This window comes from Lytechinus variegatus, chromosome 5 (genome assembly GCF_018143015.1).
Source record: "Lytechinus variegatus isolate NC3 chromosome 5, Lvar_3.0, whole genome shotgun sequence".
NCBI classification, from domain to species: domain Eukaryota; kingdom Metazoa; phylum Echinodermata; class Echinoidea; order Temnopleuroida; family Toxopneustidae; genus Lytechinus; species Lytechinus variegatus.
The window spans coordinates 28,084,076-28,372,433 of record NC_054744.1 but is presented as its reverse complement, the minus strand read 5'-3'; the positions used below and the strand labels follow the sequence as shown (position 1 = coordinate 28,372,433).

The 288,358-nt window shown below is 36.1% G+C and overlaps 7 protein-coding genes and 1 pseudogene across 7 annotated transcripts; 3 read left to right on the top strand and 5 right to left on the bottom strand.

The window, feature by feature from the left end:
- Positions 1-60,724: 60,724 nt before the first annotated feature.
- Positions 60,725-78,295, bottom strand: LOC121415875 (annotated as a pseudogene).
- Positions 78,296-82,027: 3,732 nt separating this feature from the next.
- On the top strand, positions 82,028-137,107 carry LOC121415874 (dual specificity mitogen-activated protein kinase kinase 5-like). Its single transcript, XM_041609249.1, has 20 exons — positions 82,028-82,213; positions 91,264-91,312; positions 92,062-92,129; positions 101,753-101,822; positions 102,955-102,992; positions 103,873-103,937; positions 104,658-104,700; positions 105,582-105,646; positions 106,769-106,808; positions 109,153-109,221; positions 119,401-119,482; positions 121,014-121,075; positions 121,378-121,426; positions 122,017-122,141; positions 122,700-122,771; positions 124,912-124,938; positions 130,082-130,108; positions 130,569-130,601; positions 135,043-135,104; positions 136,622-137,107. Exons 1-20 carry the CDS (start codon positions 82,115-82,117, stop codon positions 136,776-136,778), a joined length of 1,302 nt encoding a protein of 433 aa, XP_041465183.1. The 5' UTR covers positions 82,028-82,114; the 3' UTR covers positions 136,779-137,107.
- Positions 137,108-141,396: 4,289 nt separating this feature from the next.
- Positions 141,397-163,538, bottom strand: LOC121415872 (serum response factor-binding protein 1-like). The gene is made up of 7 exons (XM_041609248.1): positions 163,396-163,538; positions 157,312-157,400; positions 150,606-150,750; positions 150,024-150,105; positions 148,106-148,745; positions 144,764-144,942; positions 141,397-142,066 (listed from the first exon to the last, which is right to left on the bottom strand). The coding sequence occupies exons 1-7, from the start codon at positions 163,420-163,422 to the stop codon at positions 141,831-141,833; spliced, it is 1,398 nt and encodes a 465-aa protein (XP_041465182.1). The 5' UTR covers positions 163,423-163,538; the 3' UTR covers positions 141,397-141,830.
- Positions 163,539-169,879: 6,341 nt separating this feature from the next.
- LOC121415871 (myosin-10-like) lies at positions 169,880-201,435 on the top strand. The gene is made up of 32 exons (XM_041609247.1): positions 169,880-170,029; positions 171,533-171,728; positions 172,166-172,293; positions 172,716-172,938; positions 173,399-173,647; positions 174,399-174,604; positions 175,218-175,349; positions 175,860-175,952; positions 176,669-176,767; positions 177,725-177,985; positions 178,894-179,114; positions 179,442-179,601; positions 180,252-180,449; positions 181,856-181,980; positions 182,683-182,816; positions 183,279-183,535; positions 184,390-184,614; positions 185,397-185,501; positions 186,135-186,272; positions 187,028-187,210; positions 187,954-188,094; positions 189,074-189,205; positions 190,843-191,016; positions 191,526-191,624; positions 192,319-192,453; positions 192,970-193,133; positions 194,332-194,419; positions 195,039-195,177; positions 197,065-197,225; positions 197,658-197,860; positions 198,292-198,370; positions 200,893-201,435. The coding sequence occupies exons 2-32, from the start codon at positions 171,611-171,613 to the stop codon at positions 200,944-200,946; spliced, it is 4,824 nt and encodes a 1,607-aa protein (XP_041465181.1). The 5' UTR covers positions 169,880-170,029; positions 171,533-171,610; the 3' UTR covers positions 200,947-201,435.
- A 2,682-nt stretch (positions 201,436-204,117) lies between these two features.
- LOC121415869 lies at positions 204,118-241,390 on the bottom strand. The gene is made up of 7 exons (XM_041609245.1): positions 240,997-241,390; positions 217,217-217,325; positions 215,758-215,816; positions 214,360-214,449; positions 213,849-213,976; positions 208,800-208,959; positions 204,118-205,850 (listed from the first exon to the last, which is right to left on the bottom strand). The coding sequence occupies exons 2-7, from the start codon at positions 217,281-217,283 to the stop codon at positions 204,228-204,230; spliced, it is 2,127 nt and encodes a 708-aa protein (XP_041465179.1). The 5' UTR covers positions 217,284-217,325; positions 240,997-241,390; the 3' UTR covers positions 204,118-204,227.
- On the bottom strand, positions 226,316-229,106 carry LOC121415868 (slit homolog 1 protein-like). Its single transcript, XM_041609244.1, has one exon. The coding sequence runs from the start codon at positions 228,997-228,999 to the stop codon at positions 226,345-226,347; it is 2,655 nt and encodes an 884-aa protein (XP_041465178.1). The 5' UTR covers positions 229,000-229,106; the 3' UTR covers positions 226,316-226,344.
- Positions 236,462-243,133, top strand: LOC121415870. The gene is made up of 4 exons (XM_041609246.1): positions 236,462-237,909; positions 240,002-240,140; positions 242,088-242,220; positions 242,755-243,133. Exons 1-4 carry the CDS (start codon positions 236,807-236,809, stop codon positions 242,853-242,855), a joined length of 1,476 nt encoding a protein of 491 aa, XP_041465180.1. The 5' UTR covers positions 236,462-236,806; the 3' UTR covers positions 242,856-243,133.
- A 5,253-nt stretch (positions 243,134-248,386) lies between these two features.
- LOC121415867 (aquaporin-9-like) lies at positions 248,387-288,096 on the bottom strand. Its single transcript, XM_041609243.1, has 7 exons — positions 287,734-288,096; positions 258,190-258,316; positions 257,282-257,419; positions 251,605-251,723; positions 250,914-251,131; positions 250,200-250,348; positions 248,387-249,217 (listed from the first exon to the last, which is right to left on the bottom strand). The coding sequence occupies exons 1-7, from the start codon at positions 287,830-287,832 to the stop codon at positions 249,153-249,155; spliced, it is 915 nt and encodes a 304-aa protein (XP_041465177.1). The 5' UTR covers positions 287,833-288,096; the 3' UTR covers positions 248,387-249,152.
- Between the last annotated feature and the right edge of the window lie 262 nt (positions 288,097-288,358).

The following is a 288,358-nucleotide window of genomic DNA, read 5'->3' as shown; positions in this document are numbered from 1 at the left end:
AGGCCGAATTACAGATTTTCAGACATAAAAGCAAATATACGAATATATATAAAGATTGCAACATAATGAAAGACGCGTATTAGAAATACAATCAAAAATACGTGAAAAAAACCACATGCCTGAGGTAAATAATACATAATACTTTATTTTGAAATCAATCATTTTAATACGATAATTCAATAACCATTTATTATTTGATTCATTATCATAATTGATATAAGATTTTGTAATTATTATTTCTATTGTTATATATAAAAAGAATTTTAAGAGCAATTATATACATTTATTTAGTTATTTCCTCTTTAAGGATATCCATAGCCTAGAATGATAAAGAACATTACGGAACGTGTTTGTAAGAAGCTTTTGTTATGCTAAAAGGCCAAGGGGTATTGTTATTTCTGAATAGAGATTGCTTTACAATAGAGAATGTTAACAATAGAGACTGTCAACAGTGAAAAAGGATAATACGATTGGCTATGTTATTGACATTGTTTATTTCAAAGAGGTAATTCAAGAGTGTTTCAAATGTAGACTGTTCTAGAAATGGACAGAATGTTCTTAATGACAAAATGTAAACAGTACTAGAACCTTTCATAATAGTGAATACAGAAGCCTCTACAATAGTGAATACTAGAAGGTTCTAGAATAGTTGAAATGTATATATATAAGGTGGCAGTTTCTTCAAGGATCATCATATCATACCAGATCACTTCATCATATCAGATCAGAACTAAGAGTTTCACGCCAGACTTTATGTCAGAGCAGACTTTATTTCCACCTTGAATAGTTATCTTCTGTGGAATTATTTGCACACCATCAATGAACTATTTGCAGTTATTTTAAGAGAGGAATTCTCAGTTCTCATCGACCTGTTTAATGAACACTTTTCAACCCATGGATTGCTGAAATTGACTGTTAATCATCATCAACACCGTCTTCACGGACATATCAACTCGTTACAGTGACTCTTGTTATTCATCGTGCTTCAACATCAATATCATCGCCATCACAGTGAACTTAAGGAATTTTTGCCAGCCAACTTGAACTTTTATCTGGATACTAGCATTTGGATTAATTGCCAGAACTGATTCCAAGAGACGTAAGATCATTATCATTTTTTTATTTGTTTGTGTATACTTGATTATTTCCTGTTATAAAAAAAGGGAATTAAATTTTAAATTATATTATATATATTTATATATATTATATTATTTGTTGCAGTATCGTAACATTATTATTACTATTAATATCACATTACTATTATTTTTATTATTCACATTATCATCATAAGAAATTGAGTATTGCACATAGAGAAACATTGACGTTTTGTATTACACTCATAAAAAAATAAAAGGAGATGTTCGTTCATAATTTACCACTGGTTTACATACAATGTGAGTAGTTATAGGTTATAGTAACTGGAAAAGTAAGGCTGTAATTGTGTAGGACAGCTAATAAATGTATTCAAATTCCGGAAGGCTTGGCAATGAAAACAAATTGTGAGACTCATACATTAACTGATATATACACGATTGATTCCAAAGTGACGTATATACTTTTTCAACATTTCCTTAATGTACTCGATCATAAATTTCTTTTTTCGTCATGTCATTCTTATTTTTTGATATTGATATAATAGGCCTTGGTAATGAGACTTTTTGATCAGTGATGATGTATCTGACTATATAAATTTTAATTGCAAACGCCTTTTTGCAACTTATCAACGGTTGTTGTTGTTGTTGTTTTTATCGTTTGTGAGGGGGCAACTTGTCTTTCTCTCCCATCTTTCAAAGGTGGTTCCCTGTTTCTCTCCATCTCTCTCTCCCTCAATCCCCTATTCCACTCACTCAATGGAAATTGAACCAAGGGAAAGCGGCAAGCTACCCCCGAATAGTACCCAATTTCGCTAAGTGAACGCCATTGACCTTTATGTATCTGATCAGGCCCTGGAATACCTCATGCCAGTCATATAGAACCTTGTCAAAGAGTCCGACCACGATTCTATGTGATAGAGGGCATGCCGTTAGGGGACATGAATCGAATCGCAAATCATTTTGAAATAATACCATCCAAAGTTTTACACAAAAAAAAACAGAAAGTAACATATATCGCGTCCCCACAGATCGCACTCACCTTTAAGTCTGGAAGGTTTAGCAAAATTACAGGTGTGTTTTCCCCTATCCAGGAAAAGAAGAAGAAGATGAAAAAAGAAGAAGAAGAGGAAGGAGACGGAGAAGAAGAAGAAGAAGAAGGACAAGATGAAAGAGAAGAAGGAGAAGGAGAAGAAGAAGGACAAGAGGAAGGAGGAGAAGAAGAAGGAGAAGGAGGACAAGAGGAAGGAAGAGAAGAAGAAGAAACTGATAACTGATGATGATGGTGATGATGATGATGATGATGGTGGTGGTGATGTTGATGATAATGATGATGATGATTTCGATGCTGAGAAGAAGAAGACAAAGAAGACGAAGAAATCAAATAAGAACAAGAAAAAGGAGAAGAAGATGATAATAAGATGAAATCAACAAATAGTGAATAGTGAAAAAATTATAAAATAATAACTGAAAATACAAAAAAAATTACAGATGGAAAATTAACAAATAAAGAAGTATAAGACAATGAAAACATGGGGCAAAGAGGAGGATCAAACGAAGAGCAGAAAAAAAGGAGAAAGAAAATCAAGACATTCTAAGTATAAAGGAGATAAAAAGGAGAAACAATGATTCATATCGAATAAACATGCACTCACAAAAAAATATGCAGTACCCAGGCCAGCTTTCCATCTACCCCAACAAAGCCTCGAAGCCTCCATCACTTAATACCTGCATTGCCTCCGTGCCTCTTAACTCGTTAAACTTCGTTAGTCTCCTTTAATTCACTTTGTGTATGTGCTACAAAAACAGGTGTCTGGCCTTGCAATGATTTCTAAGGACCTGGGAAAAGGAGGTCACAATCCTGATTTTCAAAACTTTAAAATTCGCCTATTTTAGGCCTTTTTTTTAGTTGTATAGCCCATGGAACATAAGCCTCCTCTACCTTCATCCGCTATCCCCTCTGATGTCGATCGTTGAACACGCGATCGCGAGGGTAATGAAAATAATCAGTTATGGTAAATAATGCATACGATAACAAAATGGCTTGTAATCTATAAATTAATATATAGATTAATGCGTCAAAACTACAAAATTTTGGTCTGGGTTCGTTTTTAGGTTCTCATCAAATGTACATCTTTTGTATTTATATGTTTTTTCGACTATGTCTTTTTTCAGGGGCACTTTGCAATCATAGGTAACATTAGATCAATTGCATCTCGTCAGAAAAGGTAAAAAATAGTGAGAAATTAATAAACTATAGAGAATATACATTGGATTTGTACATGAAATCGCGTGTTTGAGCAATTTTTTGATTGACGTTTACACTACAGAACCCGAACGTCGCGATTTAGGTCTTAAAAAATGCGTTAGATTTAAAAATAAAATCGTAAAACTATCTTTTCAGATTTATGGCGAAAATATCGAAGGGGGACTAACATGCCTTATTCAAGAAATTGTAAAAACTTCATCAATGTCTCTCCCTGAATATAAGGTACCGTCTGTGAAATTAAGTTGCGTTACGTTGGCCGTGGGATTCTTTCTCTATAAGCATGCTGTTCCTCCATTTTTTAGGGAGTATCATCTCAAAATCTGAAATATGATACATTGTTGCTATTCCAGCTTATCAGTTATCACTTTGGCATTCGATGGTACACGCGTATTATCAGGGGGAAAAAGGCGGCGCCATGAATGCATTAATTGTGTTTTAAGCCACAGGAAAAAGTGAAAGTTATTAAGTAATCTGGTAATCCGCCTTCATAATTAAGTTGGGGCAACGCAGACAAAGATAGAGAAAGAGTAACAGAAACGGAAAAAAGAACGGAGGAAAAATATTGAATGGCAGAATAAAGACAGCTAAATTGTGAAAGTATCTGATGCGCACGTATTATTTCTTTCTTTTTTTTTAAGTGTCACACTTTAGTTCGTTGAGACCCCTCTGCCATCTACATACCCTAATGCCGAATAGAATGAGATAAAAAAATAATAAAAAGTACGCTGCTTCACTCGTCCCTCTGCTCTTTATCTTTGGGGTATTATTTTTCGCTTGACGTCATTAAAGTATTTTTCTGTTCCAGAATGTTTCACCAAGTAGCAATTAAGATAGCCCACTTCATCGGTTGACTGTATCTCTCAACAACTAACAATGTCCATAGGAAAAAAAATCATTCGACTCAAGTTACTCGTGTCACCAAAGAAAATGGAAGAGTTTCTAGACACAATTATGACAGCCGTGCTCGAGCAATAAACTGTAACCAGAATAATCTCCTTAATGTAGAGATATTGTTTTACAAACAAACTTTTAAAATGAATTATATACTTTGCGTCGACAAGACACATTTTTAAAACTTTGTTTTTCAAATAATCCCATTTCTTAGTATCCTTAAAGTTAAAAAAAAGTTCCAAGCCCTTTGCAGGGGCCGCGGAATGGTTTTCAAAGTGGGGGGAGGGGGGAGGGGCTAAGCCAAAATTGGGGGGCTCACCATCATTATTATGGTCATTTGTAAGTTTTTGTTAAAGGTTTTGGAAAAAATGGGGGGGCTGGGGGCTGAAGTCCCCAGCCCCCCCCCCCCCCCCCCGCTTCAGCGGCCCCTCCTTTGTTATATTAGTGCACACTTTTTGCGTTCTGGGCTCCGTAACCATGGTAACACAAAAATTAACGATCAATCGCTAAATAAACTGACAAATCAATATCAATGTTACACGCGCATTGGGTTTAAAATACTGCCAGGAACAAATTGGTGAGGTTCTTTCATATTTGCAATTCATGGCAAACCTTTGTGTTACGGAGCCCTGGGGGTGTTTTATGAAAGTTGTCAGCACTATCTAAATTGTCAGTGCTGACTATTTCAGTGAAATCCTTGCTTTTGGTTGGCTGAGAAGCTCTGGCCTCTGACTGTTACTATGGTTACTGTCGGAGAAAGACATCTTGTCAGTGCTGACAACTTTCATGAAACGGTCCCCTGGTGTTGTGATTACTTCATGTGCTATGTCCCTCTACTCGTTTCTATTACAATAATTAGGTAATATAGTGAAGTACTGCGATAACAAATGAACAAATGCAAATTTTCTTGTGAAATGAATTAAAAGATACGCCTCATTTAAAATCCATGAAACTAATGTTATTCATTATTGAAGAATCTTCTAGGGTGAAGTAATCATTACAAAATAGTAAACAATTTTTGTCAATTCAATGTATTAATTATTAAAGATAACTATTTTAGAAATGAAAATAAAAAAAGGAATAGAGGGGCTGAAGAGGGGTGATCGTTGTTCACTGCAAAAGCGATAAAGCGCTATTTTTACTGAAAGTATTATGAGAAAATGTTATTTACAAAATGTAAGTTTTTTTCGAATAATGGACAGGATGGAGGGAATTATTTCATAATATATTCTCAATTTATTCATTAGGATGTCAGCATCCTTTCGTTTGACTATCATGTTACAATTTATTTTAGGGAAAATGTTCTCTTTTTTATTCGTTTTATTGGTCTGCAGCTTTTCTTACAGAATGTATAAATTAGATTGTATCATTTAATTTGATAAGAAAAATAAATCCGCAACAGTGAAATAGTAGCGTTCGAATGTGGGATAGCTGACGGTACATTTATGTTCATGTTGAAGCTGGACATTTGATGCAATTACGCAGTCCATAATTAAATAACATATGCAACATTCGGTTCGTGTGATTTTTAACGAAACCCCCGTTTTGAAAATATCATGCATGAAGAATTTCTAAACAGGCGGAAATACCATACAGAAAACATAAAAAAGAAACGATTGTATCTTTGAAAAAGAAAAAGAAAAACATGACACGTTTGTGTTAATATGTGAAATTTGAGGGAAAGTTAGGCCTACACTCCCTCACAGTATATTCCATTATTTTTTGCAAACATTTTATTTTAGCATTTGTTGGGACAAGGCATTATACATGTAGTATGAAAAGTGTGTGACAAGATGATAATAACCTAATAATAGAAAATCTGTTTTTAGATGCATGCGCAAACTTGACAAAATTGTAATTATCAGCTATTAATTTCTCTTGTTGAATGTGAATACCATATTTCTTGTGAATTCCAAAATACCATTACACTTCAAGAATACTAGCGGTAAAGCCCTCATTCTATCCCACCTCAAGCCACCCCTCCCCCATTTTAAGACATAATTACGATGACAGATAGATCACCGTGAAGGAACTCACTCAAGAAAAAATATATGCATTCATTTTTTAAAACATGTTTAAAGTTATTTCCCAAAAGGTTTGGGATATGAGGAGTGCACATTTTCAGTAAACTTGTACAAAAATGTTTAAAATGACCGTAATTAGGTATAATTATGTTAGGCCCCTCCCCTTTTATTTCTCCCCTTCACTTTTTAAATCGTTCGGCGGTGCAAAGTAAAGTATTATAAATTTTCAGTTCATTATTTTCATTGGTATGTGAACTTGATTCACGTACCATGCGCATGTTTTCCTATAAGGTTCGGCGGAGAATGGCGCCTTTTAAATAATGTGTCTTTAACGCCGAAACCACTCCCCCTGTCGCATCGGTGATCTCTTGAAGTGATATTCCTTTTAACTGACGATTGGTTGGGAAATTAATTCCGACGCACGCAATCTTGTTTTACTACCCCTTGTTTTACGAAGTGATGGTAAAATCGAAGAATTTAGCCGGTTCGAGCATCCCCGTGAGCCAGCGAATGAGAAGAAGAGGGAGGCGGAGGATATGTCATGGCCCCTGTGTTTTTGTTAAGTTTTAAGTCTGTGATTATTAGCGTCCCTTAGATTTTAATTATCGATAGCTCACGAGTGCGTCCGTGCTTGCATCCGGGCTGCGTTTAACGGTCGATTAACTTGCGGTGGTGTGGGCATAAGGGCCGACGTTTCACTCGTTACGCTTTACGCAAAAGAAATAGATAATTTTGCTTGATTAAATTAAAGAAATGGTTGGTTGGGCTCGGTCAAAAATGAAAGAGAAGCACGCCCGAGTTGCCAGGGAGTTTGTTCTCTAACGCGGAAGTCCATGGGTTCGAATCAATGCACCCATTCTCGGCTGTGAAGCAACACCCTTGGTGGTCAGGAACACTCTAAAAAACAAGAAATGTTAACTTAACATTTGAAAGGTTGGAGGAGTGACAACATTTTCTAAATGTTGCATTTACCACTTTAAATGGTTCTAACCAACACTTCAAATGTTGGATTCAGCTTTATACAAGGTTGGATGTAATATTTGGAAAAGGTTGTCACTCCTCCAACCTTTCTAATGTTGATTTAACATTCCAATTTTTAGAGTGAATGACAATCATCAAATTCCCTATGATAGTAAAAATTCGGGTACGAATGCAATTTCGCGCGATGCTTAAGTGATAAATCAAAGTAAAAAAAGAAGAATATAAAAACTCAATAGCATTCAAGGTTCCACTCTTCATTATTCCCTTACTTTTTAAACACATCCACGTAATTGATAATAATGATGCTGATGATGATGATAATGATACAAATTAAAAAGAATAATAGTCTTGATATCCATGAATATCATCATCAACAATAATGAGCAACATTTAATTTTTTTCGCTTCTTCTTTATTAAACCTTCTCAAACATTTATATAGTGCTTATCACCTTCTAAGCGCCGCATACTTTTGCCTCGAAAATAACAATTATTGTTATTAGTTCAATGGTCTCTCAAATTAATCAATTTAATCAATTGTCAATGAAATATATCATTTTCCAATTGCTTGTTCATTTGAAATTTTTAGATAGAATAATTAGAATGCAACGAAAACAATTTGATGATGTTTAAATAATTCCACTGTGGTTTGGACGAAAACAGAATAAAGAGAATTTGTACATAAAACAGCAAAGAAAAATATCTGTTTCAATTCGTCCTATATAGCAGCAAGAAGCACGAGTATAATAGTTTGGGGATTTTCGAGATCTCTCTTGTCAATTATGTCCCATTTTCCTACTTTCAACCTTTTATTTCTCTCAACTTCAGCAATATTTGTTTTTTCCTAGCTCTTTAAAGCTGTGCAAATATCCCTGAGTTGAGCTCGAAGCTCGCTCATACACGGTCACTAACTCTTATAGCACGTAGTATAAACCAATGCCTACAAGTAAGCGATACGTGTTGTGACCAATCTGTTAATGTTTGACTGGTCGAATAAGGGGCAAACTAGTGTTGTGGGCCGGGGGCGAAGAAAAAGCATTCGCGTCAGTGAATTTCAGAATGCGCTATGAAAAGAGATTAATATAATACATGCATATAAAAATTACAGATACAGTGTATTTTGAAAATCAAAATGATTCGCCCCAGACCACACCTGAATTTATAATATTTTTTTTTCGATTTTTAAACATACTAGAATATGTGTAAGAAACCTTTTTAAAGATGTTAATTTTGTATAATTCCCGTGTATTGTCTTCGTAAGACATTAATTCTTAACAACCACTTGATATTAATCTTGTTACTGATCTCAAATTGAAAAAAAATTCGTTAATTTGATTAAATCAGACTTAAGCCAGCTAATCCATAGCACAGCCGATTATAATGAAATAATCTGAAATGATTAGTGCTAGGAAGTTGTTAGTTTTAGCCGGCGAGCAACGAGGCGGGGTGCACGAGTAAATTGCATTAAACACAAGGGATAAATCTCTATCCCGGTCGATTAAATGATGCCCCGCAAATTGGCAACCCGGTAATAAGGTTAGTACTAATTTCACTTCTAGAAATGATCATCAAAGTTCTGTATAAACTTTACCGTGGGAAGGCGGGGCTCAAGATTAAATTGGATTTTGTTTTTGCTGTGATGACTATCATGAATAATTCATATCTTTTTAAGGACTAAAGAGGATATTGCTTGGTCAAACAGCACGTAAGGCTGTATTTAAACGCACGTTAATTAATCGATTCTCATGTATGTGTCATGATTTCTGCCCATGACATCTTGTACTACCATCTTTAAAGGCAGAAACAACTTTTAACAAATGTAGGAGTCTTTTTCACTCCGATATACATATTACATTTTTTTGGCTAATCTTCTGATAAAATGATGCATTAGTTATTCATGCTAGATTTTATTATTAATTTTAAATTTGTTGATAGGGGCGTGTCATTATTTTGTGAAATTGTTTACAATGTACACCGCGTAGTTAACGCCATATTGTAAAGAGACTGTTTTCAATTATTTTGAATTTTTAATTTTGCATGTAATGTATCAATAATTGAACTGAACGTGCTAGAGTGTGTTGATACTTCTATAGAGAAATAACTGACTCGGAGACTAGGGGAAATAGACGGATAGAGGTTAAGGCAAATTTATTTTAAAACTTTAACCTAAACTGAATCACATAATGCCGGTCTTCTTTATTACAATTGATTGGTGGGGGTGAATTAGTTAGCTGTCCCTGATTTGAAATATTGCTCGATCAATGAAAGCTATTTGGATGGAGACGTGAGCCGAGTTGAGATGGTGTAACGATTGAGGTTTGTAATCGGATTACGGCGTAGTACGAAAACTCGTCATCATCGAGATCTGTTTCTTATTAAACGGGTGTACTTGTGCGTATGAATGTGTGTTAGGAAGAGGATATATATCTTCCTAACACACACTCACGCGATGGTGTGCGTGTGTGTGGGTGTGTCTTGAGAAAGAATGGATGATAGATTAAGAAAGATGAAGCAAAGAGAGAGAGAGATAAGGATACAAGGGAGGGTGCAGACATAGAGAGAGAGAGGGGGGGGGGGGGGTTGGGAGAGATAGTGCACAGCAAAAACTGTGATGTTAACCGGTGTACATAGAGGACCACACCAGTTAATTTACATCGGTGTTAAATGCGTGGTGTCAGTTTTACACCTATCGGTGTTATTACAACACCTTTTGTTGTTACATTTACACTCTTTGGTGTTATGTTTAATCTCTAGGGTATAATTTTAACACCGCAGGGTGTGGTCCTCTATTAACACCAATTGGTGTCATTTTTTAACACCGCAGTTTTTAAAGTGTGGTGTGTCCTTGTACGTATGAGATTTTGGGCTACCGTTTTAGCCAAAGTGTGCCTTCCTCACCTCTTGAAAGTAAGAACCTTTTTCTTTTGCTAATAAATTTTCATCGGAAAAATGTGCCCCCCCCCCTTGGAAAATCCGCTGATGTGACATTATTAGCTGATACCAAATTTTTCGTCGAAATTTGTGTCTGTCATGAACAAAGAGCTTCACGAGCCAGGTCCTTTCATGGAGGTGAAAAAAATGAGGACGGCCAATTTTTCACGACTACATTCTAAAACAATATATCTAAAAAGAGTTTTCTTTATCAGTCAGCAGCTTACAAACAGGATGCAGAACGAGAAAAAGAGCTATTTAAATTAAAAGCACCCCAAGGCTTTTAATGAAGTGTTCACTGGTTCACATTTAAGTGTTGATATAAACAAGTACCCAGTTTATCCACACACAAGACCGTGTCTATGCATACAGAGATAACTTCTAAAAAGCGTTACTATCCTGTCAATTTCTGATGCACTCGCCATTTAGTGTAGGTAAGTATACATCTGCAGCGCTTGAAAACATTATCATCCCTTTATTAGAGCTATCTCCCTCTATGATTTTCCCAGCGATTTAAAATCTGTAGAATAAAAGAAATGATGAGAAAAGATAGAAAGAACAAAGAAAAAATGGTTTTCAAAAGAGAGTTGTGTCGTAGAACAATGGTTATTACATCCTCACCCTCCTAAAAAAAAACACTTAAAAAAAAAAAGATGATGTCATCTTAGGCCCTACCCCTATCAAACTATCCTGATGCCTTCGCTATATACCTTCAGGAATGTATGATATGAAGAAAGAACGTATTTTTACCTTAATCCAGTATAAAGGCAACATTTTTATTTATAAGTGTATTCCTTAATGTATGAAAAGGTTAGAAAATGTGACGCACGGGATAAAAAAACCTCCATATTGATTGGTCTATTGACTTATTGTTTTATTCATTTATTTACTTCATTTGTTTGTTTACTTATCTATTTATACATATCTTTTGATTGATTGATTTATTGATTGATTGATTGATTGATTGATGATGGTTGATTTGTTGATTGATTAATCGATCGATTGATTGCTTGATTGATTGATTGATTGATTCATTCATTCATTCATTCATTCATTCATTCATTCATTCATTCATTGGATGGTTGGTTGGTTAAATGATTGATTGATTGGTTTCATGACGAAGATGTGTTTTTATACATTTGCATATTACTTGTAAGAATATAAATACAAAATAAGGAAAAAGTGATATCATAGATACAGTCGAACCTGGTCATCTTATGAGAATAGACAAAACATAAAATAAATGCAAAAGGTATGACATTGTCATTATTGTTAGTTATTGAAATAAAAAAGAAAAGGAATGAATCGGTGCTTTAGCAACTCCATACTACTGATAGTATTTTCTTCTGCTCCTATATATGTTACGGGTTTTTCCTTCATATTCTAAGCCTATTTGGTGTTAACCTTTAAGTCAAATATTGATTGATAAATACATACATACACAAATAGTGTCAACAAGAAAATGAATTCTCACTTTTGATTTTGTTTTAATGAGACTAATTTTATGCAAATCAGACGGTTTGAAAAAAATAATATGAATATGTTATGCTTATAAGAAGGGTTTCATATCTAATGTAGATCTCTTGTTTTGGACAATGTTATACTGTACGTCCCAGAAAACAAGATGTAATAAAAAATTATCAATGTTTTAGCAGAGTTTGTTTACAGAGAAAACAGAAAAGGGACTCATCATTTAAAATAGAATAGATCTAATATGCCCTGGGTCACATATCCTGTGCATAAAAATGCATGAATTGGACGACACAGAAAGATATCGCCCGAATACTTGATATCATTTTAATTATTGTTTCATGTTTGTTTCAAATTTTAAGGGGTATAGATGGGGCTAGGTATAATGTTGATTCGCGGTGACTAGTTACAAACTTTGATGCCTACATTTATCTTCATTGTGCTTCACTGGACTAAAGGTGAGGTAAATGAGTACCCAGTAAGATTAGTTCTGACAAAAAGATGACGAGAATACTTATCATTAGTAGTAGAAGTTGTTGTAATAGCAGCAGAAGCAGTAGTAGTAGTAGGAGGAGGAGTAGTAGTAGGAGTAGTAGTAGTAGTAGTAGTAGTAGTAGTAGTAGTAGTAGTAGTAGGAGTAGTAGTAGTAGTAGTAGGAGTAGTAGGAGTAGTAGGAGTAGTAGGAGTAGTAGGAGTAGTAGTAGTAGTAGTAGTAGTAGTAGTAGTAGTAGTAGTAGTAGTAGTAGGAGGAGGAGGAGGAGGAGGAGGAGTAGGAGTAGTAGTAGTAGTAGTAGTAGTAGTAGTAGTAGTAGTAGTAGAAGACGTATCGTCATTGTCATCATCATCTTTACCATCGTCAACATTTTCATGATCATCATCATTATTATGATGATGATTATTAAAAGTAGTAGTATAATTTCATCTCACCCTTCTGGAATAACTGGACAAGAAACAATGACTCCCTTTAAGAACACACAATGAACACACACACACACAATCAGCTACCTGTAGACACTCGTTACTATATCTGTCACTACCTCTGATACACCCCCAATAAATCATGTGCCGATGGAGAGCATATAAACATTTTCCTTCGTTGTTTTCATTAGCGGGCGGCGTAACCCCCAACCAAAGAAAGATAAACTATCGTCGGCGATGAGCGAGCCGAAATGCGAAGATCTATCATTCGGTTGTAGCCAGGCGTGGGAGGGGGAGGGGGCGTTCGGAATTGGATCATGATGAAAAGCAAAAACGAAGGGGGCAAGATGGTGTGCTTTCTTGCGATAGATTCGGTAGAATTGATGGTATCACTACATCACCAGCAGGGGCCGCGGAATGGATTTTAAAGGGGGCTGAGCCATATGGGGGGGGGGCTGATCATGCAAAAAAATCTCAACCACAGGGTAAATCTTATGTTTTTGTGCACGGTTTAAAACAAGAATGGAGGTACACACACACACACATATATATACAGTATATATATATATATATATTATATATATATATATATATATATATATAGTGTAAAGAAATGGATGAAGAGAACAATGGTAGGCGTAGCTTAAATCAAGGTTTCCCAGAGCTATCTACCCTTTGGAAAAATTGGTGATGCCGAAAAAATGCCTCTGCCGGGAATCGTACCCGGCCCCCAGCTTTGAACGGCGGTGCCTTAACCACTAGACCATATATATATATATATATATATATATATCACTATAATTGGTATAGCGTCGAAAATCTGTCTATCTGATCGGGGTTGCCCTAGCCACTAACCCGTCTCTGTGGTCTAGTTGTTAATGCACCGGCGTTCAAAGTAGGGGCCCGGGTTCGAGACATTCTTTCGGCATTACCAATTTCTCCCAAAGGGCAGATACATGTAGCTCAGGGGAACCTTGATTTTAAGCTACGCCCACCATTGTTCTCTTCAGTCATTTCTTTCACAAAATATTTAAATAGAAGAGTTGCCAAAGCTGTTGTACATACATACATACATACATACATACACACACATATACATATATATATATATATATATATATATATATATATATATATATATATATATACATATATATATATATATATCTTTTGTATGAAAAATTTAACCAAGAGGGCATTTCTTTATACAGTGCGTCCCATAAAAAAGGAAACCGTGAATCCTACATCCTTTACTTCAAAGGCAAACATATATGATATTTCAATTACATCATCATACATTTCAATTTTTCCTCTTTCTTTCGAGGTGACAAACCCTTTACGCATTATAATGAGCGAGACAAGTTTGAAATTTTTATGTCAAAATCAGGTTGCGCAGAGAAATTGGACAAGATTGGTTGGTGATACGACAACCATACTTATTCGACGATCGGCTTATTAGCATTTCTTTTGTATTCTCTAACTGAGCTCTAAAATGAGAGTGGCTTCAGATTTACGTGTGAGTTTCTGCGCAAATCGTTTCGGATAGGCCTCTATATTTCTCGTTTTTTATCTGCCATGCGCAAATGATTGCTAAGCTGGTGGTCTAAAATTAGAGATGATATTTTACTCTTACCATAAGTGTCAAATTCATAGTAAAAACATGGTTAATTATTGCGAAATCCATCTCTGATAACGGGTTTCCTTTTTGTGGGAAGCACTGTATAAATACATATACTATACAGTCACACATAAAAGGGAATAGTAGAAATAACTAATGTGATGGCGTATATTTTGTTGTTATTAACCTTGATTAATGATTCTCTGTGAACAATTTATATTTGAATGATTTTAAATGTTAGCAAAAAAGTTTTTGTAAGACTCAGTCTCGATCGAACCCACGACTTCGCGTTCATGAGGCGGGAGCTCTACTACTGAGTCACCATGCCTTGTACTATAATAATGTACACTTTCCATTCAACTGCTTGTGAAAACGGGGATTGTATTCATCAAGGCTTTTATATTTAAACTTCGTATGGTGGTTGAATGCTCTTTAATATTGAAGTGCTGCATTATCACTTTCTAAGAGTTCGTATGGTAAACGTACATCAGGTGCTTACTTTCAGCATTTGGGTGCTCAATGAAGCACCTTGGATGATGCACAATGGGTCCTCAGATGTAGTTCGTTATGAGATTGTTTTAAAGATAAATTCCAGTATTGGTAACGATCTCAAAAAGACTTTTTACAGAATCTAATATAATGACCACCCAAGTGTCTGTTTGTATGAATAAAAAATATGTGCCAAATGATGGAAGAAGTTGTGTAATTGTTGAGAAATAAGCAAAATAAGCAAGGATTCAGTCACTTCCGTCGGGTCTTTATTCCAGCAATATTAATACACTGTCCCACGTGTGCCTATCTGTGTTGGTGATCTTCAGTGTGAATATTTTGCAGCGTAGATTTCAAGATTTCACAAAGTTCAGTTTATGTGACTGTACTAGATCTAGATCCTCGATGAAATACTGACAATTAAGCCTGGTTCTACAGACTTTCTCATGAAATCAGTGTTTACTGCAACTAATGGCATTTCTCTTTAACACATAAGTACTGCGAATCAGTACTTTATTCACGAATTCCCAAGGTTCTTACATCGCAATTCAATTTGGAGTTTGTTTTATTTCTGTCATAATAATACATAACAATATATATACATGTAAAGAGATACTAAGAGTAACATATATATACATAATAAAATAAATTCTAAACATTGATAAAAAAGGAAAAAAAATAATGCTTGAAACGTGTTAAGGAAGTTTAAAGATAAAAGACAACGGATCAAACTTCAGATAAAAGATGGTTGGATAACTCATATTCAGTTGCACCAATTATGTGCAGCTGGTCTTACATGGGGACCAAATAACAGAGAGAGAGAAAGAGTCATAGGGAGAGAAACATGAGAAAAGGAAAACAAAAACAAAATAGGAAAAGACAGGAAGGAAGAGAGAAAAGACAAGTCAGAAAAAAAGAATGAAGGAAAGGAGAAAAGAAGAAGAAAAGTCACTCCCACCCAATTACCCCCTCCCCAGACAAAAATCAAGGTCTCGAATGTGACAACGCTGATCTAAAAGAATTTAAGGTCATACTATGTTATGTGGGATACAGTTAAACAACTAAGTCCTCTTAAACTTTAGTTTGGAATAATATCCCTCATTGTGTTGAATGTTCCATTATCGGTGTAATAGGTTATGCACCAGCCTATTTAGGCCTATATACCACCGCCACCTTATACTCGTGTAGATTTAGGTCTGCTTGAATTCGTTCGATGTATTACTCTCCTATGAATTGCGTCCTGGTTAAAAGGAGGTCAAGAAGCCTAGCTACAGTTTTGAGTGGGATTAATCATTTATTCTCTAATAGATCTATTACATCTCTTGACCGAGATCTGATTTAAAGATCACATCAAATGCGTATACATGGTTTAGGTTTATACATATACATGTATAGGATTGCCTATTCGTTCAACCCATTATTTTACAATTAAGTAGTTTAAGTATAGTACTATAAGTGGTGGTATTAGAAGAAGTACATAGTAGTAGTAGTAGTAGTAGTAGTAGTAGTAGTAGTAGTAGTAGTAGTAGTAGTAGTAATAGTAGTAGTAATAGTAGTAGTAGTTTTGTTCATTTTTGTCCTCGGATCCAGCTTCCAAAAAAAGGTAACGGTTATGATTGCTTTGGGCTATAAAAATGTTGATTTGTGTGGTAAGGTTGTTAGAAAATGTTTAAATGTGTCTGTTTTATTTCAATTGGCTAAAATACAATGTATAACATTTCTTGTCGTGAAAAAGCCTTTTCGGGGGTAGAATTTCTCTGTACAAGAAAAACTTTCTTTTTGTAGTGAAACCCATTTTATTATTCTTGTAGCTTGCTAGTCAAATTTACATCAGCACCCTCAGTAAAAGAAAATTACATCAGCACCCTCAGTAAAAAAAAATCGTTCACAGGGACCTGTTCTTGTACTAACAATAACGTATATTAAATGCACTCTCCTTACAAAGTATTTTGTTTTATCTTATCATGCTTATACTCTAAACTTACAAAACGAGCCTGTTCGAGTCATCTGAATTGGTGTTCACTACCTGCCAATGTATCTGGACAGTCATTATAATTACCGTCCAATGACAGCATTCTTTTGATGAAAACATAAAAAATTGAATAAAGCACATTTAAGGTTACATTCAAATAGGAACATGCCTTCCCCTGCCAGGTCCCCCATATTCTAAGTAGACTGGCCCTGAAATTTCACGACGAATCAATTCCTACTGAAACCAGATCTCCAAGGATCGTTATAAACTGTTTGCAAATGATGCTGCCCTGTCACCCTGGCAGACTATGCGTCGATGTAACGCGACAGTCACACCAATAAAACCGACTCCAAACCGACCATTTGAAACAATGTAATTATTTGGTCAGTCTGGGCTGTGTTTAGTTAACGTGACTGGGCATGATATACATGTACCACTAGACATATAGGCCTATGCGATTAATGGAGGGATAAAAAAAACTTGATGGTGAAAACTCAATGACAAAACTTTTTCATGCAATCTTAAAATGATTGGTGAAAATGACAATTTTCTCGGTTGATATTGTGTCCGACCGATAAAAATCAACCAACTTAGATCACTCGTGGCCGAGTAGTCCAAGGCGCCTGACTCGTCTAGTCCGGGGTTCGATCCCCGGCTGTGGTACTTATAATGCCCATTAACAAGGCATTTAATCGACAGTACTCTTCTATCCTTCATTCAAATAAATTTAAATGCTACGTGCATTCTTTGAAACTTGGTATGGACTTTAGGGGGCCTTCATGCACACCTCTACGTTTTAGTCAGCGCATGCCAACGTCCCGAATAGCAAGGAGGTTTCTCATTGTCTTTTGTTAAAAAGATACCATGATATTATAGTTTGATACCTTAAAATTCTGTTTTGTGACAAGTCAATTCTAAATAGTAAGTATCTATTTTTTTATTGACAAAATGGGATTAAATGAGAAAAACAGCTTGCCATATTCGGACGTCGGCATCGAAATTTCATATATATCTTCTTTAACCCATGTTTACGGGTATACAAGTCACGAACTGTTATTCCGCACCCCAGCACCATATCCTCACTCAGTCTTCGATATTTTAATGTACTGGATCTCAAAAGGGAACCGCTCGCTTGAGCATTTCCCATTTCTCACCTCACCAATTGCACTGAAATCAGTGATACGGGGAAGGACTTCAAAGTGAGCGATGATAACCATGGAAGACGCCATCAAATAAGCTTGGTCGGTTCACAAGTGATGGAATTACAGATATTAGAATTGTGATGGTCCACGTAATAATGTCAATACCAGTTATACGCCAGGTTATGTAATGTACGACCGAGGATATTGCGTAAAGCTGATCGTAAAGTTATGCATGACTATACGAGTGGCGGAAATTACGAGGCGCCAAATTAGTCTAATCAATTCCATTGGCACGTGAGCAATGCGTGGATCTCTTTAGAACAAGATTTTTAGAAGAAGCGTTTTTTTTTCTTGCATTGAAATAATTGCTAACTTTGCCAACAATGGTAATCTTGAAATGCAGGGGTCATAATCACGGTCGTAAATCCGAGTGGCGAACTTCTTTTTCAGGGGGGGGCAGGGGCGTCGATCCATTTTTCAGATTGGTTGGGGGGAGGAGTCATCAATCACTTTGTATATTCAAATTTGAAAAGCGGACATTTTAAACACGATTTTAAATAAAGAACGAGTTGTGTATCTTAATCTCGCTTGCCGATTTCTGTGTAACACTACAACCTTATTTTATTTTTTCCAAAACGATATGTTTGCCCCCCCCCCAATATTCTTATTGGTGGGGCGATCGCCCCCCCCCCCGGATCTACGCCTCGGGGGGGGGGTGATCTTTAGTTTCATCCGCCTACTTGTATAGCATGAAGTCACGGATTTACGCCAATGGTCATAATCTTAACTTTAGATAATGCGATTATGATGATTGAATCATTTTGAATGAACATATCTGAGTCCAATAATCATATTTGAATTTACGCGTCAGGCCATTCGTAATATATATATATTCATGTATAATGTGAGAAATTATACATGTACAGAAGCTTTGGCAACTCTTGTATTTAATGTTGTGAAAGAAATTCGGTCCCTTAGTTGCTTCTGAAAGTTTTATACCTTTGTCTTCTGATTCATGCATGATATTTTTCGAATTAATATATGAATTTCAGCTTCATAGTTATCTTGGAAAGTCCAGAAATGTCTACTATATTTCATTTTCAATTCAGATGAATTTTGGAATAACGTCACATTTCTTTGATCCATCTCATCCCTTATTAGACTTCCCCCCATTATACGCCTCTTCAGGAATTATGACAGAAATGATGTGGTCGAAAGAACTATCATTCACGTTCTGAATTAATCCATTTAATCCAGGAAAGTGGTTTAAATGGACCGTGTCCAGGACAAGCTAGGTCATGACATGAATATACATCAGCACATCGTTTAAAGAGAAGGTATAGTAGGAACCTCACCTAACTTGAAAATCTGAAATCAAATGACCCTTTGACATTTCATCATAAAACTTTTTGGTTAATAGGCCTACTTTTTTGAATAGTAGTACAATGCGTTTGTCTAAAGGCGACTGAGCATCTCTAAGGAGTTCAAATTAGAGAGAGAGAGAGGGGGGGGGGGGTGAGGGGATTACTTGACACTTTACTTTCTTATTTCCCATTTTTGTGAAATACGAAATACGATAGGACAGTGAATAGAGTACACAATTATGAGAATTTACCCCGTTCTACATTTCGGCTCTGAACGGTATTACCAATTCTGGTCACATTATTTATTCCCAAGGTATTAATATAGCGTTTCCATTTAGCTCAACCTCCGGCATTCTTTATAATAAGATGAGAATGATAAGTACAGGTGGGTAAGAATAAAAGAAGGGATAGTTGGAGGAGGATGAGGAGGAGAAGAAAGGGAAGAAGAAGAAGAAGAAGAAGACGACGAAGAAGAAGAAGAAGAAAGAAATGGAAGAAGGAGGAGGAGGAAAGAAAACGCAAAATAGTAAGAAAAAATGAAGATAAAAAGAGTAAGAAAAGGAACAACTAAGTGAGGATGAACAGAAAGAAGAGGAAACCGAGAAAATTAATAAAGCAGAATGAATTATGCGCATTGCATACTAACAAGATTTTGATGTTCTAAACTTAGAAACAGAAAATAAAAAAAGAAGTTTTCGTGTGCTTTGATTATCACTTGTAGTTGATTTGATTTTTTTTCAAGAAAAGATATCTTCATTTCAATGTTTCATCCATTCTGTGCTTTTAGGACCTTGAAATATCATTTAGATAATTGTGTCATTATATTTAGACGATTTCCTTTACGAACCGATATATCACCCTGGGCTTAACCGAACTCATACCATCTGAAATTCAAAGAACCGAATCGGCAGGTGTTAGTTCCAATCTACTAGAGATAAACGATTTAACCGCAATGTACCGCACTGCCGCGTTTGGAGCGGTGCTTGAATGACAACATCCGAGGGTCATTGTTTCCACGGCAGGCGCCAACTTGCGCGGATTTACACCGTACGTGTCTGTGTATAGAGCACTCCCACAGAACTACCGTTGGCTTTCAACTGGCCCGCGGCCGCACAAACCAGTCCATCCTGCAACACTTTCGTTTTTTTTTAAAGCAGTTGTTGCTCAAAGTATTTCTTGTGAACGCGGTAAGGAGAGAGGAAGCTTAGCGATGAAAAGTTCGTGACAATTTCAGAAGAAAGTGGGGATAGGGATAGCGTTCTTTCGTTCCGTAATGGCGTAGCCTCCGGTGCTGGGAAATCCCTGGCTATTGACGTATGTTAGAACGTGTCTCTTTGGTAAAATTCACTTCTAAGAGCAACCCTGGATAAGCATTAGTGTAATAAAGAAAACACTGATTTCGATCGTACCCCCAGGGCAAACGAGGAGAATCATGATCGATAAGTATGTTTAATCCAGAAGAATGCGTTCTGATGCCTGTATCATATGATTATATTAACAGATTTTACAAGTATTAATATATTCTTGATTTATCTTGCAAAGTTGCCAGCGTTTTTTATTTTATAAATTGAATTACACAACCTAGCCTCATTTTTCTGATAATTTTCAATTTTTCGTATTTTTTCATTCTTCCTATATTTCTTTTTGTCCCTGCCTATTTCTTTTTTTTTCTTCATCAATTTGCAAAATAAAAGGGGCAATCAATTCCACTCCCCCTCCCCGCCTCATGTAGCTCTGGCACTGGAGTCCCTCTTGGAACACCAAAGCTTCCAAAAATTGTTCATCCAATTATTTCATGTCTTCGTTGTTTCCTCCGTCTCTCTCTTTCTATCTTTGCCTGTATGTCTGCCTCTTTCTCTCTCTCTCTTCCTAACTTCCTCTTTATGTTCACACGTTTTAATCAGTTTACTTCCCTTCACGAACTCCATAACTGCCTTAGATTGTTGGTACCATTTTTTTTCTTTTTTTTGGGGGGGGGGTAATGCTTTTTTTCAACTATGGTTTTGTTGTTCCCCTTCCCTTTTTTCTAGTTTCCTCTGATTTCTCCTCTTGAAAATATTTTCGCCTCTCTCTTTTCCTCGGATCCAATATCTCTTTCCTTATATCATTTTTTTTTCATTTTTGACTTAATTTCCTTTAAAATTTTTCCAGTTTTGTTAATCTACTTCCCTTTTTTCACTCCCAGGAACTCCGTCCTTTCTCTGCTTCTCTCCCCACGCTCGGTAAAAAAAAATCCCATTGTCTTTATGACATTCTGTGTATTCTTGATATTAAAGCCATCTTAAATCTTCCATCCCTTGACCCCCTATCCTCTTATCTCCCCCCCCCCCCTCTCTCTGTTACATTTATTTTGTTCTTTTTTCACCATCCTGATCATACACACAGATATGTATGCCTGCGACACACTCACATACCCTCCCACACGCACCCCAATCGTGCCTCACAATCTACGCACACAATCATGTCCTCACATCTTCTTCAATCTACGCACACCCCACCAAACACACAAACACATCCCATATCTTTTCCGCCCTCTTACACACAAACATCCGCGCCAACACACATCATCAAGCGGACCACGCCCCATCTTTCTTCTTCTCTCTCATCCTTTCTCGCACACACACACGCGCGCGTCCACACACCCCACTCACTCACCCATTATTGTCCTCTTCTTTGCCATTTCTTGCTCTCTACTATCGATCGATGCTCGACTACCCTCGCGAGGCAACAGGTGTCAAGGGGACGTTCACATTCAAACGATAACCAGCACCCTAATGATATCTTTTCAATTCGCATCGTTACGATACGATGTTTTCTCCATGCATCATCTGATCATCCGTGGAGGTTTTTCAATTTACCGCCAAAAAATATTTTCATTAATCAAAGCAACTTCAAATTATTATCTTTTGCCGGGGCAAATTCAATTTTTTTTCTTCTGATATTTTCTTTACCGGTCAAAGTGAACATCTACATTTTGAATATAGGCCTACCCTGTATAATGGGTGTTGGGTATACATAGAATATAAAGAGCACAAAGAGGGAGAGAGAAAATGATTGAGAAACGAGAGGGGAGAGAAAGGGAGGGTAGCGAGAGAGAGAGAGAGAGAGAGAGCACAGAGACTGTTTCATTCGAAAAAAAAAATGAAATGTATTTTTACTTCGAAGTAAATTTCATGTTTTTCCACATTGTACGATATCTGCACATTCCGTTGCAATAAAAGTCTTATCTAAAGCTTTAATATTTCCCAAAAAAACTTTTAATTAAGAATACACTTATATTATAATTCTTATTTTTCCAAACATTGATATGTTTATTGGATAAACTCTGTTCAAGCAAGTATTTCTCTCTCCATTCATCTTGCCTATCAATTTCCACTTTGTCTTCATCGTTTTTGGTCTACTTTCCACTTGGTCTGGTCCCACATGGTCTAATCATATTTGCGTTTATAACCAATTCCCCTAATAATAAATTTTGGTCTAAGTGCCATTAAGTCCTTTAAACATTTTTGTATATTTCCAGTAAGGATAGTATTTATTCATCTTATACTACTAAGACCATTATAGTTGAGAGAAACTATAATTTGTAAATGAATTTTTTTTTCATTCAAGAGGTATTTGCCAATCGGAGAAGGAAGTAAACCAATCGCGTATAGGTCTTTTTCTCCCTATCCTTTCCGCTATCAACACTTACCGATATTTGATGTATCATATAAAATGCACCAAAACTTTTGTTTAATTTAACGATCGTTATCTCTTCGAAACGTACATATATAATTCATTCCCAAACATTTATCACTCCCGTTCTATCGTTTGGAGTGAAGAGGGTTGAGGCAAATAAGGCGAACTTTTAATTCGGTTGCCATTACTCTATCATTTTTACAATGACAACTTGAGCTGACATCAATTACGAACTGGGAGGTTTACAATGCTGAGGTTTAAATTATACTTTCCTCTTTCATCCAGTATTCATAGCGTTTGCTTGCGTAATCTCTCTCTCCAAACTTCCTGAATTTAATCTAGAGCGTGGTTGGACTAAAAATCTATACGCCTATCATTCATATTTCATTTGACTTGATTTTATGATGTTCTGTTTAAAAAGACTGTTGACTTTGACTGTTACATCAATCAATATGATAGAGTAAATCATAAACCCGATTATTCGAGCGGTGTAGCCGATTACAATATAAGTTCTTTCATTATTCATAAAGCGCCATCGTTGTCAATACCATTCAGTGCTATAAAATCCAAAGATCGAACTGTAGCTGACCATTATACATATCTTATGCAGGACATGGGTGTATCTCAGTCATCAAAAAGGGCAAATTCAAGCGGAAATTGGGATTTCATTGAGTTTAATAGTGATTTTTATTTATTTTTTTTCATTTGCCTTTTTGTGACTTTGTCTAACTCGACCTATTGTAGCTGGCGAGTGTTCAAGTGCATTTTACAGGATTTGAGGAAAAGGGGTATACGGAAAAGAAGAAAAAAAACAGTTTTACATGCAAATAATTCTATTTTTCACACCTTCCCTTCGGAAGTCTCGATTTCGGGGAATCAAAAGTACAATCTTATTTCATTGGAATTTGAAAAAGGTCAACGTTTATTCCTTTGCGTAAATGAGTAGTGAATGGGTGGATAGAGTGTGGGCGGAACCCCTGAGGCTAATCGCTTTCACACAGTGCGATATCTTCATAGCTATTAACGTCACGTATGTCCAGTTATGTCATCTATATGATCCTTTAAAAAAGAAATTTGCTGAATGCTCGGATTTTCTCAAAATGTTCATTCATAGAATAAAGGCGTAAAATAGGGCGGCGTCGTAGGGGGACAGGGAGTGGCCGCCCCCAGTCCATGATTTTTCAAATAATGGAGGAAAGATAAAGGAGTAAAACGAAAAATTCGAGAATGAAGAATATAAAAATGAGAGGTTTGGACAATGCAACACTATAATACCCCATATTTCAATTAGAAAATATATAACCTGAAATTTATAGGTCATCTACTCCCCCCTTTCAAACTACCTGGCGCCACCTCTGCATAAAACGTAGGAATGAACATGCAGCTATGTAAAAGGCCGCTTGAATGTTATATCATTAGAAGTAATGTATCTTCATTATATAAAGAGGCAAGTTATGTTTGAGAGTACGTGAGGGAAAGTCCGTCGTCACTGCGGCCAGCATGCAGCCTTTGGGAGTCATTCAGCATGTTCAGAGAGACAGTACCAATTATTCTTCATCGTGTGTGTTACGTACGAATGTAGTCTTTTTCACGCGCATTAACTCTGCCTGATTCTGATTTGATGTATTACAACCTGAATCTGTTACCGGTCTTCTCTGATTTCTTGATAACATGGTGTCAAAAGAAGGGTCTCCGATGATTTCACCAGGTTGAGGGAAAGGTTTTTATTGTCCATTGCGCTTACGTGAATGATCACTCCAGGCCCCGGTTCCACATTGCTTATGAAATGAACAAATACACGATGACTGTTAAAAGCTTTAAAAAAACCTTGGCAATTATAGAATTCAATTTGCATTTGTCATTGATACCGAGCTTTGTGCAAAAGGGGCATTGGATTGCGCGAAATGGAGGTTGGGTGCAAACATGGTTATACAAGCACCAAGCACTTTCACTGCATTTGCATACTAAGCGGTTTAAGGGAATTCCCTTAAAACATTAAGGTTGAGTTCACATCATGCGGTTATCACCGAAATAAAGGTAATAAGTATACCGAATGCGACCATCTAATTCTAAGATTAATTAAGATTAACTTTTATTCAAGTAATACTCGGTAAAGACATGAACAAAAAAATCATATCGTTGTGATTAAACTTTGTAAGATATTCGCTCTACATCTCCCTTTTTTTCAATTCCTCCCCCCCCCCCTCCGTGTCTGCCTGTCTCACCCTCTCTCTCTCTCTTTTCCTTCACTCTCTCCCCCTCTCCCTCCATCTCCACCCCTCCCTATCTCTTCCCCCCTCTATCCCTCGGTCACACACACTCAAACCCACAAAAAAAATCACACACCTTCAATGTCCCAAACATACACACCCACCCTCCTCGCTCACGCACTCTCACACACACACACCCACATGTATACTTACATCAGTCAAATAAACTCATGTACACTTCTTTCTCCTTAAAAATATGTTTCATTAATCAATACTTCCCGCCGAATCATTATATTTGATAAGTGGCAAAACATAACAAAGATAGATACTGTATTTACGGTGTGAAATGATTGTTTCTTGTACATGATGCACAAATACCATGACATAGTGTTCATTGTATCACTAACGATACCACAACTTGGTACATGCGTTTGTGTATGAATGGACTAACTCCGACTGCTTCTTTTTACAAGTAAACAATAATTATTAGCCAATATGAAAAAAATGATCACACTTGATAAATATTCGAAGGAGGAATATGATATTCCAACAAAATGTAAGTAATAAGCCTATTCAGAAAGTTTTTCCTCTCTTATATTAAGCCTATTATGTTTTTTCTTTTTATGTTCGGAAGAGTCAGTATCATATATATAAACGTAACCTGATGACTTCCGAATTCTGTAATTCCGAAAGCCTTTGTGTAGGGGACACCCTGTTCCAGTAGGCAGTTGGTTGATAGCGTACACTGTAAAAACAAATTATTTGAAATTTCTCAATAAAATTGAGGCAAAATGTTGCCTTATTATTCAAGTACTTTGCCAGTGTTTGGCAGTTTAAAGTAAAATTTTTCTTTTGCATTAATTTTATTCAAGTAAATTAAGCTGCAAGAACTTAATTCAATTAAGCAAAACAATCACTGATATATATATATATATATATTATATATAAACATATGGAGGAGTGGAATTTCGTGATTCGAAAATCCGCTCCCCTATCGTCTCACTTTCATTGGCATAATTTTCATCTTAGAAATCTTTTATCCAAATATATATGTGTTGTCACTTACCTGTAACATTTATACGCGACCGTTTATTCTAACAAATGAAACATTGAGAATGATATTAATATTTTCCAAAAAATCTAAAAGGAAAGCTTAAATTTTCTGATGAATGACTATAATGTCGATCCTTCTTTGATTCAACAAAAGAATGAAATATTTCGCACACCCTATATAATCCAAAACAATTTCAAACACAAAAAAGATATGATAGTTATTTTAAGATTTACTAGCTCTCGATGAATATTCAGGTTATTATTCAAATAAGGCGTTCATTAAAAAATATATACTGTAAAAAATGGTGTGCTAATTTAGCACATAAATGTATAGTGACTGCAGTACGATTGCTGATTTTTTAGTTTGAATTTGAACTAGAAAATCAACAATCGTAGGGTAGTCACTATACAAGCACTTTAAGTGCTAAATTAGCACTTCATTATTTAAAGTGTAAGCTCATTAAACCTGATTTTCTAAGTAATAATTTTGTTGGCCTAATAAGAGTTACTTAGATTTACTTAATAGAAGCAAGCTAGCAATACGTGAATTTCTTTGTAAATGTTTATTGAACACAGATAAATCAAGTACATTAAAAGACAAGTTAAATTTACCGGGAAAAATCGTGAAATAATTACAAATAATCGATTCTAGGTACACTTTAAAAAATGATGTGCTAATTTAGCACTTAAAGTGCTTGTATAGTGACTGCAGTACGAGTGCTGATTTTCTAGTTTGAATTTGAACTAGAAAATCAGCAATCGTAGTGCAGTCACTATACAAGCACTTTAAGTGCTAAATTAGCACTTCATTTTTTACAGTAAATATTATATTAAGTGTTAAGTACTAATTCAGAGATGTTTTTTCCAGTGATAGAGGAACAACGGAATCACACTGTAATAGTATCTTTTATATATAAAAAAAACCCGAGTTTAATTCTTAAAGTGAATATAGGATAACGTGCATTACCACTTGATATGTCATATCGCGTTAACTTTATCGCAATGCTATAAGAAAGGTATGTTGACAAATGAACGGGTGAAATGAAATAAACTGATTAATTTCAACGAAATTCTACGCCAACACCTAGAGTCACCCGATACGTATTCGAGTGGTACTCTCTATGTCCACATTCACAAAATGACAATGGAAAAGAAATACCGCAACTATGTAATAATAATTTTGGCCATTAAGACTGCAGGGGCCGCAGGGGGGGGGCTGTGAGGGCTTCAGCCCCCCCCCCTTTCCGAAACCGTGTACAAAAACGTAAAATGACCATAAATTATGATTGTGATTTTTTGCATGGTCAGCCCCCCCCCCCCCCACTTTGAAAACCCTTCCGCGACCCCTGAAGAGCAGGATCAATCAGGTATTCGTTCATCACATTATAATTCAAAATAATTGGTACACTCTTGATAATTATTGGTAGTATATATTTTTTTCATTTCGTCTTCAAAGATGTCGCCAACATGGTCAAAATTGAGTAAAAACAATTTTTGCGATGCCTGTATATGTTTATCGGGGGGGGGTCAGGCAACTTTTAGTAAATTTAATCATGACTTTACGAATAGCTTGGTGTATGTGACTTCAAAGTTTTGTATTGACACGATGGAACTGTAAATATTTTTTCTTCAATTATTAATTAATTACTCAAATAACGAATTGATCAATTAAATTAAATAATTAATGTTTATTTATCCATATCTGCGGATTTCATTTTCAACTGCCATTGAGACTCCCGGTTGACGTGTCAAATTAAACGCGTTTTTAAAATTATGCATACCCCAACAAACAGATGAAAACAGCCCTTTGGTAAACTTATCTAAACTATATATTCTTTTAATTTTGAATGCAATGGTGTCAAGAGTGACAAAAATTAGGATGTTAACACTGTGTTAAGATCTGTCTTAATTTGTTTTATCACGAATACCATGGTCACATTTGGTCTACGGCGGCCGTACGGCTAGTCGAAAACAGCCATTTGAACATTTTTTGTATCAACTACACATAGGGGTTTGGATCAAAATGAATAAAACGGCTGTTTTCGACTCGCCGTACGGTCGCCGTAGAGCAAATGTGACCATGGTATAACACTTCAGTCACATTCGCTCTACGGCGGCCGTACCGCGAGTCGGAAACGGCTGTTTTAACATTTTTTTGTGGTAATAGCTACATATAGGTGGTTTGAATAAAATTGAATAAAACGGCTTGGGGAAATGTGACTGCAGTATTAATTTCCATTTGTCGTTCTTTTTCACATCAAGCGCGTAATTTGTGTGAATTAGATGTATGATTTCATTTTATTATAATAATAATGACAATAATATTATTCTATATATTCTATTCTATTTTCTATAGCTCATATCACATTATGATTATGTCTCTATTCGCCTCTATAGTGCTTGGATACTATTACCTCAGGATTTAGCTTGGCGGCCGTAATTACTGACAGCGCATACGCATTTCAAGGCACAAATTCCTGCCAGGTACCCATTTACCTCACCTGGGTTTAGTACAGCACAATGTATATAAAAAAATTGAAAAAAGGAAACAACGCCATGTCGGAGATTTGAACTCAATACCTTCTGTTTCAGAGTCTGGAGATTAATCCACTGGACTATGTCGTCTCTCAAGTGATTCAGTTACTATAGATTTTATCGCGTAATTTAGCCGTGCCTGACTGAAATGTCGAGTTCATTTTATTTTACCTTTGTCTTTTTGCGATCCCATTGCTGTGTGTGTACGTGCGTAAGTTGACATGGATATTGGTCCAGATAATATTCCCGAATCGTAAATAGATAATGGGTCGTTCAGCGAACGATATATATACACAGAATTTGGGATAACCAAAAATAATTATTGATCGGCGCTTCCATTTTCTCTTGAATAAAAATGGATTCTTCAAACAGAGTTGTAGCCAGCCAGGGTTAGAAGAGGACAGTTTCGAGGAAATTTGACACAATTTATGAGGTTTGCCCTCTTCTGGTAAAGACACTTCCCTTCTTCAAAATCGATAACTCTGCTCGGGATATATATCGGTTACCATGGCGACTGAGTATCGATGACGTAGTCATAGACATCATAAAAAATGTAGACTGTCTGCGAAACTCACGGCTAATTGAAACTGTGATTCATATCTTCTATTTAAGGTGCTTAGTAAACAGACATGCATTTCTATTCATGTATTCCAGAAAGTTGGAAATAGCGCGTTACTGTTTCTCTAAACGTTTTGTACAGTGTTAGTGATGATGTCGAAAGCAAAAGCCAAAAATTGAGGCCACAGAGCCGGAACTGGCCCAATGTACGACGGAAGGTGGGGGTGACCACGTCCTTTGATTTTTAAGACATTAAAATAGAATGGAAGGAATAAAAAAAAAGAAAGAAAGAAGAGATGGTTATAGGTCGAAGATTTTTTTCTTTTTATCGCTATTCATTTGTCATTTGGAGATAAAACTGTGCTGAGCAAAATGCCAAAGCACAGGGGTGGCGGAACAGGGGGGAGGGAGGTGGCAGGGGGCAAGCGCCCCCCACAAAAAAAAATGTCTCTTTTTAAGATGAAATACCCCTTTTGAAGTAAAACATTATACATTTTAGGTTGGAAAATCACACAATTTTGCATCAATATTTAGTATAAGGTATTCGTCCTGTTCATGTTCCAAAATGCATAGAATGTCCAGTTTTTAGGTTGGAACTTGGAATATCACACATTTTCCGCTCGTGTTTCGCGCTCGCGTCAATTATTGTTTAGTAAGATACGCATCCTGTTTATTCAAATACATTTTTGTCTCGTGCTTTGCGCTCGCACCAATTATTGTTTATTAAGGTAGTCATTCTGTTCCTGGTTAGATAAATACCTAGAATGTCCAGTTTTCTAGTTAGAATATTACAAATTTTCAGCTCGCACTTTGCCGCTCGCATTATTCGATTTGTGATACATGTAGCCCGTATCCTATTCATGAGTCACTGAATGCAGTCTTTCAAAGGTTCCCTTTCTGTTCAGTGTATTAAAAAATTTCAGCTCGCGCTTTGCGCTCGCTGATTTTTTTTAGATTCACATCATTTTTCATGAATACAATTACTGCTCGGAATCTTTACTTTTCATGTCTTATTGCATGAATTGTCCAAAAGTTGGAGCTCGTGATTTGCGCTCGCAACATCTCCCAAGCCGATGCCCTTTTCACAGTAATTAGATCCATAATTGACCAAAACAGCGAGTTTTACAACTTCGCGAAAAATAAAACCTAAATATATATCTTATCAATCAGAAATCACTTCAAAAAGAAATTGCTCAACTTGATTACTAAAAAACACCCAACTTTCTTCACAGAGATGATTATCTTATTTTGGTGAAATCATCCGTTTGCAACAACATGCCCTTTTCGGCACTATATAAGAGGCCTTTTTTCTTTGCCCCCTCCCCCAAACGAAATTATGTTCCGCCGCCCCTGCCAGAGCACATCCGGTGTTCGGAAAACATACACCCAGGCCTGCATACACCTATTACAACCCGCATGTTGCACCTAACACTTCACTTTGACATGTTTCTCGTTTGGCTGGTGTTTCCATGCACTGCCATTATAAACAGTGTGTTACACCTTAGATATAAGATTATATCGTAAAGGACCACACCCAGATTTGTTGGAATTACACCGTGGAGATTGAACGAAACACCAAAGAGCGTAAAGCAGTTCTTTTTTTAAAGCAGTAAAGCAATTTTTTTATAACTGAACCGGACTACCCTCTATCTTATTTTATCATTTGTAATCACAAAAACATAAATAAATATTGAATAAATAAATGTAAACGTAAGAACTAAATGTAGTGTAATAATGCACATATATAGGTGTTGAACTAACACCAAAATATTAACACGAGAGTAAATTTGAATGGTGTGGTCCTCTGTGGACACCAATTAATACCATAGCTTTTGAAGAGGTTAAAGGGAGAGGGTGTCAACATGGTCAACCGGGGGATTGATGGGCCTTAGCCCCCCCCCCCCCACTTTTTACTAAAACCGTATTTACAAAAACGTAAAAATTACCATCTGATTGTGATTTTTGCAAGGTCAGCTCCCCCACTTTTGGCTCAGCCCCCCCCCCCCCCACCCCCTGCCTCACTTTCAAAACCGATCTGCGGTCCCTGTGAATTCAAAAACGTTATAGACCAACCGTCCATGGTCATTCGTATCCTAAAAAGTTGGAACAGAGTTCATGGTAAAAGTGTTTATGTGATTTCGGAGAAGAAAGGAAATACACGATTACTGACTGTTCAGTCTTTTCTATCCTCGGAATTCCATTCTGATTTGATTTTTTTTAACTTAATTACTGGGAATTAAAAAACCCACTATCAATTTTTTTTCCAACATCGCAAACGACTTTCGGAAAGCAGTCCGCCGATTCGATCGATAGGTATATGTTTTAGTGTCCGCCTAATCCCATGCTCCGTGATAATATTTTTTCCTTAAAGAGTACAACTACCATCGTGACCATATCAATACATTTACATTACCGGTTCTCAGAAGCGATTGATTAATCTTAATGAATTACCATGCGGTTTAGAGTCACGGGGAGTTCCTCTCTTTATTGACAGGGTGTATTAATGGTCCAATAATTCATCATTGTTTTGACGATGATGGTGATGATTAAAAACAAGCTAACTGTTGTGCTTGCATGAGTGTACCTTTCCGCAATCATCCGCCGTCTATATCGATTGATTTATGTCGATACGACATGTATAGGATCTCGTTGCGGTCCACGCGATGGAATTGTGTGAAGAATGGGGGCAGGGACAAAATTTGGTATACGTTGATGAGCGTTATAGAGAATATGAAGCAGAATGCGTGTGTGAGTAAAACCCTTTTAAAAGGAGGGTGTCTTCTTGCTCATTTATGGGGTAAATATTGATCACACATAATAGACAATCCATCATCTGTGATTTAAACGGACACAAATTTCAAGATTTCGAGTACAGAATTGATATCAGGGTTATGTAACCAAAAAGGTTGAGCGGGGGGGTGTCGTTAAGTTAACTTTGTTACGGATACTTTTATTTAGCCATAGGTATATAGCCCGCCATGTCTATCAATTAGTTTTGTATCCTTGCTCGTAAAATAATGGCATGCAAACAATGAACTAAAAAAATGGTCCGGCCCTAAAACCTCCTACCCCCCTTCCGAGTTCACAACAGCAAGAACGAAATCCCTTATTCCTATACAACCCCCCCCTAAAAAAACCACACACACACACATGCAAAAAACATACACGAGTTACTTTAAAATAACAAAACTTTATCATAATACCAAAGTTGGTTGATTTTATTTATTTTCTGCATTCACATCAGAGATGAGTAAACGGCATAACATATTTAGGGAATACTGGATGGCTATGAGTGGGATGCGAAGAAATATTGTACAAGCTGATGAACAATGTTGTTCTTCAGCGAGTAACAATATTTCTACGCATCCCACGAAAATTGGCCGTCCAATATTATCTAGATACACCAACAAAGCTGAACATAAAGTAATGAAGCAAAAAAAAATGTTTTTAGTAACCATCATTTATGATATTTCATTGTGACGTAGCAAAGCTTCATGCGCACAATCATTTATTACCAATGATAATCTTGTGGGCGGGGCAACATATTCATTTCGTCCAATATTTTCAATATTGGATGGTTTTTCATAGGCATAAAAATCAGTTTAAATATTTTGTCTCTTTGAAACAACCTCGTCAGACGTCGTGAGCGGTTAGACTTGATAATGATGGCGATTATTTTATTTTTTATTGCAGTATCGAATTGAAAAACATTAGGAATATCCGAGACATGCATTTCATTTTGTCACTACGCATACTATTTCGGAAAACCATTTTTTTATTATGTTCATGAATGACTCTATCAATTACCCACATCGCTGACCCTTTCTTTGGTAGTGACCCCCCCCCTCCCGCATAGTGGTAACGTGTAAACCCCACACCTCAGCTATTTGCAAGTTATTTTGAAAAGAAATAAAAGAGGGAAGCGAGGGGAAGAAGAAAGATACTCGTAAAGAAGGTTTGGTTTTGTAATTCTAAATTATTACTACTTTTGTTTAATTAGGAGAACAAAACACTCCTTTAACGAAACATTCGTCTGGTCATCTCCTCAACCCCATTTATTTTATACGCTGGAGCCGCCCAACGTGGATGTATCCTACCTAACTACTATTCACCTGTTCAAACTAACGCTGAATATATAGCACGTGTCTGAGTGAGTAACCTAGTGAATAGTATCGCCATTTATTTTACATCGGAAATCTTGACCCATATATAGGGAATATTTAGCTAGGGACAGAGCCCCATCCACTTAAATCTCAAGTGTGCTCTTGCAACGTTTGCTACAAGCAAAGTACTTCAGACCCCGGGGGAGCATTCGTGACGAATCTATATGCAAAGTGATTTTCGGCTCGAGTCTAAAAATGACCGTTTTTCGATTGGGCTATTTTCAACAAAAAATTTAGTTCGGTCATACTTATTTCATTTCCTCGGGCAAACATGCATGAAGAGATCATGAAATAAAAATGTGTTTTTTGAGGAGGACGGGGAGAAGGATAGCTCGATTGAGCGGTGTGTATACGGGTCGGTAGCTTCTTTCGTTCGCTCTCTTGTCTCGCGTCTTAGTGTTTTATTGAAGAGGGGGGAATGGAGCGGAGATAACTCGTGCGTCATACTCATAGTCGGCTGCGTGGATGTGAGTTAGTCTACCGTATCTCGACTCGCTGCATCACTCCTCACTCTTCATTTACCCCGAGTCGATCGGTAGAGAGTGAGGGACGGGGAAGGGAAGAAGAGGGGGAGAAGACGAAGGAATGTCAGGGAAACCCGCGGCTATGCACTGATTTATTTCTCCTCCCCTTCTTTTGGTTTAGAATCTGTCTCATCATATTCTTTTTAACTATCTGTCTTCACACCCACTCCTAGGAATATTTCTATCGACTCGCGTTTAGAACCAAATCGATCAGTGGGCCCTTTACGATGCGCCGAAGTGGCATGAACACGTCTGCGAGTTCCTGCATTTTGGAGGAGTGCATCGCTGGATTGTTTCTGCTTTAACCTTAGGTCGAGTAATCGTTAATGCCTATAATTTCTAGTCTGTACTTGGGAAAGCCAAGATGCATGGTATTATTACTAAACTTAAGTTGATCCAAGTAGTATGTCAAAACACCTATGTATTCTGAGAGGTTCTTAAAAATACAATGCCTTTGCAGTTACGCAAATAATGCTAAAGTCACCAAAGCGCAAAATATCCATGGTTCGAAAATAAAAACATCTTTTAAAAATATACATTGATGTATACATGTCATATCTGGGCCCTGTTGCAGAAAGAGTTGCAATCAAACGCAACTCTAAAAATCATACGCAACTCTAAAAATCATTCGCAACTTGATTTTAAACCAATCAACAGAGCGTATTGGGACTTGCGATTGATTTTTTGATCGCGTTTAAACGCAACTCTTTCTGCAACGGAACCCTGATTTGTTTTCTTTATGTTTGATCACTACTAACTCCTTGCTACCATTGTATAAGGCGCGTGCTAAGTTGTAGCCTATATCTCATTTGGTGCGGGGGGGAGGATTCGGCGCCCCCTATACACACTAAAATGATGTGTACATCTCGCCTTTCCCTCGTTTTAAATCGCCCCCGGCTGGGTCGGTGTCTTTGCACTTCTGCGTCTACTTGTTAAGGTGTGGATGCGGAAAGTTGACTGTTATATATAACCCCTCTCTCGAGGGCAGCATTTCACACACACTTTTGAACACGTTCATGTAAATAGTCAGTTTTATCGACCCGAAGTCTCCCTTAACAGATTTCCTATCTATTCCCACCAGCCATCTTCCAGCTCTGCAGTCATATTCCTTGTGACGTAACAACGGCGAAGAGTTGTGGCATTATCAAGACTAAGGTGACTTGAAAGAGATAGACAGACAGAGAGGGAGAAAGAAAGAGAGGGAAATAGGGGCTGATAGTGAGGATGACGGAGACGGATTCTTAAACATAGAAAATCTATTGGAAATACCAGTCAAATCACAATGAAAAGCCCGAAACGAAAATTGGCAAACCGGAAGAGCTGATCGTGGTAAGATTCTGAGCTGACGTGAAATGGCAAATAATATATGTCGTTTGCCCATAGTCCAAGATGAAACTGGTGTTTCAATTCACTGATTTTCGACAAAGACTGCTTTGTCATGAAGGCCTTTTGACAATGCATTTTCAATGTTGTAAAATTGCGAAAAACAATCCCTGTCGGTGAAAGACACCGTTCATTAAGAAATATTGAAATAATTTTTTGTTTTATATGAAGTTTCCTTCTTTGATCGTCCTATAAACGTGTGATGTGACAGACCACTCTCGCCATCATCAGCTGCGATATCTATAATAACGATAACATTATGACTCTTCAATCAAAATGCACACCCCTTCTACATTCACACCCACTGGAATACATAGATCCTCCCTTTCCTTTTTCCTTCAATGTTTATCCCCTTCCCCCCCGTACATGTCCTCATGTAACACCGTCATAGCGACACCACTACACCATCACCACCACCATCGACGCAGCCATCATAATCATCAGGGGCGGATCCAACCTTCGCCAATAGGGGGGGGGGGGGGGGGGTCGGATTGTTTTCCAGCCATATATTCCCCGATTGGCCGCTCGAAGTTGATTTTTGTTTGTTTCTTTGAAGGGGTAGTCCTAATAGTCACTTATTTGATTTATTCGTATAAATCAACATAAATATATAATAATCTTATAATCCTAATCAAAATAGTGCGAGCGCAAAGCGCGAGATAATTTTATTTAGTTAATTCATTTTGTGCCAAAATTTAAATATTCTGGGCAATTTTGTCATTCTGAACAAGATGTGTATGCAAATGAATAATTACTGCGAGCAGAAACTTTTAATAAACGTGTTGAACTGATCGTAGAGGTACCTGTTAACATGATTAAGGACTGCTTGCAGTTAGCATTGAAGACATGTTTCAACATTTAAACAATGCGAGCGCGAAGAGCGAGCTGAAAATTTTTGACATTTCTACCTAAAGAAGGAAATTCTAAACATTTTTAGCAGGATAGGTATATAACTAAAAATTGATGCGAGCGGGAAAACAATCGAGGTTTAGATCTAAACACGGGACACTCTCAGACCGGGGGCTTGGAGAGTTTATTCAGCTGATCAGGTACATAAGGGTTGATGGTCCCATCATGTTGGCATGATATCAATGGTCAAGAAAATGTGTCTCAGCCGGGTCAAATCCCGAACGGAAGGCCCAGACGACCCCATTTTTGTCGGCCATCTTGGATTTTTCATGAAAATGAAATATTTTCCTATTTTTGCATAGACAATGGGAAAATATCAAATAAATACGCATTTCACAATGATTTAGATTGCAGAAATCGATTGCAATCGTTTTCTAGACAGTCCGGTTAATATTTTTGGAAAAATATGAGTATTTATGCCAAAATTGTCATGTTTTTGGTCAAAATTTTGCATGTGCATTGTTATCTTTCTGTTTTTTATTACTATCAACAACTAATGCACAATATCAGCATTCAACACGAAAAAGGATGTATGAAAGATAACAACTTTTATGCTAATGAAACCTATTGCAATTGTTAGAAGAAGCATTGCTCTGCATGTCGCAAGCAATTACATTCGGGCACCTTAAAACATAGTCCCGCAAAAGCCTGTCGAATCTACCCCACCCTTATCCTATCCTTTTCGTCTCCCAGGAGTTACAAAACAATAAAAGTGACTTTTCTGCAAAGCAGAAACACCGTTTGTCTCAATGGGGCTCCAAAATGGCGAATTTTCCTTGCAATGGGCGAAATAAAATATGAAATAGGGGTTGGGTGACTTCAGCCGTCCCATGAGGGGGTAGGCTTCGATGTGCCAGCGCTTCGTTATATGTAGCAGATAGAGACAATACTCCTTTTCGTATCTAAGCGGTTTTAAGACAATGAAAGTGGTGTGCTATATAAGACAAACATCTTTTTGCCTCAATGTGCGCTCCAAAATCGCAGATTTTCTAATAAAAAGGTAAAATACGGAAAAAGGGTGGTGATTTCTGGAGCCCCTGCCGGGGTTACCCTTTGCTCTACCAGCACTTCTTCATATGTAAGTTATAGAATAAATACTAATCTTTTGTCTCCAAGCAGATTAAGGCAATGAAAGTGGATTGCTATTTAGCAGAAACACCCTATTGCCTCAGTGGGGGCTCCAAATTTGCAGATTTTTCCATAAATTTGCAAAATTCGGAAAAAAGGGGAGGGTGTCTTTGGCAACCCACTGACGGGGGTGGCTTCGATTTGCCAGCGATTCTTTATATGTTGCAGATAGAAGAAAGTCTACTTTTTCATCTCCAAGTGGTCTAAAACAATAAAAGTGGCTTCACTTCATAGTAAAAACACTTTTTCCTCAATGTGGCTCTAAAATGGCGAATTTTCCAAGAAATTTGTAAAATACAAAAAAGGGGGCTGGGTGACTTGGGGCAGCCCCTGAAAGGGTAGGCTTGGCTGTGCCTTCATTTGTTTATATGTAGTTGATAGTAAAAAGCCTACTGTCTCGTCTCCAAGTAATTTTAAGAAAATAAAAGTTGTTTTTCTACCTTACTTAGTACCTGATACCATGTCAACATGATGGGACCATCAAACCTGATGTACCTGATCAGCTGAATAAACTCTCCTAGCCCACGGTCTATTTATTCATGTTTTGTAAATCTTGAAAAGGATGAGTAAATGGAATCTTCCTACATTGGTAATGCGAGCGCAAAGCGCGAACAGATTTTTTTTTAAAATTCTGATCTGAAACTGGACAATGATTTATATAAAAAAACAAGTTTCGTATATGAATAAACATTTCCGTGCGTGTTTCATATTCAAACTTAGTATCTGGGCATTCTAAATACATTTTTTATCATGAATAAAAAATGATATTCCAATGTTAAAAAGGGTCTCTTTTAGCTCTATATCTCAAGAACTTTGTAGGAAGACTGTGGGGTGGATATGGATCACAGTTAATAAAGAGACCCCTGGTTCTGCCTATGCACCATTATCCTCATCCTTACCATCACCACCACCACCGCCATCATCATCATCGCCGTCAACACCATCCCTATCACAATATTATGACCATAGTGTTTATACTTCTAACCAAGTCATCTTGCTTATCAACGTACTCAACGTCACCAACTCCACCACCACCATCACCACCATCATCACCTTCATTATCATCACCTTCATTAACATCGTCATCCTCATTATCATCATCGTCGTCGTCATCATTATTGTCACTATCATCATTATCTTCATCATCATCATCATCATCCCCGTCATCATAATTATCACCAGCATCATCCTCATTATTCCCATCAGTATCGTCATCATCTTCATCACCTTTTTCGTTATCATCATTATCGTCATCATTATTTTATTTTCATCAACCTCTTCATCATCATCACTAGTAGGAACGTTATTATCATTGTTATCTTATTTATCTTCAACTTCAACTTTATTATCATTATTATCTTCATCATTAACGCCATTATCACAAATAAAATAATCCTCATCACCATTATCATCATGTTTAACGTCATCATCATTATGATTATCATCATCTTCGTCGTCATCATTATTGTCACTATCATCATTATCGTCATCATCATCACCATCATCCCCGTCATCATAATTATCACCAGCATCATCATTATCCCCATCAGTATCGTCATTATCTTCATCACCTTTTTCGTTATCATCATTAAAGTCATCATTATTTCATTGTCATCAACCACTTCATCATCATCATCATCACTAGCAGCAACGTTATTATCATTGTTATCTTATTTACCTTCAACTTCAACTTTACCATCTTTATTATCGTCATCATTAACGCCATTATCACAAATATAATAATAATCATCGTCATCATTATCATCTTTAACGTCATCATCCTTATATGATTATCATCATCGTCGTCTTCATCATCATGATTATCATCATCCTCCTCATCATCATCACCAACATCAATATCATCATCATTATCCCTTATCATCGTCGTCATCATCATTATCATTATCGGTATCGTCATCACGCATCATCATCATTATCATCGCCAGCATCTTCATTATCACCAGCATCATCATCATCACCGTCGTCTCATTCATTTTCAAATTCACCATCAATAAGTTACCACCTTTATCGTCTCATGGCAACACGATCGAAAACGCATTATAACACGAAATCTTGACAGGAATATATACAGTCGTAATGCTTGTTCGTGGCAGTTTTAATATATTTTCAATATGTAACAGTTTACATCTTGCAATGCTATACATCAATTAAATTACCCCAACTCTAAAATTATCGAATAAAAGTTATAATCTACTTTATATTCATTTAATGATGTAAATGATTAAATACAAATATATAAAATCTATATTAGAAACGCAAAAGAATATGTACATTTAAAATATATTCTTTCCGCGATAATTTGTTACTTCCATGATAAAATACATGCATATTCTATAAAACAGTCATCTGTCTTCCTTTGACATTGAAAGATTCTCCCATTATACATAAAGAAAATATATAAAATATCACTTAAATCAAAAGACACATATATACAGGAATAAACAACTTAATATAATGAACCAAATATGTTGTTTTGGTAAAAATAATTAAATACACCAAAATTAATTCAATTCAAGACAGATTAAAAACAAAGAATAACAGTTCTTAAATAAAAAAAAGAATTTGTTACAAAATATCATAGATACATAGATTTTTTCACAATATACAACAATTCAAATATATTTATATACACTAGACAAAATCTAACATAATATCACACTACCTTCTGCCCGAAAGACCTTATGGTAAGTGTTTGAATGTACAAAATATATACAAGATAAGCCTAATCAAATCATGGGTTATTCCCTATATTCCATATGAATATATGTGTATGTATATATCAAACCTTTCTATATCAAGACACAAAATTTGAAAAAAAAGGTTACCTGAAATTGAACGGCTCTACTTAAAATCTTTGTTGGAAAACAGCAAATCTTGATATAAAATAGAAATCAAATGTTCTGAGGAAAAGGAAGGGTAGATATAGATGTAGAACAAAGAATCGTAACGATTGCTTCTTTTATCAATAGTTATCTGAGATTAAAGTGCATGACATTATAAATAGTAGTAGAAGTAGTAGTAGTAGTAGTTGTTGTTGTTGTTGTAGTAGTAGTAGTAATAGTAGTAGTAGTAGTAGTAGTAGTAGTAGTAGTAGTAGTAGTAGTAGTAGTATAGTACTTGTAGAGGAAGAAGTATCACTAAAAGTAGTAGTGCTTGTGATGATGATGGTGGTAGTAGTGCAATAAAAGAAATGAAATCGGAGCAATAGTAGTGTTAGTGGAAGGAGCAATAATATGTTTTCGGTGGACTGAAATGATTAAAGATGGTCACAACGTAGCAATAGAAAGTAAAGTATTTAGAAAAGGTCAAAACATGTAGTAGTGATAGTAAGTAATAACATATAGTGGTAGACGTAGTGTAAATGACTGGTAGCCGCTTTAATGAAAGGAACTGTATCATCATAAGAAGCAGCCATTGTATTTATTGTAAGCAGTAATAAATGAGGTATATACTGGTAGTAATTGTAGGAGCAGGAATAGGAGTAGTAGTAGTAGCAGTAGTAGTAGTAGTTGTATTAGTAGTAGTAGTACTAATAGTAGTAGTAATAGTAGTAGTAGTAGTAGTAGTAGTAGTAGTAGTAGTAGTAGTAGTAGTAGTAGTAGTAGTAGTAGTAGTAGTAGTAGTAGTAGTAGTAGTAGTTGTTGTAGTTGTTGTAGGGGTATATAGTCGTAGTAGTGGTAATACTGATTGATTAGAAGTATTATGAGTATTATCATTATTAGAATTAGTAGTATTAGTGGTGGTGGTAGTAGTAGTAGTAGTAGTAGTAGTAGTAGTAGTAGTAGTAGTAGTAGTAGTAGTAGTAGTAGTAGTAGTAGTAGTAGTAGTAGTAGTAGTAGTAGAAGAAGAAGAAGTAGAAGTAGTTGTAGTAGAAGTAGAAGTGGTAGTAGTAGAAGTGATAATAGTAGTAGTATAGACGTAGTAATTTCAATAGTTACCTAGTTGTTGCTTTTGAGTAGTAATGGTAGTAGTATTGAAGTAGTGATGGTAGTCCTAGAAGTAGTTGTTCTTGCCGTAGTGGAATAACTACATAAATAAAATCGTACAAGATTATCCGGTACCCGTGTGCGAGAATTCGACGTAGCAATAAAAGTAGTAGAACAAATAGTAGTAAAAATGTTAATTAAAATACCAATATTAGAGGTACAAATAGATGTGGTAGTAGAAGTTGTGTAGCCGTATTACTCGTAAAATCCCTAGACGTAGTAGTAGTAGTAGTAGTAGTAGCAGAAGCAGTAGTAGCAGCAACAGCAGTAATAGTAGTAGTAGTAGTAGTAGTAGTAGTAGTAGTAGTAATATTAGAAATAGTAAAAATCGTAGTAGTAGTAGTTGTTGTTGTTGTTTTTGTAGTAGTCGTAGTAATATTTGTTGTTGTAGTGGTAGTAGAAGAAGGAGTAGCATTATCAGTAACAGTAAAAGTAGTGGTAGTAGTAGTAGTAGAAGTAGTAGTAGTAGTAGTAGTAGTAGTAGAAGTAGTGGTGGTGGTGGTGGTAGTAGTAGTAGTAGTAGTAGTAGTAGTAGTAGTAGTAGTAGTAGTAGTAGTAGTGGTAGTAGTAGTAGTAGTAGTAGTAGTAGTAGTAGTAGTAGTAGTAGTAGCATGTTGCAGAAGGATGTTGGTGGTGGTGTTAGTGCTGTTATTGTTGTCGCAGTGAGTTAAGTATATACTAAGAGCAGAAACGTGCCACTGCCCACCACTGGTCTTCGTTTTAATTAATCGACATAGCCTTAACATTAGAACATTCGATATCTAATCACTAGCGCCGTCTTCTGTTTTTATTCTTGTCGGCATTGGTTGTAATTTTCATCGAATGTGCCAACGGTCACGTCGTATTTGATAATGGTTGGTGGGTATGACGTAAGGCCCAAAATCTTCCCCCAGCACCCCCGTTTTGTCTGCTTATCTCGGGAGCAATCTCCCCTCCAGAAATGAAATAATTTATCGCGAGACGTCACAGCGCTGACGTGTTTTTTGAGAAAAGCAAATGTCAGCTTGTCTTGCGATCCCTCGTTAATGTGGCAGAGCCCTGCTCATTGAGCATTGAGAGATATCACAAGAGAGATGGAGAAAGGGAAGAGATAGAAAGAAATGGAGAGAGATAAAGAATGAGAAGAGGTTTATGAAGATATGTGGAGAGAAATAACACGAAGAAGAGACTGGTCAATTGACAGGTTAAGTTAACGAAGAAGATAGACAAGCCCATACTCACACACGGGAGATGTGGACTTAGGCCGTGTGTGTGATAGAAAAGGAGAATGGTAGATTGAAAGAGAGGAAAAATATTAGTGTGTATTTGAAAGCAAAAAAAAAACAACACACACACGCACACACACAGTAGCGCCGATTTGTGGGCATTGCCCAAGTAGAGTTTTTCTTAGTCAACTCTGGCCTTTCAGCAACATGCTTGAGGGTTGAATCGGATGTTTCGTTTTGACTAATCCTCCTTTGGATGAAATAAAAACGATCAAGTTTTATGTAGTATTATTATCAATAATAGGATACTATCGAATTACCAGTCAAAATATGACTCTTTCTAAGCGATAGTTTTGGTCAATCATGATTTATTTAACAATGTAAACTCGGCATAATATGGAAAGAGAATCCATTCATAATTTATCATGAAATAAAATAAAGGAGTTCCCCAAGGTTACATAAATGGTCCAGTGCTAATCATAATGCGGATAAAGTCCAACCAAACGTAGAGAGAGAGAGGTATCGAGGAAGAAGAAAAACTTCTTACGTTTTGACGTAACGACAAAAAGTGTATATAAGTCTTAAGTTCTAAAAGAATGCGACAGCAGAAGTCAAAATGTTGAAGAGCAACTGAAAAATTATAAGAAATAGAAAGGGGAAACGTGCCTCATAAAGTGATAATGATGAAGCAGAACCATTGAGAATCTTTAGAGCACTTGCGGGCATGTCTCGGAGTTTTACATTTCACTTTAAAAACATACATGCTTTCAAACTCTCAAGATTACTAGGAGAATTCGTGCCTCGGTTTCAGATTAAGTTCCTCTACTTAACATCTCTACCTTTACGTCTTTCGCTATCTTTGCCCCCAAAACATGCGCGTTTTCCTTCGAGTGGAACCGAATATAGACATTAACATTGATAAGAATCGACCCCACTCTTACACTGAATTGAATTCACAATGTACCAAATCGAGATATAATTATACAAACATGACAAAGCATGAAAAGAAGCCATTACACAAATTAAATATATCTTATCACAGGGCCCTGTGGACGATTTATTATTTTTCTTACTTTCTTTTTTTCCCTGCTGGAGAGGAGGGGGTGGGGAGGTGTAGCAGTATTTTTTTCGTAAAGTACATAAATGAAAAGCCGCTTTTGAAACTTTTGTTGTAAACCCGAAAAGAGAATCACCATAGTCTCGCATTTTGAATGTGTTAAGTGCATTCAATTTGGAATGTATTAGATCCCTTATTTTCAATAAACGTTACATTTTGAAACATGGCTGCTTTCTGGAAATTTCTTGTTTCTTTCTATCTGTCGCATCCCCCCTTCTCCCACTCCCAGCTTTCTTATGGTATTTTTTCAACTACTTTAACTTCTCTTTATCATGTTTATGACCTAATTCCTCCCTATACTCAGTTCAACACCCCATACGCGACGCGACCCTCTTTTTTACTCTTAAATCTTTTCTCCGGCGTTTTTCTCCCTTTTCTTCGTTTTTGTTACTGTCTGTCTGCCTTTATTTTTTTCTATTTCCTAAGCAAAGATGGTAATAGCAGACTCCATGCCGTTGGCGACACGTCTGCAGAGAGACAATGTTTTAGGCATCTGCTGCACGCTTTGACGAAATACTGGAGATGCAAATTACAAAACTAGCACTTCACTTATCATATAGATGGAAGTCTGGATTGGGGGTAACTGACAACCAAATTGTATAGGTGGTACTGTATCAATCGTCGCGCTTGGGGCAACATGTCTTAACTAGTTCACGTAGTAATTTTTTTTAGAATAAAAAGTATAATATCAAAAAATAGGAAATACGTACACATTTTGCTTTGTCTGAAAATGTCCCAATTAAATGTGCTTTCATGATTTCCTTCTTCTGGGAATTTTAGACGGTTCAAAATTAAGATGAGAACCCGCACACAAAACTGTGAGATATGAGACCAAGTAGGGCCAACATTGAGCTGTATAATGTTTAAGAAAGTACATTTGAGGTTATGTTTTTATTTGAGTGACTAATCTAGTAAAAATCATTAACGAATGAAACGACCTGCATGTATAATTATACACCCCCTTTTGGAACAAACACAATAGAAAATGTGTTCTTGGTGAGTTCACAGTGTGTCTCTAGCGTGTGCACAGTGTTAATATTGTACTCACATTGTTCTGCAGTGAGTTCACAGTGTAAATTGAGTGTTCAGTGTTCAGTGTCCCACAGTGTGTTCACAGTGTCCTAAAGTGAGTTCAGTGTGGTCTAAGTGTCCTCACAGTGTATTCACAGTATACTCACAGTGTGGAACACAATTTATAAATCATATGCAAACTGTCAAAATGCCCACTTTTTATATGTGGACACGGTGTGGGCACTCACACTGTAGAGGAGTGTCTAATCGTCTTCACAGTGTTGAATGTGACCATGCTTATATAGTGAATTAAATCTTTACATGGCCTACTAAGTGAGCACACTGTGGAAACATTGTGTTACTTAGTAACTAAGTATGCCTTGTTAATATCAAACAACCAAAGACAAAATCAATTCCTCTTGTTTGTGTTTCTGCGTAGTGTTGCTATGTTGGGTATTCATGAGACACAAATATGCATTCACGTTCAAAAATGCCAAAAAAAACATTATGTACTGGCCCACGCGTTTCCCTTTAATGGCACGCCAGTAGTACTACGCCATGGGTGCTGGGAAAGCTATCTTGTCGATTAGCTTCCCTGATAAAACTTCTGCGTATACGATCATTCGAATTGACGAGGAGACAGGTCTGTCTGCTTGTGGTTCAAGGCAATGCCAATACAAAAGATAATCCTTTTTTCATTATCAATTTATTATGATTATTACCATGAATTCAGATCGCCCACCTCATAATGTAAATTCACCGTATCATTATCCTTGCTATATAGACCTACAGTGCATTGTACAGTATTGGATTTTTACCTTTCATTCTAGAAAGATGATATATGACAAAAAGCTATTGTTGATTGTAATATTAAAAATTAACAATTAACCTAAAGAAAATGTAAAGATATTGCGAACGAATGACATTCTAAATGGTACCAAATTATAAAGACACACTTAAAAAAACCAATATAATTTGCATCAGTGGTATGTAGAGTGTATATATCGTAGGGTTGATGAATAAAAAAAATACATTCTTTAAAACAATAAACTGGATTATAGATATTGAATTTTCTACTAGCACCACAGAGTAGCGCGATGAGTTGATTCGTCAAACTCGCTCGTTGAATCCACCCTTTTCTGGCCTATGTGATAGTATTGCATGATTCCGGGTTGGGAGTATCATGTATGTGGCCAACAACATCGTGAAACGTCTGCGGTAACATGCAAAGTTGGCTCCGTAATCAATTGATCATTCCACTGTATGTTGTTAGCCTAATGGAAATGCCCCCCCCCCCCCCCATTCTCTCTCTCTTCAACTGCGCTCTTCCCAGAACTATACTTATGACTCATGTGACGCAGTACAACGAGTTAATCATCTTAATCGAACGCACCAAAACATCTCGTGTTCAGAATTTGCGAGATGCATTCATGTCAGCCTATGTGCAATGGGTTAACGATTAATAGAACGCCCACCTTCTAATGAATGGTTATCCAATCCCCTCATTAAAGTTCAAACGAGTTGTTTTCGAATTATATTTTCGTGATTGCGCAAAAATATCATTTAAAAGCAGCTTTTTCATTGTAGACCTAGGGGAGAACATATTAGACCCTTGCAATAGAATGACGATTAATGTTAATGCCTAAATCGTGTATATCTTCCTCTGTGATTGACTTTAAAAGACTTTAAAAACCATTTTTGTGAAATGGCCTAACTCGATTAAGCGGGGGGGGGGGGGGTACAAGAAAGACTTTATTTCTAGAACTCTTCGATTTCTCGAATCAACATGCAGTGGTCGCAAAAAGGTCACGCGGATTACATTTCGTTACAACGTGCGAAATTTGGTGAGTAAATCTGAAAATTGAATTTCGTTTGGGCAAGGAAGAGGGAGACGAGATCAATACATCTAATGCGGCGACCATGCTTTTTTTTCTTTGGAGCAAAGTTTGCAGAAAAAATTACAGAGGGCGAGAAAAGCATCTATCCATGTATACCTGTAGCGAAGGAACAAAATGAAGCTATATATACGAGGGCCTGGGGTGCAAGCTAGTAGTGTTGCTGAAAACACAATTCTGGTCTGTGTGACCATGATGGTAATTTTCCCGTAAGCAACAGAACCACTTGAATACCGATGAAAGGACAGCATCTTGCTTTATAAAACGCGACCACAAATCACTTCTCTCAATGATGATATGATGATAACATGACATATAGGTATCTAGGGGGGCAATGGTCACGATGTGGATATACTTCCAAAGAAATCGAAAAGTGGGTGAGAGTATGGCATAGAAGAACTAAATGAAGACATGACGCAAAAGAAATCTAAGTATACAGGGCCTATCGGAAAAAACAGGTTGCATGATCAAACAAAGCTCCAAATCAATGGAATATTGATTTCCCACCAATCACTATGACACAGTGTGTCATTTTGTTTCATTTGCTTTTTTCAACACAACATTATTTGCAAATTTCTGCAAAGAACGCTTATGATTAATGACCCCCCCAAAAAAAAAAATCATAATTATAACAAAACATAAGCATTTGTAATTTAATAGGACCAGGGGGTCATTAATAAGGTATAGTGGTTATTTTATTTTCCCAATGCTTTTTTGAACAATATTTGTTTACCTTTGATTTTAAACTATACTTCTTGTTTACTTGATACCTCTTCAAGCATGGAAGTATAATTGTGTGCAAATCTCGTTGTAGAACTGTGTTTATTGAAAATCTACTCTTTTTTCTTTGATTTATGTTTGGAGGGAAGTAGGACGGATGGTTATTGATATACATGATTCAGGGAAGTAGTTCAAGAAACACCAAAATACATTTTACCTGCTGTGTCTTTTTACTTCACTCGTCTTGTTCATCTTTCCACTGTCTTTAATGTGATTGTGATCCCTCTAATTATACCCCTATCATCTAGTTCAGCATCCCCATTTCTCATCCTTGCCATAACGCTGCTCGTGTAATGTTATTCATTGTCTGTCATATTATTTGATAGTGCCATCAATCACGCTTTGCCGTTATGATTAAAAACATTCATTAAACCACACAGGTTTACCCCGCGGCCAACCGCACATCCATAACCCCAACCTGCAAAAAGGGGGTCGTTAAGTACCACGATCGAATTCCCTTCGCATGTGTGCCGCTAATTAATCGACTTAAATAAGGCGCACGCATATTTTTAATTAGCTATCCCAGAGCTTGGACAGCGTTCAAGTGTAGTGTTACTCCTCAAGCCCGCCATCTTTGATTACCGGTTAGTCGAGATGAAGTATCAATTTAGAATGCTAAGCATAACGGATGTATAAGGTAAATTAAGATGAGTATTTGGGTTGTTAATTATAAAGTGCTATTGCACCCATGGTATAATATATAGTTTATAGTGCTTCACATGGTGATCGCTTACTGCCCATGAGTAACCGATGACGAACTTTACCGCCAATCGATCGAATCAAACTTCATACCTTAACACACTCAAACCACTCCCTGGGGAAGACACTGATGACAGGGAATATGTCCACAAGTTCCAGACCAAAACGTGTGAAGCGATATCGACAATGAGGGTACTGCCTGTCATTAGATTGGAATTACAGAGCAAATACCACTCGATTACTGACAAACTTCCAGACCATACTCGAGCTCATCAAGTCATTCCCCGGGTCGGCTCCCCCAGAAGGTCTGATAACATGGATAATGTATCGTTCTGATTAACTACGGCAAATGAGAATTAAATTACCAACCGCCATCTTTGATCCTGGCCTCTACCAAATGAAGGGAACCAAGATGTCGGAGTTTTAGTTAGTATGAAAGGGGGTGCTTTTAGGATAATTAAATGATAAAGAGCAATATAGTTGTAGGCGTCAATCGGGGGATGTTTTTCCGACATGAACGTGTATTGAAATCGTATATCCCCTTTTTCAGTCAATGCACGTTATTATGTTTGATATGTGATTAGTTTTAGTTAAATTGATATTTTCTTGAATAGGGTATATTTCTATTTTGCTGCCATGGTCGATGCATTAGAAATGAGCACCGTGTCTGACTTACACTTACATACACCTACCTACCTACCTACTTGACACACAGTTCTTGTTAAAGGTCAAGTCCACCTCAGAAAAATGTTGCCTTCAACTAACAGAGAAAATCAGACAAGCACAATGCTGAAAATTTCATCAAAATCGGATGTAAAATAAGAAAGTTATGACATTTCAAAGTTTCGCTTATTTTTAACAAAATAGTCATATGAACGAGCCAGATACATCCGAATGAGAGAGTTGATGATGTCACTCACTCACTATTTCTTTTGTTTTTTTATTGTTTGAATTATACAATATTTCAATTTTTACGAATTCGACGATTAGGACTTCCTTGCCTGAAGCACAAAATGTTGAAATAATGGAATTCCACGTGTTCAGGGAGTAATGAAACTTCATTTCACATGACAATGACAAGAAAATCAAAGTATATAATATTTCAAACAATAAAAAACAAAAGAAAAAGTGAGTGAATGACATCATCGAATCTCTCATTTGGATGTAGCTGGCTCGTTCATATAACTGTTTTGTGAAATGAAGCAAAATTTTGAATTGTCATAACTTTTCTTATTTTACATCCGATTTTGATGAAATTTTCAGTGTTATGCTTGTTGAATTTTTCTCTTTTTATTCAAATCAAGATTTTGTTGGGGGTGAACTTGTCCTTTAATGCTGTTAAAAATTGAATATCAAAGCAAGGAATATGAGCACGAAATGCTTTGATTGTACACTATTTATGGAGCAAAAAAAGACACGGTGTTTAATTCTTAGTTACTATTATTATACGCCAGAGATATGGAGACAGAGAATTACAAGAAAATGCGTTTGTGAAATATACCTATACCTACATTGCATATATTTTGTTAAAAAAATGAACTCCCCGTTTCTTTTGGTTCTGCAGTTAAGGTGTTAAACTTGCCCCTCCCCCCCCCCCCCCTCAGAATTTCAAATTTTCATGATTGTCTGAAACATTCAAATCGATTCATGAGCAAGTAGGTAGATTTTTCTTCTATTCAACTCCAAATATAAGTACAGAATGTTGACTTCATCGCTTTATAATGCTTTTTTTTCAAGTGATTGATTGTGAAGTATCATTCTTGACTTAGATTTATAAATCTGACACAAATTGTTGCCATTCTTATACACGGCATGCACGGGTGAACCGATACAGCACGTGGACGCTGCTAATTCCACATATTCCTGGATTTACAAGTCGACAAAATAACAGTGTCTCGGGGTGCGTTATTCGCCTCAGCCACTTAAAACTCTAAGGGACCTCAACACGCAGGTGGCAGCTTACACACGAATCGATCGTATGAAGCCTTGGGCTCATTTAGAATCGCTTAGTAGGACTTGGGCTCTAATCATCCGGGGTATATATACCTTGCAGGTTCTCCTTAAGTTCCTTGCTATTTTTATCCTATTCCCTCTGAAGGGTGCATTGGAGTTCAAGTACACGTATTTCTTCTCCCCTTCCTATTATCGGCAATAAATTATTCTCTAATTCTCGCCGGAAAGTCCTTTTTGCCCCCTGATCAATAGCGGTAGATCTCCTATTACCTGAGTGATCGTCTTCATGGGTTTCCCTGAGGGATCTGTACAAAGTTCATTGCTTTGGTGCCAATAACAATCAGGATATGGTGTGATAAACACGGTAAATGATATTCTCCGCACGACGCATTCTCTCCTGAAAGCCAAAATCTGCAATTATTAGTTTCGCCACATCAGGCGTATCAATACCATTAGAAGTAGTTGAATAATGATAGATAATCTGATTAACATTGGTCAGTTCATGAGGAAAGTTCATAATTGGTTAGATTTTTGTTTGTATGAAATTATGTTCAAGAGAAGAAAGGCATCTTTTAGGTCTGCAGGAAGGTAGTTGTAAGACACAGTTTCAGATGCGCAAACTAATGGTAACAAGTCCGGTAATAAAAGTTATAGATGAATATTTTGTTTACCATCAAAATACAGATTGCATTGTGCGCAAGACAAAATAGAAAAGTTGCTGAAGGATTGTAGAAGTAAAAGCATAAATAGATTGAAGTAGCCATAATACAATTATAATAACTTTAGGAGCAGTAGCGGTCATGCTGTATAGTTTAATAACATCGCTGTCAGTATTCACGGTGAAAAGGGTGGCGATCCGAAGTAGGTAGTAGGGTATAAAGCAACAATATAGTAGAAAGAGAAATAGAAACAGTCGTTCATGTTGTTTGAGGCCTAGAAGTAGTAGTAGGAATAGTAGGAGGAGTAGTAGTAGTAGTAGTAGTAGTAGTAGTAGTAGTAATGATAGCACTAGTAGTAGTGGTAATAGTAGTAGTAGTAGTAGTAATAGTTGTTGTTGTTGTTGTAGGACTAGGAGTAGTCGTAGTGGTGGTTTTGTTGTAGTAATAGTAGCAGTATGGGCCGTAGTAAAAGTAGTAGAAGTGTATTTTACAGATTCATAAAATGGGTTCCTTTTTTATATATTTATCAACAATTATGTTGAAAGGGGCAAAATGGACCCTTCTGTTTTATACAAAGTTCATTTTCACAAAATGCCAACAAGAACCGATATATCTGAAGTGTGGTACATGTTGAACATTTTGTCACCGAAACACTAATACAAATAAAAGCAAAGAAAGCCAGAGATAGAGCATTTCATAAAAAATATGAATTACTTCTAATGATATTCGTTGCATAACTTTATTAGGAAACTTGTTTGTTAAGAAATGGAACTACAAGTGGTGATGGCATATAAAGATTCATAGCTTATGTTATCATTATTAAAAGTCTTTTTGGTAACGAAATACCATTAATTTTAGCTTTATCGGTAAATAACTATGTATTTGCAAACATGAAACCATTATAGTCGTGAAATATAAATTGACAAGTTTTCCTTATATTTTGTACCAATTCAGCATGGCAATACATTAAAACATTAATACAAAAACTCTTAAACCTGTATCTAAGTAAGAAGTTATAAAAAGACATATAAACTGATAAATGCGAATTTGATAGAATATACAATGGCAGTGAGCGTAAGGTCTCCAATATTTCTTCGAATAAAAACGACCTTTTTTACGGTTCGACTTTTATGAATGAAATAGCTACGATTTCTTGAAATGAAGATCGTTTTTGTTTTCATGTATACATTAATAAATATATATAGTCAGTCATTAAAAACGTTTCAATGTTGCATCTTTGATAGGTTTTTCACTCCTGGGGATCATGGGAATTTTCCAAGAGACCATAGTGTAATTTGAAGGGGGGGGGGCTCGAGATCACCCAAATGTTTTTTTATATAATTCATAGGTTAATAAATGTGTGAATATTGTATAGTAGCATGAAATAGATATATATATGATTTATTCATGCTCTTTCTTTCCTTCAACCTCTTTTCTGTTTCCTTGTTTTCGTGACTTGAGACATCATCGGGTTGGTCGCCCCTTGCCCCACAATACCGTTCCTGATAAGCAGCAGAAGCCCTCCAGAAAGCCTATCTATGCATGATGATGAAATGAAATTAGCTTGGATATTATATGATTGAAAAATTAAAGTCACATTTCCTCCACTTGAAAACATCGTTTTTTATGTATGTGTTTTACAGTTATTTTACTACCCATTCAAATACCAAATTCGGATGGTGTTGTCTGATTTTCATGGTTATGTGAAACAATCGCATGGTTGATTGGATTTCGTTATTCATTTTTTTACATGTGATTACTAATTTGAAGTCTTAACGTAAACATGCAAGTATTGATGTAATACGAAGAATATGCTATACTATGCTATACTACCTCATGCCCTATACATAAATTATCAGACGAATGGTGTCTAATGGATTGAAAAATTGCCATTAAACCTAATGTGATGCATGCATCCCACACAATAGACTAAAAGTCGCCTCTTTCGGCCATGTGTTCGGATTAAAAAGGGAGGACAATGTACTTTATGAGCATTTTTCATTGACGATAGGGCTATATAGAAATAACCTCGAATCTGGTCTTTATTTTGCCTCAAGGTCGAACCAGTACACATATTTTCATTGTATGTGGGAACAAATTACACGTGTTTGGTATATATATATATATATTAATTAAAAGAGGAGAGGCACATGACTAGACAGAACGGAGGTTGTGAACCTCACTGTGCTCAGATAATAGATACAACACGTGAACCCAAATGAAATGATGTACTCTCAATATTATGTGAATTTAAGGGGGTTTTTTTTCTTAAAACACTATCAAATGTCAAAGCTTCTATCAAAATATCTCAAATTAAACCTAATCATTTTTCTTTGATTTTTTTTCTGAAACACCGATTGACATAGAATGATTGTGAGGTGTAAACCCATCAAAAAGCTATATTTCGTTCCCAGAGTATCTGAGTTTTGAGGTAAGAGTAAATCATTTTATTTTCTGTGACAAAAATGAACTTATATATCCTTATAGTGACAATTCTTGAATACAAAATGATTTCTTATTTCGAGTAGATAACAATAAGAAACTTACAGCTTTCATCGTGTGTGGTAAAAAAGCACAGTTAGCAAACAACCGATTACCAGGTACAACCATCTCGCAGGAGAGTATAATCTCGGGCTAGGTGTCCCGTTCCCGCCCTGGTCATCACCAACGAGAGGACCAGCTTCGTTGGAATCTTTTGGCGATGACAGTGGTCCGTAGGTTACGTGGCGTTCTTCAGTCGCCACACACTTTTCCAAGTAACTGTCACTGAATACATAACACCACGGTAACGACGAAGGGGAATCCCCCCTTCCCCTGGCATTCTCCTCCGTGCAATCGCATCCCCATAGCTGGACAGCATCCGTTTGCTGTTGCTCGAGTTTATTCATGGCTTTCACGCATCCCATGCTGCACGCATCGTCGCTTCCAATGGCCGATTCGGAAACATCACACACGGACAAAACATTGTGGAGAGCGGCTCGACATGAGGCTACCTCATCGCAAACAATCTTGGCTGCCGAGCACGTGGATGTTGTTGGGCGGGTCGTGTAAGGTGTAACGGAGCCTGGCGTCCTGGCCACCACCACACTGTTTGCCGTTGAGCTGGCGGGTGTCGGGTAGTTAGAACAGGCAACGAGGTTGGTCTGAATGTCTACACAATCACTCGGTGTCACTTGGAAGAACTGCATACCGGTGCAATCGCAGGTAAACCACCCTGACACGGGCAAATCTACAAGTTTCTGCAGTGCTTCGTTGCATTCCTCGCTGCATACTTGCGTAGCACCGCTCAAGAGTGGCGAACAATGTCCTTTAATCGCTATGAAACAGTGAGGAAGTCGCTGTTGACAGTCTAGTCCATAATCCATGCAAGCGGCCGACAGTGAAAGACATGTCGGTATGCTTGCTTCCACCACAGACCAAGTCAAACTCAGGAGAGTTGTGAAGCAGAAGATACCAAATAAACGTTTTCCCATCGATGCAGTTGGGATCCTCTTACAGGCAGACGACTTGTACACCCCACGTGTCGCGTGGACATCTCCTTCGAAGTTCCTGATGTTGTCAAGAAAATATGACATCTTTACATCCATCAATAATGTTTGAAAGAAATGATATGATAGAATCCAAGACTCCCTTGCACTTAGGATACCAGATGACACATCCACATGTGAAATGAATTTATGCAGAATTTTTCTTTCAACTTCTTGTTGAGATCCCGAGGATAAACAATGTTGATGAATAATTATTCAGCAGTTGCCAGTTGAAATGCCGTTGACGATCAAGCTTTTAGAACAACAAAGGATATCTACTCCAAGTTAGAGGTGTACCTTCGAGATACTTTTGAAGAATGAACCAATCTTCCTCAGCTGAGGATACAACCCCTTTTCAGGACAATACCCTTTTGCCGAATACTCCTCCTCCTCCCCTGCTCATCCACTAACCCTGCTAACTATAGTAGCGAGCGCACAACGCCGCGGCAAGGGGATAACGGGGAACAGGTTGAATTGAAAGTGAACTATGCAGAAGATGCATTTACGTATCCATGGAGGCGCGGTTTGTAATCTTTCCGCGGGATGGCGTTGATGGTAGTTGATTGGCCCTCCGCGCTCTTGTGTCTCGCATCACCTTGGTCTCTTCTCGTATCATCCCGGGAACGCTTCATTCACCCCTCCCTCCTCTCGACTCTCACTTCATATTGCATCATCTCACGTGGGAGGCTGGCTCTTCGCAACACGTCACAATCGAGGATGCCCATTGCATTATCACAGTCCGCCCGACAGACGGTTATCCACTCCAATGGATAGCTAAATCACTGTGGGTTATTGGCCCGCCAGTAAGTGGCGGTTGCCATGGCTACGATGGGGCGTGGTTAAACCAATCCGTTTATCCACCGTATCTCCCATTTCTACTAACCACCTGTAGGAGAACATCTATATGAAATCCAATAACCGAATAGGTGAATGCAATGATTCCATCTATAACAAGAAAAAGCAGGAGAGGGAGTGTACAGGAAAATAGTTGAATTCATTTGAGGTTAGTAATTCCATAACCTAGCTTAATCATTCAAAGAAAAACGTAGATTTAATAGTAATCGATACCAAATAATTAGTTACTTTCATTTGATCTGCAACCAAGCAATTCCTGCAACATTTATTACATAATATGATACACAAAAGTTCAAGGTTGCATTCAATCGTTTGTTTAAATTCTGTATGCAACCGTACTTAATCAGAACAAATGTCTTCCAAAAAATATCAGTTTTGGTCTGCATTAATGACTCAAATAAAACATGAATAACTATTTCGTGAAACAAGAAACATGGAAAGTGACTTATTTCATTACTTTGATAAATATAATGATTAATCACTACATACTGGGCAACAGGGACTATGTATATTTCAAACATGGCCTGTCGATAAAGCGAATCCTGAGATTAGATACATTTCGAACAGACTTCGCTGACTTGTAAGGACTTGTGATGGGACAAAATATCTCATCAGCTACCCTTTCATTTCTTGAAAATTATATTCATTTTAATATCTACATTTTCTGATCAACATCCTTCCGCCCACCTGAAGGAATGAGATAGGTGACCACACAGAACTCTGCCCCGGTAACCCCGCAGAACATTGTAAAAGAAAACAAGGCAAGACGCTCGGAGCAGATCAAACACTAGAAAAAGACTGACGAGTCAACATTTGCCGACGGAAATATATCGGCGCTGAACGAACTACTGCAGCGGTGCTTAGAGCACACACCGAAGAAAAAGCGTAGGAAACTGATTCAACGCGAGGGATCCCAAAGCATATTTGCGCACCAGCAAAACCTGTTGACGTTACTCAAGTTTATTGAAATATACGTGGGTGAACATAGCAGAGCCCGTACGGTTGTTTGGTCGTCTGCAGCCAGCGCGGGTGAATGTCACGGTGGATTCACGGTGTGTTGTGATGTCAACAGCGTGAAGTGAATTTCCAAATTGACACGGGTGAAAGTTTTATCTACATTCCTTTTCATGTCTTGTTTAAACTCATGTTTCCACAGTTACGCCAGCGTCACACCAGTCAGTTATGATGGTCTTTTCCATCCCCTTCACGAAAAAAAAATGAAATTCAATGTAGATGAATAAGAATTTTTAAATATGTTTTTTTAGGGATCTTTCATCACTTTCATTTGCATCTTAAACTTTGTTTTTGTTCTTTATGTAGACATTTTTAATCGTTGCTCAATCTTTTCAGTTCAATAATTGAATTTCTGAATAGAAAGTTGTTGATGTGAATGCAGTTTAGGTTCCAAACCACTTAGTAATTTTTGGTTATTGCTCTGCCCCCCCCCCCCCCCATGCCATGGATTCCCCTTTTCACAAAGATTGTTACCAAGCCGTTAATCAATTAAAAAATGGAGTGAAATCCGTGATTCTGATTGGTAAAAAAGCACCGTCACCATGGTAACCGTCAGTGACTTGTAGAGTTCCCCCTTGCAATCTTCAGTAGATATGAAGAAAGTCATCATGAAACCCCAAAAGGGGGGAACCTCTGATTTGTTGCAGTTTTCAGTGCATGTGCGGATTTATGGTTGATGGTGAGGAAGTATTATTATGTGAGGGTTGTGTATAATTGTGTGGGGGTGGGGATGTGGGTGTGTGTGAGTATGTGTGTATACATGCTATTTTGTTACAGGTTGTTAGGCTGTAATCACTAACAAATTCATGCAGTGCTGTTATAAATATTATTATCATTATCTAAAAATCCGCTTGTATACGTGATGACAAGTTTCATACAACATCCCCTTACCCCCACCCCTCCTTTCTCTGCCACCCACTCCCCTACTAATGATAATACTTATAAAAATCTCTCGTTGAACTGTAACTCACACTGCAATTATTTCAAAGATCTGTAGCGTATATAAATAAATAACAGTAAAACATGTTGACAAAGAATCAATGCATTGATGAAAACAAATTAAATGTCGATCTTTTTTCCCCTTTTTCCTCTCAGGTGCGATGTATTAGGCATAATGAATATAACATTTATTTTATACGAATACTAATTTTCCCAAAACATTTCATGCAGCAACCGCCCTCTTCACTTGTTTGAACGGTAAAGGGGGAGGGGAGTGAAAAGAGGGAGAAATATTTAGAAAGGTGTATGAAGCGTACACAAAGGTAACGCATCCGCCTCCACCATCAAAGTATTCTGGTCCCGTAACACATACGTTAGCTAGTAATTGTACGATTGGTTTTCCCGATTAATTATACACTGTAGTCAATTCGATCAATCGAATTTTTTTTTACGATTGCATTGACTACTTATCAATGGTCTACGATCATTGCTAAGTTTTTTGTTACCAGCCCCTGGTCATAACAGACCTGATCCTTCTTTATATTCTCTTACTTCAAAGCAAAGTAAGATCATTATATTTTCTTCCAAGTGGAAAAGAGATATTTCCCTGAAGTTTTACCTTGTTGTGAGATTGGTAAGCTTATACCAGTGGGCCTCCCCTAAGAGGTCCGGTCGCCTTCACCTGTTAGCCTTGAACTGTTGAGATCTCTCGATTAGCACCCTTCATTCACCTCGGAATTATTGATGCTGTGCACCATCTCAGGTCCATAGCCTTCTTCGGGAGAGGTACTCTACTTCTGTCGGTATGACTATTTCTTCCTTGTATTTCAAAGACACACCGACACGCACATCTGCTATCACACACACCCACTCCCACACACACCCACTCCCTCACACACTTCCTCACTCCAACCCACTACTATAGATCCCCCCACATCCTTTGTACAGGCACGTGGACACACCCACACTCACATGTCCCTTACACACGCAAACCCACTTTACTTACTCTTCTTATGCACTCTTTGCCGTCGCTTTTATATGTCTTGCAACTTTTTGTTTTTTCGTTAATGCTTTGTTTATATTGCCATGCCTTTTGCTTTGATTGTGTAACTATGATAATATTCTCTTCTTGTATAGCGCATTAACATGTACTATTTATCTCTATAACAATAGGTTCTTCCACAAGCACTTGGATATCATTACCCATACGTTAGCCCGGCAAGCCCTAGACAGCACATACGCATAAATTCGTGCCAGGTATCTATGATATACCCCACCTGAGTGAGTGGTGCACAATTTTCTCACTGGAGGAAATTGTGCAATGGTTGCGATTCGAACCCACGACTCAAAGTTTGGAGACTAATCCAATTGGTCAAACGCTCCATTACGTTTAAAAAAATCGCTTGTACAAGACTTGTTTGCTTCATTTATGCAGTTCCTCATCTAATGTTCATCTCTTATTCTCAAAATCTCTTATAGTTTTGGACTAGATACTTTTTTAATCGATACTGAAATAAATGCAGATTTGGATTAAATAACACTGAGTTTCTCTTCCAAAATGCCACCAAGAACAATACAGGTAATACGAAAAATAATGTTTCACAATCCATTTAATTGGAAATTTAGAGATAAAAACGTCAAGTGATTTCATCATTTCTCAATTATTGTGTTAAAAAGTAAACAGTTTACATTCATAAAAAAATACTCTTTAATATGTGATAGTTCTCTTCTGTTACTGAGTAGCGTTGTAAATTAATCAAATAACCGATTTTTAAACGCTGCATATATCATTCTCTTCTCTCTACTGATTCGGTTGTACTTCATGCGTTATATAAAAAAATAGTTTAATAATGGGTGAGGAAGTATTATAAAAAAAATTACTCCGTAATGGTGGTTATCTGTTTCAATAACAGCTTAATTTTTTTCATTCAACTTCTGCTTTCTTATTACCTTCATCATATCTTTTCACTTTCATCATCTTTACTTCCATTTTACCTTCACTTTCTCTCTCTTCTTCTTCATTGATCAGTGGTACTGGTAGAGTTACATATGAATTATGAATTACACTTAAAGAATTAAGTGTGATATCCAGAAAAACGTTACTTTAGTGACCCCCCCCCCTTATCGATAATGAAGGGAAGTAGGAAAGTTCGAAACATATTTTAAAGCGATGTTTTAACCAAATGATAAGCAAAACAGTCCACGCATTCTTACGAATTGAGAAGATTGGTGTCTTAACGCCTATGAATTAATAAGGCTGAGTGAAGAAAGAAGTCCGAACTGTGAATGAAATGAATTGAAAAGAGAAGAGGACCCATCGCGGCATGTTAATTAACATCAGGTGGTATACATTCAAACTCATTGAAAGCTAGTGAACATTTTTTTTCAAGTCTTAATTGCATTTATTCAACTTACTCAACTTCTTATTCTGGACAATGTGAGATATTGTCCAGACCGAAAAGGGCTTTAATCAAAGAAACTGTGAGGATGGAGGTCCTTGTGTACCGAAGAGTTTGAAGATTCTTGAAGATTGCAAATCGAAGCAAAATCAGAGGGTTCCATGACATTTGCTTCGGCGAAAATTGCTCCGCTGTGAATTCCATTCGCTAATGGAATGACCAACTTCAAACCTGGATTTAACATTATACCCTATCCTAAACCTAACCCTATATCTTAGACGAAATAAAGTCCGGAGACATTGTCTCCGGGGCAAATGTCGTTTCACCGAATTTGAGACAAGGAAGAGGGGGACACCAGGATATTGCGATAAAGGGAAATGTGACGTAATATCTTATCTCCATTGACTTGTTTGTGTATATTGTAGATTTACACTATCGATGCCTCCTTTTTTGCACTATTCTTTTTTGTTTAGTGTTTTCTTCCCTTTTATTAATCTATTTTCTCTTCTCAAATTGCAAATAGCAGATTATCATCGAAAAATTAAAGCATATTGTTAAGATTATTACCCCTGTGTGAGCACATTCAATAATAACATGATAAATGCATCAATTAATTCAGTAAAGTACATTCCAATGAGATGAATTCGCGACCAACATGGTCGTCATTTTATATTTTCTCCAAAGAGCATTTTGTCTAACTTATTAATGATGATAAATACGTACCACGATTTCCAATATGCAAGATGTTTATTGTGGCGTGTCTCATGGCATTTTACTTGAGACCACATAATAAAAACCGTTCTCTCACGTTTTATGGCACATTAATTCCTTTGTACTGAATAATCTTGTATAGGTATAGTTTAAAAAAAGTCCAGGGGAATGACTTATTAGACATCTTATACATCATGATAACTACATTACTTTGACATCTACAACGTTATTTTAGGTGAATTTACAGGTATGGAAGTCTAATATTAAAAAATAAAGTATATTCATAATAAAATTTTTAGAAATACCCGCATTTATATGTATGCTTTAAGAATGAAAGTCTAAGCCTCTCTCTGATGCCTCTACTCACCATTATTGTAAGTTTGTTTGGGCACATAACTGATTTCCCACTATTCAAGTGTTCGAACACTTGAGGAATTCCTTCCTACCGCTACCGGATATTTATTTGCTACACCTGGGTGGAGAATGGCAAATACAGATTAACGCCTTGCCACAGGAGGCGAGTACTGCGGTGGGTTGAACTTTGGTTTAGTTTTATTCACGATTAAAAATACATAAACATATACAAAATATAGATTGTATGATCAAACGACTGCAACATAACAACTTGTGTAATACAAAATATAGAACGTAGGGATAACCAGTTTTAAATATGCTATGAATAGCCAAAATGTACCTTCGTTTCTTTATATACGATAATTGGAACCCCAGACGCTATTTTTTCCCCTTTTTTTTATTTCGTCCGTATTTGCATACCCGACGCGAGAGAGCAGTAAGAATGACAGGTAAGACTACGTCTCATGAATATTCATGGAACACGAAACGGTAGGATATATTGTGATTTTTGACCCATAGATCAGCTCGATTAGTGTGGCTCAATCAGTAACCAATCTTTTGAGATTTGGTGGAGAATATTTTTACCTGATTGCTAGGAAAGCATGAATGCTTGTAAGCAAGCAAGCAAAGGACAGACGGCTTAAAGTCCTCTCCGAGAGACCTGGAGTCGAAGGATCTTGCAGTCGAGTTCATGGGCGCAGGATCTAGTCTCGCCTAGAACGATGTTTCAAAGGTTATTTCAATTAAAAAATGAGACAAGACTCTGAAAAAAATACAAGTCCTAGAGTTTTTGAAAAAAAAGTCAACCCGGTCCTTGGAATTCAAAGTCCGCAGACCGATGTATTGGTTTATTAAACCTCAATGCGATATGCAACTAAATTTCAAGTTATTTTAGCTCGTCTCGAAACGTTTTCGATACTGCCGAAGTTTCTCCATCAGCTCCTCGTCGTCTTCCGGTCGTCGACCGAGCTCGTATGCCCTCGCCATCGCCTTTACTATTTCCTTTTTGATCTCGACTTTGATTTCTTCTTCCGTTTTCTCCTCCTCCACCTCCACCTCCGCAGGACCTTCCTTGACTGGCTTCAGTAGCTCTTTGGCTGGGAGAGTGCGCAAGGTTTCCATCAGGTCTCCGACTTGTTCGAGTGAGTTTTCGATCACCCGGGAAGGAATCGTAGATGCCGTCGATGTCGAACGAGCTGGAAACATGTCTCCTTTCGACGTGGGTGATGAGTTCGATTTTCTCCTTTAATGCTGCTATCAATTGCGTTGACTGTTGTAGCATCGTTTGGAGATCGCGTTCCGCTACAGATACCTGTTGCCTACAGAAATGATCAAAATAACTATCCTTATTGAAAATACAGAATTATGCTCATTCTTTGGGAATATAAATTCGTTATATTCAGGTGAATATCCATTTAGTCAAGAGGCTTGACATATACTGATGATATAGGAAAATGCGAAATATCATTGACATTAATTACAGGGGAAAAGGCTTGAAAATACTGACCTGAATCATACAAATACATGTATCATGGCACAAGTCAATAAAAGATCACGTATTGAGAGATTGAAAATCATTTAGACATTTCAAGTTAATTCTTTCAGCGGTATTCTGATGGTCTATTGAGCATCAGTGCAGGGAAGATATATACCACCGGATGGAAGAATGATAAGGGAAAGTTTAATTCTAGGGCAACTTACCTTAGGTCAACCCACTCGTTCCGGAAGGTTAGAAGATCGGTTCGTCCAAGAACAAGAAGGGCTCGTTTTCCTCCGACTTCCGAATTCTGCTGGAGACTATTCTCCCGACTCTTCACAAAACGATCTCTCAGTGCTTTCATCATTTTCTGAAAAACAAAATTAATTATCAAAGGTTATGCTAGAGTCACATTAGCGAAACCGACTGCAAACCAATTTGTAATAACGTAATAGCTTCGCTCGGACTGGAGTTGATTTTGCCAATGTGACTATGGCTTAAACGTAGCAATAGCAGTGGTAAGAGCTAGTGAAAGTGGTGACAACATCATAATAATGATGTGATCATGGATGGGGGTATTACCGACAACGACAAATACATAAGACAACACTAACAACAAAGATAATGAAAAGAATCATAAATAATAATCATGATGATGATGATGATGATGATTGTGAAGATAATTATAATAATCTAATGACGATGATAACGACGAATACAATTTTCCAAGAAAAATGATAGCAGCAAATGACAACAATAAGGAGAACGGCCTAGTATCAGGGTATGGTCTGTCGAATTTTATACTTTGGAATAATGTGTATAGTCTTTTTAGGAAAAACCATGAAATTCAATATTTGAATTGATTTTTCTCATTACAAAATTGATTATATTCTCAGTATTTTAATTATTCAATATATGTTATTTACACTAATTACATTATCTTCAATCTGGAGTAACTCTTTCAAATGATCTTCTATCCTCCGTGATGTTCTCTAAAAAAATATAAGTTGATATATTAATAGATGAGGACTCTTTGCGCTTTACAAATATCAATCACCCTTATTCCCAGCATACATCAGACATATTTCCTACATATTAGACTGAATTAAAACAATACATGAAATTACAAAATTAATGAAAACAGATTACATTTGACTGCTACATAACTTATTCACGAAATATCAAAACATTATTTAGAAACTACAAGGGTCTAAAGAAGGTATTTAAATGTGGAAAATGACGGTATGATATGAGTTCACATCCCCATGAGAGTTATTTTTGTGTTATCATTATTGAAAATGGGCTGAATAAACATTGTTCAAAGTGCACGTGTGTATGAACAAAATAATATCGAATATTGAATTGTATTCCGTAACAATTATATACAGGCCATATCATAAGAACCGGGCATGGTGGCTCAGCGGTAGAGCGTCCGCCTCATGAACGGGAGGTCGTGGGTTCGATCCTCGGCCGAGTCATACCAAAGACTTATAAAAATGGGACCTTCTGCCTTCTTGCTAGGCGGTCAGCATTTAGATTGGAGAAGGGTAATAATAATATGTTATGTTATGCAGGGCCCGCTGGTAGAGCAGTTTCCTAACTGAAGTGGCTACCCTGGGTAAATAAAACGTTATTATTATTATTATATCATATTGCTCTCCCTATCGTAAGACAAACATGTTTTAGCCTACCTGAGAGTAGATATACTCCTGCACAGCTGACTTTAAGGCCTGGAAAATGTGAAAATGTAAAAATAAATATAAAATAATACAAAAATACGAGTTCATTGACTGCTTGGTTTTCGTATCTATACATAAGGAGATTGGATCGAAGCACATCAATCAAGTTGTCTGCAAACAGTAGCAAAAATATATAGATTCACTGGTTGAAACCTTTTCCTTTCTAAATGAATGTTTGCTATTAATCATAGCCTCGACCATAGAGAGATGGATTGAAGTACGTCAGTGAGGTCACTTGATAGTCGATAGGTCAGAAAAACGTCATTTAGAAGGATGTAGTGTACCATTTATAGAAATGGATTAATAACAAAATAATTGAGACAAGGGAAATTGACGAATTAAATCTCTATTTTGTAGGTTAGTTTCAGATCATGCAGATGAAGTGAGATGTGGTCATTAATAATAAGGCTTATCCGAGATTGTTTTTGTTGTGCCAGGGAATAAGTAAGCTGTTTTACCAGGTTCCACGGAGAGGACCATAAGCCTTCGGTCCTATGGTTGCTTGATTACAAGTACTCGTACCTTCTAAGCAATCATTGTCCTGTCAAGCACATAATTAAACTGGGTCAAGGAATCAATAACCCCTTGAAAATAGGATTCATGTTTTCTAAAGGTACCATAACATATTTTTCACATAATAAAATACGATTTTAATAATTACAAGTTATCCCAATTAACATGATTAATAATGCAAATCTTCTTGCTTGGGTTGACAAAAGTCTTCTTTTCTTACTTATGAAGGAAAATTCAAAGGTTAAAGAAGTTTTAATGAAAAAAACAACAAAATAATTCAAGTAAATAAATACATTTGTAAATAAAATTTGACAGCATAATTCTAAATCATGGCAAAGATAATGAAAAGGTTAAGAGGAAGCCTGCTGATTAGCATGAAGTCTGATCATCAAATTTCTCAGTTGTGCCATTTTGGCGCAAGCCTCTTTTTGAACCCCCGACAGAAAAGTCCCGTGTTCGCTCAAGCATGAACAAAATTTATTTTTTAAATGGCATTTCAAAGACAAGATTTCAAGATTTTGTTATAGACTTTTCAAAACTGTCCCATTTTTTATACGCACTGTAGTATAATGTTATTTCTTATCATTATGATTGCTCTATACAAAACCACGCCTCTGTCATAATCTACCGATTAAAAGAAAACAAAATACACCCACACACACACCCCATATCATGTGTGTACCTCGTTGATTATTACCCCCCCCCCCCCATTAAAACAAATCACGTACGTGTTTTTAAAACGAATGCACATACCTGTTTCTTTTGAGACTTCGTCTTTTCTTTATTTTTTTTACCGCGAGCTGGACAGCAACAGGCTTGGATTGTTCTCCAGACTTTGTCGACAGAGGGCAGTATGTTAAATGGAGGTGGCAACGTGATGTCATCGGAGATAAAACTCATCCAAAGTTGAGTGCGAAAGAACATCCACTCACGATCAGCATTTTTCTAAGAAATACATTATTAAAAAAAAAGAAATGTTGTTTTCTAAAATGATCAAATATGACTATTTTTGGAAATAAGCTTGGTAAGGAAAAGAATTACACATACCATCATTGAATGTTATAAAATTATTTGAAATCGAAATATGGTATGGTGGATATTATATTGCTTAAATAAATTTCATTTTAGTGCATGATATAGACCAGTTATCTACAACACATTGCCCATGTATTGCAGATTAATCGAAATAATTGATCTTCATTGCGACAGAAGGTATTCAAAAAATATAGAAATATCAAAATGCCTAAGAAAAAAGCGTGTGAATGTTACTGATTAAGTTTGGCTCTCTCTTAATAGGTCACCGGCGTACAGAGGAGGGGGGGGGGGGGACCATGCCCACCCCCAAATAAAATTGAATTAATATCAAGGAATAAAGGAGAAAAGGAAATTGAAATAATGAAACATTATATCATTTTTTTCTGAATATTACTTCAAAATCTGTCTAAAAATTATATTCTTGCATTTATAATGTCAAGACTTTTGCTCGCTCGAATCTTTGAAGAACTTTTACTCCGTCCGCCATATCTGGCTTCTCTAAATTTGTAGCTCAATTCGCCACTGTATAAGATCGACTATATCACTTTTCTTTTATTTATAGTGATGCAGCATGCTTGAATATTGATAATTAGTGCATAGTTTTCATGGTGAGTTACGAGGCGATCGAGAATCTGGAGTCCTTTAATCTCTCTTTCTCTTCTTCTCAGTCTTGTATAAATAAATACCTTGTCTTTAAATTTGATTCTTGTGAAATATTTTTCACCTATGTAAAACTTTCTACCCCCACACCGAAAGTCATTGTGACCTTTGAAAAAATGATGTAAAATGGCTCAACTTGCCCCATCTATGGGGTAAGTTGTGTCACCTTCTTTGGTAAGTTGAGCCACAAAACTATGTACAAAATGTATGCATGTCAATTTTTTTTATTTAAAGTCTTTTCAGTTGCTAATTCTCTATAAATACTATAGCTATATATAAATACTAATGTTATAACATCCTCTAAAAGTAAAAGAACTGTCATGTGAATTTGCTCCTTTGCCTTCCCCTATAAGAACGTTTATAGAGGGTTGTGTTTTTAGAAGCATCATTCATCATGTTCATTGCAAACCTGTTACCTAAATATCTTGTCTACGTCAGGCAAACTTCACAAGAAGTACGACACAAACCGCCTTAATGGAAATATATGAAATTGAAATAACTATTTGGGGGATTAATCCGTCTTGCACTATTCATTGACAAATATTGACAGCACGATTTCCTGGCATGACGTCCACATACCTCCACTTTGGAATACCGTGACGTCATTACTGCGATGAGGAGATTGAGGAGGACAATGACCGCGATGAAGGTGTACGCCATCAGAATGAAGGCGGGAAGGAAGAGGGTGTAGGAATCGCCAGGTCGCAAGCTGGTGCCCGCATCAGGGTTCTTGAATATGTTGTAGAGAACCCAGTAGAGGTTCAATAAGGACTGTGGTATACTGTTAACAATGTAATATATTAAGTTATCACCAGACAAACAGAATATACAGGTATAAAGTGTAGTTCTTATCCTTACAAGGTTGTGTGCACCTGTGAAAGAGGATTTGATCAATTTAAGTCGCTGTCTGGTATGGGAAATCCAATGCTGCGTACTTTGATAAATTCATATTCTTTGTACGATACCCAACCGTCATGGGGATTGAACTCTTCGTGCGTTGACCCGTAAATTTTGACATTCATTATCAATTCAATTCATTTATTCAGCCATTAAAATTATGAACAAAACAAGATAATGGATTCACAAAGTAGCAATAAAAACGACAGAGCAAACAGTACATAGATGATAAGTTTCAACTTACTCAATTGTTGGCATTGCATTAATAAACCGAAACAAAATAATAAACTTACATTTGAAAAGCCAAAGCACAAAACGAGTACATGTTTTATGTAGTGTATAGCATGAATAAATGATGTGGACGATACGAAAAGGAACTGTCAAAGCAGGACCTCGTCTGACAAAGAGTTGCGATTGATCAGATCAGATCAACCACAACTATGGAAAGCAAGCAATGTCAACATCTAAACTGCATATTTGTTAAAATTATTTAATAGATATGATTTATGTTCATACATTCATTGTTTTCTTGAAGAGTCAATGTATTTCTGTTTAGATAGGATGACATGCAAATTTCCTGTAGAAAAAAATACATTGATGGATTTCCATATACATGTAGTTTGGATTGATTTGACTAATCGTAACTCTTTGTAAGACAGGGCACTAGAAGGTATTTCAGAAAGTTTGAAGACTTTATACCAGGCGACTAGAACATGTCAATAGTGGGTAGGTCCACGAAGTCTGCTGCATAGGGATATATCTTTTGGTTAAGAAAGGGTTACAAGTCGTGCATAAAGCCATTCCTAATTTACAAACAGCTTTATGAAACACCCATTTGTTTTAGACATGTCCAACATGGAAGGGTTCGAACCTATACTTACCTATGAAATGGTGTTTTGGGGCAATCGCTCGGCAGGCTTCCTTCTACAGCGCATTCAGCGCGTGCAGTATGCAGACGATACCTGGAAGCCTGTGTCATCCCAACTCCAAAGGCTACATTGACACAGACGAAGAAGACTCCGACGCGCAGGACATCGGCGCCCATGCCGATCACCGACTTGGCGACGACGAAGATACCGACATGGTTGACGCTGAGAACGTAAAATGTTCGCACCACGCAGACGAGAGCGACAACGCTGTAGAGAGTATGCGAAACTACCCGCGGTTCGTTCCACGATGCGAAGAGCCAAGTAGGTGTGACGTCGCTTAAATCAATGTTGGACTCTGCGTCGACGTTTCTCATGTTCGAATTGTTCACTGTTGATGGTGCCATGACGGGTTGAGCCTCTTGGAATGGGTTCACGTACCTTTGCATAATTCGCTGGTCATACATGTCCTGGCGGAAGATAACCGATAAGCAAAAATAAGATAAATGTATCAATAATGTCAATGGCACCTTTTTGCTTGCCAGAGTCTTTGTTAGATTTGCCAGTTTTTTTATGGCAAAAGTTTTATACAACTGGCCTGGACAACAGGCCCCTGGTGAAAGCTTTGATAGCTGTGGAGCCTAATTCGTTGGTGTAACTGTTGAATTTATAATTAGAGCATATATTTCCCAGAGAGGTACGAGCGATGGGCACGTGTCCCTCCAGGCATCTTGCACACAAAAACTCTCTCAAACCCACCTGACCAATCACCACGCTTGAAGTAATCCCCATATATGAGTGATTCTTTATCTGTTTTATATTATACGTTATGATAGAAAGCAATTTGTGTTATTTGGCTCCCCGAAAGCAGCTGACATCCTAGACGGCCAAGTAGAGTGTCCAGGCAATCGAGGAGTTAAAAAAGCCCCGTATGTATAGTAGGTACAAGCCTGGAACTATCGCCCTGAGAGAAATCCGTAAATATACCCAAAAGATCGCAGAGCGTCTGATCCGAAGCTCCCGAATTTGAACATTTCGATTGGGGGTACTTATCTATTTGATACAAATTTGATAATGTAATATTTATTTTCTCTTTCAAATCACTTACGATGAGTCTTCCAATCCAGGCCACATAGAGTGTTGTGTAGCTGATCTTTACCATTAAACTGTCCAGAATCGAGAGAGGGTAGGAGCAGAATTTTTCCGGACCTTGTTTGTAGATGAATTTCACGTGTTTGCCAGATATTCCTGAATATGAATGAAAAGAAAGCGACGCGGTATATACATGTAGTCCAGCATCATCTTTGAATGTTTTGAATAAAAAGGATTGGAGAACAGGCAACAATCATAGGCGGCGGAAGGGGGGGGACGTACCCCCTAAATGTTAGGTGGGGGCATAGGCGGCGGAAGCGGGGGGGACGTGTCCCCCCCCCCTAAATTTTAGGTGGGGGGACGGTCCCCCCCCCTAAATTTATATTTGATAACCTTTTTTTTTTTTTTTGCCATTTTTTTTCCTGCGTCCCCTCCTAAATTCACGTGGATCCCCCTGAAACGTGTGTTGTCCTCCCCTAAAATTCTGGTTGATGACCTTTTTTTTTTTTTTTTTTTTTTTGCTTGTCAAAAATTTTTGGTTAGCAACTCCTAAAATTTAGTTTGGGGGGCGCTCGTCAATTTTGTAACCTATGTCCATCCCAAAATTTTAGGTAGACACCCCCTAAATTTTAGGCTTTCGCCGCCAATGGGTGGGGCGACCGTCCCCCCCCCCCCGACTAAATTTTTTGTTGATAACCTTTTTTTTTTGCTTGTCAAAAATTTTTGGCGATCCGCCCCTAAAATTTAGGTTGATAACACATTTTTTGGTCAATTTTTTTCCCTGTGTCCATCCGAAAACTTCAGGTGGCCCCCCCTAATTTTTTTGGCTTCCGCCGCCAATGGTAACAATCCCTGGCCCGCAGATATGTGGTGGGAAATGGACCCTTAAGAGGAGAAAAGAAAAAGAATGGAATGTATAACATTATTTGCTAAATATTATGTCAAAATCTATCACGAAATTCTTCTTTGTTTATCAAAAAGGTCAAAGCTGACTTGCAGCTTTTAGATTTTTTTTCTCTATTCACCACTTCTGGCCCACTAAAAGTTTACAAGTATATAAGGCACCAAAAGAAAATTCCTGTCGTGTCTTCCAGCAGGAAGAAACCAGTCCTGCTCAGCGTGTTTTCATTACATTAATATTAAAACCACGAAGAAGGCGGAATGCATTAGTGTTCACGCATGCGCAGAATATAAATTCGATTTGATTTGCAATGTTCTCCGAGCTACTATCTCCTAGGTACCATGGTAAATCGTAAGCTCTCAATTATCTCGAGAAATAAAACGATGTTATGATGGAATGTGTTAGTCATGAAGCACCAGAGCTATCACACATGAAATCAGTGTTAAATCCAAGCCCATGTTCATGTAGAGCTTGAGCGAAGTTGAGTATATAGTAACTGCGCTATATAAATGGACATACATGTATTATTATTATTCGAGATATACAAACCTATACAGAAGATGAAGATCGTGATCTCGAGAAACAATGTTATGATTGGATGTGTTGAATAGTCATAGAGCACCAGAGCTATCACACATGACATCAGTGTTAAATCCGAGCCCATGTTCATGTAGAGCTTGATGTTCCTAGTGGTTGGTAAAGAAACAGAAGAACTCTGCTGAACATGATTGGACGACCACAAATAAAGGATTTCGTACCAGAAAAAAAAAATTGACAAGCAAAAAAAAAAAAAAATCTCTTCAACTTCTCGTCAGGGAGGAAGGGGGGGACAGTCTGCCCCTCTCCCCTGCCCCCCCCCCCCCGTAGGTACGCTAGTGGACAACGGGACACTGGAATATAACATATATTATTAGATGAAATACGTGCTGGAAAAAAAGAGGTCTTGGAGAACACACTCCTTGAGGTTACGAGGTCAATTTGGTCAACATGTTTTTTCTCTGCATACATTTTCTGTTTAGTGATTAAAGTTCACCAATGATCCGCATCGGAAAAACAAACTGGTTCAAAGTTTTTCACAACTAGAACTCCACAATTCATAACAAATAGGGCCTATCATGTTCGCCCGAACAAACTTTTTAAAATGTCCAATAATCTTTGCTCCGAAGAACCCCAAGATATAAAAAATAAAGACATCACATAGATTCAAGGCATAACTGCTAACTTTATCAGACGTACTCTCATTATTTAAGAAAAATCTGACTCACGGTATTTTCAAAAACCTTTGTAACATTTCAGTAGGGTAAAGTAGAAAGGCGAAAGATAGAAATGGGTAGCAGACGATCGTGAGTAAGGCGATGATAGAAGAAATGGTGAAGTTCTTTCCTTTCATTTCGTCATAGTAGCTGTCGCGAAGGACGCTCTGCGTGAAAGGGTGTATGACGAACTGCGAAATAAAGAAAAGAGTTAAAAAAAAACATGTTATCACTTTTTTTCGAGTAACCTAGAGATGACTTATACGCAGTGGCGGATCCAGGGGGCACATTCGACCCGTGCCACCCCCGCCCCCCCCGCCCCCCTTTGAGAGCCATGTTGTATTTGTAGTGGAAAATGTGGGACAAACGCATGCAAGTGAAGACTTTTTTTACCCCTTGAGATTTGCATGCACCTCTTTGGAAAATCCTGGACCGCCCCTACTTATGGATGATACTAACCATGCCAACAATGCTAACCCTATCTAAATAGTACTTTAAAAGCCAAAATGATAAATTATCGTTATCATCGTTTGTCAAAACTTGCAGCAATTAATACCGAGTAATATAAAAAAAAATTATAGAGGTGAATGCACACGGGCATCTTTTTTTAATTTGAATACAGTATATTTATTTGACTTAAATCATGAATGCCACAGATTTAAAAGGTATTATTTAACTTTGTGAGCAGCCGATTTAAAAAAATATCAAACCAAGATGAAAAATGTGTACAAGTACATGTATTGGAACTAAAAAAAAACCCTGAAAACAACCATTATTGAGAATGAAAAGCTAAAAATACAAGGCAAAACCCAATTTTGTAATTAGGCGTCTTAAAGACGCGTAAATGGAACACAAAAGTGTATGGGATGAAATTAAGATGGTGTTTCCGGTCATTTTATATTTCACTTTTTGAAGCACTAAATAATATTTTCCGGGTGAGATTTTTTCTGGGATACATTTTTGTAACATATCACACACACCGGTGACAAGTGTGACCTTCTAGCTCAGATTTTTTTTAAAGTCAAATCAATGTTAGCCAATCACTTTAACACTTGGAGAGTGTTTAATTACTCACCGGTTTCTGGTAGGCCTTCATGGCTGCTCTGACCTTGGCAACGGGATGCTTGCTCTCACTTCGTGTAAACTTTAAGATAGATCTTACCTGAACAAAAAAATTGTGTCAATACATTATCTATTTATCTATCTATCTATACCTATATATCTATCTATCTCTATCTATCTATCTATCTATTTATGTACCTATCTTTTTATCTATCTCTCTTTCTATCTATCTAAATGATATCATGAGTAAGTGGGTGATATTCTCCAATGTACTGTTTGTTTTATAGGGATATTTGTGCTGATTTTCGTTATAAGGAGTAAGTGGAAAAACACTACAAATTAAATGAAAACCCTGTTATGAACGCATGACTATCATCATTATCATAGGCCGCGAAACGAGTTTAGAAGTCGGAGATGAGCATGCATAAAATTTAATAACAATTTGATGGTGATTTTTATGTGTTTTTCTTTTCTATGTACTTAATCATTCAGTATAATAATAACGGGCATCTTCTTCAACGTCGTCATCATCATCGTCATCATCATTTTTATCACCTCGTTTATCATTTTATGATAATTAATAACATCTTCATCCACATAATTATACCTCGCTCGAATAATTCGCCTGGCCCACAAAATCAGCAGCGAATTGCTCCACGCGGTCCACTATCTTCAGCACTTGCTCGCTCGCATCCTCCCATCGATCGGCGAGCTCGCGTAGTCGTCGACCTAGCCCGAAGGCGACGTCGAGTGGGTCGCTGAACGCCTGCACCAGGTAAGCTTCGGTTGCTATAGCTCGGTAGGTCATGAGAACAATGGCAGTGCCTGTGAGGTCTGGTTGTATATGCTTTATCCTAGGCTCCTTTAAAACAGCCCCGGCGTCGAGTAAAATCTAATTGAAAATCAAAACAATATATATATATTACCTTACTTTAAGAAATACCTAATATAGGATTACTGTAGTTTTGTTTGATATTAAAAGTGCATTTATCCTAGTCGCAAAATTCATCAATTTATTATGACTGTCCAGAACCTATCTTTTTATGGTTTTCTTTTTAATAATAATGATGATAGTGATGATGGTGTTAATAATAATAGTAATGATAATAATGAAAATAATAATGGTAATAATAACAACAATAATATATAACAATAATAACGTACAAATAAAGAAAATAAGTTAGAAGTAGATGAAGAGTTAGGCATTGAGTTCATGATATGTAAAACAAATAATAACTTTCGAGAAAGTTCCAACTCGTTATCGTTATCAATATGTCACCGACATGGAATGTATCCTTTCCGAAGGTGCATTTTTCCACTGTTTGGATTTAAAGATCCAAAGTTGCACATATAAACATTATTATGTGCTTGTATGTCATAAAGGTGCAAATTGTGCCGGGTGTGGCATTGATTTGCACCTTCAAAAAGTTCAGAGTTAAACCTAATTTTCTTAAAACATGTAAAATGCAGAAATTTATTAAAGGATTTCTTTCTTTTTTTTTTGGGGGGGGGTAAACTTTCTTAAAATGAAATTAAACTAGGTAAAAACAGCATTTCATCTTCAATGATTATATATGACTAAGTTCCGAAATGACTGAAAATCTATCATTTTGCACTATGGGAATTCTCTGAAGTCCCATTTATATATGATATAATTTTCTTTATGACTATTCCCACCTTTACAACTGAGAAATTATTCTTGTGTGCTGCAGCCATAAGAGGGGTGGTAAACTTGTGGTAATCATCATTTTCACAATGACATTCGATGATGGCATTCCGCTGGTTCTAGAAAATGGTTAAAACAATGGAAGGGGTGATTTATTTCTTTACGTGCTTTTTGACAAAATTACTTATTCTTTTTCTTCTTCATCTTCTTCTAATTCTCCCTCACCTCCTCCTTCTGCTCCTTCTCCACCTTCTCCTTCCTTTCTTTCTTTTTTCTTTCTTTCTTTTTTGTTTGTTTCTTTCTTTATTTATTTCTCCTTCTTCTTCTTCTTTTCTTCTTCTTCTTCTTTTCTTCTTCTTCTTCTTTTCTTCCTCTTCTTCATCATCTTCTTCTCCTTCTTCCTCTTCTTCTGGTACGATGATAATACTCACCATGCCCAACGTTTCGGCGTATGCACAGATGTAACGTACTATGTCAACCATACAGAAATCGGCTGCCCTGAGTAAAGCATCACCAAGCGGGATTTCGTGGTCGATAAACGTCGCTACCATTTCTTGATTGGATTAAAGAAATAAAACAGAATATTTATCGATTTAATGTATAAAAGCGTTTAAAGTATGACATACACATGGAACAGGTGCTATTGCTACCATGGTTAAGAGCTGAAGTTCCCCATTTATGATAATATTAAAAGCTGATATACGATAAGATCATTCATTACTCAGAAAAAAACAATGTGCCACCACCCCTCCCCTTCCCCAATCAGAATACTCAGCGCGAGTTCCTTATCTTAATGCATTTTAAATGTATTTTTTTATACTCCATCTCTGGCTCAATCGATATGCTTAGACCTATCCCTATGAGGTTAACTACATGGAGCTGGGGCTATGTACTTTTTGCCAATCGAGCCGTTGCACATACGCTAACCAGTGGCGTACCATGGGTCACGGCACTGGGGGGCACCAGCAAAACTTTGAGTCACTTAGTGAGCGCGAAGCGCGCTGTTGCCAGGTATACTGACCTAATAGAAACTTTTTAAGGATAGTGCCATTAAACGAATATGTATGTAACTAATCAAATAATTCGTGCGCGAAGCGCGAGCTGAAAATTTTAATATTCAGTCCTAAAAAGGGAAATTATCATCACTACCTGTCTCGCTAAACAAACAATGCGAGCGCGAAGCGCGAGCTGAAATTTTTGTATATATTGTCCCCCAAACAGGGATATTTTAAGGATAATTTTTCCAAGAAATTCATGAAGAGTATGCATATCTCACCATAGCCATATTATTCGAGTGCCAAATGCTTGCTGATTTTGTTAGAATTACATCTAAACACATGAAGCACTCTTTGTAGTCATTGTAATCATGATCATCATACGCATCTCACTAATCAAATATTGCGAGCGCGAAGTGCGAGCTGCAAATTTTGGAAATTCAGACCTGAAGAGGGGCATTTTAAGGTTTGTTTGTCAAGATTTCGTGAAGACCATACGATGATGCGAGCACGTAGCGCGAGCTGAATTTTTTTTAAGTTTCAGATCAGAAAAAGGGACATTTTAAGGACTGGTTTTAGGAATTCATAAATAGCAGACTTATCTCACCACTCCACTATAATGCGAACGTAGGCACGGACAGGAAATGTTTTAGATTAAGACCTTAAAAGGGGTAATCACTAAAGAAGTCATGAAAAAGAATCATATGTCACTACATTTAACAATAACAACTCGAAGGAAATAAATTATATTTGGTGCATATTGACTTGAAAACGGGAGGTTTTAGTATAATGGGATTATATATCTCGCTAAACAGACAATGCGAGCACCAAGAACAATGAAGACATAGGCCCTGAGCAAATTATGCTTCACAACGTTATGAATAAAAAATTGTCTTATATAATATAACATAATTACAATATAATAGAACATTATAATGAACAATAATTTCTCCTTTCCCACTATGTTTATCTTCCTTTCTCTCTCCTTTTCTCCTTTCTTCGGTTTTTTTTTGGCAGCCGATGGGGGGGGGCACGTGCACCCCCCTCCCGTAGTTACGCCACTGACGCTAACTTTTCGCTCTTCTGACATCAGAGTGGCAGGCAAAGTTGTTTCTTTGTTATTATGGTAATTTGTGCTCATACATTATAATATTTTCTGATTCTTTATTCAAATTAGGTGATAAAAATTATCTTATATTTTGCGTGAATACAGCTCCCATGCATCCATGACATTTAACTTTATTTGAAGAGAAAAAACGACGAATTCGGGCCTACTATATCCTAAATTTGGATAGAACCACTTATTGCATTAAGGACTATATATCTCCACTGGCACAATTTTTTTAACTTTTAATTTCAAATAATATTTTACTTCAAGCGAATTTTCTTGTTCCAATAAGAAACCATATCATAATAACTGACAATACCTATAGTATCACGTACACCACTTATATTTCGATTTCTATACAAATACACCCTTGGCTTTAGACCTAATGACCCAAAAGGTGACGGAATAATGATTGCAGAACGAACAAAAAAGAGAATTCTTTGCAAATATTCAAGGGTGCATTGAAAAAGCCATATTCATGTCGGAAATTTTCTTGGGAAAACAACCGTTATGAATAGATCTTCACAAAAGCGGATTATTGAATCACTAGATACACAGAAGTTCCTTTCAAAATTAGAGAAGGAATTGGCATTACGGAAATATTTCAAAGATCCATGCTTTCATACAAATGTCAAAATATGGTGTTTGGTGTGTAAAATTAGATAAATGTCAGAACTTATTCATATTAATCCTATGACCAAAATTACGCTTGCTCAATGGCTTTGGTCACCCTGGCGAAATCTAATCCAGGGAGGGGCGGGGTGTCAAGAATTGCATGAAGATATGTGAGTGAAATCAAGCTGGATTGAGGAGAGAAACAGACCTTCTAACACACGATGTAAAAGGGGCATAAACTTCAGAAACTACAAATGCATGACTTGTGATTTTCCAAATTTCAATCGGTCTAGATAAAATGCGAAATGGATTTTCCGTGTTCATGTGTTCGGGGGATGGATTGTCACAGGCGAATATTACCTATAGTAATATTCGACTAAAACCACATCTAGTGATCAGAACCCTTTAACATTTTTTGTTTTTACATTTCATTGCAGAAATCGATTCATTTTTATTTCTGTATTTAGCACACCCCCCCCCCCCATTACTGGTAAACACTTACGGCATTCTTGATTTATTTTGACTCATGTGTGCTGTTAAATCATCGATAACAAGTCACCAGTATGCCTTCTTTTTCAACCCCTTGATCTTTCAAGGCAAACAATCTTCGTATGGATTAGAGTTCCAGTCTCCTTAATTTCTTGTTATTTTTGCTTGTCAGGTTAATTTATTTCAAATATTGCTCTTTTCAGAAGTGATATATTTCATTCATTCATTCCTTCATTTATCTATTTTTATCAGTTTTATATATATTTATTTCGAATCTTTATATACAAATATACAATTTTCAGTGTTTAGTAATTTGTGAAGGGCTGAATTTATCGCCATTGAAAAAAAAATGCCAAACAAATTGGAGCGGTTCTTTTCCTTACCCCCCCCCCCCCCTCCCCATATCCTCATCATGTCTACTAGCACATGCTCGTTTCAGATTCTTTAATATGGGAGTGTAAAAAGCGTTTTCGGAATTCAAATATTCTTTATTTTACCTTCGCCAATTTCCTCCAAAAATCCACCAACATGATTCTCAAGCTTTTTAGTTTCTGATAAAGCTTATTTTCATATTGTGTAATGAATTATATTTTCAAGGCAGTGTGTACTTACGAGTTATACCAATCTTGATAGCGTGTGCATAGACGGACCGACCGTTCTTGTCTCTGTAGTTCCAGTCCGATCCATAATCATCTGGTCTAGAGAGGAGCCTCCTTACGAGCAAGAGATCCATCGACTCGATGGCCTCAAATAGCTTCTGCCGATAAAATTTCTTGAAGGTCATATTTTGCCAGTTGTTTGCTTTTCCCCGCTTTACCGCTTTTTACTCCAAGACTTATTTAGAGGCCTCTTCCTCGGGAAAAATGAAGAAATATGACAGCCCTCTACCAATTAATTTGTGATCATGTTCATAATTGTTTCCAGTTCTTTATCAAGCTGTATCAAGCTCCCTTTGAGATTTATTCATTCACTTGACAAATTGAAGCGGCGTAAAACAGTGCAATATTTTCTGTTGTTATTAAACCCCTTCATGAGCAAAGAATGGCGCACATAACTGGAAATGATAGACATTGCATTAAGTTATCATCGATGAAGATTTGCACAATTCTCTAATGAACAATAACAAAATGGTTGAATAACAAGAAAACATATCCGTCGATAAAAGAGGGTTCATTTATGACCCATGATCCAACGTCGAATTTAATTCTACCTCAGAGCTGGAATAAAACGTTCCGCCCAACATTGATTGCAGGTATCCTTCATAGTCGTACACATCTAAACACGTCAGCCGCACAAACCACATGTCATTTCTCAGTCCATCCATATAAATATAAGAATTATCTCTTTATATGGCATCCACGAATCTGACAAAGTTTTGTTAAGTTTTTCACACGAAGCTTTACAACTGACCGTTATATTAAATGGGTCTGCTATACAAAGGCATAAACCCAGCTCCGCCTAATAATCACTATCGAGCAATGTTTATCATGCCGCTGGAAGTACCAGCAGCAACCAGCAGCAACCACAAAGCGAGAAAAGAGTTCAACAAAATTCATTTGAAATGGGGAAATAGAAGCAGAAAATGCAATTATTTGTTCTGTATTGCATGGCTGGATCTGAAAAGCTTCAGGCCTTGGCTATTCAATATTGTATTAGTCATGTGTGCCGATATAATAATTATCGTATATATTGCCTAATATAATTCTGTGTGCAGTGAATGATTAATTCACGTATGTTCACGGACTACCATGGGAAGGTTCTCAAGAATGAACATCTTAATAGAAATGGAGAAAAAAATCATTGTGAATCAATAGGATTTTCTCATATACCTGTGGCCCATTGCAGAAAGAATTGCAATCAATTGCAACTCTGAAAATCATGCGCAACTTGATTTTTAACCAATCAACAGCACGTGGACTTGCGATTGATTTTTTGGCTTGCGTTTAAATGCAACTCTATCTGCAACGAATTATGCAAACAAAGGTGCACAATTATAGAGAAACTCTGAATCAATCTACTCAAATTTTAATGAAATAGGTAGGCCTATAAGTCAGAGCGGCACCAGATCGAATTTATGTATAATTTTGTGTTCTTGATTATTGACGAAATGAATTGCATTAAAAACTTTATTTTCATTTTACAACAATTTACTGTATTTATATACAGTGCGTATCAAAAAAGTTTACACTTTGAAAAAGCCCTGGGAATTAAACAATATACAACATGTGGGTAATTTTTTCACATATAATCTTGGGTTTTGGTCTCATCAATCCAATGAAAGTAAAAGTTTTGTCAAAATGTTACACTTGAGTGAGCACTGTCCATTTCTGTAAAGCTCGCAGAAATCTGTTTGCGCAGAAATGCTCGTTTTCATGCTGTGTCAAAGGGAAAGGGCGAAATCAAACTTGCAATACGAAAGATTTATCATACATTTCCTTTACACTTTTAGTCAGTTGGAATAAAACAGAAAAATTCAAGCATTTTGTGACAATTTTGCCACCCAAATTGGAATTTCAACACTTAACAAGCACAACCTTTACCCTATTTGTGCCAGCTGGATCTGAGGACATAACTGAATCTGAACAAAATTTTATATAAGACATCTCCAGCATTTTTTCACTAAGTTTTTATCATTGAAAGTTGGTTTACATTTCATCCTTCATTTAATACTTGTTTCTCCACACTTTTCCCAAGCTTAGCAATGATAAACAAAATGAAAATCAAGCTTAAGCCATTCCATGCAAATCACAGCTCAGTGTAAAGCAAATATCGTCACGATTGCCTCGGTGTGTGGGGGAGTGGTGTGGGGCGAAATGCACTCTTCGAAGTGTTTTGGGCAAGTAAACAAGTCAAACAATCTAGAAGATATCTTCAGATCAATTTATTAGATAAATTCCATGTGTTCTTCATGATTAAGGTCTACTTTTATTCGCATGACTATTTCAAATTTCTGCGCAAATCATTTTTCACTAACTTTTCAAAAGTAAGTGGTGCTCACTCAAGCGGAAATATTTTTCGACAGTTATATCGTCATTTGCTTAAATGGACCTGTACCATTGTTAAAATGTGGAACAATCTTCAGGATATTACAAATGTATAATTGTACAGGATTTTTTCAAAGTGTAAACTTTTTTTTTTTTGATAAGCACTGTATATATTAATTTGTCCCTCTTATACTTATGGCTGGGTAACTTTTTCTCTGATGCTGTTCATACATAATGATATAATAGTTAACCTTATCTAATGAAATATTAACACCTTTGTTTCATTATTGTTCTCACGTACCAAGTGGTATAATGTTTACTAAAGATTAAAAACATAACATAATATTGGCTAAGTGTTAGAATATCTATGAAAAACCCTCTCGCCACAAATTTTTATTCGAACGAATAGAATGTTTATTTATTTATTTATTTATTTATTTATATTGAGAAGTAATCGTCTGATCTTGTTAATATATATCAATATGCTATGTACCCCTCTAAATGTATCTTTTAAAATTGAAATAGATTGTTTGGAGTAAACATAGAAACAAAAATGAGTTAAAATGACGAAATATATAGTACTGGACTGAGTGCATTTCGTCGGTCTAACTCATAGCTTACTATATTCCAGTCAGAATAGTCAAATGTGACGCCAAACATTTAAAACATGATAAAACAATGATCACACTCAGCATAATACTTTCATCAGTTAATTTGATGGCCACATGAAGTAGGGGGGGTACTTAGATTTGGTTTAAACGGGGGTGTGCGGCTGAAGGTTCAAAATCCATACCCATATTTACGGGTCATTTTGTGGCTAAAAATGTATACTCATTATAACTAGGGATTTATTAAAATTTGACAAGCAAAAAAAAAAGGAGAAGGTTATCACCCAAGGAGAACATGAACCCCCCCCCCCCCAGAAAATTTGGGCCATGGACCCATGAAGGCCAGTATCTTAAAATTGGGGGCATGTTTAGGGATTTTCCAACATAAAACCATACTCTATATATGTTTAGAGATTTCTTCCAAAAAGCGACCAATTCCAGTCGCACATCCCCGTATGCCTTACTTTCGTGAGTACCCCCCCCCCCCGGAGGGGGACTTGAGCCAGAAGATGATCTATTATGCAGCGGCTGATCTCGCTTTCTTCAATAAGGAAGTGGGGGTGGGGTAACCATAACTATTAAAGGGACCAAAGCCTGATCGAAGTTTTAAGTACATCTAAATTACACCTAAATAAATAAAAAAAAATGCAAGAGCAAAGCGCGTGCTCATAATGTTGGATATTCCATGTATTCAGACCAGTCCTGAAAGCACTAGCGTACCTATGGGGGGGGGGGGCGAGTCACAACCCAAGGGACGTATCCCTGCCTCCTGACGAGCCAGAAACCCATCCTTTGAAGTTGAAGACCATTTTTTCTGGTGCGAAATGTCCTCTATATCCTCTTGAGGACCTTTTTTTTTTGCTTGTTAAATTTTTGGGCGGACGATTTTGCCCCCCCCCCCACCCCCCAGTGGAAAATCCTAGGTACGTTACTGGCTGAAAGTTTAAGTTTCTGATAATGATAGTGATACGAGCGTGAAGAGTGAGCTTATATATTTATATATTTTTTTTTGGGGGGGGTATACAGGCCTACTTGAAAATTTGGCGTTCTAATGATCCTTTTTTAGTGATGAACATGATACGTGTCTCACTAAATAATTAACTGAATGCAAATAAAGGAGAAAATAGCTAAAATACAAGGTCTGCTGACGGGAAAGGGTGACGATTCATATTGTTTCTGGGAATGATAAACATTATACATATAGCCAGTCAATCAAATAATAACAGTGCGAAGCAATCGCTAACTGGAAATTTGTGATATCGTTGATTCAGCACTCATTTTCTTAACATGATGCCTGTCGATCTCGCTGAAAAAAATAAAAATGGAAACTTGAAAAAAAAATTCAAGCCCCATGTTGTCGTCTTGAGCAGTGTATATTGACCTAAAACTTTATTTTTACATTTCCTCTCCTAGTTTTATTCAACTATTCTCATCCTCTTATCTTTTTCATTAAAGGATGAAAGGAAAGAAAGAATAGAAAGCAGAGCCCAAGCAGAGTAATAAAATGGGAGATCTGAGTCAGATAATTAATGAATGTTAATTCACCCCTATATAGCCCCGTACATTTATCTGCCTTACAAACTCTGCGCTGCAAAGATACCATAGTTGAAATGATAAGTAAAATAATTCGTCTCCTTTCTTCATGTTTTTTTTAATTCGCTTCCGGATTTCGAGGTTAGTTTACATTTTTGGACTTGCAGTGTTATTCACCGGATATAAGTGGAAAAAACATGGCAGCACAACCTCTCGTCATAAGAATAAAAACACAACATGGAGAGGACGTTGATTGGACAGTGCAGCTTGGTCAATTGTCATTTCATGAAGTCTTGGTAAGGCCTAGAAGTAGAAGTAATAATAGAACAATGGTGTTTTGATCGGAGAAACTCTTCACTCGCTCTCACTTAGTCCGACACATTCATTTTATTGTCTTGTTTTGTACCTTGCATTGGTTTTGATCATGTTGAGAAGTGAGCCAGTGGCGGTATTAAAATGTCACAAAATTTACAAAAGATAGGATAAAACAAGCAAAAAATAGGACTTCCCTCAATTAGCAGTGAAAGTAGACATTCCACACAGACTCTATGACTACGTACCCAATCATGACAATGAGCATCCAGTCACACAACATGCGAGGTTAGTAATACTAACCTCGCACAACGCATGTGGTTTCATAGTGGACTTTGACGTTTTCATTCATCACACGAATGTGAGGGAATAAAAAACGCCAAACGTTTCAGTATTTCTCCACTAATGATTTCTTTTTTAATGGTTTAAGTTTTTTTTAAAAATGAATTGGAAATTATTTATAAAACTGTTTTTATCGCTTACCTCCAAGTCTCAACCAGGATACTCCGTTCGATCCGTCCTTAATACTGCGGTGGAAAGTACGCAAACAACAATCGAAAAGCAATTTTTCGTATCGAACATTCTCAATTCAAGTCGTCAGCGCGTAATAGGAAATTGTACCAAAAATCAACAGGTTGCATCTCATGTATATACTTATTGGTAAAGTACGCCATCTTTTGACAAGATGATGATGAAAGTGGATTGAACGAGCAAGAAAATAATGCTGATCGCCTAGAATGCAGCTAGCTTGCAACACCGTAAACAAAAGTACGGTAGGCACTTAAGAACCAAGTTTGAAAGGACACTCGTAAAATTATGTCACTCTCGCGATGAATATTCATTAGATCGTGGTCGTGCGTGTTCAATACAAACTCTCTGCATGCATGCACTCGGTGTGTATTGAACACGCACGACCACGATCTAATGAATATTCATCGGCGAGAGTGACATAATTTTACGAGTATCCTTTCAAACTTGGTTCTTAAGTGCCTACCGGCTTGGTGAATAATATCGCGCGCCCTCTTTAGGCAAAAGTTGATATCAACGCTGATCAAGAGGCATCTACGTGAAGATCACGAAAAATGCTCTTATTTTATTAAAAAAACAGCAAAGAGAATTCAACAAACGATCCATATGGTTCGGTAAGTGTTATAGAAAAAGTATAATTCATAGCTATGATGTAAAGTCATAGTTATTTTAGTAAAAATGGTGTGAAAGATTCGCGTGCACCAGGTGCATATGAATCCTTCACACACGAGACGATTTGAAACCATGAGTGGACAATGAGTAGACAGGAATAATCATCGTTTCTGGGGATTTATTCAACAATTTCTGACATTTTACTTTATTTTTTTAATCCCCATTCATTGACGGTAGTGTGTTAGTGCAAGCCTGCATGTGTAATCTGGTTGGCAATTCGGAGGATGGGTTTTGTCCAGATTATAATTTCATTTAGATTCTAAATGACATATCTTGAACGAAGTCCCGCTATTTTCGTTAGACTCTAATCTTTCTTGTGCCTACCCAAAATACTACACTACAGGGAAAAAGAAACTTGGCATGATTTTGCGGGATGCGCATTTTCCCGTTAGGCACTTTTTGATCAAAACACGATGCAATCTCGAAGCAATCACGATGCAATCCCGTTATTTTTAGGCCACTTCAAAATGGATAACGGGATTTTCAACCCGCAAGATCGATATTTCAACACGCTATCAACCCGATAGAAAATCCTTAATTCCCGATAGACAGCGGGCCACTGCTAGCGCGCGCATCAAACGCGTCCCCCGATAGAAATCCATGTGCGCAGCTCTTGACCGAGTGACCCAGTTATAGTTACGTCTTTGGCTTAAAGGACGAGTAGATTCTCTTTCCAATGTTTATTTACGGTGCTAGCTCCATGATTTATTTTCCAGTGTTTGTTACCAATGACTTCTTCCGTTTAAAGGACGATTAGATAATCCTTTTTTATCTTTCATTTTTATCTTTTCTGTAATTTTATAAAACTTTAATCAGGTACGTATTTCATTCAAACAACGAGTATTTTCATCATTTTCTGTTCATTACGTGTTTTTTTTTAATTTCATCATGTCTTTTATAAAAGATTCGCTTTCCATCATTTACTGTTCATTGTTGTTGTTTTTAATCAGTAATAATTCGTTCATTTAAAGGACGAGTAGATTTGCTAACCATCATTTTGTGTTCATCAATTCTGTTTTTTTTTTATTTCATCATCACGCTTTCCGCCATTTCCTGTTCATAAATTCTGTATTTCTTATTTTATCAGTTAGTCGTTCATTTAAAGAACGAGTAGATTTGCTTACCATCATTTTTCTGTTCATTCTTTTTTCCCATTTAATCGGTTACGACTTTCATTCAAGGACGAGTATAATTCAGTTTTGAGTTTTATTATGGAGTTATGAAATAGAGATTGTAACAGAATTAATCGTAGTTATAGAAATTTGAATAAAAACACAACCTTGAGATACGAAATCCATATTAAGAATGGAACGGAGATGACTATATTTGCTAACCATCATTTTTTTGTTCATCAATTCTTTGTTGTTATTTTCATCACTTATGACTTTTAATCAAAGAAGATTTACTTTCCATAATTCCATTATTTTCTGTTCATTAATTTTTTTTAATTATTTTATCAGTTACGTCTGCATACGTCGTTCATCTAAAGGACAAGTGAGATTCGTCTCCCATAATTTTCTGTTCGTCAGTTATGTGTATTTTTTTTAATTTCATCACTTACGTCTTTTATTCGAGGAAGATTTGCTTTCCATCATTTTCTGTTCAATGTTTTTTTTAATCCGTAATACGTCGTTCATTTAAAGGACGAGAAGATTTGCTAACCATCATTTTCTGTTCATCAATTCTGTTTTTTTTTATTTCATCACTTACGTCTTTTGTTAAAAGATCCGCTTTCCGCCATTTTCTGTTCATAAATTCTGTATTTCTTATTTTATCAGTTACGTCGTTCATTTAAAGAGCGAGCAGATTTGCTTGCCATCATTTTTCTGTTCATGCTTTTTTTTCATTTAATCGGTTACGACGTTCATTCAAAGGACGAGTATTATTCAGTTTTGAGTTTTTATCTATGGAGTTATGAATTAGAGATTTAGAATCAAGTTATTGTAACGGAATTAATCATATAGTTATAGAATAACTTAAATAAAAAACACAACCTTTGAGATACGAAATCTATTAAGAATTGAACAGAGATGACTATATTGGCTAACCATCATTTTTTGTTTATCAATTCTGCATGTGTTTATTTTCATCACTAACGACTTTTAATCAAAGAAGATTCACTCTCAATCATTTTTCTGTTCAATTCTGTATTTTTATTTTATCAGTTACATCGTTCATTGCAAGAACAAATTTATTCCCTTTCCATCATTTTTTTAGTCCCCAAAATTATGTTTTTTAATTGTTTCATCAATTACGTCTTTTATTCATAGAAACGCTTTCCATCATTTTTCTGTTCAACAATTCTGTATTTTTATTTTATCAGTTACATCGTTCATTCCAAGAACCAATAGATCCCCTTTCCATCATTTTTCTCTTCATCAATTGTTTTTTCATCAGTTACGTCAAAGAACGAATAGATTCGCTTTCCATCATTTTTCTGTTCATCAGCAACTTTTTTTATATTTAATCAGTTACTTTGTTTATCCGAAGGAGGGATGGATTCGCATTTTCTGTTCATCAATTCTATGTTTGTTTTTTTCAGCTACGCCTTTCATTCAAAGAACACGTAGATTTGCCTGACATCATTTCTGTTCATCAATTCTGTTTTTTTAATCACTTGTATCCATGGTTCATTCAAAGAACGAGTAGTTTTATTTTCCATCATTTTTCTATTCATCAAGACAGACATTGTACCTTAATTCTTAAGAGGATTTGAATAGTAAATGGAAATGTTCAAAACAAATTGTCAAAGCCTTCATTTTCTGAAAATAATAAATTGTTTAAAATAACGTGATAAGTAATTTTCCTATATTTCCAAATTTTCACAACATAATGAAGCACACTATCAGTAGATTTTATTTTCAAGAGACCAAACATTTTTATGGAAAGAGGGGTGCGATATTCCAAAGCTGGTGTCATATATCCCCTGTCATATCGTAAAAAAATTGTAATAGGCCTATCTGTATTTTGGTGTATTTTTTCGGGGGTGGAAGTCTGATTGATTTTAAAAATATTTATGTATTTGATATGATGAGTGTTAAGTCATATCCATTGGCATTGCGGCATAGACCCCAACCGCCCTTCAAAGCATTATCATATTTTGTGCGAATAAATCTTTCATCCACCCAACTAATGTATAGTGAGTGGAATATAATGTGTACAACTTGTTATAAAGTTTTGTATATTTTTCTAACAACTGCGGATCGAATGCTGAGAGAGAAGAATATTGGGGATAATGGGAAATAAAATGCAGAATCGTGTGCAGGACACGGAGAAGATGACAAAAAGGACAACTCCATATTCCGTATCCGTCCGACCGGGACATTCATGAAATTTTCTGTCCCTGATTTCTTTTACTTTTGACAGTCTGTGCACTGCAAAAACTGCGGTGTTAATTCAACACCAGTCTGGAATATGTATGACCACACTAGAGAGGTGTTAAAAAAACATCGGTTTGGTTTTGGACTAATTCCAAATATGCGTTTATACAACACCAATTATTATAAATAAATCATCGATTTAAATTAAAGCCGGTGTTGTTTCAACACTTCTTTCGTGTGGTCATATATTCCAGACTGTTGTTCAATAAACACCACAGTTTTTGCAGTGTGGTCAGTTTATATGAAAATGAAGTAAAACTTGAGAAAAAAGGGAATCGGACGTACAAAAAGGTTGATAATTTTTTGGAATTGTCCAAAAGGAAGGGAAATAAGAAAGGACCAGGTTCAGGACATGGCTAAGAAGTCGAAGAAAATAATTATAAGGAAAATAAAAAAAGGAATAAACTACAAAAGAGGAGGAAGAGAAGAGGAAGAAAATATTTCGCTCTGTGCAATCAAAATGAACGTCTCTTTTATTGCCGTAAACATGGTAAATGCGTTTGTTTCCGAACAATTTTGTTTTGGTGCCTTCTTCAAGATCTCAAGTCGTAACGAAACTCATTTGAAAAAAAATATTTTAGAAAAGGCAAGTACAACTCGTATCTTTCAAATGTTAGGGATGATTTCACGTCGTATAACATATTTTTGTGATATTTTTACCTCACAACTCATTACGAATACGAACCTTCAACAATTCTTAGATTTTTATTTCTTATACCTCTTTACCATGCCGTGTGCTCCAAGATCCAATCGAATCTCGTATTATTTCGAAAGCGAAGTATCCGATTTTACGTTATAAATCATATCGATATGATATGATTTATACTTCAATACATTTTACGAATCCATATGTTGAAAACCAACAATATTTCTAGATTATTCATATTTTTATCAAGCCAGGGCGCTCCAATATCCAAGCGAAACTCGTATCTTTCAAAAGCTAATAATGATTTTTTAACTCGAAATTCTTTACGAATATGTTAAGAACCTTCAACAATTTTACATTATCATTTTCATATAATTTGATCTGGCTAAGGTGCTCCAATATCCAAGCGAAACTCGTAGCTTTCGAAAGCTAAGAAAAATTATTTTACGTCATAGATTACATGGATATGATTACTTTCTTCCTTAAAACTTTTTACGAATAATTATGTCAAGAACCTTCAACAAAATTAATAGATTATCAATCATTTTCATACGCTTTAATCAGACCAAGGAGTTCCAATATCCAACCGCAACTCGTATCTTTCAAATGCTGAGTATGATAATTTCATGTCATAAATCATAGCTGACATGATTACGTCATAACTCTTACGAATAAAGAACCATCAACAATTTCTAGATTATATTTTGTACCTTTTTATCAGGGTCTGTGCTCCAAGATCGAAGCGAAACTCATATATTTCGGAAGTAAATTTGAGTGATTTTACGTCATGAATCATATCGATATGATTATATTTTAACCTCAAAACTCTTTACGAATTTGTTAAGAACTTACAATTATTTTTAGATCATCATTAATTTCAAGTCGTAAATGGGTGATTTCAAGTTCGGTGTTGACCTTTTTGGTGTTGGTGTATGGTCAATTTGTACACGATTATGACGCCAAACATAAAATGAAGATGGTCCCGAAAAGTCAATCACTAGTTGTTGAGATGACAATAATGTGATCTGAATCAGTTATGCAAACTTGAATAAGTTTTAGAGTTAGGGGAAGCAATCAAAATTTCAACACCATCAGGGCCGACACCGGACTTGAAATATCTCAATCAGATGATTTCCATTTCATAACTCTTTACAAATATGTTAAGGAACTTCAACCATTTTATAGATTATCATTTTATACCCGTTTGTGTCACGCCGGGATGTCTCTATTATTCCGAAAATGCGTCTTTAATATTTCTTATCGGAGAACATAAATTCTGTTCAAAATGTAAATGGACATTATCTGAAATTGTGAAAGCCTCAAGACAATCTTAAAACATGTCCCGCCTTATAATCATGAATAAGAAGGGTTTCCTCTTTACAAAAAAAAAACACATTCGGATATTCAATGAATGATCTGTGAACGAAACACGCAATATTCATGTCAGAGTAAAAATGAATTAGCAATGAAAGTCGTCAGTACAGTTACATTTCCACTTCAATCCTTTTTGTTCAGTTTCGCGCAAGGGTGATCATTCCCTTTAAAATCATTTCCTGTTGTTGTCTCGCCTTTTAAAAGGTGCGCGCGCATGTCCTGAAACTAGCTTGCGCATACATCTATCGCGCAAAAACGCGCGTCAAACCAACGGGATCTCGGTGGAAGCATGGAAATCACGTTAGAAGCGGGGATGAAAATCACGACCGCGCACGATAAAATCACAACCGAGCACGCTAGAATTTGCGTCTCACTTTTGAGTTTCCCGCTACAAATCCGTTCAAATCCCGTTAGACCATCCCGCACATTTGCTAGCGTGTTTCACGATCCCGAATGCCAAGTTTCTTTTTCCCTGTAGTGTATGAAAGTTCTATGAAAATCTCGAAAATATACGTTACCGATGAGCACTCACACATTGTACGAGGTTAGTATGTACTAACCTCGTACAATAGACCGTGTTTGACCCTGGATTTCGAAGTAGTCGGCAAACATCGCTTCATTGCTGAAGTAATATTTGACGAAACTCCTCGCTACGCACCGGGGCTCTTGCCGGTAAGTAGCAATGGGGGCAACAAATAGGAAATTATTTTAAAATCATAATCATTAAAAAAAAAGCAAATTTTGCTTACCTCGGCCTCGAAAGTGACTTCGCTTGTCTCTTCCACGGAAATACAAGGAAGCCCGTTGGTGGCGCTAATAATTTCACAACCTTGATTCAGCTCCTTGGTAATTTTATAACTGTATCTAAATTCTTTGAATGCGCAATCCTTATAATTAATTTACTAATTATGGGCATCAATGAATGAAATACCTTCAAAAACATAATTAAAGATTATTATTGGTGATGATAACACTTATTTGCAATGAATTTAAAAAGATGACTAATAAAAAAAATGAAAATAATATACGTGCCTGGAAAGAAACCAGCAGTACAAGCTTTAACGAACGACAATAATACGTATACAGTATCCCAACGTCTATACAATGAAAAGATTGGACACTTCATGGACTTCGCGTAATGCCTTGTGTCGATTTGCGTTTAGAAGTAGTGTAGGTGCCTAGTCTTTCCCTTGTCGTGTCTTTGATATGAATATAAATCGCGTGCCCTCTTTAGGCGAAAATTGATATCCGCGCTGAGCAGATTTCATCTCCGTAAAATCTTCACTAAAGATCAAGAAAATATACATGTTTTTTAAAAGAAACTTCAAGGAGAATTCACGGAAGGATCTAAATGATTCGGTAAGTGTCATAGCAGAATGTGATATAAAAAATTTTAAGTAATATTTTATGTGGGCAAAAGCCCAGCAAACTTTAACTGTGTCGTGTGTGTCGCGTGCATATGACTGATTTTCCTTCGCATGCGAGATGCTTTGAACCCATGGGTGACCGATGAGTTATTTATTATCTATTATTTCTAATATTTCATGAGGAATCTGCTTATCACATTTTTATCTGCCGCCAAGGTAATCCTTTTTAAGCAAATGTAAACAAAGAAAATTGGTCTCCCAAACTGGAGACTGTCTCTGAAATTGGATACCCAAATTCTTTATAAAAGTCTCTGATATTGGAGATAATCTCTCTAATGGGAGACAGTCTCCAATATTGGCCATGCGCCTCTACTGACGAGTTGTGCTTTCCGATTAAATTTTTGATATCCTGGCCAATCAATGCGAGCTACAAGTTCCGAAGGCACGCACATCTACAAGCGCAAAGCAGCGGCACAAATCGCGATATATAGCGACTGGTAAATACGTCTGTAAGGACGATGATGTCATCCAAGATGGCAACTTATGTTGACCAACGAAAGGATCGAAGATGACCATGTTTCGATCATCATTTGAAAGGAATTAGTGGTAGCTGCGGTCTTAGGTAGCCAGGAGGCTTCTAGAGAGTAAAAATCATTTACTAACGTAAGGTTACTCTCATACGAAGCCAGGTCTTCGTTTATATACATTAGTGTGTACCACTAAAAAACCTGAAACTTTCGCCCCCGAGATTTCTACTTTCTCTCTAAAAGATCTAGCCCTAAATCTTGTACATGGGATACAACTTCATTTCCGACATTTTTACGCCATGGATTTTATTTTTAGACAAGCATTCATAAAAAAATTTAGAAAAATATTATGAAAAGAAGGAAGAGACTTGCCCGATGTTTAGCCGCCATCTTGTTTTCTATTGTTCTTCACCCATGTTACTTTACGCAAGCGTCCAAATCGTATCGTGGTAAAAATTGTTTTACAATTACAATACATTATGTAATCTATTGAATTCATGTTAAGACTTTAATAATGTTGAATCTTCCTTTAATTATCAGGAGGTTATAGCTCAAGTTCTACAAGACAACACCCCTGCAGCCTTTGAGTGTAAGTTATCATTGTGTACAATGTAAATGATGTTTTCTGTAATTTATCAGTACAATGATTTCTATTGATTCCTCATACTAATGATTTCCCAATATCCACAAGCTGCCATTTCTTGCCTTTGGGGACCAAATACATTTGCTCATGACAGTAATAAAAATCTGTAAAAAAAAAGAAAAAGAAAAATGCTATAGTTGCTGAAGGAGAGAAACAAAAAATATTCCTATTATTTCAGTATAGCCAATGTATAGTGTTAATGGCTTCACTTTTCAGATACATAGCTGGGAATCCAGATTTGCCTTTAATATCTCACTATTATTAAAACAAAGAGTAATTTTCTTGAGTTATTTAGTTACATGTGGTCTTGTTTAAACCCCCCACCTAAAATGGGAAAGTGGATTTTTTCCTTTTCAAAACTTTCTTTGGGGAAATAAGATTTTGATCTGGTGAGAACGATATTATCTTGTAAATGATGCTTCAATCATGACCTCTTTGGTATTAAATGTCCAGGGGCCACAGAATGGGGGGGGGGGGGGGCTTTAGCTTTTTTCCAAAACTGTACAAAATAAAAATAACCATATGAGTGTGAATTTTTGCATGATCACCCCCCCCCCCCACTCTGAAAAACATCCTGCAGCCCCTGATGTCTGTTGCAAAGTCTCTTTAATTCATCTTTGTTTTAATATGTATGTGGATGTGTAAGATACATTTATAGGGCTTCTGTCATGAGTCTACTCTTTTTCCCTGTACAGATGAAGATGAGGATGGAGACCGTATCACTGTACGAAGTGATGATGAAATGGAAGCCATGATCAACTATGTGAGTATATGTTGACCTCATAATCGATTCACCGCTAGGCCCAGTGGATTAGTCTCTGTGTTCGAATCACAGCCATGGCGCAATGTCCGTTCACAAGAATTCGATCCACAATGTGATGCACCCAGGTGAAATAAATGGATACTTGCGGGAATCAATTGCTCAAAGAGCTGTGAGCACCAGAATCGGTAAACTAGTTTAATAGCCATGGTAATATACATGTAGGTGCACATTGAGAACCTACAAGGTTGATATTAGCACTATAATAATAATAATAATAGCTGGATATATAAAGTGCTTTTTGCCTATAAAGGACACAAAGTGCTGCTGTTATTACCCCAGCTTTACCTCAAGCTATTATCACCGGTGCTCAGTGCATGCAAGGAATTAATCCTGCCGGGTTCCTATTCACCTCACCTGGGTCGAGTGCAGCACAGTATGGATAAATTTCTTGCTGAAGGAAAACACGCCATGGATAAGATTTAAATCCACAAATACCCTATAGTATCACTTATATTTTGTAAAAATTTAACAGAAATATTTAAATGGTCATGAAAACAAATATTTTATCCAAATTGGATGTACAGTATTATGTTATTATTATTATTTATATACTGCGCTTTTCCCAGAATGGCCCAAAGCGCTTACAAGAAGAAAAACAAATTGTTACAACTATACAAATGAAACCTTACAATCCTAAAAATCTGGATTGGAAAAAAGAAAGGTTTTAAGTCCCTTTTTAAATGAAGCAACAGATAGTGACTACTATTATATACAATAAGGTCAAGATATTTTTACCTGAAAAGACTGGAGGCTGATTCAGCTCTCTCTTTGTATAATTTGTGTGATGAATTTTATGTGAGAGGCTCTCCCCACAGCATTCTTGATTCGAGTCACATCGCTGAGACGAAAGTTATGATGCTCTGGTATAAAGCCACGCATGAATTTCTGGATGAAAGATGATATTACTTTGCTCATAATCATGATTTAATGTAAAAATCCAGTACAATTATAAATTGAATATGAAGCTAAAATTTCACAATTTATTCTTGGCTTTTCAAATTCCACCAAAATATTTTTATCACATAGTGCTACATGAAGATAGTTGCATATTCAATTTTTATCTTACCACAAATGGAAGGAAAAGACCCCAGAATGATAATATGCATAAATGTGACCTGCTACCCCAAAACCACCATTAAGTTGTCAGCTCAATAGTGAATTTCAAGATTTATATTGAACATGAATTTTAAGCACAAGATAAGTTTTAAAATTATAACTTGTCAAAATTTACCAACAAGTATATGAATAATCCACACCATTACTGATTGTGTGTGAAAGGAATTAATTAAGAGATTAAAAAAATATGGAGAGAACATGATTTGAATTTTAGGGTTCACTATTAAAAGCATGTGCACACTGTAAAATCTCGGCGATACCTCAAAGTAGTCTGGAAAAAGTGGCGTCAGAGAAACATTTGTGTTTCCTCTTTAATTTTTATCTCACTCAGCCCTAAGGGCCAGATGAGCTTGATATGCCATCGCCTGGCGTCTGTCGTCCGTCCACAATTTCAAAATGCTTCTTTGTCATTTCAAGTCCAATTTCAATTTTGTTTGCTTTGTATGATAGAACTAGGTGGGGATTCAAAACTTTTACACATAATTAGCATAATAAATATGCTAATTTATGCACATTTTGCAAAATTCACAAATAAATGCTTCCCCTTCTTTATTTGTTGACTAATTTTGATTTTTTTTTACTTGCATCTGGTACAACTTCATGAGGTTGACCAAACCTCTACACAGAGTTTTGACATTGTGACTAGAACATTTGTTGATACTTTATACAAAATTAATTGCATACTGTATTTTTCAAAATTCACATAAAATGTTTTTCTTCTTTCGTTGTTGACTGATTTTGATTTTTTCAGTAGAGCTACATGAGGTTCACCAAACTTCTACACTGAATTTTGAAATTTTGAGAAGAAAATTATTTACACAAATCTATGCAAAATTTATTCAGTATTATCACAGAAAATGCCCCTTTATTTGTTGACAGATTTTGATTTTTTTTCTATCTGGTAGAGCTGCATGGGTTCCACCAAATTTGTACACAGAATGTTGATATTTTGAGTAGAAAAATACATGCTAAATTATGCAAAACTTATTCATTATCACAAAAAATGCTTCTTCTTAATTTGTTGACCAATTTTAATTTTTTTTTCATCCATCTGGTAGAGCTACATGTACAGTGTACATGAGGGTCACCAAACTTCCACACAGAATTTTGACTAGAGAATTATTTATGCTGATTCATGCAAAATTCATTCACAAATCACACCCCCAAAAATGCTTTTTCTCCATTTGTAGATCAATTTCAATATTGCTTTATATGATATCTCTAGGTGGGGATATAGAGCTTCTACACAGAATTTTGAAACTACATGCTATTGCATATTTTTCAAAACTCACAACAAATGCTTCCTACATGTATGTACATGTATTTGTTGACCGATTTGATTTTAAATATTTTGTTCCATCTGAGAGCGTCATGAGGTTCACCAAGGTGCTACACAGAATTTACAAAAATTGACTAGAAAATTATTTATGCAAATTTATACAAAATTTATTCATAAATTATTACAAAAATTGCTTCTCTGTCATTTCTTCATTAATTTTCATTATGTTTCCTCAATTTATGTCAGCAATATGATTCACTACATTGTCACCTGAGCTGAAATTGAGAATTGTGTTAATTTTTTTGTAAGATGCCTGATTCATGAGCACCACATCAATGATATGCTAGTTTATTTTCATTTTTAACTTCTGGCAGAATGAAACTTTCAGATTAGCTCATTTTCAAGTTTTTACCTTTTAAAGACCACATTACTAATTTTGCAATTTACAGGGAACCTTCTCTTGTGAATTATTTTGGGGTTTGGTGTGGCGGCTCACAAACGAATAATTTGTCAAATTATACTGGTAGAAAATGTGCAATTGCTGAGAAATTGATGATTCAAACATGGCATTCTAGCCAGAGGATTGGTCTTTTTCAAAGCAATAATAATAATAATACACTCTCCCACATGTGCTTGTCTACATTGGTGATAATTAAATGTGTTCACTTTAATATCAGCTTCGATTTCACAATTTCAACAAACCAGATCTAGATCTAACATGATATGGTGACATTTCACTTTGATTTTAAAGGGCAAGTTTACCCCCAACAAAAAGAGGATTTCAATAAAAAGGGAGAAAAAAATTAAGCAAGCATAATGCTGAAAATTTCATAGAATTAGAAACCAAAACTTAATTACATTATAAAGTTTCTTGTATTTTTCACATCTGTTAGTAGCACAACACAGTGATTAGTAAATGAGAGAGTGGTTGATGGCATTCACTATTTTTTTTCATTTATACAAAATATAGAATATTTAAATTTTAAGAATGCATCTTCATGAATCACAATAGGTTGTAATAACGACAACCACACATTTTCATGGAAAATCATATCATTATTATGAGATAGAACTTATGAAAGATATTTCAAATTTCTAAAGTATTTAAAAGAAAAGTTCCCTCCTTTTTAATATACATGTATAGTGACCAGAGCATGATTGGTTAAGGGTTCGCATTGAGGTGAAATTTTTTTTTTAAGGTACTTCTATCAAATTTGCTTTTAAAATGATCTTTGATATCTCAGTTTTCAAAAAACTTAGTTTCATGAAGATTGATGATTCCGAAAGTACCGGAATAGTCCATTTTATTCATGGGGGTGCTGCTACCTCTCATCACGGACGGACATTTGTACTCAAATTAAATTCACTCTAGTTTTATTGTTTTTAAAGTTACTGTAATTTGGTTTGAATGTTCTTGCACTCTGAACATCACTCTATTATCAGACATAATATAGTAGAAAAAAAATATTGGGAAGTAATTTTTTTTGGTAGGTGTTAACATTTCCATTTAGAAATTTCCGTCCGTGATGGAAAAAAAGATGAAAAGTTTTTTTATTCTTTATCAGAATAGAAATAAAAAATAAAAAGGTGTAGAGGTATCTCTCTAAACACAGTACATCATTTTATTTGAACATAGCTGAAATCCATACATTTTATCCATATCATATAGTCAATCAAAAATGACCACGGACGGACATTAATTTCATGACGGACGGATAAAGTTAATTCACTCAAATTCAATTCACTCTAGTTTTATTGTTTTCAATGGTACTCCAATTTTTTTTAATAGTCATGCACTCTGAACATTACTCTATCATCAAACATAAATTAGTAGAAAAAAAATATGGGAAGTAAACTTTTCTTGTGGATGTTAACATTTCCGTCCGTCCGTGATGAAATTAATGTCCGTCCGTGATCATTTTTATTAGGATAATTTCTATGGATTCAGCTTTTTATTCTTTATCAGAATAGAAAAAAAAAAGTGTGTAGAAGTATTTCACTGGACACTGTACATCATTTTATTTGAACATAGCTATAAAAATCCATACATTTTATGCATATAATAAATCAATCAAAAATGATCACGGACTGACATTAATTTCATCAGACGGACGAGTGAAATATTGCACTGTAGCAACTTGATTTCTATGCAAGACGCACAGTATAATCTAGACATATGATTGCTCTAAACACAGTTCTTGTCAAAATCGAATGTAAAGAATATTGTCTTTTTAAATTGTAGAATACTAGTAGGTTCCAAATCAACAGCTAGTTGATCAATAGGTGGTTTCAAACCGCCTCGATCACAAGAATCCCCGTTAAATTACGAAAACTTTTTAAGGCTAAAAAATACCCCTTAATTATTCCTGCATTCACACCGCCCCGAAACACATCCTTCGGGATAAGTTCCCGAAGTTACGAGCATGCGCAGTGTGGTCTGATAAGCAGGCAAGGCGAGAGATTCAAAATCACTTGCCCAGCAGCCACCCACGCCGCCGCGCCCAACGACACGCTGGGATAAAAGTTCCCGTAATTCGCTTTCACATTGCCAAAATACCTGCGACCTTGGAAAAATCCCCACGAAAGTTCTCGTAATTTCGCCAAGTACCTACTATTTAGCGGGTATTTTCTTTCGGGGAAATTACGCGTAGTTTGCTTTCACATTACCAAAATACCTGGTATTTTCTGATCGGGGTAAATTTCCCGATCAGAGAATACCTGGAACTGGCGAACTTCGAGGCGGTCTGAAACCACCTATTGATCATGTTGATACAAGTATTTTTATGATCATGATGATTTTTAGGCATTAATTTTCCAGTAGCAAAGATGTTTTTTTTTAATCCAAAAACTAAATCGAAAAGATGAACAGGTCGTTGATCCTTATGCTTGTTTGTTGGATCAACACTTGTCAGGGGCTCTCTTTGAATCTTTTGCACATATCAAAGTAGAGACACCCCATAATATCAACAGCCCTCATGTATTTCGGCCCGGACCGAATCCAAAATTGAAATTGATACACCAACCCTAAGTTTATTAAAACTTCTAAACACTGCAGTGCAAGCTTTATTCATTTTCACAGTTTACCAGATAAGCGATTTGCTTAAAATTAGCTCCAAAATGGACTTCGAAAAAAGGTATTCATGTAATTTTCACGAGCCTCAAGACTGTGATGTCCTGTTCTGTTATCATTGTGAATCCATAGGTTTGTGAATAGAAAAATTGATGATTTTTCTACTTATGTACTTTCTTCTTCTCCATCACTTTCTGCAAGCTTGAATTGATGAAATCTACAGCTTTGGACTTGTACTTCCCATGTTTTATTTCCTGCTTTTTGGCATATACATGTACATGCAGCTTTCCAACTCTATCTGCATTCCAATAATGTTTAACAATTTTTCCTGACAACAATATAGCCCAAATAACGGCCAAACAAAGATATCACAAAAAATTGTGAAGAGTTGTAGGTTTATTCCATTTGAGTTCTGAATAATTCTCAGAGATACTTTTCACAGCAATTAGAAGCTAAAATTGAATTCATAATCTGCTCAGCAAAGTTTCTCATTTGCATATGTATCTTAAATCAAGTTGCTACATCTTAAATCAAGTTGCAGCAACTTGATTGAAGTTGTAACAACTTGATTGTGCAACTAATACTGTTTAATAATATTAAAATATGTACAAATCATCAATACAATAGCATTTGTTCCCCCCAAAAAGTATTAAGAACTTCTTACAGGGTACTTCCAATGTATTTTGATTGTGTCCGTCCGTGATGTCCGTCCGAGATGTCCGTCCGTGATGGAAAATATTTGCAATTCTCTCAGAAGTTTGATATTGATTAAGAATTCAATGTGGTGAACATAGAAGCTAACATACCTGAGTGTTAGTTGCATTAACAATTATTGGTCAATGTTAAGCTGTTTAGATAGAAACAATAAAAATGTACAAAAATTCTAAAAACCACATTTCTATCATGTCCGTCCGTGATATGGCACATTTAGTGGATACCTATGTTTGTAGGTAACCATGGCAACAAACTTTTTTCATCATTCAACATACTTTGTCCTACCCTTCACTATAAAACACAAAGGAACCTTGTTCATCTTATTCCTAATTTGTTACAAGCCTTCAAAACTTTCAAAATCTATCAAATGTCCGTCCGTGATGAACCGATCACGCTCTCCAGGACATGCATATAAACCATTGTGTGAATTATTAAAGTAAACGTTACAATTTCTTTAGATCCAATTTCAATGTACAGTACTTGGATTTTTTTTCTATTCATTCAAATCATCTCTATGCTGGGCTGGACTTGCTCTTTAAAGACTTTTCTAAGAAATGATTGTTACATGTAGCTGTAACTTCTTTCCTTTGGCTCTAACTCTAAGTATGGCCCTGTTAAAGCAAATTATTATTTTTTTTTGGTATTGTTATGCAGCATTTTGTGACGGTGCTTTTATTGAAAAAGTTTTTTTTTCTGGGAGCATTGTGGTTCAATTTCAATTGTCCTTTTGCCCATTATTCCCCTTTAACTTCCTATTTTGACAGAATGCATATCATGTGTTGAGATTTATTTGACAAATGGGTGTGGCTCGTACATGCATACATAAGGCCATCATAAATTAGTTTTAAAATAGCAGATTCACAATTTAATTCAAGAAACTACTGTAGGAAGTCTGCAGATTATCTGAATTGGGAAAATGGGATGGAAGGAAATACAAAAAGGAAATGAAAAATGCAGAAAGGTCAACAAAGCCTGATTTCCCACTATTTGATACCAAAAGTAAAACAGATTCTGACTGCTCAACTCTAATGAATATCCTTTAAAAAGGAAAGCCCTTTTTTTGAGATTCCAATTATTGAATACAATAGTGTAATGAGCCAAAATATTGTAGGGAGCCAGAAATTGGGTATGGGGCAAAATGACTGCAAGTGAGCGAAGCAAGGAGGCAAAAATTTTGCCATTTGTAATGCAGTCCTCTAATTCTGAACAATAGATTTTGACATGATATTGGAAAAGTATGATAAATACGGTAGATGTAGTATGATATTTCCCCTTTCTTTTTTTTCTCTTTTTTCTTCTTGGGACTTTAAGTCTTGAAAAAATATTGTGGGTCTATATCATATCCTCCCCAGGTATGCAGTGATAAACTATGATTTAATTGACACTTAGTGAGAGTAAAATGTCTCTATATCACACCAAATGCGTTTTTAATTGTTCAAGCATGGCAGATAACAAAATAAAGAGAAATGTCAGAAACAAACATGTGAATCTGATACTGATCTCACTTATAGAGATTTGATAGTAAAAGGAACTTAAGGAAGTTAAACAATGAAACCTGCACTCCCTCCTGTAGTACATATAGCAATCTCTGTCTATCAGAAAAAAAGAAGTGAATGCAAATCTACTCTGGTTTGATGAATTCATATAAGAAACTTTACTTGTAAATAATGCCATCCCTTTCTCTCCGAGACAATCATGATAATCTGAAGGCGAATCCACTCTCATTTGAGGACAAATAAAATATACTTATCAAAGAATTCTTGTAATAAGCGATCAATTTCTTATGCTAGGTTGTCACCAAAGTGAGACCCATTTTTCTGTGCAATTCGGTTTTGACATCGAAATTGCAAACCTACAGTATTTCTGTTGGATGCACTGTAAGGGTTCGGTTAATGTATTAGATGGAGATACCTAACAAAGACATTTGCATCAATGATTGCTTCCTCTTTAAATGCTATATTTTTTGTGTGTACATGTATGTAACTCGATGGCTTCTTCTTTTTTGTAAGAAAAAAAATGGATGATGTACATTTTAAAATATATTTTTCTCTTCAAAACAGTACTTGGTTATTGAAGCATGCACATGTCATATACTGATTTGTTTCATGTTTGTGAATTATAATACACACACTAAGAAGACTTATTTTTTTAATTTCTATTTTCTATATAACTTTAAGTCATTTTTCCTGTAGATTTTGACACTTTGTTGTTATTAGTGGTGAATTTTAGTTCCCATGGTCCCTGTCACGTCCCTCCATGTTGAAATTTATGAACAAGCTTTTAGTGTCTACCTACTTCTTAACCTTTGACTTTGTAACCGTCACGGCATGGGGTGCTCACTGCTGAGAGTTGGCCCAGTACAGGTACTTTTACAGTACCTTTTGAAGGAGAGTTCGCAGCCGATGCATCAAAAAAAATTCTAAGAAAAATTTGCACATGTCCTTTGTATGCAAAGAGAAGCGCAATGAATTTTCAAGAAAACAATGAATGCACGAATATGACATACATCATAGTAGCTAAAAAAAGATAAACAAACATGCATAATAGATGTTGATGTTGCTGGCCATCCATAGATGCAATTGATCCGATCAATTGTAACTCTTTGTAAGACAGGGCCCAGGGGTCGTGTTTCATGAGATAAATGTGATTTCACGGACATACGCTTTGAGCCAGTCAGATGCAGGGATTTGCATGTACATGCAGCTCATGTATAATTAGTTAAAATCACTGACGATTTGTTTCATGAACAGTACACTACTTTATAGTCCTCAGTAGGAGTTCAGCAGTCTGAAGAGCTTTGACTAAGTTTATTAGGATATAACTTTTACTATGATTTTTCATGTATATATGTAGAGATCTAAATGTAATTTATGATAACAATATCATTTACGTGTACTGTACATGTACATGTATGTGGAGATTTTAACAATGTCTATGATTGTAGTGAACACCTTAATCTTATTATCAGTTCAAAGGTAGCTGAATTAAAACAAAGCCCAGGCCCCATTTGGGTACTTTTTATTTTATTGGAATATTTACTTAAAAGTTGGAACATCCATTGTTTTTTGTTTTGTTTAAACACTGATTAGGCCTACATTCATGAATAAGATTGTAGAGTACATGTATTAAAAAAATGCTCTTCTGAAAATATCGTTGAGTATTAAAATATAAGATCACATTATTTTTACTTCCATAGGTGATGTAAGAGAGATAGAGTTGGAGCACATCAATTTTGCCATGCTTTTGAATGAAGTGCAAGTCCACAAATTCTGAGCCTTTCTCTTCTGACTCCGCTGCAGTGTCATTTTGAATTGGTGTATGTCGAATATGAAAGGATATCAAAATCCATGAATCTTGATTGTAATGTTCCTGTTTTTATTTCAGTACCTATCACTCCTAGCTGAATGTGAAGCAAGAAGGGTAATGGCGCCCCCTCTCAACATATACCCACAAGGTCAGTCAATGCTTTTCTCAATAATATTTTTATATTTACTTTTCTATGAATCTTTCCCCATTTTGAAATAATATCAACCATTTGAATTTACCCATTAATCAGATTTATGGCTATGTCGAATATTTTTTTCTTAATAAAGGCCTCCCAAGCATTTATCTTACAAATATTTAAACCTTACATAAATCTTGAATTTTAGTCCTGTTCTGTGTTAATTTCTGTTTTAAATGTATTTCGCTGGTCTGTCAAAGCAGATGATAGCTCTTTCAACTTTTGGATTTATATTATATTTCATTTCATTTATTTTCCACAAATCAATCAAAATACAAAGAAAAACATACAACTCATTCCGAAATAGTATGCATACCGGTAATTACAATATAAAAGCAGATTCTAAGTGGATGGACCTAAAGTAAAGCAAAAGCTTGTTGTGGATAGGCCCTTAACAAATAATTTATGTGTAATCATTGATAGCTACAAATAATTATAGAAAAAATAGAGCTGAGCTCGGAGAAAGTTACAGAAACTGGACAAGGACGAAAACAGAGAACGTTACAAAGAACAGGGGCACACAGGTTACTAGACAAGACAAGGAGGACAAAACAAGACATGAAAGAAAGAAGGAAAGAAGACCCGTCTATTATATTGCTGTTCATGATTGCGTCGTTAAAGCATGACGTAAAATATTTTGACAGAATTGATCGTATGCCAGTGGAATAGTAGACGGGTCCTTTGTATATGAAGAGGTACATGTATGGAGTTTAATTAATAGACAGGTGTAATAAATAATTTTAATTACTTTTTAATCACCTTTGTATCTCAAATTCTTTAACTAAAGGGCAATCCCACCTGGGTGAAAAGCTGATTTTATGAGTCAGAAGTATATTCTTTTTGTTGTCATAGATTTCACTCAAACTATATGTATGAAAAATAGATAATCAAGATTCATGAAGAATATCTTTAGAAGTTTAATAGATAATTTCCAGTTTATGTGTGAAATAACAACTACATGTATTTTGATGGTTTCAATGTTGCCTATTTTTGTAAAGAATTTTATAAAGTATTAATTTTCATGCGAGCATTTGTTAAGCATTGACTAAATCAGTTGACATTTTTTTCTTCTTTTGATCAACAGTTAAAGCTGGCACAAGGAAAAATATACACAATCTCACAGTAAGTATCAGAAAATCAAACGATATCACATTATTTTGAATCCCCCCCCCCCTCAGGAAAAAGAGAGTTTGGGTTGAAGTAAAACTGAATTTAAATTGAAAATAAACTTTAAATCCATAATCAAACAAATAGAATTTGATCTCTTTTTGCGGCTTAACATTAAAACAATAGTTCTCCAAATACTAAGACTTTTGGTGAAACATTGAAATTTGTATTACAGATCATGAAATAGTTGATTCCTTTATAACATTATCTTTTGAAAGTTTTTTTTTAATTGAGAAAAACTTGAATACCTTATTTGTCATTCCAATCAGGCTCAGTGATGATGGTGCCCACACAAATTCTGTGTCTCCTTTGAAAATCATTTGCTCCTTTCCTCACTCTCTATGAATGGGAAGGTAGTGGTGTGGATATTTTCATGTACATTGTTTGAAGGAAAATGGCTATGTAGATTGTAAATAACAAATACAGATAACATCTGTTTCTACAAAATTGGTTCAGAAATAGCTAAAATGTGTACATGTATGTGGGTCTTTTACTTATCCACCCATGGAGAACCAATAAGATCTCCTTTCTGCAAATGTGAGTTTGATCTGTGTACACATTCGAATGATTGGAGCTTTGTATAGATTGTGACAATGAGAATGAAATCATTTTACTAAAAATTCACCAGATTGCTTTAGTTGAATATGAAATGATGTTTTGCATGGATACATTTATGATACCACTTTTAATCAGTTTTATACCCCCACTCATAAAAATATCTTTATTTTAAATCCTCTCTCCCTCCTTGCCTCTCTTTCCATATCTTCTTTTTTCCATGCTCTTTTCTCCTTCTGCCTTCTGTTATTCTTCCATCATTTATTCATCCCTCAACCAGGTCAACACAAGGCCAGCTGGAGCGGTTCCAAAAGGAGCAGATAGTGGAATAAGTTTAGGATATGGGTAAACATTCTACTGTTTTAGTACTTTAATATATTAATTAACCTACATGTAAAAACAAAACTGGTACAGTTGATTTTCCCTGCTGTTTTCATCAACAACAACACCTCCATCACCATCATCGCCATTATCATCATCTTTAATTATCATCATCACTATCATCTTCATAATCATCACCATCATAATGAATATAATCATCACCATCATCACCACCATTATCACCATCATCATCTCACCACCATAATCACCGTCATCAGTATCATCACCATTATTGCCATCACCATCCTCATCACAAGTAGCAGCTAGGTCATCGTCATTGTTATCACCATCATCACCACCACCATCATCTTCATCACCATCACCACCATCATCAGCAGCATGATCTTTGCCATGATGATGATTGTTATATTGAATTTTTAACCAGCTGAGCAGTTAAAATCAGTGTTAAAATATTGATAAATGTATATATTAACCAAATTTGACTCTTTACTTCCTGTTAATTAAAATAGATGATATTGGATAAAGTTTCGATAAACTGATGCTGTAGTTTGTGTGTGTGTCATTTCGCAGCTCATGTACATTTTAATGGTGCATGACCAGCAAGTGCATCACTTATTTCACCCATGAAGGCGAGTCACTGATTTGCCTCACTGTATTGTGTGAATGATGTGATGTTCCAATTGTAATATTTATTTCATTTTTATGGTAATTTTTTTTCCATAGGAGGCATGATGCTGAATTAAGAGAAATTCTTGCCAGTGGCAGGGTGAGTATTAAGAAAATTCCTTTTTAATTGATTCCTGTCGAGTTTTGTATTATTGTTCCTGAATTAACCTGTTGACTACTGAATTCTTTGATTCCCATAGGCTTTGTACAGGGATTGATTCTGGTAGGCAATTGGTTACCTTGTAAAAACAGGATTGGCTTTTACTGCTTTATTAAAAAAAAAACAGGCATATAATTTGGAAAATGTGTAAAACATTCGTACAAATAAAATAAATTTGAGAAAGAAAAAGTTATGTAGTTTATGTAGTGAGAATATCTAATAAAGGTATACTGTTTGTTTTTGGTGCATATTCCTGGGCTCCGTCTTACAAAGACTGACAATTGATCCAATCAATGGAAACTATGGAAATCCAACAGTGTCATAATGTTTTCTCAAGGAAATTTGCATAATGTCCTTTGTAAACAAAGAGAAGCACATTGACATTTCAAGAAAACAATGAATGCATGAATATCAATCAAAGCTTGAAAATATTTTGAACAGACATGCATAATAGGTGTTGACATTACTGGCTGTCCATAGTTCCAATTGATTGGATCAATCGCAACTCTTTGCAAGACGGCCCTGTTCTTCCCTTACCATATTTTGCCCATCTATCATGTAGTATTATTGATAAACACTTTCAAGTAATGTGTATCTTATGTCTCTTACATCTTTCTCCTTCTCTCTCCCAATCAGAATGTAGATATCCCCCTTCTCTTTAGCTCGCCCGGTATTTCTCCCTTTCTCTGTGATTTCTCTAATTTTTTTTCTTGTCTTGCGTGTCAATTTTCTTGTACCTATCCATCTGTACATCTCAATATTGCCAATTTAAAGAGTCTCTTTTCCGTCCCCTTTATATCACATTCTATATTGACATACAGATAGTAGAAACAGATATATTACACCTTGAAGTCTTGGGAAGGGGTCACAGTGGGCAGGTTTACAAGTAAGTCATAAAAAATCTGAGTGCGGTAACATATAGTTTTCCAAACAGAATGTAACTGTAGGTGTTATTCTAATTGGAAAACTAGGTCATTAATTAGCAATTGAATTTTAACAATGTCTTGTATGTTCTTATCGAATTTTATTCACTTCAGGGCAAGTTCACCACCCGATATGGATGAAAAGGCTTAATTAAAAAAAATAATGAACAAGCAAACTTTGAAAATCATGATAACTCAAGTTCAAGTTTACTTGAAAATTTAGATTACAGGGATAACACTTGTCAGGCAAAAGCCTGAATTCAGGCTCTGGCCATTTATTTCCAGGCCATAGTTTTAGCACTTTTGTGTACAAAATATGGTATTCTAGGTGATTTTCAGGCCCTCTGATCAATTCCAACTGGCATCCTTAAGATTAAATTAATGGATATTACAAATCTCTTTATTTTAAGATGAAATCAATTCAGAATTGTAGATAACCTGTAGCAGTTTTACAATCAGTTATGATTTGAAGTCAATTTGGCTTTATCTCAAGCCAATTTATTATGTGTATATAAACTTGGGCATTGGGAGAGTCAACACTAATTAGATTATGAAAATGGCATAATATTAGGACTTTGGGGATTAGAATTGATTAAAAGTTAATTTAAACTGACATTTTACTGGTTCTTGTTAAACTACTGTGTTGGGATGTAAATTTACAGCATAGTATTCCACGCATTAATTATGTAACTGTAGTAGAATCGGCCACAGTAAACACGTTATATCCAACAACCCATATTCTCATAAAAATGTGGTTCAAGTCTATGCTAATACTATTGATATTAATATGCTAATATTATGGGAAGCTAAACTCTGTTATAGTTGTACTTTTGTACAATTGTGTCTTTTTTTCTTGCTTTCATGTTCAGTGAAACTGTTTTACTTTATTCACAGCAGTCATAAATGATTTAAGTGACAAATTTCTGATAAACTTAACTTATACTTTTTTGGACACATTAGGTGACTGATAGTCAAAGCAAAATTTATGACTTTAACCTGAGTTCAGGATATGGGCCTACATTTGATGGAATTTTTCAGTAGTTTTTGCATTTTTGAAAATATTTACATTCAATCTTCTATTGCAGAGCTAAACATGTACCAACAAATAATGTGATGGCAGTGAAGGTAAGATTTCTATATCCAATTCAGATCTTTTTCATTTTTTCTATTCTATTTTGATAAGCTCTTTACAAGCAATTCTATGTGTTTGTGTGTATTCTGTACCATTTCACTGAGACATATAGCTTTATGTCTCGAACTATCTGTAATATCCACAGATGTAAAGATATGGAGAAGTTGTAAGGTGAATTTAGAGCAGTCGGTCAAAATGTAACAGGAGAGCGTTTCATCAATATGTTTTTTCCGACAAGTTGTCAGACCTGACAACATTACTTTTGAGAAGCAACGTTGATATGGTTAATGTTGGATAAAACATGACTTGTCAGATACTTGAAAAATGTCAGAAAACTCCTTGCATGAAATGTCCTTTAGATGTCTTGTAAGAATAGCTTTCAGATACCTCATGAAAGATGAATGCATCTATCTGGATAATAAGTGATCGATTGAAAGCGTCAGTCTCCATTCCGTCAGTTCTGCCGGAGAACGTTTTGCTCCACTACACCTCCATAGGCTGAAGTCATTCTTCCACTCTGTATAATGGGAAACCATTCCCCAAATGAATTCTTGATTCTATCAAAGATACTACAAGGGGAAAATCAGACACTTCAGCGATTTTTTGAAACGCTCCCAAACGCTCGATAAATGCTCATGGGGAATGACGCCTACTAGCGTTGAGTAAACATCGGCACGCAGCTGCGTATAAAACACATGGGGGAAACGAGAGAGGGGACTTTGGAGAGGGCTCAATGGTGGTGCATGGGAATAATTCCACCTTTTATTACCCAGAAACCTCTGAAATATATTTATCTTTAATTTAAGAAAAAAATAGAATGAAAACAATTTTAAAGTGTAAAAATTGTTTATTCCTTCAACCTTTCGCACTTTCTCTCATATGTTTTGTACATATAAACCATCTCGCAATACGCAAAGGTAAAAAAAGGTTGTTACTTCCTCAAAGCTGTGGGCACTTTTATTATGCGGTCTATTTACTGTCCGATCTTCCCCTTGTAGTACATTATCTTTGATTCTATTCATTAATACAGCATTTTTCATCAAAATAAATGACTATGAATGATTGAAGTTTTGAAAATGATCACAACCTAGTAACCATACTTGGTGTAACTTTTTGAAAAGTTAAAATTGAATATCCTTGGGGTACCCATCTCAAAGTCCACATGTAATTTTTTGGTCATGAAATGAATAATTCATAATTTAATTTTCTCAGCAATCAAATGCTCCAGTCTTCATGGTCAAAGTATGTATGATGCATAATTTACCTGTTCTATTATTTTGAAAAGATGTATTTCCCAATTCATCACAATATTTACAATTTTGTCGTAATTTTTCTTTTTGAAAATTATGCTATTATTTTACTAAAGCTACATCTCGTCTGCTCTTTTTACCGATAGTATCGATATCAAGGTATTCTAGTTAGGAAGCCTTTCATGAAACAGGTTTAGTAAGATTGAAACTAACTCCATGGTTGGTGGATATATGACTTGTCCAGGTGTTGAGAAACGGGCCCCACAGTCAAGATGTTAGTCCACTCTTGAATTGTCCAATTAAAATGTGGCAAAAGTGACAAACTTTCAATCATTTTCAACACTCGTTTATTGATCACACGTATGCCAGAAGCTGATGTGAAAGTACAAAATGTATCAAAGTTTGTCAGACATTCATACAATATACAAATGAAATTTCTACACAATTGCAGAACAAGACTATATATGACATGAAAAAATTAACGATGTAACATAATCAAGCTATATACATAGCATGTGATAGTGTACATTCGTCTACAGTGTTGAACATGTGGTCACCACATGTAATACATATCACCCTATTGTCCACTAGTACATGTAGTATATGAAAGAAGATATTGTGATAGTTACATGTATGTACATGTAGGAGAATTCAAGTAGACCTGTAGAGTTTTGAAAATGATACAATGTATGTACATGTACATGACATCGCACATCTCTCACATGTACATGTCAAAAATGGGCATGTGAATTCAGCATAATGGTTTGAACAAAGCTTTGAAAAGTAATCTCACCAGGTAATAAATCATGTCTTGAATTCAATCACGTAATTTATTATGATAACATTATTCAATAAATCCTAAATTTTCTGATGATTATTACACCAGAAAAGTGAGACACACTCCCTTTTTAAAGGTATCTCTACAAAGTGTATAGAAATTATATGAATGATATGCTCTATACAAGTATAAACAGTCATTATTCCTGACATTCATATTTTGCCCAAATTTAGTATCCTTCTGACACTGCATATATCTGTACAATAAGTAAATTAATCCTTTTGCCTTTACGCTTTATCTTTTCACCAGGTTATACCACTGGATATCACTCCTGAAGCTCAGAAGGAAATCTTATCAGAGTTACAAATCCTATACAAGGTAAGTAAACTTTTGCGACAGTTTTTTTTTTATGCTGTACATGTAGATGCCCTCAGATTGGGAAAGTAATGTGCTTATTATGTCTTACCTTGACAAATGTAAGCAAGTTGTATAGTAACCAAAATATGTGCTGGTCATATTTTCAATTGTTGGGGATTTCATATCTTTATTACCAATCTAAACAAAGTCACAGTATCATATTATTTAAACATTAAAAACATTATGTAGAAGTTGGTGAAAACACCTAAGCAAAATAGCATAATGAATAATAAATAAGGTGTGGGAGATTGCTTTATATAATCAGTATATACATGTATGCTTGGGTACATGAAAATTTAGAAAATATGGCATGACATGCCATTACAACCTTCATCCAAATTTCTGTCATAACTATACAACCTACATGTACAGTATAACTAAACATGTTACAATGTTTGAATGCATTTTGGCCCAAACCCAACAAAATTTGATCACACAACATTATCGGATTTGTACGTACATGATGTAGTTTCTATAGTAAGAGGCTAAATCTGTGAAGGTTGTGTCCTATTATCAGAATGTAACAGAAACTTATAACATAAAAAAAATAATGCAGTCCACGATCAGCATTGTCATCATTATGCATCTTTTTGAGTTATCATCCTGAATACTTGTATACCATGAATTGGGCAACGGCATCACTTGCCCTGATTTCAATCTATTTTACCATTGTACATGTACTTGGGAATGTAAATACCTTTAGAGAAATTAGGGCATTGTCATTTCAAATTGTTTTCTGAAACCCTCTAAAAGTATTCTAGAAAGTTAATGGGAACACAAACAGTAATTTGTCATGTTAAGGCGACCGCACACCTTACGATTGGTCTGCGACCCGATCTCAGAATAAAATGTTGTTGTAGAATTTGATGCTAATATTGAGACCTGGAATATCTTACTGTAATGTTCGAAATCATTGTAGGAATACCTTTGTTCAAATATGTGACTATGCTATCATCCTTAGAATAAAAGGGAATTTAATATCTAGTTGTAATGACGTCATAGCAGTCGTACGATTTGTAACTAATTTGGCCTTTACTCCAAAATAAAGGTTTGCAATCTTTCAAAATGGTTATACATGTATTAGTATTCTTTCATTTAATTTTAACTTGAAATAAAATGATATGTTCCATTTACATTTTTAGAATGTTCCAAATGCAAAGTGCGATTTGTTCCAAAATCGGATTGCGAACAGTCGTAAGGTGGGCGGTGGCCTTTAAGACCCCTCATTTTCCATTAAAACCTTTAATAGCAACAACCTACATTGGGGAAGTTCATTTTAAGTGCCAATTTAAGTGCAAATTACTCTGTGTAATCTTTCATTTAAGCTGCTTGGTGAGGGTAATGGACTCGTGTCATTGAGCAAGGAATATTTGTGTTAAAGTACGTCTTTAGTTTAGTTATCAAACGCTTAAACCAAAAGTAGCGTTTGGGTTTTCTCTCAGAGAGAGTACACCATACATGATAGTAATAACATGTCAAGTATCCACTCAGATTCAGATGTTGTTAAAGTAATAGATTAGCCAGTGGGCTTCAAAGTTGCAGATTTTTATGGTTCTCAAATCATCATTAAAAGAGAAGAGTATATGTCATCTGAAAGCAAAATATATTCAGGTGGAATTAAGAGTGATCTGTGAATATTGGAGCTACATGTAATTATACTGATATCTTCACTGTATTAACCACTATTGAATGATTTGAATAAATACACACACACACACCCACTCATACCTGTATAGAAGTTTAAACATTCATTGTACAGTACAGTCTCATGTGTGCTACAAAAACTTTGGGTTATAACTTTCAATCACTGGTTGGCAAAGCTGGATAGAGAAGAAACCCAGTGAAGCTGGTGAAACGGTCGGTAGTTCCACTTACTGCATGCCTTGGTTCTATCTGGAGCCAAACTTCATCTTCCACAACCAAGTCAATGATAGCACTGTTTGAATAAGACTGCCTCAGATGGTTGCTGGAGTCCCCATGTATGCCGACTGTCTTCTGGCCGTTTTTCACGAGGATGACAAGGGTGTCACGATTGTGTCCGATACTGAAGGAGAAGAAGTACGTTCCATTAAAGGCGCATTTGTAGCGGCCGGTCTTATTATTGAAGTGATCGCCGACATTAGCCAGGATAAGATTAAAGTTCAAATCTTTGGGAGCATCACCATGCCCATGAAGGTCAAATGTCCTAACTGCTGTGAAAGCTGATCGGAACATCTGGTTTTGTGGAGTGATGGTTCTCCACCATGTTGTGCTTGGATCGGATGCACTGGGACCTCCTGCATGGTTGGATCCACAACATCCCCAGCAAGGGTCTCCCTTGTCGCCTCTTTGGCCATTAAGTCCTGGTACTCCAGAAGGACCTGGTACACCGTTTAGACCATCTCTACCAGGAAGACCTGGTGGACCGGCGACACCTGGAATACCCTGTGGTCCTGGAGGACAGATCGGACAGAGGATAGGTCCCTTGCAGACAGGATCACCCTTCACAGGCTGTCTAGGACTGGGAGTGGATGTTGGGATAGTGGCTTTGAGCATGGTGATCTTGAGAAGGAAAAGTAAGGCCACCTCAATCATATGCTGAACCTGTAACTTCATCTTTTTTATTCTGCAATATCCAAGATGCTGAATAAAAAAAAAGAGTTGAATTCAAGTCTTGTATCTCTGCTGTCACTACACTATGTATTCCAAAATATACTAATTCACGCTTCTAAATTAGATCCAGAAAAGGAAATATAGGGTAGCCTTCTGATGGGTCCTGGATTCTCTCAAATAGTATCTGTAGAATATGGTATGATACATACATATCCATATGTTAAAATTATGAATACATCATATACATTTACATGTATTAAAAGCAACTTCCTTCCAATTTCAGCACAATATTACCCCCCTCCTTTAGTCCAAATGACGTGTAAGTGCAAAGAAGCTTTGAAAAAAAATGATTTGGCAATATGGTTGACAATTAATGTCTCTATTCATGCGTGCAGGCATGAGCATCAGTCAATTTTTAACTGTTGCAACAGTCATTTGTTCTTTTACAGGCCTCAATTTTTCAATAAAAAAGGCAATACCATTTGTCCATGGGACAGAGGCTGCAATGACCAATTATTGGACTGAATACCATCATGATGGTTGATATTTAGGAGAAGAATAATCATGTAAAAATTAGTAACTTTTGACCTTGACCTTTTATGGAAGGCAGGAAAAAGACAATTTTTAAAACATTTTTCAAGTTGAGGATTCTTTGAAAGTATTTCATTTGACAACTTGTAACTCGTTGAGATAAATGACACAACACTCAAGTATACTGAAGGCAAGTTTCGTGTAATAAGGCAAAACCCTCTTAATTACAGACTCTAATTAAATTATTGACGCGTATGGTACATTTTGTCCCCATAGAGAACGTACGCAATTTTCAACGTGATTTTAAAAAGTCAAATAATGTCCCATACGTAACATGTAGTCCAATACATACATTTTTTTTATACCTTTTATTAAAAAGTAAAATATAAATTTAAAATTTTTGTGGTATATCACTTTTATACTCAAACTAGAACTTCCTAGAGCTGCAACAATACTAGTATGGGAATAACTTTTTTAAAATGTCCTCGAAATGTTTATGGACATTCCATCTTTGGACAAGAACTTATTTGCATGTTAAATAAGATGACACACCTATTTTTTTCTCAAAAAAGTAATAAGAATTAAGATGTTGGGGGTCCATGTCCCACCTATGATTGAATCTCTCAAGTTTTGTTTTTATTTTTTTTATAGTTTTTATACATGTACAATGTACATGTAAGTAATGCCCATTTTACCAATAATGCAAATTAGATGCCCCAAAATTGCATAAATTTGCATATCAACTTTTCTTTATGAAATTTTAAAATTCAACATTTAAGCTTTCTTATCCAACCAAAGATAACTTGTTAACATAGAGATGAAATTTTAAGGGTGACCTTTTCTTGGACTTACCCATACATGCAAAATGCAGGGTAGGCCTACATTTCTATAATATACATGTACAGTATGTAACAGCACAAATGGGGGGGGGGGCATCGCATCCGCAAGTCACTAAGGACAATGAGCAGTGCTTAAAATGGATAAACTGCACAGGTGGGCTGGCTATTAGTGATCATACAACTCCCAAAAATGTTCTGTAATCTGATAAGTCCAAATCGGATCACATGACATTCAGCGAATTGCACTATGGCATCCAAAATGCACTATCCTGCACTCTGACGTCGTACCAAATGACGTCAGAGTGCACGATAGTGCGAAATCTGGAATTATCTAGTTATCTGGATATCTGGAATTTAGATCAAATTTAGTATTCAGGGCAACTCAGTAATGTGGAGGAGGGGGTGTATAAAACAATGCAAAATAATGCATGGATTGTTGTGCATTCATGTTCTAAATGATGAACTCTGTGCTCGACATGCCAAATGGATATACTGCACTCTGTCGTGCGGACCTCGGTGCAGGATATCCATTGGCTCTTCTTGCACATCGTTCATTATTTGGTCCTGCATGCACGCACTTACATGCATTATTTGTATGTACAAACCAGTAAATGCAATATATCAAAAGTATATACAAAGAAGTTCATGGGGCCCATTGCAGAATGACTTGCAATTGAACTAAAATGCAAACACATGCTTTTATTTGATTTTTGCGCTTGAGTGCATCTAATTGGTAGGAGAATTTGAACTCCAAGCTTTTGTGACAAAGAAACTAAAGCAAAAAAGATTAAGAATGATTCTAAATTATATGACAAGGTAATAAAAAAATATATTTAGCTCCCATTTTTACACAATTGTTTTCACATTCAACATGAAATTAAAGCAGTTTAGTTGTTTGTGATTGATGAAGGAGTGTACATGTACATGTAGTAGTTTGCAATGTGGTGTGATGAGAAAAGGTTCAAAACCCATATATAATTAGAAAGCACTATGATACATGTACGCTATTAAATCAGTCATCGAAGTTTTAAATCCGGTATAGTCCCCGACTCCGAGGATGGCCAGATTCACCTCACACTCACAGAGATCACTCTCACCCCCTCCCTCCCTTACGCTATTTGATGCATCGTTCTTTCTCAACCCATCCCTCTTCTCTCCTTCGCCACTTGCTGCTTCCATGCCTTCATTGGTCACTTCCTTGTCATTTGACCAGTCACTACATGTATATGTCTTTAAGCTTTTTAAAAGCCTTTCTGGATAGAGTGAAGTTCTACCATACCCAGCACCATTATGAATAACAAGTCAGTTCTACATGTATGTAAATTTCAGCTATTAAGAGATTGTGTTTGCATTGGCAGTACTGCAACCTATGGATATCCAATACTGTATTCTCCATCTCAAGACATACATTGTATGAATTAATTACATGTAATTAACTCATGTACAGCATGATCATTAAAATTAATGGAGATGATGTACATGTAATCGTAATAAGACCGGGGGCTGAATCAACCCCCCCCCCCCCTGATTATTTTGTGATAAACCTACAACACGTGCCATGACTCTTTTCTTTCAAGTCTTGTGCAACTTCTGAATTCAATTTTGAAATTTGCAACCCCCAGGAATGCAGTTCCCAAATTACACAAGACATGTCAGACCCAAAATTGCTTTTAAGAAAATGTTAATTTGTGTACAAATCCAATGCAAATTTTGTTTTTAGCCAAATTCCTAAATTTATCATTATTTCTACTTTTAGTCTTAATTTTTTAATTTAGGCATAGATAAGCTTTTTTAATTGGTAATGAGATTTTTAAAAGAATTTGATAAAATATTACAATATTGTAGATTTTGACCCCTAGTCTTCTTAGGCATCAAAATAGGCCAGTGGTTTTAGGGATACATGTAGCATTCAGTTGTGCATACCCAGGTACAACATGAATTTTGTGATAAACTAAAGAACTGTTTGAATACTGGAAATTTGATGGACTGTGCATGCATTGATATTGCCTGAATGCGGTTTTCAAAGGATGGAATTACCCACTTGCATACATGTACCATACATGATAAACATTCCATTTAAAGGACAAGTCCACCCCAAAAAAACTTGATTTGAATAAAAAGAGAAAAAATCAATGTTCAAGCATAACAATGAAAATCTCATCAAAATCGGATGTAAAATAAGAAAGTTATGGCATTTTAAAGTTTCGCTTCATTTCACAAAACAGTTATATGCACATCTCGGTCGGGATGCAAATGAGGAACTGATGACATCACTCACTCACCATTTCTTTTGTATTTTATTATAAGAAATGTTTTGATTTTCTCATCATTGTCATGTGAAATGAAGTTTCACTCCTCCCTGAACACGTGGAATTCCTTTCTTTTAACATTTTGTGCTTCAGGCAAGGAGGTCCTAATCGTCAAATTCTTAAAAATTGAAATATTGTATAATTCAAACAATAAAAAACAAAAGAAATAGTGAGTGAGTGACATCATCGACTCTCTCATTTGGATGTAACTGGCTCATTCATACAACTATTTTGTTAAAAATAAGCGAAACTTTGAAATGTCGTAACTTTCTAATTTTACATCCGATTTTGATGAAATTTTCAGCATTGTGCTTGTCTTATTTTTCTATATTGATTCCAATCAACATTTTTCTGAGGTGGACTTGACCTTTAAAACCACATACCATACAGGGTTCTCACAGTCATGGAATATCCTGGAAAATTTTGTGGTCAGGGAATTTGGAAAATTTGTGAAAAGTCATGGAATTGCATTTACTTGTACCTCTTGTCTATGGCAGCTTTCCAGTTCGTTGTGTTTTGCAACTCTCTTACTCTGTGATCATACTCTGCTATTATAGTTGGTGTTCATGATTTCCATTTTTCCCAGTTTTTTTGACAATGTCACGGGAAGCCATGGAAAGCGGCAAATTAGTCATGGAAAAGTCATGGAATTCTGTTTTCAAATTTCTGTAGGAACCCTGCATATAAACATGTCATCTAAATTCATTTGAAAATAAAACAAAACACATCTAAAAATTAGTGCAAAATAATTTTACATGTACTTACCAGTCCCCTCGAAGTTAGTCCAAAACTTCACCTGCTTTCCTTTATAGGGAGTACACAACAACCACAAATCTGGATGTCAATATAGGCAATACGTACATGTAGGTAATGACTGAATGCTACCAACTACTACTACGCTTCATATCTTTGAAGATTCCTGTCAAATTCTCTGTGTCTTCTCTCCATTATCCCTCTCTAAAAAAAATCATGCTTTTTAATAGCGTTTTGATATCTCTGGAAACTCTAATCTCACCCATGAAGGTGTTCTGGCTTGTGATTGGGTGTTATGCTCAGTAGGATTTGTTCCATGAATAAATTTAAAAATTTCATCCCTCTTCCGCCATCTCATTTCCATTGCTTTGTCACTCTGTGGATGATTAGGGAGGCAGCAATCCAGAAATTTTCTGATTGCAAGATTTCCCTCTTATCTCTTTTTTCAATTTTATGTTCCTTTTTATCTCTAGATTTCTATCCTCTCGGCATATGAAAATGTTGCTTTTTGATAAATGTTGTGGATTAGCCCACTTGTAATGGTACAGATTATTTAAGTTTGATGAGGTTTTTTTTTCAAAGATAATATTTTCTACCATGTCAGAGTATATGGCTACATTATGTGTAAACTTTTTATCATTTTTCCAATTCAAATACTGTGTGTTACATGTGCCACTGACTATTGGATGCCCAATATTTTGTAAACAGATCAACTGGTTTCACTTGGCAATAGGGTGTTAGGTCTCTTAATAAATAATGCTGGTTGCCTCATCCCATCTGCTGGAATCTCCCCCCCCCAAAAAAAAAAAAAAAAAACAGGTTGCTATTTTTTTTTGGTTTTTGCTATTTTATAGCAGACCAACAATATACAGGCACAATGTTTTTGTCTCACCTGCATCGCAGAGCGAGACTACATGTATAGGCACCGCTTTTCCGATGGCAGCATCATCAACATTGAAATTTTAACAAAGGTCTATATGAAATTTGGACATAAGGATAAGCAATTATTACTGAAGTTCCTGCCTGAGTTTCAGGTCCATCAACATCATTTTAATAGGGTCAATTAACTTAGATCATGTTGGGGAAATCAACATCAAAATCTAACCAAGCTTTAGTTTTTGACATGTCTCATAACTTCAAAAGTTTATTGATCTTGTTCATGGGCATATGGGTAATCAAGTATCACTGATTGTTTCATGTGAGTCTTAGGTCACATGGTCAAGATCAAAGGTCATTTGGGGTCAATGATCATAGTATTTTATCATATGAATGGCAAGTTTTGTGATTTTTTTTTCATTCAGTAGTTGTTTTCAAAGTCAGCACTGCTGCTACATTATATTTAATCACGTAATGCAGGTGAGACTGCCAGAGGCGTCCCACTTAATGTATTTGTAAGAAAATGTCAGATTTGGGCAAAGAATTTGCCCAAATTTGTATTCAGTGGAATTAGAAAAAAAAGTTTTGACATGTTTGTCTGCATGAAAGAAAAAGCATGCATGATTTTCTTTGTGCGGCACAGCAGCAAATGTACAGTATTTAAAAAAAAAGGAGAAAAAACAAACAATTGACTGTCCCAGTTTTCTGACTTTGAGCTTATTATTAAAGGGCATGCCTTTTTTAACTTGTACAAAATGTAGATAGGCCTAAGTTTTTTATGGGGAGGCAGTATATACAGTGTGTGTTAAGCACAGAATAATGAATAATAATTTGAATTCAGTGGATACCAATAAATCCTAATTTCCATCCAAATTGTTTGCTGAGATAGCGCAAGGATTAAGCTATGAAGGTGTTTTTGCATCGTTTTCTGTGTGTGAGTGAGAGAGTTAGAAGTAGGAGAGAGGGGGAAGAGGCAATGAGGGGAGGGAGGGGGAAGAGGCAATGAGGGGAGGGAGGGGGGAAGAGCTTGAGAGAAAAGGGGTAGAGAGGGAGGGGTAGTAACTCTGGAATAGTCTTCCTTCCTCAACAAGAAACACATCATACATTGTAACTTATTCAAAGCCATTTTTTTCATGAGAATTTTCAATATTAAATTTATTATTATTATGATTGTAATGATTATGATTATCATGATTGTTGTTATTATTATTATTATTATACATCATATATTATTAGTGTTCTTATTATTAACAGACTACCATTGATTACACGTAGCAAGAGATAGAGAGACGGAGATCTTTATCTCTAGCATAACAAATTTCTTTGATTTTTAGCTGTGAAACACAGATGCCTGACTTTGTTTAAAGAAACATCCAACAAGTCATTCCATAAAACATTCCCCTGCTCTACCCATACATGTACATCTTTTGATATGGTTTCTTCATACATACCAGGCGGGTGTTTCATAAAGCTGTCCGTAAGTTAAGAGCGACTTTAAGAACAACTGGTGATCCTTTCTTGTTGTAAATGATTTTTACCATTATGTTCAGTGGTGATTTTTTAGTGCGTAAGAAAGATTCACCAGTCGTTCTTAAATTCGCTCTTAACGAACAGCTTTATGAAACGGCCCCCAGAAATCTGTCATTTTTCCTGTTGTATTAACCATGAGAGCATTTATCCATGCAAGGTTGGATATGCTATTCAGTTTAATAATGGATAACCTTGCAATTTATTTTTTTCATTGCAAGGGCAGGATAAATGATCTATGAAAATGATCACTAAATTATGTACCAGTATATCATTAGATGACTCATGCATCCAGACTCAAGTTAGTTTGCTTTGCAAAACTTTAATTTGAGGAAAGTGGTCTGAATTTGCATCCTTAAGTCCCTACCTAAGACTTTTGCACAGGAGGCCTCTCTCATTTTGAAATGACACAATACAAAAAATCAACGTACTTACATGTATGAGCTAGCCAAGTGTTAATTCCATATCTTAACAAATTCAGTGTGCATGTGTTTTGGAGATTTTTTTTTTTCTTTTCTGGCTCACATGTTTCCATCGAAGTAAACAAATGTATCTGACCTGACTGTGGTGTTAAAATCAATTACTTTATTAATAACAACAGATGAATTCTAAATGCTGTGCTTTATTTACTTGCATTATGCTTTATTAAACATAATAAATGTTATTAATCAACCATATACATGCACGTTTCTTTTCCATCTTATTTTTTTCAGTGCGATTCACCTTTCATCATTGGCTTCTATGGTGCTTTCTTCACAGAGAATAGAATCTCAATATGTACAGAGTTTATGGATGGTAAGTGTGTCTTTCTTCTTCCTTTGTATTCTTCAAAGGACTCCTGAGTCTGTGGTTGATAAACACAGATGAGCAGAAATAGTGTGCAATGTATAGTAATATAGGCCCACTAAAGATTACAGTATCTTTAATACTTTTCCTTCGGGGCTTAACCCTATCTAGGCCGGGGTATTTTGGGAGTTCCTATGGCCGGGGGGGGGGGGGCCTCCCAGGCCCCCCCTAAGATCTCGGCCGTCGACCGCGCGATCGCGCCGAAAATTGGCACGCGGGTTGCCTTGGACATAATCTACAAGATTGTATAGTAATTTATTTCATGCGAATTGCTATTCAGTGATTTTGCTAATTTATGCGTATTTAGTATGCGAAATCATACTTTTCCCTTTAACTCCCTAAATAAAGCTCCAAATGTACTATTTTTTGGTATAGAAACTCTTTGTGGTGTCCTTAGCAAGTGTACATGAAAAAAATTGTGATATCAAATCATTTTCTTATGTATTATATTGTTTTTTGCAATTTCTTATGTATTTCTTTGTTTTTTTGACCTTTTGTTTTTCATTGTTTTTTCAATGAAATTTGTTGGGGACTCTTCTGTGATCATAAAAAGCATAAAATGAATACATTTAGACCAGAAAAACTAAAATAATCATACATTTATGAATTTTGGTTGAAAACACAATTTGCATTGACTTTGTACACGAAAACACGTTTTTGAGCAATTTTTGGTCTGACATGCACTTACATAATGTTGCGTAATTTCGGAACCACGTACCCGGGTGATGCAAAATTGGTCTCAAAAGTTGCGCAAGACTTGAAAGTAAAAAGTCAGCGAGCGGCGCGGTCAAAAAATTTTGCACGGCGAAAATATCGCGCGATTCGTTGAGGGGGGCCTCAGAGGCCCCCCCCCCGGCCAAAATAGGGTTAAAGCACACATTGCAATGAGTGAGAATTGAAAAATACAAAAAATATTTAACAGAACAGGAATATTGATTAATCATGTATATAGAGTTTAGGATGTGATCCCAGGACAGTTGCTGTGTTTAATTGAACTTTGTAATTGCCATGGAATTGAAATAAAATGTGAATAATACAATCTGTCAGGGTTAATGTAAAAAATTGGTGTCACAGGAAGGGTACAGTACCTTCATAAAAGGCAAAAATTCATTAGATGGAGTGAGAACATTGTTTCTAAGAAGGTTTTAATGTAGTAAAAACTGCACCAGTCATTTGAGTATTGATTGTTGTGCAGAGGCAAACTTGTCTATATGAGATCGTAAAAAGACTTCCTGCCATTGCAACGTGTACATGTACACTTCTCATTTTGTAAGCATATTTACATGTATGTGACACATCTATTTGTATCTGGATCAAAATTGTTACTTTTTCAAATACATGTAGATGTCTCAAACTCTACATCATTAATGGTGCCAACAAATTATATGAAAAAAATCTTGAAATGACAGTACATGTACATGTATTTGTAATAAGAATCTTTGCAGTGTTTTCTTATTTCTGCTTTCATTGTTTCTCACAGGAGGTTCATTAGAAATGTATCGCTGCATTCCAGAATCAATATTGGGCAGGATGACAGTCTCAGTAAGTTGAAATTCCCACTGTGTTGTTGACTTTACTATGTCATAATGTATATTTTGTATGTAAGGGGATCACTGTTTAGCAAGCCATAGGCTTTTGTTGTGATACCCATACACATTTTATTGTATATATCTGCTTTGCATTTTATGAATTATTAATGAATTGAATTGAAATCTGTAATTAAATTACACTCTAGTCAATTAAAAGTTTTCTATTACTTTTGAAAGTTGTTCAGAAAATCATTTTAAAGAGATTTGCTGACTTATGAATTACATTAAATTGTGTTTTCTGTTTTCATCATGCAGATAGTCAAAGGATTGAATTATCTATGGAATTTGAAAATAATGCATAGAGGTAAGTTTACTGATTGCTTTTCTTATATTTGTTTGCATATTATAATTTGTGTACATGTACATATGTTTATATATAGACATTCACGTATAAAACCATGTGATTTCTTAATTGATATCCATATTGTGGTTGATAACCCTAAGATGTGATTGACCTTACACAAGATTATATGACCATGCCTTATCTGCAACTGCCCTTCTCTTTGGAATAATTTGGAATAAATCTCTTAATCTATGTGTATATTAAAGTTAAATTTTTTTGTTTTCATAGTGTTTCATAATCTCTTAATCTATTGGTCTATGTGTATACACCGTATTAAAGTGTAATGTTTTGTTTTCATTATGTTTCTTATAAATAGCTGACTTTAATGCTAGAAAGAGATTGTTCTTTAATATAGCGAAGGGATGTTTATAAAAGAAAGAGTTATTGTGTCTTAAATGGAGACAAAAGAACGTAGTTTGATTGAAAAAAGGACAAGTACTAGATTATCTATAGTGGATGATAGGTTTATTAGAATCTTCTTAGATGAATAGTATTGGTTCTACAAATATTTGCTTGTGATCTTATTTTTGAATGGCATGATTTTATTTCAGATGTGAAGCCCTCCAATATCTTAGTCAACACACAAGGAGAAATCAAATTGTGTGATTTTGGAGTCAGCGCTCAACTAGTCAGCTCGATAACAAGGACATATATAGGAACCAACGCGTACATGGCAGTAAGTTATCTACTCAGAACTATAGCATTAGAAAATGAATTTGTTCTTCAAAGTTAACTAGCAGATTATTGTGTATGGGACTTATTTCAATAAAGTCCTGTTCAGTGCTATGTGAAAGCCTGTTGCACTAAAGACAATTTGTGTAGGATTTATTTCTTTATAACTCATCAACATTTGCTACGTTCTTCACAGACCAGCTTACTTCATTCATCATGGCTCCAAAAGGTCAGGTTGCCAAGAAAGGTTCCTTTAGCTAATTGCACGGAAGGATTTTACAACACCTTCAACGTTGATAGTTCCAAAAGGTTTGCCTCTCATAAAGGGACAGAAACTGGAAGGCCAATTCCTGCCTAACTTTAATAATTAATCAAAAATGAAAAGTTTTTTCAAACTTTTTGATGTCATTTGAAAGTTGAGTTTATTGGAGTTCCATTTATATAAGTACCCCCCCCCATACACAATATATTTTTTTACTTAGCAGCCATTTCAAAATTGTGTTGATTTTGTTGAGACTCACTTTAGAGATGCTAATGGTGCCTTTATTTTTTTTTTCTTTAGCCCGAGAGAGTTTTAGGAGATGAGTATGGAGTTCATTCAGAGGTTTGGAGCTTGGGTGTCTTCTTATTAGAGGTGGGATATTTAAAAATACATATTCTAATCTACAATGTAAATGTGCTCGCCAGTTATCCCTTCTGCACATATAGCCGATAAAAAGTGATATCACCTTGGGATACTCATCTCCGGGGCCCGTCTTACAAAGAGTTGCGATTGATCCGATCAATCACAACTATGGGCGGCAAGCAATGTCAACATCTATTTTGCATGTTTGTTCAACATATTATCTATCTATGATGTATATTCATGCAGTCATTGTTTTCTTGAAAATTCCCTGTGCTTCTCTTTGTTTACAAAGTACTCTGCAAATTTCCTTTAAAAAAAATGACATTGATGGATTTCCATAGTTACGTTTGATTGGATCAATCGTAACTCTTTGTAAGACGGGGCCCTGGACGATCACTCTAGGAACAGCTATTTCCAGTTTTGCCATTTTGTTGAATTTTACATAAACTCAAACAAATAATTGTGAACCTTCTGAAGTTTATTGTAATACCTCGTTATAATCAAGCATATATGGATCGACACGGTGACCAATTTTAGATAATGTCTGCATCGCGATAAAACGTTTTTTTAGTAAAAGAAATGTTCCTACAACTGGTAAAATGAAGAAATGAAATTGAAAATATGGCCATACATGTAAGTTTTTTAGCTCATCTGGCTGGCATGGCGTCCGTTGTCTGTTGTCCGTCCACAATTTCAAAATGCTTCTTCTTCACCATTTCAAGTCCGATTTCAATTCTGTTGGCTTTGTATGATAGCACTAGTTGGGGGATTCAAAACTTCTACACAGAATTTTTGAAATTTATTAAATTTATGCACACTTTTTAAAATTCACATAGAATGCTTCTTCTTGATTTGTTGATTGATTTTGAATTTTTTAAGTCCATCTGGTAGAGCTTCATGACGTTAACCAAACTTATACACAGAATTTTGAAATTTTGACTAGAACAATTTTTATGCTAATTCATGCATATTTTTAAAAATTCACATAAAATTTTTCTTCTTCTTTATTTGTAGACCGATTTTTTGATTTTTTTTTCTTCCATCTGGTAGTTTCATGAGGTTCACCAAACTCCTACACAGAATTTTTAAATTTGAAGTAGAAAATTATTTATGGTAATTTATGCAAAATTCATAAATTGCAGAAAATGCCTCTTCTTTTTGTTGACTGAATTTCAATATGCTTCTTCTTCATTTCATGTCTGATTCCAATTCTGTTTGCTTTATATGATAGCATTAGGTGGGGGATTCTAAAGTTCTACACAGAATTTTTAAACTCATTAAATATGCTAATTTATGCGTAGTTTTAAAAATTCACATAAAATACTCCTTCTTAAATGTTGACCGATTTTAATTTTTTTTCTTCCATCTGGTAGAACTTCATGAGGTTCACCAAACTTCTACACAGAATTTTTAAATTTTCAGTAGGAATTATTTATGCTAATACGCAGATATATTCAGAGAGCTACATGTATGTAAGGTAGGGAGAATTGGCATTTCATAATGTATGCATATCCCACAGAATTGACATTCTAAAACTTAAACTACATGAAGTACAGAAATTCCTGGAACATTCAGGGCTACTCATAGTCATAGCACAAAAAGAAAACATACCAATTTAGTTTTTCTTAACTCTTAAATTGACTGCCTTTATTTGTAATTGTGCACAATTTAAGAGCAGTTTCTCCTAGAAATGTAATGCCTGTATATTCTAATAACGAAGGCGGTACTGCACAAATTTTCTTTCCAATCAATGCCCAATTGCAAATTTGGATTGAAACCATTGAGATAAGTTTCAACTATATTGAAAGTAGACCAACAATCAAACACTGATTTACAATTAATTACAAGAAGTGTGATTGATTTTTGAACCTACATGTACATTTCACGCTCAACGAATTGTAACTTTGGGTATTTAACCTGCTGAAAATCTACTTGAAACATTTTCACAGATTCTTGTCAAACTTTCAGTATAGGACTCGTAATTTATCACTTTGTGTGATTATGGTATACATTTTACACAAGTGTTGAAGATTTAATTTTGGAGCTAGTTGAATTACCATTACGGGAATCATTTGCTATCTCTATATACTATCCGTTTCACATTATGTTTGGTATTAAACTTTCTTTTTCCTTTTCTTCTCAATAACAGATGGCAACTGGTAGATTTCCATATCCAGTAAGTACAAACAATTCAATTAGAGTTGTATGTATTTGTATGTATTTCAGGAAACAAAAAGGCTTAAAGGAGACACCCGAAGAATCCAAAGTATTTTATAATGCCTTTTTGTGGTCATCATTGTAAAGGGGAAGTATTACTAATCAGATATATAACTTCACTTTTCAAAATAGTCATTAGAGTTTGCAGATATCAGCTCTCAAAAATGATTTATTTTCATGCCATATTTCTGCCTTCCATCGGTCCTCTTGCGAGCTCCAGCTGAGTGACGTCACACAATGAGCGTGAGCAGCTGAGCTGACAGCAGCCCATTGAAGACGATCTTTCCAATCAGTGTTTTTGTCTCACCTGCGAAGCAGAGTGAGACTATAGGCGCCGCTTTTCCGACGGCGGCGGCGGCGGCGGCGTCAACATCAAATCTTAACCTGAGGTTAAGTTTTTGAAATGACATCATAACTTAGAAAGTATATGGACCTAGTTCATAAAACTTGGCCATAAGGTTAATCAAGTATTACTGAACATCCTATTAAAGTTTCATGTCACATGACCAAGGTCAAAGGTCATTTAGGGTCAATGAACTTAGACCATGTTGGAGGAATCAACATTGAAATCTTAACCTGAGGTTAAGTTTTTGAAATGTCATCATAACTTAGAAAATATATGGACCTAGTTCATGAAACTTGGACATAAGGTTAATCAAGTATCACTGAACATCCTGCATGAGTTTCATGTCACATGACCAAGGTCAAAGGTCATTTAGGGTCAATGAACTTTGTCCGAATTGGGGATATTAGTTGAATTCCCATCATAACTTTGAAAGTTTATGGATCTGATTCATGAAACTTGGACATAATAGTAATCAAGCATCACTGAATATTTTGTGCAAGTTTCAGGCCTAATGATTAAGGTCAAAGGTCATTTAGGGTCAATGAACTTTGGCCGAATCGGGGGTATCTGTTGAATTACCATCATAACTTTGAAAGTTTATTAGTTTAGTTCATTAAACTTGGACATATGAGTCATCAAATATCACTGAACATCCTGTGCGCGTTTCAGGTCACATGACCAAGGTCAAAGGTCAATGAACTTTGGCCGAATTGGGTGTATCAGTTGAATTACCATCAAAACTTTGAAAGTTTATGGATCTGATTCATGAAACTTGTACATAAGAGTAATCAAGTATCACTGAACATCCTGTGCGAGTTTCAGGTCACATGATCAAGGTCAAAGGTCATGTAAGGTCAATGAACTTTGGCCATGTTGGGGTTTTTTGTTGAATAACCATCATATCTCTGTAAGTTTATTGGTCTAGTTCATAAAAAGTGGACATAAGAGTAACCATGTATTACTGAACATCTTGTGCGAGTTAGAGTAGTATTCAAAGTCAGCACTGCTGCTATATTGAACCGCGTGATGCAGGTGAGACGGCCAGAGGCATTCCACTTGTTTGCTCTTAGAATTGTTTATTCCTCACAAGATTGGTCTTGTTATATAGATAAAAGTTTGAATTTACTGAACAGTGAAATAAAGTGAACATTTAACGTATTTTGGTAACCGATATTTAGCTTAGAAAAAATGATTTTTTTTTCAAGAAATATATTTGAATAAACAAAGCATATTTTCACTTAGAAATCACACTTGCGACAAATTGATATTATAATCAATATAAAGCATAGACATTCTTCGTCACGACTGAAAAAAATTATGAAATTTCATTACGTAACAAAGTCAGGAACCACAAAATAACACGGCAATATCCATCGCGAAATGATTGAAATTGCAGTTGAATTGCCGAAACATGATTAGCCCACAGCGGCGAGCGGACTTTGTTTCATATATCTTAAAAGCCCACCATAATGTAGGGGATGGTCTGTGGCCAAACGTGTTGGCCATCGTTTTGTCGTGTGCGAGGACCCTGGTTCAAAACTCGGATTAACTTGGTTATTTTTTTTTTATTCCTTCTCGTCCCTACCCAGCTTTTTTTCTTGTGAAATCCCATTCAGACCTGTATTTATCAAATCTTATTTAATTGCTGCTTTTGATTTTCAAGTTCTTGATTAGATTCTACTCTTATTTGGGATGGGAGGGGTACAGGATGAGTTAAAAGTCAAGTCCACATCAACTAAAAATTATTTGAATAGAGTAATTTCCCTTGCTGTTTTTACTCAAAACAGTCACAAAACAATGATATGCAAATTAGTGTTGTCACTCACATCACATTCGTTTCTAATTTTTTTGTGGCATTTTGTTTTTTAATTCTTTGCAGATTTGAGTATAGGAATTTCTTCATCCGAACACAATAGGTTACATTTACGGAACTGTAACTCTAAATGTTATTTGGAGGAATTAAAATCCCTCTGAAAATTTTTCAGAACATAAATAGAAAATTAAATATCAAATCTACATGTCATGTAAATATATCAAACAACAAAATACAAAAGAACTTAGTGCGTGTGACATAACGGTTAGTGTAATTTGCACATCGACACAGATGAGCATATCATCGTTTTATAAATTAGGCAAAATTTCTCAATGTTAGAGTAGTAATTATATAAATTTGAATCAAAGTTTTTATGAAATTTCCTGCAATATCTTATTTTTCTTTAAATTCAAATGAATTTTTGATTGTGTGGACTTCTCCTTTACTCTTAATGTAGGGAATGCATAGCAATATTTATCCAGAAACAAAATTGTCTTAAAATATGCAAATCTGTAATTGGGCACATGTTCACTTTTCTTTCATCCAGGCCACTTCCTCACACCCACCAGGCTTACAGTCTTAGAACAAAAAAAATGATGAACCATCACACAACAGCACACAACATTCAGTGCTTCACAATAAATATTTCACTTCTGTTCATACATGTACATGCACTAAATATTGTGGAAAACAAATAAAAGGCGTATCCATATTCAAATACCGTTTAAAAGGACAAATATATTATACCTTTCGAGAAAAATCAGCACGTTAGATATCTGATAACAAAACACAAATATGGGGCACTGCAAGAAACTTATGTTCCATTGCAAATCAAGCGTAAGTCTTAAATTCAAATTCAAGCGTAATAAGGTCGAGTTGCAATAGCAGTTCAACTACATGTACATGTTTGTCTTTAATCAAAGGACTTACCCTTGATTTGGGACGTGTGATTGATTAGAAAATTTCTTGCAAAATGCCCTAATAACATTAAAATTGTTTTTTTCGTTTTAAGTTGTGTGTTCTTATTTTCGACAAGCTGTATTCCTGTCCAAGTCAATTTTTTTTAGTTCTCTCCAAAACTGTGCTCAAAATCGTTTCCAAGATCGATAAAGATAAATTTTCTGTTGCATCATTATCAGTCCAAAACTTGCACCGTAGCTCCTGGAAAGAGTGAAGAAAAAAATGGCTATATCCAAATCAGTAAGAGGACATGATGGAATCTCCCAGATTGAAGTAGCGAGCAGAGACCAGAAGTCACCAGAGTCAGCAAGTGTGCAGATCTGTGTGTAGAAGAGAGAAAAAATAAAGAAATAATTTAAATAATCAAATCAAAGTATGAATTTCATTATCTTGATGATTGACGACGTGCGGTGGCATGTAATTCCCGGTCAACAACAAATAATAGTAGGTTTAGACACCTGAAAAATTCCACTCAGAACACTGGTGCTCTACCTCAACGCTCAAGTGATGTTTGTGTAGGCCCCACTCTACTTACCGCTTAGCGGTAGTGAATCACTTGAGGTACGGTACTCTGTGTCATTACAAAGAGTGCATTTATCTTCATTGTTTTATGTTGAAGGCACTACGCATTCATATGTAGAAGCACTCTAATCAGAAAGAAACACCAGACTCTAGTTTTGGCCAGGAATCAGCATGATCAGGGTAACCACTGCTGAAAATTTGTCTTGCTTCACGACATCGGCATTATGGTGATATAATTCTGTGTATCTGGATGTATACGATACAGGGCCCTCCTGAGCATAAACGCATTGGGTACTAGACCTGTGTATAATAAAAACTTAAACATTTGGCCTTATCGTGAAAACATTCGGCCTTATCGTGAAATTTGGTGTTTGTGCGCTCGTTGTGTACAAAGTCAATGGGAGTGGATCACCGCCGTTGACGAAATAAACGGCAGTGAATGGACTGGTGACAAAAACTACGATAATGCCAAACATTCCTCTGAAACAGCATATTTTCAGCCATGGTCCATGCCAGTGCTCCTAAATAATTTAATCGCCTGAGTCCTGACCAGTTTATTTAGAAATCTGACTGAAGTCTTTGTGAAGAAAAATCTGCTGGAATTGTGCAAAAACATTATTTCTAAAATAAAGACTTTAATTTTAATAGTAGTCATGCCAAAATGCATGATTCTAAACTTATATCAGATCTGTATCTGTCATCTGACCTGAATGCATCGTCAGAACAAGTACAGACTACAGTTTCCAAACATGCTTACCTTGAGTTGACTTTTGACTGGATCAAACAGCGTAACCTGCATCGGCAGCAAGTGAATGGGACCGCACAGCTTGGAATCAGAGCAACACAACGAAGACTGTCGAGTGGACAAAATCGGTCTTTCCAGTTCATAATTCAATAAAAATGGACAAAGTAACACAGTTCTGGTTCTCTTATAGTCTGAAGATGTCGAAATCGGATATCACAACACATGAAGAAAACGGTAAATTCGAAGAAAAATAGAGACCAGGAAGGTGTATCAGTGTATTATGCACAGAGAGAGTGTGTAGTCGATCATGTGACGTCATTATTCTCGACTGTTTTCGATCGCGTGAATGTCTGCCTGGGGGCGGCTGGGGGGCTGAGAAGGGTCTCTATTAATTTCATTTCTTGCATTTCCACAACATCTGTAAGACTTTTTAGTGACATATTTGTGTATAAAAAGACAAGACCTTTCCATTCATATATAATTTGTCTATAATCATCACTTTCGTGAATTTTCTTTGTGTGTATCCTTTAATGAGGTTTCTATTTTACATGTATTTTGAGTACATTTTATACACTCTAATGTAGGTCTCCATTTATGTAATTCATAAAAAGGAATATTTAACTTCATGGTAATTTGTGACTAATTATCAATATATGCATGTTGGAACTAATATACATTATTATTATTTTTATACTGTTATTCATTTTTTTCTTCAGGTAACACCAAGAGAGCATGAATTATCGGTAAGTTGAAACACTACACATATTTACACATACACTGTAATTACATTATTTTTTTCAATGCTTAATTGTTTTGTTGCTCAAAATGTTAATTTTGGTTGCAAAAGTCCCACAGTCATCTAAACTAATAGCCACATTTATGTATATCTATAATCATATCGATATGGAGAAAATATTGGTTGTGAATATCAGAGTAATTCGAATCACCCAAAGTAATTGTTCAATAAATAAAGACATGTGTGCGGTATGGTGATTACAATCATACATGAAAGTTTGAACTTGGATGTGACATCAATATGAAAGATCTCTTTGAGACTGCATTTTGACAGATAAAGGTGAAACCTGTGTTATAATATGCTTATTTGCATCATTTTAGTATTTGTCTTTTGTAAATACTAGAAAGCAAACAGTCTAATAATCTTTATTTTTGGTTTATGTTTTCTTTTTCACTTTTAAACCATAGCCTATTGATCTTCTGCAATGCATTGTACATGAGGTAAGCATTTTTACTGTGGCAAAGGAATGATCAAAATCTCATCATTTATAATTAATGTGAATAGTATGAACATGACATGGCAATAAAGTGAGTTGTAAAGACTGATTCAATTGTCTGAACCAGAGTGAACTATAATAATTGTAATGTCTTCACTACTCTACCGGGGGGGGGGGGGATCCTGGACAGTATGATGGGTTTAGGTAGAATTCAAATTACATGATCTATGATTTTTTTTTGTATAAATAAATAGGCCTATAATTTGTCCTAGATATTATAAATCACATGACCTTCAGAATTCCAGAATAATTCAACCTAAAATTATAAGATATTTAACAGCAGTCTTTATTAATAAGAATGGTGATCTGCTGATATTTGTCAAAGTAGATGCCAATTGGTGTGTTTCATTAGTAAGACCCACAGGGTTGGCGGATTTAAATCACGTTGATTTAAATCGTGATTTAAATCGCGATTTAAATCACCATGATTTTTTTAAAAAAATCATTGATTTAAATCACTTCCATTGAAACATGTACAAATCATGGACAAAGTATTTGTTCAATGCAGTTTTAATTCTTCAAGTCAACTGAAAAACTCTGAATTAACTTTATATCAATAAAAGATCAACAAAGTCTTCATATCTACTTAAAACAAATTAAAATCAAATTAATAAAATCAGGTAATTCCTTAAAAACTACAGATGTATGTTGTCAATAGGTACTCATTTTTTGTAAATTATGTCGAGTTTTTCTTCTGAAATTTTACATTCTTTGTCAGTTATTATTAGTCAATTTCTTTCTTAATGTAAAGTTTTCACATAATCCAAAGACTTTTCAGAGAGCAGTTTGTAAAAAAAAAATATATAATATATAAAAGTCGATGAGAAAAGGTTTGTTGGCAGTTTTCCAGTTTTGATCCTTCGCCTACACATAACTACTTCTGTCATGTAAAATAATAAATGATACCTGCATGTAATCAACATATTTAACATGCCTCTTATTTCGTATTGTTACATTTATCATACATTTGATGTTTTGAATAACATAATTATAAAAATCACATTAACATAATGTAGTACAGTCATAATTTGACTGTTGAGAAAAGCTTTCTCTTATAAACCTTTTAAGTCACTGCAGCCCATTTTATGTTCAGTGCTACAAATAATGGAAGTTTTGTATCTGCATGTAATAATGGAAAGAGCTCTATAACAACAATTTGCAAAACTCAGAATAAACATTTAACACTGTATTTTAACGTTAAGATGCAGGTACTTCAGTTACAATCATTGGCAGTTGTAAGCTGTGTCTCATTTAAAATAAAATACTTCTTTTTGTAATACATATGTTGTAATTTAAGCAGTTTTGCAGTTTTTATCCTTTAAGTTAAAAGTAAGTAGATTTTTTTTTCATACTTCATGGATCAAACAGATTTTTTTGTAGAGAATATGGGAATAAAAATTGTAGATTAATGTAAAAAAATCACAGTAACAGAATGTAGTATAGTCACCCTTTGACTAAGCTATCTCCTATATAGTTCTCCAAAAATGAGAGTTTTGCATCTATATCTGTAGCAAGAGAAGAGCTTTTTATCAAAAAGATCCTTAACATATACAGTTGTAGTCTCTCTTTGACTATTGTAAAGCTGTGACTAATTGAAAAAAATCATTGATGAGAAATATTTCTCTTACAATATACATGAATACTAGTAATTGGCAAAGGGTTTGTTGGCAGTTTTGATAAGGGATTTTTTCTCTTGGATTTTTTTAAATATTTGAATGAAAAATCCCAGAGGGGAATTTTCTCTACTCACTGGGAATTCCCTATGGAATATTCCTTCATAGGCCTATGTATGATAGAATTAAGTTCAGATACATGATTCCTCAAATTTATTTTTAATTGTCCTTTTTTACTGGATTTTAATTACAAAATATGTGGTTAAGAACAATATTAGGGGTGAAATGTATAACATCAATATTGATGTCATTGTAAGAGTAAGGGGGGGGGATAATTACCCTTTTTTTCGAAGGAACTTTAAAAAAATCAAAAAAATCTGATTTAAATAAAAAAAATCTGATTTAAATCAAATAAATCCGATTTTTTTGATTTTTTTAAAAAAATCAAAAAAATCGCCAACCCTGAAGACCCATGATATATTCCCGGTGGGGTCACTCAGCCGCAGAGGGGGACACGTATGACCGTTACCACAAATGCAAGTGACCCCCTATTGCAGTCAATTTCAAGGACATTTTGTGAAATTTACCCCCCTATTTTCACGCAAAACAAGGACAAAATTGCGGTAAAATGGTACCTTGAAACACCCCTAATTATAAGATTGTAAGGACACTTTTGCCCATTTCGCAAATTTACCCCTATTTACCGTATTTCAAGGACAGGGCATTTAACACCCTTTCCTCATTAGAGGAAATTGCAACACAGGCGTCAGAGTGCTCAGTCCTTAAAGATGACCAAGAGCCAAGTCATACTGATACAATAATCCAAAAGAACTTTATTTTTCTTGAAAAATAAGAAAAGTAGAATTCTTTGTAAAAATAAATGTAGAGTTGTCCATATAAAGATACAGAGCATGATGAGCGCGCCTTCTGCGGCTGGTGACTCGGCGACGGATTTTACTTCCCGTAATCGTTTCCCCCTTTTTCCTGACCCCTATTTCCATCAGATCGAGGACGGTGAGCACCCCTATTTTCACTACTTCGAGGAGTGTTCTGTCCGCGGACGTTCCATGAAATTGACCCCTTTTCCCGCGATTTTGGTAACGGTCATGCGGTCCCCAAGTCATATTGAGTGACCCCACCGGGGATATATTGATGTCGCTCCGATGAGTTAATCCTTGGACATTGGGTGACCTCATGAATTCCACACATTGCATTTTTGAATAATCAACGTGTGTCTATTTCAAAGTGATCAAAAACCTCATATACAACTCTATAGTTTTCCTGCAAGATGATACTTGAAAGTATATTGATAAATCATCATTCACTCCTGTGTTTTGGGGCTTTTGAGATTTTGAAGTTAATATGTGACCAGGCACAACAAAACCCACAAATAATCACACTGTGATTGTCGAGTATTTTAATCAGAATGTTCAAATTTCAGATTTTAGTGTTTTCTGAAAGAGTATACTCTCCCCTATTTACTGTAAAGATTTGGATGTACCATGAATCGAACCTAAAGTGTATTTTTTAATGTTTTTATAAGACATATTTTTGTTATTTTGAGTTAATTGTAATTCTGTTCTGTTTTCACAAAAACCTGAATATTTGTCTCTCTTTGAACTCTAATAGATTAAAAGTAGGATAACTTACATGTATAACATTGATACTTGTTCAAACTAATGGACAGGATGTTCAATCCAATTCAATATAGTTTATTTAAAACATGCCTCGCAGCCAAAGGCTGAATAAAAACATGTGTACAATTTACAATAGAAAAATACTTAAATACAAACATGCAATGACATAAAATTACTAGAACTTCTTATTGTATCTAATGTATCTAATTAGTGTGCGAATTTTGATGGCAAGTTGACAATTCCTTCTATAGAAATTCTATTGAATTTTAATCTTCCTTTTATCTACAATACACAATAGTGGAATAGTAAGTGCTCTTTAGTAGATGAGTAATTTTAATCCCCCTTTACTCAAAAAGGTTTACTCAAAGGCTCGAAAGCTTTCCATGGCAGTGAACATTCTCTTCTTGTGTGGGTTAAGATCAATCACTGTGCATGAGTTATATATCATTATAAAGCTAAGAGTCTGCTCTAGCAGAAGGGCTGTAAAACGATAATTTCATTTCTGGCGACTTTTTGTGGGTTCTGTGGTGTCTGGTCACAGAAGATACATGTATCACATGTTTTCGGGGAGCTTATTTCATAGAATACCAAAGTGATGAAGTCACAAAAAACTTCTCTTTTTTTGCATTTCAGCGATTTACATGTAGATTCCATTTTCTGGTAGAGCTTGATGAAATACCCCACTTCCAAAATTTGGTGGTAATCGGTCCATGGGGGCCAGAGATATGACCTTATGAATACATAATTAGCTCCACTGAAGTCAGTGTATTATTGGCCTGGTTCCTAACTTTTAAAACCAGGCCAATAATACACTGACTTCAGTGGAGCTAATTATGTATTCATGAGGTCATATCTTGGGGCTCCATGGACCAATTACCACCATGTTTAGGTTGTGGGTTTTTTTTTTCATCATGCTCTACCATAGTATGGTATAAAAAACGCTGAAATGCAAAAAGCAAAAATTGCTGACGTCACACTTTGTTACTCTACATGTATATGATTGTAACTTTGACATCTTATTCTTTAGAATGTATATTTTCAGTTCTGAATTTTGAAATATCATTTATATTGTGTGATATTGTCTGTGAATAAAAAAACACATTTCATAAATTCATGTCATATTTTTATTTTGTAGCATCCACCAAGGTTACCAAGCGACAAGTTCTCAGCACCCTTTGTTGACTTCGTAAATAGATGGTAAAAACGGAACTTTAAACCTTACATTGCATTAGGGTTCCTATTTACAAGAAATTTTTGTGTTGTATTTAAGGGGTTTTATCCCGATAGATTATGCTATACTGCGATCTTAAATATATGAAGACGAACAATACATACCGGTATTTGCTTTTAGTTAATAAATGAAACCCCCTTTGAAAATATTATGATGTAATAATAATATCGGGTATCTATATTGCGCACATATCCACCTTGGCTATTAAAGCTACATATAGGCTACAGACTACGATGCTCACAGCTTTTTGAGGAATTACTTGAATGACTATTTCCCATTTATCGATATACTTTGATCAACATGAATTGGCATGTCAGGTCTGTTTGTAATCGTATCATCTGAACTTTTACAGTTTTGATTTTGATTTGAGTGGGTTTTGTTTATTGAACATTCCTTCTTATTCAAGCAAATTGTATTAAAATGCTCCACATGATAATTAAAAAGTTAATGTGAAAAAAATAATAGTAGTATTCTCAAAATATTTACCTTGAATGATGTTTGCCTGTTTCCCTAGGACAGAATTTGAATTATGGGTCTATTTGACTTATCACTAATATCCCTTTCATAAACCCAATTATGCGGCTAATAGCACCATAATTTGGTCGTAAAATTGGAGGAGGACAAGAGTTATCCGCATTACTCTGATGCTGATATTATCCGCATAATAGCAGCATCGAGACAAGATTTCGAGTTTATGAACGCATTTCCAAATAATGCGGATAATTGCCATGGTGCGGTCACAAGGTCACCCTTTTCCAACACAACCGCATCTGAGAGGGCGTGTCCAGTTGTCATGACGATTATCCGCCTTTTTCAGGATGGGCGCTCGTAAAAATAATGCGGCTTATTTTCGGAGTTTGTGAACACAATTTTTATTGAATTATCCGCATTACTCTTAGGCGGCTAATTGGAGGATAGGTTTATGAAAAGGGTATGATACATTGGTCACATTTGCTCTACGGCGGCCGTACGGCGAGTCAAAAACAGCCGTTATAATAATTTTAATTCAAACCACCTATGAAAATGGTACAAAAACTGTAAAAACGGCCGTTTTCGACTCGCCGTACGGCCGCCGTAGAGCAAATGTGACCAAGGTATAAGTTATTTACATGTACTCTTGTATTCGCAAGAACACTACTGGGGCCTGTTTCATAATGAGTTATACAAGTCTGAATAGTCATAATAAATGCATAAATGCTATTATCAAGTATACTATCAACCAATCAAATCGAATGAGTTCAGTAGCTTCAAACTGTTATTGCATTTTTTTTTCAAATTCAAATAAACATTTATTTTTGTCATTTAAAAACAATATTTTCTATATAAATTATACAAAATCATTTGGCATTTGTTACGGTAACAAGTTTTAAGAAAATGGACCTCAGTTAAATGCCCAATGTGTGTGTGTGTGACAATTACTCTCGATCTATTCAATTTAAAGTTAATTTGACTTGATTTATCTCTTTGTCTCCCGCCATCCCAGTCTTCAGAAGCGACCAGGAGACCGTCCAAAGCCTCAGGACCTGATGCAGCACCCGTTCATCCGGATCTTCGCTGACGGCAACAAGCAGATCATCTCAGAGTGGGTATGTCAGGAGCTCCAGGAACTCCGGTTACGAGGGATGGTGAAAGGGCTCTGAGGGCACCAGCCAAGGATCACTGAAGACCTTCTCAAGAATTATTTCAGAACATCTGACTGAAGACACCAACATGCAATGGATAGTTCCTTTACCCAAAAAGGTGGTCTTTTTAAAGTAGTTTTCCACCCTACATGTAGATTGGTCAGAGGATGTCGTGGAATGACTCCAATTTCTTGGAGGGAACTTACAGGGTTTCTGAGGACAGTATTCTGGAAACACTTTGAAGTACCCAACTGTTATGTCTGTACCTTGAATAGTCCAAACCCTTTTTAATGTTCCTCAGACATAATGAAGGATTGACAATGTGTGACAGAAAAACCCTTCAGGAAAAACTAGTTTTAACTAGTTAACTAGTTTTTCAGTCTATTAGAAAAAGATACCTTTCTTCTTGGGGGTGTTTCATGAAAGTTTAAGCACTGACGAAATTGATGAAATCCTTGGTTTTGATTGGCCGAGAGGCATTGGCTTCTCTGACTGTTATGATAACAGTTGCAGAAAGTCAATTTTTCAGTGCTGGCAAATTTCATGAAAGGTGCCCTAGAGTTAAACGTTCATCTGTAACATGGATGAACACTGTTGCTGATGGCAGTGGATGTTGAGGATAACCTTCTAATGGGGTGTTGCAAAAAAACATATGATCAGTTCCAAATGAAGTCCTCTGTCCTTAACTTTTTTGCAACGCCTCATTATGCTTGGTTGTTGGGACTTGCCTTTGATTTGCAATTGAATGCAAGTTCCTTGCAACACCCGAAGAGACCATTTTGAATAGCATGTAACAAAAGTTATGAGCTCAGGTAGAGAGGTATTTCAATGTAGCCTAAGAAAGCCGTGTGTATCACACGATTCTGATCGGGGGTGTGGAAGGGGGATGGTTGACTAATACAGTAACAGTTTTCTATAAACTCTATTCTCTTTACTGACAACTCAAGAGAACTTCGGGAGAGCATTTCATTACGTTTTATCTGATAGTTATCATAGGAACAGGGCTTCTCAGCCAATCAAAACCAAGGGAAGTTGTCAGATTTTAAAACTTGTCTGACAAAAATGCTCCCCAGGGGCTAGTAACACAAAGCTTAGCGATGATCATAAAACATTTTTCTACGATTGATTGCATTGACTACAATGTACAATCAATCATGAAAATCAAACGTACGATCAGTCGCTAACCTCTGTGTTACGGGACCCTGGTATGTGCTTCATAAAGCTAAATGGTTTATCCCTATAGCTGTCCTGGCACCTAAGACCGTGTTCCAGTCAGGTGTAAGGTCATGTGTAAAATGACGAACGGCTGTATGAAATCACAATAATCAGGGACTTTTACAAAGTTGGCTTAAGTAAAAAGAAAATATTTTACTTTTTTATTTTAAAACAATTATAGAACATAATTGTAGTATGAACCAATGATACTGAGCTGCTGATTCAATATGGGTACAAGATTCTTCTTTTTTGGTGGGAATATCTGGCACATTGCCCATTGTCCTTCAGTCTTAGCTTAAAAAAAGAATATTTCTGGGAATGGTCTGCTTTTTTACCCCATCACATCATTGTTTCAAATTTGAAATTGATTTCAAGTGTTATTGTAATTTCTCTGTATTCTCTCTTTTTTCTATTAAAATGGTTTTTGGTCGTCCACCTTGAAGAAAGCAAGTATATAATGTCATTGCTAGATGGGTTATTAAAGGAGACGTTCACCCTTACAAAAAGTTTATTGTAAAAATAGCGGAAAAAAATAATTAAAAAATATTGCCAAAGGTTTGAGAACAAACCATCTAAGAAATAAAAAGTTATTAGAATTGTAATTATTTGATTTGTGACGTCATATGCGAGCTGCATTCTCACAACGCGAATGGTAAAAAAAAATCAATGAAATGTAATTTTGTCAGAAAATTGAAAAGGGATTTACTGTACCTTTTGTAAATCAATATAAAAATCATTTCACACATCATAAATAGAAAACAAAAATAGGTCATCAGTAAGCATTAAAGAAATGAAATTCATGCATTTTATATTACTTAACATATGAGGCAGCTGCTCGTTTATGACATCACAAATCCAAAACTTAAAATTCTAATAACTTTCTTAATCTTTAACAGATTTTCCTCAAACCTACACCAATATTTTCAATTATTTTTTCTGTTATTTTTACAACAAACTTTTCTCCAGGGTGAACTAAAAATTGCAAACAGTAACTGTGTTTTATTTATCCTGCCCATCTTCTACAGTGTGTACAGAACAAATATCTTATCAAATCAAATGATTCTGTTCCCTTGTGTCATGTTGAATGTGTATTATGTCAGGAAGGACCAGATTCTTGCCATATTTTCATGTGAAGCTAATAAGTTTGTTTTAAATGCACTATTACAGTGTGCCTGGTAAGTCTTTTTACAGTGTCTTACTTTGCTTTTGACTCAGATACATACATGTAGACATGTAACTGTACTTGTACTTCAAAAATTTGTAGATGTGCTTTTAACCAGCATATTCATTTTATATTGGAGGCTTGTGAGTGAGAACTATGGCCTGAATTCACAGAGCATTTTAATTGTACCATGGTACAAAACAACGGATAATGCAGATTTTACATACATAATTATGCACTCAAAGAAAAGTCCAATGAAAAGTGTATGCTTTTAGCAAACGGCACTCTATATTCATGGTTCAATAATACAAGAAATGTACATTCTATGGTTTTGTACTTTCATACAATTGAAACCACCTGTGTGTTTCTAATCGTAGATAAATGTAAATTTCGGTGTTGTATATGATGTGGCAATACAAAGAAAACTACAGTGCCTGCACGGAATATTACAGCATTCAAACATGCTAGCTAGGACAAACAAATCTGATCAATGCAATTAATTTCTGGTATCGTTTTTATGAAACAAGCAACATCTGGTGTGGACTAGTTATAACTAAAGGGAGACACACCATGGAACTTGCTAACATTTATAGACAAGGCTATGACAAAACTAACTACTTTAGGTCAAAGGTCATATTTGGTCGATGAATTTTGGCTGTATTATCTTTCAAAAAACTCACATAGAATGGTCATTAAACTGGTATAGTTTGAAAAGGAAATATTGACAAAAATTTGGAATTTTTATTTTCAGTAGTTTTGTACGAGTCCTGAGACTCTGTTTTACTGCATCAATGTAATATCTTATCACTTACCTTTTTTTTTTTTGCTACTACACAATTCCTCAGGGGTACAGAAGTTTGGTAGCTGTACAAGAGGAGAGTGACAGAAATGAGAATAATTATGTCCTGAATTATATTTTTGGAAAGCTTTAGATGCGCAATGATGTACACTTGTATTTCTTTAATAGCTATATATTTGTATTCAACATATATATGTTTAATGTAAGAAATCAATTTCCACTGAATATTATCGAAGTGTATCACTTGGTATGATATCTGTGACAGTTTATTTTTGTCATTAGCCACCAATGTAATAAATGTATACAGTGTGTAAATAAAGCAGACATAAATAAATGTGAAATTTAAAAAAAAGTTGACTTGGAAGAAATGTTAAATCGTTTGTATTCTACATGAACATAAGAAAAATAGAAAATGTCAATATTCAAAACACTGTTCATATGAAAATTAACGTATTGGGCCTCATGCATTGACGACTGGATACCATTCAAGACCAAGGATGTCTTTTTCAAGATAGGGCACGTCATGTACATAACGTAATAAGGGCTTCAAAAACACTAAAATAATGGAAAAAGGATATCTATTTCGCTCAAAAAGCTATGTGTTTAGGGTCGAATTTGAGAGGGTTTACATTTTTTTTATATGAAGGATGTACGTTTTGCCCCACTAGTTGATCAACACTGCGTGTATGGAGTCCGATTTGCCTGAGGTGTGGGAGGTGGGGTCGTACTAAACCCAATAATGTAGGTAAATGTTCGGGGGGGCCACTTAAATTGACGAGTGGATACCATGTGCGACCAAAAAACACGTAAAAAGGATGTCTTTTTCACGATAGGGCACGTTATGTACGTAACGTGATAAGGGTGTCAAAAACACAAAAATAATGAAAAAAGGGTATCTATTTTGCTAGGAAAATTACGTGTTTAGGGTCGAATTTGCGGGGATGATAAAACAAAATTAAAATGTTTTATAAAGGATGTCCTATTGCCCCAACACTTTGTCTGATTTGCGCGAGGTGTAGAAGGTGGGGTCGTACTAAACCAAACAAAGTAAAGCTGACGACCGAAGGACCCCTATAATAAATTTCAGGAAATATTTGCCAAGAGTATCGTTTGTTTCCAATACTTGTTAAGGGTAAGGTTTCACACGCCAATACTTGTTAAGGGGTGCATTTTCAGAATATGGAAATTACGTGTTTAGGGTGCTTTTCGAGACCCCATGGTCGCGGATGGTATCCACTCGTGAATGGAAGTGGCCATCCCGGGGTAAAGGTACAACCGATGACCCATGACATACAACTACATGTACATGTAAATATCGATGTACAATGCTTGTATTCAGAGAATACATGTACTTGTTAAGGGGGTGTATTTTCAGAATATAGAAAAAAATTGTTTAGGGTGCTTTTCGAGCCCCCACGGTCGCGCATGTTATCTACTCGTCAATGGCAGTGCGCCCCCCCCCCCCCCCCCCCCGGCCCAGAACACATTATTAGCTTCATTCATTCTCCTTTTGAGGGAAGAAGGTATTGCTTTCCCCCTGTTACTTGAAACCATTTGAATTCATATCAGAGAAAAAGAAGCAAATCAAAGAAAGTTTGAGGAAGATTAAATGAATAAGTTATGAGCATTTAAATATTGAGATCCCTAATGCTATGAAGATCCTCCCATTGGCAATCCAACCTTATGATGCTCTTTTATAAAGTCCATCACAAGATCATATATTCTTTTTTATGACAGGACATGTATTAAATAGAGATATCACAACATGATATCATGAACGAGTATAGAGAGATATTTTAGGGTAATATTTCATTGTCCAAATGAGGAAGTTTAACATGTGTGACATCATAGATCTTGTTCGCACGACCAATTTGAGAGTCGCCTTTGGCCATCATCAATCATCGAATGTTATCTTCTTCCCAGTAAAAGGCAAGATCTTGGACTCCTGCTCCTTCTTCTTCTTTTTGGCCTCCCAGGATGGATGCAGGATTTCTGGAGTTTGTGCAGGAGCCCTCATGAGTGATTTTCCTCCTCCGGCTCCTGCTCCTCTTGCAGCTCCTCCCCTTCCTCTCCTAGATGAAGGGTAGGCCATCTGGCGCTGGGATGGCAGCGGCCTCTCATTTGATGAATCTAAAAATTTACAGGAGATATAAAACGGAGGATAACAGGTTTACAGCAAAATTCTAGTGTGTGTACATCTGCTGGAATTGCATAATGTCAGCTTATCAATAGCATTACACATGGGTTAAGCCTAACAGCAGTTTAAATAAGTGAAAATGCATGTTTTAATTCATGCTTAAAATTACATTTTTGCCAGGAATAACGCTTTTCTGGAATTTATAAATATATTTTTTTTACAATAGTTCGAAATCAGGCCCTAAAAATTTACAGCGGAAAGCACTCTTCCTCCCAAGAATTGAAGACCCTTCCAAAGTTGGGCTTTATCCAAAAGAGCACCGGAGAAATGTTGCATCTCTCTGTACCTTCTCCCGTCATGTCTTCCTGAAACCATCCCTTGAGTTGTCTGGAATTCTTGGCCCCCAATATCCGTTTGAGGCACTCTACTGCAGCTGCCAACCCCTACAGAGTCACTGTCCCAAAGTCAAATACTTATCTTCATCAATATTCATATATTCCAAGGACAGCTTGGCTGTGGAATTCACTTCCTGCCAACACATTCCCTTTACATATACCTGCCAACCATTCCGATTTTGGCGGAATTATACCGATTTTTTAGCCTCCATTCCGAATTCCGAATTTTGAAACCAAAATTCTGATTTTGGGGTCAATCAATATTTTTCATTTCATTTCATTTATTGGTTTCTGCAACACTTCTCATAAACACATGAGCAATGAAAATACAATAATAATATACGTATAACTGACAAGCAAAACATTGAACATAATTGCATTTTCTATCAATATATATATCGATTGTTAGAAGGTTGCAGGGGTTACCACTATAAGCTAAGCTTGACTGCGTGGCAGCCCCAGAAAACAATAATTATTATTCATCCAACATATCTTATTGTTAGGATGCAGGTGCGAAATGACGGGTGTTGAAATTATTGAAACGGCTGTATGATGCGACTAACGCATAAGCGGCTGTAACATATGACTAACGCATAAACTGGAGCGCACGGCTAAGTGCACAGTTCCATTGCAACTGCATACATGTGAAAATTACGAGTGTACACGCAGCGGCCGATATTAGCGTTGACTTCTGGGACAAAATGGCAACTGACATCGGCTTGCGAAAGTGCCAGTTTTCAGTGAGGACACGTTTTCAAAATCCACGAACATCGGAAAATCCGTGAAAAATTCAATTTTTTTAGACCCCTTGTTTCCTAACTACGATGTAAAGAATTAACGGTGGTGTTTTTTTTACACGAAATATGGTGATTTAGTAAGAAAATTTCACTTTTTATTCAAGGTTTTGCCCTTTTCGCCGGATGATTTTGTATTGTGGAGTGAGTTAGTGATTGCGTCGTGTACTGGTGTCTAGAGAGTGTTGGTGATATCATTGGTGAGTCTGCTGAGCAGCTGCTTAATTAAATTACCCAGCCGGCTGGCCGCTCGGCCATGCACTGGGGAAGCTCTGACGCAGTTACTCAAGTTCGATCTATCTCTATGCAATGTTAAAATTGATCTGTACTTCATTTTTCCGAATAATTGTCAAATTTGTGAGACAGAGAGGAAATTATCAACTTTCGAGTCAAGTTGAGCCTTTGGAGCCGAACGCCAAATCTACTTGCTTCACTTGCCTAAACTCCCGGCGCCTGAGTTGCTGCGCCTCAGCCTCCCAGTCTCACCCGCGCATCGCAAGTGCAGTGGTGGGTGCGGGTCGGGCGCATGCCGCCGTAAGCTTCGGCTCCATTTTTGTCATGGCTGAAAATCTGCTTTCTTATGCCAACAAGCACTTATCAAATAAAGGTTATGATATAACCTCCTCAGTCACTACTCCTATGTGGTGAAATAACATGAATAAGATGACAATGTATGGCTTATTTTGATGCATATGATAGACTTGATATAAATGATAAATAAATGTTAGATTTTTTTTGCACTCAGTTATTAATACAGTAGGCCAATTTAAATCTGAATTAATGATACAAAATATCCCTTGGCCCAAAAACTCAATTGAATTCTTGAAATTAGATTTAAAAAGAGAATCTGTGGAGATGAAGATCTGCATCAATCTCACTTTCCAACAATAGAGGGCCTCACAAAAATATGCTCAAAATTAAATTATTCCTATTAAAAGTCTATATAGATTTAAGTGAAAACGAATCACACCTGAATGAAACTGGGTGTATTTTTTTGTCACGAACGTGATATCTTAAAGACCTTTGTTTTAATATTTGATTGATAAATGATATTAAACTGTATTACATATAAGTAGACTAACATTACATGTAGGTCATCCTGTGGTATGGTAAAGAGGGTAAATTTGCTTTAAAAAGTGTAGGGAAATGCTACTTTTACATGCAGAAAATGCAGAGTCCCTACCATGGGAGGGGGGAAACCCTCTCGCGCGCGACCCGCTCGGCGCCCTCGTGGCTTTGATACTGATTTTTTTATTATCAAAGGTTGGCAGGTATGCCTTTAGTTCCCAACATGGACAGATTTAAGAATAGTGTTAATTAGCTTGATGTAAAAGTTTGTACTTTTAATTTAATTATGGTTTTATGAGGCAGTCATGGGCCAATTATCATCCTTTTATGATGGCAACATCAGGCCCAAAGAACAATCTAAAAAAAAAAAAAATTGAAATGCAGAGAAAAATCATGCCTAAACAGTCTCTTGAATTTAAGTTTTCAGGCCTACCTTCAGTTTTGGGCTTCTCAAATGGAGCATTGATGCCTGGAATCACCTTCCTCTTCGGTTGTGCTTTCTCTCTCATATCAAGACTAGGTAGATCCACAAGTGCAACCTGTCTGCTGCCCTCTCCAGGCTCTTTCTTGGAAGGTCTCCTCAAAACATCAAGCTGTTTCTTGACATTGATCCTACAAGATAGTGGAAATATATACATATTTAGTTGGATGTTTCAGAAACACTTTCAGAAACACTGAAAAGACTTATGGGCAAGTCCAAGAATTCGCCCGGATAACGTATGCGACATTTCAGAGGCTTTAATGACCTGAAAAATAGTGTTAAATGACTTTGATTAGATTGAATACCATCACGATGGTAGACATCTAGGAGAATAATCATGCAAAAAATGGTGACGTATGACCTTGACCTTTTAGAGAGAAAAGATGTGCCGTTACATACACTGTATGGGACGCAGAAAAGAGACAATTTTTAAAACATTTTTTTCAAGTTGAGAATTCTCTAAGTAGTATTTCATACTATGACAACTTGTAACTTTTTTTCTTTTAAAATGTTCTAGAGATATTTTTTATATGACTGAAAATGAACTTAGCCATTTCAACAATATTTTTTCTTGTTTTTCATGGTTTCATGAATTTCATGTTTTCTATCTTCTATTGTTTATTTTTTCATATTTTTCCATTTTCATAATTTTTTGCTTCGATTGTTTTCATTAATCAGTATTCATAATAAATAAGTCTTTAAAAATTAAAGAAAAGGTAAATAATCACTTTTTAGAGCACTCTTGAAATTTGTTTTTCTCCATTCACTTTGTACACAAATCTCCCCATTGACATAGTGTGTGAATGTCCCATACATAACATGTTGTCCCATACGTAACATGTTGTCCCATACGTAACAATTTTCTAATTAATTTTTTATTAAAAAGTAAACCATACTTTTGAAACTTTTTGTGGTATAACAGTTTTATACTTTATAAATTAGAATTTCCCAGAGATGCAACAAGACAAGTATTGTATTATGAGAAATAACTTTAAAAAAACATCCTCAAAATGTTTCATATGGAACATTCAATCCTTGTACAAGGCCTAATTTGCATATTTAATTAGATAACACCACTTTTTCCCCAAAAAGGAATAAAATGTTAGGGGGTCTATGTCCAACCTATGACAGGCCTGTGAGTGGGGTTTCCCTTACTATTTACTATCGCCAAGCCGCTGCATTTGCCCATCACGATTCACGTTGTTTCGGTCTCTGTATTTTGGTTGTTCCGCTGAACTGCGTTGGCTCACTCACCAATACATAGACTGAAGAGCTTGGAGGCCCGTACGTACAGACAACGTATTTTAGCAGTAACGTTAGATCTAACAGTGGAAACCCGATTTTCCGATCGTTTTTTTGTACATAAAATGTCACATTATGAAAAAGAAATCACATCCATATTTACGAAAAAATGTTCAAAATTCAGAAATATCGTACCTTAGACCGCAGTTACCGCTAATTCCTTTGAAATAATGATCGAAACATCGTCATCTTCGATCCTTCCGTTGGTCAACGTAAGTTGCCATCTTGGATGACGTCATCATCCTTACAGACGTATTTACCAGTCGCAAAATATCGCGATTTGAGCCGCTGCTTTGCGCTTGTATGCCAACAACGGCAACGGTGCACGGTGTGATCCGCAGCAGTTTCATAGTTACTAAAAATTCGAAACTTCGCGAAGGCAAAGTACAAGGCCCCGTAACGTGTATATTCACAACACACACATTCTGCTCGCATCCATTTACCTAGACTTGTTTTCCAGCCGTTTTGGATAAAATAGCGGAATTTTGACTAAGAAAAAACGGAAATGGAACACAGGAAAAAGCGGAAATTGAAATCGGTCTTAAAAATGAAAATAGCGGATTTCCGCTAAATAGCGGAGATTTCACAGGCCTGCTATGACTAAATCTCACAAGTTTGGTTTTTTATTTTCTTAGAGTTTTTATCATTGTCCCATACGTAATGCCCATTTTACCAATTACGCAAATAAGATGCCCCAAATTAGCGTATGCATATTATCAAATTTTTCTTAATGAAATTTTAAAATTCAACATTTGGGCTTTCTTATCCCACCAAAGATAACTTCTTAAATTAAAGATGATATTTTGCCTTCTAGGTTGACCTTTTCTTGGACTTGCACTTACATGTATGCTAGTCTAAATTAAAAATCCACCCCAGAGAAATGTTTACTTGAATAAATCAAGAAAATTCAAACAGGCATAATGCTGAAAATTTGATCAAAATCAGATGTAAAATAAGAAAGTTATGACATTTTAAAGATTCTATTTTTCACAACAGTTATATGCACAACTCAGTAGCACGCAAATGAGTAAGTCGATGACGTCCATCACTCACTATTTCTTTTGTTTTTTATTGTCTGATTTCTGCAATATTTTAATTTTTACCAATTTGACATCAAGGACCAACTTAATTGAACCATAAAATATAACGATGGTAATGCCACAAGTTCAGGGAAGAATAAAACTTTGTTTCACAGGACAATGTGGATAAAATTGGAATATTTCATATTTCACATAATAAAATACAAAAGAAATAGTGAGTGAGTGATGTCATCAGTCCCCTCATTTGCATACCGACCAGGATGTGCAAATAACTGTTTTGTGAAATTAAGCGAAAATTAAATATGTCATAACTTTCTTATTTTACATCCGATTCGGATGATATTTTCAGTGTTATGATTGTTGGATTTTTCTCTTTTTATTCAAATCAACTTTCTGTTGGGGTGGACTTGTCCTTTATTAATTGTATGGTGAAATCTGACAAGAGACCCAAGGGAAGACCCAAGGCAGTCATCACTACAAAGGAGACATGGGAAAAAGTCTAAAACCCTCAGAGATCTGAACGATTTCTCTTACATGTTTTCCATTGTTCAAAACCTGATATAGGTGACTCTGCCGAAGTCGAATTTCTTGAGATCACATAAATCTGTTCAACTGCAATTTGACTTACAGGATGTCATAAACACATATTTTGCATAAATGTATTCTGGTCTGAAAAAAATACTTCAAGTGATCTCATTATTGGACTATTAGAAGGTGGACTTATTTAGAATCAACAGTAAGCAAAGATCTTCAAGGATTAGCTTTAGATTTTTAATGAACTGTAAATCAATCATGGCTATTAATAGTTCACTGTATTTCATCACTGCAACAATCTTCCTCCTTTTTGGTGTCAGGCAATGAATATAGCAAAGGGATGGTTATCCTGTATCACTTACATGTACATGAATATCCAATGTTTCATCTTTTTTTTTTAGAATTCAATTGAACTTACTTGTGTCTTTCTTTCTGCCCAGGTCGATTCTTCCTTCCTTTGGTAATATTCTCTGCAGATTCATGGCCCTTGCCAGATAATTTCCCCACAAACAAAGAATCCAAGCCTTTCAGTTTCTTCCTATCCTTCTCCACCTGCCCACTGTTCCTCCCTTTGTTAAATTCTGCGGAGAGTTCCCTAAGCTCGGCGTTGAAGTTTTCCCCCATCTCGTCAATGTCATCATCCATGTCTTCCAAACTCCCCTCATCGTCATCCTCTTCATCATCATCATCACTATCCTCTTCCTGACCATCACTCCCTCCCTGTATCCTGTCCTTCTTGCTCTGAGTTTTCACAAAGAATCTAGATTTTTTATGCCTGCTTTCCATCTGTTCTCTCAATCGCTGATTCTGTTCCGACAGACTTGTCGACTCAACATTTGTCAATCTTCCTGGATCCATCGCTTGGAATGGAGAATCGTCCTTCCCTTCACTACCGTCGTCGCTTTCTTTGCTCCCTTCTTCTAAAGACTCATCCTCTTCCTCCCCCTCAATCAATGATTCAGAGCCTCTTCTCTTTCCTTTTCTTATTCCTTCTTTGGTTCTACTGATCAATTTTTCCTTTCTCTTCCCAATTTCCAGTAGATCATCTGTGACAAGATCTGCATATGGAGTAATAGCCATGAATATACAGATGAATCTTCCTATGTGGATATTTCGGTATAACAGATATCTTAGAAATATATTTTTTAATAATGGAAGGTTCTTTTTGCATACTTTACTGTATTTTTTTCCTGGAAATAAGAAGTTAAAACAGAGGCAGTACTAATAGCTTGATTAGTACAGGTAAATTTGCACAAGTCAGCCTTCCATACAGGTAGGGAGAGTATTCACCAGAGTGGAAGCAAGTTTTAGTCTTGATTAGGCAAAAAAAGTCACATGCCTACACATATTTTCCAATGAATTTCTTCAAAGTCAAACAGGCTTCTATGGTCCTGTCTATAGGAGAATGAGTGCATAGTTTGCAAGCTCATCAGCCAATCAAAATCAAGGATTCCAAGACAGATACCATTGGATGGCAAAGTTACCATAATAGCAACTTATATGCAATGGGGTCCAAGTTTTACCAGGGATGCCAACCTGTCGGGACTGCAGATTTCAGAGGGCTGAAGGGAATATTTTGTCCAACATGGCCAGTAAATCTCACCATTATTTACCTATATAGCTTATTCTTGAAGTAAAGTTGTTTATTGTAATGGAAAGACAAAATTTGGGGAATTATCCAAACGTTTTAGCCTACATTCTCATGAGATTTCAATTGTGCGAAGGTACAAAACCAAGGACTATATTATGCAGACTTCTGGTATTACCATGTTTCAAAAAAGTGCCCTTTCCCAAAAGCATGCATTTGTTATTGGAATTTTTCCAGCGTATACGATGAAATAAGCGTAATTATATAAAAAAATCTGCATAGTCCATGGTTTTGTACCATTGTACAATCAAAACCACTCTTGAGAATAAAGGCCTACATTTAAAGGTACATAGTTTTGGTAACGATGTCAAAATGAGCTCGTACAGAATCCAATGAAATGCAAAGTGTCTTTAAATAAAAAGCATGTGCCAAAGGATTCTGGAAGAAATTGTGTAATTGCTGAGAAATCAGCAAATAAGCACAGGATTCGACGCTCTAAGCAATAATTATACATTGTCCCACATGCGCTTATCTGTGTTGGGGATCTTCGGTGTGAACATTTTTCAGCGTAGATTTCAAGATTTCACAAAGTTCAGTTAATGTAACTGTACCAGATCTAGATCCTCGATGATATACTGACAATTAAGCCTTGTTTTACAGACTTTCTCATGAAATCAGTGTTTACTGCAACTACTGGAATTTCTCTTTAATAGGGATGTTTATAAAAGTAGGGTACAAGATGACTTGCCTCTGAAGGTAGAAACTTGCTGGGCAATCAGCTTGTGGTGGATGAGACGGGCTGTACCACGTTCCTCCGCTGTGGAATTGGCCTGTATAATACGAAGTCAAGAATATAAGTGTCACAACCATAATTCACAATCAAAGTTATAAGGAGGTGAGCTATGGTCTGGATGGTAAATATGACTGTAGATCATTGAATATCAAGTTCAAAGCAAATAAGATCAGCAGACTTGTTAAGAACCATTTACAGTGGACAAAATGGGCCTAACTCGTGTAGTATTAGATGATATGAGAAATAAATGAAGGAATTCAAACCAAAATAACAAAATAAACTCAATTTTTGTTGTTTCGTTTTTTTATGAAAACAAAAGGAGAGAACTACAAAAAGGTGAAAACATGAATGAACCCTACAGTGAGTGCTGCAACATTTTTCAAACTTCCATTAACTCTCATGTCTTAAACTGATTTTGATGCAATGAGTTTAAAATTGCTTCTATCTTTTCAGTCTTGCCAATATTATTGATTCTCTCGTTGGGTTTTTCAATATTGCAAACTGATGCTCCTGGTTATAAAAGAAAAAAAAACTTACATTGTCCAACACAGCCTGAAGAGTCTTTTTATTAATGATGGCAGTCATGGTAACCTCATCGCAAGCAAGATCTTTGATTACTTCAATCTCTTTCACCAACCGTCCAGCTCGCCGTTCATTCTTTACAAGCTGCTTCCCAGAACCTCTGAATAAATAAATTTGTAAACAAAAATATGATATGAAATTATTAAGTATTATGTGCAGCTTGAAGATGCATAGTGTAACATCCAACTCCCCCCCTCCCACTTCCTCCTTCTCTCTTTCCATTAATAATAAAAAAAATAGATACATGTTCAAGCAGAAATAGCACTCTTAAAGGTCAAGTCCACCTCAGAAAAATGTTGATATGAATCAATAGAGAAAAATCAGACAAGCACAATGCTGAAAGTTTCACCAAAATCGGAAGTAAAATAAGAAAGTTATGACATTTCAAACTTTCGCTTATTTTCAACAAAATAGTTATATGAACGAGCCAGTTACATGCAAATGAGTCGATGATGTCACTCACTCACTGTTTCTTTTGTTTTTTATTGTTTGAATTATACAAAATTCCAATTTTTACGAATTTGACAATTAGGACCTCCTTGCCTGAAGCACAAAATGTTAAAATAATGGAATTCCCTGTGTTCAGGGAGGAATGAAACGTCATTTCACATGACAATGATGAGAAAATAAAAATACATGTATTTCATATTGCATATAATAAAATACAAAAGAAATAGTGAGTGAGTGATGTCATCAACTCTCTCATTTGGATGTAACTGGCTCGATCATATAACTATTTTGTTGAAAATAAGCGAAACTTTAAAATTCCATAACTTTCTTATTTTACATCCGATTTTGATGAAATTTTCAGTGTTATGCTTGTTGAATTTTTCTCTATTTATTCAAATCAAGTTTTTGTTGGGGTGGACTTGTCCTTTAACAAGTGACTTTCTCAATGGGATAAAATGTCTATAAAAAAGGTGGGTGGTTTTATTAGGTGATCTGTCAATTGACAGATCACCTCTTATGTTTCTACGAATTTTCTTTTTTATTTATTTCTTTATTTATTCTTTTTATTTATTTTTCTTTTTCCACCCTTTTCTTGTTCCACCAAAATCATCAAAACGAATCAATCAATTTTCATCAAAATGTTATCAATTATGGACAGTTATCATACGATGTGTACGAAACAAATTCAACGTCAAATGGTCATCGTGACGTCATCTACGCGCCATTTTGTAAAATCACATTATCAATCATATCTTCATTATCAGTCATCAAAAGTTAACAATATTAACATGAAATCAACTTCAGATCAAGGTTGAACTGTCCATGTCATCAAAGGTCATTTTACAGGTCACGACGCGCATGTACGCGCGCGTCAAAATTTTAAAATGCTCAAAATCACTTTTTGATCAAAGTAGAGTACGAATCAGGTCATTCTAAGCATTTCAGAAATTTGCGCGCTCACAGGTTTTCGCGCGCGTTTACGCGCGTAACGTCCTTACGCAACGTACAACTGCACTTTATTTTACATCAATGCATTCTTTATGAAATTTCCAATAATTTGATACCTTAACCGACCTTCTACGACCAGTAATAAAGGAATGCGCCTCCGTCAAAGTTTGAATTACGCGCGCAAGCGCGCGTTCACAATAGGCCAAAAATGTGCAAAAACATGCTTTTACAAAATTCTATATAACTCTTCAGATAGTCCGTTGACCCCCAAATTTTCTTTTATATTCGGATAGAGTAGGACTTGTAGATGTGATTTCATGTCACATTTGACAATACATTTTATCATAACGTCTTCAAATTGGCGTCAAAACTAAAATTTTCAATTTTTGTTTCATGTCGTTTTAATAATTTTGCAAATATGACTATAACTCCGTAATCATTGGTCGTTTTTCGCCCGGTTTTCGATACATTGTAGTTAATTATATATTCTTCCAAATTATGTTACATTTGTATCATTTTGAGCAGGAGATCATCATAAATATTAACAATGTATAGAAGTATAATTTATGATATAATTTTCACCTTAAAAAATCAATTAGAGGTTATATTTTATCGTTGCCTTGCAAGTGTATGGCAGTTACTATGGTCTGATGGTTAGTGCATCTGCCTTGTAATGCGAGGGTCCCTGGATCGAAACTCATCAGCATCTATTTTTTTTATTAAATTTTGTCTCATTTTGCGTGTAACCCCTATAAGCCAGTTTGGGGTTCATTCTGCAATTGATAAGAAAGAGTTCATTGGTACTAAAGTGACATGATTGTTTTATATTTAATGAGATATTAGTAACAACCTTGATGTCTTGATTATTCTTTTAGATTGTACGATTCAATACATGCAAAAAAAAAACAACAATGCGTGTACTAGCAACTGGTATTTCAGAGTTGGCTATGTATTGTTATAAGAACACGGCTAACGCTGCACTCCAGAAAGAAATGCAACAAATGCCTCCGTCAGTGTTCATTGCTTTGCTATTCTATTCACCTGGTCAATGCAATTGCTCCAACCTGCTATGTAAGGCATGCTTGTATAATATCTTGCAATGAAATCTACATATCGTCATGTAAGAAATTAAATGTCATTTAGTCATTACTGCTCATGAGGCAACTAAATACTGGTCAATGCATACTGGTTTAATTTTTTTTTCAAAACTGGATTCTAGAATCTTGCTTTCGTCAACACTATGCTCACTATTTCGTGTTATTAGGTGATCTGTCAATTGACAGATCACCTCTTGTGTTTCTACGAATTTTCTTTTTTATTTATTTCTTTATTTATTCTTTTTATTTATTTTTCTTTTTCCACCCTTTTCTTGTTCCACCAAAATCATCAAAACTAATCAATCAATTTTCATCAAAATGTTATCAATTATGGACAGTTATCATACGATGTGTACGAAACAAGTTCAACGTCAAATGGTCATCGTGACGTCATCTACGCGCCATTTTGTAAAATCACATTATCAATCATATCTTCATTATCAGTCATCAAAAGTTAACAATATTAACATGAAATCAACTTCAGATCAAGGGTCAACTGTCCATGTCATCAAAGGTCATTTTACAGGTCACGACGCGCATGTACGCGCGCGTCAAAATTTTAAAATGCTCAAAATCACTTTTTGATCAAAGTAGAGTACGAATCAGGTCATTCTAAGCATTTCAGGAATTTGCGCGCTCACAGGTTTTCGCGCGCGTTTACGCGCGTAACGTCCTTACGCAACGTACAACTGCACTTTATTTTACATCAATGCATTCTTTATGAAATTTCCAATAATTTGATACCTTAACCGACCTTCTACGACCAGTAATGAAGGAATGCGCCTCCGTCAAAGTTTGAATTACGCGCGCAAGCGCGCGTTCACAATAGGCCAAAAATGTGCAAAAACATGCTTTTACAAAATTCTATATAACTCTTCAGATAGTCCGTTGACCCCCAAATTTTCTTTTATATTCGGATAGAGTAGGACTTGTAGATGTGATTTCATGTCACATTTGACAATACATTTTATCATAACGTCTTCAAATTGGCGTCAAAACTAAAATTTTCAATTTTTGTTTCATGTCGTTTTAATAATTTTGCAAATATGACTATAACTCCGTAATCATTGGTCGTTTTTCGCCCGGTTTTCGACATATTGTAGTTAATTATATATTCTTCCAAATATTGTTACATTTGTATCATTTTGAGCAGGAGATCATCATAAATATTAACAATGTATAGAAGTATAATTTATGATATAACTTTCACCTTAAAAATTCAATTTGAGGTTATATTTTATCGTTGCCTTGCAAGTGTATGGCAGTTACTATGGTCTGATGGTTAGTGCATCTGCCTTGTAATGCGAGGGTCCCTGGATCGAAATCCATCAGCATCTATTATTTTTTTAAATTAAATTTTGTCTCATTTTGCGTGTAACCCCTATAAGCCAGTTTGGGGTTCATTCTGCAAATGATAAAAAAAGTTCATTGGTACTAAAGTGACATGATTGTTTTATATTTAATGAGATATTAGTAACAACCTTGATGTCTTGATTATTCTTTTAGATTGTGCGATTCAATACATGCAAAAAAACAACATTGCGTGTACTAGCAACTGATATTTCAGAGTTGGCTATGTATTGTTATAAGAACACGGCTAACGCTGCATTCCAGAAAGAAATGCAACAAATGCTTCCGTCAGTGTTCATTGCTTTGCTATTCTATTCACCTGGTCTATACAATTGCTCCAACGTGCTATGTAAGGCATGCTTGTATAATATTTTGCAATGAAATCTACATATCGTCATGTAATAAATTAAATATCATTTAGTCATTACTGCTCACGAGGCAACTAAATACTGGTCAATGCATACTGGTTTAATTTTTTTCAAAACTGGATTCTAGAATCTTGCTTTCGTCAACACTATGCTCACTATTTCGTGTTATTACTTGCTAAATTGGAATTGACATTCTTTAGAAAAACAAGATTTATACAACCTTTTATTTTAATGTCTTTCAACAGTATTTAACAGGTCCTTTCATTGATAAAACTACGTTTATTGTGATGATATTCATATTGATCTGCATTGAAATGATGATCATGATTAAAAAAAATAGATCGTGATCGTGAACATGAGATTCACAGACAGATCACCTAATTCGTCCGTAAGACGAATTAAAATTCTAGTTTTTATTTTTTTTATATGTAGACATCAAGCTCGACATTTAATGGGGTTTCTTGGGCAAGTGAAGCAAAAGGACCATTTTGATAAGGAAGAAAAAAAAGCATAATAAAGGCTATGATTATTGTTACCCTTGAGTTTGAAGATTGTTGCAACAGTGGCTTCATCGGCACTTCAACAGCCAGACAAAATCGGGAAAGTGCTTTTTTTATTCTTATATATACAAGTTAGGGCTATATTCAAGTAACATTTTCAGTACACATGTGTTGTTATATAGTATACTGTACTGTTGCATCAGTGGGAACAGTCTGCAAATTTATAGATTTTTAATCAACCCTCAGTGAAAAAAAAAGATATGGTGATTCCTGCATCAGAAAGAGTAATAGTGTTCATTCAACAGTCACATGTGAGAGGTGAAATTGATTGACTCTGCTTCATCACTTGCAGGAACCACTATGGCCCATATTCCAAAGCCAGGTTTAATTAAAACTCTGGTTTAAAGTTGTGGTTCAACTATGGATAGCCAATAGTGGCATAAATCTCTTAACTGTAATATCAGTGTATCAGCTCATTTTTCCTCTCAATTTTTTTTATTTTCAGAAGGATAAATTAGATAGCTTTCTTCACCATTCACAAGATGACAAAGAGCACAGTAAACATAAGAAACATACAAAGTAAAACAAATTATGACATTTTTGGCTTTCCATAATTTTAGCAGAATTAGACCACAGCCTAAGTTGAACCAGACTTCAGAATACATGTATCTAACGACTCAGTGGATGAGTGGACACTCTTGGGGCATTATTCTGAAATCCATGTTTGATATCAAATGGTGTTTGCTGTTAAACAGGATCTAAAACAAAGCATGAAAATAGTGTTGGGGGCTGTACATTGCCATTAATTTCACAAACCACTCAGCCACTGAACACTAATGCTGCAAATCCTCTTTTACATAATTCTGCCATGTCTCACTGCAATTGCAATAGCATAACTAGAGATGCTCGGCGGGTCGCGCAGCCGAGCACATGTATCCCCCAAACCCACCACGTCATCCGTCATTGCGATACAGAGCTCATACAGAAATTTGACAAAAAATACAATTATCATGGCAACAATGACCCTAGCATGCAGGTCCCCCCAGTCCATCTACTATCCAAGTGTGGTTGGAAAGTGACTAATGGTTGCGGAGAAAGAGAGTCAGTTGCATGTTAACTTCAACGTTGACCTGAAAATGACCTTTGACCTTACCATGTGACCTCTGACTGCAGCATAACATGCAGGTACCCCAAATCCATCTACCATCCAAGTTTGGTTGAAAAGTGACTTACGGTTGCAGAGTTACATGTAGGTGTCATAAGAGAGTCTTGCATATAAACTTTAATGTTGACCTGAAAATGACCCTTGACCATAACATGTTACGTGCGACTGCAGCATAACATGCAGGTACCCCAAATCCATCTACCATCCAAGTTTGGTTGAAAAGTGACTTACGGTTGCAGAGTTAGGTGTCATAAGAGTCTTGCATGTAAACTTTAATGTTGACCTGAAAATGACCTTTGACCTTACCATGTGACCTCTGCCCACACCAAAATCGATAGGCTTCTTCGCCATACCATACTCAACCTTCATGCCAAATTTGAAGACAATCGGAGAAGAAATGCAGCTGATAGAGCGCTCACAAGGAAATCTCTGCGGCGGACGCGGCTGCGCGACAAGGCGAAATCCATAGTATCCACCGAACTCTGTTCGGGGGATACAATAATTGGCTTGAGTTTGCAACTTCCAGAGAAGGAACAATCAAGCAACATCTGCCTGGGTAATCTTTTATTGTTCTCATATTTATCAGAAAATAGTTACTTTTTTCAAAATTCCTTAATTCCCTAAAATTCCCAGAAAATTTTCTGTTTATTCCCATGGAAAGATTCAACTGCGAAAATTCATGGGAAGTTTGCAGCCCTAGGCACACCCATCATCCGAGCCAAAGTTAGGTACCTGTTTGATAAAACTCAGACCATAAATGAAACATTCCTATTGAATACTTACTTCTTCTTTCTGATGACGATGATTTGGCGTGTTAAATGATGAATAAGCTGCACTTTTGCCCTTTTCACTATTTTCCTCATGTTGACCATCTTTCAAAATATAAAAAAATAAAGGGAAAGACACAGGTAACTAAAGGAAAAAGGAAAATATACAAAAAGGAAAAATAGAAAAAACAAGAGTGTCGCCAAGGTGAGCACATAATACGCCTGTCTGTAATGTGGAAAATAGAGCTATTGGACAAGACAAGTGGAATGCCTCTGGCCGTCTCACCTGCATCACGCGGTTCAATACAGCAGCAGTGCTGACTTTGAATACTACTCTAACTCGCACAAGATGTTCAGTGACACATGGTTACTCTTATGTCCACTTTTTATGAACTAGACCAATAAACTTACAGAGATATGATGGTTATTCAACAAAAAACCCCAACATGGCCAAAGTTCATTGACCTTACATGACCTTCGACCTTGATCATGTGACCTGAAACTCGAACAGGATATTCAGTGATACTTGATTACTCTTATGTACAAGTTTCATGAATCACATCCATAAACTTTCAAAGTTATGATGGTAATTCAACAGATACACCCAATTCGGCCAAAGTTCATTGACCTTTGACCTTGGTCATGTGACCTGAAACGCGCACAGGATGTTCAGTGATACTTGATTACTCTAATGTCCAAGTTTAATGAACTAGACCAATAAACTTTCAAAGTTATGATGGTAATTCAACAGATACCCCTGATTCGGCAAAAGTTCATTGACCCTAAATGACCTTTGACCTTAATCATGAGACCTGAAACTTGCACAAAATTTTCAGTGATGCTTGATTACTATTGTGTCCAAGTTTCATGAATCAGATCCATAAACTTTCAAAGTTATGATGGGAATTCAACAGATATCCCCAATTCGGCCAAAGTTCATTGACCCTAAATGACCTTTGACCTTGGTCATGTAACGTGAAACTCATGTAGGATGTTCAGTGATACTTGATTAACCTAATGTCCAAGTTTCATGAACTAGGTCCATATATCTTCTAAGTTATGATGACATTTCAAAAACTTAACCTCAGGTTAAGATTTCGAAGTTGATTCCTCCAACATGGTCTAAGTTCATTGACCCTAAATGACCTTTGACCTTGGTCATGTGACATGAAACTCTAATAGGATGTTCAGTAATACTTGATTAACCTTATGGCCAAGTTTTATTAACTAGGTCCATATACTTTCTAAGTTATGACGTCATTTCAAAAACTTAACCTCAGGTTAAGATTTGATGTTGACGCCGCCGCCGCCGCCGTCGGAAAAGCGGCGCCTATAGTCTCACTTTGCTTCGCAGGTGAGACAAAAAATGGAAGATGGGACTTCACCTTTGACCGTCTGACCGCAAAATCGATGAAATTGCTAGGATCTATGCTAGTATCATACACACCAAACTATATGAGCCTAGGTTAAGTTCAAATAAAGTTATTGCGTTAACGGACTGCAGAAGGGTAAGATGAAAACATGTCAATGTGACCTTGACTATTAGACCTCAAAATCGATAGGCTTCCTGGGATCCATGCTAGTATCATACACACCAAATTATATGAGCCTAGGTTAAGATAAAATGAAGTTATCGCATTTACAACGACTGCAGAAGGGTAAGATGAAAATACGTCACTGTGACCTTGACCTTTGACCTTTTGACCTCAAAATCAATAGGCTTCCTGAGATTCATGCTAGTATCATACACACCAAATAATATGAGCCTAGGTTAAGTTAGAATGAAGTTATCACGTTTACAATGTCTGCAGAAGGGTACGATGAAAATTATATGTCACTGTGACCTTGACCTTTGACCTTTTGACCTCAAAATCAATAGGCTTCCTGAGATTCATGCAAGTATTATACACACCAAATTATATGAGCCTAAGTTATTAAAGTTAAAATTAAGTTATCGCATTTACAATGACTGCAGAATGGTACAATGAAAATATGTCACTGTGACCTTGACCTTTGACCTTTTGACCTTAAAATCAATAGACTTCCTGGGATCCATGCCAGTATTATAAACGTCAAATTATATGAGCCCAGGTTAAGTTAAACTGAAGTTATCGTGTTTACAAGGAAAAGTTAATGGACGGACACCGAGCGTGATACCATAATACACCATGTACGTCCCGTCGAGACGGGCTTATAAAAAGGAGAAAGAAAAAAATTATGGTTTTTGTATTGTACAATATCATAGTGACAACAGCCTAAAATGTAGCTTTCTGACTAAAAATTTTGCCTACTTACTATTTGCATAGTCACCCTGGACTTAAAATCCTAAATGTAAATCTCTACTTAAAAATGATAGTATCAGCTCTACAATGGAGCTGCAGTGCGATGTGGGTAAAACGAGACCAGAGTTGCCAACCTGAACAAGAACATTTCAGTATTCTTAAAGGGGAAGTTCACCCTGACAAAAAGTTTATTGTAAAAATAGCAGAAAAAATAATAAAAAATATTGCCGAAGGTTTGAGAAAAATTCATCAAATAATTAAAAAGTTATTAGAATTTCAATTATTTGATTTGTGACGTCATATGCGAGCAGCATTCCTACATAGCGAATGGTAAAACATCAATGAAATGTCATTTTCTCAGAAAATTGAAAATGGTTTTCACTGTAACTTTTGTATATCAATAGACAAATCTTTTCACACCCGATCATGAAAAGAAAATAAAATTAAGTCATCAGGAACCATACAAAATTTGAATTTCATACATTTTATATTACATAACACATGGGGCAGCTGCTCGTTTATGACGTCACAAATCCAGAATTTTAAACTCTAATAACTTTCTTACTCTTTAACGGATTTTCCTCAAACCTTCACCAATAACTTTTACTATTTTTTCTGCTATTTTTACAACAAAGTTTTCTTCAGGCTGAACTTCCCCTTTAAAGCTGAAAATCAGTATTTTGGCGAGGAAATCAGTATTTTCAAAGAAATACCATAGGACAACACATAAATCTGAAATCAGTATTTTGCATGAAACCATCTGTATTCTTCTCATTTTTCAGTACTAAATACTGAATATCCATACTACTTGGCAGCTCTGCGAGACCCTACACCTCAATCTTGGAGCTGATTGTTTTTAAAGTAGGGAGTAGGAGCCCAAATGATTATCTGCTGGCATAAAATGTAGGCCTACATGTAGATCTTTTTCATGGGCCTATAAGAATTAAGTATTGTAGTTGTCTAGTGCAAGCTTACATGTACTCTACCTCTTCCTTGCCTAAACAAATTATGAATTTTAGTACTCTTAAAAGGCCTTGACTAGTTTAACACACTTGTGGTATGCAACCACCCATCTGCTTTAAAAGTCTACATGTATGCATGCAATATACAACACAAATTCTAAAAAATTATTTAAAATATTACTTTTGTTAGCAACTTATGCACACACACGCCATGTGCAGAATCCCCAGCTCTTACTTACAATGGCATGTTCTACATGTACCTGGTGACTACGAGAGACACAAGGGGAGGATCCAGTCGACCCATTCACTTCACCTCACTGCACAAATTGAATGCGGCGTTCGTTATTCATTAGAGGTACGTATTGTATATCCAACAAAAAATTCAAAAGGGTCATTATTAATGCCAATTTATCCTCGCTCAAACTTGAGTAAAAAAAAAATCAATTTCTTTATCGAAATTATTGATAGTGATAATTAAAATCGGCATTTTAAATAATCTATTTTTTCAACAACCAAGCAATTATTTTGGGGTCTACAGCGTGATTTGAATAGCCGAAATTGATCGCAGTGCACAACTCTACACGTCCGATATTTGGAAACTGAGTCCAATTTTTGGCAAAAACCAGGCTTCTGATAGTAAGTAAATAATTTAGGTTTCCCATATTTTTTTTCAATTCTATTTTTTATGACAGTAATATTCAATATTTGTACTACAGAAATACAAACTCAAGTGTGCGATATTTGGGCACTTATCTCGAAGTTTTCAAGATGGCGACTTTTTCGGGGATGTACAAGTGAAAAGATCGTCTCTGTAAAATGGATTATCATGGACCTCAAAGTACACGATTGTCAGTTATAAATGTAGATCTAGATCTAGGCCCTGATAATTTTGGAGAGCATAACATAAAGCCATAATTCAAAAATATTTATTTTCTGTACACAGACCAATTTTAATAATTTTTATTCAAAAAAATGTTTGACTGTTTGTAAAAATTATGTAGTCTATGTTTTAATTCTCGCCAATTAATTTAAATTACGGCAATACTCCGATAGATAGGCGAAAGTCTTAAACTCGATACTGCTGATGTGAGCTGTGATAGCTACATTATTTGGACGAGTACACAGACGGCTCGCTATCGTGTAGCCACCATTAGGGGGTTAACAATGCATAATCCCCCGACGGGGCTCATCGATTTTTGTCTTTATTTCATAAAAATTCATAAAAATAACTGTATCAAAATAAAGATTATTATTCCGTTTTGGCCTGAAATGCACCAAAACGGGAAAAGTAAACTTAAAAGGGGAAAAAACAGTGACTTACTTCGGCTTCGGAAGGAAGGAAGGAAGGAAGGAAGAGGAAAAAAGTTTAAACTTCAAGCAAACAATAAAAAAATCCAATCATCTAAACAAAAATATGAATGATATTTGGGGGGTTTTTTTAACATATTTAAAAAAATTGCTAGAAAATTAAAATGTTTTAGAAATGCTAAAATTTCAAAAGTGAAGCATTTTAAAACTTAAAGGACAAGTCCACCCCAACAAAAAACTTGATTTGAATTAAAAGAGAAAAAACAACAAGCATAACACTGAAAGTTTCATCAAAATCGATGTAAAATAAGAAAGTTATGGCATTTTAAAGTTTCGCTGCATTTCACAAAACAGTTATATGCACATCTCGGTCAGTATGCAATATGAGGAACTGATGACATCACTCACTCACTATTTCTTTTGTATTTCATTATATAAAAATATTTTGAATTACTCGTCATTGTCATGTGAAATGAAGTTTTATTCCTCCCTGAACACGTGGAATTCCATTATTTTAACATTTTGTGCTTCAGGCAAGGACTCCTAGAAATCAAACAATAAAAAACAAAAGAAATAGTGAGTGAGTGACATCATCAACTCTCTCGTTTGGATGTAACTGGCTCGTTCATATAACTATTTTGTCAAAAATAATCAAAATCTTGAAATGTCATAACTTTCTTATTTTACATCCGATTTTGATGAAATTTTCAGCATTGTGCTTGTCTTATTTTTCTCTATTGATTCAAATCAACATTTTTCTGAGATGGACTTGACCTTTAAAATTCAGATGAAACATCACGGCATCGCTCACAAGCATCTCTCATCCCATTACAAGTTCGCACCGATCGCAACAAGACTCAAAACGAAAGCTGATAACTCAATAACTTGCTCCTCCGACTACATCACCAAACCAGTAATCTGAGAATTCATAACATAAATATAAAAATTTCCCACTGATTTTGTGACTATTTTGGTGGAAAACTGCTTATCATTGTGAATGTGAGATTGTTTGCACCAATTGAGTTGACAATCTGCTCCGATCCTACATGCAAGTGTGTTTGTGTGTAGATCGAAGAAAATAAAGGCATTGCAATCAATAATGGTAGCAATAAAATCACCACAGAACTTGCATAAGTAAATTGTGTTGTCTCTCTGCTTCATCATCTTTTACTTTTAGTTTTGGTTATTTGATGAAAATACTCACCTTTCTAATTCTATGACTATGTATATTTTGTTCATTATTCTGAAATACGGGACAAATAGATCTAGGCATACTCTAGAAGGGTTTGTCGGGACGCCGGGACAAAGGAGCAAAATACGGGACGATCCCGGGAAATACGGGACGTCTGGTCACCCTGGCACGAACTTCGCTCGAGCCTCGAGGTATCTCCCACCAAAGGCAAGCACAAGGTTGGGGTTTCCCGCTCCCCCTTGAGTTCGGAGTTGCATATTATAATCACTATAAAAAAATCTAAATTCATCGACACTAACACAAACAGCCATATTCGAATCACAAATATAGAGATATCACAAATGAAAATTAATTACCTGTGTATTGAATTGCACTTTGTCCATAATTGATAGCCTCTTGATAAGCACTGCAATACAATCCCTACAATGAGCACAGCAATATCATTTAAAAAACACAATAAATTAACAATTATCTCAATAAAAAATGAAGAACCTCTCCAACGTCGGTAGCGTATTGTACGGTATCTTCAAAATGGACATTGAAAATGATAGAAAATGTGACATAGTTTGGTTAAATGGTAGATATAGATAGATAGATAGATTTATAGATAGATAGATAGATAGATGGATGGATGGATAGATACTGATAGATAGATAGATACTGATAGATAGATAGATATATAGATAGATAGATAGATGGATGGATGGATAGATACTGATAGATAGATAGATAGATAGATAGATAGATAGATAGATGGGTGGATGGATGGATGGATGGATGGATCATGGATGGATGGATGGATGGATAGATAGATAGATAGATAGACAGATAGATAGATCGATAGATAGATAGATAGATAGACTGCAAAAACTCCGGTGTTTGGAATCAAACCGATGTTGTTTTAATACTAATCGGTGTTGTAGAAACACCAATCTGGTATTAGACCAACTGAAGGAAACTGCAGTGTAAGGTGTTGTTTAACACTTCTCTGGTGTGGACATACAAATATTCCGGGCTGGTGTTAAATCAATACCAGAGTCATTTTTGCAGTGTAGATAAATAGTTTGTTGTTAAAAATTGATTAACAAATTTTGGTGAAGGTTTGAGAAAAAATTCATCAAAGATTAATATTTTTTTATAGAAATTTAAGTTTTTGAACGTACTTACGAGCAGGTGCCCCCCCCCCCTCGGGAGGGGGGTGGGGCACTTCCATTGACGAGTGGATACCATATGCGCGACCACGGGTCTTGAAACGCACCCTAAACACGTATTTTCCATATTCTGAAAATGCACCCCTTAACAAGTATTGGCGTGTGTAACCCTACCCTTAACAAGTATTGGAAACAAATACTATTGGCAAGCATTCCCAGAACTGAGCCCCTAAACAAGTACAGCGATGTATTTTCCACATTCTGAAAATGCACCCCTTAACAAGTATTGGAAACAAATCAACACACTTTATAGCAAGTATTCCCTGTAATGAACCCCTAAACAAGCTAGTACAGATATTGTTATTTCACGGGTCCGTCGGTCGTCGGTTTTACCTTTACACATCATTTGGTTTAGTACGGCCCCACCTTCCACACCTTGCAAAAATCGGACTCTAAACACGTAGTGTTTGGGAAAAAAGGACTTCCTTTATAAAATATTTTGATTTTGTTGTATCATCCCCACATATTTGACCCTAAACACGTATATTTTTCCTAGCGAAATAGATACCCTTTTTTTCAATATTTTTGTGTTTTGACACCCTTATCACGTTACGTACGTAACGTGCCCTATCTTGAAAAAGACATAATACATGTTTTTTGGGTCGCGCATTGTATCCACTCGTCAATGTAAGTGCCCCCCACCCCGGGCAGGTGCCTCATAATTATGTTGTTCTGTAATATATATTCAGAATTAAGCGATCACTCGCTCTGCGCTTACGAGTAAAATGGGAAGTTTTCAGAAGTTATGATTAACTCTTAAACATTCCACACTAATCATTTGAATTAAAACTAGTAAATTTTCCTTTTGATCTTTAGGATATATAAAAAAAAAATCCTTGCTTGGTGTGATTGACTCACAGGCGTAAATATAGTCAGAGTAGTGGGGAGCCAGGGGAATGAGAGCAATATTGACTTCTATTTGGGGACACCCCGCACACATAGGGCTATGTATGTATATACGGGTGTACATTATCCTTTTATCTTTCAGTTAAATGCCTCACGATATTTTTCTCAATGGCTATTGCGGTATAATAACAATGTTAATGAATTTGTTGTGATAAAAACTATTGAACTACAGTTATCCTAATGCAAGCAGGCGAGAAAATTTTTAGTAGGTGGGAGAAAGAACGTTGCCCCAAACCTCTTTCATGTGTGCACACCACGGGATATATACTACTTGAAGGACTATCACGATGGGTTTTTTTTTCGATGGCTATATTACAATGGATTTGTTGTGACATAAACTGCTTGATTACAGTTACATGTAGTATCCAAATGCGAGAAAGCAAAGCAAGCGAACAAATTTTATGTTTATGTGATAAAGAATGTGCGTGCCAACTTTTTGGTGCAATCTTTTTTTCCCACTCCTCGCCTTACATTTGCGTTGCCGCATATAGGAGGGCGGGGTGGCGATCAATTAATTCACACCCCTCCCTATCATACGACTTACAAAATTAAATAGGCATCCATTTTTACACAAGTCGTTTTTATAGTGCATTTGAAAATAAAATAATTTCCTGTTAAAATTCTCAAGGAAGGACTTAGTGCGCCGGCACGGACACGTTTTGAGCCAACTGTATTATCTTTATAGGCCTACAGTAGTAATATTTTTTTCTTTTTTTATGCAATACAGACTTTGCAAAACAACAATGTTGCTTGTATAATTGTGTTGATATGTGGATCAATTTCAAGTCAATCGGGGAATGGTGTATACAGTCCCCACACTTTTCGGAGAGGGGGGGGGGTGGCATGTACAATCATCCACCCCCACACTTTTCGAAATAAAGAATATATTGTTTAATCATTCTACTGTTGATATATGGATTCATCGTTAAATGCAGTCAAATTTCTGAAATTGGCGTTATTTTACATTCTGAAAATGCAAAATTTCTTACGCTGTCGCTCCTCTCCTGCGCTCGATTCTTACAAGAATTCGGCCGTGAAATTCTCTACGTTTAAGCTTATTGGAAAGGTTATTTCCACTGCATCATGGAAGTTCAGTTACAATAAGTCCAGTTATGAAAAAAGTGATGATTCCAATAACCATTAGATATGAATATAGCTACTATCCTCAATGAATGAAAAAATCCTTTAAATACACTTTCTTGACGGGTCGGCTGGGGGATGATCTGTAAACTTGGGGCTTTGGTCTATGTACTGTATTTTTCAAGTTATTTGTATACATGCTTACGAAGAGTTACTGATGACATTGATCAAAGTGTCTTTACCATTTCATCCATCTATGTGGGACTAACAATGTAATAAATATTTCAAAAAATGAATTTCACTCAAAATTTTGAATGCCTTTTTTTATTATTATTATGAATAAGATATGCAAATTTATTCATGGAAAACATTATTGCATATTTTTTTATTTCACTTTAAATTTTCTTTCTTCATTTTTTTGCAGATGTCATCTTTGTAATCTAATTTAAAGTATTCCATAAAGAAAAATCGCGAAAGCCAATTTTTTCCGTGTGTAGGCCCCTATTTCGTTGCTTTAAAAAAATTCTTAGATATTTCTTTGTTTTTTTCATCTTTTGTTTTACATTGTTTTTTTCAAATGGAAATTATTACAGACCTAAATTAATTAAGAATACCAATTAGAACGAAAAATAATCACCCTTTTATGAATTTCAATTTCAATATGAAAAAAAATCAGCTCGCGCTTCTCTCTCGTATTATTTGGCTTCCACAGCCAATGGAATTTGCATTTGCATTAAAAAAAACGTACAAAGTTAGCATATCAAGCCGGGATACAAAAAGAAAAGGTTTGGAAATTTCCGTCCAAGTTTGTATTCCTATATTAAATATCTAGCTTCAAGATAAAAACAATTCAAAAGCAAAATATGAAACAAAACCACTGAAAAAGGACAAAGATTCCATTACAATAGGGTTATGTAACAACTAATAAATAAACAAGAACATAATTAAAGAGCAAATTAATAGAACAGAATATGATGATGGTGTTGGGTAAGTCCGACAGCTATCAGGGGCGGATCCAGGATTTTGAAATAGGGGGGGCGCCAGCGGCGAGGGAGCGAAGCGACCGAGCGGGGGGAGGGTGTGGGAGGGGGATACCCCCCCTCCCACGGCAAGGACTTTTTCAAAAAATCATGTCCAAAAGTCGTATTTTGAGAGCACCTTTAGAAGAAAAATGCACACTTAAATCACTGTAACTTCATGAATAAAAGACACATACTGACTCATTTAGGAGCTGGTTTCCAGTCACACACGGTATAAGCGGTCATTCAAAACATACATTTGGCAAAGGCTCTTCACTTGCTTGCATCGTGTGATTGAAACGTCAAATTTAAATGATACGAAACTGAGACTTGTAATCGATAAGTTCCGAATAATCCATTCTGTTTATTGTCATTTGTGTATTTACATTGTGTGTTTCAAACGAGAATTGTTTAGTCGTATGGCAACATGCATAAAATTTGGTTCTTTTTTCCCCAAAATGCACAGTAAATTGTTACAAACTACAGAAAAAAACGACATCATCTTCTGGTAATCAACCTTTTCCCTCGTATTATTTTCAAATCATCTTCAATAATCCAGTCATTCTGCACAACCTCAAAGTAATATAATGTTCTTAAGGGGATTCTCATCATTTTTATTGTTTACGTTCAAAGTCTCTCATCGCGTTGCCATCTTAACTTATGACCAGCCAGGATGAAATTGTATTTATATTTATTTTAACATAAGATAATCAATTTTTACGAAGTGCTTGTTAAAACTATACCACAAATAATTAAATAAGGTCAATGATAAAATGCTAGAAAATACATGTAAGGAGCTTTGATATCCAGTCCATAATTGTATAAGTTATAACTATCAGTGGCAGAAAATGTAAAATAAACCGAGGCTCGTCTTCGGTATACAGAGTTCAGAAGGCATTTTGTAAGCTTTTCATTTATGAAATTACAACTTGTTTAGACCATGAATTCATATAGGCTTCCAATTTGATGTTTTTTCTACATGTTGAATCAATGTATACTAGCTTTCCAACCAACAAAGTAAAAGGTCGTCCCCCCCCCTAGATTTTTAAAACTATTTTTTTTTCGATTTTGCTGGCAATTTTTTTTTAAAGATATATTGTAATCAGCAAACCTATAGATTATCAAACATTAAAAATGGGGTAAGGGGGGGGGGGGGGTTAATGTCACAATTTCTACTTTTTAACAATACACAATGTGTCCTCGGGACGTTTTTCCCCAGCACGAAAGTATTTTTATTCTCCCCCCCAACCCCCACCCCCCCCCCCCGTCACATAAAATCTTCGCTCCTTACGCTGACATATAGCTGCCTATACACAGCAAACGCGGAGTGGGGTCGACTGGTGATTGAGAATATACAATTTTGCTCCTTGATAATTCGTTGGAATGATTGCTTCGGCGAAACTTAGTTGGGGCGCCCTGGATAATATGCCTCTGAATCTACCAGAAAGTGTAAAAGTTAGTTTACATTAAATACAAATATGTCTGACCTATACATTTCAGTGAAAACGTACATGACCAAGGCAGAATGATAATGCTGCGCACGTGGCGCCCGATATAGGGCTCCATCTTTGAGTGAAGAATAATCTCGGGGATAGACATTATCATTCGCATCGTTGACACTTTCTCTCGCGATCTGTTACTTACAATTTACATGTATTTGCCATAAAGACGGACAAACGCATGTTACAAAAAACACAAAATTTCGGGAAAAAAATGATATCCAATCCAACATCTTCACACTGGTCACTGCACTGCAACTCCCGATTACAAGTGGTGCAACTTTCCCCAACCAATCGACTTGCGCGCCCTGGAATTCCGGAATTTACATATTGCAGTACAGTGTGACAGAGGTGCATTTGTGCGAACACAAAGGCCATGAGCGTAAGTTAAAATATAGTTTTGACTAGATCTAGCCCTTGAAATTGACTACATTGTACCAATCCAGTAAATATAACCATCAAAAAAAAAAAAAAACCCGGCGAAAATAGGGGGGGGGGGGCGCGCCCGGGGCGCCCCCCTCTGGATCCGCCACTGGCTATAGTCTGTAAAAAGTTCTTTATTTACTAAAATAATTGAGCCAGCTAGCCCAGTAGCCAGCTAGGGTTTTCAATAAGGGAATTCGATGCAGTCTCTCGATTCTTTTCTCCTTATTCTACTCGGCCCTCTTCTTTTGCTTGCTTTTGAAAACTCGGGGGGGGGGGGGGTACGCTTAAGAGTAGACCCATATATTGAGCTTTTTGGACATTTCCTTTTGAAATTGGCCGCCAAATTGCAATTCTGTTTTTTTTTTCCTCGTTCATGACAGAATCATATAAGTTATACAGTATAGTCAGATGAGACTGAGAGACTATATAGCAGCAAAGCTTTTTAATGATCGGCCGGGGACGGATGCTCATTCTAGTAATGGTGCGTTGAAATGTATTTTCTGTAATACATCTGTATGCTCATGTCGTTGATAATGAATTCCTCGATATGAAGATGTAAAAAAAAAGAAAGACAACTCCCCGGGAACCTATCTAATATAGGCCTACCATATCTACCCAGCAAACAGAAGCGGATGGTAAGAGCCCTCCTCATTAGCATGATAAATGGCCTATGACGTCATGCTGTAAATAATGACAGCTTTGCCAAGCAACTGAAGCCGCTGGACCAAAAATGGTGGACTGCTTCCGGGAGAAATACGATCATGTTTTTGGTTTCATGCATGGTATCTTCATGATTCTTCTAAAAATATAAGCTCAATCGTGTATTATGGATTCAGGCTATGTAAAACAGTAAGTTTGCAGTTACCCTTATTTTGTAAATTCCGATACTACTGTGCGTTGATTTAGCCATGCACCTGTCGCTGTTTAGTGTTCGTGTTCGCTGTGCGCCATACCGCCTGGCGTATGAGCCGTCGGTGTCCCTGCAATGCCCTGTGCTGTGCTGACCCCATGCATCGATAAAGTTTTTTTTGTGGTGGTGGTACTGGTAGTGGTAGAGTCTAGAGATCGATGCATGGTGGTGGTGTTAATAAAAGTATGCACTTCTTTACGAGTGAGTGTCGGTGTATAGAGGCCTCATGCCATGGCATAAGTGATGTTGTACTTGAGAGTGCGAGTGGCTATGAGTATTGACATTGTCCTGTTATTAATCTTACTAAAATTAATAACAGGACAATGTCAATACTCAATACTATTACTAAGTTTGGTACTTATGGCCTAAGTTAAAATGAACCAGAGCAGGAGCCATAGCAGAGCATCGAGATTTGTTACTCGATTGAGCCAAATTTATGTCGGACCAAATCACCAATAAGTTTTTTTTCAGGATTTTATTGTTGAAATTCACACATCCATTCTATTCCATTGTTTTTAAATTTGGCAATAAAGTCATGATTAACTATTTTTGCGTGGTCATTTGTTATGTAGATCAAGTTCCAGCCTCCACACTTTTTTTGGTGGTTGCCTGTTCAAGCAACCAAAAACAATAGGGACTAGGTTTATAAATGGTGGCCCACACCCTCAGCTCAGAAATATACTGTAGAAAACAATAAAAAATGAAATATACATGTATGTAGACAGCTTAAACATAATGTTACATCTAGATGTAGTTTCAGTTTGTGTTTGAATCTTGTTGACAATGCATAAAACTGGTTTTGATTAATATGAAAGACAAAAGTGAATATAAAAAAGACAGGTATTAAAATTTCAAATATTTTTGGCATTAGCCTTTGTCAAGGAATGAAAAAAAATTATTGACTATCAAGATAAATTTAAAGCAAAATGTGCCAAATGGTCCTGTAGCAATATACCCCCAAAGTACATCAGAAAGAAGACTAACAGAGAAAGAAATTAAAAAAAGCAAACAAATTATTGATTATATACAGAAAAATAAGGGGGGGGGGGAAATAAAAAGAATAACAGTGAAAAAATATAAATAAGGTAAACCTAAAGGAATTATTGATTCTACAGAAAAAAGAGGGGGCAAAAGGAGAGAAAAAATATTTTGTGATATCCAACCGATGTACATTTATAATTCTTGCAAATTTGAGGATAACTGCATCATTTAGGCCTATGATTTAGAATCTAGTCATTACATCATGTTTTATATTGTTTATTTCTCCTCCACCTCCACCCTTTCTTCTTCATTATGATTTTGTGGGCATTGTTGTATGTTCTCACTTTCTTAAAAATTACATGTAGGCCTACTTGCAGTCAAATAAGAAACTTAACATTGTATTCATTGACAGTATTTTCCCACATTTTTCTGCAATATGACCCCCTTCTTTAATTTTGCAGAACTTACATGTATGATGTTTGAGAGAAGATAGAGAGAAGAAAACCCCTAATTCTGAGCTAGGAGACCACACCATCGCCATGGCTACTGCCGCTCAGAAATCAGCCAATAAGAAAAAGAAGGCTGTTCCTCGAGTAGCGCCAACACTAGACCCGAAAGCAGAGATAGAGAGACCCCCGTCGGTAGCATCACACAACTGTAAGTCAATGTGCCTACTTATCTATTCCAATTGTCATTGAAAAAAAGATTCACCATTTTCTCATCTTAAATTTCCAATTGATTTGAAAATATACCATATTACTTATTGTACAGCACAGTTTGATCTACAGGAATTAAAGATCAACTTGGTGTATACACAATACATATTTGAACTAGGAGAAGACCTGTTGCTTATTATTTTGAGTTGGCATTTCTAACCAAACTTTTTTCATTGTTTCGTGTACATGTATGTAGGCTATTCTTTGTAATTCAATTACGCCCAACCAAAAAATAATGTGAATACAAAAAGATATATACAGTGTATGAATATCTTTGAAATCATAATTTCAGGGTTTATAAAAGTATCTTGATTATTAATGCAGGGCTCCCAAATATTACAGGTGTATTTTTATCTACCTTATTCTTTTATTTTGTAGCATGGTTAGCAGAAAACATTGACGGTGGTGAAGAGGTTGACAGAGTATCAACTCCAGTACAACATCTAACACCTGTATCAGGAAGCCTTACATCAGTCAGAGAATTTGAAAATGATGTCCTGGCAAATGTGAGTATTTAACTATTGTCATTTTGTAAAAATTAAATAGTGATATAGCTCCTATTTGAATGATTGGCTTATATGTACATGTATTTGCCATGATCAGTCGTAAATTTGTTCATTGTTAGCTCAACACGCAAAGTTGCTAATGACTGGTAATTACATACATGTATGACTATTTTTATTGTCAGTCATGGTTTTGAGATGAGGATGGTTAATTGAATACTCTGGATCCATGTCATTCTCTTTTAAACATAATATAAATCTTTTTTGCTTGGATGACATTGTTTTTTTTTGGCTACCCATGTAAATGATTTGAAATAGATGAATTTTTTAAAAAGGTCTTACGTTATAAATAAAATCTTCTTGCACAATATTGCTTTAAGCATAATGTGTATATTTTCAATAATTTCTTCTCTCTTTTGTCACAGGAAAATCATCCAGTTTCACCGAGGGCCACTATTCCTGGAAGTAGGCCACTCTCACCGCGGGCCCCTAGCCCTGGGAACCTATTGGATAGGCCCACAACTCCAAACAGTGGAAGATTAAGTCCTCTGGATGGCATTATGGGTAAAAAGAAGTCAAAGGTCATGCCCACAGAGGAGGAACTACCAAACGCTGATTTGATACGTCATACTCCAGAGCCTATGGAAGGTTTGTTTCAGCACTTTGAATATCGTATTTGAGCATTTTTTTAATATTGTATCTCAGCAGAGCAGGCTGAAAAACGTTGACAAACTAAACTTGGTGGGAATTAGTCCATTGGGCCTAATATGTGGTCAAATGAATACATAATATGCGTCATTGATTCAGTGAAGTTACATGTATGTATGAAGAAAATTGATTAATTCTGACAGGTTATATGTGAACTTGATTTGGAAACTTACTATCTGCTTTCCAAAATTTTATTAAGAACTGTGAAAAAATTGGGAGAAAAAGCAGTTTTATCTGAGGTTGCAGCATATGATCCCTGGCAAATTTTTTTTCAGAAGGTCCAGTCAATTTTCAAGTACAATTGCCCTAAGGAATCAATTATATGATTGCGGGCAATAACAGAAAGACAACAATTTATTTTCATTTCGATGCAATATCATGAATCTTAACACTTAAACAGCATGGAGTGATCAAAGCATGGCTGACCTCAACGATGATACAGGACGTCATCGTCCCAAAACTGCGAAGAATACCCGAACCAGCTCTAGGACACGCACTCCTGGCGAGGGAGGACACTCTGGAAGTGTTCCAAGCATGCACTCTGTCATCAGCGTCAAGGAAGCATCAGAGGACCACAGGATGAACGGTGTCACAGAAGGTCATAGGTCACCGGCTCTTATGCCATCGACGAGTGCAAGGCATGAAGAAGGTGATTGTTTGTTTTACATACACTTTAGGTGGTTTATCTGGAAGCAATGTGCATTATAGGCAGATGCAAATGATTGTAAATATGTAGGAAAATGTACAAAGACTATAGGACCTGCATGTAGCTGTTTTCCGATAGGAAAGCTGAGCAAAGATATTGTTCTATGGATAGCAATTGCCAATAACATCTGAAAGGAATTCCACTTAATCACATATTAATTGGGCGGAGCTTTGATCGTACACAATGCATCACAATGCTCAGTGCTCCGTTATTTGTAATGTGCTGATTCCACCCCTATGCTATCAGTGGGAAGCGTATAACATGCTGCTTGTGTAAAGTGGGGATCATTGAAGGATGTGTTACAGATTGCCTGTTTATAAAGTGTGAATGACATGTTACTGATTGTCTCTGGTTACTGGTAGTGCCATCCATTGCGAGGGGCAGAAAGTTTCACAGCCTGAAAACAAGAAAATGGATTTTTGTTTATTTTCCACTCAGGAAACTACTTTATTCTGGAAAAGAATGTAAACAAAAAAGAATACATCGGTCAGAGAGCAAAGAATTAACCATCCATAATAGAAATTAACCATTTGAGTGCCAGGGGCAGAAATACATGTAGTTATCTGTAGCACTGAGCCTTCTGCCCCAGTTTTTATATCAGGTTAGAACTTAAAATAAATTTGAAGTGTTTTAAAAAAAAATAGCTAGATATCTCAATCACAATTTTAATCACCATTTTCTATCCTTTACACAGACAACCGTAGCCTTGTATCCACAACATCTCGTTCCCGTATGAACCCTCCTCAGATGGAACACGAGCAGCAAGCTTACGTCCCATTTATCTACGCAAGGGACTGCATTGCGAGGGTGATGGAAGATATGAAGAAGATGAAGGGCAATCACATCCGCATAGTTCATGAAATTCAGGACAACTACAGACAGATTGAAGATCAAACCCAGGTATGTTCCAATCAAATGCAGTTTCTCACTTTCATTTATGTCCATAATGAATTAGTCGGCAGCAAAATCTTGCTAAACAGTCCCCCAAAGCAATGAAATCAATTAATAAACATACTTGTGCATAGAATAAGTAATGGGTAAAGGAGGTACTGGGCATTAACAAAATTACTACATGTACATGTATATCATAAGCAATTGATGTAATGTTTACAGATTCACTTTTTGTTCAAAGTGTAGATGGACCGACTGAACAGTTTGTGACAACTTCTTGAATCCTTCAAGGTGACACTTTGGCACTGTATCTATATGTAATTGTATCTTACATCTGAGATATTCATTGGATTTTGTAAGAACAAAAGGAATGGACATCAAACCTATGTTGGGATTCGAAAACATGACCCTCTGTTTATAAGGCGAGAGTCAGAATAGCTAAACCATGATGCTTCCACGTGCTCTTCCCATGTTGTAGTTGAACATTTGTTTTATTCCTGACTCATTCTTTCATGTCCTGTCAACCCTATTAAAGCTAAATATCTGTCGGAATGCAGAGTGGGAGTGTATGGCATAGCCTCATTACTATTTAAGTATATTTTTATCATACTTTTTCTATTAGGATCAATTCAATGTGTTTGTCATCAATCTGAGATCACAGTACAAAGAAAAGGTCGTGACCTTCAGACAGGTGATCGAAGTGCATCGGAAGGAACTAGACAGTCACAAATCATACTGGGAACAAACTCTGACGGTAAGATGGGGTTGGTTCATTAAAAGGGGTACTCCGGGCTGAAATTGATTATTTCTAAGTAAATAGAGTAAATTTCACCAAGTAAAACGCTGAAAATTCCATCAAAACCTGATAGAAAATGATGAAGTTACTGAACTTTGAATTTTAGCAATATTTGTGAAAATAGATGTCGTCGTCGAATATGCATTAGGTGGGCTGATGATGTCATCTCTCCTCTTTCAAATTTTGAATAAATATAATTTCACATAATAATAATAATCACATTGTAACAATGTTTAGATATATACAACATATAGACAAATTTAAATTTATTGTAGATATTTTTTAAAAGTCTTTGACATACATTTGTTAACAATAAAGGGAAGTAATAACAGCGTAAAAGATTTGTTTCTCCAGATATCTTGAAAAACGATACAAACTATTTTCTATGAAGATGGTGAATACTAAATTTGGTAAATGAGCATGAAGATGGTAATGATATTAATATTAGCCTGTTTTATTTGTTTTTAGAGTTTGAGTCAACGAAACAGAGAATTAATGAAAGAGAAGAAGAGATTGCTTATAATCAACAAGGTTGAGATCGAAAGGCTGGAAAAAGAAAAGGTAAGATTACTATGAAAATGGTGTTATATAAAATTGTAATTAGGAATTTGTAGTTCAAAATGTACAATAAGAATACCAGCAAAGTACCTTCAAAGAATAATAACATGATAGTGCATTTCAAAGAAGGGACAATTATATCATGTACAATACGACATAAAAGAGTATGTTAAGAATTATGATGAGGACTACAACAAATTACAATACAGAATTGCAATTCAAAGAATGACACCAAGCATTACAATGAGGAATGTGCATTACAATCCAAAGAATGTACAGTAAGAATAATGAATGTATGTTAAGAATGCACAATTTTGGAAAGGAAATTGCACTGAAAATTTCACAAAACAAACTATGTACAAATAAAAACAGATGCAATATGAAGAACAAGAACATGCAGAATGAAGAATGCACAATTAGAAACTGAATATGGAGAAATATTCCATTTTCAGGCAATCAGTAGCTTGCAGTTATAAAGTTTCAAGGACCATTTTATATTCTACAATAGATGACCGACTTTGACATTGTGACCTTGTGAATAAATAAAAAAAAATATCTTTACATTCGTTCAAAATTTGGCTAATGTGTTATTTCACCAGATGCTACTGTCGTGATGAGAAAGGTTCTTCCAAAATAGCTAAGAATTTGGAATTTCAGAGTCATTTTTTTTTCTCCAGATTTGTGAAAAATAAAGTTTCTTTCTAATGTTTATTTTGCAGGAAGAATTAAGAAGTTCCTTGACTCATCAAACAGATAAAGAACACCAACAGGTCACTGCCACCAAGAAGGAATTAGAGGAATCAAATGAAGAAAAGAAGGCAAGATATCTCACTAATTTGTTTATTTGTTTTATTTTTGTGAGTTACGGGCGACTTTACAACCACTGTTGATCCTTTCTTGTGTGGAAAGATTCACATGAGATTTTCATTGATGTTGATTCCGTTCTAAAGAAAGGGTCACCAGTCTTTCGTACAGTTGCTTGTAACTTACAGTTTTATGAATACTGCTTGTAAGTTAAGAGCAGCTTTAAGAATGACTGGTGATCCTTTCTAGTGGTAAGTGGTATACACCAAACTGTTCATTGGTGTTGGGTTAGCATGTGAGAAAGGATCACTGGTCTTTCTTAAAGTTACCGCTTTATGAAACAACCCCAGGAGTGTTTTGTGAAGGAGAGCTTTTTATTAACAAAGTGTGATTTTCACTGATTATTGTTTTAAGCTAATGCTAATCCTTGCATCTGATTGGATAAGAGCAAATTGGCCAGTGATTTTTCTCTGACTAATTGCTTCATGAAACTCTGTGATGTTGTCTGGCAAGCTCTTACATCTGACAACTCTCCTTGATAAGCACAGGAGTGTGACTGCTATGGTCAATGTCCGATTTGCGTGATGAATTATCCGACAAGTCTTTTCATGAAACACTCCCCTGAGCACTGTTGCAGAGAGACTTTGCAATCAGGAGCAAATTGGCTTTCAAGATATCAACGTTTTGTTGTATTTCATCAAGGAAGAGAACACATATCATTAGATCATGAATTCGTGCTAACTTTACAGTCAATAATGTAGAGTAAATATTTGTATACAGATATATTGTGCAAAAATAGATATTCAATTTAATTGGTTGCTAAAAATATTACCCCCCCCTCAATAAAAAAATTACACTGCAGAATGCTGTGCCATTCCTGAATAACACTTATGCTAATCTTTATACTCTTTGAATTGGCAATCCATGATGCAAGATTTTAATTTCAATGGTCTTGATATCTGATCTAACAGATCATCCAAGATGAGCTTCAGAGTGAGAAGGAGGAGGTGAAGCGACTTCGTGCAGAACTTGAGGCATTGAAGTCCTCCTCGGGAGATACGGTGGTGCCAGTCGTTGCAGGAGTCGAGAGGTCCTCATCAAGGTCCTCAACGAGGGTAGACGTTGCTCCTGTTCCAGTGGTCATGGGTGGAGGCGGTCTCGGGGAAGAGGAGAGGCAGCGACTTCAAGATGAGAAGGCAGAGATGCAAGAGAAATATATTGAATCACAGAAGGTGAGTGGTGAATCAAGTCTCTATATTTTTAATTTTTTTTATAAACACATCTACATTACACATCTATCACAATATATCTCATCTCGAGGGATTTTCATTTATGCAATGTACAGGTTTGATAAAAGAGCAGTGCTCAGGGACGCCTTGCTTGGGATGACTCAAAGGCTGGGAATTGAACCCTGATTTTAAATAAAAATCTTGCTGACTGTATTCCTCAGATGTTGCTTTTCTGTGTGCTTGTAATAGGTGGTTGGTATTGCCAGGGTCATAACCAATATTAAGTTGACCAGAATTAAAATTTGAGCTTTAAAATAAAGTGTTCAATAGCAGATCAGAAGCTTTGAATGATATTTATTCCAAGTTGATCATAATAAAATCCATACAACTTCTTATTTTCATACATAAGCATGCAAGGCTAATCCTTGCCCTTGTTTCTTATATTAGTGGCAACACGTATAAGTCATCAAACGATAGACAAGGTTTAGTCTGTCATGAAATTTCAATGTTGATGGTACATGTACTACAGTCATACTTGTCTATAAAAAAGTAGGAAAATGCCTATGTGGTCTTTATTGACAGATTTACTGTATGTTTATGTATCTGACCCCCACCCTCCATGTTGTGCTAAATTGCATCACCATCTGTATTTTTCAGTGCACATGTATGGATTAATTTTTTTTAATCAATTAAATTCATCTAAATTGCAACTATGTTTAAATGAATTCATCATGTGAATAAAGAAATTGATAAATTCTTATTTAGTTTGGCTATATGACATTTAGTCTGACTTCTTGGGGAGGAGTCCAACAGTAAAGGCCTTGATGCTGGTGGTTTACTTTTTTGGGGAAAAGAGTTTGCATTTATTTAAACATACTCTCAATGCTTGCATACTCTCTTATAATTTACAGGAATATGTAATACTGCAAAACAAGTATGCCTCGCTGGAAGCCCAGTTTCAGATGGTTGCCAAGGCAGCATCGGATGGTAACAAGATGGATGATCAGATAGAGAGTCTGAAGAACGATCAAGAAACGATGAGACAGGAGGAGGAGGAGTTGACGGAAGAGATTAGCAAATGGGAGGAGGATTTCAAAGAGAAGAATGGCAGGGAGCCGACAGAGGAGGAGACGTAAGTGGGATTTACATTACGTTAAGTGCTTCTCTGTACGGTAGTTATTCTAGTGTTTATAAATGATCATAATACAATAATGATGGTAACGATATGATGGCAATGACGATGTCAATGATACGATCAATTCTAAATTCAAGTCTTAACTTTAGTCTATTGAAAACCATGTATAAAAAGTGACAAGCAGTTGGAAATATCACATGTATCTCCGTTACAGATCCTAATTCCTTGAATATTTATGTGATGAAAATGATATTTGTAATGTACAACATGCCAAGTGTTATGATGATAGATAATGTTAATAATGTGTTCTCGCTATTTTCTCAGGCCTATGAGTGTGAGAGAGTTACAGACCCAACTAGATGAGGTCCAGAACATGCAGTCTGACCTAGGGTCAAAGGTCACGACCCTGACCGCTATCAAGGAAGGTAACATCCCTGAGCCAGAACCTGTCAGTGCCCCAGAACCGATCATCAAAACTGTAGAGGTAAGCCATCTTGGCACAGTAGGGAACTTTTGAGAATACACTGAAAGGCGAGCTGAATAAGAAATGTAGAAGAACAAGCTGGCGCAGAATTTAACTACAGGTCTTCTATTTTTCCCTAATTGTCCCTCTGTCATGATAATGGATTTCTGATGATAATCCAGTCAATTCTTTATATTTGAAGATAAATTTCTGATGACTTTGTGATTTTTTTTCAGGAAAATGAGTGAATTCCTATCCATTCAGTATTTCCCAAAGTCTCTAAAAACACTTTTTTGAATTATAAAAAGCATGAAGATGTTTGCCTTTTATAATTGTAAAGAGTGAGACATTATTTTTTTAGTTCAACTGGAAACAGATTTTGCATTGGATTTGCACATGAAGTCTTATTTTGCTGCAACTTTTGGTCTGACATGCAATAACAGAATGTTGCATAACTTCGTTTTTGCTTTCCAGAACATCGCTATTTGGTCTCAAAAGTTGCACAATACATAAGCTACGTCATACGTAAGTCATCCTTAACTTTTTTGTGAAACATCCCCTGTTTCATAATTATTTTATCTTAACAGGATAATATGCCGCAGTAATTAAAATCAAACAAGCTATTCAACTTCCCAAACATTACTTAATGCTCAAACTAATATTCTTGACAGGTGACAGTGCCCGATCCAACAACAGTAGCAGCCCTTGCTGTAGCGCAAAAGAGAATAGCAGAGCTTGAGGCTCAGGTAACGGGACTGGAGAAAGAGATCAAGAAGGCAAAGAAGGAGAAAACGAGCGTGACAAGATCTAAGAAGGATGACAAGGAAGAGAGAAATCTGAGATTAGTTCTTCAAGCAGTTCTTAAACAGGTTAGCAAGCGACCAATATAATTTTCATTCTTTTTTGTACATTTTATCTTGTTTTTCTTCATTTATCTTCATTTTTGTCTCACCTGCATAGCAGAGTGAGACTATAGGCGCCTCTTTTCCGGCAGCGGCGTCAACATCAAATCTTAACCTGAGGTTAAGTTTTTGAAATGATACATAACTTAGAAAGTATATGAGCCTAGTTCATGAAACTTTTCCATAAGATTAATCAAGTATTAATGAAGATCCTATTAGAGTTTCATGTCACATGACTAAGGTCAAAGGTCATTTAGGGCCAATGAACTGAGACCATGTTGGGGGAATCAACATCAAAATCTTAACCTGAGGTTAAGTTTTTGAAATGTCATCATAACTTAGAAAATATATGGACCTAGTTCATTAAACTTGGACATAAGGTTAATCAAGTATCACCAAACATCCTGCATGAGTTTCACGTCACATGACCAAGGTCAAAGGTCATTTAGGGTCAATGAACTTTGGTCGATTTGGGGGTATCTGTTGAATTACAATCAAAACTTGAAAATTTTTTGGATCTGATTCATGAAACTTGGACATAATAGTAATCAAGTATCACTGAATATCCTGTGCAAGTTTAAGGTCACATGATCAAGGTCAAAGGTCATTTAGGGTCAATGAACTTTGGCCGAATTGGGGGTATTTGTTGAATTACCATCATAACTTTGAAAGAATGTTGGTCTAGTTTATAAAACTTGGACATAAGAGTAGTCAAGTATCACTGAACATCCTGTGCACATCTTAGGTCACATGACCAGGGTCAAAGGTCAATGAACTTTGGCCATAATGGGGGTATCTGTTGAATTACCATCATAACTTTGCAAGTTTATTGATCTGACTTTGGAACTTGAACATAAGAGTAATCAAGTATCACTGAATATCCTGTGCAAGTTTCAGGTCACATGATCAAGGTCAAAGGTCATGTGAGATCAATGAACTTTGGTCGCATTGGGGGTATTTGTTGAATTACCATCCTATCTCTGTAAGTGTATTGGTCTAATTCATAAAACATGGAAATAAGAGTAACCAAGTATCACTGAACATCTTGTGTGAGTTATAGTAGTTTTCAAAGTCAGCACTGCTGCTATGTTGAATTGGTGATGCAGGTGAGACGGCCAGAGGCATTCCACTTGTATGATTACTCAAGCCATGAGAGCATTCCACTGTTTCATATGAAGCAGAAACCCAAAGGAATTGTTTGAAAGAGGTCGATCCCGCATAGACAGGATTGGATGTACATGTACTGCTGTGATGATTTTGTTTTTAATGAGCAAATATCATATTGTAAGTTTTACATTGATAGCATTTCTGCAGGCCTATACCATGAGCTTGATTGCTAATAGAATCATTTGTCTTCCTTTGAAACTGTGTAGGTACATGAAATAAATGATGAAGAAATCACGCCAAAGGAAAGAGTAGCAACGAGACTGGAAGAAGCTGAGCTTGCCAAACCTGGCTTGCTAGAACAGAAAGATAAAGCCAAAGAAGATCCAGATGGGTAAGTATACTTCATTTTTGTTTAAGGTTTAAAACAAAATCATGTAGAGTAATGCTTGTATGTTGTGGCCAAGAATGCTGTCTAGGTAATTTTGAAAAAAATATATACATCTGTTTATAAATCATGTCAAATATTTTTCATTTGTATATCAGTGAGTTACTTTGTAAATGATTATTTTGTTGCATTGTAATTTTTGTTGTTGTGATAGATGTAAGATATAAAAACCACTTGAACGTGTACTTAAACAGTGAATTAAAAAGTAGAATTGCTGATTTCATGTACCCGAATCCTTAGCATACAGTTGGCACAAATGCGATTGTTTTGACAGTTTTGAATTCACCTGAGTATGGCACTTTCTCTGTATGTTGGGATCCTTGGTGTTGGTATGTAAAGGTTAACACCTTGGACTGAGGGGTGGTATGGTCACTTCCATTGAAGAGTGGACAGCATCTGCCAGAATCATCTTGAAAAAAAGCACCCTTCATGAGGAATCGGGGTCAGGCCTCTAGGACGGCCTAAATGTAGAATTTGTGCAGAAATCCTCGATTTGCACAGAGATATCATTAATTATTTGGACATACCCATTTTCAATAGATTAAAGAGAAGGTTCAGATTAAGAAAAATAATTTTGTTTTGTAATGGATTTGAATTTGATGCATTCATTTCTTTTTCTTTATCACGTTCATTGCTTGTCTTGTTTAGAAGCGACTCTCTCACTGCAGCCAGTCAGCAGGTTCTTTCCAACGAGATGGATATCCTAGCTCTTGGTATGATACAGACTGGAGCGATACCTGATGAGCTTGGTGGGATGATAACACCACAAGTTATCGTTGCTGGTAAGACTCTTAACATAAAATTATACAACTCAAAGACTATTTACTTTAGAATATAGGAGGTTAACACCAGAAAGGGAAAATGGCCATTAGTATTTTTCATCACATTGCCAATTCTAGTGATCATTTTCTTGAAAAAAATGATAGCTTTCCCTTTGGAAATCTATATTAATAATAATGATATAAACAGCATAATTCCCCAGGGTAGCCACTTCAGTTCTGAAAACTGTTCTCCCAGTGGGCCCTGCTATTATTATGGGACATAAAGAAATCAGTAGTCAACAGGTTGAAATGATATTCGGTTTGCCATAAACATTGTAATAGCATGGAATCTCTTAATGTAAAGTTAAGGAGCTATCCCAAAATGTGATCCTTCTGGTGAAACCACTCTGATGAAGTCTTAACCTGTACATAACACAAAATTGATAAAAAGAACAATTTGACTCTATAAAAAATAATTTTCAGGAGGTGGAGGAGAAGGAGGTGTCTCCAGTGAAGAGATGGAGGAGCTGAAAGCCCGCATCACGGAGCTCGAGGAGGAGAATGAGTCCCTCACAGACTCCAACAAGGAGCTGGAGGACGCCAAGGAGGATATGGAGGAGAAGATAGAGGATCTGGAGGCTAAGATTAAGGAGCTTGAAGAATCAGGAGGAGCTGCTGGAAGTGGAGCCGCTGCAGCTTTAGCCATGGCTAATCTTGACCTGGATGATGATGATATGGAAGTAAGTAAAATCATTTCTTCCTTATACTTTGAAACATGAGTCCTGTCTTGCAAAAACTTGTGATTGATACGATCCACCATCCAAGAAAAAAATGATCTAAAGACAGGTGCTTGTCAAAGACAGTTCTTGTAATTTGACTCAGTGGGAATTATGGCATTTCATCAAAATTTGGTTTCCAACAAGCATTCTGGGGCCCGTTGCAGAAAGAGTTGCGATCAAACGCACCTCAAAAAATCTTGCGCAACTTGATTTTTCAGCAAATGAAGCACCTCTATTCGGGACTTGCGCTTGATATTTTGACTTGCGTTTAAACGTGACTCTTTCTGTAACAGGCCCCCAGATCTGACAACTATAATTGGTTGAAAACCTATCTTTAGTTTTTGATTGGCTGAGTTGCAGTCGTCTCTGACTGTTACTATGTAACTGTCAGACAATGCCGTCCTGTCAGTGCTTCAACCTTCATGAAATTCAGCACGGGTTAAGAAAAGTAGCTGCACGTCTGACTGTTTTTACAGTTTTTTGTATTTATTACCTGGTTTATAGGGAACAGGGAATTTTATAAAAATCAAGAATATAAAAGAATCACCAAATGCAAACTGTTCAGCAAAGTCATTTGCTGTTGTTAACTTCTACAAATTATGGAGAATCATTATTCACCTTTGATGAGCAATAGTGTAGCTGCTACTAGTCCACCCATCTGGCATCTCTTTCTCATTGACATTTTTACAATTGGCATTTCAATCATATCTCTCTTTTCCTTCTCTCCACCTTCTGCTCTCTCTATCTTTCCTTCCCTTTCCTTCATCTTTTCTCTCCTCTCCTGTCCTCCATCCCTCCGCCTCTCATAACCACAGGGTATGAGTGGTCAGGTGACTGCCCTTCAAGTGAAGATGGACAGCCTGGAGAAGGAGCTCCAGAAGGAGAAAGAAGCCCATTCAAAGACCAAGGAGGAGGTAGAGTCCCTCGAGGAGGAGATCGAGAGACTCAAGGCGGAGAAGGCCGATGACTCCGCCGGTGGGGATGCGAAGGTGGAAGCGGCTAAAGCAGCATTGGTCGCAGAGATGGCCCTGCAGACCAAGGTAGGATGAATCAACCTGTAGCTACCCCAGAGCCCTGGAAAGTGAAAAAGAGCCCCTTAAATCCTATAGGGTCCATTGTTTACTGTTAAAATGTAGCAAGTTTGGGCTCATGAGCTGAAAATGTAGTCTTTAAAAAAGTTATTTTTCCCTGGTCTCAAAGGAAACATAATTATATAACTTGTGGCTTGATTTGATATTTGTTTTTTTGTTGGTTTTCATTTCATATATGCATACCCATCAAGTGTTTCTATTGAATAGAAATATTCCTATTTTGGGAAGAAAGACAATTACAAATTTCACCCTCGTTTTCCTATTTCTGTGAAAAATTTGTATGTGGTATTGAATAGGAAATTTTAGAATGTTTTTATTAAGTTTCTTTAGTAATTTGTTCATCTTACTTGGCTATCAGGGTTGGCAGTTATGTACATGTAGATGTGACTCGGCTGATTTCTGAAGCTGTTTGTTAGTTTCAGGTGACTTTACAAATTTCCAGTATGTGTTCATGCTCGTGCTAAATCAGATCTGTAGTCAATTTGATTTTCTAAATATTTTATATTCATAATTCGTGTTGTTATTTTTAACCCACTGATGTATATGTGTGTGTGTTTGTATATTGGACCTTGTGGCAAATTATCAGTATGCTATTTACAGCAATTATTCTATGCAATTTATATGTACCACACTACTACAACAATATTTTTTCAACAGCTCTCATGAAGCACTTCGTGCACGATGTTCATATTCATTCATATTCTGGAAACGTTTAATTCTCTTCTTTCCAGCAAATTTCTGATTATGAGAAGAAAATTGAGGCATTGGAACAGGAAAAGTTGAAGAATGTCCCACCTGACACTGCCAAAGAGATAAACAGTCTGTACGACAGAGTGGTGAGTGCATAGGTCTCTTTTAGGAGACAATATTATGGTTTCTTTTCATCTTAAATACTGGCAATATTTTGCATATTGAATAAATTATTAGAGAGAGAAAAAAGCGTTCAGATAAAACGAAAACATTTCCAATACAGTGTGTTGTGAAATTCCTGAATAAAAGTTGTCTATTCAACTGAAACTACATGTAATCATTACAACATGAAATTTTCAACATGAAAATGATTAGATCTCTGTTAAAAAATGGAATTTGGCAACTGTGTAATGGAATCTTGCAAGTTTATTCTTAATTTTAATACATGTATCATGTTCTTCACTTTTTATGATTTTGTTGGAAATCATTTTGTGATCATGTCCACAACTAGAGGTTGTTCACAAAGTGTTATGTCAGACTAAAAGTCAGTCATAATTGCCATCGGGCACATATAATTCAATTTTTAATCTCATTGATAAAACAAGCTGTACATCACGTCCCATGGGCTTGCCACACCAATGAGGTGATGTATTATCTACCACACGCAACAGTTTAAATGCAAATGTCAGTCAAGACTTAATCTTTGTGACCCCTCCGTGCATTTAAAAGAATGCTCTAATGGATGTTATTGATGTGTTTCTTTACTCCTAAACTCGTAGAGAGAGTTAGAGAGAGAAAGGGATGCTGCTCAGAAGGAGGCCATAGCCAAAACAGCAGAAGCAAATAAGATCAATGTGGACTTTGTCAGTACGCAGAAGTTCTTAGAGAAAGAAAGGGAGGCCAACAAGAAACATCAGGTATGAATGTTATAGATACAGCATATCATGTGGGAAGCTTTGTCTAGATTAGCTAGTTCCGTGTCAGCTTTGATCACGATAATTCTGAAATATTCACAGACCCTATACAGAGACACCACACTCTTTCCAACTTTTGGGGTGTTAAAAGATATTTGAAATCAATTGCAAATTTCTGTTGCAAATTTGAAATTGATATAAGTATTTTGATTACAGCAAATCAATTTAAACTTCTTCTTTCAAAAAAGCACACCAGCAATTAATTGATTGCGAATTTGTAATTAATTTCAGGACCTATGATTGTTTTGGGGTTCAAAATTCTCTTGAAAAGCTACGTTACAATGAAGTTTTTGTTATATGGTGCTTCATGAATTTGTTTAGGCGACCCTAATAAGAGGAATGTTTCCTCCAGCATTCTATAGAATGTTCCTTTGTGTATAAGAATGTTGATTTATGAACTGTACCCCATCTTACAAAGAGTTATGATTGATCCAATCAGTTACAAGACCATGACATTGATTGATTTCTATAGTTAAGATGATTGGTTTAATCACAACTCTTTGTAAGACGGGTCCCAGCTATCTCATGTAATTCCTCCATAATTGCAAATCCTCAACATGTTTGCACCATTTATAAAGGTTTTCCCTCAGACTATGTTTGCAAAGATGTAGCTTCTATCGGTGATGCTTTGGTGTAATTTTTAAAAACAATTGAGAGCCACAGGATGTTAATGTTCTTCCTTTTCTTCACAATAAAAGGCAACACTGAAGGCCAAGATGGCTGAGAAAGACAAGCATGCCAAGGAGCTAGTAGCGAACACAGAGAAGAAATACAATGAAAGGCTCGAGCAGAATAAGAACCAGATCACTGTCCTGGAGAAGAAGGTCAAAACTCTCTCAGCAGCTGGAGCAGGAGCAGGAGCCAAGGCTGGAGCAGCCAAGGTGAGAAGGTGTTGGAGGAAGCTTTGAAGGAAATAGAATACAAGGATAATTAGGTCATGACAGAAGGCCAAGATAAGCTTTGGATGTCTTTGTTAGGATCTAAGAATTGTCTATCTAGTCTAAGCATAGCTCTTGTGTCTGTTCCCTTGAAATCATTCTAGTGCAAGACAGAGAGAAGAGCGTTCAGCTGCCACAAGACCTGGGCTCTGTTGCATAAAGGTTTCCTTGATATCAACTTTGTCATACCATGGTAACAATGCCAAAATGCCAACCAGAATCAAGGGTTTCATTGAAGTTACCTTTGGGTGGCAAAGTTACCATAATGGTGTTACTTTATTGCAGCAGGCCCCAAATGCATCCCTCTTGAACAAACAAACGGGCAACTAAAATCAATGATTTCATTGATATCACCATTGGATAGCAAAGTTACAATAAAAGTAATTTTTCTGCAACAGTCCCCAGAAAGTATATCTCTTGAATAAATGAGGTATTTATCAATGAATCTTTCAAATATCTTCAGTCCAGGGGAAAAAATTACACTAGGGCTTGGAAAGAGCCTCAGAAACTAGAAAAGGAGCCCTGGAAAATCTCCATTTATTGCAATGTTAAAGCCTATACAAAGTTGCAGATTATTAAGGCAGTAAGTTGTGAAAGTAGCACCTGAAAATGTGAAATAAATATTTTGCCTGTCATAGTCTTAACCAAAGCTCTCTTGTTTTCTCTTTTTCCCTGAACCCTTTCAGAGCGATGCAAAGACAGAGAAGAAGATCCAGATGCTGCAGGATCAGAATGCGGCCCTAAAGAAGCAGGTCCAAGAAGAACAAGCCAAGGCTAAACAACTCAAGGATGATGTCAAAGAAGCTAAAGCAGCTGGAGCAGGAGATGTAAGTTATTTCTCATCCTCAAAGCCCATAGAGTACTGAAGTGATGACTTAATTTTTTTTGCATTTTAGTGTTATTTTATATATAAAAAAGTACAACCCACATTTGGTGGGAATCATTCCACGGGGGCCCAAGATGACGTCATGAATACATAATTAGTCACATTTAAATCAATGCATTATTGGTCTTGTTCATAACATTTAGAACCTGGCCAATAATACACTAGTTTAAATGGGGCTTATTATTATGTATTCATCTGGTCACGTCCTGAATCCCCATGGACTGATTCCCACAAACTTCGGATTTGGAGGTATTGCATCATGCTCTATCGAAATATGTTATAAAAGATGCTAAAATGCAAAAAGAAAATTTGATAACGTCACAATTCGGTACTCTACAAACATTGAGTACAGGGGAATGTTTTCATGGTAAAACTAGTCAGTGATTTTCACTGACAAATTTTCTTGTAGCCAATCAGATGCAAAGATTCTGGTAGCTTATAACAGTAGTCAGTTAAGATCTCTGTATTTTGTTTCATGAAACGCTCCCTAGGTCACAGTTCTTTTTTCCTTTGGAGTTATACGTTTGAAACGTGTTAGCATATTTGCCAACTGTCACGATATTTGGTGAATAAGAGAGCAATTTCAAACCCCTGTGTTTCCGATTGTTAAAATTCTATATTCAGTACTATATGTATAAAAAACCCTCTGCAATGTCCATATTCATGTGAGCATAATCGAAATCGGAAACTGCACGCCCTGATAGATTTTCAGCTGGAAATGAATTATATATAAGTGATGTCAAGCCCCCCCCCAAAAAAAAAAACAAAACAACAACATTGTTTCTCTATCCATATATACATTATTACATTGGTAAAAGACACAGCTACATTCTCTGGCTGAAAACTTTGTTACCACCTACCCCCCTCCCCAAATTTACTATAGAGATTATTATGAATTTAAACTACTTGTACCTTTACAGAAAAATGCAACGAAGAAGATTGAGAAACAGATCAAGGATTTGGAGAAGAAACTTGAAATGGAGACAAAGAAACATGAGAGGGAAGCTAAGAAAGCAACAGAATTCGAAGCAGAACTCAAGACAACTACAAAGGTATGCAAATGTGTGTAGAGGCGCTTGAACGTTTTGGTCAAACAAAGATTTGGGAGGGCAGGCTATTTATCGTTTCCAATGGTTTGACTCCCCAAACCTTGAAGGTTTGCATGGTGGCATGTACAATTGCTGATGTGGTTTACGGTACACCATGTGGAGTGTTATAGAAACAGTGGATAGAAGAAGTCTCTTGTCCGAAACGTCGAGTCTCTCTACTACTCATCATCTCTACTCGCCGACTCAAGCCAGCATCTCCTCATCAGCTCTACTACTCGAGCTGTTCTCACTCAACATTTCTTCTGGTTTACAGTCCTTTTCAGGACTACTTTCAAGAAAGAATACTCTACTCTCAAATCTCCACTTTCTCGCCTATCCATTTCTTCCCTTCTTCTATCCACTGTTTCTATGACACTCCACATGGTGTACCGTAATCCACATCAGCAATCCCCAAACCTTGTTCTGCTCACAATTATCTGGCACCACTCATACAGTATGATTCAGGGTTCCCACAGTCAAGGAAAATCCTGGAAAAATTTGTGGTCATGGAAAGTCAGGGAATTTGGAAAATTTGTGATGGAATTGCATTTAGCTTTTGGCTATGGAAGCTCTCCAGTTTGTCGTGTCTCGCAAAGTTCTCTCATACTCTGTGATCATACTCTTCTATTAAAATTGGTGTTCATGATTTCCATTTTTCCCATTTTTGTGACATCCGAAATTCTACATAACTCGAAATTAGCTGCAAATTAGTCATGGAATTCTGTTTTCAAATTTCTGTGGGAACCTTGTTTCTGTATTCTGAACTTGGGTTGAATTAGACTCTGGTCTAAACTTACAGTTGGAGTATGGAAAGCCAATTTTGACACAAATCTCCAACAGTTGAGGTTCTATTTTCAACACATTTGGTGCTTAAGTTTTGTAATTTTCTGGGAATCATGACTAAATAAAAAGTTTCATTCACTATTAAAGTATATGAATAAAACATAGTAAGCGTGATAAACATGCAATATTAACAAACTTTGAATGGCTTCTGACCGTATTAGCCAAAAGGTAGAGATCATGACCTTAACGAGACTGGACTTCAGAATAGGGGCTATTATATATAACTAACTGACTCTTTATATTTCCTTTCAAAACAGGTAACTCAGTTTGGCTTTTAATTTGCATTTTTTGCTGAATTATAGGCACACATCAGAATGCCCACTTTTGGCTCTCAAGATTTTTTTGTAGCAAAAAATGGATAGAGGTGATGGTATAAAAGATACAGAGCTTTCTTATTCAAAGATGAAAAAGGAGATGATATGATTTCAAATGAAATAAATAGTTACACGTTGCAATGCCCAGTTTTGTTTTTAAGGAATCTAAGAAGATTTAGTGGTAAAAATAATGATGGTGTCACACAAAGATAAGAGCTTACTTATTTAAAGATTGAAATATGGAAAAAAACATGATTCTAAATAATTAATAATTGAAACAAATGGCCAAATCTTTGTCAGTTTGCACATTGATATATCAAGTACATTTATTTACTCAATATAAGGAAGGTACGTATAATTTTTTGAAGTTCATGAAAGATAGGAGAAGCACTAAACATCTCAACGAGCTCAGTCTCTCAAATTTAATTTTTTTCACTCTTACAGGATAGAGACTCGTTGAAGGATGAGGTTGCCAAACTAACGGCTCAGATAGCATCTTTGGGCGTGGCTGCGGAGGAGGCGTTAGAACTCAAAGAGAAATGTACCACTCTGGAGAAGGAGAATAAGGAGCTACAGAAGGAGCTGAAGGCTGCCAATGAAAACTACAATAGCGAGAGGGTTAGTGTTTGAATATGGATACTTAACCTGAAAAATAATGTACAGATATGAGCACCATGTAATGTAGGTGAAGTTGACATCCTCAGACAGTATGACAGTTACTGTCAGTGACCACAGTATTGAATGGTGAAAACAGCGAGTGAGTGCTGAAAATTGTCAATGATAATGTTATAGCCATTTGTAAACATTGCTTTTTTTTGTCATTACAAATCAAAAAGGATGTTAACCCTTATATTCATATATTTTATATATCATATATGGTGATAATAGTGCTGAGCCCTATGGAAGACCAGTGTTTTTTTTTCTTTGAACATGTAATAACTGTTTAATTTGATATATTTTGTATCAATTGTATCTACTCTGGTTAAAGATGTGCAGGAAAAAAGCAAATAAAGTAAATAGATGAATAAATAAATTTGTTCCTGTATAGATTTTCGACTTAAAGTAAAAAAAAATGATATATATGCGCTCGCCTGAAAATTACCTTTTTAACACAATGTCCATACTAGGTACTGAGAAAGAAGTACTACAACATGGTCGAAGATATGAAAGGCAAGATCCGTGTGTATTGCAGAGCAAGGCCCCTCAGTGGTTCGGAGAAAGAAAGGGTAAGAATATTCCATTATTATTCACAGTTGTAGAACAAGACGAGGAATTAACAATCACAAATGAGATGCTAATAATGTGATAGCAATACAGCATGGTGCATACATGTATTACCAAGGCCTCTAAGGAAAGAGTTACAAACATGTTATTGAACACATATGGAATATGTCAGCCATCCTGTCTCATAACCAGGCTGCCAAGCTACTAAGCTACTTTTGATGAACAAAGTGGAATCCAATATAGATTTGTTTGAACTATAGTGGTGGTGTAGTGTATATTTAGAATCATTCTTCATGATTGTTCTTCATCATTGTTTCTAAAGATCAGAAAAATTCCATACTTTCAAGTTAGTGGTAGAGTGCCCGCCTCATGAACACGAGGTCGTGGGTTTATTCTCCATCCAAGTCATACCAAACTCTTATAAACATGGTGTTTTGCTAGATGCTAAGCATTTGTATTGGAGAAGGGTAATAATAAAATTTTATGCTATGCAGGGCCCGCTGGTAGTCTAGTTTTTATTACTGAAGTTGCTACTCTGGGTGATTAAATTATTATTATTATAATTATTGTCTCACCAATTATTGCACACTTTGAGCTGGATGCTCAAATTTAGTGATCCATAGTGACAGAAGAGCACACATATATTTTACCTCAACTCTCAGTTGTAATTGTTGTTCTATGTAATGTCTTTTGTAGGGCAATTATTCAATCATCAAAGCTCCCGATGAATACACGATTGATATCACATCATCGAGAGGCAACAAGGAGTTCCAGTTTGATCACATTTTCATGCCAGAGAACACGCAAGCGGATGTCTTTGAGGATACTGATGTAAGTTGAAGGAGGAGGTGAGGAGAGTAACGATTGTGGTGGTGATGATGATGATAGTGGTGGTGTTCGGGGTTGTGGTGATGATGGTGGTGGTGGTGGTGGTGATGGTATTAGTTGTGGTGATGATGATGGTAGTGGTGGTGTTGGTGGTCGTGGTGGAGGAGGGGGAGATGGATGAAGTTGATGACGATAAAGATGACCATAATAACGATGGTGACGAAGGCAAAGTGATGGTGATGATGGTGACAATAAAGGCCATAACATGAAATATGATTGTGATGATCTCGACACTAATGATGATAATGATAGATAATGATTGTGGTTTTAGTCATGAAGGAGAATGACGATGATGGGGACGTGATAAATGTTCATGAGATCGGTAATAGAGATGAGACTTATTGTTAAGATGATGATGATGATGATTTCAGTGAAGATTGATAATGATGACAAGTGGTCCTCATGTTATAAGCACTCTGCATAACTATACATGCTGCTCTCGCCCTTTCATTTCCACAGCGCTTGATCCAATCAGCAGTGGATGGCTACAATGTTTGTATCTTTGCCTATGGTCAAACTGGCTCGGGAAAGACCTTTACTATGATCGGAGACAAAGAACAGAAGTTCCCTGGTATAGCTCCAAGAGCCTTCACGAAAATCTATGAGCTTATTGAAGAAAACAAGTAAGGGGTTTGTCAAGAAATGTAGAATTTAATCAAGTGAATCATCCAAATTTTGTACTAATAGTGTCTAGTATTCTTATTCCTCTGAGCTTTTAAAATTTGGGTGTGTGTCTCGTGAACATTTCAACTGGCAGTTATCAGCGAAAGGGAGAGATGAGAGAGTGAAGATTGGGGGGGGGGGGAGTTCCATGACATTTGCTCTGGCGACAATTGCTCTGATGGAAAATCTGCATGTTAAGTCAAACATAAAACTTAACCTCCAAAACTAAATAAAATCTTATCCTTATCTTTACATTATTCTGAACCAAAAACTCTTCACTCTTCACTTTGACCCTATGCCTTCTGAGATATTAAAGTTCAAATCCATCTCAGAAAAAAAAGTTGATGTAAATAAATGGAGAAAAATAAAACAGGAGTAATGCTGAAAATTTCATCAAAATCGGATGGAAAATAAGAAAGTTATGACATTTTAAAGTGTTGCTTATTTTCCCCCAAACAGTTCTATGCTCAACTCAGTGATATGCAAATGAGAGAGTTGTTTGAATTATACAATATTTCATTTTTTACGGATATGACAGTTATGACCATCTTGTTTGAACCACAAAATGTTCAAACAATCAAATTCCACATGTTAAGGGAGGAATGAAACTTTGCTCACATGACAATGAGGAGAAAATTCAAATATTTCATATTTCATATAATAAGATACAAAAGAAATAGTGAGTGGGTGATGTCATCAGTCACCTCATTTGCATACTGACCAGGATGTGCATATAACTGATGAAATTTAGCAAATGTTTAAAATGTCATAACTTTATTTCAGATTTGATATTGATGAAATTTTCAGTGTCATTCTTGTTTGATTTTTCTCTTTCTATTCAAATCATCTTTTTTGGGGGGTGGACTTATCCTTTAAGACAGGAGCAAATGTCGGAGGAGCGTATGTCGTGTCAGCAGATGGGTAGCTACATTTAGAGGATATGTTTGAGTGAGTGAGAGAGAGAGAGAAAAAAAGCAACAAATGAACCTACAGAGAGAAATACAAAGAAGAAAAGGGAATGAATATACCCCCAGGATATGATTTAAAAAAAAACTTTTTTATCAGCCTTGTGCATTATGAAATGGTATCGCCTTAATATTGTGACCCACATTTCTGTTCTACTTTGTTCTGATGAATGATGATTTTGTCTATTTACAGATCAAAATTTTCATTCCGTGTCTACTCGTATATGCTGGAGTTGTACAACGACAAGTTGATTGATCTCTACAATAAAACAAAAGGAGAAGTGAGTAAACAGTTCAACCCATTCAGTGTGAAGAAGTCAAACAATGTCATGAAATCAAACAATGTCATGAAACCAAATACATGTAAATGGCTGATTGATGAGCAGTGAAGTTCATGTAATGGATTTGTAACGACCACAAAATTGTACATATTTTGATATTGGCCTTCAATGTTCTTTTTTGTACATAATTTCCAATATAAACATTTAAATATTAACTAATTTAAAAGAAATTGCCAATTTCAGATAGTTATTTCATGATGTTCATTTCTCTCAGCTTTAAGACAACTAACTTAGCCCCCCCCCAAAAAAAAACCCTTTGTATTTCTGATATATTGCAACTACCACTAAGAAGTCTCTAGCTAGAATGATCTAGTATTGATTTTCAGTGTTTGGTATTGCTACATGTACATTTTTTGCTCAACAGATTTGGGTCGAAAATTTCCCTTAGCTGCTAAAAGCCACCATGGTGCATCCATTTTGCTGCAAAGTCCATGTGATATATTTATGTATTAAAATTTATTGTGACTAGGATGTGTTTGTGGAACCTTGGCCAAAAGAATTTCTAAACTGTGGATTGAATTTAGTTCAATTATCAGTCCCATTTTTCACTTATCTACAGCCTCCCAAGTTGGACATCAAGAAGGACAAGAAGGGTATGGTCTACATCAATGGCTCTGTGATCCAAGAGGCCGGGAACTCCAAGGAGCTCTATGGTCTCTTTGAAGAGGGTTCAGCCAACAGGCACGTGGCTTCTACAAGTGAGTTCTTTCTTTCAATTTTGATACCAGAGATAAAGCAATTGAAGGTATTGTATGAAGGATGCAAAATCCAAAGTAGAAGATGTCTTTGCAGTTGGTTCCACCAACAAGCATGTTGCTTCGATATTTGAGTTCTTATTCTTTCAAATCTACCAGAGGTAAAGCGATTGAAGGACTTGTAAGATGCAAAATCCGAAGTTGAATGATATCTTTGAAGTTGGTTCCACCAACAGGAAACGTTGCTTTGACAAGTGAGTCCTAATTCTTTCAAATTTAACAGAGGTAAAGCGATTGAAGGTTTATGTCTTGTAAGATGCAAAATCCGAAGTAGAATGGTATCTTTGAAGTTTGTCCCGCCAACAGTAAGTGATTCTTTGACAAGTGAGTCCTAATTCTTTTAAATTTACCAGAGGGAAAGCGATTGAAGGTTTATGTCTTGTAGGATGCAAAAGCCAAAATAGAATGGTATCTTTGAAGATGGTTCTGCCAGCAGTCATGTTGCTTCGACAAGCAAGTTAAAAACCATTCACATTAAGCTTGAATGGGTGGGGATTTCACTGCAGGTATTAAACGCTATTGAGGGTTTTTGTCAGTACCCTGTGGGATGCAAAAGTCATTGTAGTATGCCTAGCAATTAATAAGAGTTGCTTGATTGCTCACAGGAAGTAGTAAAAGTACATACATTGTGTGAGGGCAAGTCAAAATTCAATGACAAGGAATACTAGCATATATCTGTAGGGCATTTAGACATATTCTTTGATGTATTGATTGCTATGACAGTGGCATATGATTATTTTCATTTTTCTATGACAATTTTTATAAGCTACTAAAATCCTTGCAATGAGTTTGTCAATGAATACTGACTGGTTGCTTCATGAAATGCTTCACCTTCACCTTGGCCCGACTAGATTAATCATGATTTGTGCAAATATTGAACATAAATGTGAAGTACAGCTATAATGGACAGACATGTCATCAATCAAGATCTAATCTTTGTGAGTATTTACATACATGTACTGGTGACACCTTTAAAAATGAAGTGTTTTAGCATTAAACAGGATTTGAGCATGCATCCCCTATAGTACTCCGTTTCTCCACTTACAAGTAATGCCGCTTCATGTTTTGTTGTTTCTGTCACAGTCTATGAAAGTCTGAAGCCCACCATGCGCATGACCTACATTTTTTTTTTTTGGGGGGGGGCATGTATAATGTGAAAGGTAACCAAGCATGTTGGCCCAGTGGTATGAGCACTGCCTCATTTAGAATGGAGAATGGTAATGATAACATAGAACAGTTATGTAGTTGTAAAGAAGCGCTGGCGTGACTACTCTGTGTATTATGTTATCATTATTCAATGCATCTTTTGAAAAAAGAAATAAGGATTCCCAGTTATTTCTTTTACATATCCAAATGGTTTGTGCTTTTTCATTTTACAGCATCATAAAATTCAGCTTTTCTTTTTTATTTTGGTATCAAATAGTGAATAGTACAGTTGTACAGTTGTATATGCATAGATGAGCAAGAAGAGCTTGAAAATTCAATGTCAAAACCAAGTTGAGCAGAAAAATGAATCAAGATTTGTTCAAGATATGTAGAAAAGGGGGATAGCTCATTAGAATATTTGTTTTCGTTGTTAAGTTTCTATCACATGCCTGATTATTTGTTGTTTTAACTCTGCAATAAACAATTCAGTATTTGGTCCCAAATGAAAGAAAGGGTTCCAATCTAACTATTAATTTTTAATTTATGATCAAATTCAATGTTGTGATATATATCTCTACAGTCAGATTTCTTTTTTTTATGCACTCTGTATCCAGCATTAAACAAATTGTAGGCTAATTGACAAGTAAATGTAACTTTCCTCCTGCCATTTCTTGTCATCGACAGAGATGAATGCTGAAAGTTCCCGTTCTCATCTTGTGATTGGGGTCATTATTGAGAGTACTAATCTCGGGACTGGAGCGGTAGTCAAAGGCAAGCTCACCCTGGTCGATTTAGCTGGAAGTGAGCGTTCAGCAAAGACTGGGGCCACTGCAGAACAATTGAAGGTATGTTGATTATCTCTCTGTATGTGCATCTTAATCATGTTTATTTTTTCATTTTAGTTTTGGGGAGGGGATGGGGGGGGGGTTACAAAATATGTATGAGAGATAATTTAAGTTTTGTTCAGACGTAGCATGACAAAGTTTGATAACACTTTTTGTGGAAAAATACTGGTATATGAAATTTTCCTTTGCTATTCAATGTCCCTTTTTTTTTGGGGGGGTATTTTTCATTAAATTTGCTGTTTTCATTATTGATAGTTTGCTGGGATTTGCCATTAAGTTTATCTTATTGATATTGCTAACTTGCATAGTTTTTGCCATTTAATTATCTGTGCTTATAGAGAGGGAATACACATGTACTGCTACTACATGACCCCTCTTCGGAACATCAGTGCCTTTTTATTAATGCAGTATGTGTCCTTGATTTTGAAACAGGAAGCTAATTCGATCAACAAATCTCTGAGTGCCTTGGCCGATGTGATCTCAGCGTTGTCAAGCGAGCAGTCCTTCATCCCGTACAGAAACAACAAACTCACTATGCTCATGCAAGACTCCCTCGGTGGCAATGCCAAGACGCTCATGTTTGTCAACATCTCACCCGCAGATTACAACGCAGAGGAAACCGTTATATCTCTCACGTGAGTACTTGTAGATGTTTATTTGAACCATTGATGCATTGGGAAGACAATAAGGGATAGAGCTCTCTGACAAGTTGCTCTAAGCCAATCAAATGCGTACAATAGCTTATAAAAGCAGCTTTTAACTTGCAATTGATGATAAAGCTTAAGAATTGATCAGTATTCATTTTGTGCTTTGGCAAAAAATCTTTTGATGCAGAGCTTTTGAAATAACACAAAAATAGCAGAAAAAAAAAAAATGTGAATGTCAATCTTATCAACCTCTAGGAATTGATACATAAATTCTGATAAGAAAGATGGTATGATGAAAGAGAATTATTACCATTGCTAATTCCAACAATGAAATATGATCAGGTGTGACCGGAAAAAATTCATTGAATGAGTTGAAGCAAGTTATGATTATGTATAATTCTGTTTTTATTTTTGAACAGGTATGCATCCCGTGTGAAGCTCATTACCAACGATGCATCAAAGAATGCAGACAACAAAGAAATTGCAAGACTTAAGGATGTAAGTTGTTCTTTTAATTTTAGTTAAGGGAAAATACCAGGACAGGGATTTCGGGGATGGGGGGGGGGAGAGATTATGTGTCTTAAATGGTATGGTATGGTTTACAGGAATTTCAAAGCTACATCCCAGATAGGAAGTACTTTCCAAAGAAATTGATATACTTGATAAGGAAGAATGACTTGGTGTTTCATAAAGAGTCAAGTGTGTACATCCTGATGCACGCATGATATTAATAGCATGATGTCATGATATTAATAGCATGATATCACTGAATAATTCACATTAATATGCATCTTCTGAGCATGATATATGAACCATTGCAGCATGATATATGAACCATTGCAGTGATGCAATTTGTACATTAAAAAATGGAATTTAAGTTCGACTTTTAGTCACACTTAAATCGTTGTGAAACGCCCCCTGAATTTTGAAGTAGAGTAGGTGCAAATAGCAAATTTGAAAATAGAAAATTATCACCTGAGCCACCTCTAAGATAAGCTGTATGTATCTTAATATATATGTTCAACGGGTGAATCGCAAAAATATACTAGGTGCATTTCTTGTATCCCTTCCTGGATCCACCACTGTCAATCCAAAGAATATATGTAATCCATTTTGATCAATGGATAGGATTTATACAGTGCGTATAAAAAAAACGGGACAGATTTGAAAATTTTAGTTTCAAATTATTATGTCTATATTTTGGTGTTAATAGGTGCTCTAAGGTCTTGTCTTTCAAATGCTATCAAAAAATTTTAGTTTCGTTCATGCTTGAGCGAACACGGGACGTTTTTGTTGGGGTTCAAAAAGAGGCTTGCGCCAGAATTGCAGAATATGAGTAATATGATGTTTGGACTTCTTGCTAATTAGCAGACTTCCTCTTAACCTTTTCATTATCTTTGCCATAATTTTCAAATCATGCGGTCAAAATTCATTTTCAGATCTATTTATTTGCTTGAATTATTCTGTTATTTCTTTTTAATATGCTCTCTGTTAGCTTTGAATATTCCTTCTTCAAGCTAAATTTTTTTTTTCAACCAAATTATGGGAGAGCATGGATTTTTTTCAAATCCTTTCATTATGTGCTACAAAGGTTATGGTGCCTTTTGAACAAAGCCACACAGATGGGCGGGCGCTCGGGTTGCTCCCCCCCCTCAATTAAAAAAATCATGACCAAGAAAAAAAAGTGGACAGGAAATAAGGAAAGATAGAAAGTAAAATATGATATCATTTTCTGAATATTATGTCAAAATCTATCACAAAATTTGATATTGTAATAAAAAATGGGAATATTTGCGTGCTCACTTCGCAGGCTCACAACGTTTTAATACATTTTACCCGATCTGCCATATCTAGCTCCCTCAAAATTGACTCAGTACACCATTGTCATTGAAAACATGAATCCCTTCCTGTGTTTCCTGTCAAGCAATTAAACTTGGTCAAGGAATTAATGACCCCTTGAAAAATAGATTCATGTCTTTTAAAGGTACATAACATTATTTGTTTCACATAATAAAACGATTTGAATAATCACAAGTTTTCCCAATTAATAATTCAAATCTTCTTGCTTGGGTTGACAAAAAAATCTTCTTTTCTCAGTTACTTATGAAGGAAAATTAAAAGGTAACAGAAGTTTAAATGAAAAAAACAAAATAATTCAATTAAATAAATAACTTTGTAAATGAAATTTGACAGCATAATTCGAAAATTGTGGCACAGATAATGAAAAGGTCAAAAGGAAGTATCCTGATTAGCAAGAAGTCTGATCATTGTATTGCACATATTCTGCAATTCTGGCGCAAGCCTCTTTTTGAGCCCCCCCAAAAAATCACGTGTTCGCTCAAGCATGAATAAAATATATTTTTTTAAATTGCATTTCAAAGAGAAGACCTTAGAGCATCTATTAACACCAAAATATAGACATCATTATTTGAAACAAAAATTTTATAGACTTTTCAAATCTGTCCCGTTTTTTTTTATACGCACTGTAGAGCATAGATACATGTATGTCAACCTTTTCTTGTTAAAAAGATACATTTAAGTGTTCTTCAAGTCATCGCTCGGCAAGTAAGAGGGTAATATGACATATTTAATATTCATAAAGGTATCTGTATAGGTCCCTTTTTCATCTTAGTCAAAGCATGTTTTTCAGACCAGGGCTCCGTAACACAAAGATTAGCGATCAATCGCTAAATGAACTGACCAATCAACATCAATGTTACAAGCGCATTTGGTTTAAAATACTGACCAGGGACCAATCAGTGCGGTTGTTTCATATTTGCATTCCATCGCAAACCTTTGTGTTACGGAGCCCTGAATATGCACATGTGTAATTTACATCTTTGAGGTCGAGTTTTGTACAAGTCAAAAAGATGTCTGTGGTTCCAAAAGATTTTTGCTTGGGGAGAATCACCTGTGTAAACCTCTCTCATTTCATATACTATGATTTTAGTGGCTATCTGGAATAGTAAGTAAAACAAAACAAAATATGATTATATTTTTTCCCCTTTCTTTATTTTCAGGTCATTGCCAAACTCAAGAAGGGAGAGACAGTGGATGAAGAAGATATGGAATAGTGCATTAAAAACAACTGAGCAACGTAGAAAGCTGATTCAGAAGAATGTATGGGTGGCTTGAAACTTCTTTCAGGTGAAGTCATGTCAGTCCAACTGCCAGGGTATCATGAAATGAGAACATCGTTGACTCGAGTCAATTAGTTTAGACACACACATTCTTTGTATCCCCAAGCCTACAAAAGCTGTTTGTGAGTTACACAACATTTTATCAGGGATTTGGGAAATTCATTCCACTTTATTTTAAAAACCGGAGGAAGGGAAGAGTTGCAATACAACAACTGTGGGTGTGTTTCAGAAAGAGTTAAGAATTCCTGAGGCACTCATGATTTCTTTTGGGTAATCTTATTTATCAGTACGCAGCATGATTTGATCAATGCAGCGATGCCTTCTGTGCCGTGTGCAACTGGGAGTTTAAGTGCGACTCTAATTCACACTTGAATCTTTGTTACCCATCATAGTTTACACGTGTTCTTCACGGACATGTGTAAGTGATCGGCTAAAAAAAAAGGCTACAGGAAGTTAACATCAATTCACACTTAAATCTCTGTGACCCCCAACCGAAACCCTTGGTCACTGTTAGTGTGAAAAGTCATGCATTACTTCTGAACATCTTTTCGGAATTGGGAATGTTCAGCTGTTATTACTGTCGCAAACTTTTTTTCAAAAGAAACTGATCAAACTTCACAAGGGCACTGCACAAGTTCCACTCATTCAAAATGAACCATATTTTTATGCAGGCTAGCTTTAATAATCCTTATGAGGCATATGAGAATATTTGAGAGATTGGTTCAATCACAGAGAGGCTATTGCCCCTCACATCAATTGGTTTAAGAATCCAAAGTCACAAACTGGCAAAAGGAAGACCAGTGAAATTCAGATGGGATTAAACAAACTTCCTATTAAATTTACAAGTCTTTCAGGGACATGTTTTAGTGATAAGCTTAATCATAAAGAAGCTCCAGGAAATTAAAATAAAAATTTTAAAAGGAAAAATATTTTAAAGTGTAAAAAATCACCCACAACCCTCCACCCTGGGGATGTCCTGGTAAGTGGGGGACAATCTGAACACGGCATGTCTGTGTATACCTCACTCAGTCACACACAGACAAACACTGTGTTAGATTCTACCCTGCTTATTGGGAAATCCCCCGGGATCTGTGTGTGGCTGTGTGATGACATTTTTATATCTATTGATTTATTTCAATGAACAAAATATGAACAAATGTATTCAGTTCAATAAAATTGTGCCTTTAATTTATTGCAATCTCTGTACTTTTAAAAATACCTGTATATAAATCTAATAAAATTCATCTGTGAAATTAATTGCATAAATGTACATATATGTAACACATAAATTATATGTAAATGAAAATCCAAACTGTATATATACATGTGGAGAAAATAAATTGATATTGAAAATATGAATATATAATTTATACAAAGAAATTGGAAACTGTAAATACATTTACATTGAGTAAAATAAAATTACCTGAAGTCTTTAATTAAAAGTATGCATAGTATGTAAGAAAACTTAAGTTTAACATGAACATCTCACCTACAATTCACGAAAGGTTGACAGATCTTAATATTATTGTGAAATAGACCATTAGTAATGTCACCTAAGATGTAAAATGTATTGTTACAACAATCTGACTAATCAAACAAATTTTCTTTACTAGAAATAATATAAGCATGAATTTTTTATGTAATAGTAGTAATATAAACAAATATTTATGTAAATGTACTTAAAAAAATGGTAACATTAATCTAGCTGTGCAGGCTTTGAAGCCGTTAATATTTAGCCATTATCTTTAAGAAATTGTTTTTCTTAAAAGAATGTGAAACGAACAAAACAAAAGCAACCAACTTTCTACTTCTCATTTGATGTAATCATTAGAAGTTAATTATTGCATCTAAAAGTAACTATGGATAAGGAACAAATAAGAATGAATGTATAAAGTTCAAAGTATTAATTATCCTTATCAACAAGTAGATAATTACATAAAAATGAATAAAATTTGTAATCAAATAAATTAGATAAATCAGAATATACATTTATTCAAAACTGATGTTTTCAAATAAATAGATGTAATAAATGTTGAAAATAATAAAAATTAAACAAATATATTTCCTGAAATGCAATTATGAACATATAATAATTCTGCTTGTAGACATCTTTCTATTTATTTTTTAATGTAGATTTTACACGTTTTCAAATTATCTATCGTCATTTCAATGTAAAATATTTAATTTCCGTCCATTGGTTCCAAACGAACTGTAATCTGTTTTTATGCTTAATCACATTCGTCCATGTTTGTCATTCTTCAGTACTTTCAACTTTTTTACCTTGATTGTAAATGTAAAAGACACCTTTATATTGTGACAAATTTGATTTTTTTGTAGCACTATTAACTTGAATAGCAAGAATGATGTCATATAAGTCAATGAAATCTAGTGTGCCTATTTTGTGTGTGTCTTCATCTCACATTTCTTTTTGATAGGATGTTGCCTTTTAGTGTTATGTTTTGTGCTATGAAGAAGACGTCCAAATAAAGATTATTCTTTTCTACTTACTCAGTGATTGTCAGTTGTGTTTTGTACCATTGTTCATGATGCTGTTTGATGGCTGTGTTTTGTGAAAAATGGCTAGAATGTTATATCATTAAAGGTCAAGTCCACCCCCAAAATGTTTATTTGAATTTAAAAAAATCAAACTAGCAAAACGCTGAAAATTTCATCAAAATCAGATGTGAAATAAGAAAGATATGACATTTTTAAAGCATGCTTATTTTCACAAAACAGTGATATGCACAATATAGATACATGCAAATGAGACAGTCGATGTCCTTTACTCACTATTTCTTTTTTTTATTGTTTGAATTCTACAATATTTCATTTTTTACATATATGACAATAAGGACCAAATTGACTGAACCATATATTAAATAATGCTAATTTTACATGTTCACGGAGGAAATAATCCTGGTTTCACTTGACAATGAGGAGAAAATAAGAATATTTGATATTTCAAATACTAAAATACAAAAGAAATAGTGAGTGGTGAGGTCATCAGTGTCATTTTGCATACCGACCAGTTGCGACTGTTTTGAGAAATGAAGCAAAACTTTAAAATGTTGTAACTTTTTTATTTTACATCCGATTTGATGAAATTTTCAGTGTCATGCTTGTTGGATTTTCCTCTTCTTATTCAAATCAACTTTTTGTTGAGGTGGACTTGTCCGTTGGCATCATGCCATCTATGTCACCTAAGTAAGATTTCTTCACTGGCAACAGTTGCATGCTCTTCCAGTTACTCCATTGTCCTTGTTTTGGTGAGGATCGTTGGTACTTTCGTTGCCCTCTCGAGAATGTTTACCTCGCAGTCTCCTACTCCTCCTAGGCTTCTTTGGTTTGCGCTCTCTCTTAGGTTTGTGGCGATGCCTTCTCTTCCTGCCCGATGGGTCGCTGTTTCCCCCAAAGCCAGGTGGACTTGGGGATCGCAGAAGACGATTCAAGAAGGTCATGTCATCACCATCATCCTGAGCAAAGGTCCCGAGACCATACAACCTCTCTCGCTCCAGAGAACAGCTATCTTGACTTGATGCTGTGTCCCATCCGGAGTTGTAATGGACCTCGTCTTGGCTAGAGTCTTCGGTCTGAAGATAGTTACTCCCCTCAAAGGTTGTGGTTTCTGCAATAGAGGACATAGCTGAGAATGCAGTTGTAGAGAATGGAAAGTTTGGATTGTACTTTGGGCGACTTGACTTGAACTGCTTTTTGGCGGCACTGGGTGACTTCTGGTGTGACTTGGCCGATTCGTTGACAAATCCAGACGCACACTTGTCTGATTTGAGAAAGAGTTCGGTGTTGTCTTGTCTGGGAAACAAAAGATTTCCATGTGACCCACAAGGGTACAGACCTAAATAACTTGTCAGTGGTTTGATATTTGTAGACTTATCAGGATTTGCCTCTTTCTCCGATCTGCAATCCTGCGAATCAGCCAAATTAAGAATGTCAAGAACCGTTCTCTCATCATATGACTTCCGTCGGTCCATTTTATAGGAAGAATCGTCAGAACGCGGTTTGGATTTAGCCAGGTTGGTATTTAAAACTTCGTCGGCGGCAATTTCCAAGGCACTCTTACAAGAGTTGTTATTGATATTACTATGTCTGCCTGATGAACTCGTACCTCTCTTCATATTCAAGCCGTATTCTTTCTTCCCCTTCTCTGCCTTTCTTCTCATCTCACATCTCTCAGTCCCTGCCCGACACAAAGCGCTTACTTTGACAAGATTTGCGGACGATTTTACCGGTCGGCGTCTTTTCTGTTTCTTCGACGTCGATGACGGTTTCTCTTCAACGATGACGAGAGCGCGCTCTTCGTCGTCATCATCATCCTGACTCGTCACGTGCTCGCTTTCTATTGCTTCTGCCTCGCTCTGCGTATTGTAGCCGGTTATCGCGCGTTCCTTAACTCCGATAAGGATGCAATGATTTCCGACCTGTTTTAACATCATGTCATTCTCCCTTGCCCCCTGACGCCGTGAACGCTTTTTAATTCTCCCTCCAACCTCGCTCCCCTTTACCTTACACGTATTTTCCCTTGAAAAACACGTATCACTTTCCCCCTTTTCTCCTCTACTAATTTCCCCAACACCTTCTCCATCAGATACGTCACAGTTTGGCGCTTTGCGCTTCCTACTGCCTCGTTTAGCAGAAACCAATTTTGCAGCAGTCAAGTCGCTATTGTCACTTCTGTCATCCACACCTACATTTTCAGTTGACTCGTCTAAGTGTTCAGTGACAAACACCTCCTGTGCTGGTGTGTCAAAGTGATTATCGTTTCGCATCTCGTCAGATACAGACCCATCCTCTTCGTTCGAATGATGAAGTGACATTGGGACCTAGAGATATCAAAATGGATACATTAAGATGAAATTGATACAATTATTGCAGAATAACAATGAAAAAGGAATTAAGGACGTAAAAATGTTACCACTTATTCATGTCTAATAATCATTTTTTTTCCATTAGCATTCATCCTTGAAGATATTGAGTAATTTCAGTTTAGACAAAGGAATAACTTACTAGCTGCATGGAAGTAATGTTGATAGAGGCACACTCTCGCAATTGACTATTCAATGTGCAGTCTGTGAAAGTGAACCACCTGCTACATGTATTTACAATACTTATTTGTACAAAGTTGAAGCTTAATCGAAACCTAACTTCGGTATCTATTGGACGCTAACGAATCAAACTTTTTTTAATAGTATTACATGTTTGACTGGATAATTTTCCTCCTAAAATTAATGGACGTTATGTTGCCTTTTTATACACTCCTTCCAACGAATGAAACGGATTATCTGATTTTTCTTTCTTTTTTTCTGTAAAAGAAACAAGGAGATGTCGACTCATCCTTTTTAATGAACAATCCGGTTTACCGCTCTTATTTCGTCAAATAAACCGTTCATTCCTGAGCGATGAGAGGAACGGATATAATACATCTTTCAACCCATTGAATTTGAAATCCAAATTACGTCTTCTGCTACATGAAAAAAATATTGGTAAAAGAAATAAAAAAAACGGGAATAAACTACATGCAAATCTATTTTTTAAATAGAAATTATACTGCAGGCCCAAGATTTTTTGCGAGTTAGCGAGCAAATATCCCGAGCAAAGTTTAAATTAATTGAAAGAAATGATGAAATAGCTGACAAAATAATATATGAAAAGGGAAAGAAATTGTTTTATTTTACAACAAGATTATCAGTAGCTTACAGATGGGGGCTTGGGCGCACTTAAAAATTTTCACGACCAAGAAAAAAAAAGAGAAAAGGAAAGAAAGAAGGGTGATATATGATATCATTTCTATCATAAAATTGGATTATTGTAATAATGATGTAGAAATTTTTGCTAGAATCATATTAATATCAAAATTTTTTAATGTTTTGAGTTTGTGAAACAATGGGTCAGTATGAGCCAAGCAGTAATGTTAGCCTATACACATACGGATAGCTCTTTTTTGTAGTTTAAATATAGAGTTTGTTTTAGAAGAGCCACAGTTTGCCTAAACGAAATTGCAGTATGATATATATGGAAGGACTAACGAATTATATAATAAAAATAAAGTTTATGAAGAAGGAATTTTAACTTTGAAATGATTCCAATACTTTAAAACGCACATTGCAACATATTGTATGTGTTGGTTCCAACTTTCATCCATAATTACACCCAAAACTATTTTTCTGTTCTAAAGTTGTACCGTCAATGATAATGTACATCGATGTATTGATAAAATGGGGTTGATGTCGGAAATACATAAAATGGGTCTTTTTTGTATTTAAGGAAAGTTTGTCGGCCTTAAACCAGTCAGATGCCTTTTAAATTTCTCGATCTAGTACGTTGTACGGTTGTTTAATGAATATGATGCTTCAGCGCCAATTAAAGCAGCCCAGCTGAAGCCGGTAATAAAAATAAAAGGGCGTGCTGGGGGAACAGTGTTCGGAACTGAAGTGGCTACCCTTGGTAAAAATGCCGCTTTGCTGCCTAGAAATACAATGAGTAGATAGTTATCACTGCCGTTATTGAATTGACAGCTCCAAACTAAAGTATCTCGAAACGCCACTGACCAATGGTACGAATAAATGAAATGAAACAAAACGTGAACATACAGTAAGTACCACCCTCAACCACTTCTAAAAACATAAAACATATTGTGCATATAGAATGACATCTGTGTATTTTTTTTTCTTTTGAGGGCTGTATAAAAGTTTTATGATATGCCGATTGCTTCAGTGTTTTTTTTTTGAGGAGTGACATATTCACGTAGGCCCTGACACTTCACTGATACAAGTGGAATGATACTTGCATTTATGTAATATTCATGTAATTCATATTAAACTCAGCATGCTCAGTAGGACAATACGTTATTCGGTGCATTTCAACGGTGAGGATAATTTGTCAAATGGCATGTATACCTGTAAAAGCAATATCATTTTAAACCGCGATTGGAACATGCCTTACAGATAAGGCTTATTCTACCTTCACAAAGAATAAGGATACAGTTCCATGCAAATATCTAGATTGGAATTGCATGAGAATTGAAAATATTTTTTTACTTGATGTTTCTCTGTTCATTCTCAAAATATTCTCCGTGCCTTTTTGTTGCTCTTTTTAACATGTTTAATTCAAATTATATTCAATTTAATTTAATTCAAATTGTATGTCCAATGCAAAATCAAATATGACTGGATAAAAGACGAGTGCTTATTTTATTATGGTGTTCGATTGTGATCAAAAAGGAAAACCCAGACAACTTGAAGGAAGTTACCAGCTCTTCCATACAATACAATACAGTTAGCAATAGTATCTTTGTACATGGTGGCTCAGTGGTAGATGAACGGAAGATCGTGGATTCAATCCCCCGCCGAGTCATACCAAAGAGAATAACTCCCCAAACCAAATTCCTTTTTAACAGTAAAAATAATGTCAACACGACCATTTTGGGGGGCACTTTCACAACCCCCTCCACCTTTTCATGCAGATTCCGTCATATTTCGCCATAATTTTAAATTGTCTATACTTTTAAATCGATGTATTTAATTTCAATGATTATGTACATGTATGTCATGACCGATTTATACATGTTGTGTTTTCTGATAAATTGTTTTTTGTCATTACATCTAGTAGTGTGAAATATGTAAAATAAAGTAAAATAAAACAAAAATCATTTATTGTCGAGAGGGGGGGGGGGGGGGGCTGAGATTCTTTATTCAGCTTTCCATCTTTTTTCAGGTGGGGGGGGGGGGGCACTGCCTCCCCCTCCCTTTCTAAGGTACGCTAGGGTGTCTTACCTTTTGATACATTTGTCTGCTCAGGCCGAATTCGAGAGATGAAACTTCATCTATGTCCTCCATGGTATTCATTGGTATTTTTCTCATATTTGACGATGGGCAAGCACTTCTCTGATTATCTTCTTTTATACCTTCATCGTATATTGATTCCTTTGTAGGCCTGTGAAAAGTGGAAAACGGGGATGGATATATATTTGGAAAGAAGTTCGAAATTTCTCGGAATGGACCCAAAAGATGGAAATCCACGTTTGGTTCGTTCATATTCCCAATTTTAAACATGTTTTTTTTTATCACGATTTAAATATTACTCTGGTATATCTTATCATGTATTATTACTTTCGTTGTATTTTGTTGTAATTTGTGAACGGAAAATGAATAAAATCTAATCTGATATTTCACCAATACCGATCTGGGGCCCGTCCTACAAAGAGTTGAGATTGATCCGATCAATCGCAACTATGGAAAGCCAGCAAAGTCAACATATGAAATGAATGTTTGTAAAAAAAAATTATAGATATTAATAGTCAGGCAGCATATGTCATCTACTTCGACAATTGGCTAAGTCTGATTTTTCACTTTTATGTGATTGGTGACATCACAAGGAACAACTTTCAACTTGGTGACAAATTTCTAATGGTCATCTTGACCATGTGAGGGGTCAAAATTAGGTCAATAGGGGTCAATTTTTGAAATTGACCCTATCGTGTCGAGTCATACATCAAATTGTTTGTTTTGTTATACTGAACAAAAAAGTGTACATAGATATATACTCTTGACCTCCCGTTAAAAAGTTATGACCGGAAAGGTCGAAAGGTCAACGAACTTTCGGTAAATGGCAAATTACACTGAAATTAATAAGAAAGCTCCTTTTCCGTGTTTTATGCATGTGTGTACTTTTTTTATTTTCGATTTGATAAGTCCATCGTCAGAGGTCCTTATCCAGAAGATATGAATGGTCAAGACAAGGTCAGGGAACGGTCAAAAGGTCAACAAACTTTCATTGGTAGCCAAAATACACTAAAAGCGGTTAGAATCTAAGAAGTAATTGGTTCTTTATTTTGAAAAGACTCTCTATCTAAGAAGACATCCATTAGAAAAAGGGGTCAAATGTGCTCACTTGAGAACAAAATAGAGATAGACGTTGCATCCATTCAGTAGTATTGCAGGAATACTTTGAAACGACTTGACAAACCCTAATGCCCTTAAAATCGTATCATCTTCATGATGTTATAAGCGCAACCAGCTCTTTCAGAGTTTCTTGATTTAGGAATTCAATTCAAGTTCAATTCATTTTCCATTTACTAGTCTTTGATATGGATAGAAACATTTCATCCATTTGCTTTGTACAGAATATTTTAATCAATATAGTATTGTAATGTATTGGGGTATAAATATGTAATACTATGTTAAAAGAATAAACACATCGATTGATCAGTGCTTCCAGCTCCTAAAAAAGATGCCTAATATCTTATTTGGATTAACTTGCGAATAAGATAATGAGGTTAGGATTGAGGATGATATGATAGGTAGGGCTCCAATTGCTCCTTAATTAATTATAATGTGTGACGTTATTTCTGACAATTAAGAGGCAACTTCGTACAGGCATGCACATTGTAATCAGTCATGTGTGTCCATCATGCTAATGTGATATATTCTGACCATTACTCGATCTCTGGAGCCAAGAAGGACTACACATTTCTGATTATGTGCTGCCATTATGACGGCTTGTTCTATTTTTCCCCGGATTTTATCAAGTGTGTTTTTCCCAGAGCATACAACATGAGACTAAACTTAATACCAGTTCTCACAGCTGCCCCAGAAATTGTGAAGACTTGAATTTTTACTGAAAAATAAATATAATTGACCAAAAGTATGCACGAAATCCTTAAATTTCACGTTGCAAAATGCAAAAGGGCCCCCAATGATAAGCTCAGAACAGCACATGCACCAGAAATGTGTAGCCCTTCTTGGCTTCAGAGATCGAGTAATGGTCAGGATATCACATCTGCATAATGGACACCCATGACTACAATGAGCATGCCTGCACGATCGATGTTACCTCTTTGCCAGAAATAATATAACCGTCACACATTAGAACTAATTGAGGAGCAATTGGAACCCAACTTATCATCCTCAATCCTAACCTCATTATCTTATTCGCAAGTTAATGAAAATGAAATGTTAGGCATCTTTCTTAGGAGCTGGGAGCACTGATCAATCGATTTGGTTTTTTTTGTGTGTTAACATAGTATTTATACCCCAATACATTACAATAATTTAAGGTAATTAAAATATTCTGTACAAAGCAAATGAAGAAAATACTTCTTTACATATAAGACTAGTAAATTGAAAATGAATTGAACTTGAATTGAATTCCTAAATAAATAATTTTTTTAAAAAATCGGAAAGAGCTGGTTGCACTTATCACACCATGATGATGATAAGATTTTAAGGGCATAATGGCGTCAAGTCGTTTCAAAGTATTAATGCAATACCATGATACCACACTGAATGTATTCAACGTCTATCTCTGTTTATCTGTTTTTTCCTAAACAAGCACATTTGACCCCTTTATATATAATGTCTTCTTAGATAGAGACTTTTCAAAACAAAGCACCCACGAAAAATAAGACTTCTAAAATTCTAACCACTTTTAGTGTATTTTGACTTCTAATGAAAGTTTGTTGACCTTTTGACCTTTCCCTGACCTTGTCTTGACCCTTTATATCTTCTGGATAAGAACCTCTGACGATGGACTTATCAAACTCGAAAATAAAAAAGTACACACATGCATAAGAACACGGAAAGGAGCTTTCTTAACAATTTCAGTGTAATTTGCCATTGCCGAAAGTTCGTTGACCTTTCCGGTCATAACTTTTTAAAGGTCAAGTCCACCTCAGAAAAATGTTGATTTAAATCAATAGAGAAAAATCAGATAAGCACAATGCTGAAAATTTCATCAAAATCGGATGTAAAATAAGAAAGTTATGACATTTCAAAATTTCGCTCATTTTCAACAAAATAGCTATATGAACGAGCAGTCACATCCAAATGAGAGTCGATGACGTCACTCACTATTTCTTTTGTTTTTTATTGTTTGAATTATACAATATTCAATTTTTACAAATTTGATGATTAGGACCTCCTTGCCTGAAGCACAAAATGTTAAAATGATGGAATTCCACGTGTTCAGGGAGGAATGAAACTTCATTTCACATGACAACGATGAGAAAATGAAAATATTTCATATTTTCATATAATAAAATACAAAAGAAATAGTGAGTGATGTCATCAACTCTCTCATTTGGATGTAACTGGCTCGTTCATATAACTATTTTGTTGAAAATAAGCGAAAATTTTAAATGCCATATCTTTCTTATTTTACATCCGATTTTGATGAAATTGTCAGTGTTATGCATGTTGAATTTTTCTCTTTTTATTCAAATCAAGTTTTTTGGGGGTGGACTTGTCCTTTAACGGAAAGTCAAGAGTATATGGTTGTGTACACTTTATTGTTTAGTATAAAAAGAAAAACAATTTTATGTATGACTCGACACAATCGGGGCAATTTCAAAAATTGACCACATTTTGACCCCTCACATGGTCAAGATGACCATTAGAAATTTGTCACCAAGTTGAAAGTTGTTCCTTGTGATGTCACCAATCACATAAAAGTGAAAAATCAGACTTAGCCAAATTTTCGAAGTAGCCGGCAAATCATTAATGTAATTGATTTCTTGACAAATTTGGTGAGTTTTTCCTTGTTTACATAGGACATTTTTGTGAATTTCCAGTCGAATAAAATCATGATACTAATGGATTTCCATAAAGTTACGAGTGATTGGATCAATCATAACTCTTTGTAGGACGGGGCCCAGGTCACATTCTCATCAGAAAATTACATGTATTATATTTTCAAGATATTTTCTTAGATAACAATCCTCGAAAAAATAAAACAATCACATTACCATACTGCATATCTTGACTAATTTTCACACAAATGTGATGAATCGATCACTTTTTAATCTACACGTATTCGTGGCGTTTTAAAAACGCTAAAGCTACGTGTATTCTAATAAATATTATGCAATTATACTTCTTTTCTTTTTTTAGGGGGGGGGCAAAATATTTTTTTCTAAAATAGGCCTATCGTCGATAGTCAATAACGAGGCAGTATTTTAACAAAGTGACACAGTCTACAGCGTCGCTGCACACCCCTAATATAAATGCATTGCTATCTCCGAGAGAGCGCCGCACTCTGAAACTTTATTTGACGACACCAATTATCAACAGATCCTATGGGAGTCATTTCTCGGTGAAGGCAGTAAAGAGGTGTCAACAAAACGGCCATGACAAATTGCCTTGGTAGTGGTTAAGAGTAACAAGAACATCCATCACCAATATGTTTTCGACCCTTCATATATATCGAGTTTTGTTGCGGGTACGTCGTACATCTACAAGCAGCTCCTCGATGAGAAAACTTCATATTTTCTTGGAGGAGCACCTCATAAAATGTAAGTAGGCCCATTATAATCAAGAACATTTCGTTTATTGTTGTTATTTTTGTTATGTTGAAGTTTCATTTTCCATATCGTGCCACACGTCGAGTCGAAGACAAGCTGTTTTATATATTCTATTCACAGGAAAGAGCCCTTTATTTTTTTATGCAACGCTGCTTACAACATGAACTTTACAGCAGTTGTCTAACAGCTAAAATAAGTGTTTAACATGTTTACAATTTTAAGCAACGTTTACTTAAATATATGTTTTCAATAAATTAAGCATTTTTTTAAAAACAAATTTTGTAAAGTCCATTATTAGAGTAACCATCGAATAAACAAGTAAACCATATTAATTTGACTGCGTTCGAAGCTTGTAGTAAAAAAATCATGATTTAATTATTAAAAGGCATTTTTTTCGACTCGCGTATGACCACCCTAAGGAAAATGTGACGGCTCCATTAGTTAGATCACAATGTATTCTGTTCATCTACACGTAGATCGTTACAATATGTGGAAAATGTCTTTTACATTTAACTTAGCTAATTACCACTTGTTTGGTTCAGCGTTCAGAGGGTGATCTTCATTGTTTTCCATGTCGTTTAGTATATCTAGAAATTCGAATCGGAGGCCGTCATATTCTCTCAAAATATGAAGTAATCGATTTTCAACGAGGATCTGTCAAATGAAAAACAAAATAAGCTAATAGTAAAAAAAAATTAGTAAAAAAAATGAATTGTTTGTAAAACGACATCACGATAATACTATCTTTCCATGAGGGCCTCAGTTTGTTCTATATTTTGTCATCTTTTCTTGAACAGAAAGGCTTTGTCATGTTTGTAGGAAAAGGCGGCTACGCCATTCCAACATATCCAATAAAATAGCAAAGAACTTGGTAATTTAAAAATGTGAAGCTACTCGGAACTCTGCCAACCTGCATCATTTCCATCATAATCATAATGTATTTATCACCCTTTGTGAACTGACCTATCTTGTAGTTTACATCCAATAAATGCATGAGAATAAAATAATGATAATAGAATAATAATTAAAATACCTACGTTCTTGTAAAGTTTCTCCTTGGTCTTTGAAGTGTCGAACTGTACCAATAGCCCAACAACTTGACGGTAAGTTTCGTCTGGTATCGTATTCTTTATATAATCGGGAATGAAAAATAAAACAAAGAGTGGTCCATTCCGGGCCATATAAATATAGATAACAATATTATTCGTTGATAACACCATTCTGACTCAAGAGGGGCTCTGAATATAAACATGCGCGGCAATACATGTATGTAGGTAAAATATCTTTTTTTTATTGGTCAAAAAAAATGTAATTCCAGCTGCTTTTGATGTAAATCTTACAACTGAAACAATTGTGAATAAAACCTCTTAAACATGTTATGCATTGTTCACACAGAGCCGAGTTGGGTGTACGAGTCCCTGCGAGCTTCCGCGAGTTCCAACTCGGGGAAAAAAATGGTACATTTTCAGGAAAGTTTTAAAGGACAAGTCCACCCCAACAAAAACTTGATTTGAATAAAAAGAGAAAAATCAACAAGCATAACTCTGAAAATTTCATCAAAATCGGATGTAAAATAAGAAAGTTATGGCATTTTAAAGTTTCGCTAATTTTCAACAAAATAGTTATATGAACGAACCAGTTACATCCAAATGAGAGAGTTGATGACATCACTCACTCACTATTTCTTTTGTATTTTATTATATGAAATATGATTTTTTTTTATTTTCTCGTCATTGTCATGTGAAATGAAGTTTCATTCCTCCCTGAACACGTGGAATTCCATTATTTTAACATTTTGTGCTTCAGGCAAGGAGGTCCTAATCGTCAAATTCGTAAAAATTGAAATATTGTATAATTCAAACAATAAAAAACAAAAGAAATAGTGAGTGACATCATCGACTCTCTCATTTGGATGTAACTGGCTCGTTCATGTAACTATTTTGTTGAAAATAAGCGAAACTTTGAAATGTCATAACTTTCTTATTTTACATCCGATTTTGATGAAATTTTCAGCATTGTGCTTGTCTGATTTTTCTGTATTGATTCAAATCAACATTTTTCTGAGGTGGACTTGACCTTAAAGATTAACCAGAGCACAGCACGAGTCACGAAGAGTTATCTCTTTTCAATCGTCTGTTGCTGATTTGTTAAAAAACGTTCCCTCAATTTTAAGTAGATTATTACACCGTAAACACACCATGCCACGCTCATATCGATATTTTCCCCGTGATTATTTCCCGACTTCGCATATAATAGTCTTCCCCGAGATTCCTCGGCAAAATAAAGATTTTTCTGTCGTAACATATAAAGTTTTAATAAATATGACAAAGCCTCATTCCTTGTTAAGGCTAACCTTTTGTCATTAGTTTAAGATGTACACGTACATGTATAACTGCTTCGCTATCAATCGTGTAAATTGTTGGAGTGCTACTTACCTTTAATTTGTTAAAGATATTGAGTATAGGTGCAAGGCTTTCACGATCTACACGAAAATCTAAATGAATAAAATAAAAACAAAAAGGACAATTCATGTTGGATTCCATAGAAGAAAACTAGGAAACAAGAAAGATGGACAGGATAGAGGGAGGGGAACCCACCCCCTGACATCATGTAATTTGTAATGTCTGAGCCATGTTGCATAAAGGTTACCATTATATGGTAACTTTGCCATCCAGTGGTACATGTAACTACCATGGTAACGATTATCAACAGCCAATCAGAATCAATGATTTCAGGGAAGATACCATTGGATGGCAAAGTTACCATAATGGTAACTTTTATGCTTGAATTTCGGCCTACTTCATTTGCCAATCGATTACCGACACTCTGCTTTATAAGAATGAGAAGATTAGGCTATTTTATTATAAAGAGAGAAGACACTGTTCAATACATGATTGGCAGATTAAACAGAGCGTATCTGTTCTGGGATTACAACAGCACCCTCAACATAATTAATTATTCAATTAAGCGTACGTTTCAGTTTCAGTTCAAGCGTTTTCATTTCTCAGGTCAAATTAATAATTAAAGAATATACTATAAAACATTACAAAATTGTATTTACAAATTGAAGTGAATTGAGGATCAAAGTTAGAAATATATACAAATTAGATAGTTTGATATGATGTAGAAAACATGAGACACCAAAAAGACGCAGAGCTTGTAGAAAATTTAGTGCCTCTAAGATTAAGAACAAATTCTATTTCCTAAGTCATAATGTTACAATAAGATTGTATGTATAAAATTATTGACCAATATACATTGCCCTAAAAAAGTAAGAACGTCAATTTAAAATTAAAAAAGGAGGGAAATAAGTAAGGTAAATCGTGTACAAAATGTCGCAGGTAATTAATCTCTTCATGATATAGCCCAGGGTCCTGAAACACAAAAATTAGCAATTAATCGCTAACCTTTGTGTAACGGGGCCCAGATCTCTTGGGCCGTAACAATTACCCTCGCCTTTAATCTACGCGGAGGCTGCAACAGTGCAACTAATAGTAATTTGTTAAAATTACGAGTCTGATTTTGGCATGAGAACACAAGTGATACGTCTGATGTGGCGAGACTACAAAGAGTGACTATTTTTATGTGATTTTCGCACCCAACAGTCTCGCTGCATCAGACGCATTGCTCACATTTATATAATGTTCAGCAAAGACAATTAATAGCTCCAGCCCCTGCCAGGGTTATGGGCTAACAATGACCCAGGGGCCCGTTGCATAAAACTTTTTACCTGAGAAAACTCAGGTTGTTTTTACCGGAGTTTTTGCCCTGTGTTAAAGTCAATGGCAGAAATCAGACTAACCTTAGTTTTCAGTTTTTACCAGAGTTTTCTCATGTAAAAAGTTTTATGCAACAGACCCCTGGTTCATTCCTTCTCCCCAATGTTTGACTTACGGGGTGAAAACTGATCACGCAGCACAGAGAGAGTTTCTGCACTCATGAATTCTTTCTCCAGACTCATTGAAGAGGTTGAATGGTTGGCCTGTAGAAGAGTACGTATAAACTGGGAGGTAGAAAAGAAAACGTAAAATTCACAGGGAGGGGCCGCGTAATTGGGTTGATTAGATAAAATTGCCGTAGTAGTGATTATTTTCGAGAATATCTATTCCCCAAAATAACAGACACAAAAACACACAATTTTTTTAAACACCATAGAACCAATAATATATAACAATGGCTCAAATTAATCCATCTCCAATTCCAAGACCATCCAAGCCAGGACATGACCCTATTTCCTGGCCTCATCTCATTTCCACTCTTACTGGCCTTAGATATTCTGGTGCCCTTCTTTTTTTTGTGTGTGGTCATTTGTGTTGTATGATAAAACAAATACATTGGCCATGCCCTAAATTATTGAAATTTAAGGTCTGAATAGTTATGTCTAAGCCTAGACTAGATCTTGGAGCCCTCCACCATTACGGGTAGAGACCCAAAAAAAAGACTCTATCCTAATATCGACTTTGGATAGAGATAAATTATTAATTTTTTTTCGTGAAAGCTGGAAAACAAATTTCGGAAACTTCACCATGCTTTTTCATGGAATCATCCAACCAGTATTTTATACTCACCTTCATACCAATTACTCCTGAAAATACTTATTTTTTTCTATTTTGTCTGATCAGAGTAGTCTTTATATTTTAGACCTAATACTAAATTACTTCGCATTTCATTTTCTTTTATTAATATTTAAATGACTTGTTTAACGGAAGTTTGACATCTGGAATGTTCCCTTATGATTGGAAATTCTTAAGAACTAGACCGGTTTATAAAAGTAAAGGTGGCACAAATGGCATTTTCAATTATAGACCAATTTTGTTCTATGTCATATCGCTAAATTAGTTGAAAATGAAGTTCCATCCCAATTTTGATTTCATTTACAAACGATCTCATTTATATTGTCCAATACGCCTTCTTGCCAAATATTTCAACTAACTTGTTTCCATAGAATTATTGATGATTGATACGACTCTTTTAATAAAAAAGGGAAAGTTGGTGCATGTTTCCTTGATATTTCTAAATGTTTTGATTGTATCGACCATAACCTACATGTATTTCTCTAAAATGAACGATTATGGCATTTCTGACACTGAGCTCTTTTTGGTTTAAAAGCTTCCTTTTAGACAAAAAAAACATTTTTTTCTCAAGGTAAACAATCTAAAACAAAAAAGAAATATAGGAATTCTTCAGGCTAGTATTTTTGGTCCCGCCCTTTATCTATTTTTGTATTTATAAATGATACACCTGTATTACAGATTGTTTAAGGAATTGCACATGTAATATATACGCTGATGATGTGGTATGTGTCTTATAAAGATATTAATGTCATAACATCCAAGCTTCAGGCAGATTTGAATACTATTAATGAATGGTATTACTATAACAGATTAAGGATTAATGCGAAAAAAGTAATGTTATGATTTTGACCAATAACGTAAGGAATGATAATGATCTTAAATTGAAGGTTCATATTAATAATGAAATCATTGAACAAATACAAAGTATAAGATACCTAGGCATCATGTAAGACTATAAACTATGCTGGGATGCTCATATAAAATATTTAAATAAATCATTAAGTTATCAGATATTTACATTGAAAATAAGTAAATTTTTGAGCACTGAAATTTGGAATAAAATGTATGAATGTACCATATGACCAAACATTTGATTATTCTTATTCCGCATGGGGAAACTGCTCTTCACATCACAGGATTACACTTTTAGGATTGCAGAAAAGGGCTGCACGCGTAGTAACCGGCAATTTTTATTGTAATTTAAATGACAAACCCTTGATAGCAGACGTGATTACTTTTTAGCTTGTATGTACATGTATAACGGTTTTCATGGAAAGGCCCTAGTCCGAATGTGTAATGAAGAGGAAATGATCTTTGAAAGACACTCTTTTAATACTAGACTTGCCAATACGCTGAATGTCGTTTTACAAAAGCCCACTCTCGAATGTTTTAAGAGTTGTTTTAGGTTTTGGAATAACCTTCCATTTGATATTTAGAATGCGAATTCTCTCGAAGTTTTTAAGCGTATACATGTACATTTAAATGCCGTTATTTCAAATTTGTCCTTTTATGATATTACATGTATTGTTCTGTAATTGACCGACCCCTTATTATTACGTCTCGATCTCCGAGTCTCCCCTCTCTATTTATCCCCGCTCTTGTCTTTCTTCCTTCTCTTTGCTTTTATCTTGTTTATCCTTCGAGGTCAGACCATTCAATGAACTTTTCATATTGTTGAGCCATTTTAGTCGTTACATGTCATTACCTCTTTTTGATATTGTGCTTTGTATAAATATCGTGTGTGTGGGTGTGTGTGTGTGTTAGGACCACGATGTAAAACAGCCTTTGGCTGATCACATTTTATCTTTATCCTGAATAAATATGTTACAAAAAAACCCACTCCTCACAACCCCTCCCTCTTTCTTTCTGACTCTCTCTCTCCCTCTCCGTCTCACTCAGTTCTTGATAAGCCAATTCGTACTATTATCTAACGTAGATCTGAACTAACTGTATTGGATGTCTTCTACCAGATGGATCTATATCTATTCTATTGTTTATATCTAGGTCTCACGTTAATTCTATTCATTTATGACCCCGCTGCACTGCAGTGCCACTGTAAATAAGGACCCCGCACTGGAATAAGCTTTCGATCGAGGGTTATCCCATTGCCTGTTGTTTTTGATGAATAATGCTACTGTGTAGGTTATGGTGACTTGCCGAATAAAATCAATCATTCAATTAAGCTATATGTAACACTAACACTAACAGTTTTATACGTTGGCAGTAAAAAAAAGTGAACTGACGCCCTGAGACTGAGTCCTGGGTCTAGACCCAGTCAAATTTGTTAGTCTACTGTCGCCTTTCTTCAATGCCTAAGATAACTATAAATAATAGCTTCCCTGCTATTACTACTACTAGATCTAGTCCAGTGAGTAGTAATACTAGCCTAGGATAACGTTAGACCTAGATAAGGATTGACTTTACGTTACCGGTAGTAAGTTAATAAACGTTAGGACTTGATATGTTTTGGTGCCTGAGCAGTTAGTTAGTGAGCGACTGAGCGTTTCACTTTCATTTCCAGTCTTCAATGTCTCGATAAATAGTTATATAAAACAAAAACTCGTCTCTACCCCCAGTAGGATGTGGGGGGGGGGGGGGGTCGGGTGTCCGGACACTATATTTTTGAAGCCTTCTTGTTTGTCATTGGATTACACTAAAAATATGAACTCAATAGTTGTAATCATCTTTGTTCTCGATAATATTTCCGAACGTTTTGGACTGAAAATTGATGAAACTTTGCCTTTATATTTTTCCAAATGACTTTCAACAATTGATCATCCGGACACACAACAACTGGGTACCACTACCGTACTCACTAGCGTGTGCAAATTTTTCCTTTTGTTTATGTTAACACATCGTTAAAACTTTGTCTTAAGTAGATCTAGGCCTAGTCGAAGACTGTATTTAGAACAAGTGATTGATTGGGGTCAACACACGGACAGATCCAGGGTTTCTCGAAGGGGGGGGGGGCACATTTTCCCGAGGAAAATTGTTAAGGGGAATTCGTCCGCCAAAAAAATCGACAAGCCCCCCCCCAAAAAAAGAAAGTCTTCACTTTCAGGTACCGTACGGTACCTCTTAAATGGGGAGGGGGCACGGGCTGGCTGTGCCCCCTGGATCCACCAGTGGGTCAACAGGATTAACTTTTTAATTTTAGATCAAAGAATCTACCTCTCCTCACCTCGTAATTGATGATTGTCCAGAGACCAGAGATCCCCCACACCAACTGTCCAACAGCACCCCCGCCGGCCGCTGCGGCCCCTGGCCGTACCACCGGCCCGGCTGATCCAAATTAGACGTTGTCGTTAGCAGCCAAGACAGTTTACAACAACATTTGCGGATAAACTACCGTACAGCAGCTCATATTCAGCAAACCGAAACGTTTATGAATATGGAACCATATGGCTCACATCACCTTGTGAATTCGACAAATTGGGCATATCTAAGTGACAATTTATAGCATCGACCGAACTTGGTCTTGGCCCTGGCCTGATGTCTGATGAATTACCGGACGTTCCATTTTTTTACGTTACAGCTGTACGCGCGTACCGTACGCGCGCGCCCGCGCACTCGCGTAGGCTTGCGCATGACGTCACAGTACATGCACAATGAATGATTCGGACTGATTCATCATCCCTTAGAAAATAAGACCATCGCACCATACGATTTACCAATTTGCCTTTTTCCCCAAAAAATAAAGGCTTGCAATCATACAACATCCTTAGACTAGTAGTAGTATTCTTATATTGATTTGGGAACCTCGAATCACTGGCGAAACGGGGGGAGGGGGCAAAGTGAGGACCTATTTTCCCCCTTATTTTTTTTTTTGGGGGGGGGCTTGTCTTTTTTTTGCGCAAGAAATGACCTTAAATTTTGAAAAATGTGCCCCCTTTTTTTTTGGGGGGGGGGAATCCTCGATCCGCCCCTGCCTCATATAAAGAGTTACCCTATTTTACATTTTCATAAAATAAGCAAATTGAGACTTGTTCCGAGATCGGATCGTGGATCAGTCGTCAGGTGTGCGGAGGCTTTTAATATCAGCCCACATTTTGAATAAGGTGAAGTAGTATTATATCTTTGTACTTTTTGGTATAGATTAGTTCAAATTTCTCGGCATGTTTTTATTTGTTTTATTTTTCATACAAGGGCGATAAAGGCTTAAAACTTATTGTGCCCCAAACAGACAATCTCTTTTTAAGTTTTCCTACTGAGCTGAATAATTTGATGAAAATCATGAATAGTTTTTAAGGATTTTAAAACTATAAGAGACCATGGATGTCGAACCGGGGGGGGGGGCATATCCTGATCCAGTAATAATTTACAGTGGAACATTTTCATAATTATGATGAATAATAATTATGGCAAGTATTGGAAACGAATAGAAGTGAATGATCATCATGATTACTAGTATCATATTAGTGCATGAAAACCATCTTGTAATTGTTTATTTATATTGAATGAAACCACTTTAACCGTCAGACACAGATATTTGATAAAATACAGGATGAAAAAGAATAAAAAGTTTTTTTTTTAATAGATGACATTTATTTTTCTTCAAAATTTACCCCTCCCCGAAAGCGAATGATGGGTGTTCACCGTTTATTTTACCGCCATTTTGAATATCATTTCATTTTCGCTAGTAATTATTGTATAGGGTTCCAAATACGGGACAAAATGTGGTTCTAGTCGCAACTTTTTTCTTACAGTAAACCGAATATTTTACTTCCAAGTAAGCAGTCATCTCCACATGAACTAGGCCTACCTCTAAAATATACCTCTTGACGAGTTAGGTTTTATTCGAAATTGACTGACCTACATGCTATGATCCTGGGCTATGGCCTTAATATTTGTCAGTATATTAATACGTAGGCCGACTACAACTGATCACCGTCATATGTGATTTTCGTTATATACAAAACACAAAAAGTAAGTCCCCCTTGAACAAACATCAATAATTTCTGAACCAATGCGAGTTTTTAATATATTTTTACATGAGCGTGTATATAGGTAATTTTATAAGCTACCCTCTGAGGAAATGTTATGGACGTATCTTATGTCATGCTTCAGTGAGTACTATCAGAAGGAAAAAAATGTCACTTTTCAAAAGTCACAAGCCGAATATCATGACTTTGATTCCATTTTATTGGAACTAATTTCACATTCTTATCATGAAAAATCAATCAATTTTTTCCCCAGGAGTTGCCTTATGAGAGTAGAAAACCACCTACGAAATATCATATCTCAAAATAATTCCGTTCAAAACTTACAACAATTTGATTTAGGGGGACTTACTTTTTTTGTTGTGTATAGTTTAGGGAAAGCGTTCCAATAATGGTAGTGGTACTTACGGGGGTCCTTAGCCTTTTTAGTTGTCAGAAAATATCTGCCCCTTAATTTCAACGAGCTCATATTATAGAGCTTAGCCTATCTAACTCTATGATATACTATACGCCTTCCAATGTGATATTATTATTATGACAAGTCCACTCCAGCAAATATAGATTTGAATAAAAAAGAGAAAGTTATGACATTTTAAAGTTTTGCTTAATAAAAAAAACAATTAATATGCACATCATGGTCGGTAGGGAAATGAGGACACTGATGATGTCATCCACTTGCTACTTTCTTTTGTATTTTGTATGAAATGTGAAATATTCTAATTTTCTCCTCATTGTCAAGTAAAACAACGATTATTTCTCCAATGAACATGCGGAATTATTATACATGGTTCAGTCAAGTTGGGCCTTATTGTCAAATATGTAAAATGGGAAATATTGAATAATTCAATAGAAATAGAAAACTGAAGAAAAAGAGAGGGACATTATCGACCGTCTCACTGAGTTGTGCATATTACTGTTTTGTAAAAAAAATGTCATAATTTTCTGAGTTGTGCATATTACTGTTTTGTAAAAAAAATGTCATAATTTTCTTATTTTACATTAGATTTGGATGAAATTTTCAGCGTTTTGCTAGTTTGATTTTTTAATATTCATTCATATCAACATTTTTCTGGGGTAAATCTGACCTTGAAAGGGGTACTCCAGGATAAAGATAATATGATTTAAGCAGATAAACACAAATTAGACAAAACAAAACACTGAAAAAATTGTCCAAAATCGAACAAGAAATAACAAATTAATGACATTCTTACATTTGCATTATTCCACTGAAACAGATCTTTGCATGTCCTCATGAATATTCAATGAGAAAAATGTAGATATCATATCCCCACTTATTCTTTTGTATTTTATTATATAAAGTTTTTTCCTTCAAGAACTAAAAAAGATTGGAGTGACAACTGCTTTAATGCATTAGATATTCATTGCTACAACTTACTCCAATATGTTTGAGACATATTATTTACACATGTAAGAAAAAATTAGCAATCATGACTTGTAATAACATAAAAGGAAAATGGAGATGTGACATCGGCTTTAAGGGGGTACTCCAGAGGCACTGGTGGATCCGGGGGGGGGGGGGCAAAGCCCGCCCATGCCCCCCCTTTGAGAATTAAAATTTGTAATGTAAAAATGCCGTTAAAACAGAAATGTGCCCCCCCCCCTTGTAAGTACATCTCTTTTCTTTCCTTGTCATTTTTGGGGGGATAGAATTGTCATTTTTTGGGGGATAGAATATCCTTAATTTTTAAAAAAAAAAACTTTTTTTTGCTTGTCAAATTTTTCCTCAGAAATATGTGCCCCCCCTTTAAAAAAACCTGGACCCACCCCTGTCCCGGGGTAATGCATAATCATTACAAGTTGAATATTTCAATTGAAGATTTTATTCACATTTCAATAAAATATAATAACTATCATAATAATATTAGGCCTACTAATAATGATAATATTGATAACAGTAAAAGTAATAATAATAACAACAAAAATGTGCTTTTTATGAAAATCTGATAAAATCTGAGAATTCAACGAAAAACTACTTCTTGGTTACCACCTTTATTGTATTTAATGGTTTTGTTTGTCGAAAACCTCCATTCCGTAGCATAAAAAGGGAAATATATACTCAATTCAAATTCAGTGCATTGACATCCATAACATTATCACATTTTGTTTTATTTTTATTTTTTAATTTTTTATTGTGATAGACCTAACGTATACCGATTGTTTAAATCGATTTCTTCCAAACTCTTGTCTATGTTTACACTTTTCAGATATTTCCTCGTATAGACTATATTGTTTCATTCAGAATTAACTTCTTTTGCAAAATGAATTAACGTTATTCCATTATATGATAAGTTTACCCTCTAAAAGAAATCGCTCGGTCGCTCAGGTTTCTTTTATAAGACTCTAATTTACGGTTACCTCACGGCGCATACATTCGTAATTCCGAAGCTCAGTTATTCCGAAGGTTCGGATATTCCGAAGATTTGTTATTCCGAAGGTTCGTATTTCCAAAGGTTCGTAATTCCGAACGTTCGTTAGTCCGAAAACGAAATGAGGTTTCGTAATTCCGAAGGTTCGTTAGTCCGAAAACAAAGTGAGGTTCGTAATTCCGAAGGTTCGTTAGTCCGAAAACGAAATGATTAACGATACTTTATTACGTTTTCGGACTAACGAACCTTATTTTGTTTTCGGATTAACGAACCTTCAGAACATCGAACCTTATTCCGTTTTCAGATTATCGAACCTTCGGAATAACGCCACAAATATTCGAATTAACGAACCCTTATACGTTTTCGGATTAACGAACATCGAGGTATAGGTACGGTTTCGGAATAAAGAACCTTCGGAATTACGAAGTGTATACCGCCTCACGGAACCCATCTATATAGGTCGAACCATGTGGCCCTTGCAACATTCTTTTTGCGCCACACTGACGTTTTACATCACAATTAATGGTTCGGAAAGTTGTGCCGAGCTTTTGAGCGACAGGTCTATATACACGGGCCTTTGGCACATGGCCCTGTGAAGCGGAGGTGATATAGGAGTGCTGAAGCCAAATACTGCTGAAGCACTCTTGAAAGCACCCTCAGGATTTTGTCTGCATGGGGGTAATGCGTACATCATAGGCAGCATCCCTTGGAAATCAGGTTTGTATATGCTGAATTTGAACAACATCCCCTCCTTATTTTGTATCGAAAACTTTTATCACTATCATTATTAAACTTGTAAAAAAAAAAACAGCACCCCCAGTTCAAAATCGTTTCCAGACCTCTGCTTTGGCATGACTATATACACGTAATTAATATCATACTTGGTAGAAATGTGATGACGGTGATTGAATAATCATATCATATTGTATATGTTCGTGTATTTTCAAACGTGTTTATCAAAAAAAACAAAACAAAAAAAAAATCATTTTTTCTTTTCCACGTTGTTTCGGTTACGTATGTCACTCTTGAAACCATTTCGATAATCGAAAAGACCCCAACCTATATCCATAAATTAGCGATAAGTAAAAAAAAAACATGTAAAACAACTTTTTAACCAGACGCTATTCATTCGGGATCATATCATTCATCCTTAAATTAACTGTCAAGTTTTTGGATAGTTCATTCCAGAAATAGCCTTGTCCTCTCGCATCTTCTGTCCAGTGGATATAAGGCCTGCCATCACTGAGATACAACCTCACCAAGAAGGGTAGTTCGTCATCTGGGATGTCTTCAAGAAAGACCACCAAAACGAATTCCGTCTGTGTGTCACTCACGTGGTCCATGGCCGTACGGAACTTGAGAATGAACCAGTGATCACGAACAGCAGCTCTACTGAGCACGATTACAGTCTTGTAACTATGGGTCACTACGTAATCTACGGAATCTAAGTAATGCATGCCTGGGACAAGGTCTTCATCACCAAACAAGTTCCTCTGAAACTGTGGAAGGTGTTCTTCGAGAGCAGGTCGTAGATGATCCTGAATCCATTCTTCGTCGCCGTCGTAGAAAATGACGTTCATGTCATAGTCATAGTCGTCGTGCTCTCGAGCATCCTGTTTTTCTTTGTATCCCAGAACAGCCAGTCTCAAGAGAAATATTTTGTACTTCAACTGCCACTTGTTACGACAGACCAAGATGGTAACAACACTGAAACAGACCACTGCTAATGGAATTATTGAAATGATGCCAATGTTTATTGTACAAAGTTTATCTGCATCAAAATCGAGAAGCTTTTTCTCACGAAGATGGGCAAGAGAGGCTGACGAACAGATGGTTTTGTCTTTGTTTATCAAGTGTAGGCGTTTATTGACCAAATCAACCAGCCACTTGAGATCACAGTTGCAGTTGATTGGGTTCTTTGATAGATCAAGTGATGAAATTGATGAAAACAACGGCTTAAAAGTGCTTTGGTTGAGACGTGTCAATCTGTTGTTGGCCAATGAGAGACTGTGAAGCTTCCCGTTGTTAGAGAACGTTACTTCCTCGATGTAAGAGATCTGATTTCCATATAAGTCGATACTTTCTACTTGTTCCAACATATAGAGTATACCGCCATTAAGATGCTGGATGTTGTTTCCATGCAAATCTAACTTTTGAAGCGATCCTAATCCCGAAAAAACGAGAGGATGTAGTGTTTTGATGAAGCAGTTTGCTAGGCTAAGCTCTTTTAAAGCAGAAAGTCGCTGAAATACTCCAGGCGGTATATCAACTAGTGACAGGGATGGGTTATTACTCAAAATCAAGTAATTAAGATTCAATAACCCGTCGAAAAGGGACGTGTTAGTCGTCGCATCCCATATCTGGTTAATCGCAGAATCTGCCATGTTTAACTTATTAAGGGATTGTAAATGTTGAAAGGATTCACCAGGCCGCAAGGGGGGAAAGTAATAACGAATATAGTTCATAGAAAGTGATTTGAGAGAAGGGGTTTTTAATGCTAGAACAGATATGCGACTTTCAGACAAGGAGACGGTGTGAATGCTGTCAAGTCCAGACTCGTCCGTCAGTTCAAAGACGGAAAGGTATTTGTTTGAGCTCATATCTAAGGTTGTCAAATTCTTCAATCCACGAAATGTGTAGGCTGATATTTCTGAAATGAGATTTCCCATCAGGTAAATCTCTGATAGTTTCAACGACCAAGTCTGATTGTGAGGATTTATTTGCCTGATTTGGTTCTCCGGTAAAACTAGTACCGTCAACGCTTTCATTCCCGTGAAAAAATCTGGTCGAATTTCTGGAATAGAGAGAGCGTTTTCATAAATTCTCAATTCCATTAGTTGTGTCAAGTTCGAGAAAACCATCGGATGAAGGCCAGTCAGGTGATTTTTTCCTAAGTCAAGAACATACATGGGATAATCAAGCAGTGGATCGAAGAAACCTACAGGAAAAGCACCAAGAGAACCTCTTAAAATCTTCAGTTGTTTGATGCTTGATTTTGAAACTCCGAGGATACAGTTTGTCACAACGTCGTCACTCAAAGGGTAATCACCGAGTTCCAACGAGCGAACGTGCAGCGATGAAATTACATCGGGGTCAACTGTTTGAATTGGGTTTCCCTTCAGATCTAAGGAAGACGTCTGGCACGTAAAAATGAACTCACTCAGTGTAAGGTTGTGTATTTCATTACCAGTCATTGCTACCGTATTCGCCATGCCGCAGTAAGTTACATTGACAGTGGAAATCTGGTTGAACGACATTTCTACCAGACCTAGATGTTGGCTGTATTTAAAGATATCATTTGGAAGCGATTTCAGCTTAGATCCCAGTAAATCAAGAATAGAAAGCCGATGAGACATCATGAAAACCCCTGTTTCTGGAAGCACAAGGTCAGGGTTGTAGTCAAGATAGAGGGATGTTAAGTCCTTCAGAGGGTAAAATGCGGCCGATTCTATTATTCTTATATTGTTAGAAGAAATGTCCAAGTTATTGATAAGAGGGTATAATTCAAACGAGACATTCAAAAGCCTGGTGATATTATTATGTCCTAAATCAAGTACCTCGATATCCTGAGAAAGATTTTGAGGAACACTGTTCAGGCCTCTATTCCGACAAGAAGCCGTTTTTCGTGTGAAGCTTTGGTCACATCGATGTTCCTTTGATGATCCCGTTGGTGATCTCGTCGGTAAATGACGGTCATGAACATTAGATAGTTGAAGGGACAAAGTAACCAGGAGACAAGTGAGGAGCAAGAAATATATTCTTGAGCCGTTTGCCATGATTTCAACTCTAGTTAAGCACAACCAGATAGTCCTTTGATGATGTATTACCTCTGAAGGCAAGTTGACAGAATGGTTTTATGTATGTACTGTTTTTAATGTAAGACCTTTCATCCTGCAGACGGCATAAGTCCCGATGATGAGTTGTGTTTAACATTATAAATTCAATAATTGTTAACAGAAAGTAAAATATAAACCCTAATGTAAACAAAAACCAGATTTTTAATCACGGCATCCTTTATCCTTCTTTAAGTATTTTCTCATCGATTCTTCATATGGAAGTGAAATACTATATACAAAAATGTCTAAAAGTTCCTGTTATCCTGGTTACTAATTGAATAGTACCGGACATTTCTCAAATGCTAATCATTTCCTTGTAGGTATAATATTTCAACACTTCTCTTAGGAAGCAATGAATGTTATGGCACATCGTTGAAGAGGTGCAAAATGCCCACCCTTTCAATATATTCTAAAATGTTTGTTCAACATAATGCCACATTTTCGGTAATACTTCGGCTTGTTGTCATTTTGTTTGCAAAAATATAGCTCATACTTTTTTTGTACATTCATCACTATGCGCTTAATCCATCGGGGAGATATGTATTGAGTGTTTCTGGAAAAAAAAGATGGTCATGATGGTTGGGACAATGCAGTGGTATGGCTACCTGGGTCTTGTGCGATATATTTGGTGGTAAGAAGAGAACGGGGAGGGGAAAGGACAATCCCCTTTTAAAGGGCTTAATGTTCCAAAATGTCTTTACTTTTTTTTCATGATGGCCAATTAGCTTTTGCGCATCTAGGAATTTAAACAGAATTAATATTGACGGTAATATCGAAGAGAGCATAAAGGTAAGAAGAAGGCTTCTTTTTTCTTTATTGAAATACAAAAAAAAAATTCCTTAACAGGAGTGTAAAAGAGATCACTCATATTGTCGTCCCCTCCCCGGTCAAACATTCTTAAGACCCCCAGATGCATCGCGCTAGAAAGGCTATTGGTACTTGGTTTTGTTGACAATGAGAGTTGCGGTGGTCAGTGGTCTAATGAGGACTTCAAAGGGGGGGGGGGGGGATGGCCTATATAGCTATATACGTGAATGCATGTATGCCTGTGCATGCTCATGTTTAGGTACTGGGTCTTTGATTTTGCTTTTCTTTCACCAAAGTAGTTAGTAAACCATCCCTTTTCACATAACACATCTTTTTTTTTCAGAATTTCTATTGGTAAAGCCACTTTTCAGTAACTGCCAAACGCAGTATCTACACTGAACTTATTAGCAACATCTATATTTTGCACAAGTTGAGATATTAAGCATTTTATTTCATTCTTTCATACCCTTTCGAAACTGTAATATTTTTTATTACTGAGAAATTATTTGTCAATGTGTAATTCAAGGGGATTTTTATTTTGTTTTAATAATAATAAAAATAAAAGCTTAAAACACAGAGATACGATCTTACGTATACGTAAGCTCCCGGCTTAAAACAAACAGGGCGCCCTCTACCAACATGGGCACCATCTGTGGTCCCAAACTTCATGAAAAGTGTCCCATGAAGTTTGGAATTTTGTTACAGAGGGCACCATAGTTCGTAAAGGGTGTCCCAGTTTTTCATAAGCTAGTAAATACATACAAATCTAAGTACAAACTTAAGAGTTATGATAGATATACACAGCAACTCAGGAGACTTGTTAAATACAAACTTTACACGAATGTTTTGTACAATTTTTGATCATTTCGGCGGACTTTTCCACAGAGGACGCCCTCCATATTTCTTAGCTATTATTTTCCCTAGAATTGCACACTCATTCATTATTTCATGGTAATGAAGCAATATGGACTGAGTAAGTGATAATAAAACTAAACGGAATTCTATATAATCTATGCAGATACTGTGTTTTTTCCATGGGGAAATCGAGCATTTTCATCGACCTTCCTCAAGTATCTACATTTTCACCAATATATCTAAAATAAACCATCAACAATATTGGTTTGGGGTGGGGGGGGGGGGGGAGGGAGGTTGAAATAGGCACACACACACACACACACACATATATATATGTATATATATATCTTTATATACATATATATGTATATACTCTACAATTGGATGATAATGGAATACTGAGAAATAAAGTAGTTTTGGGCAGCTTTGTAAAAACATAAAATGCTTAATATCTGAAAAAATGTAGATACACTATTGCGTTTTTCCATGGAGAGTCAGCACATAAAACATAGTCTTAATACAGAAGGAATAATAATGATAATATTAAAAAAACGCTTTTATTCATGAACGGAGAGGAACTCGAACGTGAGTCTTTAAAGGTCAAGTCCACACCAGAAAAAAGTTGATTTGAATAATAGAGGCAAATCAAACTAGCATAAGGCTGAAAATTTCATCAAAATCGGATGTAAATTAAGTTATGATATCTTCAAGTTTTACTTATTTAAAAAAAAAAAAACCCCAGTGATATGCACAACTAAGTGACATGCAAATGGGAAAGTTGATGATGGCCCCAATCACTATTTCTTTTGTTTTTTGTTTGAAAAAAAATATTTTGTTCGACGGCAATAGCATAATTTTATGGAAATGTTTAGCTTGCTCGTTTTGCTCACTCGCAAACATAAAAAAAATCAAGTGACACAAGACAATCGGTTAAACAATAAAAACGTTCCACTGATCAGGGTTTGATAATTAATTCAAATTCACAGCATGTACACATGGGCGGGGGGGGGGGTGACTGGATGAAATGTAATTTTCGGCTTGGCATCATTGATTAATTTGCCGGAAAAACATCTAGCCCCCTCCCATTGAAATCGACGCACCTGACTGAGGCTGTACATAAGCCCAACAATTCCACTACGTGAGGCAAATAGCCGCGATAGCTTCGCCACTGAATCTATCTATTACAAACTTCAATACGTTTACGGGAACGATTCGTTTTTTTTTTCATAATTACCCTTGCTAGTTTATCTCCACCCCTTCTTTTGTAGATTTAGTTTCTGGTGTTGACGACACCAATCACAAACTCCTCCTTTGGGAGTCGCTTGAGATATGAGCGAGAGGCGCCTGCATGAAATAGGCAAAATCAAATTCCTTTAATGTTAGTGGGGGAAGTTAACGAGAAAATTCATCATGGTCTGAGAGCTTTCTGTATGTTGGGTGCAATAAAGGGGCGGTACGTGCTTCAGGGGTAAGGGAAGACTGCATGCCCCCTATAATTTTTAAAATAGTGCAAAAAGAGGAGAAAAAGAGAGGGGAATAGGAAGAAAAAAAGAAAGAGGATTTAAAGGGTAATTTAATTGTCCAATAATCATGTAATTCAAAAGAGCAGAAAATTGATTCATCTTTAAGATGTTTAAGATCTTTAAGATGCCCCCTCCATAATTGAAATACCCTAAAAGCGCCAGTGTTGTTGCATATGCCTCTTATGTTTGAGAGTAAAACACACAGAGTTCAGTACGCAGAGTAGACTGCATGTTTTACCCAGTTAAATAACGTTTGGAAAGGTCAAATATAATCATGGAGGCTGAGAATGTAATTTCAGGCGTGCACAAAGTGACTATTATCCGAGGTTTAGTTTTTTTCTTTCATTTACTTATTGCTGCGGTTATTACCACTGTTTTATCATAATTATTGTTATACTTATGATAACTATTAATATCATGGTTATCATTATGTTAGTGTCATTGTTATTTTCTGTTAGCAGGTTCAGAACCATTTTTTTTCAGATTGTCAACAACATACAGTCAAAGTGTAGACTAAATCGATCTATTTATATTATTTCAAACACCCTCGATCGTAATCAGTTCAGTCGCTTTTCAAGGCCAAAAGATTGTTCTTGAACAATTTAATTTGCAACCTGTGAAACAAAACCCTTTGTATACGTCCTTCGACCCGAAATAACCAGGGCTTTTATCTTTGTGGGAGTGTGCGTATGGTAGGGTGTGTATGTGTGTTGAAAAAAAGTGTGTGGAGGTGCCGTGGCCGAATTGTCTAAGGCGCCTGGCTATACATGTAAAGTCCAGGGTTCGATCCCCGGCCGCGGCACCTATGCCCGTGAGCAAGGCATTTAATCTACAATGTTTAAAATTAAATTTAAAGTTAAAATTTCAGTCCACGCGCGGTAGACGGTATTTACAAGTATGCATGTGAGTCTGGAGGTGAATGGATGCGCGTATGTGTGAGTGTTTCATTGAATGTTTTACAAAATAATGCTTAGCCACAACAAGGGAAGAGAGTTATGCCAAAAAGAAACTTACCATCTATCAAATATATCACGAGATATTTCACGCATTTGGGAAAGAGAAAATAATTTCAGTATAGGCCTACTTGAAAAAAAAACACCCTAAGCAATCATGGCAGTGACCTTTATTAAAATATAACATTTTGTTTAATCAAGAATAAATAACATCTCGAGCGTTTCTGCTCGAGATCTTGAATCACGGATACTTCAGCTGTGTCAACAAATCTGCCTGAAAACAATTTACACAAGCTGGTACACGTGTACACTACTAGAGAGGGAAATAAAGATGGGGAGGGAGCTAGGGAGAGAAAGAGAAAGAAAGAGCTTCGTGAGGGAGGAGGGGGGGGGGGGATGGGAAAGGGGCTGCGTCAGGATATTTTGATGGGGGGGGGGGCAGCCTAAAGATGGTCTCGATTAGTAATATGAGCGTTAAAACGACCAAGAACTGTAATCCCTTTGGGTTCCATTAACTTACTCGCCCACCTCCTCTTTCAGAAAACCGAAAAATCATAAAGGTGGGGGGGGGGTCTAAACCCTGCCTAGTGACGTAATGATATGGTATATCGCGAAAAGTTTATAAAAGAAAAATGTGAGCGAGCGAAAGGAGTGAGCAAAAACTGCGACATTCTTACTACACAAATCCCATTTTATTGTGATAGATTTTGACATAACATTCAGAAAATGATATACTTTACCCTTCTCTCTTTCCTTGCTCTTTGTTTTTATTTTTTGGTCGTGAAAATTGTTGGGGTGTGAGAGCCCTCCAGCCCCCCCCCCCCCCCACCTTTCTGTACGTCACTGTATCTGCCTCCATTTTAGTAGAACCTACCCTGCCGTGATTAAACTCGAAAACACAGATTATGCGTGCAGGTGGGTGTGTATGTTCACAACTATAGTGTGTGTGTGTGAGGGGGGGGGGGTGGGTGGGTGAAAGGGAGATAGACAGATGGCCGAGGGAATCTAGTATTTCAAGAGATCTCTGATCGATCTACACAACGCAGGGCGATGCTACATTCCTCAATTCCAAATGAATTAGAGATCATCTGTACTTCATATCCAACCAGCACAGAGATGAAGATTTTGATTGAATACTTATAAAATTTTAAATGGGACATGGACCTTAATGTTTGTATGTATCCCTGCTACGACTCGCAAATCTTCTATTATACCATTTTGAGGCCGGTAGCTCCAGAAACGGTCATAATGCAGATCGTACGGCATTCAATGCAAGATTTCTTTGAGCGACGTGTAAATAAGTAGGTAAATATTTTATTCCTTGCTGCATTATCGCCAAGTTTTCATTAATAGGTTTTCCATCATGTTTCGGTTTATGAAAACCAACTCGACGTCGTCAGAGTGCACTCTCCTCTGAAGGCTTTTATACTCTAAACATGCGCGTACTATACTTGAAATAACAACCGATTTTATTGTTTGAACATGTTGAAGAGCAATTCCATTTCGCAGCCCTAAAGGCAGAATTATTTGGGAGTTACAGATCACGTGGTTAAAACATTTTTTAACACTATATTGCGATGGTACCATCATGTTCCTTTAAAAAGTTGCATATCAATGGATTGGGAATTATCAAAGTCATCCAGTGGTCGCCCCACCAAGTTTCTGTGATCGCTAACGGTGTAGGCAACTCATCTTTATGGAGAATCGATGGAAAAGGTTTTGTGTGCCTGGATAAGTACTGGATAACATTTCCTGTCGATCTTTCATTTTTACGGTGCGTATTGAAGGTGATGTACGTAGTTCTAGTCTCCGTGACAAAAAACTTATTGATTGCAGGTTTATGTTTTTTTCAACCGATCATTCGCAAGAATCAATGGATTCAATATGAATCAACCCTATATTCAATCGTTAAGCGCTAATTATGTCCGTGCCCAGGTACCTAAAATCGCCTGATAAAAGATTCCTCGATTTTTTACGCCCTCTGTGACTAAGAGGATGTGAAGAATCTTTATTTTATCATTATTTTCCAGGTTCCTATAGTACTTTTTTCAGCCGAGATTCATTATGGGTGCTATAGGCCTACCTCTTAAATCTTTCAATTTAAAATTCTATATGCGAGCTGCATCAGGTCCATGGTCCAGTACGATGTTATCTCCTGAAGTTTAGTGTTTATACCACCGCCACTACTTCTACCACTACTACTATACTGATAAAAATATTAATGTGTATCTTTTAAATTTTATTTAGAGCACACATCGTCCAATGACTCTAACGGTGCTAGTCCAACAACGGTTTTGTATGTACACAAACAAAAAACTACAAATATAAACAAATCCTTCAAATAACATTATATTACACAATTCAAAACTTACAAACATAACATTATATAGCGAGTACATAAATTTCATCAGCAACATTATCCCGGCATGACATTAGTTTCGATTTAGAATCAGACATAGAGTTGGCAAAATATACAAGAACTGCTGAAATACAACGAAATAATGTATTGCTTAAGCGGAGAGGACCCGACGGGACTAAAATGCAAGATATGATTTTGAAGAAATCCAAAATGGAACGTATTCGTGGGTTTGTGCAACATAAACCTGTGCACTATGCATAATAGCTTCATGGCAAATCAGAATATGAACAGGAAAACCATACAAAGCATTATTCTTTTTTGTTCGAAGATTGAACTTTGTCAAGTTGGGTAAATCTCGACAAAAATGGGGTGTCCCTGAACAAAAGCAACACATTATACTCGTACCTCAGTTAGTGGTATGCCTACATACACGAAGAGCTTCTCGTTTGGTACATTGTTAGAAAATATCTGCTTAAAGAAAAAAAATCCTGCAGCAGAGTCTCGATAACACCTTATTGCACTGTGTAATCTTACATGCATTTGTGTAAAAGTACAGAAAATCGGTATATGTAACCTAACAAATTTATTGTAAGAAAACTTTTCCCCCTTTTTAAAACAGATCTGTACTGTAAAATCGTAGAAAAAAATCTTGTCATAACAATTTACAGCACGATTTGGTTATTTCTTTCTGTAAAATTTGTCCGGGGTTCGAACCCCGACCACCGCACCTATGGTCCTTACCTCATGTATTTAAATTGACAGTGCTCATTTATCCAACATTAAAATAAGGGAAAAGCTATAAGCTTTCTTGGTAACTAGGTGTGCCATTTTATCAATATTGCAATTAGAAATCCACCCTCCACCCCGAAATGCTAAAAGCTTTCTTGGTAACTAGGTGTGCCCTTTTATCAATATTGCAAGCTCAATAAAGTCGGTAGACAACTGAGTTCAGAGAAAAGGTGTCCTCTGCCTATAGGAGATCGCATTGGTAACATTGTAAGCCTACTTAATGCTATGTCTGGCATTCCTCTAGCAGAATCTTGGTAATTCAAAATCATGTATTAATGTTTGGCATCAAGGCTGTTTTGATTGGATCATTTCCTCCCGGTATTTCATGCATAACACATTTTGTTTCTTTTAGATATTCCAATGTCTCACTGTGAGTTCTCGTTGCCCTTCTCAACTTCTTGAATTAATATTTCTTTGTGGTGTCTTCCCAATACAGGATAGTCCTCAAGAAATCTCGTAACATGGGTGTTGTACGTCGACTTGGTATTAAGCATATGCTCCTGTTCTTCGCATTCTTTGTACTAAGCCAACTCCTTCTAGCCATTTTACCCTCGAACCCGATTGGAAATCCGATAGGCGATCTCAGGGAGTTTCCAGTTCTGAATGACCAAGTGGTGTATCCTAGAACCGACCATGACCGGAAGGTCTTGGAAATAGGACAAGGAATGCTGCAAGATTTCAAAGAAACGAGAGACAACAATTCAAACCCAAGGGTTCAGTCTCAGAAAGCAAGTGATGTCGATCAAGGAAACGGTCGTGCGCTAAATAAAGAAGCAGATCCATTGGCAGTTTTGCCCAAGCGGAGTGGACCCGACAGGACTAAAATGCAAGATGTGGGGCCAAAGAAAGTAAATGTCGAGAGTAGGTCAAAAGTCAAATACATTCTACCGGTGCTGCTCGGCAACCAAGGAACAAACAATCAAATCCAAGCTGTCAAACTGGTATCCATCATTGCGCAAAGGCGGAACCTGACGCTCGTCCTTGCTCCGTTTTTCGACCATGGACCGACATTGGAAAAACAGCTTCCTCACACGTTTGAAGAAACCCTCGATCCCGACGTCCTGTCCGAATTCGTGCCCGTGGCAACCATGGAAGAATTCGAAAGCCAGTGCAATCAGAAAGCGGACGTCGTGTTTCTTGGCACCAATATGGTGATAAATCAGAGCCAATCTCAAACCGATCAAGTAAATCAACACGTCGGTGATACCATTGAGATATATTACAACTGGACTAGAATCAAGATACCTTCAACTTTTCTGCACACGAATCATTCCGATGAGGTCATCCAGATTGCTGCTGATCTACCATACTATGTAGCCGTTGATGATTTTCTCGATCGCTACCCAGACTCGCTGACAACTACACATAAATGCAATGCATTCCTGTACCCGTATGGGTATCTAGGTCGACTGGTATACTGGGAGCATATAAGTCGATATACCAAGTACTTTGTTAGGGGGAAAGAAGTCCGAGCTATTGCGCAAAACTTTATAAAAACTGCTTTGCAAAATAATAGCTACGTCTGCATACATTGGCGATTCAACGAAGAGTGGAAAAATGGATGGTAATTATACATATTTTGGTAATTATACGTATTTTGTTTGCCTTGAAAGACCCATAACCCTTCAAATTAGATTAAGACTGCTAACATGTAGTCAGTTTTGTCCCTTTGTCATGATTGTCAGCTTGCTGAAAAATAAGGTGATAAAACAAAAATAATCTGGAGCTCCTTTTAAGGAGATGAAAATGGTCTTGAATAACTTATAAATGTGCGTTTGAATTACGAGCTGTAACCTTGCAGCCAGCACTGTACATAAAGAGGAATCAACTTGAATTTAAATTACAGCGGTCTTTAAAGCTTTATATTATTTTCAAATTGCTTTTTAATCGCAGATTTATATCATCTGATTAGCGCTTAATATTGTAAACAAAATGAAAAAGATAAAAAAAATATTCCATTGTGCAATGAGCAATTTCTCCTGCGATGTTGTGTTTTTTTTCCAAGGTTAGACGGCACCTATAATATCATTATTACTGACCAAAAAAGTATGTTTTAAAGTATATACAGTGCGTCTAATGGAAGAAAGAAAGAAAAGAAAGAGAGTCAATTATCGATTATTTATCATAACGTAATTACAAATACAATTATTGCAAAGCTTGGCATGTCCTTTTTACCTGGTATAACTCAGAATTTTCCTCATCTACGCATGATTGAGTAAAAACAGTTCGTAGAAAGAACACCCGTGGGGGTATTATGAATGCATGTCTGAAAGGATCCATATCTACTCTTTTATTTGATATCTCAATCACAGTAAATGGTGAAGATCTAAGAAAGTTCTGTCTCTTAAAAAAATGATTGTATTTCCTTAATTTCGTTAAACAAATGTGTTTTCACAGATTCCCGACGTACCCCTATCACACGGTTAACAAAAGATTTTATGCGAAACGAATTGTTAGTTTAACAACCTGTAAAACTTCATCATTTAAAGACTATTAAAATTCAATATAATTACATCATTATTATTGAAAATTTAAAACAGAATGTTATTTCTTAAACATTTCATGTATTTAAGTTATCAAATGAAAGAGCAGATATTAAACACTTTGGAAATTCAGGTACCCCCACACCGACAAGTGACGATTAAGAATCCTTTCTTCGAATTTACTTACTCATGAGTTAATAAGTTCTGAGTGATACCAGATAAAAAAGAAGATTCTAATGAAAGGTTCCCGTAATTTGTATATTGAATGTGTGGTTAAATTATGATAAATGATCGATGATTCTGGGTTTCCTTTTCTGGGACGCACTCAGTAGGAGTGCACCGATTTGTTGACACGCTGGAAGGGGTATTCCGGGTTGATAATGATATCTTAACCAATAGAGTAAAATTCAATGAGCAAAATGCTGATAATCCCATCAAAATCTGATGACAAATAACGAAGTTTTTGAATTTTAAAGTCTAGCAATATTTTGTGAAAACATTTGTATGAATGTCGTCATGAATATTCATTAGGTGGGTTGATGATACCATGTCCCCACTTTCCTTTTTCTTATGTTATCACATGAAAACATTTATATTTCTACATGCCTATATGAGGGTATGGTATCTCTCTCATAAAATAATATATCGCAGCAATGAATAATGCATTATATCAGTTGTCAATTCGTTTTTTAATTCTTGGAGGACAAAATTTGAATAAATAGAATTCCTTTATAGTAAGATAGGAAAATAAAAAATGTGGAAATGACATCAGTTCGCTCTTTTTTATGCGGCCAAACCTGTTGATTGGAGCGCATTTTCTAAAAAGCAGCTAGCGATTGAAAATGTTGACCCTCTCAATGAAAAAAACTAATTTTATGGATCTGAGATTTTGACAGTTTACAAAATAATAAATCTATTTACCTTTTCCTTTCACTTTTTTTCTCGTGTTATCTTTTTCTTTGGTTGGTGATGGATTTTGGGGGGTTCATGGCCCAAAGGTCCCCCCTCCCATTTATTCGCCAGTGATTAAGCGTTTAGGTTTTACCCTTTTAGAATGTGATCCAACTGAAATCATATTCATATCAAGTGTTTTTTTTTCTTCATTTATTTACCTTTGCTATATACAACATTTCACGAGAAACCTTTTTTGTCGTTGTATTTTAACATTTACAGGTGCAAAAAGGACTATGCGGCGGACCTTTGTAACTCATTAGACGCTCTTACACCGTCCAAACTGGCGATGGCCGTATCGAAGTTTATGGCGGAGAATGGTTTAAAAGGTGCATATTTTGCATCAGAACTTGATAATGCGGTGCGTTTCATCACTTCTTCCTTCCTCCATGTTTTCATTAAATGCAAATTATATACGTTCAAGGCTCATCTGCATCACTCATTCAATAAACAAGGTTATGATATAACCTTGTTCTCAGTTATGTCCATGTGTGGCAAAATAAGGGTGGCAATGTTTGGCTTATTTTCTCTTTTTCTGGGACAAATGCTTGATTTTTTTAGACTGACAGTTTCCATTACACCTATTCGTCAAACAACTTGGCTCTAAAGTAAATTTGATTCTTTAAATTATTTTTTTCTTAATTAAAAATAGAAATAAAAAAAATGAGAATTTTCTTGCCATTTTACTTTCCACCAATAGAGGGCGTACACAAAAATATGCCCAAAATTCAAGTTTTTGAGCGCTCTGGTGAATAATTAATCCCAAGTTACTTATGAAAAATAAATTGCAACTGTATGGAAATTAGTAATTTTGGTCACAAAAGTGATATTTTAATGATTTTTTAAAGTATGTGCTCAATACAGCATAAGCATGCCATAGACCTACATGTAGTTCTCCACAGGCAGGATGGTAGCAGTGAACAAGTGATCTCCATACAGTTATGTCTACTACATCGCGGATTATAGGATATCAGGGGCAATGGAACGGGGGGGGGGGCTGGATGTTTCCAGTTCCCCTCCCCACCCTTTTCGGTATGGGGAAAGGCTACCCCCCACACACACACACTGTGTATCAGTAAACATGTACCAAAACGTGTTCAACATGCATCCCCACGCCACTCAAAACCGTCCTGTGGCCCCAGATTTCTATTTAAATACTCCACAATTCAACAATATTTTTTCCATAATTAATGAAATTTGAATCCACCATTTCTTACCTTCTGCTTCTCTTCAATACCGCAATGGTAGCAATCCTCTTTTCCCCAATAATAGAATCCCGACAATAAGAACTAATTCCATTTGTAGACAGAATCTCATCCTCAAAAATAGGCATAGTTTTCCAGTTCAAATCGTCAATTTACAGCTTTGGTGCAAATCTGTGATAACTTGCATGGAACCTTGTGGTCCATTTAGATCCAGCATTTATCCAAGCTTCTTACCTGTCCCATTGTCTAATCATCACTATATAAAATGGGGTGAACGCTGAACAGGACAGTTTCGGCACATGCCATTTATCATCATTTCCATTACATGATAGAAATAGCCATCGTGCATGTGAGTGGGAAGTCCGTCAAATAAGTTATTCGCAAAACCTTTATAAATAGAATTATCTGGGCTGCTAATGCATCCAGGTTCATATATACATGAATTCGTCTCAACATGCTTGGCATAGGCCTGTCATTCCACCCCCAGCATTCATGAAGGAGCTCCAATTCGAGTATGTCGATGTGTGACAAACTATTGTTGTCTGACACATTCTCACTGAGCTGCTTAAAAGGCTGTATTTGATCATGGACCTACAAAGAGATAGATGTTATTCGGTCCGAATCTGATTAAAGACGATGTGCTGTCCCGGTCCACGAACTTTCGACAATGAACTCTTATCTCTCTATTGTGATTTGATGGGCATTTTCAAAAGATTCGTGAACATTGCAGAAAGCATTTGCGAAGTGGATGCTAAAATATGCTATTTTTTCTACAGTGATAACAGCTGTGACAGCTTTTTAAACTCTGAATAATCAAGCCCTATTAAAAGTGATTTGCGTCCAACTATTTCACAAAAATTTCTTCGGTATGCGTCCTGGCATGATAAATGCAAATGTGTGATTATATTTATATGTATTCGTTTCTGTAAAGTGCTCAAAGGTTGATTTCAGTTTGTTTAATCTCTGTTTAGCTTACAGTATTTTCATGAATTAGTTTTTTTCTAGTGGCAAGGTTTAGATTTCATTCTTTCACCAAAGTATGCACATTCTTAACCATCATGCATGACTAATTGATATCATTTTCTATTGAATATTTTGTTCAGAATGACTTAATCCAAGGTCTTCGTATCGGAGTTGTAAACTGTTTTATGACGGGTGATCTCATTGACGGATCTCCAAAACTATCACGTCATAACAACTACCTGACGTCATTAGTAGAACAGGAGATCTGTAAAGGTAAAAAAAAAGAATGATAATAATGATAGGCATCTACTAGTATAACGCGCCATTCTACTACTAGTAATTACCCCCTGCTTTAACTCGAGTTGCCTCCAAGTTCTCGGTGCATTCAAGGAATTCATCCTGAGCGTACCCATTCATCTGACCTGGAAATTTCAAAAATTTCTCCGAAAATCCAGTATAGGGTTTAAAGAATCGGATTTATAGTAATCATTTGAGGATAAATCTGTACATAATGATTTCAAGTAAAGACGGTAGGCCTATACGATTTTGAGTTTCCCGCAGTTACAATTTGTTTATATCTTATACCTAAAGCAAATAATAATAGATATTTATACTCTCTGATATTATTTCAGCTGATTTTTCAGACATATTTTGTTTTCTTCTAAAAATGGACGCTCGATTTTTATAGGGCGGATTAACTATGCAAACATCTCACTTTCAAGATAATGATTTTTTTATTGCACTATAATGTTGGATTTGCATGGTATTGTTAACTGTTTAATACAAGGTTCTTTTCCTTTCTCCCAGAATCCGCATTCTTCCTGTCAAGCCGTCTCTCATCGTGGTCTGATATGGTAAAACAAGATCGATTCGACCAAAAATGGCGAGAGGTGAATGCACTATTCTAACAGCAGAGAAGTCATCTAAGAAGCTTATATGATATATCGACATATCTGCTTCGGATAGATAGTCACGCCCGTGGAGCTTCATAACTGTAGATTGGACTTTACGTAAAGCTTAATTAAAGTAAGATCTACATGATGAATGTCGGTTTTTATAGGGAGTGGATTAAATTTTGCTAACTCCAGAATTGTTAAAAGCACCCGTAACCATGGTAACAGACATTTTGGGGAAGCAAACTTGGTGTACCAGCAAAAAGCACTTCGGCCGCCCCGCTTAGCCTGGGGCACTATCATGAAATGATAGGGAGAGAAAAAAAATTAATGTAATGACTTTTTATAAGGTTATTTCCAGTGGCATTACATAATATCTGCTGGTTATAAATCGTATTCGATATTCTACTGTGGGTGATTTGCCTCCGAATTGTATCAAAGTCTCAAAGAAAGCAAACGATAATCTGACTTTATGGTTAGAGGGGGGGGGGAGTCTTATCCATGGCAGAGTGACGAATTAACCAACGACCAATCATGGTGCTTTAAGATGGTAATCCAAGTTTAGAGATGATTGATATTGACCGGCTTAGAACTTCTTTTCCACCTCATTCCTCTAACGCCACGTAACTAGGACTGAATAAATATAATGTCGAAGATAATATGAAATCTATTTTATGAAAGTTTATTTGCAAGCAAGACTGAGCATGTGAAAAGAAAAGTTTCGTCGGTGCCCCAGCTAAGTGATTCCATTCTCAGTATATGTAATCCATTGAGTATTCCACCTTTTTGAGCTATGGTAAAGCCTGAAACCTTATTTTTTCTGGATGAATGACTGAATTACTGGGAAGAATCAGAACCTCTATTAATTTTGACACATGTTACAAAATCTGGTGAAGCTGGATTTTTGTACTAATAATGTTAATTCGTTCGGTTATGATGACAGTGGTACAAATAAGGATTCACTGGAAATGTGATGCTCCACCCGACCCCCCCCCCCCATTCGCACAATTTTCAGTTTCTCTGACTTTTCATTATATCCACATTAACTTTAGTTTTCTTTGTGTACCGGGATATCTTGAGGACTTGCGGGAAAAACAAAATGTTTGATTCTTACGAAACTGTAAATGAAGTTTTGAATGGAACTGATTTTCGCAGGGATCTCTTGATGTGATGGTTCTTTCTTTCTTTCTTGATTAATGGATTGATTGATTAATTAATTAATTTATTTATTCATTCATTTATTTATCTATTTTTACCTCATTACTATTGAGGTGCCATGATCTTTAACAGTAATGATAGTTGTTGTGCAATCTAAGAGTTTTTTTATGCATAAGTTATTCTGTCATCTTAGGATGATATGTATAGGTCTATGTAGAACATTTTTGAAAAGTTATATACCATCTTCCCAGTGCAGCTGTAGATATATTAAACATACCTGATGTCTGACACACGTTATGATATTCAGTACTTGAATTGCGTTGGTGACGCCAATATCGTTCCCTTGCCTTTGACTTAACCGGTTACTAGTTATCTTGTATTTCCTAGTGGTTCATATCTAGGATTGACACCTACGAAAATGGGGATACGAATAGATTGATGCCTTGCAATCACTATTTTTTTACGATCCTGAATGTATAAGGGGGGGGGGGTCTAGGAGACAAGATTTGGTTGGGTTATTATATATCATTCTTCAACGCAAACCGTTTTAACATGTTTAATGTAGAATAAAATATGTTTATGCATAATGTAGTGCATTTTCAATATTATTGATGTTATTCATTTTTACTCTAAAAAAGAGACCACGTTCTGTAATCTCAATGAATTTATTTGTGCGTATTTTCTCATTATTGTATATTATTATTATCATTGTTACTTAATATGTACTGCGTTTTTACCAAAATGACCAAAAACATTTAGAACAGTAACAGGAAATATGTCAAAATAGAAAATGAAAATATCAATTTTAAAACACCCTTTAGATAAAGAAACAGATGATGATTGTTTGAGTAAAAGAGGTAACTTATTCGAATATTTAAAAGTAGTTACAATAACGTCCTATACTGCTATATTTCATTAAGCAGGTCAAGTATCCTCAGTTTGTGTCGTATCGAAAATATCGACTAGAGTACTTATTTGTGATACATTTCCTGAAATGTAATTGGAGCCAAGAGAAAGAGTTAACATAATTCTTACTTAGAAATAAATGTAACTTTAATAAAGTATTTGACCAACTGCTATATGCCAGCATATTGGATAATATTGTATTTACAGATTCGTTTGAATATGCGAATGATAATGGTGGTGGTGATGACGACGACGATAAGGATGAAACTCTGATGACGTGATGGTGAAGTAATTAAAGACAGATAACACGCATGACTGACCCACAATTTCGAGCCGTAAACTTTACTGTTTAGAGAGTACATTAAAGGGGAAGTTCACAACATTGATGTAAAAAAGAAGCAGTGATGAAAAAATATTGGTGAAAGTTTGAGGAAAGTTCACCCTGAGATAAACATTGATGTAAAAAAAAAATGATGAAAAAAAAATGCTTAAAGTTTGAGGAAAATCCCTTAAGGATTAAGAAATTCATTACAATATGAATTTTTTTTTATTTGTGAAGTCATAAACGAGCAGCTGCCCCTTATGTTATGTAATATAAAATTTATAAATTTCTTTTTTTTCTAATAGTTCGTGATGACTTATTTCTTATTTTCTTTTTTAGGAGCGAATGAAATAATTTATGTATTCAATTTTCTGAGAAATTGACATTTCATTGACTTTTTACCATACGATATTTAGGAAAGCTTCTCGCATATGACGTCACAAATCAAATAATAAAAAATCGAATTACTTTTCAATTCTATGAAGTTTTGATGGAATTTCTTAAAACCTTCGCCAATTTCTTTCTGCTATTTTTACAACAAACTTTTTTTGTCAGCCTAGTTAACCAGACGAGATAAAAAAACAGATGTGGGGTTAAGTGAATATTTCCATGAAGATATTTATTGGTCTATAGTACATCGAATATAGGACATTCAATAAAGACAAAACATGCCAACAATGTTAATACACCCGACACAATACTAACATGACTAAGTTCAAGTGATTAAAAAAAGTGTAAAAGAAACTTTTATATACTAGGTGATTGTAAAATATCTTAAAGAATAAATCTCTGTGCAAAAGTGTTTATTATTATTTACAATACATCATCTCTATAATAGTTAAAGAAAAAGATCCAAGAATAGCATAATTATCCTGGACATGGTGATACTTATCTATCTAATATCAATATCTTGGTATTAGACGTTTTCGATGTGTGAACTCGATTGCGCGAGATACGAAACGCAGTTTGCACCATGTATTTTAGCAACATTTTTTTGGCTGCGGATATTTTGGTTTGATTTTCTCAGATTTGCTACTTAAGGTTTACTATTTACAGTTTACTACTTCAGGTTTACTACTTAATGTTTGTTACATTGGGTTTACTGCTTAAGGTTTACTACTTATAAGGGTTACTACTTACGCTTTACTATTTCAGATATACCACTGCAGATTTACTACTTCAGATCTACTACTTAAGGGTTACTACTAAAGCTTTACTTCTTAAGCTTTACTACTTGACATCAGGGTGAACACTCTATTTTACTAAATGAGGAGACTGAGAAATACGTGGTGCAGGGGAAATAATTTCCCTGGACAGCTGCAAAATGTGGTGCATCTGACATGAGATGGCGCTAGATCGATGATGTAAACAAGATCCATTAATACCCGCATATAGGGAAAAGTGTTGTAGCCGAACGCTTATTGAAAACACTCTTAATTATTTTAGTACAAGTTTTGTAGGTTATCAGACATGTATTCTTGTGCTTTCAGCAGACCATTTTATATCAACAATTGACTTTTATCATACATTACAATTTGCACAGAATGGTAAGCGGAACATAGTCTAGAATGGATTTGAGAATTGACGATAAATCAGAAATAGCAGCAGTGCCACCATAACGAAAATATAATGTAGAATTTTGCCCCAATGAAAGTAGCTCCTTATCCAATGTAATTTCTAACAAGGTATATCTTTTTCTATCTAATGTCACCTTGTTCTACTTACAATAATCCATGTTGAATACAAGATGCAAATAATGATTTATTACAACGACAACACGACATAGAAAAAGAATCTTAACTAAAGTATTTTCTCTGAAATCAAACAAAACAACAAAATTATATAATATATAATGTAAAAAATACGATCAAGAGTGAAGCACCAACAATAATTTTTCTTTAAGTACATACACTGCAAAACACTGGTGTTAATACTACACTGTGATCACAATCTGTGTTTACAGAGGACACCAAGCATTTTACACCAGTGATAATATCCATCTTGTTAGTTAAACACCAAGGTGTATTTTAACGCAAGAGATGTGGTCCTCTTCAAACACCAACTAATGTATTTATAGCTGTAATTTTTCTTAAATACAGCGTATTGAAAAAAATAATAATAAAGGGGCATCGCAAAAAAAAAACGTTGCAATTGATTGCAATCTTCAATCAAGTGTAAATTTTATTTGCAAATTAGTACGTGAAATCGGATAGATCAGGTTTGATTACATGAATTGTAAATCATTTTTCACACGAGGTGCAGAACAGGAAAGCGCTTCATCAAACTTTTTTTTGTCGTTTGTCAAGTCATATTGAACTTATCCTTGATTTTGATTTGGCTAAGAAGCACTGGGCCCCGTTGCATAAACGTTACTATTATGGTAACTACCATGGTAATGCTGATAAACAGCCAATCAAAATCAAGGATTCCACGCAAGTTACCATTACATGGTTACCGTAACGGTAACTTTTACGCGACGGGGCCCAGGCATCTGCTACTAACTGTTGGATAATACGTCCGACAAGTCATTTCATGAAACGCTCCCCTTCGCAAATAAATTGCAAGACTTATCGCAGAATGTGGCACCTATTGACTGGCAGCTAATTGCGAGTTTCTTGCCACCTTAGACTACACTCTCAGACGTTCAGTTTTGGCACCGTTAATGGTGCAGCACAGTGCCCCACCGGGAACACCGTTAAGAAGGTCGTTACAAAGGTCTAACTTTGTATATTTCATACGAGAAAAAATGCAAGATTTGCCAAATCCAATGCACAGGGAGCCAACAATTCTGAAGGGGAAAATGTGGCGTACAGGGCAATCTTTAAAAAAAGAATTTAACATCATATTACAAAATGCTATGATATTTCATCCCTTTCCATTTCCATTTCTCCTCTCCCGATTATCCTTGGTCACCCCCGTCTATTCTCCACTGAGTCGCTCTAAAAGTTATACTCAGCGTGGCATTGCTATAAGGTGATCTTACAATTACACTGTAAAAACTGTGGTGTTAAAACTGACACCAATTGGTGTTAATAGAGGACCACACCCTGAGGTGTTAAAATAACACCCTAGAGATTGAACACAACACCAAAGAGTGTAAATGTAACAACCAGAGGTGTTGTAATAACACCTATAGGTGTAAAACTAATACCACCAATTTAACACCGGTGTAAAATAACTGGTGTGGTCCTCTATGTACATTGGTTAACACCACAGTTTTTGCTGTGTAACATGATTAACCATTTTCCTCTTAAAGTGTAAATATACATTGTTTAGGACTGGAAACAAAGCAAGTCATTAATAATAATTATTCGAATATCGTTACATGATGAAAAGAATATAATAAACAAAATAAAACAGAATCTGTTTATTCTCTCTAAATCAACATCAATACCATGTTTTCCGCATAACTCTAATATCGTGAAAGAAGTTTCAAGATCTCCATTATAATATAATCCAGATATCAAAATCCTGAGATTGCAGTACAGTACGATCAGAATGTTCTTTCCTTTTAATCAATTATCAAGATCCTGCTTTTCTTGATTTGCATGACAAGATGGGCGCATGTTCTAAACAAGTTACTAGAAAGTATGAAAGAGGAGGAAGGGAGAATGGAAAGGGATGGGAAGAGAGAGAAAGTGAGAGAAATGAAAGAAGAGAAAGTGAGAAGTTGTTTTTAATAGTTATCTGAGAGAGAAAAAAAGAAGAAACGTTAATATAAAGAGCAAACAACAAACCAACATATTGATACCCCATTTCTGATTGAAAAAAAATGCTGCACATCTGAGACCATTGTTAATACTCCAAAGATGTCGGCTCGGTCACACAGGCAATAACCACAGATTGTTGCAGCTTCAGAAGTTTGATATCACATCGTGTTGAACGCGGTGTTGACGAGAGATGGCGCTGTCCATGTATCCGTTCACTCATGCTTCGCCGTGGTTCTGAATAGCTGGGTTGTCTTCGCCTTTTCCCGTTAAATCAGCCATCCCTAATTGCAATATGAAATGAATTAAAAATTCAATATATAAAGGAAATGATAATGATATATTAGAATTTTTTTTTCAAATCATGCAAGTTCAAGGGAAAGACCTTTCTGGAAACCATGAACAAAATGGTAGGCCCTATCTCTTGAAATAAAAATAATCATTGCATTGAACACAAATGAACAATAGCAAATTGAATTATTGTAAAATTAGATATTTCTATCTACAATAAGAAAAACTATTTAAAGTAAAAATATAGATCAACAAATAATACAAAGACAATTATTATCTATCTGACACTCCTTAAGTATCTTATTTTAAAAATTACTATATTTTTGTTGCTATTCCACTATAGGTCCCACCTATCCCTTTCCTCCTCCCCTCTTAATTCTCCTATCTGCCCCTCTCTTTCCCTTTCCTTGTCTTTTCCTCCCTCGTCTTACTATCTCTGTCTTTTCCTCTCTCTGTCCTCAATAACGCGCCGTTTCAATTTGTTTCTCTTTCAATTATCATTGATACGCTAGGTGACGCATTTGTTCTCAATGAAATAATTGGTATTACAGTTTCCTTACTAATCCCCCCACTAATCTCTCTCTCTCTTTCTCTCTCTTGGTACAATTCATATCATTTTTCCTCTTACAATATTCCCACATATTCACCCATGGGAGCTAGTTTGATGGAAACCATTCACTCACGGAAAGTGGCCTGGATATGCAACCTAAACTCCTTGGTCATGACAGGTGCACCAGTTCTCCCTCCCAGTTTACAAATGAAAAAAGAAAATCAATTTGTATTTCATGCAGCTAGTCTTTTGTCAATACCCAAAATGTCAATCAAAATTTCTATCGTGGTCGTAGTGCATGCAGACTGAAAGGGGACCCTGGTGCTCCCCCCCCCCTTGGTTCTACCCGTGCTGAGCAGCACGAAAAAGCAGGTTCCTCTAATAAGGCCATCATGAATTGCAAGGACTGTCTCTAAAGAACTTACGGTAGTCTCCTCCTCCATCTTCGTCTCTCGCCGATGCTGTTTCTGTGTCGTGATGAAGCTCGACAGTGAACACGTAGAGGTATCCACCCAAGATGGCGCCCACACAGGGTCCTACTATGGGCACCCACCACCAATGCATACCATTGGGACTAAGGACATAAAAAATATGGAAAAATCGATGATTAATGTAATTTGCAGTTTGAACATTTTATATAAAATGTGAGATACAGAAAAGCTTCCCTAAAAGTAAAAAAGAGGCTCGACGAAAGTGAATTTACCCTGGGAATTTGCCCATTTGATTTTTTTTTACACAGATACTTGTTATAATGTTTAATGTCTACTCTCAGCGATACAGGAGCAGGATGAAATGCTTTATGGAAAAAAAAAACGTGCAAGGTTTACTTCCCGACGTAGGCATGATTATCAGGGGCAGTGGCACCCATGCTACCAGAGGCGGATCCAGACAGAGGTACATCTGGCGCTGCACAGTGGCTGCCGGGCCCACGATCAATTGGGCAAAGCAAATTTTCGGAGTATTTCATTTCATGTCTATTTCGAACAATAAATTATGGATTTTCATTTTTTTTTTCATTTTCATCCTGTTCGTCCCCATTGTCAAATTTCTAAGATTGAAGATCCTGGATTCGTATATCAAAATAAATTCGTTCTCTAATCTGTGAATGGTAATAGGAGAAGGGGAGGGGGGATACTCACGTCCATACATCTTGACCATAACCTGCGCAGGCGGTGAATAACCTAGGGCCCAGGTCCCTGGCTGGGTTAATGGCGTAGCCGCAGTTGAACCCGAAGCAAATACCAATATTGAACACAACGAGACCAATGAGAAGGGGTTCCATCCCGTTAGGAGGCGAGTTGTTTCTCTTGTCCGTGATAGCCAATATGCAGGACATCAAAAGAGCAGTGCCTAGTATCTGACGGGGTAAAAATACACAAGATAGGGTCATTGAAGTCCATCCTGAATTTGAGCCAGGGATTTTGACTTTATTCAAATTTCTGAAGAACATACATGTACATGTAGTATAGGGCCTACTCTCAATTGAAACATAATTATTTAATAATTCAATTAACAATTAGGTCACAGTTCAGAGGGTATTTCTCATTTGTAGCCTAAACTTTACATAGTTCCACCAACATGACCAATGTCTTCAAACGTTCTTCGTATAGATATAGTCTTTATGCAATATGGATGATCATTAGGACACTTGCCAAGCAATAGAGAAGGTGTGGGTGTGAGAATATGATCGATTGGTAAAATAGAAATCACTTACATAAACAAAGTAAAAGGAAGGTATTTCTCAATTATAAGACCTTTTTGAATTTAAATGTTTTGTATTTAAAGTTTAAACATTCTTGATTAAAACTCCGCCATACAATTTTGGCATACCTGATCGCCAAGTCCACTCCAGATTGAAAGGAAGTCCTTCGGATAGGTTGCAAAAATACCAGCTGTCCCGTTTTCGCCGAGTACTGCTCGAGTTCCTCCGTCAAAGGCATTGATAGCATCTGAAATGGTTAAAAGTTTATAGACCTTAAAATAAAAGTTCATGTTTTCTCTTTTGATTTTCTGTGAACTTCAGATTATGTCCGTCTCAGAATTTACGAAGTTAGAATCAAGTATCTACAGTTACTGCATTAAGACGACCGCACACCTTACGATTGGTCTGCGACCCGATTTTAGAATAAAAAAATGTAGTAGAATTTGATGCTAATATTGAGACTTGGAATATCTTACTGTGTAATGTTCTAAATCATCGTACGAATACCTATGTTCAAATCTATGACTATGCTATCATCCTTCTTAGAATAAAAGCGACTTTAATATCTAGTCGTAATGACGTCATAGCAGTCGAACGATTGGCTACGATTTGAAACTAATTTGGCTTTACACTCTAAAATAAAGGCTTGTAATTTTTTTAAATGGTTATATTCGTAGTCTTTCAATTAATTTTAACCTCAAATAAAATATGTTCCATTCACTTTTTCAGAAAATGAGCAAAGTGCGGTTTGTTCCAAAATCGGATCGCGAACAGTCGTAAGGTGTGCGGTGGCCTTTATTTACAGCCACTTTCAATTTCCACATTACATCGCCCTACCCCAACAGCCATCCAACTCGACGTTATGGTGTACACCTGTAACTGAGGCTGTAGGTGAGGGTGGGGACATTGATGCGGTGGTTTAAGGTTCGAGCCCTAGTCATGCCTTTCGGATGGTAACACTAAAGGTGTCACCATCCGAAAGGCATGACAACTTTTTTTTTAAATATCTAATTGATACACGTCTGAAAAAAAAATCAAGAATCTGAAGGAAAGAAAGAAAGAACAACATTAAGGGGGAAGAAGGGAAGGCTAAAGTGCGCAGTAGCATATTTCTGATGTCGACATACAGGCAAGTTTTAAATGTATTTCAATAAGAATTCACATAATGTCATCGTAAAATTATTGCATTGTACCCCCTTCCCATATACCCTAATGGGGGGGTACTGGGCGAGGGCATGGGAGGGGCTTCAGATATCATTTTCCCACAAGTAAGAAATCATATAGGAGGAAAATAAGAAAACGTGGGAAGAGAGAAAGAGAGACAGATAGAAACGAGAAGAAAAAGTAGAATCGTAAAAGTAAAAAGGAAAAACAATATAGGTAATGTTGTGTACCTTTACCCTGAAGTATTAGTTCGATTTCATCAGTATGCCTTCCCACAGTGCCCTATTATCCAGAGGCAGTCAGTCTGTGGCACTGACAACCGAATCGGAAGCGCGCCATCTACGAATAGAACTCTCACGAGGCTTATCAGATACCACAAAATAAATTAATTTTGTAGTTGGATAGAAAGTAGACAGTGAAACTGATATGACTGAATCGCAGTAATAAACAGAACCAAATAAAAGATAAAGTCTTAAAATTTAAAGGGTAATCCATTTCAGAAAAGAAATATAATAAAGGCCTGATTTTCTATTTTCCCGGCCGTTGATATTTTCGTTATGTCTCACCGATTCCAAATTGCAGTGAGAGAAATTAAATTGAATCCAGTTTGACGAATCTTCTCATTGGACAATAGGTAGAACACCCACATTTCAATACAAATTATATTTATATAAATCTTGTGATGGAATGAACACAAAATAACAATGCATAAACGATACAAAAATACATATATTTTTGCTCTAATTGACCACTTTAAAACAAACAAAACGCTATTTAGAAGTATTCATTTTGATTTATTTTGTTTCATTTACCCAGGGTGGTCTCTTTAGTACAGAACTGCTTTACAAGAGAGAAGTATTATTCTAATTTTACTGTATTCGATTGCACTCGAAGTTATATTGGTTATTTTGTTGTTTTGAATATCATTTTATAAGGTTGGTCCAGGGCTGGCATAATTTCTTCAAATTTATGAATGTTTATTTCCGGATAACCTCATGCCAATTTACCCCCATTTGATTGTTACGTAACAAATTAGGTGATAAATGAACGAAAGTATTGGGATTACCTTGCCATTACACTGAGTACAGGTAGAGGGGGTGGGAGCATATTAAAGGGCCATGACCCCCCTAAAAAAAACCACGACCAAGAAAAAAGGAGAAAAGGAAAGAGAGGGTGAAATATGGGATTAATATTATGTCAAAGTCTATCACAAGATTAGATTTTTACATGGAAAATGTCAAATTCTTGCTCATTCACTTCTCTTGCTCGAAGCATTTTACAAATAACTTGCTTATTTCACAACCGATTTTGATGAAACTTGTTTTAAATTGTTCTTATTTTACTCTTTCCAATAAGATTGCTTCTCATCTTGGGTTTTGGTTTCCTAAAGACAAAGTTCCATACATTACTTTCTAGGGAAAACTTTGAAATCGTAAAAATAGTGTCAGCAATAGACAGGAACATGGAAAATTTTCTAGCTCCAGTAACAACGTAACCTAGTCCAAAGTAACCGATGGTATGCATTTTATGAATTTTATTCTTTTTTTTATTTAGATATGATTATTTTCATTCCGGGGTACCTTTTTTATTCCAAGTGGGCCACCCTCAACACAAAACTGTGTTGTACAATATGACCGGAGTTTGACTCTGAATAAATAGTTAAGTCACGCACACCAGCGAAACCGATCCAAACCGAGCTTTGATCGGTCTAAAGTTGGTTTTATCGATTTGACTGTCGCATAACTAAGATTTTGAGAGCTCAGAGAAGCATCTCCTTGTTGACATCAAAACAAAAATAAAACTTGGCTGGGACTGGGGGTTTGGGGTACAGGAAAGGGGTCCAGATGAACGGAAGAGGAGCATTTCCTCACCCCTCTTCTCTTGCTGTCATGGGGTCGGACATTCATAGTCATTGGATAAGTTTGATTTTGAAAGGAAATCACAAAGAATGTAGAAAAATAATTGGATCGCTTTGTATGGCTTTGTTAAAGTTAAAATTGTAGTCTATGGAACACTCTTAAAACAACTCAGTCAAACTGACTAGACCAGTAGTCAGCTGGATGCAACTGATATGTCTAGTCACACGTGTGAATTATGTTCTAGTCAGAAATAACTCTATTCTAGTAGAATACGACTAGAAAATAGTAAAATATGACTAGAATAACAGTTGCATCTAGCGACCCTATTTATTAGTCATTTCTGACTGATTTGTTTTTGAAGTGATAGAATCAATCAAAATGATGATGATGATATCGTGATGATGATAACGTGATGATATTGATGAATGATGACGACGATGGCGATGATGATGATGATGATGATGATAGCGATGGAGATTAGGAAAATGATATATCACAAATAGGAAGTATAGAGTTGAAAATACAGAAACCTCGAGGGGGTGTTCGTTAGATCTGAAAGTTTATTTTCCGACTTGTTCGTATATATAAATGCCAAAACACTGACTGATCTTTCGGACTAATATATCTTTGGTATACGAAGAAAATGAATTCGGAACCACAAGGTTTAAAACGAAGAGGAGAATAAAGCGAAAAAAAAATTATGTTATTTTGTTCCTTGTTGTGTCCAAGGTCATTGTACTTTGTAGATTATTTTGCAAAAATGCATATCTCCATGCATATTTCACAAATTCTGTCTGAATTAAGAATTTACGTCAAGTTCTATTGTTTTAGACAGGGTAGGAAGGGGGAGGTGCCATTGATTACTGCATAAACAATAGAGTGCTCGGAACTCTGACACTCAGTCACTGATTTGGTGCCAAAAGTATAGAACAAAGCTAGTCCAGGGGTGGGGAGGGGGGTCCCCTCAACTTTGTGGGCAATGATATTGCTAGCCCCTCTCTATATATTGAGAAGTCGCCTCACCAAACAAGATAAAGATTTTTGTCTTACCGGTAATTAATACAGAGACTTCAGTCGTATCTTTTTCTGAATCAACAATTCATTTTATAATGTCGACGATTGATTACTAATTAAAATCGCCCTACAATCCCTTTGTAAAAATCCAACTTGGATTCGTCATTGATAGCTAATCACAGTCGTATGAAATGAGTAGTCGTTTTGTGTAATCTCGGAAGCTGTGCCTGGATCCAAAGACTTTGTATTAATTTCCGATTTCAATAACGAACTTGGCATGCTTTTTGACAAGTTCGACCAAAGGTACGGGATTCCCCCCTACATTCTCTGAATGAGACTCGGTATCAATCGTTTTTGCCAAAAGCTACTTTTATCAGCCATCCATCCCCTTTCCTTCCCCACCATGTTAATTGTAGGGCATAATATTGCAATTTCAGCATCCTAAATTTTTTAATCAAATTTCCTTCAACATGTTCAATATCTCGTATTTTATTATACTTTCCAAATCATAAATATCAGGACAGTATTGTTCATACGGGGCTCAAGGACGTTTTATGAAGGTTTCGCAAGGACGCGGGTGTAAAAAAAAATCAAAGAAAGAAAACAAACCGACGAAGTCCGACATTCGGATTTATGCGGCAAAAGACTGTCAAACGTGCGCAAAACCAAAACATGCGCTTGAGATTTGAAAAGAACGAACATGGAGCTAACAGAGATAATAGCTCTGTTAATAGCTCTATGAACGAAAGTGACCCCCGGCGAACGATAACTTTCGAACCTTAAATCATATTTTGCGCCCTTGATTACACCGCATACAGCTCGCATATTATTTGTCAATTTATTTTAAGTTCATGTCCTTAAAAAAATCTCGCAAAATGTTCTCCCACTTGCATATTTTATTCGTTTTAAAGGAAAAGTGAATCATGAAAATGCAGACCCCTAAAGGCATTGCACCATGATGGAATAGTTGATGTCGGCAGGCTTTGTGCTGTGCCTACCCAAGGGTAACCCACACTCCTGGAGCAATATTTGAATAGAGGATAGATATTTGCCCAAACTGCAATGAATCCCGCCATGGATCCATACAAGTTCGATAGGACAAACGGTTAAACAAATCTCTCTCTTTTTTTTGGGGGGGGGGGCTCGATTACAACCCATTTTACGAGTTTTGGACCTCGTTCATCGCAGCTGAAATCGACTCTGAACAAATTTCTGAGATCAGTACGTTTTATGTTATCGTGGTCTTATCCCGCCATACCATTTTGGTCGGGCCTCTCTTCGTTCAAACTCAATTTAAGACGACAAATGATATAGTGGCCAGTGAACATCGGAATTGACAAACTAGATACCATGATTGTCCCATAACGTAACTGATTCCTATCCGACTGATGATATGTTATTGGGTTAGGCATAATAGATGTGGTTATTTTGGAGTTGGTTCAACTGGTATGACTGCTGGCGTAATGATAACATTTTGACAAATAACAAAATTATCCTCGCGAAACAACAACAACAACAAAAACAAAACTTGTTTTCTGTAACCCAAATAGACCAAATGTTAATAAACTGTGCTTATGGCACAGCAGACGTTGTCCATATCGCTAGCAGAGTACATCTGAACAGCCATTAATCTCCGTATAAAAATGATTTACATATGTAATTCTCCCCCTTCATGTCATTCAATCGAAATTACATTTTTTAAAAAATATCAAACATGTTCCCCTACTCCTTTACAGCCAAAAGTGATTTGTTTTATTTTAAGTCTTACCTGAATACACTCCGAACACACAGGCAGCTGCGACAAAGGCACCGACCATCTGAGCCAAGATGTAAAACGGGACCTTCTTCCAAGGAAACCGTCCCAAGCAGGCAAAGGCCAAGGTCACTGCTGGGTTTATGTGGGCACCTAAGGAGGATATAGAACAAGAGATCGAGTGGGAGAGAGAGAGATATATATATATACATATACATATATATTGTAGTTTACGGTGTATGTTCTTTGAATGGGCGAAACGAAACTCATTCCGTATTGCCTATATGAAATTACTTGTATGCCTATGAAATGAATTAAATTACTTGTATCGCTTATTGGATTCCGACTTTGCAACTTTTTTATAAACTGATTCTGTTTCGCGACGTAGGCACATCTGTTTTTTTTTTATTTGCACACGTAGTTACCAAGATTGCGTTTAGCATTTTCATTTATTTGAATGCAGGATAAAAGAGCATTGTCGATTAAATACCTTGCTCACGGGCATCGGTGCCGCGGTGGGGGATCAAACCCCCGAATTTCCATGTATATTCAGGCGCCTTAGACCACTCGGCCACGGCACCTCTACATGATATTTGTAATCTATTTGTAAGATATGTCTGAAACACACCCTCCCCCATAAGGCGTAATTAGCCAAAAAATTGAGGGGCCAAACACGGTGCAAGGAGCAAAATTTCATTTTTACTGAAAAACCACCATCGAGCAAACACGTGAAACTCTAAATAAGAACGGCCAATTGTATGATAGATCTTGACAATGTATTTAGAAAATAATATTATTCATTTCACTCTTTTCCCTTTACTTTTCTTTCTTTTTCTCATCGTTTTTGCTTGGTGATATTCTTTAAGGGCAATGCCCTCAAGCACCCCCAATATATACACCAGTGTCCTCCTCCCATCTCTTACCTGATACACCAGATGCGAAATAAACGGCGAGTGTGACGGCGATTCCCCATCCCCAATTGATTGAGAGAAAGCCGCCATTAGCCTCGCTACTCAGAACAGACTGTGCTACCGATGCATCACCAAATACCTGGAGTGAAGGAAAATAGATAGATAATAATTTCAATTTGACAGCGTACGTTAAACAGCTTTTATAGAAGTGGTCTGAATTAATAAATATAATTTTAAAGAGTAATATCTACACATTAAAAAAACGCTGTTTGAAATTTTGTACATCGCTCTTTACTACAATTATAAACTTTACAGTATATTTATTCAATAGTTAAAACAATCATAAATGATGTATTGAAGATTAAATTGGTTGTTAAAGACGTTCACATGTTTAAACAACTACTGCAAAGTTCATATAGTAAAAAAAAACGTTGTGTATGGAGAAAAGTAACAGTGTTTTTACTGAGAGTACCTAAAAGTTATTCTGGTGCGTTTTTAATGACGCTAATAAGTATTTCCTCATGAATAGTGGTTAGCAGTGGATTGTTAGAATCAAGCCACTAGCAGATACTCCACATCTCAAGTATACGCAGCAAAAACACTTTTCATCAAATTTATTCATTCACCACTGCCTAGATTCAGGTCAGAAAAAAATTGGAAAAATACCGATCCGCAGACTGGTGCAGACATAATGTATTTCAGACTGAGATGGCCTAGGAGTGGGCCCCAACCCCCGCAGTCAAAAACAGCTATTTATGCGTGTCAGATCGATGGTAATCGTATTGAAAACCACCGCTACAGCAATACTAGTAGTCACCACTTTCACGCGAGAAAGGGAGGAAGAAATTATCGATATTCATTTGGTTCAAAATGATCAATATCACTTTATTCCAAACTATCGATATCATTTTGGTTCAGAATTTGTTTTTAAAATTGAAATATAAAAATTGAAATAAAACGGCTGAACACAGAAGTAGAGGGAAGATATTGATGTGACGCTTAGGGTTAGGGAATGAGCGGCCTTGAGTAAGTTCTGTCGTAGACAATTGAAGGTGATTAATATGATTACTTAATTCATTCGCTAATTATTATCACAGACGGCATATCATCAGCCGGGATCAAATATGCCCGCAATTCATATTAGGATTAAAAGATAATATGATATTATGGAATGTGATATATTTGACATCTTTCTCAAATAGATTGTGTAAGCTTTGCCAACTAGAATGATTACAGATCTTGTTTTTCCCTGTCGCTTTGTCAAATAACGAAACTATTAGAATGATACATTTAAATATTCGTTATAATCATTGCATTCAAAATAATCTTAACTTATTTAATTTAAAACAATAAAATGAATTGTATTTGTATTAAGTGTTCTAATCGCCATGAGCTACAGTACAAGGGGTGCGATTGACCTATATATATACTTGTATGATAGTGCATGCCCCTTTAAGATTAATTTTCCACAGGGTATACGACAACGAAGGAGGATATTGGTTTCCACACTGTAAAAACTGTGGTGTTAAAACTGACACCGATTGGTGTTAATAGAGGACCACATCCTGAGGTGTTAAAACTACACCCTAAAGATTGAACATAACACCAAAGAATGTAAATGTAACAACCAAAGGTGTTGTAATAACACCAATAGGTGTAAAACTAACACCACCAATTTAACACCGGTGTAAAATGACTGGTGTGGTCCTCTATGTACACCGGTTAACACCACAGTTTTTGCTGTGCATTGTGTACAGACTGTGTACCTTTATATTTCATCCCCCATTATATCGCAATGCATCTCGTATTCGTAGTCATTGACCACCAAGAACATGCAGATGTGAACCATTAAATCAAATAAATCATAAATCCAGTATAACCCTCGGGGAAACAGAACAATCGGGTTTACGGATATCCTACCACTTGGGACGGGTTAAAAGAGGTGACTGTGTATGGTGCACTTTCAATCGGTCATCTACATCACTTCAAAGAAGGCTATCTTGAAGATCTGTACATCTACTCTTGATTCTTGAAAGGATTGGTCAAAATACATAGGACTTCAAATAAAAAGACTAAGCAATGTATGTTCAGTGCATCATTTTCTGTTTAAAATGTACATACCAGAAATTGGTTGATTTTGAGTTTGACCATAGGACAGGGTCTGACACTCCCTATTCCAACGATAGGGGGTTTGTAAATGTTTTGCTATAGAATAAAGGGCCTTTTTACGCACTGTGTAGCAATACCAACAAAAATCAACAGGGGTGGTTTGACGTTCATAATTGTAATGGGCTTGATCAATTCAATTCAATTTAATCTTTATTTCGCAAAATAGGATAAAAATACAAAGAAACATCAAATAATGTGATTAGATAATAAAATACATTGCGTGGCTTTCCATGAAGGTTATCAGAAACCTGTAAGGCTGGATCGCCAAAACATAGTAAAAAGACAACAATATTAATAAAAAAGAAAAACCAGAATATCATATCATTGTAGTAAATACAATGTAGGAAAAGGGACAGAGAAAAAAAAACAAAGAATACAAAAAGACACGAATCAAGGAGGGGGGTAGATAGGGTACAAGTAATGCATTGATATCAACTGCGAAAATTAATAATCATTCACTAGAAAATTTTTGTACTGTTTTCTGTGATCAGGGGCTGATCCAGGATTTTCCAAGGATCAAGGATTTTCCAAGGGGGGGGGCATTTTTATACAGGAAAAAAATTGACAAGCACCAAAAAAAAGGGTTTCACTACCAACTCGAGGAAATTTCGTTCCAGAAATATTTGACAGCCAAAAAGAAGAAAAGGGGTATGAATGACATATTTCCCTACAAAATATGTTTTGTGCCTCGGGGGGGGGGGGGGGCCGGATGTGCCCCCACCTGGATTCGCCACTGAGCTTGATTGACAAAAGTAGAGGACTATTAAACGATAACGTCCTGGATTAGGAGCTGGAATAGGGTTTATCCTATCAACACTACTGTCTGGGTTTGAAGACTATTGCTGTGCATTTAGCTGAGTACGATCGACTTGATCAAGGTACTCTCTTAGCTGATATTGCCCGTTCGAGCGTGACAGGTTGGCGAAACGCGTCGCAGCGATTTTTGCACGCACGATTTGCAAAAAGAGCGTTCCGAAATGTGTTTTCTTCGAAGATACTCCTTCCGCGCCGACGGAAGAATTGATTTTAAAGGTAGCTGTGAGCTTTTCATGATGTCTCATGGAAAAATAGGAGATATAAATATCGAACTCTATTACTGAATAACAGAAGAACGGTTTTATTGCTACAGAAATGCAAATAAGGGGGAACATTAGATCACATACATAAGATGGCATGCATGCAATCACTAAATAAAAAGCACTATCCTACTTTTTAACTCTATGTTTGTTCATTTGTATTTTATTGATTGTGAGTTAATAAAAAATAATAAAACCGAGATCTGTAACCGTTTAATAACTTGCTATGATAGAAACATCTGTTAATTATATATAAAAAGTGTTATTGAACAGTACTTGATTTATGTCCTGGCTTTGATTTCAGCGGTTGATTTTGTTTTAATCAAAAGAGTCTATTTCAAAGCAGAAGTTCATATCATCATCCACAAGTCATGTACTATCTTTCCTACCATGAATACATCAACGGATTAAAACGTTGTACTATTTCATTTATTATTTTCGATATCATTCAACTTGATTACATCATGAGGAGCTATCATCTTTCTTTATTTCTGATTGATTATACACTTTGTCTTAAAAGTCAATCTTCCATTATGTACATTGTCACCATGGTAACGGCATATAATTCAAGTAGAAGTGTTTTAATTCATACGCCTTTTATCAAGAACATAAAATGCTCTATAACGTTTGAATGCACTTTCTTCATTATCCAGTGTAGCTGAAAATAATTATAAAGACCGTTGAAAAGCAGTATAGATATGATTCATAATTTCTGCTGGAATTAAACATTATTCCACGTACGCTTGGTTGCTTTGGATTTCTTATTATTATCAATCAAAATTATCATTGATTTGACTAAAGACGACACAATATGGAGAAAAAATGTCTGAAAGCAACATGATAAATAACATTATCTTTCGCTTCAAATGGTTCGGTGTAAAATTGAAATTTGCGTCTCTCAATAACGACTTTGCTCTGTATACAATATGAGGGAATGCTCGCAACCGCTACGCTATACACTCTTTCAGAAATGTGTTGTCATAAAAAAATCCCTTCATGACGATATAGTCTTTGTCGAGGGTTGGTGAATGGAATCGACGGTTTCGTCCTGTGGGGCGTTTCATGAAAGAACTTGTCGGACGTTTTATCCGACAAGTCCCATTTTATCCAACAGTTACCATAGGAACAGTACCTCTCAGCCAATCAAAATCATGGAAAGATGTCAGATCTGACAACTTGTCGGATGAAAATATTGATGAAACGCTCCCCAGGATTCTGGATAAAGGACGTATTTGCAATTTTTTGTCAGCTCCGAAGCGTAGGAAGAAACCGCTGTTCCGATTCACCAATTTTAGACAAAGACCTACAAGATTTTCATTGTGATTTGACTTGCTTTTTACGAGCATTTGCTGTGTTCCAGGATTTGTTCTGCGCTGCGCAGCGGTGTGAAAACTCTGCGTGTACATTATCAGCTATTAATGAATACATCACGTTAAACCGGTATTTCAATTTAGAGTAATTGTTCAATTAAAATAGCGGAATACCAATAATCATGGGTGGATAAAATTGACTTGTGGAAGGTAATGACGACTGACCCTGAAACTAATGTCATTTACGTCAGAAAAGTAAGACAAATAGAATAGGGAATTACAAGTGAAATGATTGAATTGATTATTAACTTAATACTGAAACGGAAGAAATGGGGTGGTAGGCAGAGATGGAAGAAAGAAAGAGAGATGAAAGAGGGAGATTGGAAGAGAGGGTGAGAGTTGGGGAAGGGGGGAGAGAGAGAGAAGGGGGGAAGAAAGAAAGGAAAAAAGAAAATAAATAAAGAGAATTAAGAGAGAGAGAGGGGGAGGGAGAGGGGGGGGGGGGTTGTAGAGAGGAGGGAGGGTAAGAGTACAATTATACTATGAATACAGATAGACCAGCCAGATTACTATATTACTGACATTGCTATCAATCCACCCACAACCATTCATGGGAAATTTTGGTTATCCTGTTCTTTATATATTGCATGCATAATGATGAACACTCTGGGTGACCCGACAGACTCACAAACAAACAAATAAACAAATAACAACACAAACAACGACACAACCAACAATTCTGAACATCAGCTTTGGGGTCAGGATTTCAGGATCCCCCGTCGGTCTATCATCCCCTTTATTCAACAAATTATCTTTTTATCTTTAGGCATGTTGGGAGATGGGGAAAATAGCTTGGATATTTCGGGATGGCATCTCGGTTGGTTTAACACCGGGAAGGGAGAACAACTGTTGTATAACCATCACATCGAATTAGATAACCCTCCTCTTAATCTCCCGCGTCCAGTTGTTTCGCCTTCCAACATCACTGGATACTTAGGGGTTTGGGAGATGAAGCCCCCTACTTCCCCTCCCATCATCCCCCAAAAGAAAAACAGTGTTATAAATGATAAACAATATGTATTAAAAAAAACTATAGAAAAGTGTAAGTATTCAAGTAAAACTATATTCTCTTCATAGAAACATGTAAAATTTAAATTTCATCGAATATCTTTAAATTTACCCATTGGAATTCATTCTAATTCTGTTATTCTCTTTATTTTGCAATTGCCCCTTGATAGGCCTACTATTTTTCAAATGAAGTAAATATGAAGAATCTTTACGTTTAAAATTGTGATTTTTTTTTAATTTTAAGTTTGAAGATAATTACGATCCACATAAAAACTTTGAACCGTTTAAAAATTTATTTGCCGACTACGCCACTGTCCAACACTTTCGATGGTATTAAATATTTCGGTATCTCATCTACCCCTCTCTGTTTCTCTTCAACTCTAATTACTACAGCTGACCAAGAGCACGTGAACTTCAATGTATACTATGACCTGCTCTACATCGTATTGCTGCTCTGTGAAACTTTGATTTTATATGTATCATGGTTCGCGCAACGGCTTGGAAATGTGGGGGGGGGGGGCTGACCATGCAAAAAAAGAAAATTACAATCGGATGGTGAGGGCTGACGCCCCACCAACGACTTGTCTGACGGTGTATTATGGTAATTGCTGGTAGCATAATATCTTATACATAAATATAAAGACATTATATGTACTGTATTGACAACATATCAATAGGCGACATGTCTAGAACATTTATTGATATGCATGTTTAGACTCAAATGGTGTGTATATAAACTGGTAAGAGCCTTTCTTTGAAAGATTGATTTTAAGCATTGTTATTTTTCAACCGTCATAGTATCATTTAGCTTCTAAAAACAAATAAGCAGTCGGGATATCTTTGGCACAATTAAAAAAATATGTTTAAAAAAAATCACAAGGTGCACTTATTGGCTGACTAATTTTTGATTTCGACATTAATTTTGATGAAATGTTATGAGTTTAAACTGAACATAGAATTTTAATGTAGCAATATTGCAACAATCATAATGATGATCACTCAACTCATTGTTTTAATCATTTCGACTTGGAATGAATATCTGCTCATTAACAGTGCGAAAAATATTCGGTCATCAGACATGGGTATGAGCTAATTTGGTATACGCCCTCCAAGGCCTCTCACATCGGCGGATAAAATATCATCAAATCCTTACCGATGGCTTTATTGTGTCTAATACAATAAAGAAAGAACTGATATTCCAGTCTTGTCGCTTAGGGCCAATTTAATATCCTGGCTCGGTGTATCATAATTAATATCACGATTGTTAGCTTTAAGGAATATACGACACTGCATGCAGTCACACAGCACAGAAGAAGAAAAAAAAAAGATGAAGTCTTGTTAATGGGGGTGTGGCATTGGTGTCCCACGAAGAACAGGACTTGACATACCATGCCAATATTTAGTATCCATGGCCAATCATTTTTCCGATTAGATATTCATATTTTGAACATGAATTTTTGAAGGTCATTTAAAGTACAGTGCACTGCTAAAATATGAAGATGTTGTTATGCTGTAGCTTTGAAATGCATCATTGTTGCCAATTTATGAAGTTCGTGCCATTGATAAAGCCTTGGACGCATTTCAGTTTATGATCTATTTTCCGATTGAGTGAAGAACTTATCTAAATGTTATTTCTCAAAGAGAGGGATGCTACTATCATCATTATCATTATCATCACGATCGTCGTCATCATTATCATCGTCGTCGTCATCGTCATTATCATCATAATCATCGTCATCATCGTCGTCATCATCGTCATTATCATGATCGTCCTCGTCATCATCATAACCATAATCATTATCCCTGTCCTCGAGCATTGCTGAGACCATCATCATCATCATAATCATCACTACCATCATCGCTATGATTATTATTATTTTTTATAAATATTAATTTTGTTGATGTTATTGTTATCATTATCATTATCAATATTATCTTTAGTTTCTTATTATCATTATTAAAATCAGCTTATTGTCATCATTATTATAATCATTATTATTATTGGTGATATTGTTATTAATGTCCTGAATATGACTACTAATAATGATAATGATAATAGGGGTTACAATATTATACGAAGGATAGTGATCAGGAAGTTACGATGTCAGTTTTGGTTTCATTCAATAATTATATAATACATGCACCTAGTATTTGTATTTTTCTAAATCTTATACTGTAGCATAATTTTCACTGAATATCCAAATTGGCCACTTGAAGCTACTTTCATACTGTTTTTTTTTGCAGACATCCTTTATTTTTAATCATGACAGAATAAAAGAACATTCATCTACTGTTCACAATTTTTCAGAAATATTACAATTTGTCCAAAATATCAGCATAAAAAACGTTGGTCTCATCATGGTGTTACATGAGGTGCAAATGCAATCATATCAAAATAATAATAATGATACATGAATGGTATTTTGCCAAAGCGGGCGATGTTCATGATGTTTTTGGATTAGAAGTAATGAACACTCGAATCATCATATCATATGAATTCATCCTGTGAGAGAAACAACAATATTTCGCGAAAAATAGATATCCTCTTACTACGATTCGAAGACGAGGGCATTGACCAATATGGTCATGTCGGGCAATAAATAAGAAGGGATTTCTCAAAATGCATATTATAAGTATTATACAAATGGCTGGAATTACTCAGTCAATTGATACAATGTGTTGTATCCATCTGGAAGAGAAAGCCAATACACATTCCCTCTTTGACAGAAGAATGTTGATAAAGAAGCTACGCTTATTATATTAATAACATGTAGCCCCTAAATGTAATAACTCCGCAGTGAAGAAAACGCTTCTGGTGTGAGTGCATTGCAAGGGGTAGAGGGATGGGGGGCCGGCGGGCGCCAGGCGGTATCTCTGCATGCGCTTGCAGGCCTTCTGTTTTTCCAGAAAGAGATGGGTAATGAAGGAACCATTTTTATATTGAATTAAATTCTGATCCAGCTCGAAAGAGGTTTATCATCCCAGTATTACCCTGGTAAATGGGATCATATATCCCTTTGCTACAAACAGAGAAGACGAATGATGAGGCATACATTTTGACGCATAAGAAAATAATTCGAATTCAAATACAGGCATTATTTGACAGAGATCTATATTTTACTTATGGACATAAAATTGAAATCAAATTTGCATTATTTACATAAAGTATATAAGTTTACCAAATGGTATTTGATTATATTGATAATATTGCTTTTCCGATTTGAAACGTGCCGTTTAGCAGATGCAAAGTCGAATCATACAATTGAAACTCTGTGGTTTATTTGCTAAAGTATATTTACTCACCATTTTACAATTGGCCTAATGGGATAGCGTCCATTCATAACGGTCGACATTACTTTTCATCTTCAAAAGATATTTGATTTTACTTAGTAAACATCTTAAGTCATAATGGGCGTATTATAGTTATTTGGGTTATTGCTGTTTCAGATGAATGTTAGTCTTTTGGATACACAGAACACTTTAATCAGGTCTTGCTGAGACTGGCCTAATTTTCTCGCAATTCTCAAATATAGAGAAAATTATTTGATTACGAAGACTAAAATCAATATATCGTGCTTATAGAACCAGAAAAGATGAGAGTTCGACGGCACCATTCTGAGTCAAATTCGACAGATCGGGGGGGGGGGGCGCTTTTAAAAATCAAAACGCTACCATTTCCTGTCAAAATACGATCTCTATACAGTTTCTAGCTAATTTGCATTATTCCACTCGTTTTGGGTAATAACCTACCCTCACAACAGCGGTTGGTCCAAGATTTCGGAATGGGGGGGGGGGGCAAGAAAAGTCTTCACTCAAAAGCGACAATGTCATCATCAATTCAAAATGTAAAAAGTGCGGGGAAGGGCTTACCATCAGCTGGTACTTTAAATGTACTATTTTTGTCAAAGGGGGCGTGTTCACTTACCCCCACCCCTTTCCCCTTATATCAGTGCTGATAATGTGGTTTTGATAATTTGATTTGAAATACTGCCTGCTAATATAGATCATTGCTCACTGCCATGCACGACTCGAATCCAGTGTTGAACAGCTTAAATTTCATTTTCTCTTCAGAATTGAATGACATTTAAACTTGAGAAAAAAAGAAAAAAAAGCCTTTGAACAAGTAAAAAAAATTGATTCGGTTTCAAAGATTTCACGAAATCCATTCAACTGTATTATCAACCCAGAAGCTAGGGATTTACAGTAAAGATGCTACCAGTCCTCAAGAAATAAAATCATTGCTGCTGCTGAAAAAGTTGGCTGTGAACTTCCGGATTTTTCTCAGGAGATGTTGATTTTTTTTATGGGGGGGGGGGGTAAAGAGTGGCAGACATGGCCCTGCAGCAAATTCAATGTTGGATATGTCCGAGTCTGACATAACTACAATTGTTTGAATAATCCCTTGAGAGAATTATGTAGCATATCCGCTCAAGACAAGAGATAAAAAAAAAAACACGGCAGTTAGAAAATTGAGCGACCTGCTTGGTTTCATTTTTCTCCAATTATTGTCTGGAGAGAGTCCTTTAGAAAAGAACGTTAGGAAGGATGGATACATTGTATACTGGAGATGTATACGTAGATGATACACGTACAGATAGAAATCGCTTGATTAATAAACATATTGATAAGTGAGGAATCATAGCGAACAAATTTAATAGATAAATCATAAATTTAAAGAAAGAAAATTAAACTGACTAAACTAAAACCTCGTGTTGACGAAATTCGTTTTACCTCTTCTAAAACTGACCTTGTCGAAATAACTCATAACGTTCACTCGATTATGTTACCCATGTCAGTATATCACTCGCTATATTTAGTTCTCGAAAATTCATGAATGGGCGGGTACTGTGATTTCGACGAGCGTAAGAGATCAAATTTCCGGTGATATGTTCATGTTAAAATGATGAAATGAATGGAAATGAAACACAAATTGCCAAGATGGATAAGGAAATTTTGAATTCATGGCACTGATCCACAGACACGCTCTACATTCCCATTGATAAACATGATCAGGAATCCCTCGAGTACATGCAGTTCCTTTGATGCCACCCCGATAATTTACAAAGTTTGCATTGCATGTTTAAAGGTATTGTTTAACTTTGTGAGCAGCCGATCTAAAAAATTCTCAAACCAAGATGAAACATGTGTACAAGTGCATGTATTAGAACTAATAAACCCTATAAACAACCACTATTGAGAATGAAAAGCGAAAACTATACAAGGCAAACCCTGATTTTGTAAATAGGCGTCTTATAGACACCTAAATAGTACACATAAGAGTATGGGATGAAATTAGGATGGTGTTTCCGGTCACTTTATATTTCAATTTTTGAAGCACTAAATAATTATTTTCGAACTCAATATTTTCTGGGCTTCATTTTTGTAACATATCACAGACACAGGTGACAAGTGTGGCCTTCATAGCTCAAATTTTAAACCGATGTCAACCAATCACTTTAAATGTATGTCTTTATTGAGTTTATCATTATGAATGCACCACGCCTCCCAATGTTTGAAGGTTCGGAGGTATGAAAAAGCTATATCGCAGGCCTGTATTGTAGATGCATGACTATGGGGATCCAGCCTGAATATGCTAAATTTTGTTTAAACTGTGTTTCTTATGTTTATGCGCTCTTTTTCGGGAGAATACCTTGTTTTCATTTCCAGATACCTCTCAATAATTTGAGTCACAAATTAATGTGGTAATCATGGCAACGTTTATTGATCCTCCATTATACTGACGTCACATTTCATTTTCCAGAACCACAACTATAGACAACATCTAAATCTTAATACAAATTTAAGAAAATGGGCATTAATGTTTAAGACAGTCTACTTAAAATGTTCGTCCATGATTAAAGGAAAGAAATAAATGAATTACTTATACAACTGCTTATTCGAACATAACTGACAGCGACTGCAATCTATTACGTCAGACATGTGTGAGATTAAAAATAGAATTTATTTCCCCTTTCTCACCGTCCCATTTATTAGCACTTCGGGATGAGTTTGTTCTTCTTATTCTTCCTTTTATTCCTTCCCCCTCTTTCCTTTCGTTTTACCTTTCTTCTTCTTACTTTCTTTATTTCCCTTTTCCCTTTTCTTGTATTTCCTCTTTTCATTTATCTTCCTTTTCTTTTCTTTCCATTTCTTTCTTTCTTTCTTTTTTCTTTCTTTCTTTCTTTCTTTCTTTCTTTCTTTCTTGCTTTCTTTCTTTCTTTCTTTCTTTCTTTCTTGCTTTCTTTCATTCTTTATTTCTTTCTTTCTTTTTTTTCTTTCTTTCTTTCTTTTCTTTGTTTCTATCTTTCTCCCCTTTTTCTTTTTTCCCGTTTGTTTATTTTACAAGTGAGCTCCGCCAGGGGAGCAGACTGCCCCCTCCCCGCCTGATACGCTACTGGTTTAGAAACAATCTACTGAAGATGTCAACATAACGTTCTGTATGACATAGTACCTACTTAATTTTCTCCCTCAAGGTGGGATATTAACAACAAACACATGCAGGTGTGAAAACCTTTATAATATTGTTTGCACATTTTCCAGTCAAGAATTTGAAATTCACGGAACAACAAGATCTTGAAATTTTATATGGTTTCATTAAATCCAATTTGCCACAGCCATTTTGAACAGCACTACATCAAGTAATATAAATAGAGTCCATAGGCTACAGAACCTTACCAATGGTGCAATGTTTACAACATTCCCAAATCGAATCAACATCATGATTTTAAACAAAAAGAATCATAAGTATATTTCTGATTGTTTAATGAGGGTGTATGTAAACAAGACTCTCTTTAACATTTTATGGCAACGGATTCACCGAGTGCTCGAACTCCTTATATAGAGTTCTTCGCCCCTTTAAAACATTCAGTGCAATTGCAGAGAACTGTATAGGAAACAATAGCTAAGTATCTGTCACCACTCGTGTGTGTCAATATAATTATTCTTCCCCTATTTCTTCCCAATAATAGGGAGATAATTGGTTGATTGGCGGCAACGACATTATCTATGAATTACCAATCAACAGATCCCAATGTGCCCCCAATTACAATAAATAATATATCAGATGGACGAACGATGCGAATGTATAAGCCAAAAACCCCGATGTCTTCAATAGCTGTTCGATGATAACACTAAAGAACAGATTTCGTTAGTAGTAAAGATAAACTAAAAAGATCTAGTGTTGGTTTTACACCAGCCCCATGATATATTATAATTACATGATCACATAGAGAATAATATTGTTGAAACAACTCCAGTTTGTCCAGCAGTGTGTTGTGTTATTTAAACACCATTTGGTGTAAGCCCAATGTTTAACCCGTGCTCTTTCGATGCTTCTCTCATGCTCATATATAGGGCCATAATAGATCATGTTAAATTAACACCTTAGTTTGTTTTATAGATACACTGTAGAATCCCGTGGTTCATCAGAATTCGCTTCCATGGAAACCATGCAGTGCACCAAATAAATCAATTTTTGACAACTCGGCAAAAGAAAACCGGCAGCAAACTTATGGGATTGCCCTTGAAGAAAAGAAAAAGGACCGAGAACAAAAACATCAACACGTATTATAGAAACGAGGGGCGAAAAGAACATTCCATGGGACAGAACAGCAACAGTTACGATTGACAAAGAAAACAAATTGAACAATTATTAAAATATATGAGAACAGTTGAGACCAAGGCTAAAATAAACATTTTAAGAACAACCTTGAAAGGAAATCACCACAGACACAAAATAAAGCACGAAAGGCGGGGTTAAGGTCAAAGTTAAAGCAGACAGTTGTTATGTAGAACAATCATCAAGATATTTTAAATCAACGGCATATCTTTTGATTTTTGTTTCTCTTCAATTCACTCCTTCAAGAACCCCCCTCCCGAAATCAGATTCAAAGGAATATTTACTACTTTCATATAAGTCATTTACAAAAGAAATAGTGGGCTTTGTCATCGGTAACCTAATTTGCATAACGACCAGGATTACTGTAGGCGAAAATTTGAAATGTCATAACCTTCCAATTTGACACCCGGTTTTCAGAGTTAAGCTTGATTTTTTAAATTTTTATTCAAGTCAACTTTTTGTTGGGGTGGCCTTGCCCTTTACGTTGACATTTTAAATAATTTCAAGGGTATAAAATACACACACACACACACACCCTCCCTCACAGGCTTATCGACATTACTGGTAAGCACAAATAAAAATAAAATGTATAGCTCACCATAGCATTTTCTAAAATTGATCGACTGGTCCCATTTTCTTCGATATAAGATTATTCATTTTCGACAGGTTCATTATCGTCAGAGCTATTTCATTCCTATGCTTACTTTCTGAATCTATGCATACATAAAACAAACAAGGAAATGTCTTGAAGTTGCTCAAGTTTGATTTTGTATATTTTGTTGCAGGAATAATTGAATGAATACGAACTTGAACTTGAATGTAACTCAGCTGAATCTTGTAATTCGTCGACATTATCGAAGAACATGTTGACCTTGCATGCTTTTAGTTTTTTAATGGAGCACGAAATTACCATGAAATTTTACAAGTGGCTTTAGAAGACGATTGGAAAAGGCGCAAATGACAGATACGTTTGTATTTAGTATATATGTGTATGTGTGTGTGGGTGTGTATGTGTGTGTGTGCCTATCAAGTCAAACGTAAATAAATTGTTATAATGGTTGATTTCATAACAGCACATTTTATTCCGATGCATCGCTATTTCGTATAAAACTGATGAATTTTTGGAAATCCGGGCCATATGAATTTCCTGGCACGTTTGAGCCAATATACTTACCCATTCTGCAATGGTAAGCTTGTTCGGTAAGCTTGTTCGTGTTTAAATAGAAATCGATTTGAGACCTCACTTTTGTCACCGTATAGAGTTTTCTAGGTGAATCATGTGCATTATTCATTTCTAACCAAGGCTGTTTCTGGTCGAGCGTTTATTTGAAATGATTGTTGCAACTTTCACATCTCAGAGTAAACTTCACAGGCTAGTGTAGGATGAAGTTACCATGACAACCGGTATTTCTAGTCTGCTCGTGTCCTATCTTAAAGAAAGTGACGACAAATTGTTTAGGTTCACTGGTGCATCTGACTTTTACCAATTTTATTCATTTTTTTCACTCATCATCAGTGATTCAAATATTTATATTGCAATTCAATTATTTTCACCCAGTCGTCTAAAACCTCATAAATGGAGAAGGCCATTTCAATCGTATTGAAGATTGAAGGAGGGGGGGGGGGGGGTAATAATGTCCCTCTACTAATCTCAGCCGCAATCAGTGCAACCACAACGAAATTAGGCTGCAGTATTACCGCATTAACTGTAAAATTTTAAAACAAATAAAACCAGAATTATTTTCTTATTGTTATAAAATTTTATAGATGAAAATCGTAATCGAATGCCAAATTTTACTTGAGATTTTCACTTAGTGTCAATGAAAATGTCATCATTATAATGCTTATAATCTAATCTAAAACTTGGGAGAATCAACGATGCGTCTCTTAAAATGGGTCACATGCTCATCCTTTTACATGTCTTAAGGGGTGTTGGAAGAAAATATTTGCAATCAATCGCAAATATTCTGTTGCAATTTTACAATATAGCAAATCAGATATCACTCCTTGTTTCATGGAGCAGATTAGCAATCAATTGCAAATTTGCAATTAATTGGACGGCATAAGCTTGATTTCGGGAACGAAAATAGACTTGCAATTGATCGCAAGTTTCTTGCAACGCCCCATAACAGTTTGGTCAGAAGGTCATGTGACGATTATCAAGTCAGCTGTTGTACCACGTCCTCGTCTGTGCACGAAAATCAAACCTTATGGGAATAAGAGAAATTTGGACCTTGATAGTTTCACCGTTGACACCAACTCAGACCGACTAAAGCTTTAACACCTTTTCCGTTGATACATCATCGGTCGGGTTGGAGTCGGTTTCGTTGGTGTGACTGTAGCGGAAAGCCCTCCCCACGCTTTGAATGTAGCGATGAAAATATACCTGTGGCTGATGAGTACAATTAAAATATTGCCCAAATCATAATTATGTAACATAAGTAGGCCTGTGTGTAACAGCAATCAACATGGCTACTGATAGACAGAACATTCTTCTGATGCCTTACTTATCATGAATCAAAAAATCACAATCAGATGGTCATTTTTTACGTTTTTTCTTCACGGTTTTGAACACAAGTAAGGGGGAGTGGGCGAAGACATCGGCTTCGGCCCCGACTCCGCAATCCTTGTAAATTTAGAAATAATGCTCTTTTTTTTTCTTTATTGGTTGAAGAAAGGTCCAAATAGAGTAAATGTTGAAGGTGTGCATGGTTATACATTACGACCTGGTGGGTGTTTCATAAAGCTGTTAAGGACTACTTGTCATCCTTCCTTAGGCATTAATATCCAGGGGCGGATCCAGCTTTCACCAATAGGGGGGGGGGGCCGAAAAATATTTTCATCAAACTTTTTTCTTGATTGGCCGCTATAATCTGATTTTTTGTGGGTTTTTCAGGGGGTAACTAGAGACTGAAATTTTAAGTATATGTTAGTTTTTTTATTGTTATAAACAAGATAAGGTATCTCATGTGGTCGTAATATATAATGCGAGCGCGAAGCGCGAGCTAAAATTCTTTGATATTTTATGTCCTTAGAACTGAAGATTCTGAGCAGTTTTTATAATCATGAACAAAGATAAGTATCCAACTAAACAATGCGAGCGCGAAGCGCGAGCCGAAATTTTATTATAGTAACGTGAAAAGGGACTCAATTAGGACTGTTTTTAGTGATTAATGAAGAGGATACAAGTATCACCAATTAAATAATGAGAGTGCGAAGCGCGAGCTCAAAATTTTTGATATTCCGACCTGAAAACTAAACAGTCTAAGGAGCATTTTGACAAATTTGGGAAAGAATTTCCAAAGAGAATAGGTATCTCACAAGTCAAACAATGCGAGCGCGCAACGCGAGCTGAAAATTTTGATATAACAATTTGTGTAAATCAAACAAAATAATGAAAGCTTGATGTGCGAGCTAAAATATTGTGTGCAAATTGATTTCAGAACTGGATATATGAAGTGTCATTTAATCCTCTTGCATGGGATTCATTACACAGGCAATGCGAGCGCGAAGCGCGAGCGAAAATTCTTATATAAAGTCTATTTTCCAATTCTTTCCCCTCACCTTTCTCTTGTTTCCTTTCGGGGTCGGGCCGGCCGTTACGAGGCTGTAAATTACACATCATGGGTATAATACCTCTTTCTTACTTTCCTTTCTGTTTTTCGTAGTTTCTATCAAGATAAAGTACACTTTTTTTCTGCAGGTCGTCAAAAAATGGGGGGGGGGGCGGGGCCGGCTCGGCCCCCTCCTGGATCCGCACCTGATATTATTCAATGAAAATTTGGTTGGCGTATATCATTTACCACATAAAGGATCATTAGTCGTTCGTAAAGTCGCTCGTAACTTACGAACAGCTTTATAAAAACATCCACCCAGTGTCTGTTCATCATTCGTGCGTGTCAAGGTTAGGGGCATGGTGCATGAAATATTGTGTCCCGGATGCCTCACTCATGGAGGGCGAGAAGTCTATTTTGGATTTGAATGAGATCGATAATCTAGAAAGTTCAACGTGACGAAGTGCCGTCGCTGTCAACAATTAAACGGGCATGACTTCTGCACTTGCCTTATATAGCAGTGGTCGGTCAAGGCGGGAGCTGCTGACAGCTGCAGATGAAAACTTTAGGCTTGCTCTTGTCGGTATTTTTGCTAGATACATGCACAACTGCATTTCTATGCCTTGGGAGGAAGGCCAGGCCAACAGGTACTATAGTGGGCTGTGACCAACGTCTTCTCCGCATGGACATGGGTAATGCAATAAACCTTAGCAAAGGGCACCGACCCGGATAACCCGGTTACGAAACCATAACCATTCTTCACTGAATCTGTTTTCATTATTCCTTTTTTTTCTCGACATTATATCATTTGGGAACGCGGGCATGCATTTGTGATGTGAGCCATATATGCAAACTCCCACACACTATAAATCAATAGCTCGCTACTCTAAAAACTCCCCCTCAAGTGAATTTAACCGAAGATCGGTTAGGCAAGACTGTGTTACAAATCCTCTTAACCTGCACTCTTCTTGTTTCTGCTTCTAATGTGATTGGATTTGTAAAGATGGAGGACACACGGAACCGATTTCATAGCTTGCTTGATTGACGTATAACAGAAAAAATAAAGTGGAGTCGGTTTTAAAAGGATGAAAAGAGAGGGATTGAAATCGACTGAAGGGGGGGGGGGGGATAAACAAACAGATATCATAGAAAGATGGAGGTTGAGCACAGAAACCAATTGGAATAATCAGATAATAGTATATAAAATTTAGCAACATTTTATTTGTAGCCATATTCGAAATTAGTGCACTTTTAATCAAATGCCCAAAAGCATGAAATCCGGAACTATAATTTTGAACTTACGAGAGTGGTTTGGGAGGGGGCGAGAGGTCCATCGACATAATGACCAAGTTACTGAATGTTATGTATTTATTCATTTTCTCTGTTATGTGTTTTTGTTATTGTAAACTCGCATTGTTAGTCTTCGGACTTTAAGATGAGTATTGTGAACAAAACCGAATTGAATTTGAATTTGAATTCGAATTTAGTTATTGTTAAAATTTCGTCCATCCAACTAGTTATCATTAACTGACTAATACTGTATGAACATCGTGGAAGCCACCCCCCCCCCCCCTTTGGCCCTACTGGTGCGATTGGGATGATAAAGGCCGCCCCACGATAAGAGCAACTGACAGTAATGCTCACGCTTTAAAGGATGTGACATCCTATCCAATATCTTAAACGATGTCTTCACGTGCAGAGGGGTATCATTTACCCCCGCCTGGATACCACTACTGCCACAACAGGGCTCCATCATCCACCCCGCATCAATCTCGAAACGACCAAGAACGTCTTGTAGTACTGATTAAAGGGGAGTATATTCACTTCATGTGGGATATTGACTGCATGGATTGCGTATTGTGTATGCGTTGGAAGGGATGTGAATAAAATGGCGTCATACAAAGTGGGTCGTCATCGTCATCATCATCCTCATCATCAACAACATCATCATCAACATCATCAACACCATCAATATCTTTTTCTTCTTCTTCTTCATCATCATAATCATCCTTATCATCCTTATTCTTCTTTTTCTTTTCCTCCTCCTTCTTCTTTTTGAGCATCACAATTATCATCAGCAGCAACATCATTAACAACAGCATCATCCTAACTTTCACCATCATCTCCTTCTTTTCCATTACCTTCGTTACCAGCACCATGATCAGTAAAAGAGTCATGCAGGAGCATCATTATCCCCAGCTGCAACAGGAGCAGCATTAGCTTATCCGCATATCATCATCATCATCAGCAGCAGCAGCAGCAGCAGCAGCATCGTCTTCTCCATCTCCATCATCATTAGCATGATCAACATCATCAGCAGCAGCATCACGAGCACCAACAGCATCACTTGACAAAATCACCTGATAGCTTGCAATGTCAACCGTCATCATCATCATCATCATCATCATCATCACCAATCGCCAATAACACCATGATCATTATTCATGATCCATTTTGTTCAATGACCTTCCTCCATTTGACCTATTTGTCTGTCGTGTCATGTTTCAAATTCGCGCACGGTAACCTGTATCTTGATATTGACCCCCCCCCGGCCCCGACACACACCCCAACCACACATTATTTTCTTTTTTTTTCCTGTTCCCTCTCTTTCTCATCTCTCCTCGCTTTCTTCCCTTCTTTCGTTCTGGCTCTCCCAATATCGGAATATCACTTACTTGTGATGATTAGAGGATAAATACTAATTCCTAATTTAATTGGCTGAGACTAAGAGCATCACATGACCGTCCTATATTTATAGCCATTGTATACCTGAGATACTATACTATCAGTGAATCGTTGCAGTATACTGTAAACCTTAACATTTTGTTATTGTTATTGATTGCATTCATTGTAATATGAACATAATTATAAACTGACTGATGACAGTGGTTCTCCGTTCATATCAATAAAGCACAATTATCGTCACCAGCAAGAACATAAATACACCATCGAGAAACACAATAAGAACTCTCGATCACCACGGTATTATTATGCAAACAGGCAAGTCAGGTGCGTTGAAAGAGACAAGCTTCAATGAAGAAGGAATGCTAATTGAATTACACATGTACATCTACCTAAGATGTAGACCTACTGCCCCATTTTTTCTGCTCGCTACTCTCATCCATTCCCCCAACGTCGCCTGATCGCACGTAAAGTCTCTCAAACTTCTTCTTCTCTTCCTCTCTCTCCCCCTCTGTCTCTTTTTCTCGCTTTCTCTATATCTAAGATGAAGAACTAGTACCCCATTTATTTTTCCTTCTGTCCGCCACTCTCATCCATATACCCTCAATGTCGCCTGGTCGCAAGACAAGTCTCTCTCTCTCTCTTCCTTCCTTCCTTTCTTTCTTTCTTTCTTTCTTTCTTTCTTTCTTTCTTTCTTTCTTCCTTCCTTTTTGTCTGTCTTTCTTTCTTTCTTTCTTTATTTCTTTCTTTCTTCCTTCTTCTTCTTTTCTTCTTTTTCTTCTTCTTTTTCTTCTTCTTTTTCTTCTTCTTTTTCTTCTTCTTTTTCTTCTTTTTCTTCTTCTTTTTCTTCTTCTTTTCTTCTTCTTTTTCTTCTCCTTTTTCTTCTTCTTTTTCTTCTTCTTTTTCTTCTTCTTTTTCTTCTTCTTTTTCTTCTTCTTCTTTATCATCTATCTCTCTCTCCCTGTACCTAAGATGTGGAACTACTACCCCATTTATCCTTTTCTATTCGACACTCTCGTCCATACCCTCAATGTCGCCTGGCCGCAAAACAAGTCTCTCTCTCATCCTTCTTTTCCTTCTACTCCTTCTATTGCTCTCAATCTTTCCCTCCATTTCTCTCCCGACCCTCCTCTACCTAAGATGTAAAACTACTGCCCCATTTTTTGGTCTGTTTGCCACTGTGAAACGAGTCTCATCACTCTATCTCACTTCCTCTCATGTTGTCTCCCCGTCTTAGCTCCATCTTATCTTTCCCTCTCTTTCTCACTCTCTCTCCTTCTTTCTCCATCTCTCCCTGGCTTATCCACCAATCCCCATTAGTTCTTAATTCTTACCACTCCCCTCTTCAAACGTTGGCTCTCAGTCAGATCAGCTGATGTTGTTTCAACATGTGTAAAACAGACTGCTAGTGCACTTTTCAAGCTATCTACTCTACAATCTAACATTTTCCATCTTAGTAACGAGAACGGTCAAGGGACTTCGGATGACCCTTTCAAAGAGGAGCAATACCGTCGAAATTGGTTTTCAAGAGTGTTTGTTAATTCTTGTTTTTACGGAGTAGGGCCTAAAAGATCTAGCTCCGATTTGACATTAAATCGAGTCATTTTCACCATAGTCAAAGTAGCTTATCTAAATAATTTTGACTGGGATTATGATCAGTTCTCGGTTGATGCCCAAGTCTCTCTGACTCAAGTTAAAGCGGCAGTCTGATACAAACGCCATGTCAAATTTGACTCGTCCATAAGTGAACAATTCGAAAAAAAGTGTCTTTGAATAGAAGAAATGAAACAAATGAGTCAGAAGTACAAATTGTATTGTGCACTCCTAGATGCAGTTATTCAGAGTGAGATAAGGGACGAGATACGAGGAGATCGGTGATTATGTGTTTTGAAAAGCGATATACCATGGGTTCAAAACCAAATCAAACAGCTCAAGTGTTACCTATATCAAATGCAGTATTCTCATTACAGAGTCGATCATCACGTAAAGCAACCTTAAGACCCCTCCCCGCCGCCTTCCCCACTTCACATCGCACTTATTTTAAAATGTTCATTTTCTTCAATAATTATTATCTTCTCCTAACAGCCACGTACCCCCAACACCCTCCCCCTACCGCACGAAAGTCGAATGATGAATATACAATGGAATGAACTTTAATGGTCTCGATATTGTCTCAACACAGCCGATGCAGTGTGGAGTGCAAGGCCAACAGAAGCTAATTGAAGGTTAAATAGGAGGCATAAACAGTTGTTGTTTTGCCTTTGATCTGAATCAAAAACTCCTCTGGTACGCCCAGTTGTGCTCGCTATAGCTCTCTACCATCAGCGAAATGGCAATGGGAAGCGGGGGGGGGGGGGGTGCTGCGTGTATTATTTACCAATAGCAGTACCCCTAGAAATCTGGTAAATCGTAGAATTAAAAAAAAATCAAAATCAGCTTTATTTATTTTACGAAACCCTCTTCTTTGCTTGCCAAATTTTACTGGTATAAAATCACGGTCATTTTGTATCAAAACTTTTTTTATTGTCAAATTTCAAATGACCAAAATGACCACCATTTTGTAATGAAAACTTTTTTTTTGCTTGTCAAATTTAAACCAGCACCCCTATTAAAAATTGTTCCCAGGGTCCTGACCATCGAGGAAGGACTGTGAATCTTCGACCAAGAAAAAAAATTATCAGTTGAAGTCAAAATCCACCCCAAACATGCCAAATCCAAGTTTATTCTATCATGTTGAATGAGAAATATACAATATGAACTAGAACAACACTGAAAATCTTATCGAAATCGGATGGAAAATAGTATACGAAAAACCCATGCCATCTATGATTTCTAAACCCGCAAAAAAATAGACAAGCAAAAAAAGAAAAAAAAAGTCTTCAACCACAAATAAAGGATTTCGTACCAGAAAAAAATTGACAAGCAAAAAAAAGAGAAAAAAGTCTTCAATTTCAAAAGGGGGAGCACACGTCTGTTTTCATTGCATTTTTACATTACAAATTATTAATTTGTTATTTCCCCTGGATCAGTTGTGACTCGTCATAGGGGGTGGGGGCAGGGGCACGTCCCCTGGATCAGTTGTGACTCGTCATAGGGGGTGGGGGCAGGGGCACGTCCCCTGGATCAGTTGTGACTCGTCAGGGGGATGGGGGCAGTCTGCCCCTGCCCCCCACCCCTCCCTTAGGTACGCTAGTGCACACTAATCTCTCTTTTACGTATAAGACTGTATATCAACTATTTCAATTGTTAGCATTGATGATATATAAACTCTTCTCTGATTCACAATAATCGGAATACTGAAAGAAGACTCATTCTAGTCTATTTTTGGCTGCTCGAACTCAAGCATTTTGGCTTATAATAGTTGGCGTCGGCATTTTTCGTTTATTGCTTTATCGTATGCTTATTGTATGTTTGTCTAAATTTCGTTATCGCTTCTCTGTTATAAGTTTTTCATGTAGTAATGTACTTTGTGATGTCATATTATGATGTTCATGTATTGTAAATTTATGTTGACTGAAATATATGATAATATGATAATAAGATATGATAATACTCTAATCGAGGAAGCCCCACCTTGGGGTACGAGTGGCACCCTCCCCCTTCAAAGAATGTGAAAATCGAGGAAAATAGAAAAAAGTGGAAGAAAAGGGAAGAAGAAACAATTTAAAATATTCTATTATGACGTCATCTCTCTCTCTCTCTATTCAAACACCCCATACGCCGGTATCCATCACCATTATGTAATAATCTTTATTACAGCAATAATAAAAGACACGCCCACGACTTCCATACTTTGTGACAGAGCCAGTTCCCTTGTAAATCAATCTCATTCCAAAATGATAATTTCAATATTGCAACCATATTTCTCAATTTCATTTCGATTTGACACGTGCTTACGACTTCCATATACTTTGTGCCTGAGCCACTTCCCTTGCAAATCAATCTCAATTTAAGTTAATGATAATAATTGCAATTATATCGAAGCAATATATCTCAATTTCATTCAGATTTGACAATGTTTACTATAAAGCAACAAACATTAATAAGATTGCCAGCAGAAGAAATGGGATGCTGTAAAAAGTACAGCCATTATCCTGAGATGGCATTTCGTCGGACATCAACAAACAAACACCGGAGGACAGAGAGAGACGAATTTTCGTCTGATTGGAACTCAATGAAACTTGAAAGGGGAATGGCCGTGACTCCTCGATAGTCTCTTGTTTTGTTAAAGAGCTTTTACTTGATTCATTTCCCGTCTGTGCCCCGTCTTTATCGAAGTCTCCCCTCAATTTCTCATTATCACTTCGTATGTATTTTTTCGGTAACGACATGACTGAAGTTATGTATCCTTTCTCTTTTACGAGTCGTTTCTTCATCTCATCTCTCTTTCTTTTCATGCATGTACAGTGTTGCTCAAAAGTTAATGCACGCACCCCACCAGAAAATTAACGTAGTTAAAGCGTCTAAGTTTTGCCTTGTTTTAGATTCTTAATGAAGTCAGGTGATAAAACATTACACGTAATCAAGTTTATTTCTCTGAGCTCGCAAAACACTGTAATGTTGTTGTCTACATTCAACACTTTGCATGAAATACTGCATTTTCTGGAGGGGTGCATTAACTTTTGATCACAACTCTACATGCATTAAAAGAGAGATGAGATGAAGAAACGACATTCTCTTTCCACCCCCTCCCTCCCTTCCTATCTCCCTTTCTCTCCTCCTCTCTATCTCTCTATCTACCATGTCTATCTCTATTTCAAGTGGCGATATGAGCACCCAAAATTTCGACATGTTTGAGGGGCAAAATATAGCGTATAAGAAACATTTCTTCAACCGTCACATTCATGCGAGAGAAAATTCTACTTTTAATAATCAAAAGACAATTTCAAACTTTTATAATCAAAATATAAAATATTAATTTTATGGTAGATATCTAAATAATATTCAATAATAAAACGATATCATCCTTTTCCTATTCTTTCCTTTCCTTTCACATCTTTCCGTTTGCCGTAGATTTTCTTAAATATATTTAAAAAAGCTTTTCTTATGGGGGCGGCCCGCGCCCCAAGCCCCCCCCCCACCTCCTTTATACTCCACAACCTCTTATTCAGTGTCCTCTCACTATTTATCAACTTTTTCTTCCCTCACTTTGCTCACTTGGATCGACAGAATGTCTTGTCCGTCTAAATACTCTCTCGAATCAGCCTATCTATATACACACACATTTTCCTAAAGGCATTTGCTAACATTGATTTGACTTAAAAAAAATCAGAGCTGCGAGGTCCAAATTGTCGCCTACGCCTGTGATATGTTACAAAAATGAAGCCCAGAAAAAATCGCGTCCGAAAATCATTATTTAGTGCTCTCAAAAAAGTGAAATATAAAATGACCGGAAATGCCATCTTAATTTCATCCATACACTTAAGTGTTGTAATTATTATCGGCACGATAGAAATTACACAAAATCTTCAATTATAACGTATCAAAAGCATTTCTTTCAATTTTTTGGTTGGTTTCAGAGTTTTTAGGTTGACACTAAGGCATTCATGTACATATTTCATCTCTCCTTTGATTTTTTTAAAATTACATGTCTACAACGTTAGCATATGCCTTTAATCAATAAAGCACCCTTTCCCATGGAATCAACACCATTTACCTTGGTCTATGAGAATAAGTTCGCGGAAGAAGTCATCGTGAGATTCTAAAAAAATGTATTGAGCAAGAATATGTAGTAGAGTGCGGAACGATGAACATAGAAGAATAGGGGCATGCCCCGCCCCACCCAACCCCCAACCCCCCCGTCTTTATCCAAACTTCATATTCTGTATCTATTTCTTTCAGCAACACTATCAACACATTTAAGTTTATGAACATCTTAATTACCATCACACGATCAGTACAATGCGTCATGTGGACTTTAACTTCCATCTTTCATAAGTCATGCAATATAGTTATGATTAATGTGCGAGAAGTAAACACCCGGAGTAAACATCAATGACATATTTATTGCTAACATCTCTTGAGCGCGTAAAGCATGGACATTGAATAGTCTGTAAACGCAACCGAAAAAGTTAAGGGAGATTATAATCATTAACAAACCATGAACAAAATGTTACTGCTAAAACCGAATCTCATTGGTCTATATACTTATCTATTTCCCCCCTTTTACTTGATATCTGTTTCGCACTTTCCTCACCATATCTATATTTGATTTGTAAATCTTATTCCCCGACACATTCAAAGAGCCCTTTTTCATATCCATTATTTAAGTATTACATTTGTGTACTAGTTCCTATTCGTAATTGATATATTCTAGAGCATTTCTGTATTCAAGAAGAATTTTGATTTCATTGAATCCAAGGATTCAGTATAATTGTAAACAGCATATTATATTGTCACCTTAATTTCCTATAAAACAATATCAAATATATTTGAAGCGATTGTATTGTTACCTTTGGCATGTTTGGTGTAATTTTTACATGTATTGATTTGATTTGTATACTGTGATCAATAATATACAAGCAATTGTTCTTCCTTTGGCCCCTCGACATGTATAATACCTTCTTATGTCGATGGCTTTGTATATTAATATATTTTTCAAATGTGGAAATAAAGTTGAATTTGAATTTGAATTTGAGAAAAAAATAGTAGATGGGTATTTAGAAGAAGCAGGAATTTAAACATTCGTCAAATGTTCAGTCTATTACGTCGATCAATATTTGTATGGTCTAATTGTTTTGGTTAACATTTAAAACAGTGAAAAAAAAAGAAAATAAAATACAATAGGACCGTGTATAGGTTGGCTAGCATTTTTCCAAAATCACGCCTATGCAAAAGACGTGTAGAAACAAAATGAAGCTTGATAGTTGTTTAGTTTTCGCCAGTCAAAATATAGCACCAACCTACTTGAACTTCAGACGGTGCTAATTGCCCTACTAACTAGCGAGAGAGATAGGTGAGTAATTCCAAGTCTGGACTCGAGTTACATGTACACTGATATAAGGTCAGGGGTTCAAACCACCCTGGGACAACATTGGACATGCTGACTGATAACTTGTTTTGTCTTGCCAGTGTGCGAGATGCACGAACCAAACCAGGGGAAGAAAAGGGACGGGGAAGATAGCTGGTCAATCTATTTTTTTCTTCGAAATTATCCTCTGAGCAAAAAAGTAAGAATAAAATAATATGGTATTTGTATAGCGCATGTATCCACCTTGCTAAGTGCTAAAGGTGGTCCTATATTAGCTCGGCTAAGCTGGTCTACCGACTTTGGTGCGCACAGCTTTTTGAGGAATTACTTCCTGTCGGTACCCATTTACCTCACCTGGGTCGAGTGCAGCATGCAGTGTGGATAAATTTCTAGCTGAAGGAAAACACACCATGGATAGGAATCGAACTCACGACCCTTAATAATGATAATAATAATGATAAAAGGGTAGAGCACACAACGTATATGTAATTTACAATTGTCTGCAAATAAAATCCGATACGAAAAAAGAAAAGTATAATCACAATAAATTCTTGGAAAGGGGAGGGGTGGGGATCTTCTATAGATAAAACAGATATACGGCGGCGCGGTATAGGGACATAGCATCCATGCAATCGTTCATGCATTTAATATCGATTCTTATATCGAAAATCATACCCTATTAGACTTCTCAGTCAGGGGCATGTAACACAAAATTGGAAAATCATTTCTTATTACTTTGCACAGAGCAGATTGAGTCCTGCGGAATAGGCGAAGATTAAATAGCCACGAAAACGAAAAACGGAAGATATAATATAAAATAATTGTTTTGTTTTCATGGGGTATTTAAAAGAAGGTCGAATGCCTATTGTTGCTGCCAGTTTTATTTTCATATCCAACTTTACAGTTGCCAACTAGGCCTATGCATTTCTTACTCGAGCGTGGACTGTGGAGTGGGATTGTACTTGATAAAGCCAAAACGGAAATGACGTAGTAAGTTTTACAAAATCTGACGATGAACAGGTGAAAAGGGGAACATTATATGATTTTTGGCGAGGAGGCATAATTTTTCAATAAGGCCTACTGAAGTGTACCGGTTGTGACAGACATGGGCCTATATGAGTTTTATATTCAGTCTATAAATCTACACATTCAATGAATAACTATTTTTCCCCTTTCCGGAACATTTCTTTTATCATAATCATGACAATAGGCCTACAATCTTGACATAGGCCATATTTGTGTACATTTAACAGGAAATTATGAATAAAATAAGTTATCAGGCGCAGATCCATGATTTTTCATTGAAGAATGAAGGGACTTTAATTGGGCTCCAGAAAAAAAAGCAATGCAAAGCAAAAAACAACAACAATAACAATAAAGTTATTAAAAAACAACAGGTAATCACTCCAAAATGAAGGCATTTTGGGATCTCTATTCTTGATATTGCAATTCAACCGTGGGGAGACATGTGCCCCCTTTATCTGCCTCCCTCATGATCCGCGCTCGATTTAATATGTTAACAAGCAAAAATGTTTCGCTCAACTGTAGGCCACGCATGCCAAATATCGTGGTTGTTCGATAAATTCAATTCAATTAAATTCATATTTCTACACGTATAGCCTGAAACTGTACATTTTCTATCCTGGAACTTTCACTCGTGCGCCATCGTAATACAAACTCCAACAGAAGCCACGGAAGCGGGGGAGGGGGGGGGGGAGGTGGGGGGCTTCAGCCCCCCCACTTTGTCACAAAAACGTAAAAATGACCATTATGATTGTGATTTTTTTGCATGAAAGCAAGCTCCCCCCCCCACTTTGAAAACCGTTCCGCAGCCCCTGTCCAATAACAAAAACATCAAGTAAAAAGTCCCGACATTCGATTCAGAAGACGCTCGACCTACCGACCTCCCGACCTGCTCCTTCCTCTCGATACCTTGACATTCGAACCGAATTCTACGTCACGTGATCCCCAATCCCCCGACACACCCCCCGCTGTCCGTAGTAACCCAAATGTGACCCTGCTACTATGATCATCGCTGGGGTGATTTATGAACACAACATTCCACTTCGACATAGAAACATTCTGTGTGATACACACTGTACATACAGTTTTCCATTCACCTAGTCATTAGACCTTTGCCAAGTAAGCTCCAGTTTTAAGTCACAATGAGATTAATATTATTCATGACATCAGGAAAAGATGAACAGCAAACTAACAAAAGCACGCATACAGTCTTAATTTCTGATCTGGTGAATTCAATAAATTGTTGCTGACCCTTGCTCCGTCGGGACCATTTTCTTTTAATTCAAGATGAAACTAATATTCACTGCATAATCAGTAAAAAAATATGCATAACTCAATTAATTGCATACATGACTAAGTGCATAATTGCATACATTCCTAATTTCTGATAAATTCAATTGTTGCTCAGGGTTTCTAAATGACTTATATGAATGATAAGTTTTGGCATCATATTTTTTGTTGATTGATTGAACCTTCCCATATTTTGACAACTGAATGGAGAATTGACTAAATTTCCACGTACACACGAGATAATTATGAAAGCGAGGCATGTTTGGCACTCATAAAATATGAAGTTTGCTTCTTCTTTTATGCTATTTGATGCCAGAACATGCACCTCAATACAATACGGGCAAATGAATATCTGAAAAATTAATACTGCATAGGTTTAATATTGATAATCACTTGACAATTTATACAGAATTAAACTCAACGTATCGACCATAAATGAGTAAAATTCCTGAAATTTTAACAGAAAGTATAGCTCGTTGACACTGTTTATATACGATTGTAACTTACAATGATTTATGCAAGCAAATGAATATTACAATGTAGGTTTGTATGCCTTGCCCAAGATTACTCAGTCATAATGCATGCCCAAAGTAAAGTAATACGGGTAGATCGTAGGCCTACACGAAATAAAGATAAGAAAAAGGTGATAAATTAGTATTGACACTCATCTAATCGAACTTTGCTCTGTCAAATAAAGCACCATCTGGAAGTGCATTTTAAAGCTATTCTATTTCACAGCCCGACAACTAAGTTCTACAACAGCCCAGGAATGGTAATCTTTTACCTCACTACTTACAATTAAAATGAAGGTACCGATTGCCTCGGCTAGGATCTCCTTCGCAAGCTTGTTGCGAATTTGCAGCGGGCTCAAAATCCTGTCCACGGCGTTTGTCATGTCGTTTGTTGTGACAGCTAGTGTCGTCTGCTAGCTGGGAAAAATTCTTGCGACCAAATTCGAAAGCAGAGTATAGAAGAGGCCACGAATAGGCCCGAAAATGGGTGACACTTTCGGTTGGAAATCACTTCTCATAGAAGAATACTGCTGTAATAGTTCAAGTATCCACAATCAGCTGTTACAATTTTGTTGAGCAATTCCTGGGGCAATTCCCGCCGCTCGTTCGAAAGTCCACGTTGAAGTTTAACTCTACGCTGTGTTATTATTTATCCACTCCCTCGCACAAGCCCTCTACAACCGAGTGTGTACTATTACAACGTTAGTGGCATAGAGATGTACTATTACATCGACATCTTCGCGCGCTGCCGCAGCACGCGAGGGAAGTCCGTCTATAGATACACTTCAATATAATTGTTTCAAACCTCAAGATATAGGACACGAGTGATGCACTAACTGATGTCAACACAACTTGCTCAGCTTGTAAACTGGTGCGTAATTTGGGGGTTGTGGGTATGTAGCCCCCCCC

Coding starts and splice junctions, on each gene's coding strand:
- LOC121415874 (XM_041609249.1), top strand. CDS start 82,115: ATGGCAGCACAACCTCTCGTCATAAGAATAAAAACACAACATGGAGAG. Junction 103,938..104,657: donor GGAATAAGTTTAGGATATGG/GTAAACATTCTA, acceptor TTTTTTCCATAG/GAGGCATGATGCTGAATTAA. Junction 122,142..122,699: donor GAACCAACGCGTACATGGCA/GTAAGTTATCTA, acceptor TTTTTTCTTTAG/CCCGAGAGAGTTTTAGGAGA.
- LOC121415872 (XM_041609248.1), bottom strand. CDS start 163,422: ATGGACAAAGTGCAATTCAATACACAG. Junction 150,106..150,605: donor TTCAGGCTGTGTTGGACAAT/GTAAGTTTTTTT, acceptor CGTATTATACAG/GCCAATTCCACAGCGGAGGA. Junction 148,746..150,023: donor GCAAGTTTCTACCTTCAGAG/GCAAGTCATCTT, acceptor CTCCATATGCAG/ATCTTGTCACAGATGATCTA.
- LOC121415871 (XM_041609247.1), top strand. CDS start 171,611: ATGGCTACTGCCGCTCAGAAATCAGCCAATAAGAAAAAGAAGGCTGTT. Junction 177,986..178,893: donor AATATATTGAATCACAGAAG/GTGAGTGGTGAA, acceptor TATAATTTACAG/GAATATGTAATACTGCAAAA. Junction 197,226..197,657: donor CCACTGCAGAACAATTGAAG/GTATGTTGATTA, acceptor ATTTTGAAACAG/GAAGCTAATTCGATCAACAA.
- LOC121415869 (XM_041609245.1), bottom strand. CDS start 217,283: ATGAGTCTGGAGAAAGAATTCATGAGTGCAGAAACTCTCTCTGTGCTG. Junction 215,817..217,216: donor GCGTGATCAGTTTTCACCCC/GTAAGTCAAACA, acceptor TTATTCATTTAG/ATTTTCGTGTAGATCGTGAA. Junction 208,960..213,848: donor AACGCTGAACCAAACAAGTG/GTAATTAGCTAA, acceptor CACTTTTCACAG/GCCTACAAAGGAATCAATAT.
- LOC121415868 (XM_041609244.1), bottom strand. CDS start 228,999: ATGGCAAACGGCTCAAGAATATATTTCTTGCTCCTCACTTGTCTCCTG.
- LOC121415870 (XM_041609246.1), top strand. CDS start 236,807: ATGGGTGTTGTACGTCGACTTGGTATTAAGCATATGCTCCTGTTCTTC. Junction 240,141..242,087: donor CATCAGAACTTGATAATGCG/GTGCGTTTCATC, acceptor TATTTTGTTCAG/AATGACTTAATCCAAGGTCT. Junction 242,221..242,754: donor AGAACAGGAGATCTGTAAAG/GTAAAAAAAAAG, acceptor CCTTTCTCCCAG/AATCCGCATTCTTCCTGTCA.
- LOC121415867 (XM_041609243.1), bottom strand. CDS start 287,832: ATGACAAACGCCGTGGACAGGATTTTGAGCCCGCTGCAAATTCGCAAC. Junction 251,724..257,281: donor TGTGTTCGGAGTGTATTCAG/GTAAGACTTAAA, acceptor TAACCATTTCAG/ATGCTATCAATGCCTTTGAC. Junction 251,132..251,604: donor GGAGTGGACTTGGCGATCAG/GTATGCCAAAAT, acceptor TTACCCCGTCAG/ATACTAGGCACTGCTCTTTT.